The sequence below is a fragment of the Triticum aestivum genome, chromosome 5A, assembly GCF_018294505.1.
Source record: "Triticum aestivum cultivar Chinese Spring chromosome 5A, IWGSC CS RefSeq v2.1, whole genome shotgun sequence".
In the NCBI taxonomy this organism is placed as follows: Eukaryota; Viridiplantae; Streptophyta; class Magnoliopsida; order Poales; family Poaceae; genus Triticum; species Triticum aestivum.
In genome coordinates, this window is record NC_057806.1 from 344,432,919 (window position 1) to 344,721,276 (window position 288,358).

At 46.3% G+C, this 288,358-nt stretch overlaps 1 protein-coding gene across 1 annotated transcript in view; it reads left to right on the forward strand.

Moving 5' to 3' along the window:
* LOC123101310 (uncharacterized) overlaps positions 1 to 12,086 on the forward strand; it is a 24,151-nt gene extending 12,065 nt beyond the window's left edge. The window contains exons 2-3 of the mRNA XM_044522819.1: positions 8,615 to 9,021; positions 11,994 to 12,086. Of these exons, the coding sequence (XP_044378754.1) occupies positions 8,615 to 9,021; positions 11,994 to 12,071 (485 nt within the window). The 3' untranslated portion in view covers positions 12,072 to 12,086. The remainder of the gene's footprint in view (positions 1 to 8,614; positions 9,022 to 11,993) is intronic.
* The last annotated feature ends 276,272 nt before the right edge of the window (positions 12,087 to 288,358 follow it).

The window sequence follows — 288,358 nt, forward strand, 5'->3', positions numbered from 1 at the left end:
TGTGGAGCGCGAAGACTTAGTTGTTTCGTCGTTCTTTTTCTTGTTTGTTGAGTCATAGGAACCACCGTACTGTTAAGTGGGGTCCAAGAGAACCAGTCAGAATGACTGAAGTGATGCTTAACCAAAATCCTATGTCTTCGAGCGAAGACAATGAGAGCAAATCTTATCCAGAGTTGGATAAGTCAGCTTTGCTTGCAGCCCAAGTAAAGTTGCCGTGTGTGTTTGAAATCTGACCGTTGGAACATGTGTCAGTTCCTTAGTGACCCAGGGTCATTTCGGACAAATCAGGTCGGGTTGCCTAGTGGCTATAAATAGCCCACCCCCTACAACCATAAACGGTTTGCTACTTAGAGTTAGTGTACGGCTTTTGTCATTTGAGAGCAACCCACCTCGAAGCCTTTGAGAGAGAATTCCTTGCGAGGACAAAGCCCTAAACACCCAGAGCCAAAGAGTGTTAGGCATCACTTAAGTCTTCCTGTCTGTGTGATCTGAAGACTTATTACACTTGAGGACTGTGAATCCTCCAACTAGTTAGGCTCGCGTTCTGAGCATCCAAGAGTCATTGTGGATCACCGGTGAACGAAGTCTGTGAAGGTTTGGAAGTCTATCTTGAAGACTTACCAGAGTGATTGGGCGAGGACTGGGTGTCCTTAGCTCAAGGGGAATAAGGTGAAGACACGCTCTTCTGAGTTGAATCTCAGCCTCCCTAACCAGACGTACAGTTGTCACAGCAACTGGAACTAGTCCAACAAATCATTATCTGCAACGAGCCACTGGTTCCATTCTTCCCATCTCTTTATGTGCTGATTGGTCCTTGTGAAGTCATTGCCTGTTTGCATTAGTTATTTGTCTTCACTGTGTGACTGCTTGTTCTGATTGGCTTCATACTATCTTCCATCCTGATCTATACTGCCTAGCTGCTATTAGTCTTTATGCTTTCATTTCATTAAATACTTGACTATGGCTAGCTTAGTGTAGTCTACCTTCCGCTGCATGGTAATAGGTTTATTTCTATCGATTGTCTTCGAAACTTCCATGTTTTGAAGACTTCCATAAAAATCGCCTATTCACCCCCCTCTAGTCGATCACTAGCACTTTCAATTGGTATCAGAGCAAGGTATTCCCTTGTTTTGTGTGATTCGTTTTAACCACCTGGAGTTTTAGCTATGTCGACTGTAGGGATAATCAAAGTCTCCGCTGCATGCCCAGTCTTCGATGGAACTGAATATCCCTACTAGAAGAATAAGATGCGCATGCATCTTGAAGCCATTGATGTCGACCTCTGGTATGTCGTCAAGAATGGCGTCCCCAAGGCTGGTGAAGGTGTCACCGCTACTGATGTCAATAAGTTCGTTCAACTGGACTCCACTTCCAAGAACATCATCTGTGGTCATCTGACCAAAGGGAAGTATGGCCGTGTGAGTGCTCTGGAAACATCTAAGCTAGTCTGGGACTGGCTCTCCAAGGTCAACGAAGGAGTCTCAACCCAGAGAGATCAAAGAATCAGTGTCCTTCGCAACCTCTTCAACCACTTCAAGAGAAACGACAATGAGAATGTTCAGCTCACGTTTGATCGAATCACTGACATCACAAGTGAGCTTCAAGCCCTCGGCGCTACTGAGATCACCAAGCATGAAGTCGTCAAGACACTCCTGAGATCACTTGACAGCTCGTTTGACACCCTAGCCCTGATGATTCAAGAATGCCCTGACTTCAAGACACTCGATCCGTCTGACATACTTGAAAGGCTCAACACACATGAGTTTTAGCTTTCTGAGAAAAGAGACATCTACGGTCCCAACTATGGGCGAACTCGTGCCTTGAAGGCAAAAGCTGTTTCCTCATCTGAAGAAGAATCTGAGTCAGTTCGGATGATCCTGAAGACATTGGAAAGGAGCTTGCTATGCTTGTGAAGAAGTTTCAAAAATTCACCAAGAAGAAAGGTTTCAGGAAGTCCTCACGATCCAGCTCAAGGAATGATGAAGCTTCTGCTCATGACTACAAGAAGAGAACATGTCACAAGTGCAAGAAACCTGGTCACTACATCTCTGAGTGTCCGCAGTGAGACAATGAGAACAAGAAGAAGAAGAGCAAGGAATATGATTCTGATGACAAGAAGAAGAAGAAATACTCAAAGTCTTCTTCCAAGTCTTCCTCAAAGCCTTCATCACACAAGAAGATCTCATCTGGCAAGGCTCGTGCGTTTGTTGGCAAGGAAATGGATTCACAGGAGGAGTCTGCTTCTGAGGAGGAGGAGGTGGAGTCTGAGGAGGAGTCCGATTCTGGTGTTGCAAGTCTGGCTAGAGCATACATTGCCAAGTCCATCTTCAACACTGAAGACAATGACTTCATCACCGACGCCGGTGCAAATGACAAGGACAACTCCGCTCGCACCTACTTCATGGCACGCGGTGCCAAGGTAAACACACGCACTACTCACTATCAAACATCCAGTGAAGATGACTCTGATTGTGGTTCCAAACCCAGCTATAAAACACTTGCTAAAATTGCAACTGAACAACAGAAAGCTATGGAACATATTCAAAAACTGTTAGACAAAAGCGATGATCTGTTAGACGTTGAAATGACTCGATCTCAGTCCTTAATTGAAGACATAAAAAATCTTCATGTTAAGTATGAGGAACTTGAAAGTCCTCATGAAACGCTCTCAACAACTCATGAAAAGCTTTCCTATGATTTTCTTCAAAGGAAGCAAGATCTTGAGAAATTGAGAGCGGCTCATGAAGATCTTCAAAAGGAAAACGAGTCACTTCGCGCCAAACAGATCCGTTCCGCTCAGGAAGGATTTGAACCACCATGTATTAAATGCATTGAGTGTGACAACGCTACTTCTGTTGCTGGATGTTCTACTGCTGCTACTATTGCAATATCTTCAACTGTTGATGTGGTAACTAACCCCTCTGCTGAGGATACCACTGCTATTGCTGATGAAAATGCTAGGTTGAAGACATTGCTTGAAACAGGGATGTACAAAAGTCTCAAAGGTCATCAAACACTATGTGATGTCCTCAAAAGGCAGATCCTGAACCGAAACCGTAGGAAAGAAGGTGTTGGGTTTAAAAGGAAAATGAATGCTGATGGCTCTTACTGGAAACCTGAGCAGCACCCCAAAACCACATGGGTTGCTGCAAAGGAACCTTCAGTGGATCCATCCACCCTATCTGGCTTCACTTGTGCTAATCCCATTGTTATTGATGAATCCTTTGATGCAAACTATAAACTGTTTAAGAATCAAAATGGTGAAGTGTTTGCCAGGTATATTGGTACTAACTGCAGGAATGGGCCACCTATGAAGAAAGTCTGGGTGCCAAAAAGGTGTTTGGAGAATCTTCCTGTGAATGTCGTTGAGGGAGTCCTGGATTAGGGGGTATCCGGACAGCCGAATTATATCCTTTGGCCGGACTGTTGGACTATGAAGATACAAGATTGAAGACTTCGTCTCGTGTCCGGATGGGACTCTACTTGGCGTGGAAGGTAAGCTAGGCAATACGGATGTGTATATCTCCTCCTTTGTAACCGACCTTGTGTAACCCTAGCCCCCTCTGGTGTCTATATAAACTGGAGGGTTTTAGTCCATAGGACAACACACAATCATACCATAGGCTAGCTTCTAGGGTTTAGCCTCTCCGATCTCGTGGTAGATCAACTCCTGTAATACTCATATCATCAAGAATAAATCAAGCAGGACGTAGGGTTTTACCTCCATCAAGAGGGTCCGAACCTGGGTAAAACATCGTGTTCCCTGCCTCCTGTTACCTTCCGCCTTAGACGCACAGTTCGGGACCCCCTACCCGAGATCCGCCGGTTTTGACACCGACATTGGTGCTTTCATTGAGAGTTCCTCTGTGGCGTCGCCGTAAGGAAGGATGCCTTGTCTCGTTGTTAAAAGCAACATCACCGCCGGGGGAGCTCTGGCTGTCGGCCAAACTCTCCGGCTAGGCAGTTTTGTCATGACTGCCTGTTCGGCCGCTGCACCAACGATGACTTCTCGGGTCATCAAAAACAGCCTCCACGTCGGCTCGGAAGTCCCCGAGCAGATGGATCCAATGGATCTCTCTTCCCTAAACGAACTCTTGGATCGCATCGCCGCCTTGGGACTTGCTACGAACTATGATCGGATTGGGCTTAAACCCGATCAAAGGGAGATTAACTCTCCACCGATCACCCATCACGTTGCGGTGGTGGAGGAACAATGCGACAACTCTTCCTCTATTTTGAGGACTAACTATGTCCGGATTCCTGAGCTCTCCGAGCCGGATACCCGCTTACGGGAGGACATTACCCAAGCCCTGAACCTAGAATCAGGCAGCGGGCCAAATTTATCGGGTAACACTCCGGAACCCGAACTTCCAAGATTGGAAACTCCTCGGCCCCTGGGTCTCAGATCGGGTAGGGATTCGAACTCAAATCCACCCACCCACCCAGATATAAACGATCTTTCCCACATCAGGCAAGAGCCCCATGAAACAATACATCATTATTGGGCCAGATCCCTCCTTGTGATGAACAAGGTTAAGGACTATCACGAGGAAGATGCAGTCTCACTTTTTTGCAATAATTGCACGGACAAGGGAATCCTTAACGCCTTAAGTCGCCGTGACATATCACGCTTTGCTGACTTGGAGTCAATAGTACGAAAGTACTGTGCGATGGAAAGCGCCTGGAAAACCGAAACAAAATTTTGGGATAATCCGACTCCGAATATACACCCAGTCCGAAATAAAAGGGTGCACTATCATAAGACGCCCGAGCTAGTTGCAAAGAAACAAAAACCCTCTACAGGGCATGGAACCGTACTAGAGGGGTGGCTTAACAGACCCTGCAAAATTCACAGTACAACGGATACAATACCAACACACAGCCTTAGAGCATGTTGGGTACTCTGGCAGGTGGCCAAAAGTGGTGAGGATCTTCTTATCCCAAATGCCACAAAGCACCATCCCGTGGATAATAAAACAATGTTAACAGTCTTTGAGACCTTTGCGTCAAATAATAGGCGCAAGCGAACACTCCGCAGCATGGCCGAAATCTGCCACGTAGCAGCAATAAATCCATGGAGTGACACGGCTATTACCTTCAATGCCAGTGACGAACCTAAATTCCGAACAGCCCGAGCACCAGCTGCATTGGTCCTTAGTCCAATTGTGGATGGCTTTCGACTCACCAAAGTACTCATGGACGGCGGCGGTGGATTAAACCTCATATATGAGGAAACTCTTCAAAAAATGGAAATAAACTGGAACTGCATTAAGCAAAGTAGCACAACCTTCAGGGGAATCATACCCAATCGGGAGGCACGATGCGCTGGGAAAATCACACTAGATGTGGTATTCGGTACACCAGAGAATTACAGGTCCGAAGAAATTACATTTCAAGTGGCCCCGTTCAGCAGTGGATACCACACCCTTTTAGGACGTGAGGCGTTCACAATCTTCCAAGCCATACCCCATTACGGGTACATGAAGCTCAAAATGCCCGGGCCCAATGGAATCATCACCCTCGCTAGTGATCCGGACACAGCACTCCGAGCCGAAAACAAAACAGTCGCACTGGCCCTCGAGGCATTATGTGAAGCCCTCTCGGCCGAGGAGCTAACCACGCTATGCTCCACAGTGGACAGGGACGATGTGATACTCGATAAGAGATCCAAGTCCACCTCTTTTAAACCAGCGGATGAAATAGTCAAATTCCAAGTCCACCCAACGGACCCTACAAAAACAGCCTCCATCGGGGCATAGTTAAAACCCGCCATGGACGCCGCACTACGAGAGTTCCTGCGCGAGAATTGGGACATATTCGCCTGGCACCCCTCAGACATGCCAGGAATCCCACGCAGGCTGGCCGAGCATAGCCTCAATATCATAAAGGGATTCAAGCTGGTCAAGCAAGCTCTTCGGCGTTTCTCCGAACCTAAGAGACATGCCATGGGAGAGGAACTAGCCAAGTTATTGGAGGCCGGATTCATCAAAGAGATAAAACACCCGGACTGGCTAGCAAACCTGGTGATGGTACCAAAGATAATCCTGGTGCCTTTGTGTCGATTTCAAGGACCTCAATAAAGCTTGCCCAAAGGATCCCTTCCCCCTCCCCCGCATCGACCAAATTATCGATGCTACCGCAGGACACGAGTCATAGTGTTTCCTCGACGCATACTCCGGTTACCACCAAATCAAGATGGCGTAGTCCGACCAAGCCGCAACGGCATTCATCACACCATACGGTCCCTTCTGTTTCAACACAATGCCTTTTGGGATCAAAAACGCCGGCGCAACATATCAGCGCATGATTCAGACATGTCTAGAGAAACAAATCGGCAAAATAGTAGAGGCATACATAGACGATGTGGTTGTCAAAACCAAACACATCGACTCTTTGATAGACGACTTGAGGCTCACATTCGACAACCTCCGAACATACGACATTAAGCTCAATCCGGAAAAATGCGTCTTCGGCGTACTAGCCGGAAAGCTCCTGGGTTTCATTGTCTCAAGTAGAGGTATTGAAGCTAACCCGGCCAAAATCCGAGCTTTGTCACAGTTGGCTACCCCAACAGACCTCAAACAAATCCAAAAGTTAACAGGATGCGTGGCGGCTCTAAGCCGCTTTATCTCCCGCTTAGGAGAAAAGGCTTTACCCCTTTATCGCCTCCTCCAGCGCACCGAACACTTTGAGTGGACGGACGTTGCCACAGCCTGATTGGAAGAAATAAAGGCCATTTTGGCAACCAACCCAATCCTGGCCGCGCCAAACATCGGCAAACCGATGTTGTTGTACATTGCGGCAACCCATCAAGTTGTAAGCGCAGTGCTCGTCGTCGAACGAGAAGCTGACGGACATAAATTCCCTCTTCAAAAGCCGGTATACTATGTATCCACTATCCTCACTCCATGCAAATCACGGTACCCACATTATCAAAAGATAGCCTACGCGGTATTCATGGCATCCCGGAAGCTGCGACACTACTTTCAAGAGTGTTCGATTACAGTAGCCTCGGAAGTGCCACTTAATGATATTTTAAACAACCGCGACGCTACGGGCCGGATTGCCAAATGGGCTATTGAGCTCCTCCCGTTCGACATAACATACAAACCTCGACGAGCCATTAAGTCGCAAGTATTGGCCGACTTTGTCGCCGAATGGACGGAGGCCGAACTCCCTAAAGAGTACGGCGCATACTCCAGTTGGATCATGCACTTCGACGGTTCTAAAATGCTGGCTGGTCTAGGGGTTGGCGTCGTCCTGACGTCCCCAACCGGAGATACCGTTCAGTACGTACTGCAAATATTGTACACACACCCCCAACAACGCAGCCGAATACGAAGCCCTGTTGCATGGTCTTCAGATGGCAGTCTCCATGGGAATTCAATGCCTGGAGGTGCGTGGGGATTCAAACCTTGCAATATCCCAAATAAATGTAGACTTCGACGCCAAGGATCCGAAAATGGCGGCCTACCGAAATGTCGTCCTAAAAATGTCAGCTCGGTTCGAGGGGCTCGAATTTCACCATGTGGCTTGGGAAAACAATCAGGCGGCGGATATCCTCGCCCGCATCGGCGCAAAACGCGATGCGGTCCCCCCCAACATCTTTCTGGAAAGGTTGTTCAAGCCATCCGTAGTATGGGAAGGGGACACCGGTAACCATAGTCCGGACCCGGCCAAAATGCCCGATACCGAATACTCTGACACAATCGGAGGCCCCGCCACCAAAATCACACCTTCAGCCCACGTAATAATGGCCATTATAGCCCCGTGGACAGAACCATTCCTGGCCTACCTAACTAGGCAGGAACTTCCGGAGGACCAAAATGAGGCACGCTGCATAGTGCGGCGATCTAAGGCCTACAGGGTCCACGAGGGAGAATTTTATAAAAAAAGCACTACCGGAGTCTTTCAAAGGTGCATCTCCGAAGAGGAAGGGCGAAACCTTTTAGCAGAAATCCACGCCGTACTCGGCGGTCACCATGCCGCAGCCCGGGCTCTTGTAAGCAAGGCCTTCCGTACAGGATTCTATTGGCCAACGGCTCGGGCAGATGCACATGACTTGGTCCAATGTGATGTCCGGATAATTAAGCTACAGTAAACCCCTGCTAATGGTGCCACGTCATCACATTACTATTGCTAATCCTCACTTGGTCCAAATCACTGTTCATGTTTAAACTCAAATTCAAAGTCAAAAATTCAAATTTGCCAAACATGAAAACTAAAATGTTCAAAGTGTGGAAAATAATCCCCGGTATTTTGCATGTTGGAACTAACCTCTTTTGGATTCCCAAAGTGCCCCTAGAAAATTGTTTAGTGGTCCCACATCAATTAAATTGGCCTTTTCTATTTCTAAAAATTGTTACGCAACTCCTTTGGACCCCAAACTTTTTGGTGTCATATCAAGTTATTGTGTTAAAATTTATGTGCCAAGTTTTGTTCAAAGCAAAAATCATTTGATGTCCCAACTAGATGCAAAACAGGGAAAGGTAATAGAAACAATTTGTTTTTTAAGAGGAAAAGCCTTCCCCCCCTCCTCCCCTGGGCCTTGGCCCAACTGGCCACTAGGCCGGCCCAGCACGCCCCTGTTTCCCCCTTACCCTGTTCACTACAGCCGTGGCTGCCACCGATGCCCGCCACGGCACCGGTCGGCGCCGTGGCAACCATCCGCCGGCGAACCGCCCCCTACTAGACCCTGGCGCGCCCCCGCTAACCCTAACGCGCCCCTCCCTCGCTCTCTCCCCCACACCCTCGCGCCCCATCTTCCTCTCCGCCTCGCCCGAGCGCTGCCATTGCCCTGGCCACCTCGCCGGCGTGCTCTCCGTCGACACCGCGACATGGGAAGGCGTCCACGAGCTCCGCAGCTCCCCTCTGCATCGACTACGGCCACCAGTTCAAGCCGGGCGCCCCCACATCGCTGGATCCGAGCTCTCTTCCCCGTCGGCCGCCGTGCGCCTCCCGCCATCGATCCCGTCTCCCTGCGCTCCTAAACCGCTCAATGAGCCTTTCTTGAGCTCCACGGTGAGCTTCCGCTTCTCTTCCCTCCCTTAGCGCCGTCTCTCGTAGCCCGTAGCCCTGCCGCCATCGTTGGCCGAACGCCTCCGCCGCTAACCTCGTCGCCGGCCCCGTGCCGGCGACCATTTGGTCCAGCCCCGCTGCCTTTAGCTGGCGTACAAGCCCAGGGACCCAACGCGCTCCTCCGCGGGCTTTGCCGTGCCCAGCTTCGCCGGTTCCATCGACGCCCGAGCGCCATGGCCGCCCCTGGCCTCGCCTCCAACTGCCGCCTGCTCCTGCCCATGGCTACGCCCGCCTGCTCCTCGCGCGCGGACGTCCGGCCGTGCAGCCCCGCGCCCCTGCCCCTCGCTGCTAGTTGCGCTGCTGCTCACTACTTGGCCGCTGCTTGCTGCTCTGCGTACCTGCTACTGCGTCGCTGCACTGCTTGCTACTGTAGCTGCTGCTAGTTAGCTTTGCAATTTCTACGTTGACTAAGCCCCTAAACAGCCCCTAATCAGCGTTTAAATAGTTGTTAATATTTGTAAAAATAATATGATTAGGTAGTAGACTTGTCAAGGCTTAAATGTTTCCATTGTACCGAATCCAGTTGATGCATGGATTAATTCCTATGAAAATCGTAAATTGCTATCTTATGTTAAAAAGAGAACATATTTAACCTCTAGCATCGTGTGTTGCGTGTTGTGTGTGTGTGTGTGCCGTGCGTGTGGCCGGCTGGGTTCTGCCCAGCAGTGGCCGGCCCTTGTTAGTACTAGGGTTAGCTAGTAGTATTAATTAGTGCTAAGTTAGTCTAGTAGTAGATGACATGTAGATCCCATTAAATAAATTGGGTTTAATTAATTGTTTAGGTAAATAGTCCATGACATGTGGGTCACAGCTTTCCTTTTGACTAGTCAAATTGACTTGGTCAACCCGTATTAAAAGTAATTTAGAAAATCTAGAATATTGTTTAATCTTTAAAAATTTAATAGAAAATAAACCATAGCTCGGATCGAAAAACTTTATACATGAAAATTGTTCAGAACGACGAGACGAATCTGAATACGTGGTCCGTTTACCTGTGAGATGCCTCTATCTATCTGAACATGGAACTTTCCCTCTCCGGGCATCTGTCTGACACAGGTCCGAAACCGGGAAAACATTCCCGGTTGACTTCCCCCTTCACCTGTATCGTGTAGCACCGCGTTAGAACACGTCTAGCTCTGCCTGTTGTCCCGTTATGCACTTGCTTGCTATGTATTTACTGTTTCCCCCCTCTTCTCTCCGATAGACCCCGAGACCAATGCCGTCCCAGTGATCGACTACGTCGACGACGACCCCTCCTTGCCAGAGCAACCAGGCAAGCCCCCCCCTTTGATCATCTCGATATCGTCCATTCCATTCTCTCATGCTTGCATTAGATATTGCTACTGTTATTGTTTGCTCCTATTCTGCTGCATAGCCTGTTTATTGTAACCTACTATTGTTACCTACCTGCTTATCCTAAACTGCTTAGTATAGGTTGGTTAGAGACCCATCAGTGACCCCCCCACTTGACCCGACTGCCCCGCTGGATTATCAGAAGACCCGATCAACGGGATCGAAGACCAGGCCCCGACACCTCACGTCACATCACGCCCCTTTGTTGCTCGACTCTGTAGAGTTACCATCGAGTGCTGAGGGTGGAACCTCATACATCACTCCTGATGAGATCTCTGTAGAGTAGCTATTCGGTCGTGGTCATCGAGGGTGATTTCCTCCTTAACCACCTCTGATACGACTCTGTCGTGCAACCCCTCAAGTGTGAACCTCTAGGGTGGTTCTTCTTACGTTCACCTTGATGTTTACATCGAGTGGGAATCCGACAAGGGTGATTCCTCAGGTTTTCTCCCTTGGTGTTAGACACACGGTTACTATGGTTACTATGACTTTGCACTGGACCCTGTTACTAAAGACGGGTTGGCCCTGAGGGGTACCCGCGCGAGCTTAATTGCGAGTGATGTGGAGTCGGGCGGACTTGGAAGGTGCCCGCGAGATAATTATGAGGCGTGGCCGGGCATTCCTAGCCCTTGCCGCAAGTCCTCGAGACGGGGCAACGGGGTCACATTTTTCGTGAGTCTCTGCTTGTTACCGCGCGTTCCTAATCCACTACGATTTGAATATTTGATCCGAGGGGCCTCTGGCCTGATAGCACTAACCATCACGTGGGCATAGTATGGGCGTTCTGCGTCGTATGCATCAGTCGAAGCTTAATAGACGTCAGCGATTGAGCGGCGTGCGCCGGGTTGGACTGCGTAAGCACCTGCCTTGTTGAAGGAGGTAGCTAGGTCTGCTCACCGGCCGCCCACGCAACGTGCAGGAGTTCCCGGGGAGATGTCCCATGACCCCTGGGGGCATAGGTTTAGTCCGGCGTGCTGGCCTCTCTATTAAGCCTAGGTCGGGTTGCGGCGTATTGTTTGGCCGAGGCCGGACATGACCCAGGAAAGTGTGTCCGGCCGGAGTTAATCGAGCATGGTGGGTAAGTTGGTGCACCCCTGCAGGGAAGAAAATATCTATCGATAGCCTGTCCTACGGTAACGGACACTTGGAGTTGTATCCCGATCGATACAACTAGAACTGGATACTTGTGATGAGAACTGGATGGTGATGAGAATTGGATTGTGATGATAATTGGATAGTATGGCTCTGGGATTGCTTTCTCGCAGGGAGTCGAGAAAGGATCTCCGGCCGAGGTTGATAACACTACTACTACTTTACTTTATGCTACTCTACTCCCTCCTGTTGCTGCAAGATGGTGGTTTTCAGAAGATGCTAGTCTTCGATAGGACTAGGCCTTCTCTCTATTCTGGCATTTTTGCAGCCCAGTCCACATATACAACCTTCCTTTGATAATGTTGCATATGTAGTGTAGATCCTTGCTTGCGAGTACTTTGGATGAGTACTCACGGTTGCTTTGCTCCCCCTTTTCCCCCTTTCTTCTTTTTTTTGGTTGATGCAACCAGATGTCGGAGCCCAGGAACCAGATGCCACCGCCGATGCCTACTACTACGTGGAGACCAGCGACGACCAGGAGTAGTTAGGAGGCTCCCAGGCAGGAGGCCTTGCCTTTTCGATCGTAGATGCTTTTGTGCTAGCCTTCTTAAGGCAAACTTGTCTAACTTATGTCTGTACTCAGATATTGTTGCTTCCGCTGACTCTTGTGTATTCGAGTTTATGTATTCGAGCCCTCGAGGCCCCTGGCTTGTAATATAAAGCTTGTATTATTTTAATTTGTGTCTAGAGTTGTGTTGTGATATCTTCCCGTGAGTCCTTGATCTTGATCGTATACATTTGCGTGTATGATTAGTGTACGATTGAATCCAGGGTGTCACATCCAACGTTGCGCCGGTTGCCAGCTCTTTGCAAATCAAAGCCACATGCCACCCACCGCCCTTCAAACAATCCCCATTACGTGGCCCTTCGCAGTCTAGGGGCTTGACATGGTTGGACCCCTTAAAGGGGGAACCCACAAGAAAAATACTTACTGGTCATGGTGGATAAATTCACCAAATGGATAGAGGCCAAGCCTGTTAAAACAGCCGAATCCAGACCAGCGATAGACTTCATATCTCAGGTCGTACACCGTTATGGCGTCCCCCACAGCATCATCACTGATAACGACACAAACTTCACAGCCGATGAGGTAAAACTTTGGTGCAGCAAAATGGGCATCAAGCTCGATTATGCTTCAGTCTATCACCCACAAACCAACAGCCAAGTCGAGCGAGCAAACGGTCTTATAATGAGCGGCATTAAACCCAGATTAGTGCGTTCCTCAACGGAGTCTAACACTGATACGTCTCCGTCGTATCTACTTTTCCAAACACTTTTGCCCTTGTTTTGGACTCTAACTTGTTTGATTCGAATGGAACTAACCCGGACTGACGCTGTTTTCAGCAGAATTGCCATGTTGTTTTATGTGCTGAAAACAAATATTCTCGGAATGACCTGAAACTTCACGGAACATCTTAGAAAAAATAATAAAAAATCCTCGCCAAAGATGAAGACCAGGGGGCCCACACCCTTCTCACGAGGGTGGGGGATGCCCCCCCAGGGCGCGCCCCCTACCTCGTGGGCCCCCTGGATGCCCTCCGACGCCAACTTCAACTCTATATATTTGCTTTCGAAGAGAAAAAATCAGGGAGAAGAAATCATCGCGTTTTATGATACGGAGCCGCCGCCAAGCTCTAAAACCTCTCGGGAGGGCTGATCTGGAGTCCGTTTGGGGCTTCGGAGAGGGGGATTCGTCGCCGTCGTCATCATCAACCATCCTCCATCACCAATTCCATGATGCTCACCGCCGTGCGTGAGTAATTCCATCGTAGGCTTGCTGGACGGTGATGGGTTGGATGAGATTTATCATGTAATCGAGTTAGTTTTGTTAGGGTTTGATCCCTAGTATCCATTATGTTCTGAGATTGATGTTGCTATGACTTTGCTATGCTTAATGCTTGTCACTAGGGCCCGAGTGCTATGATTTCAGATCTGAACCTATTATGTTTTCATGAATATATGTGAGTTCTTGATCCTATCTTGCAAGTCTATAGTCACCTACTATGTGTTATGATCCGGCAACCCCGAAGTGACAATAATCGGGACCACTCCCGGTGATGACCATAGTTTGAGGAGTTCATGTATTCACTATGTGCTAATGCTTTGTTCCGGTTCTCTATTAAAAGGAGGCCTTAATATCCCTTAGTTTCCAATAGGACCCCGCTGCCACGGGAGGGTAGGACAAAAGATGTCATGCAAGTTCTTTTCCATAAGCACGTATGACTATATACGGAATACATGCCTACATTACATTGATGAATTGGAGCTAGTTCTGTGTCACCCTATGTTATGACTGTTACATGATGAACCGCATCCGGCATAATTATCCATCACTGATCCGGTGCCTACGAGTTTTCCATATACTGGTTTACGCTTATTTACTTTCCCGCTGCTACTGTTACAATCACTACAAAATACCAAAACATTACTTTTGCTGTCTTTACTTTTGTTGCTGCTACCACCACTATCATATTACTTTGCTACTAAACACTTTGCTGCAGATACTAAGTTTCCAGGTGTGGTTGAATTGACAACTCAGCTGCTAATACTTGAGAATATTCTTTGGCTCCCCTTGTGTCGAATCAATAAATTTGGGTTGAATACTCTACCCTCGAAAGCTGTTGCGATCCCCTATACTTGTGGGTTATCAAGACTAATTTCTGGCGCCGTTGCCGGGGAGCATAGCTCTATTCTTTGAGTCACTTGGGATTTATATCTGCTGGACACTATGAAGAACTTGAGAGATCCAAAAACCAAGATCTATCCCTCAACTACGAGGGGAGGTAAGGAACTGCCATCTAGCTCTGCACTTGATTCACCTTCTGTTATGAGTAAGTTTGCGACACCTACACCTGCTTCTGCTATTCGTTCTGATATGTCGCATGTTATTGATGATGCCACTTCTGCTATGCATGATACTTATGATGAAACTGCTTCTATGCCTGATACTACTGTGCCCCTTGGTGAATTTCTTGATGAACAAATTGCTAGGGCTAGAGAAAAAGAAATTATTGAATCTGAATACGATGATGATAGTGATGATGAAAATATGCCTGTTATTCCTGAGGGCTATCTTTTTGATATGGAATCTTCTGCCGCTATTTTAGCTTGCAAAGATAGATATGAGCTTAAGAGGTTATTAGTTAAATGGAACAAAGAATCACTTAGAGATAAAATGAAACCCGACCCTGCTTTTGCTACTTCACCTATTTGTGTTCCTGATAAGGATTATGAATTCTCTGTTGATCCTGATATAATTACTTTGGTTGAATCTGATCCGTTTTATGGCTATGAATCTGAAACTGTTGTGGCACATCTTACTAAGTTAAATGATATAGCTGCCCTGTTTACTAATGATGAGAGATCGCGTTACTTTATATACTCAAAATATTTCCGTTCTCATTAAAGGGTGATGCTAAGATATGGTTTAATTCTCTTGATCCTGGTTGTGTGCGTAGTCCCCAGGATATGATTTATTACTTCTCTGCTAAATATTTCCCTGCTCATAAGAAACAAGCTGCTTTGAGGGAAATATACAACTTCGTGCAAATTAAAGAAGAGAGTCTCCCACAAGCTTGGGGGAGGCTTCTCAAGTTACTTAATGCTTTGCCTGATCATCCTCTTAAGAAACCTGAAATACTTGATATCTTTTATAATGGACTAACCGATGCTTCCAGAGATTACCTGGATAGTTGTGCTGGTTCTCTTTTCAGGGAAAGAACACCGGATGAAGCTGAAATTCTATTGAATAATATGTTGACAAATGAAAATAATTGGGCACCTCCTGAGCCAGCTCCTGAGCCAACTCCTGCTCCAATTACTGAGCCTATTCCTAAACCAACTCCGAAGAAGAGAGGTGTTCTATTTCCTCAGTCCCGAAGATATGCAAGAGGCAAAGAAATCTATGAAAGAAAAAGGTATTAAAGCTGAAGACGTTAAGAATTTACCTCCTATTGAAGAAATACATGGTCTTAATTCACCGCCTGTTGAAGAAACATATGATCTTAATTCTTTATTTACTGAAGAACCTCCTGATCCCGATATCCCGACACAGGTAGTAAAGGTAAATTCTCTCTATAGATATGATAAAGCTGAAGTCCCTCCTACTAAAATTGCTAGTCAGTGCTTGGATGAGTTTGATAACTTTATGTTTAAGCAAGACGACTTCAATGCTTATTTTGGTAGACAATTAAAAGAAAATGCTTATATGATTAGACGCTTGGGTGATTATATGGCTAATATTAAAGGTGAACTTAAACTTGTTAGCAAACATGCTTCTATGGTTACCACTCAAGTAGAACAAGTACTTAAGGCTCAAAAAGAAGTGCTTGATGAAATGAATAGTAAGAAAAATGATTATGCTGTTAGAGTGGCTACTAGAACTGGTAGAATGACTCAGGAACCTTTGTATCCTGAAGGCCACCCTAAGAGAATCGAGCAAGATTCTCAAAGAAATAATATTGATGTTCCTAGTTCTTCTAAAAAGAAGAAGAAGAAAAATGATAGAACTGTGCAAACTTCTAGTGAACCTATTGCTGAACCACCTGATAATCCAAATGATATTTCTATGTCTGATGCTGAAACACAATCTGGTAATGAACATGAACCTAATGAAAATATTAATGATGATGTTCATGATGATGCTCAACCTAGTAATGATAATGATGTAGAAATTGAACCTGCTGTTGATCTTGATAACCCACAATCAAAGAATCAACGTTATGATAAAAGAGACTTTGTTGCTAGGAAACATGGTAAAGAAAGGGAACCTTGGGTTCAGAAACCCATGCCTTTTCCTCCGAAACCATCCAAGAAAAAGGATGATGAGGATTTTGAGCGCTTTGCTGAAATGATTAGGCCTATCTTTTTGCGTATGCGATTAACTGATGTGCTCAAAACAAATCCTTATGCTAAATATATGAAGGATATCATTACTAATAAAAGAAAGATACCGGAAGCTGAAATTTCCACCATGCTTGCTAATTATACTTTTAAGGGTGGAATACCAAAGAAACTTGGAGACCCCGGAGTACCTACTATACCTTGCTCCATTAAAAGAAATTATATTAAAACTGCTTTATGTGATCTTGGAGCCGGTGTTAGTGTTATGCCTCTCTCTTTATATCGTAGACTTGACTTGAATAAGCTGACACCTACTGAAATATCTTTGCAAATGGCTGATAAATCAACTGCTATACCTGTCGGTATTTGTGAGGATGTGCCTGTTGTGGTTGCAAACGTTACTATTTTAACGGACTTTGTTATACTTGATATTCCCGAGGATGATAGTATGTCTATTATTCTTGGAAGACCTTTTCTTAATACTGCAGGGGCTGTTATTGATTGCAACAAAGGCAATGTCACTTTTCATGTTAATGGTAATGAGCATACGGTACACTTTCCGAGGAAACAACCTCAAGTTCATAGTATCAACTCTATTGGAAAAATTCCATCGATTATATTTGGAGGTTTTGAATTTCCTCTTCCTACTGTCAAGAAGAAATATGATATACTTATTATTGGGGATGTGCATATCCCCGTTGAGGTAACTTAGTGTTATTCGAAATTTCTCCGGTTTCATGATTATCGGAATGAGTTTGTTAACAAGACTTGATCAACCTTGTTAGTGGATTCTTTTTGATGAGCATGAGATGGATGAAACTAGAAGCACAACCTTCTGTACCCCACTTTTACTTTCTGTTATTTATATTAAATAAAGTAAAAATAGTATTTTCTGTCTGTTTCCTGACTTATCCGTGCAATATAAAAATATCCCGAAAATAAAAGTCCTCAGAATGCCATGCCAATTTAATATGATTTTTTCGGGAATATTTGAGGATTTACTGTGCAAAAATTACCGCGGGAGGAGCTGCCACCTGGCCACGAGGGTGGTGGGCGCCCCCCCTTAGGGCGCGCCCCCTGCCTCGTGGGCCCACGGTGGCCCTCCTCCACTTATCCCAGCACCCATCTTCTTCCTCTGTCTCACACAAACCCGAAAAACCAACTCAAGCACGAGTTCCAGCCACTTTTGCTGTGATTTTCGATCTCCTTGCTCAAAGCACCTCTCGCAAAACTGCTTGGGGAGATTGTTCCTTGGTATGTGACTCCTCCATTGGTCCAATTAGTTTTTGTTCTAGTGCTTTATTCTTTGCAAATTTGTGCTGCATAGGTGACCATGTTCTTGAGCTTGCATGTCAAATTTATATGGTTCCAAGTAGTTCTAATGCTTGATATAGGCTCTAGGCACTTGTAGGAGTAGTTGCTATCAGTTTTATTGAAGTTGGTTCACTTTTGTTTGAAGTTACTAAAAATTTCAGAATTTTTCAGAGAAAAACAATATGCTTAGGAAGATGTTCCAAGGTGGTTCCTCTAAGAAGCAAGGACCCAGGATTGCTATGCGCGATGCTGACGAGGATCCACCAAGAGACGCTCCAGTACGGCCTTGCGAATGGCCGTCGGAAAATTTTATGGACCGTGCGGGAATTAAAGAAGAATTCAAAGCATATTTGCGCAATGCCGGTCTTGAGGATTTTGAGGCTAACAAATGCCCCCAGTATCATGATCTCACAAGTTCATTTGTGAGGAGGTTTGAGTATTCATCTTCGCGTAATTCTCCTTCAGTCATGTTTGATCTCTATGACAAATCTTATACCATGGACTTAGAGGATTTCACTTCTGCTTGCAAACTTCCATCATGGGGTAGTGTTAGGGATCCCCCTAAATCTGAATTTAGAAACTTTCTTGCTAGTATAACTGTGGGGGAATCTAGAGATATAACGCAGGCTACCATAGGGAGCATTCACTTTCCTGCTATACATTATTTTGCTCTCTTCATCGGTAGATGCATAAATGCTAAGGATGAAGCATGTCACATGTGTGTCCCTGATCTTAGCATTCTTAGGAGTGCTGTGTTAGGAGACCAATCTTATCATATGGGAGCCATTGTAGCTCGTAGGTTGCATCATAATAGACATAATGGAGATTTCTTTGGAGGAATTTATGCAACCCGCTTAGCTCATTTTCTTGAGATAGACATTCGTGAGGGTGATATGGAGTTGCCTCCTGCATATTTAGATTATGACTCTATGGCTTCGCACCAGTTTGTCGAGAGGCCTGAATCACCTCTCTTATATCGTTTAATTTTTGATAAACGACGTGTTTTCCGTATTACTCTCCCTGCTCCTGCCTTCTTTGATTCACAGACAAAAGGAAGATATGTTATTACCAGAGAGGAGGCAGAAGAGTACGAGAGGAGAGCGGAGGCAGCTCGACTCCACGCTGCAGCTCAGCAGGCGATAACCGCTGCACATCAGTATGATCCCAACTATTCTTCCTCATCACAGTACGACCCCAACAACTATTATTATGGATATCCGCCAGGCCAGCCGTGGCCATAGACCAACTTAGGCCAAAAGCCTAAGCTTGGGGGAGTACGTATTTCTCACCGACATTACATTTATGTTCACACACACTCATTGCTAGATGTCGGTGCTCATACTTTTTCACTGTAATATCCATGCTAGTTTATTTTCTTTTTCCTGCTTTCTTCTTGTGTGTTTGTTAAACCTTAAGAAAAACCAAAAAAATTAGTAGTAGTTTATTTTTCTGCTGTAGTAGTAATAATTAAAAAGAAAACCCAAAAATATTTCCCGTTCTTCTTTTGCTTGTTGGGAGCTTTCCCGTGTAAATAGTTTTATTTCTTTTCTTTTCTTTGGGGGTCAGTAGGAGAAGACCATAATTAAATTGTTGAAGTGGCTCTTATATGCATTATTGTTGATTTAACCAAGAGCCCATATTGCCTTGTCTTCTCCTGTTTATTGAATGCTCGCAGATTCCAGCTTAGTCCAATGCACGTACACTCTTATTATTATTCACACCGTTCGGTCGTGCAAGTGAAAGGCAATTATGATGATATATGATGGACTGACTGAGATGAGAAAAGCTGGTATGAACTCGACCTCTTTTGTTTTTGTAAATATGATGAGTCCCTCGTTCTTGATTCAGCTTATTATGAATAAACATGTTTGCAATGACAATTAGAGATCATAGTTGCTTGTGCCATGCTTGATTAGCTATGAGTTATAATGATTTACCTTGTGTGCCAACATGCTATTGAGATGATTATGATGTGGTATGATGGGGTGGTATCCTCCTTTGAATGATTTAAGTGACTTGACTTGGCACATGTTCACGCATGTAGTTGAAACAAAATCAACATAGCCTTCACGATATTTATGTTCATGGTGGATTATATCCTACTCATGCTTGCATCCAATGTTTATTAATTTTAATGCATGTACATGGCTGTTGTCGCTCTCTAGTTGGTCGCTTCCCAGTCTTTTGCTAGCCTTCACTTGTACTAAGCGGGAATACTGCTTGTGCATCCAATCCCTTAAACCCCAAAGTTATTCCAGATGAGTCCACTATACCTTCCTATATGCGGTATCTACCTGCCGTTCCAAGTAAATTTGTATGTGCCAAACTCTAAACCTTCAAATAAACATTCTGTTTTGTATGCTCGAATAGCTCATGTATCAACCAAGGCTGTCCTTATCTTCCGTGTTAGGCGGGTTATTCTCAAGAGGAGTGGACTCCGCTCCTCACTCACGAGAAAATGGCTGGTCACCGGGATGCCCAGTCCCATGCTTTATGCAAACTAAATCAAAATTAATTGCAAACAAAACTCCCCCTGGGACCTGATGTATGTTGGAGGCACTCGTTGTTTCGAGCAAGCCATGGATTGATGCTTGTTGGTGGAGGGGGAGTATAAACTTTACCATTCTGTTTGGGAACCGCCTATAATGTGTTTAGCATGGAAGATATCGCCATCTCTTAGTTGTTACGTTGACAATGAAAGTATACCGCTCAAAATACAATTTATCTCTATTTCAAAACCGAGCTCTGGCACCTCTACAAATCCCTGCTTCCCTCTGCGAAGGGCCTATCCATTTACTTTTATGTTGAGTCATCACCCTCTTATTAAAAAGCACTAGCTGGAGAGCACAGCCGTCATTTGCATTCATCACTGTTAATTTATATTGGGTATGACTATGATTGGATCTCTTTTACCATGAATTACAATGTCTAGTCAGTCCTTGATCTTTAAAGGTGCTCTGCATTTATGTTTTGCGGTCTCAGAAAGGGCTAGCGAGATACCATCTTGTTATATCATATTATGATTGTTTTGAGAAAGTGTTGTCATCCGAGATTTATTATTATGACTTGCTAGTTGATTATGCTATTGATATGAGTAATTATGAGACCTGAGAATTATTGCAAATGTGGTTAGTTATGATCTATGCTGAAAACTTGAATGCTGGCTTGACATAGTTACAACAACAAGAGCAAACAGAGTTTGTAAAAGTTTTTCTTTCTTTCTTTCAGTTTGTCAACTGAATTGCTTGAGGACAAGCAAGGGTTTAAGCTTGGGGGAGTTGATACGTCTCCGTCGTATCTACTTTTCCAAACACTTTTGCCCTTGTTTTGGACTCTAACTTGTATGATTTGAATGGAACTAACCCGGACTGACGCTGTTTTCAGCAGAATTGCCATGGTGTTGTTTTATGTGCAGAAAACAAATATTCTCGGAATGACCTGAAACTCCACGGAACATCTTAGAAAAAATAATAAAAAATCCTCGCCAAAGATGAAGACCAGGGGGCCCACACCCTTCTCACGAGGGTGGGGGCGCCCCCCCTAGGGCGCGCCCCCTACCTCGTGGGCCCCCTGGATGCCCTCCGACGCCAACTCCAACTCTATATATTTGCTTTCGGAGAGAAAAAAATCAGAGAGAAGAAATCATCGCGTTTTACGATACGGAGCCGCCGCCAAGCCCTAAAACCTCTCGGGAGGGCTGATCTGGAGTCCGTTCGGGGCTCCGGAGAGGGGGATTCGTCGCCGTCGTCATCATCAACCATCCTCCATCACCAATTTCATGATGCTCACCGCCGTGCGTGAGTAATTCCATCGTAGGCTTGCTGGACGGTGATGGGTTGGATGAGATTTATCATGTAATCGAGTTAGTTTTGTTAGGGTTTGATCCCTAGTATCCATTATGTTCTGAGATTGATGTTGCTATGACTTTGCTATGCTTAATGCTTGTCACTAGGGCCCGAGTGCCATGATTTCAGATCTGAACCTATTATGTTTTCATGAATATATGTGAGTTCTTGATCCTATCTTGCAAGTCTATAGTCACCTACTATGTGTTATGATCCGGCAACCCCGAAGTGACAATAATCGGGACCACTCCCGGTGATGACCATAGTTTGAGGAGTTCATGTATTCACTATGTGCTAATGCTTTGTTCCGGTTCTCTATTAAAAGGAGGCCTTAATATCCCTTAGTTTCCAATAGGACCCCGCTGCCACGGGAGGGTAGGACAAAAGATGTCATGCAAGTTCTTTCCATAAGCACGTATGACTATATACGGAATACATGCCTACATTACATTGATGAATTGGAGCTAGTTCTGTGTCACCCTATGTTATGACTGTTACATGATGAACCGCATCCGGCATAATTATCCATCACTGATCCGGTGCCTACGAGTTTTCCATATACTGGTTTACGCTTATTTACTTTCCCGCTACTACTGTTGCAATCACTACAAAATACCAAAAACATTACTTTTACTGTCTTTACTTTTGTTGCTGCTACCACCACTATCATATTACTTTGCTACTAAACACTTTGCTGCAGATACTAAGTTTCTAGGTTTGGTTGAATTGACAACTCAGCTGCTAATACTTGAATATTCTTTGGGTCCCCTTGTGTCGAATCATTAAATTTGGGTTGAATACTCTACCCTCGAAAGCTGTTGCGATCCCCTATACTTGTGGGTTATCAAACACGCACTGGGTAGAGGAGCTTGACTCCGTACTCTGGGGGTTGCGGACCACGCCGAATCGTAGTACTGGATACACACCCTTCTTTATGGTGTACGGCGCAGAGGCAGTCTTGTCCTATGACATAATTCATGACTCACCTCGAGTGCGCATGTACAAAGAAAGAGAAGCCGAGCTCGATCGGCAGGATAGTCTGGACACCCTGGAGGAGGAGCGAGACGTAGCCAAAGCCCGTTCCGCATTTTATCAGCAACAGGCTCGCAGATACCAAAGCAGAGAAGTACGGGCCAAAACTTATAACGTTGGCGAACTAGTTCTACGCCTGCCGGATAAGAAAACAAACAAGCTCGAGCCCAAATGGGAAGGTCCCTTTATTATTGACCAAGTTCTGACCGGTGGAGCGTACCGACTGCGGGATGCATCGACTAGTCGACTCGAGCCGAACCCATGGAATACGGCCAGGCTCCGAAGATTCTACGCCTAGCGCCGGACCCTATGTTCGTCCCCTCCCTTTGTCCATTTTTTGCATGTACATTATCTGTCTTATTTTTCTTTCTTCCTTTCTGTTATTATTTCTCTAGGCCTTTAAGGGCCAACTTGTGCCTCGCTTGCAAATTATAGATGCGCTAGCCGCGCTCATAATACCTGGGGGCTTGTTTCACAGAAGCTTAATTATTTATCCGGGCCTCAGGCCCCGAACATGTGTCATGCTTCCGCATGTACCTTTTTTTGCCATCATATGCATCGATATGACTTAAGTTTTGGCCAAGCTGGGTTGCCTGGCTCTTGTATTTATGTCCTATGTTCCCGTTAATTCGGCTAGGGCATAAGGGGAGCACCTCTACGATTGTTACTGCCGGGTCAGCCGGCGTGTACCTCAGACTGGGTGAAGCCGAAAGCTAGCGTTTTTAAGGGAATATTCGATCGGTGAACAAAAGATGATATTTATTTATTGTCCAGATCTGCCCCAAATGTTTTTCCTGCGTTTCCTATCGCAGTCCGGACATGCACTTTAGGGCATGCTTACCCAGGGAAAGGAACCCTTAACGAAACTATTCTCCCTGGAAGATGTTTCTTACTACCCATGTAATATAACATAACTAGTTGGGCACTTGTCTGTTCAAGCACTTATGACCCCTATGCCTAGTCTCCACGCATGCCCCGGTTCTTATATAACTGCGCGAGTATTCGGATACACTCCGGACTATCGGGTCCCGAGGTTGAAGCGAAAAGGTCCGCCAAGACAAATGATCTACAATTCGGCTAGAAGGCATTATACATGTCACTTTCATTACATAGTCATGCAGACTAACTAAATTCCTCTTCTATACCATCCAACAGGCGGTCTAGTTTACAATCCTGTTGGGAATACTTTGCGGCTAATTCTACTTGCCCATAAACTAAGCTAACGGGGATCTCTTTTCCGTTGGGCCCCACAGGTCCGACCTCGGCCATGTGATTTGGGTCTGCCTTGGTATACCGCGTCTTCACCATGGCACAGGCTTCTCTGGCACCCTGTCGGCAGGCTGATATCTTCCATAATCGGAAGCGCCACCGTGCTCCCTTGAGCTTCTCCGCAAGCTCTGCAATGCCCTCTGGCAGGGAGACGGAGAGCCACAAGGCCTGGGCAACACCCTGCATCACCTGCCGAACTTGTTCGTGCAGATGTGACAGCTCAGATAGAAGATCACCCGCAGATCCCGGGCATTTCCTCCACGGGACGACCCGTCAGCATACCTACAGACATAACGCTGTTAGTCGGCTTCTTCGCCGAACTCCTTTAAAAGGATTCGTTCAAGTACTTACTAAAAATGCCGCGCCGAAGCCGCTTATTCTCCTTCTCGGAGTCTGCAAGCTGGCCCCGAACGTCTTTTAGTTCCACGCTCAGCTTAATATTGGCGTCTTGGAGATTGTTTTTCTCCCGCCTAACCTCAGCCAGCACGCGTTTGCCAGCCTCTAGCTGTCGCATAACATGCTGGTCCTCCGGATTTTCTCCGGATTCATCTGCAACATCTGTTGTTAGATCTACAGCCATGCGACACATTATATGGTAACCATCATTCTTTAAAGTAAATGTTACCAGCAGGTGACTTTTTCGGTTCCTGCAATGCGGCCACAACAACCCATAGTTGGGTCTTGCATTCCTCTAGCTCCTGTGACAGCCTAATATTCTTCTCTGTAAGAACTTGCACAATAAAGATGATCCTTAAATTAGTTCTGCTAACTGTTTCAAGTCTCAGGGGCTACTGATACATATAAATCGTTAGATTTACTTACCTGTACATCCTTTACATACTGACCCGTGGCTCTGGCTAGACCATCTTGAGCAGCTCGGAGGTACGCCTCTCCAGAATTGAAGGCATCAAATGCCTCTGGCGAGAAACAAGCGTCACGGAGTACGGCCCGACGGCGCCTATGATTCATGGTGCTTTCCACCTCTGAGTTTGTAGCGGATAATCTATCTGCATCCTCTGTAGGGGGATTATCCGGCGCCCGCCCCATATCGGCTTCCGCCTCTATGTCCGGTCCTGGCGCCCGGCTGGTGGAAGCGTGATTAGTAACATCGCCGGACATATTCCGGCGAGCGTCTTTTCTGTTAAAGAAACATGGGCTCATTATATTTCGAGAAAGACGACAACCACGGAGTGGGGTTTGTTATACCTTTGCGCTGGCGTCTCCGTCCTGACCGCCTTCCCTTTTGGCCTACCCGGCCTCGGTGCCTCCTGTTGGCGCGTTGCTGCGGGTTTGGCATGGCGTCCCGAATGCCTTCCCTGTAAAAATGCCATGTGTATATGGTGGGTGAAGTGTCTAAAAGGGGATCCTAGTTTTGGAGTTGGGATTTTTGGTTTTTCCTATGTGCGATGCAGGGAGCGGTCCGGGATAGTCGGCCGTAATGGCCACCATGGCATCGTCGCAGCTTAACTGATAGAACTGCCAGTCTATCAGCTCCACGAATATAACCGAATCTTCTTCAAGTCCGAAGTCGAGGGCCCGGTCAGGGTCCTCTGGTTGTGGAGAAGGGCTGCTAACCTCCTTTATGGCTTTTCACAGTTCCTGCCGCAAAGTGGCAAGGTGAATACTTACGACAAAGAATGCAGGAAAAATGGGAGCAGGGAGATATAACTTACCCAGCTTGGAGGATTGTACATGGAGAATCCATCCCGTGGCTTGATGCGGGTGAACTCCTCTTCCTCATCCTTGAACAATTCGGACAGAATTTTCGCTAAAGCGGAAGCATTGTCCGGACCCTTACGCCCGCAGCGGGTGGCGTCATCCGCCCCGTTATAACACCACAAGGGGTGCCCACGATATTGAAGTGGTTGCACTCCCCGCATTATGCAAATCGACATAACTTCGATTACTGTCAATCCTGATCGAGCCAGTGCTTTAATTCGGTTCATCAGATAGAGGACTTCTCCATCGTCTTCCACCTGGGGGCTCCGTGGGTGCCAACTTCGGCGTTTCTTCAGAGGAGCATTGCTGAACTCAGGAAGGCCCCGCAGAACAGGGTCTGGAAGGGGAACGTCCTCCATATAAAACCATTTTGAAGGCCAGTCTTCGGGTGACTTCTTCGGAGTACCGGACAGGTATCCGGCATCGACGATGCGCCATATTTCGGCTCCGCCCACTTGATATAGTGACTCCCTCTGTGTGCGAGGGACGAGGCAAAATAGCCTTTTCCACAGCTCGAAGTGAGCCTCGCAGCCCAGGAACAACTCGCAGAGAGCCACATAGCCGGTGATATGTAGGATGGAGGCGGGGGTGAAATTGAGTAATTGGAGGCCGTAGAACTCCAGGAGACCGCGGAGGAACGGATGAATTGGAAATCCGAGCCCCCTTAATAGATAGGGAACAAGGCAGACCCGTTCCCCCATAGAGGGATAGGGAAAGCTCTCCGCTTTCTCCCCGCCATTATAGTGGCAAGCCCGGCTCGAACGGGCACCATGTACGCTGGAGGGAGAAATCCCTTAGTCTGCAGTTCGACTAAACGACTGTGTGGGACTGAACACCTCTCCCAATCACCAGGCTTAGGGCTTCGGGGGCGGGAGGAGGAGCTGCGGAGGTCGGCCATGCTGGAATGGATCTTTCCGGAACGTGCTCTGATGGACTCTCGCTAGGGGAGAATGGTATGGATCGGATCTAAGGATCCCCATCCCTTTAATAGACAATTTATTTATATGGCTAGGGGGGCGAATGTAAAAACGCCCTAGTGCCTCGTATTCATTCGACGCGTGGGAGAAAGCCCTTATTGGGCACAGAAGCCAAGAGGTCCAAACATTTATGGGACCGGACACTACTTTACAAACGTTCGAAAGATGGGGAAGAACCCGCCTTACAATGCCGAAGGCAATACTGCGCGCCGGACTCATCGTCATTGAAGCCTGGTTCGGGGGCTACTGAGGGAGTCCTGGATTAGAGGGTATCCGGACAGCCGGATTACATCCTTTGGCCGGACTGTTGGACTATGAAGATACAAGATTGTAGACTTCGTCTCGTGTCCGGATGGGACTCTACTTGGCGTGGAAGGCAAGCTAGGCAATACAGATGTGTATATCTCCTCCTTTGTAACCGACCTTGTGTAACCCTAGCCCCATCTGGTGTCTATATAAACCGGAGGGTTTTAGTCCGTAGGACAACACACAATCATACCATAGGCTAGCTTCTAGGGTTTAGCCTCTCCGATCTCGTGGTAGATTAACTCTTGTAATACTCATATCATCAAGAATAAATCAAGTAGGACGTAGGGTTTTACCTCCATCAAGAGGGCCCGAACCTAGGTAAAACATCGGGTTCCCTGCCTCCTGTTACCATCCGCCTTAGACGCACAGTTCGGGACCCCCTACCCGAGATCCGCTGGTTTTGACATCGACAGTCGTCATGACACCACAAGTGAAGAAGACAAACCCCAGACCACATGCTTCATATGGTCCAAAGGCTTCATACAGACCAAGGACTCAGCTGAGTTGCACTAACGCGAATGTTTTGCAGGGAAACCATACTCAGGCCTATGAATATGAGCGTGTTTCATCAAACCGCCATGTTCATAAGACCAAGAACTACTCTGCTTATTCTTATGAGTACTATTGTCCACCTGCAAGACTATTTGCTAGGGCTCTAAAGCCAAAGTTCTTAGATGCTGCACTTAGACTCATTGCTTCGAAGCCACCCTTGAAGATGTGGGTGGCTAAGAAAGCTTAACTCTCTTTTGCAGGGAAAGGTCTCCAGCCGAAAATCAAATGAGTCTAAAGCTATTGCTGGGGACCTTAAACATCTTGTAGGGCGCAAGATCAAATGCCCAAATGGTCTTATTATGTATTTTGTTCCTGAGTCGCTTGCTACTTCCCCTATCAGTCCTAACCTCGATCTAAGCTTTCATAATCCACTTGCTCGTCAAATGTTTATGCTTCACAATTCTCTTCGTGAAGCCTATCCCCCTAACTGCACTGTAGGGTATGACACCAGCTGCTTCAGAATGGATTATTGATAGTGGGTGTACTAATCACATGACTGGCAAGCGAAGTCTTCTCATGGACTCAACTTTACGTCCATCTGACAAGAGTCACATCACATTTGCTGATACTGGTAAAAGCAAGGTATTGGGTCTAGGTAGAGTTGCAATCTCAAGGGATCAACACATGGATAAAGTGATGCTTGTTGAATCCCTTGGTTTCAACTTAATGTCTGTCTCAATGCTTTGTGATTTAAACATGATTGTGATATTTGGAAAATATCGTTGCCTTGTTCTAATGGAATCTGACAAGTCTCTAGTCTTTGAAGGGTATCGGAAAGATGATTTGTACGTGGTAGATTTCTCAGTAGGACCACAGCTTGCCGTATGTCTTCTAGCAAAAGCTTCAAAATGCTGGCTCTGGCATCGGAGACTAGGGCATGCTGGCATGAGGAACTTGCACACTCTTGCAAAGAAGAAGCATGTCATAGGCATCAAGGGCGTCAAGTTCAAGAAGGATCACCTATGCGGTGCTTGTGAAGCTGTAAAGATGACGAGGGCCAAGCATCCCTCGAAGACAATCATGGCAATGACTCAACCCTTCGAACTGCTACACATGGACCTCTTCAGTCCCACTCACTACTCAACTCTTACTACTACTGCTTGTCTCTATGGCTTCGTCATTGTTGATGATTATTCAAGATATACCTGGGTGCATATAATCCTCTACAAGATTGAAGTGCAGGATGTCTTCAGACGCTTCGCAAATCGAGCCATGAACAACTATGGCATCAAGATCAAGCACATCATAAGTGAAAATGGCACTGAATTCAAGAACACCGCCCTTGACACTTATCTTGATACTTTGGGCATCACTCATGAATTCTCAGCTCCGTACACGCCGCAGCAGAATGGCGTCGTGGAACGCAAGAACAGAACACTTATTGAGATGGCCCGGACGATGCTCGATGAATACAAGACTCCAAGGAAGTTCTGGCCTGAAGCCATTGATACTACATGCCATATCATCAACCGTGTTTATCTTCACAAGCTTCTGAACAAAACATCCTATGAGCTCCTCACTGGTATGAAGCCAAATGTCAGTTACTTCAGAGTATTCGGTGCTAGGTGCTGGATCAAGGATCCACATCACACTTCAAAATTTGCACCGAAAGCACATGAAGGTTTTATGCTTGGATACGGAAAGGATTCGCACTCCTTCAAAGTCTTCAACCTCTTTCACTATAAAGTGGTTGAAACTGTGGATGTGCGGTTCGATGAGACTAATGGCTCGCAAAGAGAGCACCTACCAAATGTGCTAGATGAAGTTCCACCCAGTGAAACCATCAAGCTTATGGGAACTGGAGAAATCATACCTTCTGAAGCTCAGCCTGAAGAGGAAATCGTCATCTCTGCACCTGATCAACCTGAAGACAATTCTCAGCCTGAAGACAATCCTTCTAACGATGACAATGATCAGCAAGAGCAAAATCTTCGTCCTGTTCATCCTCGTGTTGCAAATGAAGTACAGATTGAGAGAATAATTGACATCATCAATGCACCTAGTCCACTCACTCGTTCAAGGGCAACTCAACTAGCAAATTTTTGTGGACACTTCGCATTTGTCTCAATATCTGAACCCAAGAAAGTTGATGAAGCCTTTATGGAACCTGAATGAATTCAAGCTATGCAAGAAGAGCTTCAACAATTTGAGTTGAGTAATGTATGGGAACTGGTCAAGCGTCCTGATCCTCGTAAGCACAATATCATAGGCACTAAATGGATATATCGCAACAAGCAAGATGAGCATGGTCAAGTTGTCCGAAACAAAGCTCGTCCCGTTGCTCAAGGATACACTCAAGTTGAAGGAATTGACTTTGATGAAACATTTGCTCCTGTGGCTAGTCTTGAAGCTATACGCATACTGCTGGCCTATGCAAATAATCATAACATTCTTCTGTATCAAATGGATGTGAAGAGCACTTTTCTCAATGGCAAGATTGAAGAAGAAGTGTATGTTGCACAACCGCCTGGCTTTGAAGATCCAAAACATCCTGACATGGTTTACAAGGTCAACAAGGCACTGTATGGCCTTAAACAAGCCCCTCGAGCTTGGTATGACACACTCAAAGACTTCCTGAAGAGTAAAGGCTTCAAACCTGGTTCCGTGGATCCCACTCTCTTCACGAAGACATATGATGGTGAACTGTTTGTGTGCCAAATATATGTGGATGACATTATCTTCGGCTGCACTAATCAGAAATACAGTGATGAGTTTGGATACATGATGCAAGAGCAATATCAGATGTCCATGATGGGAGAGTTGAAATTCTTCCTTGGTCTTCAAATACGACAGCAACACAACGACATCTTCATATCTCAAGAGAAATACCTCAAAGATTGCGTGAAGAAGTTTGGAATGCAAGACTGCAAAGGTTACACGATGCCGATGCCAGCTAAACACCATCTGGGTCCTGACGACAATGGTAAAGAGTTCGATCAAAAGGTATATCGCTCCATGATTGGTTCTTTGCTTTATTTATGTGCATCTAGGCCAGATATCATGCTTAGTGTTTGCATGTGTGCCTGATTCCAAGCGTCACCAAAGGAATCGCATCACTTAGCTGTGAAGCGAATTCTTCGATATTTGGCTCACACCCCAACACTAGGATTATGGTATCCAAAGGGCTCAGAGTTTGATCTAGTTGGATTCTCGGATGCTGATTATGCTGGTGACAAGGTGGATCGCAAGTCTACATCAGGCACATGTCACTTTCTGGGATGATCACTCGTATGTTGGTCTTCAAAGAAGCAGAACTATGTATCTCTCTCCATTACTGAATCTGAATACATTGCTGCTGGATCTTGCTGCGCTCAGCTTCTATGGATGAAGCAAACTCTCAAGGACTATGGCATTCATCTGAAGCAAGTGCCACTCTACTGCGACAACGAGAGCGCCATCAAGATTGCTAACAACCCAGTTCAGCACTCAAAGACAAAGCACATTGAAATTCGTCATCACTTTCTCAGAGATCATGTCATGAATGAAGATATTGATATCATACACGTCAACACTAAAGAGCAACTGGCAGATATCTTCATAAAGCCCTTGGATGAGAAGAGGTTTTGCAAGTTACAGTGTGAGCTAAATATCTTGGAATCCTCAAATGTTCTGTGATCAGGCACACATCCTAAAACTTATGCATGTTGATGACTTAGATGTGCAACACACGAAGTAACGTATGTCGTCAATCAATGAAGACTTACATTCTGAGTGTGAATACATTAATGTGGAATTTGACTTCGGAGCGCCACGATAATTGTGCGCCGTGTCTGGGTCTAATACTTCCTATACGGTGGGTAACACCACCACCAAATTCTTCCCTTAGAAGTGTTTTTCACATGGCGTTACATTTGCAAAGTCTTTGCTTTCTGTTTGTCTTCAATGTTAACATGGCCTCATGTTTATCTTCAATTTGGTTTCTGTCCTCTACAACATTCACTTATAGCTATGTCTTCACGTTGAATCTTTTGAACTAAGTGAATGTGATCGGACCCTAACCCCTCTATGCTTCTATCTTAAGTCTATCTATCCAAATCATATGCATTCTATTGACACTGTCAAAATGTCTTCTCTGCGTCCTTGTCAGCAGAAGACACAGAGACAAACATTAATCTGTTTTCAATGCTAAATCATTCAACCTGAAACCCGGGGAAGTGGGAACGACCACTCGACAATCCAGGCGTGCGTGGGAACGTGGAACAACCTCCAATGTGTTGCATCCCAGCCACATGTCCTTTAGATGTGAACCGCCAGGGGCACCTGTGTAATAACACTGTGCCGTCCCTGTCCCTATAAATACATGCCTCACCCAGTCATTATATCTTCTTCCACTCTCGCACAAACCCTAGCACCACCGCTAGCCCTCGACAACGCCGGCGACGAAGCGCTTAGCTGCCGCGACCTCACCGACGCCGTCCTCACGCCGGCCGCGGACATCATCTTCTCTGCCGTCGCCGTAGGTGTCCGCCGTCGCCAAGTTAGGGCACGGAAGATCGAACTGCTCGGCCTCCTCTCCCACTCCGTCTAGCAGTTCCTCATGTGGTAAATAAAACCTCCTTTTTACAGTCCTTTTGATCCGATAGATTCATCCTTTTCTACCACAAGTAGTTTCTGTTCACACAAATTGGATCTATCTCATACTGCATCTCATAACATGCCTAGTATATTCACTTATGCTTCACAAAGTAGTTAGATTCCTCACTTGTACTTATTCGTGGATTCGTACAAATCTGGAACCAACTCTCTACCTATGAGTGAATGTCTTCGCACTATGAGGTCAATGTCTTCTAAACTGATTTATCTTCAAAATCTTCTGAGAATGCATATGACCTCTTCCCCTTCCCTCGCACCTTTAATGCTATCACAGGTACATGTCCGTGGGGGAATCCCTTGGTTATCATAGTCTGCATTCATTTGCAGTGTTCTTACAGCATCATATAAATTCTCCTGAAGCCAGTTCTCGTCTGACCAGTAGACGGAAGACTTTGACAGCTTTGAACCCTTTCAGTCTAAACTTCATGGCAACAGAGAAATCTGCAAGGAAGGATGGCAGACAACGTCGTGGAAACACCTCAAGAGATTTGCCTCCTGACCTCTATGAGCTGTACACGACAAATCCAGAGGAGGACTACAATCAGCGGAAAACCCAAATCCAATGGATTCAAGGATATTGGGCAGAACAATGGTTCAAGTACAAGTTTGTGACCCAGGAATATGCTGAGAAAAATGCCATTAAGCGACCGTGGGGAGACATCTTGTACAGAAATCTTCAACCCAGATCCAAAGCTGAAGCCATTTAACAAGGCTTCTATCCTTGCATGGTCCATGGACCACAGCCTGCCGATGCAGACCCATCTTCATTACTATGGTGCCGCGACGACAATCTATTCAAGCACAACTTCCAGTTTGCCAAGAACTCGGCCAAAGAAAACAAGAAGTCACGGGAATTAGACTTCAATCCAGGCCCCTCTGCTCCTCGCGCTGATGGCACACGCGAAGCTGAACCCAATCTGGTTGGGCCCTTCTATAACTTAGAAGGTCTCATTACTCACATATAGGTTCAAGGGGCAGTCGTGGATCAACCTGCAGACGACGCTGATTCTGAGGAAGCGCCTGCTCCACCGAAGCCAAAGAAGCTAAAGAAACCTAAAGCTTTGAAGCCCGCCCCTGCACCAAAGGTTTCACGGGCAAAGCCTTTGGCCACTGCACCTCCGGAACACAGTGTGCAGTCTGAAGATCTGTCACGCATCTCCAAGCCCTGCAAAGTGAAGATGCCCATGCAACCCACCAGCCAAGCACTGACCCCTGTTGCTGTTCTACGCAACGAGAATGATGCCATTGATTTGTCCAGCGACGACGATCTTGGCAATGACGCTCTTGAGCAGTTGATCAAGAGCAAGCAAGAGGCGGAAATCTTCAATGGCCTTCCTCTCTTTGATGTTGAAATCATAAACAAGTTCATTGATGAGTGGTTTGACAGTCCAAATGTTAGCTTTGATGATCTTCAGCTTCCCATTGGCCTCAACGTCGCCTTCCACGAAGCCATTGCTGCTGAGCTGGCTCTGGCTCAGAAAATTGTTGAGATGAAGCATAAGATAGATTATGAAAAGGCTCAGTTCAAGAAGCATATGGCCAAGCTCACTGTTGAAGACATTCAGAACTTCCAGGTCATGATGCATGAGCTCAAGGAAGCATTCCGCACGAAACACGAAGAAGCCAAAGGTTCTTGTGAGTGCATGAAGGATCTTGCTGCTAAATGTGTTCAGGGATACAATGAAGCTGAAAAGTGCAAGGCTTTGGGGCGACCAGGCATCGACCCCAGAATGGCGGCCAAGAAGAAGAAGAATCCAGCTGTGGCAGAACTCGAAGCACCAAGGCAGGAAGTACATCCAATTGTCTTCCCAGCCAGTATGATAGGCTCGAAGCCTAAGGTCCCCACAGTGGCTTCAGAACTGAAGAAGACAAGGGCAGCTGAAGCCGAAGCCAGGAAGCGCAAGACCAAGGCCACCACTGGTGATGCTCCCCCAGCCAAGAAACGAAAAACCAAGAAGAGAGACCGGGCTGCTCCCACAGAGCCCCTTGATGTCGAGCCAATCTCAGTGGCTCGTCCTGCGTCTGAACATCAAGAACGCCAAGTGATAGTTCATGAGCCTGCTTCCACAGAGGCTCCTGAAACTGAAGACAATCCAGCTGTTGACCCCACCGCAGCTGAAGACATTGGCCCTCATGACAATGTTGAAGATGATAAAGTCCTTCCTCAGATCAAGCACCAGTTGGTATCATCGCCTGTGCTCACGCACAGCGAACTCATCAGCATTGGTCGTCCTCTGACGCTAACTGCTCAGGATGCATCATGGGCTGATCACCGACAACGAGAAGACACCCCAAGTTCTCCCCAACCACAAGTCACCTCACCCGTGCAAGATGACGATGACTTTGAGGCCCAGCAAACTCCATCTCCGCAAGCGTCGCCAGCATTACGCAGACTTCGCAAAGGACCAAGGCCCCCAGTCACTCCCACTGTGCACATGTCAGAGTCTAAAGCCAAAACGGCTGAAGATATTCCGGCTGCATCAACCGATGAAGAAGAAGAACCACGAGTTGAAGTAGAAAGAGTTGCTACACCCCCGTCCCACCAAGATGTTGATCTCGAGGAGAACGTGTCCGACCCTTGGAGGTTAACAATCCTGAGGCGTCCACCAACATCAACACTGAAGCCAATGACGTTGTCATGGCTGAAGCTAATATGGCGCCTGAAGCTACTGCGGTGCCAGAAGTGCATGCACCTGAAGCCACTGCAGCGCCCGAAGCCAATACTAAAGCACCTGAAGCCAATGTGCCCCCTGAAGCCATATCAACGACAATGTCAATGCTCCTGTACCCCCTCCAAGACCTCATACAATTGAGCTGGCATTTGATAGTGGTCAGCCTGTTATGGTCCGATGGCCCATTCTGGTTCCTCCACCCGCTGCGGGTCCACAATTTGACTATCATGTCGAGCACATGCCTCCTGTCCAGAAACCCAAGCCAAGACTTCCATGATTCCTAGGCACTACAACTTCACCTGGGGTCTTCAATGTGAATGGCTTCGTGACACACAACACCTTCTTCAACAGCGCCAAGAACCCTTACAGCAAACCTCGCATTTCATCAGATCGGTTCTGGAGCTATCAGCAGCGCAACTACTATTCCTGCATCTTATACAATCAAGGGCGCATATTTCCACATATGCGTCTCAACACTGAAGCTATAGCTGGCCTGCCTGCCTTGAAGAAGCGTTGGATTGCTTCAGAGACGCTGGACTCCTGCAGTTTGTCACAGATAAGGAACACTGGAATGAAGAGCTTCTGCTACAGTTCTATGCAACTCTTCACATTTGAGGCTACAATAGGGATCCAAAGACTTGGGTCCTTGAGTGGATGGCAGGCAATGTCCATCATGAAGCCAAAGCTCTTAATATCATTGAGCTCACAGGCCCGCCCACTCCTAGTGAATACTATGAGCCAGGTTGTCAACAACACCAGAATGCTTTGGAGAGCATTTTTCAGAAGCCAGAACCCAACATGAGCCAAATGTTGAGCATGATGAAGCCTTTGCCTCACGACGCTGACTACCCATCTGAATTCTTTGTTGAAGACCTAGAGTATCTGCCTCGCACCATTTATCATATCACCAGAAAAACTCTATGGCCCGTCAAAGGACATTCATCTGCAGCGAAGCTTGAAGGAGCAATGAAGACTTTGGTTTTCTACATCTTCAATGGCATCAACTTCAATGCTCAAGACTTCTTCATCAGGCAGTTGGCTGCATCTGGCTCCGACATTTTTGGTCTGAAGTTCTATGCTCCATGGGTAATGCGCCTTATCAAGCTTCACTCTGCCATTAACTATCAGCCTTCTGCTCGCAATCATCTTGTCTTCTTGCCAGAGGTTGATCTGTCTGTTGAAGCTATTTACCCAGAGCCTGCTAGGATCCCATTTATCTTCACAATGCTGATCACCAAAGCTTCACCCAACCCATTGAAGGAGTTCAGGCAGTCTCGCGTGTTTATCCCTTGGCTGGCAACACACGTGCCCCTCGCGCTCAAACTGACGCCACCGGTAGCACCATTGCGCAAAGGCCTCGAAGGCGATCTCGTGTTCTCAATGACCGAGAGCTTCTCGTCGCGCTACACCAGAAACAGGACAAGCATCACAACTGGCTCAAGCGTCAGATGCAAAGCCTCTTGGTGGATGTCAACTGCATATGCTATCTTGCCACCAAGAATGCCTTTGTCACTCATGAAACCTATCGGAGGTCGTGGAAGAGTTTGACTTTGCTTAGTGCTGAAGCTGATCTGCAGGACGATGGCTTCACCAAAAGATTCAAGTTTGACTCAACTCCTCCACATAATGCTCACTTGCGTCAGACTCCCTCACATGAAGACTCTGACTATTCGTCCTCAGCTGCGCCATGAATGCCGGAGTCATCAATGACCAAGATGATGCAACTTCACCTCCTCCAACTTCAGCGTGTGTCGACACTGCACCAAGTTCTTCTGCACCACCGGACCTCAACGACGACCCTGCTGCCTCGCCTGCACCTCATGGGAACGAGTAGGTGCTCTATGTCTTCAAACCTTTTCGGTCTTTCTGACAAAAGGGGGAGAAGCATATGAGTTGATAGTCTTCAAGCGGGTCCATATGGGTGGTTGCTTTACCTTTTGCTACTTTTGCCAAGTGCTTACAACTCTTGCTTTTTGATAAATTTGGTTCTTTGAGTTGTAACACTTAAACTCGATGGTCGTCTGCTCCTTATTTGCTATTCTGTGATGCGATTCTAAATTCCACATGTGCGATGATAACTTCCGCACTTAGGTCATTTTGCAGACGTCCATTTTTCATTATGCATGTCATTATCTTCGTTACATCAAATCATGCATGATGAATTGTCATCATAAGTTGAAGAGGATCTCCACAAATACAACCTGCCATGTGCATTTGCATTCCAAGAGAAAATTACTTATATGCACATCTTCAGGGGGAGCCTTTGTCACTTATGAAGACAATACCCTATCCTTTACAATTTCACATATTTTATTCCCCGTTGAAAACTTCAACCAGTTTGTCATCAATCACCAAAAAGGGGGAGATTGTAAGTGCATCTAGTGCCACCCCTAGTTGGTTTTGGAGTATTGACAACAAACCTGGTTGAGGGACTAATGTGTTTGTGAGAATTGCAGGATAACACAGGTAGAAGTCCCTCATTGATTCGGTTTTCCTACCAGAGATGACCCCTAAAAATGTATGAAGACATTGAAGTCAAAGGTGGTATGTGAAGACATTCACTTTGAAGACTATGACAAGAGAAGACATTGCGCGAAGACTATGGAGCGCAAAGACTTAGTTGTTTCGTTGTTCTTTTTCTTATTTGTTGAGTCATAGGAACCACCGTACTGTTAAGTGGGGCCCAAGTGAACCAGTCAGAATGACTGAAGTGATGCTTAACCAAAATCCTATGTCTTCGAGCGAAGACAATGAGAGAAAATCTTATCCAGAGCTGGATAAGTCAGCTTTGCTTGTAGCCCAAGTAAAGTTGTCGTGTGTGTTTGAAATCTGACCGTTGGAACACGTGTCAGTTCCTTAGTGACCTAGGGTCATTTCAGACAAATCAGGTCGGGTAGCCTAGTGGCTATAAATAGCCCACCCCCTACAACCATAAACGGTTGGCTGCTCAGAGTTAGTGTACGGCTTTTGTCGTTTGAGAGCAACCCACCTCGAAGCCTTTGAGAGAGAATTCCTTGCGAGGACAAAGCCCTAAACACCCGGAGCCAAAGAGTGTTAGGCATCACTTAAGTCTTCCTGTCTGTGTGATCTGAAGACTTATTACACTTGAGGACTGTGAATCCTCCAGCCGGTTAGGCGTCGCGTTCTGAGCATCCAAGAGTCATTGTGGATCGCCGGTGAACGAAGTCTGTGAAGGTTTGGAAGTCTACCTTGAAGACTTACCAGAGTGGTTGGGCGAGGACTGGGCGTCCTTAGCTCAAGGGGAATAAGGTGAAGACACGGTCTTCTGAGTTGAATCTCAGCCTCCCTAACCAGAGGTACAGTTGTCACAGCAACTGGAACTGGTCCAACAAATCATTGTCTTCAACGAGCCACTGGTTCCATTCTTCCCATCTCTTTATGTGCTGATTGGTCCTTGTGAAGTCATTGCCTGTTTGCATTAGTTATTTGTCTTCACTGTGTGACTGCTTGTTCTGATTGGCTTCATACTATCTTCCATCCTGATCTATACTGCCTAGCTGCTATTAGTCTTTATGCTTTCATTTCATTGAATACTTGACTATGGCTAGCTTAGTGTAGTCTACCTTCCGCTGCATGGTAATAGGTTTATTTCTATCGATTGTCTTCGAAACTTTCTTTTTTTTGAAGACTTTCATAAAAATCGCCTATTCACCCCCCCTCTAGTCGATCACTAGCACTTTCGGTCATATTTCTTAGCATGATCATGTAGTTGACATAGTATTTGTGGCAGAGCCACCATTCATAATTCTTTCATACATGTCACTCTTGGTTCATTGCATATCCCGGTACACCGCCGGAGGCATTCATATAGAGTAATATTTTGTTCTTGCATCGAGTTGTAATCATTGAGTTGTAAATAAATAGAAGTGTGATGATCATCATTTTCTAGAGCATTGTCCCAAGTGAGGAATTAAAAAAAGGGGGAGAGAAAGGCCATAAAAAAAGAAGATAAGGCCCAAAAAAGAGAGAAAAATAGAGAAGGGACAATGCTACTATCCTTTGCCACACTTGTGCTTCAAAGTAGCACCATAATCTTCATGATAGAGAGTCTTTTGTTTTGTCACTTTAATATACTAGTGGGAATTTTTCATTATAGAACTTGGCTTGTATATTCCAATAATAGGCCTCCTCAAGTGCCCTAGGTCTTCGTGAGCAAGCAAGTTGGATGCACACCCACTTAGTTTCTTTTGTTGAGCTTTCATACATTTATATCTCAAGTGCATCCGTTGCATGGCAATCCCTACTCCTTGCATTAACATCAATCGATGGGCATCTCCATAGCCCATTTATTAGCCTTGTTGATGTGAGACTTTCTCCTTTTTTGTCTTCTCCACATAACCCCCATCATCATATTCTATTCCACCCATAGTGCTATGTCCATGGCTCGCACTCATATATTGCGTGAAAGTTTATAGGTTTGAGATTACTAAAGTATGAAACAATTGCTTGGCTTGTCATCGGGGTTGTGCATGATGAGAGCATTCTTGTGTCACGAAAATGGAGCATGACTAAACTATATGATTTTGTAGGGATGAACTTTCTTTGGCCATGTTATTTTGAGAAGACATAATTGATTAGTTACTATGCTTGAAGTATTATTATTTTTATGTCAATATGAACTTTTATCTTGAATCTTTTGGATCTGAATATTCATACCACAATTAAGAAGAATTAGATTAAAATTATGCCAAGTAGCACTGCGGATCAAAGTTATCTTTTTTATCATTTACCTACTCGAGGACGAGCAGGAATTAAGCTTGGGGATGCTTGATACGTCTCCAGCGTATCTATAATTTTTGATTGCTCCATGCTATATTATCTACTGTTTTGGACATTATTGGGCTTTATTATCCACTTTTATATTATTTTTGGGACTAACCTATTAACCGGAGGCCTAGCCCAGAATTGCCGTTTTTTGCCTATTTCAGAGTTTCGTAGAAAAGGAATATCAAACGGAGTCCAAACGGAATGAAACCTTCGGGAATGTGATTTTCGGAACGAACATGATCCAGGAGACTTGGACCCTACATCAAGAAATAAAGGAGGAAGCCACGAGGTAGGGGGCACGCCTACCCCCCCCCCCAAGCGCACCCTCCACCCTCGTGGGCCCCCTGTTGCTCCATCGACGTACTCCTTCCTCCTATATATACCTACGTACCCCCAAACGATCAGATACAGAGCCAAAAACCTAATTCCACCGCCGCAACCTTCTGTATCCATGAGATCCCATCTTGGGGCCTATTCCGGAGCTTCGCCGGAGGGGGCATCCATCACGGAGGGCTTCTACATCAACACCATAGCCTCTCTGATGAAGTGTGAGTAGTTTACCTCAGACCTTCGGGTCCATAGTTATTAACTAGATGGCTTCTTCTCTCTTTTTGGATCTCAATACAATGTTCTCCCCCTCTCTTGTGGAGATCTATTCGATGTAATCTTCTTTTTGCGGTGTGTTTGTTGAGACCGATGAATTGTGGGTTTATGATCAAGATTATCTATGAACAATATTTGAATCTTCTCTGAATTCTTTTATGTATGATGGATTATCTTTGCAAGTCTCTTTGAATTATCAGTTTGGTTTGGCCTACTAGATTGATCTTTCTTGCAATGGGAGAAGTTCTTAGCTTTGGGTTTAATCTTGCGGTGTTCTTTCCCAGTGACAGTAGGGGCAGCAAGGCACGTATTGTATTGTTGCCATCGAGGATAACAAGATGGGTTTTTTACCATATTGCATGAAATTATCCCTCTACATCATGTCATCTTGCTTAAGGCGTTACTCTGTTTTCATGAACTTAATACTCTAGATGCATGCTGGATAGCGGTCGATGAGTGAAGTAATAGTAGTAGATGCAGGCAGGAGTCGGTCTACTTGTCTCGGACGTGATGCCTATATACATGATCATACCTAGATATTCTCATAACTATGCTCAATTCTGTCAATTTCTCAATAGTAATTCGTTCACCCATCGTAAAATACTTATGCTCTTGAGAGAAGCCACTAGTGAAACCTATGGTTCCTGGGTCTATCTTCATCATATTAATCTTCCAATACTTAGTTATTTCCTTTGCTTTTATTTTACTTTGCATATTTATCACAAAAATACCAAAAATATTATCCTATCATATCTATCAGATCTCCCTCTCGTAAGTGACCGTGAAGGGATTGACAACCCGTTATCGTGTTGGTTGCGAAGAGTTATTTGTTTTGTCCAGGTACGTGGGACTCGCACATAGCCTCCTACTGGATTGATACCTTGGTTCTCAAAAACTAAGGAAATACTTACGCTACTTTGCTGCATCATCCTTTCCTCTTCAAGGAAATCCAACGCAGTGCTCAAGAGGTAGCAAGATGGTGGTATTAGAGTCATGCTAGTGAGTAATTGTGTATTGGTAGAAATACTTGTGTTAAAATTTGTACGTAGCATGCACGTATGGTGAACCGTTATGTGATGAAGTCGGAGCATGATGTATTTATTGATTGTCTTCCTTATGAGTGGCGGTCGGGGACGAGCGATGGTCTTTTCCTACCAATCTATACCCCTAGGAGCATGCGCGTAGTACTTTGTTTTGACAGCTAATAGATTTTTGCAGTAAGTATATGAGTTCTTTATGACTACTGTTGAGTCCATGGATTATACACACTCTCACCCTTCCACCATTGCTAGCCTCTCTAGTGTCACGCAACTTTTTCCGGTACCATACAACCACCATATACCTTCCTCAAAATAGCCACCATACCTACCTATTATGGCATTTCCATAGCCATTCCGAGATATATTGCTATGCAACTTTCCACATTTCCGTTTATTATGACACGATCCATCATTGTCATATTTCTTTGCATGATCATGTAGTTGACATTGTATTTGTGGCAAAGCCACCATTCATAATTCTTTCATACATGTCACTCTTGATTAATTGCACATCTCGGTACACCACTGGAGGCATTCATATAGTCATATTTTGTTCTAAGTATCGAGTTGTAATTCTTGAGTTGTTGAGTAAATAAAAGTGTGATGATCTTCATTATTAGAGCATTCTCCCATGTGAGGAAAGGATGATGGAGACTATGATTCCCCCACAAGTCGGGATGAGACTCCGGACAAAAAAAAGAGGCCAAAAAATGAGAGAAGGCCCAAGAAAAAATGAGAGAAAAGAGAGAAGGGACAATGTTACTATCCTTTTACCACACTTGTGCTTCAAAGTAGCACCATGATATTCATGATAGAGAGTCTCCTATGTTGTCACTTTCATATACTAGTGGGAATTTTTCATTATAGAACTTGGCTTGTATATTCCAATGATGGGCTTCCTCAAATTGCCCTAGGTCTTCGTGAGCAAGCGAGTTGGATGGACACCCACTTAGTTTCTTTTTGAGCTTTCATACACTTATAGCTCTAGTGCATCCGTTGCATGGCAATCCCTACTCACTCACATTGACATCTATTGATGGGCATCTCCATAGCCCGTTGATATGCCTAGTTGATGTTAGACTATCTCCTTCTTTTTGTCTTCTCCACAACCACCATATTCTATTCCACCTATAGTGCTATGTCCATGGCTCACGCTCATGTATTGCGTGAAAGTTGAAAAGGTTTGAGAACATCAAAAGTATGAAACAATTGCTTGGCTTGTCATCGGGGTTGTGCATGATTTAATACTTTGTGTGATGAAGCTGGAGCATAGCCAGACTATATGATTTCGTAGGGACAACTTTCTTTGGCCATGTTATTTTGAGAAGACATAATTGCTTTATTAGTATGCTTGAAGTATTATTGTTTTTATGTTAATATTAAACTTTTGTTTTGAATCTTATGGATCTGAATATTTTTTTTCCACAATAGAGAAGATTACATTGATAAATTTAGGTAGCATTCCACATCAAAAAATTATGTTTTTATCATTTACCTACTCGAGGAAGAGCAGGAATTAAGCTTGGGGATGCTTGATACGTCTCCGACGTATCTATAATTTTTGATTGTCCCATTCTATTATATTATCTGTTTTGAATGCTTTATATGAATTAATATGCTATTTTATATGATTTTTGAGACTAACCTATTAACCTAGATCCCAATGCCAGCTTTTGTTTTTCCTTGTTTTTGAGTTTTGCAGAAAAGGAATATCAAATGAGTCCAATTGAGCTGAAAATTTACGGTGATTTTTTACGGACCAGAAGAAGCACCGAAGCAAAAGAGTTGGGCCAGAAGAGCCACAAGGCCTCCACAAGGGTGGGGGCGTCCCTATCTTGTGGGATCCTCGTGGACCCCCTGACTTGTTCCCGATGCCAAAAATTCCTATAAATTTAGAAACCCCTAGAAATAAATCTAGACCAGGAGTTCTGCCACCGGAAGCCTTTGTAGCCACGAAAAACCAATCGGGAGCCCGTTCCGGCACCCTGCCGGAGGGGGAAGCCATCACCGGTGGCCATATTCATCATCCCGGCGCTTTCCATGACAAGGAGGGAGTAGTTCACCCTCGGGGCTGAGGGTATGTACCAGTAGCTATGTGGTTGATCTCTCTCTCTCATGCTCCTGATATGGCACGATCTTGATGTACTGTGAGCTTTGTTATTATAGTTGGATCATATGGTGTTTCTCCCCCTCTACCTTCCCGTTGATGAATTGAGTTTTACCTTTGAGGTTGCACTATTATCGGACTTAATACTATTATGGATTTGAGAACACTTGATGTATGTCTTGCGTGGGATACTCGTGGTGACAATGGGGTATTCTATTGATTCACTTGATATATGTTTTGGCACTCAACTCGTGGATTCCTGAGGTGACTGAGGGAGTCCTGGATTAGGGGGTGTCCGGATAGCCGGACTATACCTTCGGCCGGACTCCTGGACTATGAAGATACAAGATTGAAGACCTCGTCCCATGTTCGGAAGGGACTTTCCTTGGCGTGGAAGGCAAGCTTGGTGGTACGGATATGTAGATCTCCTACCATTGTAACCGACTCTGTGTAACCCTAGACCTCTCCAATGTCTATATAAACCGGAGGGTTTTAGTCCGTAGGAACGACAATCATACCATAGGCTAGCTTCTAGGGTTTAGCCTCCTTGATCTCGTGGTAGATCTACTCTTGTACTACCCATATCATCAATATTAACCAAGCAGGAGTAGGGTTTTACCTCCATCGAGAGGGCCCAAACATGGGTAAAAACATCGTGTCCCTTGTCTCCTGTTACCATCCGCCTAGACACACAGTTCGGGACCCCCTACCCGAGATCCGCCGGTTGAGACACCGACATTGGTGCTTTCATTGAGAGTTCCTCTGTGCCGTCGCCATCAGGAAGGATGCCTCATCCCGTCTTTAAAGACGGCACCGTTGCTAAGGGAGCTTTGGCTGTCGGCCAAACTCTCCGGCTAGGTGGTTTCCTTATGACCGCCTGTTTGGCTGCTGCGCTGACAATGACCTCTCGGGTCATCGAAAGAAATCTTCATGTTAGCTCGGAATTCGCCGAGCAGCTAGATCCAATGGAGCTCTCTTCCCTAAACGAGCTCTTGGATTGCATCGCTGCCCTGGGAGTCGCTACGGATTACGACCAGATTGGGCCTAAACCCGATCTGAGAGAGATTAACTCTCCCCAGGTCACCCATCATGTTGCCGTGGTAGAGGGACAGTGCGGCGACCCTTCATCTATCTTAAGGACTAGCTATGTCCGGATTCCCGATCCCTCCAAGCCGGATACCCACGGAGGGGAGGACATCACTCAAGACCTGAACTTAAAGTCAGGCAACAGGCTAGATTCATTGGACAACATCCAAGAATCCAAACTTCTGAGTTCGGAAACTCCTTGGCCCCTGGGTCTCAGATTGGGTGAGGTTTCGGATTTGATTCCACCCACCCACCCGTACATAAGCGATCTATCCCAAATTAGGCAAGATCCCGAAGAAACAGTACAACATTACTGGGCCAGATTCCTCCTGGTTATGAACAGGATAAAGGACTGCCGCGAGGAAGACGCAATTTCATTCTTCTACAATAATTGCACGGACAAGGGAATCCTCAACGCCATAAGTCGCCGTGATATTACACGCTTCGCTGACTTGGCATCCATAGTACGAAAGTACTGTGCGATGAAAAGCGCCTGGAAAACCGAAATAAAATTTTGGTACAATCCGGCCCTGAATACAAACCCAGTCTGAAATAAAAGGGTGCATCATCGCCAGACACCCGGGTTCAATACCAAAAAGCAAAAGCCCTCTACAGGGCACGGAACCGTACTGGAAGGATGGCTTAATGGACCCTGTAAAATTCATAGTGCAGAGGGCGCCACACCAACTCACAGCCTTAGAGCATGTTGGATACTCCGGCAGGTGGCAAAAATTGGCGAAGATCTTCTTGTTGGGGAACGTAGCAGAAATTCAAAATTTTCTTACGTGTCACCAAGATCTATCTATGGAGAGACCAGCATCGAGTAGAAAGAGAGTGCATCTACATACCCTTGTAGATTGCTAAGCGGAAGCGTTCAAGTGAACGGGGTTGATGAAGTCGTACTCGTCGTGATTCAAATCACCGATGATCAAGTGCCGAACGCACGGCACCTCCGCGTTCAACACACGTACAGCCCGGTGACGTCTCCCACGCCTTGATCCAGCAAGGAGAGAGGGAGAGGTTGAGGAAGACTCCATCCAGCAGCAGCACAACGGCGTGGTGGTGATGGAGGAGCGTGGCAATCCAGCAGGGCTTCGCCAAGCACCATGGGAGAGGAGGAGTAGGGAGAGAGGTAGGGCTGCACCAAGAGGGAGAGAACTCATGTGTATGGGAGCCCCAAACCTCAACTATATATAGGGGGAAGGGGGGCTGCGCCCCCTTTAGGGTTTCCCACCCCCGAGGGGTGCGGCCAGCCCTAGATGGCAAAGGGGGTGGCGGCCAAGAGGGGAGAGGAGAGGGAGGCGCACCAATATGGGCCTTAAGGCCCATCTGGACTAGGGTTTGCCCCCTCCCACTCTCCCTTGTGACTTGGCCCCCTTGTGGGGGGCGCACCAGCCCTCCTAGGGGCTGGTCCCCTCCCACACTTGGCCCACGCAACCTTCTGGGGCAGGTGGCCCCACTTGGTGGACCCCCGGGACCCTCCCGGTGGTCCCGGTACAATACCGATATCACCCGAAACTTTTCCGGTGACCAAAACAGGACTTCCCATATATAAATCTTTACCTCCGGACCATTCCGGAACTCCTCGTGATGTCCGGGATCTCATCCGGGACTCCGAACAACATTCGGTAACCACATACAAGCTTCCTTTATAACCCTAACGTCATCGAACCTTAAGTGTGTAGACCCTACGGGTTCGGGAGACATGTAGACATGACCGGGACGTTCTCCGGTCAATAACCAACAGCGGGATCTGGATACCCATGATGGCTCCCACATGTTCCACGATGATCTCATCGGATGAACCACGATGTCAAGGACTTAATCAATCCCATATTCAATTCCCTTTGTCTATCGGTATGTTACTTGCCCGAGACTCGATCGTCGGTATCCAATACCTTGTTCAATCTCGTTACCGGCAAGTCACTTTACTCGTTCCGTAACACATCATCCCGTGATCAACTCCTTGGTCACATTGCGCATATGATGATGTCCTACCGAGTGGGCCCAGAGATACCTCTCCGTTTACACGGAGTGACAAATCCCAGTCTCGATCCGCATAAAACAATAGATACTTTCGGAGATACCTGTAGTGCACCTTTATAGTCACCCAGTTACGTTGTGACGTTTTATACACCCAAAGCACTCCTACGGTATCCAGGAGTTACACGCTCTCATGGTCAAAGGAAGAGATACTTGACATTGACAAAGCTCTAGCAAACGAACTACACGATCTTTGTGCTATGCTTAGGATTGGGTCTTGTCCATCACATCATTCTCCTAATGATGTGATCCCGTTATCAACGACATCCAATGTCCATAGCCAGGAAACCATGACTATCTATTGATCACAACGAGCTAGTCAACTAGAGGCTCACTAGGGACATATTGTGGTCTATGTATTCACACGTGTATTACGATTTCCGGATAATACAGTTATAGCATGAATAAAAGACTATTATCATGAACAAAGAAATATAATAATAACTTATTTATTATTGCCTCTAGGGCATATTTCCAACAGTCTCCCACTTGCACTAGAGTCAATAATCTAGTTCACATCGCCATGTGATTAACACTCACAGGTCACATCGCCATGTGACTAATACCCAAGAGTTTACTAGAGTCAGTAGTCTAGTTCACATCACTATGTGATTAACACTCAATGAGTTTTATGTTTGATCATGTTGCTTGTGAGAGAGGTTTTAGTCAACGGGTCTGAACCTTTCAGATCCGTGTGTGCTTTACAAATCTCTATGTCATCTCCTAGATGCAGCTACCACGCTCTATTTGGAGCTATTCCAAATAACTGTTCTACTTGGAGCTATTCTAAATTATTGCTCCATTATATGTATCCGGTCTCTCTACTCAGAGCTATCCGGATAGGTGTTAAGCTTGCATCGTCGCAACTCTTTACGTCGAACTCTTTATCACCTCCATAACCGAGAAAATTCCTTAGTCCATTAGTTACTAAGGATAACTTTGACCGATGTCCTGTGATCCATTCTTCAATCACTCTTGTACCCCTTGACTGACTCATGGCAAGGCACACTTTAGGTGCGGTACACAGCATAGCATACTATAGAGCCTATGTCTTAAGCATAGGAGACGACCTTCATCCTTTCTATTCTGCCATGGTCGAGCTTTAAGTCTTAACTTCGTACCTTGCAACTCAGGCAAGAACTTCTTCTTTGACTGATCCATCTTGAACACTTTCAAGATCATGTCAAGGTATGTGCTCATTTGAAAGTATTATTAAGTATTTTGATCTATCCTTATAGATCTCGATGCTCAATCTTCAAGTAGCTTAATCCAGGCTTTCCATTGAAAAACACCTTTCAAATAACCCTATATGCTTTCTAGAAATTCTACATCATTTCTGATCATCAATATGTCAACAACATATACTCATCAGAAATTCTATAGTGCTCCCACTCACTTCTTTGGAAATACAAGTTTCTCATAAACTTTGTACAAACCCAAAATCTTTGATCATCATCAAAGCATACATTCCAACTCCGAGATGCTCACTCCAGTCCTTAGAAGGATTGCTGGATCTTTGCATACTTATTAGCATCTTTCGGGATTGACAAAACCTTCTGGTTGTATTACATACAACCTTTCCTCAAGAAAATCGTCGAGGAAACAATGTTTTGACATCCTATCTGCAAGATTTCATAAATAATGCAGTAATCGCTAATATAATTCCAACAGACTCTTAGCATCGCTACGAGTGAGAAAATCTCATCGTAGTCAACTCCTTGAACTTGTCGGAAAACATCTTAACGACAAGTCGAGCTTTCTTAATGGTGACATTTACCATCATTGTCCGTCTTCCTTTTGAAATCCATCTGTACTCATTAGCCTTACGACCATCGAGCCGTTCTGCCAAAGTCTACACTTTGTTTTCATACATGGATCCTCTCTCGGATTTTATGGCCTCAAGCCATTTATCGGAATCCGGGCCCACCATCGCTTCTCCATAGCTCGTAGGTTCATTGTTGTCTAGCAACATGACCTTTAAGACAGGATCACCGTACCACTCTGAAGCAGTACGCGTCCTTGTCGTCCTACGAGGTTTGGTAGTGACTTGATCCGAAACTTCATGATCACTATCATAAGTTTTCCACTTCAATTGGTGTAGGTGCTACAGGAACAACTTCCTATGCCCTGCTACACACTAGTTGAAGTGACGGTTCAATAACCTCATCAAGTCTCCACCATCCTCCCACTCAATTCTTTCGAGAGAAACCTTTCCTCGAGAAAGGACCCGATTCTAGAAACAATTCATATTGCTTTTGGATCTGAATTAGGAGGTATACCCAACTGTTTTGGGTGTCCTATGAAGATGTACTTTATCCGCTTTGGGTTCGAGCTTAATCCTGAAACTTTTTCACATAAGCGTCGCAGCCCCAAACCTTTAAGAAACGACAACTTAGGTTTCTCTAAACCATAATTCATACGGTGTCATCTCATCGGAATTACGTGGTGCCCTATTTAAAGTGAATGTGGTTGTCTCTAATGCCTAACCCATGAACGATAGTGGTAATTCGATAAGAGACATCATGGTACACACCATATCCAATAGGGTGCAACTATGATGTTCGGACACACCATCACACTATGGTGTTCCAGGCGGTATTAATTATGAAACAATTTCCACAATGTCTTAATTGTGTGCCAAAACTCGTAACTCAGATATTTATCTCTATGATCGTATCATAGACATTTTATCCTCTTGTCACAATGATCTTCTACTTCACTCTGAAATTACTTGAACCATTCAATAATTCAGAGTTGTGTTTCATCAAGTAAATATTCTCAACATCTACTCGAATCATCTGTGAAGTAAGAACATAACGATATTCACTGCATGCCTCAGCATTTATTGGACTGCACACATCAAAATGTGTTACTTCCAACAAGTTGCTATCTTGTTCCATCTTATTGAAACCGAGGCTTTTCAGTCATCTTGCCTATGTGGTATGATTTGCATATCTCAAGTGATTCAAAATCAAGTGAGTCCGAACGGTCCATTTGCATGGAGTTTCTTCATGCATATACACCAATAGACATGGTTCGCATGTCTCAAACTTTTCAAAAATGAGTGAGTCCAAAGATCCATCAACATGGAGCTTCTTCATGCGTTTTATACCATTATGACTTACATGGCAGTGCCACAAGTAAGTGGTACTATCATTACTATCTTATATCTTTTGGCATGAAAATGTGTATCACTACGACCGAGATTCAATAAACCATTCCTTTAGGTGCAAGACCATTGAAGGTATTATTCAAAAAATAGAGTAACCATTATTCTCCTTAAATGAATAACCGTATTGCGATAGACATAATCCAATCATGTCTATGCTCAATGCAAACACCAATCTCGGTGGTAGAGGGAGCGTGCGATGCTTGATCATATCAACCTTGGAAACACTTCCAACATATATCGTCAGCTCACCTTTAGCTAGTCTCCGTTTATTCCGTAGCTTTTATTTCGAGTTACTAACACTTAGCAACCGAACCGGTATCCAATACCCTGGTGCTACTAGGAGTACTAGTAAAGTACACATTAACATAATGTATATCCAATATACTTCTATCGACCTTGCCAGCCTTCTCATCTACCAAGTATCTAGGGTAATGCTGCTCCAGTGGTTGTTCCCCTTATTACAGAAGCACTTAGTCTCGGGTTTGGGTCCAACCTTGGGTTTCTTCACTTGAGCAACAGCTGAATTGCCGTTTCATGAAGTATCCCTTTGTTCCCTTGCCCTTCTTGAAACTAGTGGTTTCACCAACCATCAACAATTGATGCTCCTTCTTGATTTCTACTTTCATGGTGTCAAACATCATGAATGTTTCAAGGATCATCATAACTATCCCTGATATGTTATAGTTCATCATGAAGCTCTAGCAGCTTGGTGGCAATGACTTTGGAGAAACATCACTATCTCATTTGGAAGATCAACTCCCACTCGATTCAAGTGATTGTTGCACTCAGACAATCTGAGCACAAGCTCAACGATCGAGCTTTTCTCCCTTAGTTTGTAGGCTAGGAAAATTGTCGGAGGTCTCATACCTCTTGACGTGGGCACGAGCCTGAAATCCCAATTTCAGCCCTCGAAACATCTCATATGTTCCGCGACGTTTCGAAAACGTCTTTGGTGCCTCTACTTAAACCATTTAACTGAACTATCACGTAGTTATCAAAACGTTTATGTTCGATGTTCGAAACATCCACAAACGACGTTTGGGGTTCAGCACACTAAGCAGTGCATTAAGGACATAAGCGTTCTAGTGTCCGCATAATCGCTACTGTCAACTTTCAACTATATTTTCTCTAGGAACATAACTAAAACAATAGAACTATAGCGTGAACTACGACATAATTTGCAAAAGGTCTTTTGACTATGTTCAGGATAATTAAGTTCATCTTATGAACTCCCACTCAGATAGACATCCCTCTGGTCATCTAAGTGATTACATGATCCGAGTCAACTAGGCCGTGTCCGATCATCACGTGAGACGGACTAGTCATCATCGGTGAACATCTTCATGTTGATCGTATCTACCATACGACTCATGCTCGACCTTTCGGTCTCCGTGTTCCGAGGCCATGTCTGCACATGCTAGGCTCGTCAAGTTAACCCTAAGTGTTTTTGCTGTGTAAAACTGTCTTACACCCGTTGTATGTGAACGTAAGAATCCATCACACCCGATCATCACGTGGTGCTTAGAAGTGACGAACTGTAGCAACGGTGCACAGTTAGGGGAGAACACTTCTTGAAATTTTGTAAGGGATCATCTTATTTACTACCGTCGTTCTAAGCAAACAAGATGCATAAACATAATAAACATCACATGCAATTATATAGTTGTGACATGATATGGCCAATATCATATAGCTCCATTGATCTCCATCTTCGGGGCTCCATGATCATCTTGTCACCGGCATGACACCATGATCTTCATCATCATGATCTCCATCATCGTGTCTTCATGAAGTTGTCACGCCAACGACTACTTCTACTTCTATGACTAACGCGTTTAGCAATAAAGTAAAGTAGTTTACATGGCGTTCTTCAATGACACGCAGGTCATACAAAAAATAAAGACAACTCCTATGGCTCCTGCCGGTTGTCATACTCATCGACATGCAAGTCGTGAATCCTATTACAAGAACATGATCAATCTCATACATCACATATATTCATTCATCACATCCTTTGGCCATATCACATCACATAGCATACCCTGCAAAAACAAGTTAGACGTCCTCTAATTGTTGTTGCATGTTTTACGTGGCTGCTATGGGTTTCTAGCAAGAACGTTTCTTACCTACGCAAGACCACAACGTGATATGCCAATTGCTATTTACCCTTCATAAGGACCCTTTTCATCGAATCCGTTCCGACTAAAGTGGGAGAGACTGGCACCCGCTAGCCACCTTATGCACCAAGTGCATGTCAATCGGTGGAACCTGTCTCACGTAAGAGTACGTGTAAGGTCGGTCCGGGCCGCTTCATCCCACAATACCGTCGAAACAAGATTGGACTAGTAACGGTAAGCATATTGAACAACATCAACGCCCACAACTACTTTGTGTTCTACTCGTGCAAAGAATCTACGCAATAGACCTAGCTCATGATGCCACTTTTGGGGAACGTAGCAGAAATTCAAAATTTTCCTACGTAACACCAAGATCTATCTATGGAGAGACCAGCAACGAGTAGAAAGGGGAGTGCATCTACATACCCTTGTAGATCGCTAAGCGGAAGCGTTCAAGTGAACGGGGTTGATGGAGTCGTACTCGTCGTGATTCAGATCACCGATGATCCTAGTGCCGAACGGACGGCACCTCCGCGTTCAACACACGTACAGCTCGACGATGTCTCCCACGCCTTGATCCAGCAAGGAGAGAGGGAGAGGTTGAGGAAGACTCCATCCAGCAGCAGCACAACGGCGTGGTGGTGATGGAGGAGCGTGGCAATCCTGCAGGGCTTCGCCAAGCACCTACGGGAGAGGAGGAGGTGTCACGGGAGGGAGGGAGGCGCCAAGGGCTCAGGTATGGATGCCCTTAACTTCGTACCTTACAACTCAGGCAAGAACTCCTTTTTTGACTGATCCATCTTGAACACCTTCAAGATCACGTCAAGGCATGTGCTCATTTGAAAGTACCATTAAGCGTTTTGATCTATCCTTATAGATCTTGATGCTCAATGTTCAAGTAGCTTAATCCAGGTTTTCCATTGAAAACACTTTCCAAATAACCCTATATGCTTTCCAGAAATTCTACGTCATTTCTGATCATTAATATGTCAACAACATATACTCATCAGAAATTCTATAGTGCTCCCACTCACTTCTTTGGAAATACAAGTTTCTCATAAACTTTGTATACACCCAAAATCTTTGATCATCATCAAAGCATACATTCCAACTCCGAGATGCTCACTCCAGTCCTCAGAAGGATTGCTGGAGCTTTGCATACTTATTAGCATATTTCAGGATAGACAAAACCTTCCGGTTGTATCACATACAACCTTTCCTCAAGCATCGTCGAGGAAACAATGTTTTGACATCCTATCTGCAAGATTTCATAAATAATGCAGTAATTGCTAATATAATTCCAACAGACTCTTAGCATCGCTACGAGTGAGAAAGTCTCATCGTAGTCAACTCCTTGAACTTGTCGAAAAACATCTTAACGACAAGTCGAGCTTTCTCAATGGTGACACTTACCATCATTGTCTGTCTTCCTTTCAAAATCCATATGTACCTAACAGCCTTACGACCATCAAGTAGTTCTTCCAAAGTCTACACTTTGTTTTCATACATGGATCCTCTCTCGGGTTTTATGGCCTTGAGCCATTTATCGGAATCCGGGCCCACCATCGCTTCTCCATAGCTCGTAGGTTCATTGTTGTCTAGCAACATGACTTCCAAGACAGGATTACGTACCACTCTAAAGTAGTACGCATCCTTGTCATCCCACGAGGTTTGGTAGTGACTCGATCCGAAGTTTCATGATCACTATCATAAGCTTCCACTTCAGTTGGTGTACGTGCCACAGGAACAACTTCCTGTGCCCTGCTACACACTGGTTGAAGTGATGGTTCAATAACCTCATCAAGTCTCCACCATCCTCCCACTCAATTCTTTCGAGAGAAACCTTTCCTCGAGAAAGGACCCGATTCTAGAAACAATCCCTTATTGCTTTCGGATCTGAGATAGGAGGTATACCCAACTGTTTTGGGTGTCCTATGAAGATGCATTTCATCCGCTTTGGGTTCGAGCTTATCAATCCTGAAATTTTTTTCACATAAGCGTCGCAGCCCCAAACCTTTAAGAAACGACAACTTAGGTTTCTCTAAACCATAATTCATACGGTGTCATCTCAACGGAATTACGTGGTGCCCTATTTAAAGTGAATGTGGTTGTCTCTAATGCTTAACCCATGAACGATAGTGGTAATTCGATAAGAGACATCATGGTACGCACCATATCCAATAGGGTGCAACTATGATGTTCGGACACACCATCACACTATGGTGTTCCAGGCGGTATCAGTTGTGAAACAATTTCCACAATGTCTTAATTCTGTGCCAAACTCGTGATTCAGATATTCATCTCTATGATCATATCATAGATCTTTTATCCTCTTGTCACGACGATCTTTCAACTTCACACTGAAATTACTTGAACCTTTCAATAATTCAGACTCGTGATTCATCAAGTAAATATACTCAACATCTACTCAAATCATCTGTGAAGTAAGAACATAACGATATTCACTGCATGCCTCAGCACTCATTGGACTGCACACATCAAAATGTGTTACTTCCAACAAGTTGCTATCTTGTTCCATCTTACTGAAAACGAGGCTTTTCAGTCATCTTGCCCATGTGGTATGATTTGCATGTCCCAAGTGATTCAAAATCAAGTGAGTCAAAACGGTCCATTTGCATGGAGTTTCTTCATGCATATACACCAATAGACATGGTTCGCATGTCTCAAACTTTTCAAAAAAAACGAGTGAGCCCAAAGATCCATCAATATGGAGCTTCTTCATGCATTTTATACTGATATGACTTACGTGGCAGTGCCACAAGTAGGTGGTACTATCATTACTATATTTTGGCATGAACATGTGTATCACTACGATCGAGATTTAATAAACCATTCATTTTAGGTGTAAGACCATTGAAGGTATTATTCAAATAAACAGAGTAACCATTATTCTCCTTAAATGAATAATCGTATTGCGATAGACGTAATCCAATCATGTCTATGCTCAACGCAAACACCAATCTCTTTGGTAGAGGGAGCGTGCGATGCTTGATCATATCAAGCTTGGAAAAACTTCCAACACATATCGTCAGCTCACCTTTAGCTAGTCTCCGTTTATTCCGTAGCCTTTTGTTTCGAGTTACTAACACTTAGCAACCGAACCGGTATCTAATACCCTGGTGCTACTAGGAGTACTAGTAAAGTACACATTAACATAATGTATATCCAATATACTTCTATCGACCTTGCCAGCCTTCTTATCTACCAAGTATCTAGGGTAATTCTGCTCTAGTGGTTGTTCCCCTTATTACAGAAGCACTTAGTCTCGGGTTTGGGTTTTACCTTGGGTTTCTTCACTAGAGCAGCAGCTGATTTGCCGTTTCATGAAGTATCCCTTCTTGCCCTTGCCCTTCTTGAAACTAGTGGTTTCACCAACCATCAACAATTGATGCTCCTTCTTGATTTCTACTTTCGCGGTGTCAAACATCGCGAATACCTCAAGGATCATCATATCTATCCCTGATATGTTATAGTTCATCACGAAGCTCTAACAGCTTGGTGGCAATGACTTTGGAGAACCATCACTGTCTTATCTAGAAGATCAACTCCCACTCGATTCAAATGATTGTTGTACTCAGACAATCTGAGCATAAGCTCAACAATTGAGCTTTTCTCCTTAGTTTGCAGGTTAAGAAAGTCATCGGAGGTCTTATACCTCTTGACATGGGCACGAGCCTGAAATCCCAATTTCAGCCCTCAAAACATCTCATATGTTTCGCGATGTTTCAAAAACGTCTTTGGTGCCTCAACTCTAAACCGTTTAACTGAACTATCACGTAGTTATCAAAACGTGTATGTCAGATGTTCGCAACAACCACAGACAACGTTCGAGGTTCAGCACACTGAGCGGTGCATTAAGGACATAAGCCTTCTATGAAGCAATGAGGACAATCCTCAGTTTACGGACCTAGTCCGCATAATTGCTACTATCAACTTTCAACTAATTTTTCTCTAGGAACATATCTAAACAGTAGAACTATAGCGTGAGCTACGACATAATTTGCAAAAACCTTTTGACTATGTTCAGGATAATTAAGTTCATCTTATGAACTCCCACTCAGATAGACATCCCTCTGGTCATCTAAGTGATCACATGATCCGAGTCAAACTAGGCCGTGTCCGATCATCACGTGAGACGGACTAGTCATCATCGGTGAACATCTTCATGTTGATCGTATCTTCTATACGACTCATGCTCGACCTTTCGGTCTCCGTGTTCCGAGGCCATGTCTGTACATGCTAGGCTCGTCAAGTTAACCCTAAGTGTTTTCGCTGTGTAAAACTGTCTTACACCCGTTGTATGTGAACGTAAGAATCTATCACACCCGATCATCACGTGGTGCTTCGAAACGACGAACTGTAGCAACGGTGCACAGTTAGGGGAGAACACTTCTTGAAATTTTAATGAGGGATCATCTTATTTACTACCGTCGTTCTAAGCAAATAAGATGCATAAACATAATAAACATCACATGCAATTATATAGTTGTGACATGATATGGCCAATATCATATAGCTCCATTGATCTCCATCTTCGGGGCTCCATGATCATCTTGTCACCGGCATGACACCATGATCTCCATCATCGTGTCTTCATGAAGTTGTCACGCCAACGACTACTTCTACTTCTATGACTAACGCGTTTAGCAATAAAGTAAAGTAGTTTACATGGCGTTCTTCAATGACACGCAGGTCAAAAAATAAAGACAACTCCTATGGCTCCTGCCGGTTGTCATACTCATAGACATGCAAGTCGTGATTCCTATTACAAGAACATGATCAATCTCATACATCACATATATTCATTCATCACATCCTTTGGCCATATCACATCACATAGCATACCCTGCAAAAACAAGTTAGACGTCCTCTAATTGTTGTTGCATGTTTTACGTGGCTGCTATGGGTTTCTAGCAAGAACGTTTCTTACCTACGCAAGACCACAACGTGATATGCCAATTGCTATTTACCCTTCATAAGGACCCTTTTCATCGAATCCGTTCCGACTAAAGTGGGAGAGACTGGCACCCGCTAGCCACCTTATGCACCAAGTGCATGTCAATCGGTGGAACCTGTCTCACGTAAGAGTACGTGTAAGGTCGGTCCGGGCCGCTTCATCCCACAATACCGTCGAAACAAGATTGGACTAGTAACGGTAAGCATATTGAACAACATCAACGCCCACAACTACTTTGTGTTCTACTCGTGCAAAGAATCTACGCAATAGACCTAGCTCATGATGCCACTGTTGGGGAACGTAGCAGAAATTCAAAATTTTCTTACGTGTCACCAAGATCTATCTATGGAGAGACCAGCATCGAGTAGAAAGAGAGTGCATCTACATACCCTTGTAGATCGCTAAGCAGAAGCGTTCAAGTGAACGGGGTTGATGAAGTCGTATTCGTCGTGATTCAAATCACCGATGATCAAGTGCCGAACGCACGGCACCTCCGCGTTCAACACACGTACAGCCCGGTGACGTCTCCCACGCCTTGATCCAGCAAGGAGAGAGGGAGAGGTTGAGGAAGACTCCATCCAGCAGCAGCACAATGGCGTGGTGGTGATGGAGGAGCGTGGCAATCCAGCAGGGCTTCGCCAAGCACCATGGGAGAGGAGGAGTAGGGAGAGAGGTAGGGCTGCACCAAGAGGGAGAGAACTCATGTGTATGGCAGCCCCAAACCTCAACTATATATAGGGGGCAAGGGGGGGCTGCGCCCCCTTTAGGGTTTCCCAACCCCAAGGGGTGCGGCCAGCCCTAGATGGCAAAGGGGGTGGCGGCCAAGAGGGGAGAGGAGAGGGAGGCGCACCAATATGGGCCTTAAGGCCCATCTGGACTAGGGTTTGCCCCCTCCCACTCTCCCTTGTGCCTTGGCCCCCTTGTGGGGGGTGCACCAGCCCTCCTAGGGGCTGGTCCCCTCCCACACTTGGCCCACGCAACCTTCTGGGGCAGGTGGCCCCACTTGGTGGACCCCCGGGACCCTCCCGGTGGTCCCGGTACAATACCGATAACACCCGAAACTTTTCCGGTGACCAAAACAGGACTTCCCATATATAAATCTTTACCTCCGGACCATTCCGGAACTCCTCGTGACGTCCGGGATCTCATCCGGGACTCCGAACAACATTCGGTAACCACATACAAGCTTCCTTTATAACCCTAGCGTCATCGAACCTTAAGTGTGTAGACCCTACGGGTTCGGGAGACATGTAGACATGACCGAGACGTTCTCCGGTCAATAACCAACAGCGGGATCTGGATACCCATGATGGCTCCCACATGTTCCACGATGATCTCATCGGATGAACCACGATGTCAAGGACTTAATCAATCCCGTATTCAATTCCCTTTGTCTATCGGTATGTTACTTGCCCGAGACTCGATCGTCGGTATCCAATACCTTGTTCAATCTCGTTACCGGCAAGTCACTTTACTCGTTACGTAACACATCATCCCGTGATCAACTCCTTGGTCACATTGCGCATATGATGATGTCCTACCGAGTGGGCCCAGAGATACCTCTCCGTTTACACGGAGTGACAAATCCCAGTCTCGATCCGCATAAAACAATAGATACTTTCGGAGATACCTGTAGTGCACCTTTATAGTCACCCAGTTACGTTGTGACGTTTGATACACCCAAAGCACTCCTACGGTATCTAGGAGTTACACGCTCTCATGGTCAAATGAAGAGATACTTTACATTGACAAAGCTCTAGCAAACGAACTACACGATCTTTGTGCTATGCTTAGGATTGGGTCTTGTCCATCACATCATTCTCCTAATGATGTGATCCCGTTATCAACGACATCCAATGTCCATAGCCAGGAAACCATGACTATCTGTTGATCACAACGAGCTAGTCAACTAGAGGCTCACTAGGGACATATTGTGGTCTATGTATTCACACGTGTATTACGATTTCCGGATAATACAGTTATAGCATGAATAAAAGACTATTATCATGAATAAAGAAATATAATAATAACTTATTTATTATTGCCTCTAGGGCATATTTCCAACACTTCTAATTCTAGAAGCCACAGAAAGCCACCCCAGAGACACCAGTACGATATTAACAGTGTTCGAGACTTTCGCATCAAATAATATGCGAAAAAGAACACTCCGCAGCCTTGCCGGAGTCTACCAACTAGCAACAATAAACCCATGGAGTGACACGGCTATTACTTTTAACGCCAGTGATGAACCTAAATTCCGAATAGCCCGAGCACAAGCCGCATTGGTCCTCATTCCAATAGTGGACGGCTTTCGTCTTAACAAGGTACTCATGGATGGCGGCAGCTGATTGAACCTCATTTATGAGGAAACCCTTCAAAAAAGGAAATAGACTGGAACCGCATTGAGCGAAGCAGCACAACCTTTAGAGGAATAATCCCCAGTCAGGAAGCGCGCTGTACAGGAAAAATCACACTAGATGTGGTGTTCGGCACGCCGGATAATTATAGGTCTGAAGAGGTCACGTTCCAAGTGGTCCCGTTCAGTAGCGGATATCACGCTCTGCTAGGGCGGGAAGCGTTTACAATCTTCCAAGCAATACCCCATTACGGGTACATGAAGCTCAAGATGCCCGGGCCTAACGGAATCATCACTCTCGCTAGTGATCCAGACATAGCACTCCGCACCGAAAACAAGACAGCCGCATTGGCCCTCGAGGCGCTATCCGAAGCCCTAGCGGCTGAGGAACTGACTGCGCTGCGCTCCATGGTGAATAGGGACGATGTGATACTCGACAAAAGATCCAAGTCCACCTCCTTTAAACCGGCGGACGAAATAGTCAAATTCCAGGTCCATCCAACGGACCCCAATAAAACAGCTTCCATCGGGGCATAGTTAAACCCTGATGTAGACGCCGCACTGCGAGAGTTCCTATGAGAGAACTAGGACATTTTCGCTTGGCACCCTTCAGACATGCCAGGAATCCCACGCAGGCTGGCCGAACACAGCTTAAATATCCTAAAAGGATTCAAGCCAGTCAAACAGGCTCTTCGGCGTTTTTCCGAACCTAAGAGACAGGCCATGGGAGAGGAACTAGCCAAGCTATTGGAGGCCGGATTCATCAAAGATATAAAACACCCGGACTGGCTAGCAAATCTGGTGATGGTACCAAAGAAGGACAAATCCTGGCGTCTGTGCGTTGATTTTAAAGACCTTAACAAGGCTTGCCAAAAGGATCCCTTCCCTCTCCCCCGCATCGATCAAATTATCGACGCTACCGCATGACACGATTCATTGTGTTTCCTCGACGCATACTCTGGCTACCATCAAATAAAGATGGCAGAGTCAGACCAAGCCGCAACGGCATTCATCACACCATACGGCCCATTCTGCTTCAACACAATGCCCTTCGGGCTCAAAAACGCCGGCACAACATATCAGCGCATGATTCAGACATGTCTGGCAAACCAGATCGGCAAAACAGTGGAGGCATACGTAGATGATGTGGTCGTTAAAACAAGACATGTCGAATCTCTAGTAGACGACTTGAGGCTAACATTCGATAACCTCCGAACATACGACATCAATCTCAACCCGGAAAAATGCGTTTTTGGCGTTCCAGTCGGAAAGCTCTTGGGCTTCATTGTATCCGGTAGAGGAACTGAAGCAAATCCAGCCAAGATCCGAGCTCTGTCACAATTGGATATCCCGAAGGACCTCAAACAAATACAAAAATTAACCGGATGCGTGGCGGCTCTAAGCCGCTTTATCTCCCGCTTGGGAGAAAAGGCCCTACCCCTTTACCGTCTCCTTCGGTGCACCGAACACTTCGAGTGGACGAATGCAGCCACGGCCGGACTCGACGAAATAAAAGCCATCTTGGCAACAAACCCAGTCCTGGCCGCGCCAAACATTGGCGAACCAATGCTATTATACATTGCAGCAACCCATCAGGTCGTAAGCGCAGTGCTCGTCGTCGAATGAGAAACGGATGGACACAAATTCCCCCTTCAAAAGCCGGTCTACTATGTGTCCACTGTCCTTACTCCGTGCAAGTCACGGTACCCGCATTATCAAAAGATTGCGTACGCAGGATTTATGGCATCCCGGAAGCTGCGACACTACTTTCAAGAGTGTTCAATAACAGTAGCCTCGGAAGTGCCACTTTACGATATTATAAACAACCGCGACGCGACGGGCCAGATTGCAAAATGGGCCATTGAGATCCTCCCGTTCGACATAACTTACAAGCCACGGCGAGCTATCAAGTCGCAAGTTTTGGCCGACTTCGTCGCAGAATGGACGGAGGCCGAACTCCCTAAAGAGTACGACACATATTCAAACTGGGTCATGCACCTCGACGGCTCCAAAATGTTGGCCGGTCTAGGGGCTGGCGTCGTTTTGACGTCCCCCATAGGAGACATAGTTCAATACGTACTCCAGATAATGTACACAGACTCCAACAATGCAGCCAAATATGAGGCCCTTTTACATGGTCTCCGGTTGGCAGTATCCATGGGCATTCAACGCCTAGAGGTGCGCAGGGACTCGAACCTCGCAGTATCCCAAATAAATGGAGACTTTGATGCCAAGCATCCAAAAATGGCAGCTTATCGCAACACTGTCCTAAAAATGTCAGCTCGGTTCGAAGGGCTCGAATTTCACCATATAGCCTGGGAAAATAATCAGGCGACAGATGTCCTGGCACGCATCGGCGCAAAACGCGATGTAGTCCCCCCAACATCTTCTTGGAAAGGCTGTTCAAGCCATCCGTAGTATGGGAAGGGGAACCCGGCAATAACAGCCCGGACCCAACCGCACTGCCCGACACCGAACACTCTGACATAATTGGAGGCTCTGCCAATGAAATAACACCTTCAGCCCACGTAATAATGGCCGTCATCGCCCCGTGGACGGAACCATTCCTTGCCTACCTTACTAGGCAAGAACTCCCCGAGGACCAAAATGAGGCACGCTGCATAGTGCGGTGATCTAAAGCCTATAAAGTCCATGAGGGAGAGCTTTATAAGAAAAGCACTACCGGAGTCCTTCAAAGGTGCATCTCCGAAGAGGAAGGGCGGAACCTCCTCGCTAAAATTCATGCCGGACTCGGCGGTCATCACGCTACAGCTCGGTCCCTTGTAAGCAAGGCCTTTCGTACAGGCTTTTATTGGCCGACGGCCCGGGCAGACGCCCAGGACTTAGTCCAACGATGCGTCGGTTGCCAACTTTTTGCAAACCAAAGCCATATGCCACCCACCACCCTCCAAACTATCCCCATCACTTGGCCCTTCGCGGTTTGGGGGATTGACATGGTTGGACCCCTTAAAGGCGGAACCCACAAGAAAAAATACTTACTAGTCATGGTGGATAAGTTCACCAAATGGATAGAAGCCAAGCCTGTTAAGACAGCCGAATCCGGACCGGTGATAGACTTTATATCCGGGGTTGTACACCATTACGGCGTCCCCCACAGCATCATCACTGATAACGGCACGAACTTTACGGCCGATGAGGTAAAACTCTGGTGCAAAAACATGGGCATCAAGCTCGATTATGCTTCCGTCTATCACCCACAAACTAACGGCCAGGTCGAACGTGCAATTGGTCTTATCATGAGCGGCATCAAACCCAAATTAGTGCGGTACCTTAAGGAATCTAATACGCACTGGGTAGAGGAGCTCGACTCCGTACTCTGGGGGCTGCGGACCACGCCGAATCGCACCACCGGATACACACCATTCTTCATGGTGTATGGCGCAGAGGCAGTTTTGCCCTGCGACATAATTCATGACTCACGTCGAGTGCGCATGTACGAAGAAAGAGAAGCCGAGCTCGATCGGTAGGATAGTTTGGACACCTTGGAGGAAGAGCGTGGCGTGGCAAAATCCCGTTCCGCATTCTATCAACAGCAGGCTCGAAGATACCAAAGCAGAGAAGTACGGGCCAAAAATTACAATGTTGGCAAATTAGTTCTACGCCTACAGGACACGAAAAAGGACAAACTCAAGCCCAAGTGGGAAGGTCCCTTCATAATTGACCAAGTCTTGACTGGTGGAGCGTACCGCCTGCGAGATGCATCGGATAACCGACTCGAGCCGAACCCATGGAACACAGCCCGTCTCCGAAGATTCTATGCCTAGCTCCAGACTCTGTGTTCGTCTCCTTCCTCTGTCCATTTTTATATGCTTTCTGTCTTACATTTCTCTCCTTCTCCCCTCTCTCTCTCTCTCTCTCTCTCTCTCTCTCTCTCTCTCTCTCTCTTATAGCCTTTAAAGGCTCATAAAGTGACGTGCTATCCGTGCTCATTAAACCTGGGGGCTTCTTTAAACAGAAGCTTATTTATATGGGCTTCATGCCCAACACATGTGTCACACTTCCGCATGTACCTTTTATTCACCATTATATGCATCGATATGACTTAAGTTTTGGCCAAGCTGGGTTGCCTGGCTCCTGTGCTTACCCCTATGTTCCCGATTGTTTGGCTAGGTGGTAAAGGAGCACCTCTGCGATTGTTACTGCCGAGTCAGCCGGATGTGTACCTCAAACTGGGTGAAGCCGAAAGCTAGCGTTCTTAAGGGAATATTCGGTCGGTGAACTAAAGATGATCTTTTTTTCACTTATTTATCTATACGCCCCAGATGTTTTTCCTGCGTCTCTTTTCGCAGAATGGACATGCACTTTAGGGCATGCCTCCCAGGGAAAGGAACCCCTAACGGAACTATTCTCCCTGGAAGATGTTTCTTACTAACCATGTAATATAACATAACTAGTTGGGCACTTGTCTGTTCAAGCACTAATGACCCCTACGCCTGGTCTCCATGCATACCCCGGTTCTTATATAACCGCGAGGGTATTCGAACGCACTCCGGACCGTCAGGTCCCGAGGTTGAAGCGAAAAGGTCGGCCATGACAAACGATCTACAATCCGGCTAGAAGGCATTACACATGTCAATTAAAATTACATAGTCAATCTGACTGATTGTATTCCTCTTCAATACCATCTAACAGGCTGTCTAGCTCACAGTCCTGTTGGGAATACTTTGCGGCCAATTCTACTTGGCCGTATACTAAGCTCATAGGGATCTCTTTCCCATCGGGCCCCACGGGTCCGACCTCGGCCATGTGGTTTGGGTCAGCCTTCGTGTACCACATCTTCACCATGGCCCAGGCCTCCCTGGCGCCTTGATGGCAGGCCGACATCTTCCACAATCTGAAGTGCCACCGCGCTCCCTTCAGCTTCTCTACAAGCTCTCCAAGGCCTTCGGGCATGGAGACGGATGGCTAGAAGGCCTGGGCGACGCCTTGCATCACCTGCCGAACTCGCTCGTGCAGTTGTGAGAGCTCGGGAAGAAGGTCACCCGTAGAACCGGGCATTTCCTCTGCAGGACGACCTGTTAGCATACCTACAGACATTACTCTGTTAGTCGACTTCCTCGCCGAACTCTTTTTTCAAAGTTCGTTTAAGCACTTACTAAATATGCCGCGTCGAAGCCGCTGATTCTCCTTAACAGAGTCCAACAGCTGGGCACGAACATCCTTCAGTTCAACGCCCAGCTTGGTGTTGGCATCTTGGAGATCGTTCTTCTCTCGCCTCACCTTTGTTAGCATACTCTCACCAGCCTTCAGCTGGCGTAGGAGTTGTTGCTTTTCCGGATTTAATCCGGCGCCATCTACAATTTCATTTGTCAGATTTGCACCCACGCCGCACTTCACAAAATACTTATCTTCCGAAGCGTATATTACCAGAGGGGGTCTCCTTGGGCTCCCCTGCCGCGGCTAGTGCGGCCTCAAGTTGGGCTTTGCACTCTTCCAGCTCCTGGGACAATAGGGTATTCTTTTCTGTAAGAACCTGCATAACAAATGATCCTTAAATAAGTTATTCTAACTGTTTCAAGTCTCGGGGGCTACTGGTATATATATAATTACCAAAATTTTCTTACCCGTATGTCTTTTACACATTGCTCCATGGCTCTGGCTAGACCATTTTGAGCGGCACAGAGATACGCATCTCCCGAATTGAAGGCATCCAATGCCTCTTGGGAGAAACAAGCGTCGCGAAGAACTTTCCGGCGACGCCTGTGGTTCATGGCACTCTCCACCTCGGAATTGGTGGCAGACAGCCTGTCCGCATCCTCTGTCGGAGGAGCGTCCGGTGCGCGCCTTGTGTTCGCCTCCGCTTCCGGACCAGGCTTTGGAGCCTGTCTGGTGGAGGCGCGATTGGCAACCTCTCCGGATATAGTCCGGTGTGGTCTCTTCGTCCTGAAGAGAGCACGAGCGTTAATATGCCTTGAAGGAATAACACCTGGGAATAAGATGGCGCGCTATACCTTTGTGCCGGTGTCTTAGTCCGGACCGCACTTCTTTTCAGCCCGCGGGGCCTTGCCGCCCCTCGTTGGCTAGTCGCCGCAGGCTCGGCCTCCCGTCTCAAGGACCTCCCCTGCAAAACACGGTTGTCATACAACAATCGAAAACACGCGAGGATAGATCCCTTTTCAAAGTGCTGGGACTTCGGTCTCAGTTACTTGTGAGGCTGGGAGTAGCCCTGGGTAATCGGCCGTAATGGCCACCAAGGCGTTGTCCTTGCTCAATTGATGAAACACCCCATCAATCAGCTCCATAAATAAGTCCGGATCCTCTTGAGAGGCCGGGTCGAGGGACCGTCCCGGATCCTCGGGTTGTGGAGGAGGGATGTTTATTTCTTTAACAGCCTGGCGCAGTTCCTGCGTTGAAGTCGTGAGACTAAATATTTAACGATGGGAATATAAAACGGATGGGCAAGTAAAAGTGTCCACTTACCCAACTTGGGGGATTGTACATAGAAAATCCACCCTGTGGGTTGACGCGGAGAAATTCCTCCTCTTCTCCCTTGTACAAAGCAGACAAGATCTTTATTAGAGCGGTAGCCGAATCCGGCCCCTTACGGCTGTGGCAGGTGGCGTCGTCCTCCCCGTTGAAGTCCCACATGGGATGGCCTCTATACTGGAGCGGCTGCACCCCTCCCATGATGCATGCGGCCATGACCCCGATCATGGTCAGTCCGAATGAGCTAACAATCTTATCCGGCCCATCAGGTAAAGAACGTCCTTGTCGATTTCACTTTGAGGGCTCCGTGGACGCCAGCTTAGGCGCTTCTTTAGGGGAGCACTGTCAAACTCAGGGAGGCCAATCCGGACAGGATCCGGCAGCGGGACGTCCTCTATATAAAACCATTCCGAAGGCCAGTCCTCGGATGCCTTCTTTGGGGTTCCGGATAGATATCCGGTCCCGGCGATGCGCCACACTTCGGCTCCGCCCACTTGATATATTGACCCCTTATGAGAACGGGGCACAAGGCAGAATAGCCTTTTCCACAGCGCGAAATGAGCCTCGCAGCCCAAAAACAGCTCGCAAAGGGCTACGAAGCCCGCGATATGCAATATGGAGGCAGGCGTGAGGTTGTGCAGCTGGAGGCCATAGAACTCCAGGAGCCCCCGGAGAAGCGGATGAATTGGAAATCCGAGCCCTCTTATTAAGTAAGGGACAAGGCATACCCGCTCTCCTTTGGAGGGATTGGGGGCGCTCTCCGCTTGCTCTCCGCCATTATAGGTGGCAAGTCCGGCTCGAACCGGGACCATATAGGCCGGGGGGAGAAATCCCTTTGTCTGGAGCGTCACTAGCTCGCTGTGCGGGATGGAGCATCTCTCCCAATCTCCAGGCTGAGGGCTGGAAGGGCGAGAGGAGGAGCTGCGGCGGCCGACCATGATAGAATGGACCTCTGTCGGATACGCTCTGATGAATACTCGCGGAGGGGAGAAGGTGTGGTTTGGATCTAAATCCTCGTCCCCTTAAATAGGCGGCTCATTCACGCGGCTAGGGGTGTAAATATAAAAACACCCTAACTTTTCATATTCGTTTAACACGTGGAAGACGGCCATTATTGGGCGTAGAAGCCAAGGAGCGCTACATTTACAAGAAACCGGACATTATTCAACAGGTACATGGAATTTGGAGGAGAACCCGCTTTGCAATGCCGAAGACAATTTGCGCGCCGGACTCGTCGTCATTGAAGCCTGGTTCGGGGGCTACTGAGGGAGTCCTGGATTAGGGGGTGTCCGAATAGCCGGACTATACCTTCGGCCGGACTCCTGGACTATGAAGATACAAGATTGAAGACTTCGTCCCGTGTCCGAATGGGACTTTCCTTGGCGTGGAAGGCAAGCTTGGCGGTACGGATATGTAGATCTCCTACCATTGTAACCGACTCTGTGTAACCCTAGCCCTCTCCGTGTCTATATAAACCGGAGGGTTTTAGTCCGTAGGAACGACAATCATACCATAGGCTAGCTTCTAGGGTTTAGCCTCCTTGATCTCGTGGTAGATCTACTCTTGTACTACCCATATCATCAATATTAATCAAGCAGGAGTAGGGTCTTACCTCCATCGAGAGGGCCCGAACCTGGGTAAAAACATCGTGTCCCTTGTCTCCTGTTACCATCCGCCTAGACGCACAGTTCAGGACCCCCTACCCGAGATCCACCGGTTTAGACACCGACAGTGATATTGGGGTAATCTATGCATAGGGGTTGATGCACATTTTTGTTCTTGTTTCTTCGGTAGGAACCTTGGGGCACTCTTTGAGGTTCTTTATGTTGGATTGAATATTATGAATCTGAAGTTGTTTGATGCATATCGTATAATTGACCCACGGATACTTGTGGTGACATTGGAGTATCTAGGTGACATTAGGGTTGGTTGATGTGTGTCATATGGTGTTATTTTCCTACGAACTCTAGGGTTGTTTGTGACACTTATAGGAATAGCTCAATGGATTGATCGGAAAGAATAACTTTGAGGTGGTTTCGCACCCTACAAGCAATTTCATCTTATGTTCTCCGTGATAGGCACTTTGGAGTGACTTTTGTCGCCCGTTGAGGGATTGCCATATGATTTAATTATGTTATCATTGTTGAGAGAACTTGCACTAGTGAAAGTATGAACCCTAGGCCTTGTTTTCAAGCATTGCAATACCGTTTTTCTCACTTTTGCTACTTGCTACCTTGTTGTTTCTATATTTTTAGATTACAAAAACCTATATCTACTATCCATATTGCGCATGTATCACCATCTCTTCGCCGAACTAGTGCACCTATACAATTTACCATTGTATTGGGTGTGTTGGGGACACAAGAGACTCTTTTTTGTTTGGTTGCAGGGTTGTTTGAGACAGACCATCTTCATCCTACGCCTCCCACAGATTGATAAACCTTAGGTCATCCACTTGAGGGAAATTTGCTATTGTCCTACAAATCTCTGCACTTGGTGGCCCAACAACGTCTACCGGGATAAATTTGCATAGTAGACATCAACGGTAGCAAGATTGTTGATGTAGATCGACGTCACGATCCTTGCCCCTGCGGCACTCCGGCGCCATCGGGAGAGAGGGGGAGAGAGCCCCCCTCCTCCTCCTTCTTCTTCTTCCTTGGCTCCCCCTAGATGGGAGGAGAGTTCCCCCACTGGTCCATGGCCTCCATGGCGTCGGAGGGGAAAGAGCCCCTCTGAGATTGGATATGTCTCTCTGTTCCCTTCTGTTTTGCTTCCCCGTGATCTGGCCGAAAACTGTTTCTTATATTCCAGGAGATCCGTAACTCCGGTTGCGCTGAAATTTTAACACGATTTTTTTTCGGATATAGGCTTCCTTGCGCCCGAAGTATAGCTCCAACCGACGTTCGAGGAGAGCATAAGACACCTAGGCGCGCCTGGGGCCTGGGGCGCACCCTGGTGGGTTGTGGGCACTGTGGGCCCATGTTTGCATTGATTCCACCTCCCAAAAATCACATATATTCCAAAATAATTCTCCATAAATTTTTATCGTGTTTGGACTTCGTTTGATATGGATTTTCTGTGAAACAAAAAACATGCAAAAAACAGGAACTGGCACTAGGCACTGGATCAATAGGTTAGTCCAATAAATCATATAAAAACTTGCCAAAAATATGTGAAAGTTGTATAATATTGGCATGAAACAATCAAAAATTAAAGATACGATCGAGACGTATGAGCATCCCCAAGCTTAATTCCTGCTCGTCCTCGATAGGTAAATGATAAAGAAGATTTCTTTTTGATGTGGAATGCTACCTAGCATAAACTTGATCATATATCTAATCATGGCATGAATATTAAGGCATAAGTGATTCAAAGCAATAGTCTATAATTTGACATAAAGACATCAATACTCAGGCATCCCAACAAACAATCATGTCTTTCAAACTATCAATGCTAAAGAAAGCTTGTAACACCCCCGGTAATCATGCTACAGTAAACTCCTACTAATGACTGCCAAGTCATCATGATTATTTTGCTAATCATCACTTTGTTCCAAATCAAACTCAAACTCGATTCCAATTGTATGTCAAATTATTTTCTTAAAAATTTAAAAGACAAAAATGTTCATTGGGTTGCAATTCTTCACTAACTAATTATCATGTAGAACACAACATCATTTGACTCACCACTTAATTCCTAGGAAAATATAAAGTGGCCCAACGGCATCTAAAATATCCTTTTCAAAATAAACAAATGGTTATATATTTCCAAACGACCCCAAACGTTGGGTGCTATTTCAAAATGTGGCATTTGATTTATGTACCAAGTTTCAATGTGAACAAAATTCAATTGCTATAAAAAGAAAATGCAAAGTAGTCAATAAAAAGAAAAGAAGAAAAACTACTACTAATGCACTGGGCCCTAGAGGCCACAGTACAGCCCAACGCACTAGGCCACGACCTTTCTTCCATCTCTCGCTAGGGAGAGGCAGAGGAGAGCCGTGGCATGCATCCAGCCGCCATGGCTATGGATGGCCACCACATGCCCTCCCCAGCCCTATAAATACACCCACACGAAACCCTAACTCGCCCTCTTGCATTCCCCACTCTTCCCCCTGTCGCCCCCCTTCTCATCCGCTCTAATTTTAGCTCGAAACCTCATTGGTGACCACAGCCTTATCGTCGTTGCCGCGGCCACCATCGTCGCCGTTGCTCGGGAGTACGTCCATGGGGTCTGCTATTGTCGCCTTCGTCCGTCCCGGGCGTCGATTCAAGCAGGGACGCCGCGACGCTGTCTCCATCTCCATCATCTCCATTCGGCCGCCGCCATCTTGCTGTCGACCTGCACTGTTTTGACTGTACCCGGCCTCACTGAGATCGTCTACAGCCTCTCTGTGAGCCAGTCTTCTGAAACCTCCTCTCTCCGTTGTAGACTCGTCGATGTAGGCGTCGTCTGCGACCTCCCATGGCTGCACCTGTATCTCTTCTTCTGCATATGCTCGCTCGCATATGGCCGCGCCCTTGCCGCGGTGCTCGCTCGCCCGCTTCCGTGCCTGCTGCCGCTGCCACACTGACCCGCTGCCGCAAGCCCCACGCCCGCTCACCGCTGCCGTCTGTGCCCGTGCGCGCTCGGCCGCCCTGCCCGCACCGTTCGCGCCTGCTGCCGCTGCGGGCTTGGATCCTCTGTTGCTGCTAGCGCCGCCACCGCTGCTCTGTCGCCCGCCGACTGCCATGCGCGCGTGCTCGTGCCCTTTCACCCCACTCGCACACGCGCCCTGCCTTTCTCCACCCGCCGCTCGCTGACACCCGACGCCGCCGTGCTCCGCGCCGCTGCTGGCCATGACCCAAGCGCCCCCGCGCAGGCCTGTGATCGCGCCGCCCGCTGCCGGCGATGCCTGCTGGCCAGGGCCGCGCCCTGCGCCCCCCCTCGTGTTGGGCACTGGCTGCCGGCGCTCTCCTGTGAGTGGTTGGGCGTGCTCCCAATCGTGGTCTCTGGCCACTTCACGATTGGGGCCATCCAGGCTATTTGGGGATTAGCCTTTTTTAATTATTAGTTCATTAGTTAGATGGGCCTATGACCAGCGGCCCCCACTTCTAATTAATCTGGTTAATTAAAGTCTAACTAAGTCTAGTCACTGCCAAGTGGCCCCCAGTCACCCCTTTGACTAGTAAAAGCTGACTAGTCAACTGCTGACACAATAGCTGACCAGGCCCACCAGTCAGCCTCTCGGTGGGTATATTTCTATGTACACTTAGCCTATTCTGTTTTAATTTCGGGTTTTTAATAAATCCAGGAATTTGAAAAAAATTAGTTAAACTTTCAAAAGTCATATAGAATAAACCGTAAGTCAGATGAAAAAGTTTTATACATGAAAGTTGCTCAAAACGACGAGGCGAATCCGAATACACGCTCTGTTCGTCCGCCACATGCCCCATATCGTAGCAAACGTGCAACCTTTCCCCTCCATTTCATTTGTCCGAAAATTCCTAACTCCGGGAAAACTTTCCCGGATGTTTCCCCCCTTCGCCAGTATCGCCTAGTACTGCGTTAGGTCACCCCTAGCACCGTGTTTTGCCTTGTTATATTTTGTGATGCTTGTTTGCCCCGTATTTACTATTTCTCCCCCTCTTCTTCTCCGGTGACCCCGAGACCGACGTTGATGCGACTGAGTACGACTACATCCCCGACGACCCCTCCTTGCCAGAGCAACCAGGCAAGCAAACCCTCCTTGAGCATTCTGATATCACCCACTTCTTCCCCTCTCATGCTTGCATTAGAACTGCTACTACTTTATGTATGATCCTACTCTGATGCATAGCCTGTTTTTGATTCCTGCTTTCATACCTTACCTGCTTATCCTAAACTGCTTAGTATAGGTTGGTTAGAGATCCATTAGTAACCCCCACCTTGTCCCAGTTGCCTCACTTTATGTTCAATGATTCGATCAACGTGATCGACGTCCAGGCCCCGACACCGCACATCACCCCCATAGTTGTACGACTCTGCAGAGCTACCATCGAGTGCCGAGGGTGGAACCTCTTACATCACTCCTGATGAGATCTCTGTAGTGTAGCTATATGGTCGAGGTCATCGAGGGTGATTTCCTCCTTAACCACTTACGTTACGACTCTGTCGTGCAACCCATCAAATGTGAACCTCGAGGGTGGATCCTCTTACATTCACCTTGATGATAACATCGAGTGGGATTCACCGGGGGTGATTCCTCGGGCTTTCCCCTTGGTGTTAGACACACAGTTACTATGGTTACTATTACTTTACACTGAACCATGTTACTAAAGATGGGTCGGCCCTGAGGGGTACCCGCGCGAGCTTAATAGCGAGTGATGTGGAGTCGGGTTGACCTGGAAGGTGCCCGCGAGATACTTACGAGGTGTGGCCGGGCATTCTTAGCCCTTGCCGCAAGTACTCGAGACAGGGAAATGGGGTCACATCTTTCGTGAGTCTCTGCTTGTTATCGTGTGCTCCTAATCCACTACGATTTGGATATTTGATCCGAGGGGCCTCTGGCCTGATAGCACTAACCATCACGTGGGCATAGTTTGGGCGTTCTGCGTTGTATACATCAGCCGAAGCTTACTAGACGTCAGCGACTGAGCGGCGCACGCCAGGTTGGACTACGTAAGCTCCTGCCTTGTTTAAGGAGGTAGCTAGGTCTGGTCACCGGCCGCGTACGCAGTGTGCAGGAGTTCCCGAGGAGATGGCCCATGACCCCTGGGGGCATAGGTTTAGTCCGGCGTGCTGGCCTCTCTATTAAGCCAAGGTCGGGTTGCGGCTTATTGTTTGGCCGAGGCTAGACATGACCCAGGAAAGTGTGTCCGGCTGGAGTTAATCGAGCGTGATGGGTAAGTTGGTGCACCCATGCAGGGAAGAAAACATCTATCGATAGCCTGTCCTACGGTAACAGACACTTGGAGTTGTATCCCGATCGATACAACTAGAACTGGATACTTGAGATGAGGAATGGATATGAGAAATGGATAGTATGGCTCTGGGTTGCTTTCTCGCAGGGAGTTGAGAAAGGATCTCTAGCCAAGGTTGATAACTCTACCTACTTTACATTATGTTGATATGTACTCTTCTATATGCTGCAAGATGCTTGCAGATGCTTAAAGATGCTAGTCTTCGATAGGCTAGGCTTTCCCCTTCTCTTCTGGCATTCTATAGTTTAGTCCACAGATACATCCCATTTCCTTTGATACCTATGCATACTTAGTTTAGATCTGATGTAAGTCTTGCGAGTACTTTGGATGAGTACTCACGGCTGCTTGGCTACCTCTTTTCCCTCATACCCGATTGTTGCGACCAGATGACGAGTCCCAGGAGCTAGATGACACCCCTGATGCCTACTACTACCCCGAGGGTGACTACTACTACATGACGGCCGCTGACGACTTGGAGTAGTTAGGAGGCTCCCAAGCAGGAGGCCTTGGCTTTTCCATCATTGTTGCTTTTGTGCTAGCCTTCTTAAGGCAAACCTGTCTAACTTATGTCTGTACTCAGATATTGTTGCTTCCGTTGACTCTTATGTATTCGAGCCCTTGAGGCCCCTGGCTTGTAATATAAAGCTTGTATTATTTTAATTTGTGTCTAGAGTTGTGTTGTGATATCTTCCCGTGAGTCCTTGATCTTGATCATACACATTTGCGTGTATGATTAGTGTACGATCAAATCGGGGGCGTCACAAGTTGGTATCAGAGCCGACTGCATGTAGGATCCCCCTTTCCAACTCCTTGGCCGAAGTTGAGTCTAGTCATCCAAAACTATTTTACTAACTTGGCCGTGTGGCTTACGGGCCCACGTCGCCATTGGGTGGTATTAGGATCTTTTATCCCTCGTATATACTCTGGGGCTCTGATCTCTCTTCTATTTTTGGGTTAAATTATTTTACTAACTCGAACATTGGGATCTCGTGATCACATCCGCACGGAGAGCCCCTTATTTTAGATGATCGCTTGCTGTATCAGAAGATTCCGAAGTTACTCTATGATATTCTCTCGAGGCTTTTTGCCTGTTTCCTTTGCAATTCCCTACCATCAAAATATCTGTATGGATAACTACACACACTTGCCAATCTTACATTCTATCCCATTGATCTTGTTATTACCAGATGCCCTGAACTGCTCTCCTTTGTTCCGAGAATCCTCTGAGCTTACTCCCTTGAAGTTCCTTGTCACCTGAATACCCCTACGGATAACTTTGTGCACCTATCGAGTATCTGCTCATCCTTAGTTGATTTATGGACTTCACAAAAGTCTTCGTAATACGATTCGTACTTGTGAAAATCTTCAGCAGCCTATTATTCTTGAATTTCTTGCTTACTTGCATTATGGTTAATACCATAAGTCTAGTAATCTTATTGTCATCCTTTGTCATTATCATTTTCAGTCCGTTGATACAATATGTTGCGAATGCTCGCAATCCTCAATCAGATCCTAGAATTGATCCTTACGACTCAGACGTCATTTTAACATGTGCTGGATCTCGACCAATCAAATCGCCATCGATTGTACCCCCAAGGCTATTCTACCTATCCATCCCTAATCAGAGCATTGCTTCTGATCCCTTGTCCTGGAATTCATAATTCCTTTGCAATTGAGCTTTGAGTTAGTCAGTTGTTTCTATAATTTGATCTCCTTGCATTCTTTCTTCCTCTGGTTGAATACTGATGCTCACATCAGATCCCTTGTGGACCACCAGACCCCCTTTTTCGGATTTTATCCGACAACGTCCTTCATATTCAATAAGCTTGAGAGCCTTTCCTCGGATACATAATACTTTTGGTAAATGGTATCCTCAGCTTTCTCAAGCATGCTCTACTACCGAGATTGTGTTATTTATTCTTGAAATTTATGATATATGATCCTAAGATGCCCCGAGGGGTTGAACCTATGCCTTCCCTAACCTGTGTGAACTCGAAAGTTATGCGGGTTATACTCTACTGGCTTTTCGTCAGATAAAATTTCAAAACTACAGCTTCATCAAGAGCGAGAAGTAAAATGAAAGGTTATGCATTGTAGAAGTGGGAGTCGACCCTGAACCTTTTTGTTCATGCACACGGACACGGTTGATAACCCACAAGTATAGGGGATCGCAACAGTTTTAGAGGGTAGAGTATTCAACCCATATTTATTGATCCGACACAAGGGGAGCCAAAGAATATTCTGAAGTATTAGCAGCTGAGTTGTCAATTCAACCACACCTGGAAACTTAATATCTGCAGCAAAGTGTTTAGTAGCAAAGTAATATGATAGTAGTGATAACGGTAGCAAAAGGTAATAGTAGTAAAAGTAATGTTTTTGGTATTTTGTAGTGATGATAGCAATAGCAACGGGAAAGTAAATAAGCGAAGAACAATATATGGAAAGCTCGTAGGCAATGGATCGGAGATGGAGAATTATGCCGGATGCGGTTCATCATGTAACAGTCATAACCTAGGGTGACACAGAACTAGCTCCAGTTCATTGATATAATGTAGGCATGTATTCCGAACATAGTCATACATGCTTATGGAAAAGAACTTGCATGACATCTTTTGTCCTACCCTCCCGTGGCAGCAGGGTCCTTACGGAAACTAAGGGATATTAAGGCCTCCTTTTAATAGAGAACCGGAACAAAGCATTAACACATAGTGAATACATGAACTCCTCAAACTACGGTCATCACTGGTAAGTATCCCGATTATTGTCACTTCGTGGTTAACGGATCATAACACATAATAGGTGACTATAGACTTGCAAGATAGGATCAAGAACACTCATATATTGATGAAAACATAATAGGTTCAGATCTGAAATCATGGTACTCGGGCCCTAGTGACAAGCATTAAGCATAGCAAAGTCATAGCAACATCAATCTCAGAACATAGTGGATACTAGGGATTAAACCCTAACAAAACTAACTCGATTACATGATAGATCCCATCCAACCCATCACTGTCCAGCAAGCCTACGATGGAATTACTCACGCACGGTAGTGAGCATCATGAAATTGGTGATGGAGGATGGTTGATCATGACGATGGCGATGGATTCCCCTCTCCAGAGCCCCGAACGGACTCCAGATCAGTCCTCCTGAGAGGTTTTAGGGCTTGGCAGCGGCTCCGTATCGTAAAACGCGATGATTTCTTCTCTCTGATTTTTTTCTCATCGAAACTCAATATGTGGAGGTGGAGTTGGAGTCGGAGACGCAATAGGGGGCCCACGAGGTAGGGGGCGCGCCCTAGGGGTGCATGCCCCCCACCCTCGTGGCAAGACAGTGGGCCCCCTGGCCTTCATGTTTGGCAGGTATTTTTCTTATTTTCTGAAAAGTGTCTCCGTGAAGTTTCATGTCATTCCGAGAACGTTTGCTCCTGCACATAAACAACACCATGGTAGTTCTGCTGAAAACAGCGTCAGTCCGGGTTAGTTCCATTCAAATCATGCAAGTTAGAGTCCAAAACAAGGGCAAAAGTGTTTGGAAAAGTAGATACGTTGGAGACGTATCAACTCCCCCAAGCTTAAACCTTTGCTTGTCCTCAAGCAATTCAGTTGACAAACTGAAAGTGATAAAGAAAAACTTTTACAAACTCTGTTTGCTCTTGTTGTTGTAAATATGTAAAGCCAGCATTCAAGTTTTCAGCAAAGATTATAACTAACCACATTCGCAATAACGCATAGGTCTCAAGTTACTCATATCAATAGCATAATCAACTAGCGAGCCATAATAATAAAACTCGGATGACAACACTTTCTCAAAACAATCATAATATGATATAACAAGATGGTATCTCGCTAGCCCTTTTTGAGACCGCAAAACATAAATGCAGAGCACCTTTAAAGACCAAGGACTGACTGGACATTGTAATTCATGGTAAAAGAGATCCAGTCAAGTCATACTCAATGTAAACTAACAATAATGAATGCAAATGACAGCAGTGCTCTCCAACTGGTGCTTTTTAATATGAGGATGATGACTCAGCATAAAAGTAAATGGATAGGCCCTTCGCAGAGGGAAGCAGGGATTTGTAGAGGTGCTAGAGCTCGGTTTTGAAATAGAGGTGAATAATATTTTGAGCGGTATACTTTCATTGTCAACATAACAACCAAGAGATGGCGATATCTTCCATGCTACACACATTATAGGCGGTTCCCAAACAGAATGGTAACGTTTATACTCCCGCTTCCACCACAAGCATCAATCCATGGCTTGCTCGAAACAACGAGTGCCTCCAACTAACTAGAGTCCCAGGGGGAGTTTTGTTTGCAATTATTTTGATTTAGTTTGCATAAAGCATGGGACTGGGCATCCCGATGACCAGCCATTTATCTCGTGAGTGAGGAGCGGAGTCCACTCCTCTTGAGAATAACCCGCCTAACATGGAAGATACATACAACCCTAGTTGATACATGAGCTATTCGAGCATTCAAAATAGGATATTTATTTGAAGGTTTAGAGTTTAGCACATACAAATTTACTTGGAACAATAGGTATATACCGTATATAGGTAGGTATAGTGGACTCATGTGGAATAACTTTGGGGTTTAAGGGATTGGATGCACAAGCAGTATTCCCGCTTAGTACAGGTGAATGCTAGCAAAAGACTGGGAAGCGACCAGCTAGAGAGCGACAATAGTCATGAACATGCATTAAAATTAATCAACACCGAATGCAAGCATGAGTAGGGTATAATCCACCATGAACATACATATCGTGAATGCTATGTTGGTTTTGTTTCAACTACATGCGTGAACATGTGCCAAGTCAAGTCACTTAAATCATTCAGAGGAATATACCACCCTATCATACCACATCATAACCATTTTAATAGCATGTTGGCATGCAAGGTAAACCATTATAACTCATAGCTAATCAAGCATGGCACAAGAAACTATGATCTCTAGTTGTCATTGCAAACATGTTTATTCATAATAAGCCGAATCAAGAATGATGAACTAATCATATTTAAAAAAACAAAAGAGGTCGAGTTCATACCAGCTTTTCTCATCTCAGTCAGTCCATCATATATCATCACAATTGCCTTTCACTTGCACAACCGAACGATGTGAATAATAATAATAGTGCACGTGCATTGGACTAAGCTGGAATCTACAGGCATTCAATAAACAGGAGAAGACAAGGCAATATGGGCTCTTTTGTCAGATCAACAATAATGCATATAAGAGCCACTTCAACAATTTAATTATGGTCTTCTCCTATCGACCCCCAAAGAAAAGAAAAGAAATAAAACTATTTACACGGGAAAGCTCCCAACAAGCAAAAGAAGAACATGAAATATTTTGGGTTTTCTTTTTAATTACTACTACAAGCATGAAAAGTAAATTAATTAAAAGCTGCAACTAATTTTTTTTGTTTTTCTTAGGGTTTATTAAACACACAAGAAGAAAGCATAAAAAGGAAAATAACCTAGCATGGATGATACAATGAAAAAGTATGAGCACCGACATCTAGCAATGAGTGTGTGAACATAAATGTAATGTTGGTGGGAAATACGTACTCCCCCAAGCTTAGGCTTTTGGCCTAAATTGGTCTATGGCCACGGCTGGCCTGGCGGATATCCATAATAGTAGTTGGGGTCGTACTGTGATGCAGCAGCTATCGCCTGCTGAGCTGCAGCGTGGCGACTAGCGGCCTCCTCTCTCCTCTCGTACTCATCTGCCTCCTCTCTGGTAATAGTATATCCTCTTCTTGCCTGATAATCAAAGAAAGCAGGAGCGGGGAGAGTAATATGGACAGCACGGCGTCTGTCAATGATTAGTCGATACAGGAGAGGTGATTCGTTCCTCTCGACAAACTGGTGGTGAACCACAACATTAAAATCTAGATAGGCAGGAGGTAATTCAATGTCATCTTCGCGCACATCTATACCAAGAAAATTAGCTACGCGGGTTGCATAAATTCCACCAAAGAAATCTCCATTACGTCTATTAAGATGCAACCTACGTGCAACAATGGCTCCCAAATTATATGATTTGTCTCCTAACACAGCACTCCTAAGAATACTAAGATCAGGGACACACATGTGACTTGCCTCATCTTTACCATTTATGCATCTACCTATAAATAGAGCAAAATAATGTATAGCAGGAAAGTGAATGCTCCCTATGGTAGCTTGTGTAATATCTCTAGATTCTCCCACAGTTATGTTAGCAAGAAAATCTCTAAATTCAGATTTACGAGGATCCCTTATACTACCCTATTGCGGAAGTTTGCATGCAGTGGTAAAATCCTCCAAGTCCATGGTATAAGATTTATCATAAACATCAAACAGGACAGTTGGAGAATTACGTGAAGTTGAAAATTCAAACCTCCTCACAAAGGAGCTAGTGAGCTCATGATACTGACTGCACTTCTCTTCCTCGAAGCTCACGAGATCAGCGTTACGCAAATATGCGTTGAATTCTTATTTTATTCCCACTCGATCCGTAAAATTTTTAGAAGGCCACTCACAAGGACGCACTGGAGCGTCTCTTGGTGGCTCTTCGTCAGCATCACGCATTGCAAGCCTGGGTCCTTGCTTCTTGGAAGAACCACCTTGGAACATTTTCCTAAGCATTTTTCTACCTCTGAATTTTTTTAGTAACTTCAAAATAAAAGTAAACAAACTCAATAATATTGATATCAACTACTCCTACAAGTGCCTAGGGCATATATCATGCATCAAAAACTACTTTTGACCATATAAATTTGACATGCAAGCTCAAGAACAGGATCACCTAAGCAGCAAAAATTTGCAATGAATAAAGCACTAAAACAAAAACTAATTGGACCAATGGAGGAGTCACATAACAAGGAACAATCTCCCCAAGCAGTTTTGTGAGAGGTGCTTTGAGCAAGGAGATCGAAAATGGCAGTAAAACGAGCTTGGACTCGGGTTTGAGCTGGTTTTCTGTGTTTGCGGGAGGAAGAAGGAGTGTGTGGATGAAAGGATAAGTGGAGGAGGGCCACCATGGGCCCACGAGGAAGGGGGGCGCGCCCTCCACCCTTGTGGCAAGGTGGCTGCCCCCCCTGGTGTGTTCTTTGTTCCATAAATCCTCAAATATTCTAGAAAAAATCATATTTAATTTTCAGGGCATTTGGAGAACTTTTATTTTCGAGGTATTTTTTATATTGCATGGATAATCAGATAACAGACAGAAAAATTATTTATTTTATTTTATTTAATATAAATAATAGAAAGTAAAAGTGGGGTATAGAAGGTTTTGCCTTCTAGTTTCATCCATCTCATGATCATCAAAAGGAATCCACTAACAAGGTTGATCAAGTCTTGTTAACGAACTCATTCCGAGTAACATGGAACCGGAGAAATTTCAAATAACACTAGGTTACCTCAACGGGGATATGCACATCCCCAGTAATAAGAATATCATATTTCTTCTTGACAGTAGGAAGAGGAAATTCAAAACCTCCAAATATAATCGATGGAATTTTTCTAATTGAGTTGATACTATGGACTTGAGGTTGTTTCCTCGGAAAGTGTACCGTATGCTCATTACCATTAACATGAAAAGTGACATTGCCTTTAGTGCAATCAATAACAGCTCCTACAGTATTCAAAAAGGGTCTTCCAAGAATAATAGACATACTATCGTCCTTGGGAATATCAAGAATAACAAAGTCCGTTAAAATAGTAACGTTTGCAACTACAGCAGGCACATCCTCACAAATACTGACAGGTATAGCAGTTGATTTATCAGCCATTTGCAAAGATATTTCAGTAGGTGTCAACTTATTCAAATCAAGTCTACGATATAAAGAGAGAGGCATAACACTAACACCGGCTCCAAGATCACATAAAGCAGTTTTAACATAATTTCTTTTAATGGAGCATGGTATAGTGGGTACTCCTGGATCTCCAAGTTTCTTTGGTATTCGACCCTTAAAAGTATAATTAGCAAGCATGGTGGAAATTTCAGCTTCCGGTATCTTTCTTTTATTTGTAATAATATCTTTCATATACTTAGCATAAGGATTGGTTTTGAGCATATCAGTTAATCGCATATGCAAAAAGATAGGTCTAATCATTTCAGCAAAGCGCTCAAAATCCTCATCATCCTTTTTCTTGGATGGTTTGGGAGGAAAAGGCATGGGTTTCTGAACCCATGGTTCTCTTTCTTTACCATGTTTCCTAGCAACAAAGTCTTTTTTATCATAACGTTGATTCTTTGATTGTGGGTTATCAAGATCAACAGCAGGTTCAATTTCTATATCATTATCATTACTAGGTTGAGCATCACCATGGACATTATTATTAACATTATCACTAGTTTCAGGTTCATTACCATATTGTGTTTCAGCATCAAAAATAGAAATATCATTTGGATTCTCAGGTGTTTCCACAATAGGATCACTAGAAGCATGCAAAGTCCTATCATTTTTCTTTTCCTTTTTTTAGAAGAGCTAGGTACATCTATATTATTTCTCTGAGAATCTTGCTCAATTCTCTTAGGATGGCCTTCAGGATACAAAGGTTCCCGGGTCATTCTACCAGTTCTAGTAGCCACTCTAACAGCATTATCATTATTTTTACTATTCAATTCATTGAGCAAATCATTTTGAGCTTTAAGTACTTGTTCTACTTGAGTGGTAACCATAGAAGCATGTTTACTAATAAGTTTAAGTTCACTCTTAACATTAGCCATATAATCACCCAAGTGTCCAAGCATATTTGAGTTGTATTTTAATTGTCTACCAAAATAAGCATTAAAATCTTCTTGCTTAGCCATAAATCTATCAAACTCATCTAAGCATGGGCTAGCAATTTTAGTAAATGGGATCACAGCTTTATCATATCTATAGAGAGAATTTACCTTTACTACCTGTGTCGAGTTATCAAGACCATGAGTTTCTTCAATAGTAAAGGATTAAGATGATATGTTTCTTCAACAGGCGGTTAATTAAGACCATGTATTTCTTCAATAGGAGGTAAATTCTTAACATCTTCAGCTTTAATACCTTTTTCTTTCATAGATTTCTTTGCCTCTTGCATATCTTCAGGACTGAGAAATAGAATACCCCTCTTCTTCGGAGTTGGTTTAGGAACAGGCTCAGGAATTGGCTCTGGAGGTGTCCAATTATTTTCATTTGCCAACATATTATTCAATAGAATTTCAGCTTCATCGGATGTTCTTTCCCTGAAAATAGAACCAACACAACTATCCAGGTAATCTCTGGAGGCATCGGTTAGTCCATTATAAAAGATATTAAGTATTTCATTTTTCTTGAGAGGATGATCAAGCAAAGCATTAAGTAATTGGAGAAGCCTCCGCCAAGCTTGTGGGAGACTCTCTTCTTCGATTTGCGCAAAATTATATATATCCCTTAAAGCAGCTTGTTTCTTATGAGCAGGGAAATATTTAGCAGAGAAGTAATAAATCATATCCTGGGGACTACGCACACAACCAGGATCAAGAGAATTAAACCATATTTTAGCATCACCCTTTAATGAGAACGGAAATATTTTGAGGATGTAAAAGTAGCAAGTTCTCTCATCTTTAGTGAACAGGGTAGCTATATCATTCAATTTAGTAAGATGTGCCACTACAGTTTCAGATTCATAACCATGAAAAGGATCAGATTATACCAAAGTAATTATATCAGGATCAACAGAGAATTCATAATCCTTATCAGTAACAAAGATAGGTGAAGTAACAAAAGCACGGCCAGGTTTCATTCTATCATTTAGGGATTGCTTACTCCATTTAGCTACTAATTTTTTTAGTTCAGTTCTATTTCTGCAAGCTAAAATGGCTAAAGAAGCATCTTGATCAAATACATAACCCTTAGGAATAGCAAGTGGTTCTTCATCATCACTTTCATCAGTATCATCAGATTCAATATTTTCAATTTCTCTAGCCCTAGCAAGTTGTTCATCAAGAAAATCACTAAGTGGCATAGTAGTATCAGGCATAGAGGTAGTTTCATCATAAGTATCATGCATAGCAGAAGTGGCATCATCAATAACATGCGACATATCAGAACGAATAGCAGAAGCAGGTGTAGGTGTCGCAAACTTACTCATAACAGAAGGTGAATCAAGTGCAGAGCTAGATGGAAGTTCCTTACCTCCCCTCGTAGTTGAGGGATAGATCTTGGTTTTTGGATCTCTCAAGTTCTTCATAATGATAAGCTGATATATATCCGAAGTGACTCAAAGAATAGAGCTATGGTCCCCGGCAACGGCGCCAGAAAAAGGTCTTGATAACCCACAAGTATAGGGAATCGCAACCAATTTCGAGGGTAGAGTATTCAACCCAAATTTATTGATTCGACACAAGGGGAGCCAAAGAATATTCTCAAGTATTAGCAACTGAGTTGTCAATTCAACCACACCTGGAAACTTAATATCTGTAGCAAAGTGTTTAGTAGCAAAGTATTATGATAGTAGTGATAACGGTAGCAAAAGGTAACAGTAGTAAAAGTAATGTTTTTGGTATTTTGTAGTGATGATAGCAATAGCAATGGGAAAGTAAATAAGCGAAGAACAATATATGGAAAGCTCGTAGGCAATGGATCGAAGATGGAGAATTATGCCGGATGCGGTTCATCATGTAACATTCATAACCTAGGGTGACACAGAACTAGCTCCAGTTCATTGATATAATGTAGGCATGTATTCCGAACATAGTCATACGTGCTTATGGAAAAGAACTTGCATGACATCTTTTGTCCTACCCTCCCGTGGCAGCGGGGTCCTTACGGAAACTAAGGTATATTAAGGCCTCCTTTTAATAGAGAACCGGAACAAAGCATTAACACATAGTGAATACATGAACTCCTCAAACTACGGTCATCACCGGTAAGTATCCCGATTATTGTCACTTCGGGGTTAACGGATCATAACACATAATAGGGATCAAACCCTAACAAAACTAACTCGATTACATGATAGATCCCATCCAACCCATCACCGTCCAGCAAGCCTACGATGGAATTACTCACGCACGGCGGTGAGCATCATGAAATTAGTGATGGAGGATGGTTGATGATGACGGTAGCGATGGATTCCCCTCTCCGGAGCCCCGAACGGACTCCAGATCAGCCCTCCCGAGAGGTTTTAGGGCTTGGCGGCGGCTCCGTATCGTAAAACGCGATGATTTCTTCTCTCTGATTTTTTTCTCATCAAAACTTAATATATGGAGGTGGAGTTGGAGTCGGAGACGCAATAGGGGGCCCACGAGGTAGGGGGGCGCGCCCTAGGGGGGCAGGCGCGCCCCCCACCCTCGTGGAAAGACGGTGGGCCCCCTGGCCTTCATCTTTGGCAGGTATTGTTCTTATTTTCTGAAAAGTGTCTCCGTGAAGTATCAGGTCATTCCGAGAACGTTTGCTCCTGCACATAAATAACACCATGGTAGTTCTGCTGAAAACAGCGTCAGTCCGGGTTAGTTCCATTCAAATCATGCAAGTTAGAGTCCAAAACAAGGGCAAAAGTGTTTGGAAAAGTAGATACGTTGGAGACGTATCAACGGTGTGGAACTTATCATGAAAGCTTCTTGCAAGGATATTTAATCATTTGAATAATTCTTCCGGTATCGTGAATTGGATTCCTTGTAGTTATGGTCCCGACCATATTTCCTCCTTGATCCCATTTACGGGATAAGTTACAATTACTTATCCTCTGCAAATCATTCCCCCGTCCAACCTCTACTCCGATTTACCTTCTGGCATTACACCTAGTACTTGATAGTGGGAAGCTTTATACCCCATCACATCATTCCTAGCCTGATCGGCTATATTTTTATCATGTCAACTTTCAACTGTGCTACCTGGTCCTTATGCCCGGAGCAACTTCCGACGATGAGCTAAGCTTACGTCGATCTTCCTCATCTTATCATTTCACCTTGAACAACAAGCTTAATTTCGAGTTTGTGTCATACCCATGGTTCCAATAAGCTTTGTATTCATCATTCCTTTGACTGGATCTGATTGCCGATCGATTACATCTTCATGAAATATCTCGACAAATGTGTCGTGATCATCATCAACATTCTGAGCTTTTCCAGGACATCAATCGAATTCATGATGAGAAATACAATCCTTCCCCTCGATGATTTATGTTATCATTGACAACATTCTTGCCTTCCCCAACACAAACTTGTTCATATAATTTTGGAATTACATCCTTTTGGCATGTAGATGGATTGTGGCTGAGCCCGTCGGCCACACCCTTATCTTTTCCCTGCTAAAATTGTATGACTTATTTTCTAAGTTGTTTCCGATGGATCCTTGGTGTATCCAAAGTCTGGCATTTTCTTGAAACCATGTCAACGCTATCTCGAAGCATGTCTATGGTACTTCGATTTTCAATAGAAACATTTGAAGCACAATGCTAAATTTTCCTTATCAATTATCCAAACACCTTTGTATGGGTAATGTCATGAAATTTCTCTCCCCTTACCTAAAGAGTTTTCTACCTTATATCCTGTCATGGATATCATGCTCTGTTTATCCTTGGGAAGGATATACCCTTGAAATATGTGTTTAAACACATTTTCCTTTCCATTGTTTTGTTTGATCGGATAATCATATTTTCATTTCCATTGTTTGGTTTAACCTTTCTTGTGATCTATATGATCTAAGCGACAATATTCCCTTGCTTATGTAAACACCTCGGTGTACAATTCTGACAGTAAGACCCTGTTCCTTTTCTTGATGACCTTCCGATAACCACTGATGGACGAGAACTTTGCCTATTAGTCCGCCTCGTTCAACGAGCAGGAAAGTTGTTCTCTTTGTCCCTCGCCCTTGGTATCGATGTTGTTGTCGACATAACTGATAGGCTTTCCCCTGACATGCCTTGCTTACATGTTCGTGTAAGACGTCATCGCATTCCTACTTTTAACCCACATGGTGGGCTCATAACCCATAGTTCCACATGATCGAAACCTGACTCTCCTGCACACCGCCTGGTTTCCCAAGTTTTTCCTCGCGTGTGGCCTCGTATGTAATTCACGGGCCACCTTCCTAGTGATCTACTCTAGTATCAAAGGCAATTTTTTTCGTTGCTCCGAACCCTTCTCTCCTTCTGATTAGGCATAGAGTGATTGCCTGCTCATTCAAAACCTCTCTTGGAACTTTCTGACTTTGCTCTCGCTATTTTCTTAACTTTCAATTCGAGAGTTACTTTCCGCCATCTTCCCTGATGTTATCTACTAGATAAGCAATATTATGGAGGACCGTTCTCCCGAGGTTACCCCTTGTCCTTTCTAAAGTATGATGAAGACCCAGAAGAAAGGATGAGGACTTCATCATAATGATTTGTAACAGAGGAATGAAGACATAAATGAAAAGGGACCACCTTCGAGAAGAGCAACCAAGAACGAGAACATTCGTTAGAATTTCATTACCAAACTTTCCCCCTTACTGCACCTCTTAAATCTCAGGACGAGATTTCTTATAGTGGAGGATATTTGTAACACCCCCGGTAATCATGCTACAGTAAACTCCTACTAATGACTGCCAAGTCATCAAGATTATTTCGCTAATCATCACTTTGTTCCAAATCAAACTCAAACTCGATTCCAATTGCATGTCAAATTATTTTCTTCGAAATTTAAAAGACAAAAATGTTCATCGGGTTGCAATTCTTCACTAACTAATTATCATGTAGAACGCAACATCATTTGACTCACCACTTAATTCCTAGGAAAATATAAAGTGGCCCAACTGCATCTAAAATATCCTTTTCAAAATAAACAAATAGTTATATATTTCCAAACGACCCCAAACGTTGGGTGCTATTTCAAAATGTGGCATTTGATTTATGTACCAAGTTTCAATGTGAACAAAATTCAATTTCTGTAAAAAGAAAATGCAAAGTAGTCAATAAAAAGAAAAGAAGAAAATCTGGTACTACTGCACTCGGCCCTAGTGGCCACAGTACAGCCCAACGCACTAGGCCACGACCTTTCTTCCATCTCTCACTAGGGAGAGGAAGAGGAGAGCCGTGGCGTGCATCCAGCCGCCATGGCTATGGATGGCCACAACATGACCTCCCCAGCCCTATAAACACACCCACGCGAAACCCTAACTCGCCCTCTTGCGTTCACCACTCTTCCCCCTATCGCCCCCTTCTCATCCGCTCTAATCTGAGCTCGAAACCTCATTGGTGACCACAGCCTTATGGTCGTTGCCGCGGCCACCGTCGTCGCCGTTGCTCGGGAGTACGTCCATGGGGTCTGCCACGGTCGCCTTTGTCCGTCCCGGGCGTCGATTCAAGCAGGGACGCCGCGACGCCATCTCCATCGCCATCATCTCCGTTCGGCCGCCGCCATCTCGCTGTCGACCTGCACTGTTTTGGCCGTCCCCGGCCTCGCCGAGATCGTCTACGGCCTCTCTGTGAGCCACTCTTCCGAAACCCCCTCTTTCCGTTGTAGACTCGTCGATGTAGTCGTCGTCTGCGACCTCCCATGGCTGCACCTGTATCTCTTCTTCCGCACATGCTCGCTCGCGTATGGCCGCGCCCTTGCCACGGTGCCCGCTCGCCCGCTTCCGTGCCTGCTGCCGCTGCCACACTGACCCGCTGCACCACGCCCCAGGCCCGCTCGCCGCTGCCGCCTGCGCCCGTGCGCGCTCGGCCGCCCCTGACCACGCCGTGCGCGCCTGCTGCCGCTGCGGGCTTGGATCCTCTGCTGCTGCTAGCGCCGCCACCGCTGCTCTGTCGCCCGCTGACTGCCATGCGCGCGTGCTCGTGCCCTTTGACCCCACTCGCACACACGCCCTGCCTTCCTCCGCCCATCGCTCGCTGACACCCGACGTCGCCGTGCTCCGTGCCGTTGCTGGCCGTGACCCAAGCGCCTCCACGCAGGCCTGTGATCGCGCCGCCCGCTGCCGGCGATGCCTGCTGGCCAGGGCCGCGCCCTGCGCCCCCCTCGCATTGGGCACCGACCGCCGGCGCTCCCTCGTGAGCGGTTGGGCGTGCTCCCAGTCGTGGCCTCTGGCCACTTCACGATTGGGGCCGGCCAGGCTATTTGGGGATTAACCTTTTTTTAATTATTAGTTTCATTAGTTAGATGGGCCTATGACCAGCGCCCCCCACTTCTAATTAATCTGGTTAATTAAAGTCTAACTAAGTCTAGTCACTGCCAAGTGGCCCCCAGTCACCCCTTTGACTAGTCAAAGCTGACTAGTCAACTGCTGAGTCAATAGCTGACCAGGCCCACCAGTCAGCCTCTTGGTGGGTATATTTCTGTGTACACTTAGCCTATTCTGTTTTAATTTCGGGTTTTAATAAATCCAGGAATTTGAAAAAAATTAGTTAAACTTTCAAAAACCATATAGAATAAACTGTAAGTCAGATGAAAAAGTTTTATACATGAAAGTTGCTCAGAACGACGAGACGAATCCGAATACGCGCTCCGTTCGTCCGCCACATGCCCCTATCATAGCGAACGTGCAACCTTTCCCCTCCGTTTCATCTGTCCGAAAATGCCTAACTCCGGGAAAACTTTTCCGGATGTTTCCCCCCTTCGCCAGTATCGCCTAGTACTGCGTTAGGTCACCCCTAGAACTGTGTTTTGCCTTGTTATATTTTGTGATGATTGTTTGCCCCGTATTTACTGTTTCTTCGCCCTCTTCTTCTCCGGTAGACCCCGAGACCGACGTTGATGCGACCGAGTATGACTACATCCCCGACGACCCCTCCTTGCCAGAGCAAGCAGGCAAGCAAACCCTCCTTGAGCATTCCGATATCTCCCATTTCTTTCTCTCTCATGCTTGCATTAGAACTGCTACTGCTTTATGTATGATCCTACTCTCATGCATAACCTGTTTTGATTCCTGCTTATCCTAAACTGCTTAGTATAGGTTGGTTAGAGATCCATCAGTGACCCCCACCTTGTCCCAGTTGCCCCGCTTTATGTTCAATGACTCGATCAACGTGATCGGTGTCCAGGCCCCGACACCGCACATCACCCCCTAGTTGTACGACTCTGCAGAGTTACCATCGAGTGCCGAGGGTGGAACCTCTTACATCACTCCTGATGAGATCTCTGTAGTGTAGCTATACGTTCGAGATCATCGAGGGTGATTTCCTCCTTAACCACTTCCGTTACGGCTCTGTCGTGCAACCCATCAAATGTGAACCTCGAGGGTGGATCCTCTTACGTTCACCTTGATGATAACATCGAGTGGGATTCACCGGGGGTGATTCCTCGGGTTTTCCCCTTGGTGTTAGACACACAGTTACTATGGTTACTATGACTTTACACTGAACCATGTTACTAAAGACGGGTTGGCCCTGAGGGGTACCCGCGCGAGCTTAATAGCGAGTGATGTGGAGTCGGGTTGACCTGGAAGGTGCCCGCAAGATACTTATGAGGCGTGGCCGGGCATTCTTAGCCCTTGCCGCAAGTACTCGAGACGGGGCAACAGGGTCACATCTTTCGTGAGTTTCTGCTTGTTACCGCGTGCTCCTAATCCACTACGATTTGGATATTTGATCCGAGGGGCCTCTGGCCTGATAGCACTAACCATCACGTGGGCATAGTATGGGCGTTCTGCGTCGTATACATCAGCCGAAGCTCACTAGACGTCAGCGACTGAGCGGCGCGCGCCGGGTTGGACTACGTAAGCTCCTGCCTTGTTTAAGGAGGTAGCTAGGTCTGCTCACCGGCCGCGTACGCAACGTGCAGGAGTTCCCGGGGAGATGGCCCATGACCCCTGGGGGCATAGGTTTAGTCCGGCGTGCTGGCCTCTCTATTAAGCCTAGGTCGGGTTGTGGCGTATTGTTTGGCCGAGGCCGGGCATGACCCAGGAAAGTGTGTCCGGCCGGAGTTAATCGAGCGTGATGGGTAAGTTGGTGCACCCCTGCAGGGAAGAAAACATATATCGATAGCCTGTCCTACGGTAACAGACACTTGGAGTTGTATCCCGATCAATACAACTAGAACTGGATACTTGAGATGAGGAATGGATATGAGAAATGGATAGTATGGCTCTGGGATTGCTTTCTCGCAGGGAGTCGAGAAAGGATCTCTGGCTGAGGTTGATAACACTACCTACTTTACATTATGTTGATCTATACTCTTCTATATGCTGCAAGATGCTTGAAGATGCTAGTCTTCGATAGGCTAGGCTTTCCCCTTCTCTTCTGGCATTTTGCAGTTTAGTTCACATATACAGCCCATTTCCTTTGATACCGATGCATACTTAGTTTAGATCTGATGTAAGTTTTGCGAGTACTTTGGATGAGTACTCACGGCTGCTTTGCTACCTCTTTTCCCCCATACCCGATTGTTGCGACCAGATGACGGGTCCCAGGAGCTAGACAACACCCTGATGCCTACTGCTACCCCGAGGGTGACTACTACTACGTGACGACCGCTGACGACTTGGAGTAATTAGGAGGCTCCCAAGCAGGAGGCCTTGCCTTTTCGATCGTTGTTGCTTTTGTGCTAGCCTTCTTAAGGCAACTTGTCTAACTTATGTCTGTACTCAGATATTGTTGCTTCCGCTGACTCTTATGTATTCGAGCCCTCGAGGCCCCTGGCTTGTAATATAAAGCTTGTATTATTTTAATTTGTGTCTAGAGTTGTGTTGTGATATCTTCCCGTGAGTCCTTGATCTTGGTCGTACACATTTACGTGTATGATTAGTGTACGATCAAATCGGGGGCGTCACAAAGCTATCCCTACAAAATCATATAGTCTTGTCATGCTGTGTCTTCTTAACACAAAGTATTTATTATGCACAACCCCGATGACAAGCCGAGTAATTGGTTCATACTTTTTAACGCGCTTCAGCTTTTTCAGCCCTCATGCAATACATGAGCGCAAGCCATGGATATAGCACCACGGGTGGAATAGAGTATGATGACAGGGGTAAATATAGAGAAGACAAAAAAGTAAGAAAGTCTCACATCGACGCGGCTAACCAACGGGCTATGGAGATGCCCATCAATTGATATCAATGCGAGGAGTAGGGACTGCCATGCAACAGATGCACTAAGAGCTATAAGTGTATGAAAGCTCAGTATGAAAACTAAGTGGGTGTGCATATAATCCTATAATGAAAAATTCCCACTAGTATATGAAGGTGACAACATAGGAGCCTCTCCATATGAAAAACATGGTGCTACTTTGAAGCACAAGTGTGGAACTAGCATGCCCCTTCTCTTTTTATTTCTTTTCTTTTTTCTCTCTCATTGTCCGGAGTCTCATCCCGACCTGTGGGGGAATCATAGTCTCCATCATCCTTTCCTCACTGGGTCAATGCTCTAATAATGAAAATTGGTGATCATCACACTTCTATTTACTTATAACTCAAAAGAAATAAAAATTACAACTCGAGACCTATAACAATATATGAATCTATATGAATGCCATTGACAGTGTACCAGGATGTGCAATGATTTAGCGTCACATGTATAAAAACTAATGAACGGTGGCTGAGCCACAACTACTATGTCAGCTATATGATCATGCAAAGCAATATGACAATGAATGCTCAAGTCATTAAAATGGAAGCGATGGAAGTTGCATGGCAATATATCTCAGAATGGCTATGGAAAGGCCATAATAGATAGGTATGGTGGCTCCTTTGAGGAAGATATAATCATGCTTATGTGTGATAGAGCGTATCATATCACGGGGTTTGGATATACTAGCGAAGTTTGCACCGCCTCTCGAGGTGAGAAAGGGCAATGCATGATACCGTAGAGGCTAGCAAATTGCGAAAAGGTACGAGCGCGTATAATCCGTTGACTCACATTAGTCATAAAGAACTCATACACTTATTGCAAAAGTTTATTAGCCCTTGAAGCAAAGTACTACTATGCATGCCCCTAGGGGGGTAGATTGGTAGGAAAAGACCATCGCTCATCCCCGACCGCCACTCATAAGGAAGATAATCAATAATAAATCATGCTCCAACTTCATAGCATAACGAGAGACTATACATGCATGCTTCGGGAATCACAGACCTTAACACCAATATTCTTACTAACCACAACCGTTTACTAGTACCTCCCACATATTCCATCTCTATATCGCAAAACTATTGCAAGGAATCAAGCGTATCATATTCAGTGATCCACAAGTTTTATGTAGGATTTTAGGACTAACCATGCAATTAACCAATTCCCGATGACTCTCTAAATAGATATAAGTTAAGCATGAGAGTTTAATTCTTTCTACAAAATACCATGCTCTAATAAATATAAGTAAAGCAAAAGAGCATTTTATGAACAATGATTTTCTATGTGAAGAAAAACAGGCAACTTCAAATGATATAAGTGAAGCACATGAAGCATTCTATAAAGCCACATTCAAAAGGTATAAGTGAAGTGCAATGAGCATTCTATAAATCAACCATGGACTATTGATAACCCACAAGTATAGGGGATCGTTTGTATCCTTTTTCGATAAATAAGAGTGTCAAACCCAACGAGGAGCTAAAGGTAGAACAAATATTCCCTCAAGTTCTATCGACCACCGATACAACTCTATGCACACTTGACGTCTGCTATACCAAAAACAAGTATGAAACTAGTTTGTAGGAGTGATGCTAGAACTACTTTGCAAGAATAAAACTAGAAGTACTTTGCAAGATAATACAAAGTTAGGTGTTTAGTAAAAGGGTTTGTGTCAACAAGAAAGTTATTTTTCCCTAGGCAATCGATAACAAGTACCGGTAATCATTCTTGCAATTCTATATAAGGAAGAGGCATGATCTAACATATATTTTATCTACTGGGATCATATGCACTTATATTGGAACTCTAGCAAGTGTCCGTGCTACCTCTTGAGCACTGCGTTGGATTTCCCTGAAGAGGAAGGGATGATGCAGCAAAGTAGCGTAAGTATTTCCCTCAGTTTTTGAGAACCAAGGTATCAATCCAGTAGGAGGCTACGCTCGAGTCCCTCGTACCTACACAAAAACAATAGCTCAATGCAACCAACACGCTTAGGGGTTGTCAATCCCTTCACGGTCACTTACAAAAGTGAGATCTGAAAGAGATGATAAATAATATTTTTGGTATTTTTGGTATAAACATGCAAAGTAAATAAAGTAAAAGCAAAGGAATAATAAAGTGATGGAGATTGATATGATGAGAAAGAGACCCGGGGGCCATAGGTTTCACTAGTGGCTTCTCTCAAGAGCATAAGTATTCTACGGTGGGTGAACAAATTACTGTTGAGCAATTGACAGAATTTAGCATAGTTATGAGAATATCTAGGTATGATCATGTATATAGGCATCACGTCCGAGACAAGTAGACCGAAACGATTTTGCATCTAGTACTATTACTCCACTCATTGACCGCTATCCAGCATGCATCTAGAGTATTAAGTTAAAAACAGAGTAACGCCTTAAGCAAGATGACATGATGTAGAGGGATAATTCCATGCAATATGATAAAAAAACCATCTTGTTATCCTCGTTGGCAACAATACAATACGTGCCTTGCTGCCCCTTCTGTCATAGGGAAAGGACACCGCAAGATTGAACCCAAAGCTAAGCACTTCTCCCATGGCAAGAACAACCAATCTAGTAGGCCAAACCAAACTGATAATTCGAAGAGACTTGCAAAGATAACCAATCATACATAAAAGAATTCAGAGAAGATTCAAATATTATTCATAGAAAGACTTGATCATAAACCCACAATTCATCGGTCTCAACAAACACACTGCAAAAAGAAGATTACATCGAATAGATATCCACAAGAGAGGGGGAGAACATTGTATTGAGATCCAAAAAGAGAGAAGAAGCCATCTAGCTACTAGCTATGGACCCGTAGGTCTGAAGTAAACTACTCACACTTCATTGGAGGGGCTTGGATGATGATGTAGAAGCCCTCCGTGATCGATGCCCCCTCCGGCGGAGCTCTGGAACAGGCCCCAAGATGGGATCTCGTGGATACAGAAAGTTCCGGCGGTGGAATTAGGTTTTTGGCTCCGTCTCTGATCGTTTGGGGGCACGTGGATATATATAGGAGGAAGAAGTACGTCGGTGGAGCTTTGAGGGGCCCACGAGGCAGGGGGCGCGCCCTAGGGGGGCGCCCCTACCCTCGTGACCACCTTGTGGCTTCCTTGACGGAGGGTCCAAGTCTCCTGGATCTTATCTGATGAGAAAATCACGTTTCCGAAGGTTTCATTCTGTTTGGACTCCGTTTGATATTCCTTTTCTTCGAAACCCTAAAACAGGCAAAAAACAGCAATTCTGGGCTGGGCCTCCAGTTAATAGATTAGTCCCAAAAATAATATAAAAGTGGAAAATAAAGCCCAATAATTTCTAAAACAGTAGATAATATAGCATGTAGCAATCAAAAATTATAGATACGTTGGAGACGTATCAAGCATCCCCAAGCTTAATTCCTGCTCGTCCTCGAGTAGGTAAATGATAAAAACAGAATTTTTGATGCGGAGTGCTACTTGGCATAATTTTAATGTAATTCTTCTTAATTGTGGTATGAATATTCAGATTCGAAAGATTCAAGACAAAAGTTCATATTGACATAAAAATGATAATACTTCAAGCATACTAACTAAGCAATTATGTCTTCTCAAAATAACATGGCCAAAGAAAGTTCATCCCTACAAAATCTATAGTTTAGTCATGTTTCATTTTCGTCACACAAGAATGCTCTCATCATGCACAACCCCAATGACAAGCCAAGCAATTGTTTCATACTTTAGTAATCTCAAACCTATAAACTTTCATGCAATATATGAGCGCGAGCCATGGACATAGCACTATGGGTGCAATAGAATATAATGAAGGGGGGTTATGTGGAGAAGACAAAAAAGGAGAAAGTCTGACATCAACGAGGCTAATCAATGGGCTATGGAGATGCCCACCAATTGATGTTAATGCAAGGAGTAGGGATTGCCATGCAACGGATGCACTTGAGCTATAAATGTATGAAAGCTCAACAAAAGAAACTAGTGGGTGTGCATCCAACTTTCTTGCTCACAAAGACCTAGGGCACTTGAGGAGGCCCATTGTTGGAATATACAAGCCAAGTTCTATAATGAAAAATTCCCACTAGTATATGAAAGTGATAACATAAGAGACTCTCTACTATGAAGATCATGGTGCTACTTTGAAGCACACGTATGGTAAAAGGATAGTAACATTGTCCCTTCTCTCTTTTTTCTCTCATTTTTTTGGCCTTCTCTTTTTTTATGGCCTTCTCTTTTTTATGGCCTTTCTTTTATTTATTTATTTCTCACTTGGGACAATGCTCTAATAATGATGATCATCACACTTCTATTTATTTACAACTCAATGATTACAACTCGATACTAGAACAAAGATGACTCTATGTGAATGCCTCCGGTAGTGTACCGAGATATGCAATGAACCAAGAGTGACATGTATGAAAGAATTATGAACGGTGGCTTTGCCACAAATACTATGTCAACTACATGATCATGCTAAGCAATATGACAATGATGAATGTGTCATGATGAACAGAATGATGGAAAGTTGCATGGCAATATATCTCGGAATGGCTATGGAAATGCCATAATAGGTAGGTATGGTGGCTGTTTTGAGGAAGATATAAGGAGGTTTATGTGTGAAAGAGCGTATCATATCACGGGGTTTGGATGCACCGACGAAGTTTGCACCGACTCTCAATGTGAGAAAGGGCAATGCACGGGACCGAAGAGGCTAGCATGGATGGAAGGGCGAGAGTGCGTATAATCCATAGACTCAACATTAGTCATAAAGAACTCACATACTTATTGCAAAAATCTACAAGTCATCAAAAACCTCGGCACTATGCGCATGCTCCTAGGGGGATAGATTGGTAGGAAAAGACCATCGCTCATCCCCGACCGCCACTTATAAGGAAGACAATCAAATAACACCTCATGTTTCAAATTTGTTGCATAACGTTTACCATATGTGCATGCTACGGGACTTGCAAACCTCAACACAAGTATTTCTCAATTTCCCAACTACTCAACTAGCATGACTTTGATATTATTACCTCCATATCTCTAAACAATCATCAAGCATCAAACTTTTCTTAGTATTCAACACACTCATAAGAAAGTTTTTATTATTAATCTTGCATACCAAGCATATTAGGATTTTAAGCAAATTACCATGCTATTAAGACTCTAAAAATAATCTAAGTGAAGCATGAGAGATCAATAGTTTCTATAAAACAAATCCACCACCATGCTCTAAAAGATATAAGTGAAGCACTAGAGTATTTTATCAAATTCCAAATCATGTATGGATTTCTAAAAAGGTGTGTGCAGCAAGGATGATTGTGGTAAACTAATAATCAAAGACTCAAATCATAAAAGACGCTCCAAGCAAAACACATATCATGTGGTGAATAAAAATATAGCTCCAAGTAAAGTTACCGATAGAAGTAGACGAAAGAGGGGATGCCTTCCGGGGCATCCCCAAGATTTGGCTTTTAGGTGTCCTTATATTATCTTGGGGGTGCCATGGGCATCCCCAAGCTTAGGTTCTTGCTACTTCTTGTTCCATAATTCATCAAATTCTTTACCCAAAACTTGAAAACTTCACAACACAAAACTTAAAGTAGAAAATCTCATGAGCTCCGTTAGCGAAAGAAAACAAAAGACCACTTCAAGGTACTGTAATGAACTCATTCTTTATTTATATTGGTGTTATACCTACTGTATTCCAACTTATCTATGGATTATAAACTATTTTACTAGCCGTAGATTCATCAAAATAAGCAAACAACACACGAAAAACAGAATCTGTCAAAAACAGAACAGTCTGTAGTAATCTGTATCTAGCGCAAGATATGGAACTCCAAAAATTCTAAAATAAATTTATGGACGTGAGGAATTTATCTATTAATCATCTGGAAAAATAATTAACTAAATAGCACTTTCCAAATAAAAATGACAGCAGTTCTCGTGAGTGCTAAAGTTTCTGTTTTTTACAGCAAGTTCAATCAAGACTTTCCCCAAGTCTTCCCAACGGTTCTACTTGGCACAAACACTAATTAAACACAAAAACACAACCAAAACAGAGGCTAAATAATTTATTTATTACTAAACATGAGAAAAAAGCAAGGAATAAAAAATAAAATTGGGTTGCCTCCCAACAAGCGCTATCGTTTAACGCCCCTAGCTAGGCATAACAAGCAAGAATAGATCTAGGTATTGCCATCTTTGGTAGGCAATCCATAAGTGGCTCTCATGATATATTCATATGGTAATTTTATTTTATTTCTAGGAAAGTGTTCCATGCCCTTTTTAATGGAAATTGAAATCTAATATTCCTTTCCTTCATATCAATAATTGCACCAACCGTTCTAAGGAAAGGTCTACCAAGAATAATAGGGCAAGAAGTATTGCAATCTATATCAAGAACGATAAAATCTACGGGCACATAATTCCTATTTGCAACAATAAGAACATCCTTAATTCTTCCCATAGGTGTCTTAATAGTGGAATCCGCAAGATGCAAGTTTAGAGAGCAATCATCAAAATCACGGAAATCTAGAAAATCACACAAAGTTTTGGGAATAGTAGAGACACTAGCACCCAAATCACACAAAGCATAAAGCTCATAATTTTTAATTTTAATCTTAATAGTATGTTCCCACTCATCATAAAGTTTTCTAGGGATAGAAACTTCCAATTCAAGTTTTTCTTCATAAGATTGCATCAAGGCATCGACGATATGTTTAGTAAACGCTTTATTTTGACTATAATCATGAGGAGATTTTAGCACGGATTACAACAAGGAAATACAATCAATCAAACAGCAATTTTCATAGTTAAATTCCTTGAAATCCATAATAGTGGGTTTAGCAACATCTAGGGTTTTAATTTCTTCAATCCCACTTTTATCAAATTTAGCATTAAGATCAACAAATTCTGAATTCTTAGAACGCCTTCTAGGTAATGGTGGATCATATTCAGTCCCATCATTATCAAGATTCATATTGCAAAACAAAGATTTAATAGGGGACACATCAATAACTTTTAGATCTTCATCATTATTTTCATAGGAACTAGAAGAACATGCTTTTATAAAGGCATCTTTCTTAGCACGCATCCTAGCGGTTCTTTCTTTGCACTCGACAATGGAAATTCTCATGGCTTTGAGAGACTCATTGATATCATGCTTAGGTGGAATAGATCTAAGTTTCAAAGAATCAACATCAAGAGCAATTCTATCAACGTTCCTAGCCAAATCATCAATCTTAAGCAATTTTTCTTCAATCATAGCATTAAAATTCTTTTGCGAAGAACTAAATTCTTTAATATTAGATTCAAAATCAGAGGGCATCTTATTATAATTTCCATAAGAATTGTTGTAGGAATTACCATAATTATTAGAGGGATTACTAGGATAAGGCCTAGGATTGAAATTTCCTCTATACGCGTTGTTACCAAAATTGTTCCTACCAACAAAATTCACATCCATAGATTCATTATTATTCTCAATCAAAGTAGACAAGGGCACATCATTAGGATCAGAAGAAACACTCTTATTAGCAAATAATTTCATAAGTTTATCCATCTTTCCACTCAAAACATTAATTTCTTCTATCGCATGCACCTTTTTAGTAGATCTTTCAGTATGCCATTGAGAATAATTAACCATACTATTATCTAGGAGTTTAGTAGCTTCTCCTAAAGTGATTTCCATAAAAGTGCCTCCCGCGGCCGAATCTAAAAGATTTCTAGAAGCAAAATTCAATCTGACATAAAAATTCTGAACAATCATCCACAAATTTAAACCATGAGTAGGGCAATTACGTATAATTAATTTCATTCTCTCCCAAGCTTGTGCAACATGTTCATGATCAAGTTGTTTAAAATTCATAATATCATTTCTAAGAGAGATGATCTTAGCGGGAGGAAAATACTTAGAGATAAAAGCATCTTTGCACTTGTTCCAAGAATCAATACTATTTTTAGGCAAAGACGAAAACCAAGCTTTAGCACGATCTCTAAGCGAAAAAGGAAATAGCTTCAATTTAACAATATCATTATCGACATCTTTCTTCTTTTGCATGTCACACAAATCAACGAAGCTATTAAGATGGGTAGCGACATCTTCACTAGGAAGGCCGGAGAACGGATCATTCATGACAAGATTCAACAAGGCAGTATTAATTTCACAAGATTCAGCATCTGTAAGAGGAGCAATCGGAGTGATAAGGAAATCATTATTGTTGGTATTGGTGAAGTCACACAATTTAGTATTATCTTGAGCCACCACGACAAACAAGCAATCCAACACACAAGCAAACAAAAAGCAAACGGGCAAAAAGAGGCAAATAGAGAGGGAGGATAGAGAGAGGGCGAATAAAACGGCAAGGGTGAAGTGGGGGAGAGGAAAACGAGAGGCAAATGGCAAATAATGTAATGCGGGAGATAGGGATTGTGATGGGTACTTGGTATGTTGACTTTTGCGCAGACTCCCCGGCAACGGCGCCAGAAATGGCTCGTTGTCGGGAGTCAAATCTTGACTTGCGCGAATCTCCCCGGCAACGGTGCCAGGAATTCTTCTTGCTACCTCTTGAGCACTGTGTTGGATTTGCCCGAAGAGGAAGGGATGATGCAGCAAAGTAGCGTAAGTATTTCCCTCAATATTTGAGAACCAAGGTATCAATCCAGTAGGAGGCTACGCTCGAGTCCCTCGTACCTACACAAAAAAAATAGCTCAACGCAACCAACGCGCTTAGGGGTTGTCAATCCCTTCACGGTCACTTACGAAAGTGAGATCTGATAGAGATGATAAATAATATTTTTGGTATTTTTGGTATTTTTGGTATAAAGATGCAAAGTAAATAAAGTAAAAGCAAAGGAATAATAAAGTGATGGAGATTGATATGATGATAAAGAGACCCGGGGGCCATAGGTTTCACTAGTGGCTTCTCTCAAGAGCATAAGTATTCTACGGTGGGTGAACAAATTACTGTTGAGCAATTGACAAAATTTGGCATAGTTGTGAGAATATCTAGGTATGATCATGTATATAGGCATCACGTCCGAGACAAGTAGACCGAAACGATTCTGCATCTACTACTATTACTCCACTCATCGACCGCTATCCAGCATTCATCTAGAGTATTAAGTTAAAGCCAGAGTAACGCCTTAAGCAAGATGACATGATGTAGAGGGATAATTTCATGCAATATGATAAAACCCCCATCTTGTTATCCTCGATGGCAACAATACAATACGTGCCTTGCTGCCCCTTCTGTCACTGGGAAAGGACACCGCAATATTGAACCCAAAGCTCAGCACTTCTCCCATGGAAGGAACAACTAATCTAGTAGGCCAAACCAAACTGATAATTCGAAGAGACTTGCAAATATAACCAATCATACATAAAGGAATTCAGAGAAGATTCAAATATTATTCATAGATATACTTGATCATAAACCCACAATTCATCGGTCTCAACAAACACACCGCAAAAATAAGATTACATCGAATAGATCTCCACAAGAGAGGGGGAGAACATTGTATTGAGATCCAAAAAGAGAGAAGAAGCCATCTAGCTACTAGCTATGGACCCGTAGGTCTGAAGTAAACTACTCACACTTCATCGGAGGGGCTTGGATGATGATGTAGAAGCCCTCCGAGATCGATGCCCCCTCCGGCGGAGCTCCGGAACAGGCCCCAAGATGGGATCTCGTGGATACAGAAAGTTGCGGCGGTGGAATTAGGTTTTTGGCTCCGTCTTCGATCGTTTGGGGGTACATGGATATATATAGGAGGAAGAAGTACGTCGGTGGAGCTTCGAGGGGCCCACGAGGCAGGGGGGCGCCCCGGCGCCCCCCCTACCCTAGTGAACACCTCGTGGCTTCCTTGACGGAGGGTCCAAGTCTCCTGGATCTTATCTGATGAGAAAATCACGTTTCCGAAGGTTTCATTATGTTTGGACTCCGTTTGATATTCCTTTTCTTTGAAACCCTAAAACAGGCAAAAAACAGCAATTCTGGGCTGGGCCTCCGGTTAATAGGTTAGTCCCAAAAATAATATAAAAGTGGAAAATAAAGCCCAATAATGTCTAAAACAGTAGATAATATAGCATGGAGCAATAAAAAATTATAGATACGTTGGAGACGTATCAGTCCGCAACTACTAAAGATCATTAAGGTCGTGAAACCCAACCATAGCATTAAGTATCAAGTCCTCTTTATCCCATACGCCATAGCCCACCTACTCGGGTTTAAGCTTCTGTCACTCTTGCAACCCACCATAAGTGAACCATGAACATATTGCAACACCCTACAGTGGGGGCCCCTCACTTTTCTGCGAGAATAGAGGGCACCGTAGGACGCCACCATAAATAAAATATACAATCATACCAACCAAGATCACGATTAACCCACAGGACAAAACAGATCTACTCAAACATCATAGGATAACCATAGATCATTGGGGAATAATATATGGAGTTGAGCACCATGTTTAAGTAGAGATTATAGCGGGGAGAAGAGGTGTTACACCACTGCATAGAGGGGGAGAGATTTGGTGTTGACTGTAGCAAGATTGATGATGTAGATTGTCGTCTCGATCGTTGCCCCGGCGGCACACCGGTGCCACCGAAAGCGAGGGGGAGAGAGCCCCCCTACTTATTCTTCTTCCTTGACCTCCCCCTAGATGGGGAGGAGAATTCCCCCTATGGTCCATGGTCTCCTATGGCAGCAGAGGGGCGGGAGCCCCTCTGAGATTGGATCTCCCTCTCTATTCTCTTTTGTTTCGCGTTCCCCAGATCTGGCCGAAAACCGTTTCTTGTATTCCGAGAGATCCGTAACTCTGATTGCACAGAGATTTTAACACATTTTTTCCGGATATAAGCTTCCTTGCGCCCGAAGTAGAGCTCCAACTGACGTACGAGGTGAGCACAACCCACCACCACGCGCCTGGCTCAGGGGTGGTGCACTGGTGTCTTGTGCCCCGTGTGGGCCTCCGTTTGCGGTGATTCCAACTCCCAAAAATCACATATATTCCAAAAAATTCTCCGTAAATTTTTATTGCATTTGGGCTTCGTTTGATATGGATATTCTGCGATACAAAAAACAGTAACTGGCACTTGGCACTGGATCAATAGGTTAGTCCAATAAATCATATAAAAAGTTACCAAAAGTATGTAAAAGTTGTATAATATTGGCATGAAACAATCAAAAATTATAGATACGACAGAGACGTATCAGCATCCCCAAGCTTAATTCCTGCTCGTCCTCGAGTAGGTAAATGATAAAAAAGATAATTTTTTATCTGGAATGCTACTTAACATAAACTTGATCATATGTCTACTCATGGCATGAATATTGAGACATAAGTGATTCAAAGCAATAGTCTATAATTTTACATAAAGATATAAATACTCAGGCATCCCAACAAACAATCATGTCTTTCAAAATATCAACGCTAAAGAAAGCTATCCCTACAAAATCATATAGTCTTGTCATGCTCTGTCTTCTTAACACAAAGTATTTATCATGCACAACCCCGATGACAAGCCGATCAATTGGTTCATACTTTTTAACGCGCTTCAGCTTTTTCAACCCTCACGCAATACATCAACGCAAGCCATGGATATAGCACTATGGGTGGAATAGAGTATGATGATAGGGGTAAATATAAAGAAGACAAAAAAGTAAGAAAGTCTCACATCGACACGGCTAACCGACGGGCTATGGAGATGCCCATCAATTGATATCAATGCGAGGAGTAGGGATTGCCATGCAACAAATGCACTAAGAGCTATAAGTGTGTGAAAGCACAATATGAAAACTAAGTGGGTGGGCATCTAATCCTATAATGAAAAATTCCCACTAGTATATGAGAGTGACAACATAGGAGGCTCTCCGTATGAAAAACATGGTGCTATTTTGAAGCACAAGTGCAGTAAGGGATACTAACAATGCCCCTTCTCTCTTTGTTTATTATTTATTTTTCTTTCTTTCTTTCTTTCTTTCTTTCTTTCCTTTTCCTTTCTTTTTTCTTTTTTTCCTTTCCTTTTCTTTCCTTTTTCTTTTTCTCTCATTGTCCGGAGTCTCACCCCGTCTTGTGGGGGAATCATAGTCTCCATCATCCTTTCCTCACTAGGGCACTGCTTTACAAATGAATAATGATGATCATCACACTTCTATTTACTTATAACTCAAAACAAATAAAAATTACAACTCGATACCTATGAGAAAGTATGACTATATGAATGCCTCTAGCATGTACCAGGATGTGCAATGATCTAGCATAACATGTATGAAAAATGATGAACGGTGGGTGAGCCACAACTACTATGTCATCTATATGATCATGCAAAGCAATATCACAATGAATGCTCAAATCATCAAACGGAAGCGGTGGAAGTTGCATGGCAATATATCTCGGAATGGCCATGAAAAAGCCATAATAGGTAGGTATGGTGGCTGTTTTGAGGATGATATAATAAGGCTTATGTGTGATAGAGCATATCATATCACGGGGTTTGGATGCACCTGCGATGTTTGCACCACGTCTCGATGTGAGAAAGGGCAATGCATGGTACCGTAGAGGCTAGCAAATTGCGGAATGGTAAGAGTGCGTATAATCCATGGACTCACATTAGTCATAAAGAACTCATATACTTATTGCAAAAGTTTATTAGCCCTCGAAGCAAAGTACTACTATGCATGCCCCTAGGGGGATAGATTGGTAGGAAAAGACCATCGCTCGTTCCTGACCGCCACTCATAAGGAAGAAAATCAATAATAAATCATGCTCCAACATCATAGCATAACGAGAGACTATAGGTGCATGCTTGGGGAATCACAAACCTTAACACCAATATTCTTACTAAACAAAACCATTTACTAGTACCTCCCACATATTCCATCTCTATATCGCAAAACTATTGCAAGGAATAAAACATATCATATTCAGTGATCCATCAGTTTTATCTAGGATTTTATGACTAACCATGCAATTGACCAATTCCTGTTGACTCTATAAATAGATATAAGTGAAGCATGAGAGTTTAATTCTTTCTACAAAAGACGATGCTCTAATAAATATAAGTGAAGCAAAAGAGCATTCTTCAAACAACGGTTTCTTATGTGAAGAGAAACAGGCAATCCAAACTTCAAATGATATAAGTGAAGCATATGAAGCATTCTATAAAGCCATACTCAAAAGATATAAGTGAAGTGCAATGAGCATTCTATAAATCAACCATGTACTATATCATACCAGCATGGTGCATAAAATAAAAGTGAAAATAAACACAGAAGACGCTCCAAGATTTACACATATCATATGAACGAAATGAATCCGAAAACATATCGATACTTGTTGAACAAAGATGGGATGCCTTCCGGGGCATCCCCAAGCTTAGATGCTTGAGTCTCCTTGAATATTTACTTGGGGTGCCTTGGGCATCCCCAAGCTTGAGCTCTTTCCTCTCTTCCTTCTCCTCCCATCGAGACCTCCTTGATCGTCGAACACTTCATCCACACAAAACTTAACCAGACTTTTTGTGGCGGGGTTAGTGAATATGGCAATGAAATCCCATCATGTACTACTGCAACATTATTGTATAATTATAAACAAACACTACCCACTGTATGCTATCACAATTCTATGGCCTCAAGTCAAGGAGGCTTCAACAAGAATTCGAACATATGCAAATAATGAAGCCATAACAGCAATCTGTGAAAACTTGACAGTCTGGAAAGATTTGAACATCCACCATACTTATTTAACTCAAAAAATTCTAAAAAATTAGGAAAAATAAACATTTTGTATAGAAAGACAGTGCAAAAAGTTTCAGAACCGTTTGACGTTTCAGTAAAAAAATGTAAAATCAATCACTACAGCCAAAGTTTCTGTTTTGCACCACACAAACCAACAAGCAATTTAATCATCCTAAAGGCAAACCTTGGCACATTATTTTTATAATACAATGGAATTGTACAAGGGTATAATTATTTTTGTTGAAAATTTTCTGTAATTAAGATTCATAAAGTTTCCGTGAGCATGAACAAAGTTCAAGGAGCTCCCCCACTTCAACAATGCTTGTCTCTCTCACTTCTACTTTCCTTTTTGAAAAGTTTTGGGTTCCCCTCTATATTTTTTGTTTTTAAAATTTATAAAAGCACTCAACAGAAATAAATGGCTCTCTAAAACTTCCGGGTTGTCTCCCAGGCAGTGCTTTCTTTAAAGCCATTAAGCTAGGCATAAAGTGCTCAAGTAATGGATCCACCTGGATCCCAAGGTATATCAAAGCCAATTTTAATTAATAATGATTTGGCATTGGAGCACAAAACAACATATATCATGCAACGACGAAGTCTAACTCTCTTCCTATGCATCAGCATGTCATATAAGAACCATTCATGCACATCAAGTAAAGGCCAATACATGGCATAAGCAGTTTCTTGCAATTTTATCGTGTTGGAAACATAGAGAGGTGGAGATATAGTTCCTCTCTCATAATAATTGCAAGTAGGAGCATCAAGCACATGCATATTATATTCATCAAAATCATCATGTGTAATTGTAGAACGCAAACCATCAACATAATCCTTGAAAAGTGCAAACTTCTCCGATATAGTGTAGTTTGGAGAATTCAAAAAGATAATAGGACTATCATGCATGGGTGCAATAGCAACAATTTCATTGTTAACATATGGAACTATAGCAAGTTCATCTCCATAAGCATAATTCATATTGGCATCTTGGCCACAAGCATAACAAGCATCAAGTTCATCAAAAAGGGATATTTCAAATGAATCAACGGGATCATAACAATTATCATAACATTCATCCTTCGGTAAGAACGAAGGTGCATTAAATAATGTATGAGTTGAAGAGTTACTCTCATTAGAAGGTGGGCACGGGTAGCTAATCCGCTCTTCCTCCTTTTGTTCTTCGCTCTCCTCATCATCTTTTTCATCCAATGAGCTCACAGTTTCATCAATTTCTTCTTCCATAGACTCCTGCAAAATATTAGTATCTTCTTCGATAGCAGAGACATTCTCAATAAATACATCAATATCGTAATTGCATTTATAATTATCACAACAATATTTAAGGATAACAAAATTTTCAGGTCTATAAACTAAATCATCAAAATCTTCAAACTTTTCAAACAAAGATTCAATTCCATAAGCACCTTTAAAAGCAACAAATTCTTCTATTCGTTCCACATCATAGTAATCATATATACCATTAGCATAAGAAGCCAAGGTTTCATTATCATTAAATTTGCACGAAAATGGAAGGTGTGGAGCCTTCATCCTAGAGCAACAAGTATAATCATATCTTAAGCATAGCTCCCGAGCATACCAATGCAACATATGAATTTGATCCCATAAAAGTTTCCCTTTTTGTATCAAGTGATAATCCCTAAAGTATTCACCTTGATCCAATGTTACTCCCATTATCAAGTTGAATGGGGTTTTCTCAGGATTATCGAAGTAGTGCATAATATTTTCCACATAACGAGCATTGAGGGTTTTAGGAGGTTCCCCATCTCCATGAGGAGAAAGTACCACTATTTTTTTTGGTGTTTTGTGTTCCATATCCATAACTAAAGATAGAGAACAACTTAAAACAGAAAATAAAAACTACTTAGTGATAAAGCACACAAGCACACACGAGAATATTCACTCCACGCTATTGCTCCTCGGCAACGGCGCCAGAAAAAGGTCTTGATAACCCACAAGTATAGGGGATCGTTTGTAGCCTTCTTCGATAAATAAGAGTGTCGAACCCAACGAGGAGCTAAAGGCAGAACAAATATTCCCTCAAGTTCTATCGACCACTGATACAACTCTACGCACACTTGACGTTTGCTTTACCTAGAACAAGTATGAAACTATTTGGCAAGAATAAAACTACGAGTACTTTTCAAGAGTAAAACTACGAATAAATTGCAAGGTAATAAAAGTGGATAGCTTATGTCAACAAGAAAGTCATTTGTCTCTAGGAAATCGATAACAAGTCTCTAGGAAATCGATAACAAGTATCGGTAATCATTCTTGTAATTTAATATGAGGGAGAGGCATGAGCTAACATACTTTCTCTACTTGGATCATATGCACTTATGATTGGACCCCTAGCAAGCATCCGCAACTACTAAAGATCATTAAGGTCGTGAAACCCAACCGTAGCATTAAGTATCAAGTCCTCTTTACTCCCATACGCCATACCCCACTTACTCGGATTTAAGATTTTGTCACTCTCGCAACCCACCATAAGCAAACCATGGACATGTTGCAACACCCTATAGCGGGGGCCCCTCACGTTTGCGCGAGATGGAGGGCACTGTAGGATAGTACCATAAATAAAATATACAATCATACCAACCAAGATAACGATTAACCCATAGGACAAAACGGATCTACTCAAACATCATACGATAACCATAGATCATTGGGAAATAATGCATGGAGTTGAGAACCATGTTTAAGTAGAGATTACAATGGAGAGAAGAGGTGTTACACCGCTACAGAGAGGGGGATAAAGTTGGTGTTGACAGTTGCAAGATTGTTGATGCAGATCGTCGTCATGATCCTTGCCCCAGCAGCACTCCGGTGCCACCGGGAGAGAGGGGGAGAGAGCCCCCTTCTTCTTCTTATTCCTTGGACTCTCCCCCTAGATGGGAGGGGAGTTCCCCCTCTGGTACATGGCCTCCATGGCAGCAGAGGGGCAGGGGACCCTCCGAGATTGGATCTGTCTTTTTGTTCCCTTCTGTTTCGCTTTCCCTCGATCTGGCCGAAAACCGTTTCTTATATTCCAGGAGATCCGTAACTCCGATTGCGCTGAAATTTTAACACAATTTTTTCTGGATATAAGCTTCCTTGTGCCTGAAGTATAGCTCCAACTGACGTTTGAGGAGAGAATAAGACACCTGGGCGCCTCGGTCTTGTGGCACGCCCTGGTGGGTTGTGGGCACTGGTGGCCCCCGTTTGCGTTGATTCCACCTCCCAAAAATCACATATATTCCAAAATAATTCTCCATACAGTTTTATCGCGTTTGGACTTCTTTTGATATGGATTTTCTGCAAAACAAAAAACTTGTAAAAAAGTAGGAACTGGCACTAGGCGCTGGATCAATAGGTTAGTCCAATAAATCATATATAAAGTTGCCAAAAATATGTGAAAGTTGTATAATATTGGCATGAAACAATAAAAAATTAAAGATACGGAGAAGATGTATCAAGCACGACGCCCGCCACTACATCAAGCAGCTGGTGCGCTCTATCGCTCTGGAGGAGGAGAGCTCTGTTGGCCCAACCTTCTTTGGGCCACGCATCCGCAAGGAGCCTTTCCCTAAGGGCTTCATGCTGGCCTGCGACACCCCCAAGTACAACGGGGTCACCAAGCCGGAGGACTAGCTGGTCGACTACACCACAACAAGCACATGGCAGTGTGTGATGTGCCGCTCATGCTGCTTTGTCTCGCCCTAGACATGGCTGACCAGCCTGCCGACTAATGGCATCAACGCCTGGATAATCTTCGAGGAGGAGTTTGTGTGCAACATAACCGACATGTACAAGCACCCTGGCCGACCACGCCAGCTGAGGGAGTCCTGGATTAGGGGGTCTCCGGACAGCCGGACTATATCCTTTGGCCGGACTGTTGGACTATGAAGATACAAGATTGAAGACTTCGTCCCGTGTCTGGATGGGACTCTCCTTGGCGTGGAAGGCAAGCTAGGAAATACGGATATGTAGATCTCCTCCCTCGTAACCGACTCTGTGTAACCCTAGCCCCCTCCGGTGTCTATATAAACCGGAGGGTTTAATCCGTAGGACAACATACAATCATACCATAGGCTAGGTTCTAGGGTTTAGCCTCTACGATCTCGTGGTAGATCAACTCTTGTAATACTCATATCATCAAGAACAATCAAGCAAGACGTAGGGTATTACCTCCATCAAGAGGGCCCGAACCTGGGTAAACATCGTGTCCCCTGCCTCCTGTTACCATCCGCCTTAGATGCACAGTTCGGGACCCCCTACCCGAGATCCGCTGGTTTTGACACCGACATTGGTGCTTTCATTGAGAGTTCCACTGTGCCGTCACCGTAAGGCTTGATGGATCCTTCGATCATCGGTAACAATGTGGTCCAAGGTGAGGTTTTCCTTCTCGGACAGATCTTCGTATTCGGCGGCTTCGCACTGCGGGCCAATTCGCTTGGCCATCTGGAGCAGATCGAGAGCTACTCCCCTGGCCATCAGGTAAGGTTCGGAAACTTAAACTACACTACCGACATCCGCGGAGACTTGATCTTTGATGGATTCGAGCCCATGTCAGGTGCGCCGCACAGTCACGACGAGCATGACGTAACTCTGTTGTCGGAAAATATTCGGGAAATCGCATCTACAACTACTCTGGCCGTTAATCCGGAGCAAATCGCACCATCCGAGAGTGGAGGGATAGACCCCGCCATGGAGGCCGCACTCTCAGTGGCGATAGAGACAGATACTGACTTCACCCCCTACGAGAGCCGTGTCGCCGAACCACTGGATTCACCTCTGGCCATGGACTCCGAGCCGCTTACATCCATGTCCGTCGAATCTGACTAGGCGCCGATCATGGAGTTCACCTCCGTGGATATCTTTCAGCACTCACCCTTCGGTGATGTGCTAAATTCATTAAGGTCTCTCTCCCTGTCAGGAGAACATTGGCCAAACTATGTCCGGCTAGAATGGGATGCGGTCGACGAAGAAATTCGCTGCCCACCCACCACCCACTTAGTAGCCACTGTCGACGATTTAACCGACATGCTCGACTTCGACTCCGAAGACATCAACGGTATGGACGACGATGCAGGAGACGAGCAGGAACCACCGCCCACAGGCGCTGGACCGCTACCTCATCATACGACATATACATGGTGGACACCCCTAAAGAAGGCAATGGCAACAAGACAGCGGAGGATGACCCCTCCAAGAAGCAACCCAAGCGGCGACGTCAGCGGCGCCGCTCTAAGTCCCGCCACAGCAAAAGTAGTGATACCAGCACAGGAGATAATAACACTCCGGATAGTGCCGAAGACAATCACAATCCCCTCCAGCATGATGTAGAGACGGAGGATGAACAAGCTAGCCCTCCAGAGCAGGCAGCAGATGGAGAACCAGAGGAGGACAATTACATGCCTCCCTCCGAAGACGAGGTGAGCCTCGGCGACGACGAATTTATCGTGCCTGAGGACCCCGTCGAGCAGGAGCGTTTCAAGCGCCGGCTTATGGCCACAACAAATAGCCTGAAGAAAAAGAAACAATAGCTTCAAGCTGATCAAGACTTGCTAGCAGACAGATGAACCGAAGTCCTTGCAGCCGAGGAATACGAACTGGAGCGCCCCTCCAAGAGTTACCCAAAACGCATGTTGCTACCTAACCTCGAGGAGGAAGCATTGAAACCTCATTCACTAGTGTACGATGCAGCTGACCGGCCACTGCGTGGCCGAGCCAGAGAGGCTTTTCAGCGTTCAGCCTGCACCCCGCCACCACTCAAGCAAAAATACCAAGGCCTGGGGCAACACACGGTACCTGCGAGACGTATTGGACAGTAAGGCAAAACTTGCAAGGTCAATATACGGGTCACCGGCACGCGCGCCAACACGGGACAATGATCGTCGTGCCGGATACACCAAAAGTAAATCCGGCCAGGCCGAATACAGCAAACAAGACTCATATGAACTACGCCGTGATATAGCCCGTCACAGAGGCGCCACACACCCCCTATGCTTCACTGATGAAGTTATGGATCACGAATTCCCGGAGGGTTTCAAACCTGTAAATATTGAATCATATGATGGTACAACAGATCCCACTGTATGGATTGAGGATTTCCTCCTTCACATCCACATGGCTCGCATTGATGATCTACATGCCATCAAGTACCTCCCACTAAAACTCAAAGGACCAGCACGACATTGGCTGAATAACTTGCCAGTAGACTCCGTCGGTAGTTGGGAGGATCTGGAAGACGCATTCCTCGACAACTTCCAGGGCACTTCTGTGCGACCACCGGATGCTGATGACTTGAGCCATATAACTCAGCAGCCAGGGGAATCGGCCAGATAATTCTGGACTCTTCTTGACTAAGAAAAACCAAATTGTCGACTGTCCGGACGCAGAGGCCCTTGCGGAATTCAAGCACAACATCTGTGATGAGTGGCTTGCCCGCCACCTTGGCCAGGAGAAGCCAAAGTCTATGGCAGCCCTCACGACACTCACGACCCGCTTTTGCGTGGACGAGGATAGCTGGCTGGCTCGCAGCAATAACACATCGACGAATCTAGGCACTTCGGATACCAAAGATGCCAACGGCAGACAACGTTGTAACAGACCAAAGCACCACAATAACGGTGATAACACCGATGATATGGTAGTTAATGCCGGATTCAGAGGCTCTAGATCCGGTCAGCGGAAAAGGCCATTTAAAAGAAGTACTCTGGCTCCGTCCAGCTTGGATCGCATACTGGATCGCTTGTGTCAAATCCACGGCACCCCCGACAAGCCAGCCAATCACACCAATAGAGAATGTTGGGTGTTCAAGTAGGTCGGCAAGTTAAATGCCGAAAACAAGGACAAGGGGCTGCATAGTGTTGACGAGGAGGAGCCCCGGCCGCCGAACACGGGAGGACAGAAGGGGTTCCCCCCACAAGTGAAGACGGTGAACATGATATACGCAACCCACATTCCCAAAGGGAGCGGAAGCGTGCACTAAGGGACGTCTATGTGATGGAGCCCGTCGCCCCAAAGTTCAACCCATGGTCTGCTTGCCCGATCACCTTTGATCGCAGGGACCATCCCACTAGTATCCGTCATGGCGGATCCGCCGCACTGGTCCTAGACCCCATCATCGATGGATTTCACCTCACTCGAGTCCTTATGGATGGCGGCTACAGCCTGAACCTGCTCTATCAGGATACAATGCGAAAAATGGGCATCGATCCCTTAAGGATCAAACCCACCAAAACCACCTTTAAGGGCGTCATCCCAAGTGTAGAGGCCCATTGCATGGGCTCAATCACACTGGAAGTGGTCTTCGGATCACCGGACAACTTCCAAAGCGAGGAGTTAATCTTCGACATCGTCCCGTTCCATAGTGGCTATCATGCACTGCTCGGACGAACTGCATTTGCAAAATTCAATGCAGTACCGCATTATGCATACCTCAAGATCAAGATGCCAGGACCTCGGGGGGTCATAACAGTGAATGGAAACACAGAACGCTCGCTCCGCACAGAAGAGCACACTGCGGCCCTCGCAGCAGAAGCGGAAAGCAGCCTTTCAAGGCAAACCACTAATTCGGCGATACAGCCCCGAACACCTTCAAGCATGTCCGGAGTAAACTGCAACAGGATCGCCTGGCACGTTCAGAGCTCGCCTAGCAATTCGGCCCCCATCCCAGTCCCATTCAAGCAACGAAAGCCGTGCCGCACGTACATAATTACGCACCGAAAATACCATGGACATAGGTGGGGGCACGATCAGGGCACGTCCCACAATGCGGCTTAACCGCCCTTAGGGCTGTATATCTTTATCATTTTGTTTCTCTTTCAGGGCCTAACTCTCTGGAAGCCCTTTTCGGCAGTATGATTGCCGGACACATTATGGGAAGGAATAACCAAGGCAAGAAGCTAAGATGTACACGGGAACCCCCAGGTGGTCTCTAATAATAATACCCGCTTTCTACTGTCCATACGTAGCTTGCCCTTGGATAGGACATTTCGAATAGTCCTACTTTCTGCTTATTGCACTACCTATACCAGTACGCTTCGACGTATTATTTAAATAACAATGCATAGCATTAGTCTATTATTGCATTATTCATTCTTTTTTCCCTTTATGTCCATTTACGACAATCCACACCCATAAAATCGGGTACGGTCAGTATGCCAGGGGCTTTCGTTTACCCCATAATACGACGCGAGAAGTCCGAACACTTTCGACAGTGCGGCACCCCGAACTTATAGCATTATATGCATCAGCTCCGAATCATGTCTTGGGTCAATAGTTGGGTTTGCCCGTCTCCCATGCTTTGGTACCTTACGTTCTGCTATATCGGCTAAGGTAGCGGTGGGAGAACTACTGCGATTGTGTCCCGGTTCTTCCGGACGAGCACCTCAGTAGAGAAAGCCGAAAACTGACTGTCATGATAAGGCGAGAGACTGGTCGCTGTTCGAGAGGTCTCATGTCCTTAAAGACTTTTTCCGCTTCGGGCGAGGAGTCGGCCTTGTCCGGCTTAGGCGTGTATAGCGCCCCAAATTCGGCCTTCCGAATACTAGGGGCTTCGCCAAAATTTAAAATTGTAGACTTGTATGGCTAAGTGAGAGTGATAAAGCATTATAGTCCGATTGCCTGGTTCGTTGCGCTGAACACCTCCCTTGAATGACCCAAAATTGGGGTAAAGAGTGCTCAGGTTTATCCCGAACACCCCAGTACTAGTTACATGGGGGCAGAAGCCGACAACTGGCCAACTCTCAGATTTTGTAAACGACCGCACAGAAGGTAATATTTTAAATTAAAAAAGCGTTGCATAGCGCAGATGAACTTGTTTCACATTACAGGATCACACGAGCATGTTCATTCAAAAATTACATCCCTGGCACATTCATCCGCCACAAGGCGGGAACCCTTCAGGACACTCTCATAATACATCTCGGGGCAGCGATGCTCCTTGTCCTCCGGCGGCCCCTCCCTCACCAGCTTCATGGCGTCCAGCTTCCCCCAGTGCACCTTCGCCCGGGCAAAAGCCTTGCACGCACCCTCGATGCAGGCGGACTGCTTTATGACTTCAAGTCGTGGGCAGGCGTCGACAAGCTGCCTCACCAGACCGAAGTAGCTGCCGGACAGGGGCTCGCCAGGCCACATCCGGACTATAAGGCCCCTCATGGCTTGTTCGGCCGCCTTGTGAAGCTCGACCAACTTCTTCAGCTGGTCGCTCAAGGGCACAGGGTGTTCGGTCCCAGTATATTGAGACCAGACCAACTTCTCTGTCGAGCTCCCCTCCTCACCTCGGTAAAACTCCACGGCATCCAGTACACTGCGGGGAAGATCTGCAAACGCTTTTGGAGAGCTCCGAACTCGGGTAAGAAAAAGGAATGTTTCCTTCACATGCTTGCTTTGCATAATGAATGCCTTACCCGCGGCTATCTTCTTCACCGCATCAATCTCCTGGAGGGCCTAGTGGGCTTCAGCCTTGGCGCTCCGGGCGCTTTCAAGCGCCTTCTCAAGCTCGGACTCTCGCGTCTTAGAGTCAAGCTCCAAGGACTCGTGTTTCTTGGCGAGAGCCTCGAGCTCTTGCGGCACCTCGCCCACTCAGGCTTCTTGTTTCTCCCGCTCAATGCGCTCCTTGGCCGCTTTGTCTTCGGCCTCGAACAGCGCCTTCTTCAGGGTCGCCACTTCGGTCGTGGCCCCTGGAAAATTCATGATGATCCTATTACTTTACACCCGAACTACTTTTATTTTATATAGACAAGGTATTGCTTACCTTTGCTCTCCTCGAGCTGCCTCTTGGTAAGGCCAAGATTGTTCTCGGACCGCTCCAGGTCCTGCTTCAGCACAGAGACCTCCGCCGTACGTGCGGCAGCGGCCAGTAGTGAAGCCTACACATACACATAGATATATTCTGATTAGACTCCTGAGTCATCATTTGATCCTCTATTCGGCCTTTCTACTCGAACGCTGAATAGAGCATCAGGGGCTCTATGCGGAAATATTTTCTTACATTTTGATTGCTTGCCTCAAAGCCTGTTAGGAGGCTGGCGCAAGCTTCAGTCAGTCCGTTTTTGGTGGACTAAACTTTCTCGATCACCGCACTCATGATAGTACGGTGCTCTTCGTCGATGGAAGCGCCACGAAGCGCTTCCAGCAAGTTGTCCGGTGCCTCTAGATAGACAGAGGACACCGGCATGGGCAGGTTGCTCCCCTTAACGGGGGGTCGCCCGCCGGAGTCCGGAACCACCAAAGATTCCGCTGCAGTGTTCGGCTAGGGGCCAAACCTGGAGCCCATGGGAGTCTGGCTCCCTTTGCGCCCAGGGTCCGGAAGGTCGCCTCGAGGCGCCCCCAGGACTGCCTCCCCTTGGCCCGGTGCCTGTTGAGACAACACCTCGACATTGTCCGCAGGGCAAGGGGTGGAGGCGGTCGAAAGAGAACAGCTGTTCATATCCGATGAGTCCAACGAACCGCTCGACGAAGATACGTCGAGATGAGCTTCGGACGGATTGCATAATCATGTTTGGCACGAGGAGAAGCTGTGCAGTAAAACATACCATGAATTACTATGGTGTTCGGATACTTACGACTTCGCCAGGGGCTTGACCCTGGGTAGACACTCGTCGCCGCTGTAGGCGACCATCGTGGAGCAGTCCGGAGGGAGGGTCCTGCCCTTCTTGGACCCTTCGGCCACCCCGGTTGGGCCGACCTTCCTTTTATTGTCTCCCCCGGCTAGGGGGATAACTTTCCTCTTCCTCCTCCTCGTTTTCGTGGGAGGAGGGCGCATCGGATTTACGGACGATGAGTCCGATACAACCTTGCGCCGGAGACCCTTTCGGGTCCCCGCGGCCTTCTTCTTAGCCTTCTTCACCGGCACCTCGTAAGGTGCCGGAACCAGCATCTCCGTCAGGGGAGCATCTGCAGGATCTTTCGGCAGGGTGCGGGGCAATCGATCTGCTCCGATGTCTTCACCCAGTCCTGTTAAAGGCATGGAAGGCTTAGATCCCGCACATGATTAAACTGGGGCAAATGGATACCCTGTGAAATATAAAAACTTAACGGATTGGCACGGCGCTTTGCGCTGAGTCCGCGGTCCTCAGTGAGGGAAGGAGGTACCTCGGCACCCTTGAAAAGCACCCTCCAGATGTCCTCGTGTGTCGTGTCATAGAGCTCTCGCAGCGTCTGGTGCTTGGCCGGGTCGAACTCCCACAAGTTGAATACCCGTGGTTGACACGGGGGAATCCGGCGAAAGAGCATGACCTCGACCACGTTGACGAGCTTGATTTTCTTGCTTATCATGTTCTTGATGCAGGTCTGGAGTCCGGTCAGCTCTACCGAGGAACCCCAGGACAGGCCCTTCTCTTTCCAGGAGGTGAGCCGTGTGGGGATTCCGGATCGGAATTCGAGGGCCGCCACCCAGTTGGTGTCACGCGGCTCGGTGATGTAGAACCACCCCGATTGCCACCCCTTTATGGTCTCCACATAGGAGCCTTCAAGCCAGGTGACATTAGGCATCTTGCCCACCATGGCGCCTCCGCACTCCGCTTGCTGGCCGACCACCACCTTCGGTTTGACATTAAAGGTCTTCAGCCACAGGCCGAAATGGGGCTTGATGTGGAGGAAGGCCTCGCACATGACAATAAAGGCCGAGATGTTGAGGATGAAATTGGGGGCCAGATCATGAAAATCCAGCCCGTAGTAGAACATGAGCCTGCGGACAAACGGGTGGAGAGGAAATCCCAGTCCGCAGACGAAGTGGGAAAGAAAAACTACCCTCTGGTGGGGTTCGGGCGTAGGGATGATCTGCCCTGCATCTGGCAGCCGGTGCACGATATCCGTGGCCAGATATCCGGCTTCCCGTAACTTTGTGATGTTCTCCGCTGTGACGGACGAGACCATCCACTTGCCTCCCGCTCCGAACATGCTTGGAGTGGTTTGAGAAGAAAGACGCGAACTTGGGCGCTGGAGCTCGAGTGTGCGAGAGTGGGTAAGCAAGGAGGAAGAAGGCGTGGGTGAAAAGAGTGAATCCTAATCCCTTTATAAGGGCGGAAGAGGCGATGCGCCTCCCCACTTGCCTGGCAAAATCACTTATTTCCCAAGCGCCGTAATTGATGGTGCAGTTGGGTTACCCACGTCCATATTGATGAGAATCCCGTAATAAGGTGAACACGATCTCTGCTTTGACAAGACATGTCAAGAAAACTGCCTCATGATATGTGCGGTGCTGGTTGAGAAAAACGGTTCGAATAATGACCGGGCCATGGCATGATGTTATGTTGTCAAAATGTGTCAGCAGATTAGATTTGTGGAAATATTATTCTCTCTACAGTGGTATGTGCAACCTGTTTTGCAGAACCGGACACTATCCTTGGGTCCAAAATGTTCTATGGAGTATTCGGAGGAGGAACCCGCCTTGCAATGCCGAAGACAATACTGCACGCTGGAGTCGTCGTCATTGAAGCCTGGTTCAGGGGCTATTGAGGGAGTCCTGGATTAGGGGGTCTCCGGACAGCCGGACTATATCCTTTGGCCGGACTGTTGGACTATGAAGATACAAGATTGAAGACTTCGTCCCGTGTCCGGATGGGACTCTCCTTGATGTGGAAGGCAAGCTAGGCAATACGGATATATAGATCTCCTCCCTTGTAACCGACTCTGTGTAACCCTAGCCCCCTCCGATGTCTATATAAACCGGAGGGGTTAGTCCGTAGGACAACATACAATCATACCATAGGCTATCTTCTAGGGTTAGCCTCTACGATCTCATGGTAGATCAACTCTTGTAATACTCATATCATCAAGAACAATCAAGCAGGAAGTAGGGTATTACCTCCATCAAGAAGGCCCGAACCTGGGTAAACATCTTGTCCCCCGCTTCCTATTACCATCCGCCTTAGACACACAGTTCGGGACCCCCTACCCGAGATCCGTCGGTTTTGACACCGACACCAGCTCTCTCTCTTTGCGTCCAAGAGAAGGACGAGTCCCTCTGTGACTACGTCACGCACTGAACGGAGCTGTGTAACTCCTGCGAAGGGGTCCACGAGGTACAAGCGATCCAGTACTTCACTGAGGGGTGCCGAGACAGCACCATGCTCAAGCACAAGCTCATGCACTCGAAGGCGGCTACCATGGCATACCTTATAGCCACGGTGGACAAATACGCTATGACCAACTCTGCCATGCGAGTCCAGACCCCGCTTGACACAGCCGGCAAGGCGATCCAGGACCAGCCGGCTAGGGACAACGGCTCCGGCTCCTCGCGGCGGCAGCAGAACGACAACAACATGCAAAAGGGCGTGCAACCGGACAACCGCTACGGCAGCCGGCAAGTCGCAGCTGTTGAGGAAGAGCCGCTGACTGATCAAGGCGGTAGCCGGCCCTAGTGAACCGGCAAGGGTGTGTGGCAGCCCAAGCTCACTTTCGAGCAGATGCTCGATGCACCATGCAAGCATCATAGCAGCGTGAAGCCGTCCGCACACATGACCCGACAGTGTAGCTAGACCCAGAGCCTGATGTGGGGCGAGGGCGTGCCGCCTGCCGCCTCCTCCCCGCCAGCTCCTGCAGCCGATGACGTCCGCGACGATTTCCCCCACCAAGATGTTGGTGCATCGTCTTCACCAGCGAGGGAGACGACAAGCATAGCCCACACAAGCGTCGACATGAGGTGAACGCAATTGTTGCCCCTGTTCCTTAGTTCATGCACTGGTCCAAAAGGCCCATCACATGGAGTCATGAGGACCACCTGATCGTGATGCCCATGCCGGGTGGATACGCCCTCATCCATGACCCAACCTTATCCTCTGAGAGGCTCACATGCCGCTTCTCACGGGTGCTGATCGACGGCGGCGGCAACATCAACATCCTCTACCGCGACACCATGCTCAAGATGGGCATCAAGGTGAACCAGCTGCAGCCCAGCCGAACGGTGTTTCATGGCATCATGTGTTGGAAATATGCCCTAGAGGCAATAATAAAGTGGTTATTATTATATTTCCTTAATCATGATCAAGTTTTATTATTCATGCTAGAATTTTATTGATTGGAAACTTAAATACATGTGTGGATACATAAACAAATACCGTGTCCCTAGTGAGCCTCTACTAGACTACCTCGTTGATCAAAAGATGGTTAAGGTTTCCTAACCACAGACATGTGTTGTCACTTGATATAACGAGATCACATCATTAGGAGAATGATGTGATGGACAAGACCCATCCATTAGCATAGCATTTAATCAAAATGGTCTCTTATAATAAGCAAAGCGTTCTTGAGGGTACACGGGAATTTCATCTAGTCACTTTTATCATGTTGATTCAATTTGTGTTCGCTACTTTGATAATTTGATATGTGGGTGGACCAGTGCTTAGGTGTTGTTCTTACTTGAACAAACATGCCACTTATGATTAACCCCCTCGCAAGCATCCGCAACTACAAGAAAAGTATTTAGTATGAATTCTAACTATAGCATTAAACTCTTGGATCCAATCGGCCCCTTACGGAATAGCGCATAAACTAGGGTTTAAGCTTCTGTCACTCTCACAACCCATCATCTAATAACTACTCCACAATGCATTCCCTTAGGCCCAAATATGGTGAAGTTTCATGTAGTCGACATTCACATGACACCACTAAGGGAATCACAACATACATACTATCAAAATATCGAACACATATCAAGTTCACATGATTACTTGCAACATGATTTCTCCCATGACCTCTAGAACAAAAGTGACTACTCACAAATGATAATCATGCTCAAGGTCAGAGGAATATTAAATAGAATATTGGATCTGAACATATAATATTCCACCAAATAAACCATATAGTAATCAACTACAAGATGTAATCAACACTACTAGTCACCCACAAGTACCAATCTATAGTTCCGGTACAAAGATTGAACAGAAGATATGAACTAGGGTTTGAGAGGAGATGGTGTTGTTGAATATGTTGATGGAGATTGCCCTCCCCAAGATGGGAGAGTTGTTGGTGATGATGATGACGATGATTTCCCCCTCCGGAAGTGAAGTTCCCCTGGCGGAATCACTCCGTCGGAGGGCAAAAGTGCTCCTACCCAAGTTTCGCCTCGAGACAGCGGCGCTCCGTCCCAAAAATCCCCTCCTTAATTTTTGTAGGTCAAAATGACTTATATACCAGAAGCTGGGCACCGGAGGTGGGCCGAGGGGAGCACAATCCACCAGGGCGCGCCTGGGCTCCCTAGCGCGCCCAGGTGGGTTGTGCCCACCTGGTGGGCCCCCTCTGGTACTTATTGGCTCAAATATTCCTCATATATTCCATAAAAATCCCCATAAAGTTTCAGCTCATTTGGAGTTATGCAGAATAGGTGGCCTGACGTAGCTCTTCCACATCCAGATTTCCTACTATCGGAATTCTCTCTTGTGTACCTGATACGTCTCCAACGTATCTATAATTTTGATTGTTCCATGCTATTATATTATCAACCTTGGATGTTTTATATGCATTTATATGCTATTTTAAATGATTTTTGGGACTAACCTATTAACCTAGAGCCCAGTGCCAGTTTCTGTTTTTTCCTTGTTTTAGAGTATCGCAGAAAAGGGAAATCAAACAGAGTCCAATTGAGTTGAAACTTCAAGGAACTTATTTTTGGATCAGAAGAAGCCCATGATACGTCTCCAACGTATCTATAATTTTTGATTGCTCCATGCTATATTATCTACTATTTTGGATGTTTAAGGGCTTTCTTATACACTTTTATATCATTTTTGGGACTAACATATTAACCCAGAGCCGAGTGCCAGTTTCTGTTTTTACCTTGTTTTAGAATATCGCAGAAAAGGAAAACAAAACGGAGTCCAATTGACTTGAAACTTCATGGAACTTATTTTTCGATCAGAAGAAGCCCAGAAGACTTGGAGTGCACGTCAGGGGATCTACGAGGAGGCCACGAGGCAGGGGCGCGCCCACCCCCCTGGGCGCGCCCTCCACCCTCGTGGGCCCCTCGTGGGCTCCCTGACGTACTTCTTCCGCCTATATATCTCCATATACCCTAAAAACATCCGAGAGAACAATAGATCGGGAGTTCCGCCGCCAGAAGCCTCCGTAGCCACCAAAAACCAATCTAGACCCATTCCGGCACCCTGCCGGAGGGGGAATCCCTCTCTGGTGGCCATCTTCATCATCCCGGTGCTCTCCATGATGAGGAGGGAGTAGTTCTCCCTCGGGGCTGAGGGTATGTACCAGTAGCTATGTGTTTGATCTCTATCTCTCTTGTGTTCTTGAGGTGATGCGATCTTAATGTATCGCGAGCTTTGCTATTATATTTGGATCCTATGATGTTTCTTCTCCCCCTCTACTCTCTCGTAATGGATTGAGTTTTCCCTTCGAAGTTATCTTATCGGATTGAGTCTTTAAAGATTTGAGAACACTTGATGTATGTCTTGCCGTGCGTATCTGTGGTGACAATGGGATACCACGTGATTCACTTGATGTATGTTTTGGTGATCAACTTGCGGGTTCCTCCCATGAACCTATGCATAGGGGTTGGCACACGTTTTCGTCGTGATTCTCCGGTAGAAACATTGGGGCACTCTTTGAGGTTCTATGTGTTGGTTGAATAGATGAATCTGAGATTGTGTGATGCATATCGTATAATCATACCCATGGATACTTGAGGTGACATTGGAGTATCTAGGTGACATTAGGGTTTTGGTTGATTTGTGTCTTAAGGTGTTATTCTAGTACGAACTCTAGGGCTGTTTGTGACACTTATAGGAATAGCCCAACGGATTGATTGGAAAGAATAACTTTGAGGTGGTTTCGTACCCTACCATAATCTCTTCGTTCGTTCTCCGCTATTAGTGACTTTGGAGTGACTCTTTGTTGCATGTTGAGGGATAGTTATGTGATCCAATTATGTTATTATTGTTGAGAGAACTTGCACTAGTGAAAGTATGAACCCTAGGCCTTGTTTCCTAGCATTGTAATACCGTTTGTGCGCACTTTTATCATTAGTTACCTTGCTGTTTTTATATTTTAAGATTACAAAAACCTTTATCTACCATCCATATACCACTTGTATCACCATCTCTTCCTGAACTAGTGCGCCTATACAATTTACCATTGTATTGGGTGTGTTGGGGACACAAGAGACTCTTTGTTATTTGGTTGCAGGGTTGCTTGAGAGAGACCATCTTCATCTTATGCCTCCTACGGATTGATAAACCTTAGGTCATCCACTTGAGGGAAATTTGCTACTGTCCTACAAACGTCTGCACTTGGAGGCCCAACAACGTCTACAAGAAGAAGGTTGTGTAGTAGACATCAAGCTCTTTTCTGGCGCCGTTGCCGGGGAGGTGAGTCCTTGAAGGTATATCTTTAGATCTTGCAATCGAATCTTTTTGTTTCTTGTTTTATCACTAGTTTAGTTTATTAAAGAAAACTATAAAAAATGGAATTAAGTTTGTCTCATACGCTTCATCTTTTTAATATCTTTCGTGAGTATGATGGAAAGGAAAATTCTGCTAAAGTGCTAGAAGAAGGATGCATTAAAATGTTTGGCACTAAATCTTTGAATGATGAGAATGATTGCAATGTTGTTAGTATGAACTCCTTGAATATCCATAGTACTAATGATGATTGCACTAGTTATGATGAAAATGTCTCCTATAAACATGTCAATTTTTGTGGAGTGCATTGGGTTTGCAAGTATACACCAAATAGGGAAGATAGATATTGCAAGAGGCATAAGTATTTAGAAACTAAGTTTTTGCAAGAAAGTCTTGATGATTGTGCTGAAAAATTTAATATTTTTCGCACCCCTAGTGAACTTTGCAACGAACATGGTCATTTAAATCTCCAATGCAAATTGTTTCATGACCGAATCGTATCCAAAAGTTGTGATAATTTGATTACCCTTGAGCATCATAAAGAGCTTAGTATTCTTTTGGGGTATGAGGAAATGAAACGTATAACTGAGGGTATTCCAAAGTTTAATCTAGATAGATTTCTTGATTTTGATCTAGAGAAGATTTATATGTATTATGCAGTGAATTGCATTGAAAATCATTATATTGTCAATTACATAAAGAAAAGAAAACAAATAGAAGATGAAGAGAATACTAATGAAAGGGAAGAGACTTCCCAATACCCTCCTATTATTTCTTATGATGAATCAGGTAACGAGGAGGAGCTTCCTATTCAACCAATCTCATTAATAAAGAGCTCCAAAAAGAGGATTGAACCCACACATGATGTGGTGAAGAAGAAGAAAAGAAAAAGGAAGAGAGGTAAAAAGATATCTATCCCAAATAATGCTGCTCCTATTACTATTGTGCCTCATGAAAATATAATTGTGGAAGATAATGATACTTCTTATGATCTTGAAAATCTTTTTGGCACTTTCCTGGAAGAATATGATAATTGCTATACTATTGGTGCTATCCATACTATTAATGATGAGAGTGATTATGCTTATAATATGAAAAGGCCCAAGCTTGGGGATGCTATGTTTGATGAGGATGATGTTTTTGAGAATATATTTGCTGCAATTAATGTTTGTCCCAAGCTTGGGGATGATACGTTTAATGAAGATGATATTTTTAGTCTCCCAAGTTTTGATATGAAAATTTATAATGATGATAGCATGCCTCCTACTTATGATGATTATTGTGATGATACTTATGCTATAAAAAGAAGTGATTATATTTATAAAACTTGTCATGATTATGGTTACCCCTTTTCTGAACATTACTCTTTTAATGTGGAAACAATTTATAGTATTCGAGTTTCTTATGATACTCCCACTATTCCAAATGAGAAGAATTTTGCTTATGTAGAGAGTAATAAAATTTCTATGCTTTTAGATCATGAAAAAAATGCTTTAGGTGCTTGTTATATTTTTGAATTCATACAAGATGCTACTGAAAATTATTATGAGGGAGGAACATATTCTTGTAGGAATTTCAATAATATCAAGTTTCCTCTCTATGTGCTTAAAACTTTGAAGTTATGCTTGTTTTACCTTCCTATGCAAGTTGATTATTGTTCCCACAAGTTGTTTGCTCACAAAATCCCTATGCATAGGAAGTGTGTTAGACTTAAATGCGCTAGTCATATTCTTCATGATGCTCTCTTTATGTTACAATTCTTATCTACTATATGAGCATCATTGAAATCATCATGCCTAGCTAGGGGCGTTAAACGATAGCGCTTGTTGGGAGGCAACCCAACTTCATTTTTGTTCCTTGCTTTTTGCTCCTGTTTAGTAATAAATAATTTATCTAGCCTCTGTTTAGATGTGGTTTTATGCTTTTAATTAGTGTTTGTGCCAAGTAGAACCGTTGGGAAGACTTGGGGAAAGTCTTGTTCATCATGCTGTAAAAACAGAAACTTTAGCGCTCACGAGAACTGCTGACATTTCTATTTGGAAAGTGCTATTTAGTTAATTCTTTTTTATATGATTAATGGATAAATTCCTCGGGTCCAGCAATTTATTTTAGAATTTTTGGGGTTCCAGATCTTGCGCTAGCTACAGATTACTACAGACTGTTCTGTTTTTGACAGATTCTGTTTTCCGTGTGTTGTTTGCTTATTTTGATGAATCTATGGCTAGTAAAATAATTTATAAACCATAGATAAGTTGGAATGCAGTAGGTTTAACACCAATATACATAAATAATGATTTCATTACAGTACCTTGAAGTGGTCTTTTGTTTTCTTTCACTAACGGAGATCACGAGATTTTCTACTTTAAGTTTTGTGTTGTGAAGTTTTCAAGTTTTGGGTAAAGATTCGATGGACTATGGAAGAAGGAGTGGCAAGAGCCTAAGCTTGGGGATGCCCAAGGCACCCCAAGGTAATATTCAAGGACAACCAAGAGCCTAAGCTTGGGGATGCCCCGGAAGGCATCCCCTCTTTCGTCTTTGTTCATCGGTAACTTTACTTGGAGCTATATTTTTATTTACCACATGATATGTGTTTTGCTTGGAGCGTCATTTTCTTTTCTTTTATTTTGCTTGCTGCTTGAATAAAATGCCAAGATCTGAAATTATTAAATGTTAGAGAGTCTTCACATAGTTGCGTAATTATTCGACTACTCATTGATCTTCACTTATATCTTTCGGAGTAATTTGTCATTTGCTCTAGTGCTTCACTTATATCCTTTTAGAGCACGGTGGTGGTTTTTATTTTATAGAAATAGATGAACTCTCATGCTTCACTTATATTATTTTGAGAGTCTTAAATAGCATGGTAATTTGCTTAAATAATCCTAATATGCTAGGTATTCAAGATTAGTAAATTTTTTCTTATGAGTGTTTTGTATACTAAGAGAGATTTGATGCTTGATGATTGTTTTGAGATATGGAGGTAATAATATCAAAGTCGTGCTAGTTGAGTAGTTGTGAATTTGAGAAATGCTTGTGTTGAAGTTTGCAAGTCCCGTAGCATGCACGTATGGTAAACGTTGTGTAACAAATTTGAAACATGAGGTGTTATTTGATTGTCCTCCTTATGAGTGGCGGTCAGGGACGAGCGATGGTCTTTTCCTACCAATCTATCCCCCTAAGAGCATGCGCATAGTACCATGGTTTTTGATGACTTGTAGATTTTTGCAATAAGTATGTGAGTTCTTTATGACTAATGTTGAGTCCATGGATTATACGCACTCTCACCCTTCCATCATTGCTAGCCTCTTCGGTACAGTGCATTGCCCTTTCTCACATTGAGAGTTGGTGCAAACTTCGCCGGTGCATCCAAACCCCGTGATATGATACGCTCTTTCACACATAAACCTCCTTATATCTTCCTCAAAACAGCCACCATACCTACCTATTATGGAATTTCCATAGCCATTCCGAGATATATTGCCATGCAACTTTCCACCATTCCGTTTATCAAGACACATTCATCATTGTCATATTGCTTTGCATGATCATGTAGTTGACATCGTATTTGTGGAAAAGCCACCGTTCATAATTCTTTCATACATGTCACTCATGAGTCATTGCACATCCCGGTACACCGCCGGAGGCCTTCATATAGAGTCATACTTTGTTCTAGTATCGAGTTGTAATCATTGAGTTGTAAATAAATAGAAGTGTATTGATCATCATTTTCTAGAGCATTGTCCCAAGTGAGGAATAAAAAAAAGAGAAGGCCCAAAAAAAGAGAAAGGCCATAAAAAAAGAGAAGGCCCAAAATAAAACGAGAGAAAAAGAGAGAAGGGACAATGCTACTATCCTTTGCCACACTTGTGCTTCAAAGTAGCACCATAATCTTCATGATATAGAGTCTTTTGTTTTGTCACTTTCATATACTAGTGGGAATTTTCATTATAGAACTTGGCTTGTATATTCCAACAATGGGCCTCCTCAAGTGCCCTAGGTCTTCGTGAGCAAGCAAGTTGGATGCACACCCACTTAGTTTCTTTTGTTGAGCTTTCATACATTTATAGCTCTAGTGGATCCGTTGCATGGCAATCCCTACTCCTTGCATTAACATCAATCGGTGGGCATCTCCATAGCCCATTTATTAGCCTCGTTGATGTGAGACTTTCTCCTTTTTTGTCTTATCCACATAACCCCCCTCATTATATTCTATTCCACCCATAGTGCTATGTCCATGGCTCGCGCTCATATATTGCGTGAAAGTTTATAGGTTTGAGATTACTAAAGTATGAAACAATTACTTGGCTTGTCATCGGGGTTGTGCATGATGAGAGCATTCTTGTGTGATGAAAATGGAGCATGACTAAACTATATGATTTTGTAGGGATGAACTTTCTTTGGCCATGTTATTTTGAGAGGACATAATTGCTTAGTTAGTATGCTTGAAGTATTATTATTTTTATGTCAATATGAACTTTTATCTTGAATCTTTCAAATCCGAATATTCATGCCACAATTAAGAAGAATTACATTGAAATTATGCCAAGTAGCACTCCGCATCAAAAATTCTGTTTTTATCATTTACCTACTCGAGGACGAGCAGGAATTAAGCTTGGGGATGCTGATACGTCTCCAACGTATCTATAATTTTTTATTGCTCCATGCTATATTATCTACTGTTTTGGATGTTTAAGGGCTTTACTTTTATATCATTTTTGGGACTAACCTATTAACCTAGAGCCCAGTGCCAGTTTCTATTTTTACCTTGTTTTAGAATATAGCAGAAAAGGAAAACCAAACGGAGTCCAATTGACCTAAAACTTCACGGAACTTATTTTTGGATCAGAAGAAGCCCAGAAGACTTGGAGTGCACGTCAGGGGATCTACGAGGAGGCCACGAGGCAGGGGGGCGCGCCCACCCCCTGGGCGCGCCCTCCACCCTCGTGGGCTCCCTGACGTACTTCTTCCACCTATATATCTCCATATACCCTAAAAACATCCGAGAGAACAATAGATCGGGAGTTCCGCCGCCAGAAGCCTCCATAGCCACCAAAAACCAATCTAGACCCATTCTGGCACCCTGCCGGAGGGGGAATCCCTCTCCGGTGGCCATCTTCATCATCCCGGTGCTCTCCATGACGAGGAGGGAGTAGTTCTCCCTCGGGGCTGAGGGTATGTACCAGTAGCTATGTGTTTGATCTCTATCTCTCTCGTGTTCTTGAGGTGATGCGATCTTGATGTATCGCGAGCTTTGCTATTATATTTGGATCCTATGATGTTTCTTCTCCCCCTCTACTCTCTCGTAATGGATTGAGTTTTCCCTTCGAAGTTATCTTATCGGATTGAGTCTTTAAAGATTTGAGAACACTTGATGTATGTCTTGCCGTGCGTATCTGTGGTGACAATGGGATACCATGTGATTCACTTGATGTATGTTTTGGTGATCAACTTGCGGGTTCCTCCCATGAACCTATGCATAGGGGTTGGCACACGTTTTCGTCATGATTCTCCGGTAGAAACTTTGGGGCACTCTTTGAGGTTCTATGTGTTGGTTGAATAGATGAATCTGAGATTGTGTGATGCATATCGTATAATCATACCCATGGATACACTAGGTGACATTGGAGTATCTAGGTGACATTAGGATTTTTGTTTATTTGTGTCTTAAGGTGTTATTCTAGTACGAACTCTAGGGCTGTTTGTGACACTTATAGGAATAACCCAACGGATTGATTGGAAAGAATAACTTTGAGGTGGTTTCGTACCCTACCATAATCTCTTCGTTCGTTCTCCGCTATTAGTGACTTTGGAGTGACTCTTTGTTGCATGTTGAGGGATAGTTATGTGATCCAATTATGTTATTATTGTTGAGAGAACTTGCACTAGTGAAAGTATGAACCCTAGGTCTTGTTTCCTAGCATTGCAATACCGTTTGTGCTCACTTTTATCATTAGTTACCTTGCTCTTTTTGTATTTTAAGATTACAAAAAACTTTATCTACCATCCATATACCACTTGTATCACCATCTCTTCGCCTAACTAGTGCACCCATACAATTTACCATTGTATTGGGTGTGTTGGGGACAGAAGAGACTCTTTGTTATTTGGTTGCAGGGTTGCTTGAGAGAGACCATCTTCATCCTACGCCTCCTACGAATTGATAAAACTTAGTTCATTCACTTGAGGGAAATTTGCTACTGTCCTACAAACCTCTGCACTTGGAGGCCCAACAACTTCTACAAGAAGAAGGTTGTGTAGTAGACATCAGCCCATAGAGTATCGAAGATGGAGCAGGAGAGTCCCGGGCTGCCCACAAGGGTGGGGGGGGGGGCGCCCACCCCCTGGGCGCGCCCCCTGCCTCGTGGACAGCCTGGAGATCCGCCGACGTACTTCTTCCTCCTATATATACCCATATACCCTAAAAACTTCGGAGAGCAGAATAGATCGGGAGTTCCGCCGCCAGAAGCCTCTGTAGCCACCGAAAACCAATCTAGACCCGTTCCGGCACCCTGCCGTAGGGGGAATCCCTCTTTGGTGGCCATCTTCATCATCCCGGCATTCTCCATGACGAGGAGGGAGTAGTTCACCCTCGGGGCTGAGGGTATATACCAGTAGCTATGTATTTGATCTCTCTCTCTCATGTTCTTGAGGTGATACGATCTTGATGTATCGCGAGCTTTGCTATTATAGTTGGATCTTATGATGTTTCTCCCCCTCTACTCTCTTGTAATGGATTGAGTTTTCCCTTTGAAGTTATCTTATTGGATTGAGTCTTTAAGGATTTGAGAACACTTGATGTATGTCTTGCACGTGCTTATCTGTGGTGACAATGGGATATCACGTGATCCACTTGATGTATGTTTTGGTGATCAATTTGTGGGTTCCGCCCATGAACCTATGCATAGGGTTTGGCACACGTTTTTGTCTTGACTCTCCGGTAGAAACTTTGGGGCACTCTTTGAAGTACTTTGTGTTGGTTTGAATAGATGAATCTGAGATTGTTTGATGCATATCGTATAATCATACCCACGGATACTTGAGGTGACATTGGAGTATCTAGGTGACGTTAGGGTTTTGGTTGATTTGTGTCTTAAGGTGTTATTCTAGTACGAACTCTATGATAGATTGAATGGAAAGAATAGCTTCATGTTATTTTACTACGGACTCTTGAATGGATCTATCAGAAAGGATAAGTTTGAGGTGGTTTCGTACCCTACCATAATCTCTTCGTTTGTTCTCCGCTATTAGTGACTTTGGAGTGACTCTTTGTTGCATGTTGAGGGATAGTTATATGATCCCATTATGTTATTATTGTTGAGAGAACTTTCACTAGTGAAAGTATGAACCCTAGGCCTTGTTTCAACGCATTGCAATACCGTTTACGCTCACTTTTATCATTAGTTACCTTGCTGTTTTTATATTTTTCAGATTACAAAAACCTATATCTACCATCCATATTGCACTTGTATCACCATCTCTTCGCTGAACTAGTGCACCTATACAATTTACCATTGTATTGGGTGTGTTGGGGACACAAGAGACTCTTTGTTATTTGGTTGCAGGGTTGCTTGAGAGAGACCATCTTCATCCTACGCCTCCTACGGACTGATAAATCTTAGGTCATCCACTTGAGGGAAATTTGCTACTGTCCTACAAACCTCTGCACTTGGAGCCCCAACAACGTCTACAAGGAGAAGGTTGCGTAGTAGAAATCAGTACCTTGCATATTATGAGAGAAAAGGCATTAGAATTACTCCAAAAAGCATTATTATGCATAAAAACATCATAAATAATAGTAGGAAAACATGATGCAAAATGGATGTATCAACCGGAAACTTAAATACATGTGTGGATACATAAACAAATATCATGTCCCTAGTGAGCCTCTACTAGACTAGCTCGTTGATCAAAAGATGGTTAAGGTTTCCTAACCACAGACACGTGTTTTCACTTGATAACGAGATCACATTATTAGGAGAATGATGTGATGGACAAGACCCATCCGTTAGCATAGCATATGATCGTTTAGTTTATTGCTACTGCTTTCTTAATGTCAAATACATATTCCTTCGACCATGAGATCATGCAACTCCCGGATACCAGAGGAATACCTTGTGTGCTATCAAACGTCACAACATAACTAGGTGATCATAAAGATGCTCTACAGGTATCTTCAAAGGTGTCTGTTGAGTTGGCATGAATCGAGATTGGGATTTGTCACTCCGTATGAAGGAGAGGTATCTCTGTGCCCTCTCGGTAATACACATCACAAGAAGCTTGCAAGAAAAGTGACTAAGGAGTTAGTTACAAGATGATGTATTAAAGAATGAGTAAATTGACTTCCCGGTGACGAGATTGAACTAGGTACAGAGACACCGACGATCGAATCTCGGGCAAGTAACATACCGACAGACAAAGGGAATTATGTATGTTGTCATAAAGGTTCGTCCTATAAAGATCTTCATAGAATATGTAGGAACAAATATGGGCATCTAGGTCGCTCTATTGGTTATTGACTAGAGAAGCGTCTCAGTCATGTCTACATCATTCTCGAACCCGTAGGGTCTGCATGCTTAACATTCATTAATGATATAGTATTATATGAGTTATGTGAATTGGTGACTGAATGTTGTTCGGAGTCCCGGATGAGATCACGGACATGACAAGGAGCTCCAGAATGGTCCGTAGGTAAAGATCGATCTATAGGACGATACTATTTGGTCTCCGTAAAGGTTTCAGAATGCACCGGGTATTTATTAGATCACCAGAAGGGGTTCCGGGAGACCTACAGGGAGTTATTGGGCCAAACTGTCCAAGGGAGGGAGCACACTAGACCGCAAGGGGCTGGCGTGCCCACCTCCTGGCCGTCGGTCCTCTAGGGAAGGAAAGGGGCGCCTATGGCAAGGAGCCGCTGCCCCCCCCTCTTGCCATCTCCTCCACCCCTAGGACGGAAAGGGGGCGCCTAGGGCAGGCGCTCAGGGCGGCCGCCACTACTGCAGGATGCTGCTAACGCGACACTATGATCAGAGACCCTTCGATGAAATTGTGTGCGATGCAATAATTGCAAACGGTGATTAAAAAACCATCAAAAAAGATGCAGAACATTTGCGATGACAGATGCATCAAACATGGTTCAGAATTTAGTTGCATGTGCGATGAGGGGCATATGGTTTAGTTCAATGAACTATTTGCGATGAGGCAGAAGAACAAAAACGGGCAGCCAGATGAAGGCGTGTGCGATATACATCATATGGTTCACTCGAATGAATTGTTTGTGATTAGGCAGAACAACAGAAACGTTTATCCAAATGAAGGTGTGTGCGAGGGGCATACGCTTCAGAAGGATTAACTGTTTGCGATTAGGCAACACAACAGAATGGTCAGCCAGATCAAAGTTTCTGCGATTGATGACATACACTTCACACTGATGAACTGTTTGCGATTAGCCACAACAAACAGAAGCAGTTAGACAGATCAACGTGTGTGCGCTAGACGGGCACGCATTCCAATTAAAAGAAGCATGCACGATGGTTCGAGCGCGCACGGTTGTTGGAACAAGATGTGTGCTGGGATTGCCTATTGCGGTGCACCCTATGGTGCAAACGCCACGTACGCGGTCGACAAAGCGTTCCCACATTACGCCGTCCGAGAATAGTGCCACACTTAGAAATTATAGAACCGTTAACAAATTTTGAGCCTGCATCCCGTCACATTCCAAATTACTACCATGCTATACTTAATTGCAAACCTGTTCACATCGATCAAAACCTAAACAGTTTCCCACTTAGGAGCGTCTTAGTACTCGGCTATAAATACTACTACTCCAAGATGACTGCACATTCCTCCTCAACTCCTCATCCACAAAAACAAACAAGTCATTCATCATCGTTCCCTTGCGTTTGTCATGGCCAGCGTGAGTTCTGGGTCGAGAGATTACCACCAGGGAGAGGCGAGCATGGAAGCGGAAGCACGGGAGATGTCCCGCCTCACCGCGAAAGCAACCGACATGTCCTGTCGCGTGGTCCTAGCAGCACAGAGGTCCCGCCGCGCCGCCGAAGCAGCACGGAGGTCCTACCACGCTGTCGATGCAACGGACTGGTCTGTCCACGCCGCGGAAGCAGCAGAGATGTCCCACCGTGCCGCGAATGTAGCAGAGATGTCCTCCCGCGCCGCGGAGGCCTGGGAAAATGTCTCACAGGCAGGCGAGGACTCTTACAGGTGCATGAATGCGATCGTCCATAGCCAGATGGATCAGATCTCCGGCTGGGCGAGGTTGCAGGACGACATGAAAGCCTTGTTTGAACAGGCTACCGGCGTCATCCGGCAACTAAGTGAGGGCAATGCGAAGCCCCAGGCTGAGCGCGACCTGCTGAGGGCGAAGATCATCGGAAGTGCGGAGCAGCAGGAGGAGACCACTGCCTTGTTGAAGAGGACCGACGTCATCGTCAAGAAACTTATGGACGAGAATGACATGCTCCGCATTGAGCACCAAAGGCTGGTGGAGGAATTCGTGGATGCTTCCAAGCAGCGTATTAAGGACACAAAAGAGCTCATCGCCACTCGCCGTGGAGACTAGTTCCCGTGGCCTGTAGTAACGCATCAAAAAAGTAGAGATCAGCGAGCTAGATCATTGTCTACCTCCTTCTTTTGCCCTTGTGTATTTCAGGCATTGCCGCATGTGGCCTTTTAATTATCTTCCTAAATATGTAAGACAATTATTATCCACTGTCATCGTCCTTATATTCATCAATCTTGCTATAAGTCGCAGTCGATGCTATATAGGTCCGTCGGATCTTACATCAAGATCCATGCAAAACTTTCTTTTCAGATTTTCTTTTTTCTCTCTTAAATCTCAGTCGAGTGAGACATAGACACGCCATGAAACAGGGGCTCGGGTGCCATTAATGGAGACGTTGGGAGGGAGGTGGGTGGCGGATAGAGGTCAAAGGGCTCTCCTCTCAATGAGCACATGCAGAGGCCTGATCGCACGCCTCCCGTACTCAAAGAGCTACCCCGCACGACACCTCATAGCCAATAAAGAAGGGGACGCGTGGCGACACGTAAATGGTAAGTAGAATGCCCACGGTTTTCAATAATACTTGTGTTTCCGATTTGTAACATGACAACACTTGTTCCAAAATGACTTTGTTGATTGTTAATGTGTGTGCCTTCGCAAATCGGACAAAAAATTTACCATAGCATGTTGGTACCATGTCATGACACCATGTAGCGACCCGACCTCAAACGGTCAAGTCTCTGTGCTTCAGTGTCATCCCTGGATCGGTAATGCTGACACACACAGTACTCGAGGATTTATAACAGAGTAGAAATCACACACTTATTACATCGAATGTCTCCAAAGAGAACTTATTACAATAAATATGGCTTAAGGCCATCTAATACGATAACAGCGGAAGGCTTGGAAGATAAAGTGAGTCCATCAACTCCAACGACATAGCTGAGCTGCACGGCAACGACCTAACGAACCTTACTCCTCGTCTGAAAAGTCTGCAACATAATACGTTGCAGCCTGAAAACGGGTCAGCACATGGAATATGCTGGCAAAGTAACACAGTAGAGCAAGAACAGAATAATGCTATCACTACATGCATATTTGGCTGGTGGAAAGCTCTATTGTTATAGTTTTTGCGAAAAGCCAATTTTTCCCTACAACAAAGGAATATATTTTAATTTAGCTATCATGGTAGTTGAAACATCATTGAGAAGGTTCCTCCAACTCAATCCCAATTAAGGTAATTATCAACCCAACAATATTAATTTAAGAGTGATGAGATACTTAAGATACTCCAAGTACTAGATACTCAAGATTGTCCATAACTGGGGACATGGCTAACCATGATTAGTTTGTACACTCTGCAGAGGTTTGCGCACTTTTTCCCACAAGACTCAATCGCCTCCGTTGAATTTCTCGCACTACATGATGTTTGAGAAACGGATGACCGAGACACAGTCTTTCAGAAACATTAACTCTCTACTCCGGGCAGACCATACCAAACCTACAACCCACTACCTGCTGATCCACCTCTTTAAGAGCTTCATGTAACTTACTCAACTATGCTAGAGCCCATAATAGCTTGCCGCTACACACGGAAGTTTCTAGCATGAATCATCTCAGTTCCCTTTGAGCCTGGGTGGCGGTCCATAGGAAGATCACACGGGTACTCCGGGATTTCCAAAAATACAGGCAACACTGGGTACTCCAGGTGCCTCAATCCACCTAGATGTGTATTTAAGTTGCCACCTTAAGTTGAACCATTAATTAACAATCTCACATCTGTCATGGATTTCACTCTCCCAAACCACGTCTATGAGCATAGCATAGCAATATAATCAACACGTAGAAGTAACTCCCAGGGGTTTGAATGTAACAGGGTAATAGGTTCTACCTCATCAACTACTTCCCAACCCACATGTTAATAACATCCTAACCATGCAATGTTTGAGGATTGGAACTAATGCATAAAAACTGGGTGATAAAGGGGTATGATCAAAGTGTTAGTTGCCTTGCTGACGATCCGCGTAACCTAGAGACTCCAAATAACACGCTTCGCACTCCGGGAATTCTATCGCAAACAACAATAGCATACATAAGCAATCAAGCAAAGAAGCACGGGTAAAACTCAAATAAGATCTAACCAGAAAGTTCAACTTAAGAACTCCGGTTTGCAAAAGGAATCAAATCGAACGGAGCAACGAAACTCAAACGGCGAAAGAAACAAGATCTGTTTACTAATCTGGACCTAGGTCAAATTTTATAGTAGCAAAAACTTGTTCAAGTTGGTTAAGAGGAAAGAGGGTCTCGAGATGAAGATCCAGGCTCTTAAATCGCCTGATTCCGACTAACGAGCGAAAAGATAAACTAGAACAAAAATCGGATCAGAAATCGCGATCAGAAATAACCGTAGAAAAATCTGATAAAAGAAAACTGACGAACAGACTAACGAATGAGCGTTCATTATCTATAACTAACGAGCAAAAACTGTTCATTAAAACAAACATACGGACGAACGTCCGCAAAAAAGAAAAACCAGGAAAAACCGACGAACTAAAAAACGAGTTAGGGTTTTCTTTAAAAAACAAACCGGATCGGTTTTCTTTAAAAAACCGGTGGCTACCTCGTCGGTCCGGTGAGGCACGGCGGCGGCGACGAGGCGAGGCGCGGCAGCGGGCGAGGCAGCGGCGGTGGCACGGCGCGGCAGCGGCAGGCGGCGGCGGCGCGGGCAAGCGGCGGCGGCGCAGCGGCTTGGGCGGCGGCTGCGGCGGCTTGGGCTCCGTAGCAAGGCGGGGCGGTGGTGGTGGTGGCGGCAGGGGGAGTATATAAGGAGGGGGTGTGTGCCTTGGGGAGGGGGCAAAGGCGGCGGGGATGGAGTCCGGCTCGGACTCCTCCGAGTCGGGGCGGCGGCGGCGCGGCCGGTCTCCTGGGAGGAGACGGCACGCAGGAGAGGCGGGCCGGCGGCTGGGCTTCGGTCCAGTTAGAATAAAACAAACATTTGATTTTAAATATTTTTCCTCCAATATTTCAATTATTTTGGAGAAGTCATATTATCTCCTCTCATATATTTTTATTATGAAATATTTTCGGAGAGAAAAATAATTAAAACCAAAAATCCTCGTTTCAAAATTTGATAAAATCAAATTTGAAAACTGGGGAAATCACCAACTCTCTCCGAGGGTCCTTGAGTTGCTTAGGATTTCGAGGATCCCAAGACGAAATGCAATAAAATATGATATGCAAGAATGATCTATGTATAACATTCCAAATTGAAAATTTGGGATGTTATAAACCTACCCCCCTTAAGATGAATCTCGCCCTCGAGATTCGGGTTGGCTAGAGAATAGGTGTGGGTGGTCTTTGCGAAGACCATCCTCTCGTTCCCAGGTGGCTTCATCCTTGGTATGATGGCTCCACTGAACTTTGCAAAACTTAATGACCTTGCTGCGGGTGACTCGATTGGCAAACTCTAAAATCTTGACTGGCTTCTCCTCATAAGTCAAGTCATTGTCCAACTGAATCACCTCCAAGGGTACGGGATCTCTTAGCGGTATGTCGGCCATCTCAGCATGGCACTTCTTCAACTGGGAAACGTGAAACACATCACGAACTCCTGACAGTCCTTCAGGTAACTCCAACTTGTAGGCAACTTCTCCCATCCGTTCCAAAACACGATACGGTCCTACAAATCTTGGGGCTAACTTCCCCTTAACTCCAAAATGTTTTACTCCTCGCAAAGGTGATACTCACAGATATGCTCTATCTCCAATTTCATAGGTTACCTCCTTGCGATTCGAATATGCATAACTCTTCTGTCTGGACTGAGCTATCTTCAGTCTATCCCGAATCAGTTTAACCTTCTCCTCAGACTCTTTGATCAAGTCTGGTCCAAACAACTGTCGGTCTCCAACTTCATCCCACATCAACGGTGTTCTGCACCTTCGGCCGTACAGGGCTTCAAACCGTGCCATTTTCAAACTGGCTTGGTAACTATTGTTGTATGAGAATTCTGCGTAAGGCAGATTGTCATCCCAACTAGACCCATAACCTAGCGCATAGGCTCTCAACATATCCTCCAGAATCTGGTTGACTCTCTCGGTCTGTCCATCCGTCTGCGGGTGAAAGGCTGTACTGAACTCCAATCTCGTTCCCAAGGTCTGGTGTAACTGATGCCAAAACTTTGAAGTAAACTGGGTTCCTCTATCCGATACGATGGTCCTCGGCACTCCATGCAGACATATGATCCTGGTCATATATATCTTGGCCAATTTTGCACTGGTATAAGTTGTTTTCACTGGGATAAAGTGGGACACTTTGGTCAAACAGTCAAATACTACCCATATAGAATCATATCCTGATTTGGTCCTGGGTAATCCGGTGATAAAATCTATGCCAAGTTTATCCCACTTCCATTCGGGTATCGGGATAGGCTAGAACAATCCTACTGGCTTTTGATGCTCTGCCTTCACTCTCTGACATACATCACATACGGCCACATACTCGGCGATATCCTTCTTCATCCCTGTCCACCAGAAACGTTCCTTCAAATCCAAATACATCTTGGTGTTTCCGGGGTGTATCGAGTATGGTGAGTCATGAGCCTCCTGAAGTATTAACTTCCCGATATCAGTGTTATTGGGCACGTAAACATGGTCCTCAAACCATAAGGTGTCGTGTTCATCCTCGCGAAAACCTTTGGCCTTTCCTTCGCTCTTTTTCTCCTTTATCTCGGCAATCTCTTTGTCATCCTTCTGAGCTTCTCGAATTTTCCCCAACAATGTAGACCGTACCTCCATTGTTGCGACAAAAACTCTAGGAACAATCTCCAATCGAAGTTCCCAGAGATCCTCTGCTAACTCCTTCGGCAATCCCGTGCTCTCCAGGGTATTAGCGTAACTCTTCCAGCTCAAAGCGTCTGCTACGACATTGGCCTTTCATGGATGATAGTGCAGCTTCATGTCATAATCCTTTATAAGCTCCAACCATCTTCTCTGCCTAAGGTTCAGTTCCTTCTGGGTGAAAATGTACTTCAAACTCTTATGATCCATGTACACATCACAATGGTTTCCAATAAGGTAATGTCTCCAAGTTTTCAACGCATGCACTACAACTGCTAGCTCCAAATCATGCATGGCATAATTTAACTCATGTGGTTTTAGTTGTCGCGAGGCATACGAAACAACTCTTCTGTCCTGCATGAGCACACTTCCAAGTCCTAAGCGAGAGGCATCTCAATACACTTGGAAATCCTTATGTATATCTGGCAATGTCAACACTGGGGCTGTAGTCAAACGTTTCTTCAGCTCCAGGAAACTTGCCTCACAATCTTCCGTCCATTTAAACTTGGTATCCTTCTTCAATAACTCCGTCATTGGCTTCGCGATCTTGGAAAAATTCTCAATGAATCTCCGATAGTATCCTGCGAGTCCAAGAAAACTGTGGATCTCGCTAACTGAAGTGGGTGTCAACCATTCAGTGACTGACTGAACCTTGGTGGGGTCTACTGCTATACCTTCTCCTGATATAACAAATCCCAGGAATCCAACTTCCTTCAACCAAAACTCGCACTTGTTGAACTTGGCATACAACTGATGTTCCCTGAGTTTCTTGAGAACTAAATGCAAATGCTCCTTGTGTTCCTCTTCATTCTTCGAATATACCATTATATCATCAATGAACACCACAACAAACTTATCTAGATATTCCATGAATACTTTGTTCATCATGCTCATGAAATAGGCAAGGGCGTTAGTCAGTCCAAATGACATGACCGTATATTTGTATAGCCCGTACCGTGTGGTGAAGGTTGTTTTTGGTATATCCTTCTCTCGTATCTTCAATTGATGATATCCTGATCGCAGATCGATCTTTGAAAACACCTTAGCTCCTTGCAGCTGGTCAAACAGATCATTGATCATCGACAATGGGTACTTGTTCTTAATCGTCACTTCATTCAAGGCTCGATAATCAACAACCATTCTTAGGGATTTATCCTTCTTCTCAACCAAAAGCACTGGGGCTCCCCATGGTGATGAACTCCGTTGAATGTAACCTTTTCTCCAATAACTCCTTGATCTGTTTCTTAATCTCCTCCAGATCATTCGCGGGCATCCTATAGGGCCTCTTGGATATTGTCCCTATGCTTGGCAATAGCTCTATCAAAAACTCAATATCTCAGTCCGGTGGCATGCCTGGTAACTCCTCCGAGAAAACATCCGGGTAATCCTTTACTACAGGCACTTCTTCCTGCACAACTCCCGTGAGGGTATTTACTTGGCTACTTCTTGGCGCATGCCTAGATACATACTTGATCCTTTTTCCCTCCGGGGTGGTGAGACAAATTGACTTACTAACACAGTCAATGCTTCCTCTGTACTTTGACATCCAGTCCATTCCTAATATCACATCCAATCCTTGTGACTCCAAGATAATTAGGTCGGACGAAAAAACATGGTTGCCAATGGTTAAGGGTATCTGGTCACACCATCGACTAGCCATATACTCTGCTCCAGGTGAACTTACTAACAGAGGGGTCCTAAGGGTTTGGGTCGGTAGTTTAAACTTATCCACGAATTCCCTTCATATGTATGAATGCGATGCACCAGTATCAAAAAGAACAAGAGCGGTAAATGACTTAACCAAAAACTTACCTATAACCGCGTCTGGCTACTCTTCAACCTCCTCCATGTTAACGTGGTTCACTTGTCCTTTGGTGAATGGATTGGGCTTCTTCCCAGCACTTCCATTTCTGTTTCCATTCTTCCCTTCAGGGCACTCCGTGGCATAGTGTCCAGTCTTCCCGCGCTTGAAACAAGTAACGTGGCTTAGGTCTCTCTTGGTGGGTGTGGCTGGATTGGGGCGGTTCTGATTGTTGCTTACTCCATTCCCATTCCCATTCCTAGGGCCAGTATGGTTATGGTTACTTCCTCCATTATGGGTGTGGCCTCCATGGTTATGAACAAGTCCTCCCGAGTTCGGGGTTAGGCGAGGCTTTTGCTGAGCTCCTGAGTTATACCTCCCTTGTCCATACTTCCTCATACGGCTCTCAATCTGTTGCTGCTTCCCTTCAATCATAAGAGCCTTATCTACCAACTCCTGGTAGTTGGTGAATGTTGCCACCATCAACTGCATACTCATCTCATCATTCAGCCTTTCCATAAACTTCTCTTGCTTTGCGGCATCTGTGGCCACATCACCAGGGGCATAGCGAGATAACTTGCTAAACTCATCCGCGTACTGAGCCACAGTACGGTTCCCCTGGCATAAGTTGCAAAACTCACGCTTCTTCAAATTCATGGCTCCAGGTGAGACATGGGTTGTACGGAAGGCTTGCTGAAATTGGTCCCATGTCACCGTGGCTATAGGGTAGGTGACGGTGTAATTCTCCCACCATGATGCTGCTGGTCCATCCAACTGATGTGCGGCAAAACGCACCATCTCAGCATTAGTACATTCTGCAGTGCTTAACTCCCTTCCAATCCTGCGGAGCCAATCATCTGCTACTATAGGCTCGGTGCTACTGGAAAACACCGGCGGCTGCAACCTCAGAAAACAGGCTAAGTTGTCAACAGGTGGTGGTGGTGGTGGTGGATTGTTGTTGTTGTTGTTGCCTTGGTTCTGAACTAACAACTGCATCAGGGTATTCTGTTGCTAGATCAACTGAGTGAGCTCCGGTGGGAAAACAAATCCGGGGTCACGTCTCCGAGGCATCTGATGGGTTTAGAGGGGAGAGATTAGAATAGAGTGAGGTCTAATGAGAAAGCACTACCCATATGCACATGAGACAAACACAATCATTTCACTCAATCAATCAAGCAAGGCATACAATCAGTCTAACTATCGCAAAAGTGCTCGGACTCCTCTATTTACATGGTGGAATACTACTACTGATGTGGTGGTCTACTAAAAATATTCCTCGGTTGTAGACTCCATGATATCTGCTCCAGCTTCGTCTTCAAAGTCATCATCGCTAAGGTCAGAGTCGGTGTCATCGATGATGATGTAGTCTTCCGGGTGAATCTCCTTGGGTTCTTCGTCTTCTTCTACTGGTGTGGGGTCTCCCATGAATACTCCTAGCTTCCTTTCCAGATCGTCATTCTTCTCCACTAGTACGACGATTTCCTCCTCATAATCTTCACGTGTAGCCTTGAGTTCTTCCTCCAGTTCCGCGATCCTAGTCATTGCCTTCTTCAGATCTATTATGCCTGCGCACATCTGATTCTCCTGGCGTCGAATGTGCTGGTTTAGTTCCTGGATGAAAGCTGCAATTGATCTATCCTTCCTGGTGCTGATCATCTCCCATTGCTCATCTCGGCGCCCACAGATCTGGTAGATAGTATCCTTAAGCTCCTTTTGGTAAACTTCTCCAATGCGTCCCATGGTGATGTGAGCTGCCATACTCTTTCCTAAACTCCAGGTTGGTGCATCGAACGAAAACTCTATGGGTTTAGTGACTGGCGTGAAGGTTCTTCCTGGAACTTGAACTTGAATCATCCATCGCTCCTCTTCTAGTAAAGTGGCATTGTAGCTCCCGGTGAAGCTTGGTATTCCTATGTTCAGGTACCTAGTGACTTCCTTCAAGTGTCGTCCAAAAGGTGCTTCTTCATCCGGTTGTGCAAACTTGTTCCTTGCGTCCGCCATCCTAAAGAGTAGAAAATGGAGAGGAGTCAAAAATGAGAAGAGAATAGTGATCTATGTCTTTTAACTTAGTGGTCGTGGCCTACACTCAGCGTGTGCTCTGATACCATCTTGTAGCGACCTGGCCTCAAACGGTCAAGTCTCTGTGCTTCAGTGTCATCCCTGGATCAGTAATGCTGACACACACGGTACTCGAGGATTTATAACAGAGTAGCAATCACACACTTATTACATCGAATGTCTCCAAAGAGAACTTATTACAATAAATATGGCTTAAGGCCATCTAATACGATAATAGTGGAAGGCTTGGAAGATAAAGTGAGTCCATCAACTCCAACGGCATAGCTGAGCTGCACGGCAACGACCTAACGAACCTTACTCCTTGTGTGAAAAGTCTGCAACATAATACGTTGCAGCCCAAAAACGGGTCATCACATGGAATATGCTGGCAAAGTAACACAGTAGAGTAAGAACAGAATAATGCTGTCACTACATGCATATTTGGCTGGTGGAAAGCTCTATGGTTATAGTTTTTGCGAAAAGCCAATTTTTCCCTACAACAAAGGAATATATTTTAATTTAACTATCATGGTAGTAGAAACATCATTGAGAAGGTTCCTCCAACTGAATCCCAATTAAGGTAATTATCAACCCAACAATATTAATTTAAGAGTGATGAGATACTTAAGATACTCCAAGTACTAGATACTCAAGATTGTCCATAACCGGGGACACGGCTAACCATGATTAGTTCATACACTCTGCAGAGGTTTGCGCACTTTTCCCCACAAGACTCGATCGCCTCCGTTGAATTTCTCGCACTACATGATGTTTGAGAAACGGATGACCGAGACACAGTCTTTCAGAAACATTAACTCTCTACTCCGGGCAGACCATACCAAACCTACAACCCACTACCTGCTGATCCACCTATTTAAGAGCTTCACGTAACTTACTCAACTATGCTAGAGCCCATAATAGCTTGTCGCTGCACACGAAAGTTTCTAGCATGAATCATCTTAGTTCCCTTTGAGCCTGGGTGGCGGTCCATAGGAAGATCACACGGGTACTGTCGTGGAATTATCACGGCAGATGTCCTTAGTGTCAGGACTTAGTCGCGAGGCCAACGCATCTATGTGGTAGCTTGAGAGGGGTTGAGCAGGACGAGAGACGCGAGGTTTTACCCAGGTTCGGCCCCTCACGGTGGAGGTAAAAGCCTACATCCTGCTTCATTGATATTGATGATGATGATCACGGTTACAAGAGTGCTCTTATCTCGAGAGCTATTGTCTAAACCTAACTTGTCCAAGGTTGTGGAACTTGTGAATCTTGTCCCCTTCTTGGGGAGCCTTGCCCCTCCTTATATATGTTGAAGGGGCGGTTTACATGTGGAGTTCTATTAGGATTAGGACTAGTCTATCTCTAATATAAACCGGATACAAGTCCAGGTCTTAGCTCCTTGTAAGATAATGTTCCTCATGCCTTTCCTCTTAAACCGGCCCACTACGTGAACCGGCCTTCTGGGCTTTGGGCCTTGTCATCCGTCGATCCCGTGCGCCGGATCACAAGTGAGTCATAATGACCAGGTGGGTTGCTTGTAAACTGCCAGGTCAGGGCGGGTCGCTAGTAACTCACCAAGTGTCAGCGGGGTCTTCAGATAAACCGCCAAGTCCGGCCGGGTTAACTTCCGATCGGTTTACACCGCGGGGGATATCCCCGACATTAGCCCCCAAGTTTAGCTTGGATTTATTCATGGTAAACTTATGCTGCAAAATAAACACAAGAACAAATTTGACAGGTTATGCTCCGGGTTAAAATTTTTGTAAACCGGTACCTGATCATCATTAGGTCCTTGTTATTTCCTCCTTCTGGGAAATCCGGGTCAACAGACCAGCTTCATAATCAATTTGCCGACATTGGCTTATCACCGAGAAATATTGTGAAGAATAACTCCTTTGACTCAGCTTCCAAGCCGGTTTAAGAAATATGGGTCTGAAAATACTTATCTGATATTCAGCCGGTTTGAAGATGTAAAACTTGCCGGTTTAATATTACCAAAATGGCCGGTTTATAAATATTGATGGCGTCGGGTCATAATTGTTGTCGATACCGGGTCATGTAATTGATCTTCCTGATTTGCTCAAAACTGATAAAATGAAGATGTTCCTCCTTTATATGCATAATACCTGTAGCCCCCAAGTCTTAAGAGGAGAACACAGTGATAACTTAAGACTTGCTCCAATAAGTGTTTCAACCTTGAAGAAATCCGGTTTGTTCATCTCAATCATATAAACTGAATACTCCATATATGTAGCCCCCAAGTGCCGGGTTGTCATGCTTGCAACAACCTGGAACTTGCAATTGCTTATAAAAACTTCAATCAGTGTAGCCCCCAAGGGCCGGGTCATTATGCAATAATGAGTAGGGACTTTTTAAGTATAATCTTGTAAACTTTGAACAGCAACATGTAGCCCCCAAGGGCCGGCTTAGTAAGATAATACTGAACCGGGACTTGATATATATACTTTAATGAAAATAACATATTATAATGTAGCTTCCATCGTAGGGCTTGAACCCACGTCCACAAGGTTAAGAGCTTTGTGCTTTACCAACTGAGCAATGGATTCTTCAATATTATGGACGAAAACTTGTGTAGCTTGAATTGTTGACAGGAGCAATTGGTAGCCCCCAAGGGCCGGCTCATTATAATATGATGAGTCGGGTCTTCAATAAGACTAGTAAAAATGACTTTGCATTAGCCCCCAAGTGTCATGGTGCATGCTTGCAGCGACATGAGACTTGCATGTAATTTCAATTTGAATAATGTAGCCCCCAAGTGCCGGGTTGTAAGCCTGCAGCGACTCGGGACTATTCCTTCCATTGTAGAATAAATCATATCCTTTGATAAAAGAGTAGACATTGCACTATAGCGACTTTGAAAACCTTAATAATAAAAATCCAGCCATGTTGGCTATTCAAGATAATATAATCCGGTATGAAAACCTTTATTCATTCAACATCATAATGAAATTTCAGCCAAGTTTGGCTATTTGAATAATATAACCCAATGATTTATAAGCGCATGATTCCAATGGCGCAATCCAAATATATACTGGCGACTTGTTGTCCAAAGTCAGGCCGGTTTAACAAATCTGTTTCTGCATACAACAAGTTTAAAGTGTCCTGGCGGTTTACCACCGGACGGGTCATAATACCCAACATATAACCCGGGTTTATAACCAAGGCTGCACTTAAGAATAATCAAATATGAAATATATCATACCTGTGACATTGAATCACATCGTTGGTTTTACCAACTTTTCGTAGTAAGGGTGATAACCCAAATCTTGAGTACTGATAACTCCTTCCATATTGTGCTGGTTTATAATAAAACCATGCCGGGTTGTGATAAACACCGTGTTACTCCATAAGAGGATGTTAACAACAAGGATCAAACCGGTAAATAATCTCCGGATTGACGTGAACTGTGTTCCGTCAATTAATTGGTAAAAAAACTTTGTCGGTTTAAAAAACACAATGAAAAGCAAAAACCCCCCTTCAAAGAAAAGTGTGAAGCAAAAGCAACGATAAAAGCAATGATCAAATGGCGTTACCATGGCCAAACACGACCAAGCTCCCGTTAGGTGTAACTATGGTTCTAGTCAGCCAGGTCCCCAAGTGATTCTGTGGCATTTATGCCGACCAAATGGCCTGGTCATGGTTCGGGTTCGACCAAGCCCCCAAGTGATTTTGTGGCCTTAGGCCGATCAAGAGGCATGACTGGTTCAGACATGACCAAGTCCCCAAGTGATCTGGTGGCTCTCGCCTATCAAGAGGCATGGTATTGGTTCGGACACGACCAATCCTCCAAGTGATATAACACGATGCTTTTAGCAAAGCGAACTCAAGGGGTAAACCGGAGGCCGCTTTAGAGCAACTCCGTGTAACCTCACATGATGTAAAAGACCAGAGACCCTGCTTTATGAAGCAGAAGCCCCCATGTGATCAATAATATGTCAGGCCAGTAAGGCGGGATACCCATGTTTGAACCGCGCATCATGGCAGCAGGTCCTCTTTGGCAATTTTTAACTTTTTGCAAGAGATAAATTCTTCTTGAACCGGGATCTTGAACCGGATATGGAGACCTTCAAAGCTTTGTGGGAGACATCTTTCCCTTGAACCGGATTTTAAACCGGAATCTTCATTTTTAGCCGGAAATTTTCTGACGGCCTTTAAACTCGAACTTGCGAGAAGTTAATTCCCTTTTGAACCAGAAATTCTTAAACCGGATTTGAGCGCTTTAGAGTTTTGTGGGAGAATAAATTTATCTTGAACCGGATTGTAAACCGGATATTTGAGAGCTTCAGTGAGACTGACTTCCCTTGAGCCGGATTTTAAACCGGAATCCTTTCTGATGACCCGGATCTTCTTCATTGAGCCGGGATTTTGTAACGGTCATATACTTTCTAATCCGGAAATCTTCTGACAGCACGATGTGAATCCGGGACCGGGTTATCTTTCCCTCCAACGTATTGGGGTTCTTGACTTCACTGAAAACCGGCAACGTTTGCTAAGTCATATCATTGTAGCCCCCAAGTCTCAAGGTGACTCGAGGAGTTGGCTTGAGATTCTCCATATTTGGCTGTGATATAAACCGACATAACTTGTATGTCATTGGCGTTGATAGCACGATCCGAATCCATAGAAGGTTGAGGTGACTGCGGCGGGTTGTAAATGATCCCATATGAGCTGTATCAGCAACTCGGCCAATGGTTCCTTCCAACTGGTGATTTGAAGTTAACCAAACTGTAGTGGCGGCGATTTGTGCGCCTGCCCATTGAACCATCCAGTGCAAACGGCGGTTGATAATATATGATAATTTGCCTCCAATTTGTTAGAAGAGAAAACTGGGCTTCCCAAGCAGTGACTTGCTCATAATCAACAAACAGCTCATGCAGACAGATGTGGCCCAATGTGTTGATGTAGACCAGGCCGCAAGAGGCGGATGGTAAAGATGACCGCAACATCTGAGGCGGCACAAACAGATGAACCGACCATGGCGTTGTAAGCCGGTGCGGACGGGCAAGTTGTCCTCCTTGTTGTAAACCGGCATGGTCGCGAGAGACGGCCACGGCGTTGTAAGCCGGTGTGGTCGCGAGAGACGGCCACGGCGTTGTAAGCCGGTGCGGGAGTCCATTGAGTAACGACGACCACCTGTGCCAAAAGATGTTGGCATGCCTCCATCTCCGCGGCATAATATCACTTTTTGTCATAAATAATTGCCCTGCATAAATAGTATTGCAGACCAAGGCAAAGATAAACTTGCTCTTTGACAAAAACGACATGTGTTAATAAAAAAAATTTGGATGGATATCACCTGATTTGTTTGGACGAAAATTATCCACCTCGGAGTTGGTGATCACCACGGTGAAATTGAAATTTAATCACGGCCGAATCGCAGGTGTGCCGACCACGACTTTGTAAGCCGGCGCGGATGGGTGAGTCAATCGCAGGCGGACAAATGAGTTGGCCACGTATTGATGCAAACCCAACAACAGGGGCGGCGACTTGCTCGCGTATCCGTCGGGCGACTTATGAGAGTGGGTGCGGCACTGGCGTGCTGATGTAGACCAGACTGCGGGAGTGGTGTCGTGCACGCGTCCATTGGCGAGGGAGTTAGCCGCGGTGTTGGAGACCAGCACGTGTGGGCGTGGACTGACGAGTCGGCCGCGACAGTGATCATTTAAACCAGCACAGGCGCGAGAGTTGGCCAGGACATTTAAGCCGGTGCAGGCGCGAGAATTGGCCACAATGTTTAAACCGGTGCGAGCCTCATGTCTATGGCATGACATCACTTTTGTAGTGGACTTTGTCCTGCATAAAATATATTGAAAGACAGAGTAATTGTTCTGAAAAGAATTATGTGCTAAAAATACTGGGAACAGATAGCACCTGATTTGTTTTTCAGATGAACGCAGATACCAGTACTGGATAACGTTGGACATATTCCCGTGCGGCCGACAACCTCCGTATCAAGTATGCTGATGATTTCCTGTTCTGCACCAGGCGTGTGCATGGTCGGAGTTGTCCAGTCCGTAGTTCTGCGCTGATCGTCCCCAACAGAAAATTTAATCCACTGTGTGTAGACACGGTAATTGTAGACTGAAACCTGATGTGACTAGACCACTTGACGAAGCTTCACGTAAGATTAATTCTTTTGTCATGATTGACCTAGAAACTTGTGCCTTTGAGATGTTTGCTCCTCCATGTAGCAAACAGAGATTAAAAAAATACTGATTTGGAGATGTCAGAACATGAGTAGTCTTTGGACTTGCTTTGATTAAACCACAGATTATGCGTACACTGGCAGTCTGCCTTTGGTTGTTATGACCGAAGAACAACTGGGAACGGACACGGCCACGGGCAGAGATAGAAAATTTTGTTAGTCTCACGTGGCTTGCCGTAACGGCGGTAGCAGAAAATCCAACCGGTGTCGACATCTTGCGGCGGCTCAACCGACAACCAATGCAACCCTAATCCTCTTGATCCTTCTCCATCTTTGTATACGCTGGCTCCATAGTTAATCATGTTTCTGAACAGAAACCGACGAACGTGCCGGCTTTGTCCAAGGCTGTTTCACGCCGGGTTATCCTGCGTGCTTTTCATGCTGGCGCTTTTTCATGTGACATACCGCGAGCTTCTCAATCCCTGTAAGAGATCCCTCCAAGAACTCAACACCACCGTGCACAGGCCCCACGGTGGGCGCCAACTGTCGTGGAATTATCACGGCAGATGTCCTTAGTGTCAGGACTTAGTCGTGAGGCCAACACATCTATGTGGTAGCTTGAGAGGGGTTGAGCGGGACGAGAGACACGATGTTTTACCCAGGTTCGGCCCCTCACGGTGGAGGTAAAAGCCTACATCCTGCTTCATTGATATTGATGATGATGATCATGGTTACAAGAGTGCTCTATCTCGAGAGCTATTGTCTAAACCTAACTTGTCCAACTTGTGGAACTTGTGAATCTTGTCCCCTTTGGGGAGCCCTGCCCCTCCTTATATATGTTGGAGGGGCGGGTTACATGTAGAGTCCTATTAGGATTAGGACTAGTCTATCTCTAATACAAACCGGATACAAGTCCAGGTCTTAGCTCCTTGTAAGATAATGTTCCTCATGCCTTTCCTCTTAAACCGGCCCACTATTAAGCGTGAACCGGCCTTCTGGGCCTTGGGCCTTATCATCCGTCTGTCCCGCACGCCGGATCACCAGTGAGTCATAATGACCAGGTGTGTTGCTTGTAAACCGCCAGGTCAGGGCGGGTCGCCAGTAACTCGCCAAGTGTCAGCGGGGTCTTCAGATAAACCGCCAAGTCCTGGCCGGGTTAACTTCCGGCCGGTTTACACCGTGGGGTATATCCCCGACAGGTACTCCGGGATTTTCAAAAATACAGGCAACACTGGGTACTCCAAGTGCCTCAATCCACCCAGATGTGTATTTAAGTTGCCACCTTAAGTTGAACCATTAATTAACAATCTCACATTTGTCATGGATTTCACTCTCCCAAACCACGTCTACGAGCATAACATAGCAATATAAGCAACACGTAGAAGTAACTCCCAGGGGTTTGAATGTAACAAGGTAATAGGTTCTACCTCATCAACTACTTCCCAACCCACATGTTAATAACATCCTAACCATGCAATGTTTGAGGATTGGAACTAATGCAGAAAAACTGGGTGATAAAGGGGTATGATCAAAGTGTTACTTGCCTTGCTGACAATCCGCTGTAACACCCCGGATATGATTTACCCAATATGTACTCCAACTCTTGCCGTTTCCGGCCTTAAGTTATTTTATTTTCTCGGGTTCGGGTCTTTGTCTCTGTGTGTTGTTATCATTGTCATGCGTCTCATATCATGTCATCATGTGCATTGCATTTGCATACGTGTTCGTCTCATGCATTCGAGCATTTTCCCCGTTGTCCGTTTTGCATTCCGGCGCTCCGTTCTCCTCCGGTGGTCATTTCTACCTTTTTTCATGTGTGGGGATTAAACATTTCCGGATTGGACCGAGACATGCCATGCGGCCTTGGTTTACTACCGATAGACCGCCTGTCAAGTTTCGTACCATTTGGACTTCGTTTGATGCTCCAACGGTTAACCGAGGGACCGAAAAGGCCTCATGTGTGTTGCAGCCCAACACCCCTCCAAGTTGGCCCAAAACCCACCAAAACCCTCTCCATCATCTAGAGCGCTCGATCACGATCGCGTGGCCGAAAACCGCACCTCATTTGGACATTCCTAGCTCCCTCTATGCCTATAAATAGGTCCTCCTCCGAAAAACCCGGGTCTCCCCACCCCGAAACCCTAGATCCACCACCTCGCGCCGCGCCGAACACGTCCAGTCCGGCCGGACACGTCCGCCGCCCAACCCGGGCCAATCCCGCGCTGCCACGTGGCGCCGCCCATGCCCACATCGCCGCCTCCTCCGCCGGCCCGCCGCGGCCCGCAGCGGGCCCCCGAGGCCCACGTCCGCCACCGCCTCCACCGGCTCACCGCGCCGCCCCTCTCCTCCAACTCCGGCGCCCGAGCTGCCCAGCTCCACCGCGCCATCGCCGGTGGCCGCAGCGTGCCTCGCCGGCTGGAGCCAAGCGCTGCCCCTCCGTGCCGCACCTCGCCGCCCCACCGCGGAAGCCCGCCGCCGACGTCCGCCGCCCCCGCCGCCTGCCTTCCGCGCCGGCGTGCGCCGCCAAGTCCAGCCACCGCGCGCCTCCTCCCCTCCGGCGTCTACAGTGCATCCCGGCGGTCCTTGAAGTCCGCTCCGCCCAGATCTGGAAACCCTAGGGGTTGTTTTTTCCCTAAGTCTCTAATTATTTTAGCTATGTTCATCATGCCGTAACTCCGCATCCGTAGCTCCGTTTTGGGCATATAGCATATCAGAATGTTCATCTCAGAGAGTACATAATTTCATCTCTTTGCATCATTTTCATTTGAGTTCATCTTGATGCCTGAAATGCTGTTAGAAGAGTGCTATTTGAGATAATTGTCAGATCTGCTGCTCCAATTAGATATTTGTCATTTTTGCCATGATTAATGTGTGCATGATATGCCCCCGAGCTCTTCATGAGTTTTGTTATATGTTTTGCCATCTATCCATAGGTGCAACCCATGTATTTTTATGATGTGTGTGGTGACTAGCACAAGCTTGCAAAGTGGTGCATTCGTTAATGCTGATTTCAGGGACTTAGCATTTCCACTAAGTCCTTGATCTGTTTATCTCAATATGCCATATGTTCATGTTGTTTCCTAGTGATCCGTGCCTCTTTTGAGGATAATCAGTAAGGATGTTTTGTTAATCTTGCAGTGCTCTATCCATACATGTCTTTCTTTGCAATTATGGAGCACCCTAGCTTGAGTCAATCGAGCTCTACTTTTGCTATTTCGTGAATCTGGGCAGATTGTCTACTTGTTAGCGATTTTGCCGAGGATGTTGTAGTTGATCCGTGCATGATATGTTATTGTTCTTGCCATGTCTAGCTTGTATAATGTGTATTCTTGATGGGGGTATGCTTAGATTGTCATGACTTTCTCTGTAATGAGTGCATCGAGCTCGTAAACATGCCTACTTGATATCTGTTTTGCATGCTCCAGTTTTTCACTAAGTCTGTGATCTGATTATGTTTTTGCCATGTTCACATGCTTGCAAATGTATTTTCTGATCCCTTTTGGCTCAAGGTCACTAAGGGACTTTTGTTAAGATCTTTGAGTAGCTCCATGCCATGCTTTACTTTGCCATGTCCAGGTCCTGTAGCATATAGTTTTCATGCTCCAAAGTGTGCTATCTGATCTGAAATTCCAGACAAGTGTTGATTTCACTAAGTCTGAAATCTGTTTACCAAATGCATTTTTGCCATGCTTGTTTGAACCTGTTAATGGATGAATTGGCCGTAGCTCAGTGCTAGTCTTTTGCTAATCTTCATGAATGGATCCCTGCCATGTATTTTGTTGCAATGTTTGGGTGCTGTAGCATGTTCATCTTATTGCATTTAGATGGTACTTGTTGTAAATCGCAGACCGGTGCCATATTTGAATTGCTTGCCATTTCCAAACCGTAACTCCGATTTCGGTGATCTTTATATCGTTTTCAAGCGATTTCATCTCACCTTTCCAGTGGCACACTTGGATTTCCAAGTTGAGGCCAGGTTCATTCATTCCTTGTCAAATCTTGCATATGCATCACATATCGCATCCCGCATAGCATACCATGTTTGCATCTTGTTGTTTGAGTTTGCACGTGGTTGATTGTGTCCTTGTTGCTTGTTTGGGTAGAGCCGGCAGATGAGTTCACTAACAAGGAGCCCGTTGAGTTTGCTTTCGAGGATCCAGTCAACTCTGACAACTTTGCAGGCAAGATGATCATACCCTCGAAATCACTACTATCTTTGCTTTGCTAGGTGCTCGCTCTTTTGCTATGCCTATGCTACGATGCCTACCACTTGCTTATCATGCCTCCCAAATTGCCATGTCAAACCTCTAACCCATCATGTCCTAGCAAACCGTTGATTGGCTATGTTACCGCTATGCTCAGCCCCTCTTATAGCGTTGTTAGTTGCAGGTGAAGATTGGAGACCGTTCCTTGTTGGAACATTATTTACTTGTTGGGATATCATTATATTGCCATGTTATCTTAATGCATCTATATACTTGGTAAAGGGTGGAAGGCTCGGCCTCTCGCCTAGTGTTTTGTTCCACTCTTGCCGCCCTAGTTTCTGTCATATCGGTGTTATGTTCCCGGATTTTGCGTTCCTTTCGCGGTTGGGTTATAATGGGAACCCCTTGATAGTTCGCCTTGAATAAAGCTTTTCCAGCAATGCCCAACCTTGGTTTTACCATTTGCCACCTACCTCTTTTTCCCTTGGGTTTCCGGAGCCCGAGGGTCATCTTATTTAACCCCCCCCCCCCCCCGGCCCAGTGCTCCTCTGAGTGTTGGTCCACCTCGTCAGCCACCGGTGGCCACCAGGGGCAACTCTGGGCTGGCCTACCGGAAGTTTGGACAATCTGAGTGTGCCCTGAGAACGAGATATGTGCAGCTCCTATCGGGATTTGTCGGCACATTCGGGCGGTGTTGCTAGATTGGTTTTAACTTGTCGAAGTGTCTTGAAGAACCGAGATACCGAGTCTGATCAGAATGTCTCGGGAGGAGGTCTATTCCTTCGTTGACCGTGAGAGCTTGTCATGGGCTAAGTTGGGACTCCCCTGTAGGGATTTGAACTTTCGAAAGCCGTGCCCGCGGTTATGGGCAGATGGGAATTTGTTAATGTCCGGTTGTAGATAACTTGAACCTTAACTTAATTAAAATGAATCAACTGTGTGAGTTACCGTGATGGTCTCTTCTTGGCGGAGTCCGGGAAGTGAACACGGTGTTGGAGTTATGCTTGCGCAGGTTGTTCTCTAGTTATTTGTTCGCGCTTTGCCTCCTCTTCTCGCTCTCTTTTGCGAATAGGTTAGCCACCATATATGCTAGTCGCTTGCTGCAGCTCCTCATATTTTACCTTGCCTTACCTATAAGCTTGAATAGTCTTGATCGCGAGGGTGCGAGATTGCTGAGTCCCTGTGGCTCATAGATTACTTCCAAACCAGATGCAGGGCCTGATGATTCTGTTCCAGATGACGCGCTTGAGCTCAAGTGGGAGTTCGACGAGGACTCGCGCCGATACTACGTGTCTTTCCCTGATGATCAGTAGTGGTGCCCAGTTGGGGTGATCGGGACCGTGTCGCATTGTTGGGTTATCTTTTATTTTGGCGTCGTAGTCGGGCCATGAGTGTTTGAATGTTGTAATGCTATTTATGTACTTTGATTGACGTGGCGAGTGTAAGACAACTATGTATCTCCCCTTTTATTATCTATATTACATGGGATGTTGTGAAGATTTCCTAACTTGCGACATTGCTTTCAATGCGGCTATGTCTCTAAGTCGTGCCTCGACACGTGGGAGCTATAGCCGCATCGAGGGCATTACAAGTTGGTATTTGGCAAGTCTCGGTCCAATCCGGAAATGTTTAATCCCCACACACGAAAGAAAGGTAGAAATGACCACCAGAGGAGAACGGAGCGCCGGAATGCAAAACGGACTACGGGGAAAAAGCTCGAATGCATGAGATGAACACGTATGCAAATGCAATGCACATGATGACATGATATGAGATGCATGAAAACGATAACAACACACGGAGACAAAAACCCAAACCCGAGAAAATAAAATAACTTAACGCCGAAAACGGCAAGAGTTGGATTACATATTGGGTAAATCATATCCGGGGTGTTACACTATGACTATGAGATCATGCAACTCCCGAATACCGGAGGAACACTTAGTGTGCTATCAAATGTCGCAACGTAACTGGGTGACGATAAATATGCTCTACAGGTGTCTCCGATGGCGTTTGTTGAGTTGGCATAGATCGAGATTAGGATTTGTCACTCCGAGTATCGGAGAGGTATCTCTGGGCCCTCTCGGTAATGCACTTCACTATAAGCCTTGCAAGCAATGTGACTAATGAGTTAGTTACGAGATGATGCATTGAGGAACGAGTAAAGAGACTTGCGGCAACGAGATTGAACTAGGTATTGAGATACCCACGATCGAATCTCGGGCAAGTAACATACCGATGACAAAGGGAACAACGTATATCGTTATGCGGTTTGACCGATAAAGATCTTCATAGAATATGTGGGAGCCAATATGAACATCCAGGTTCCGCTATTGGTTATTGACCGGAGACGTGTCTCGGTCATGTCTACATAGTTCTCGAACCCGTAGGGTCCGCACACTTAACGTTCGGTGACGATCGGTATTATGAGTTTATGTGTTTTGATGTACTGAAGGTAGTCCGGAGTCCCGGATGTGATCATGGACATGACTAGGAGTCTTGAAATGGTCGAGACATAAAGATTGATATATTGGATGACTATATTCGGACACCGGATGAGTTCCGGGGGTCACCAGATAATTATCGGAGTGCCGGGGGGTTATCGGAACCCCCGGGGGAACTAATGGGCCAACATGGGCCTTGTGAGAGAGAGGAGGGTCCATAGGGCTGGCCGCCCCCCCTGGGAGTCCGAATTGGACAAGGAGGGGGGCAGCGCCCCCTCTTTCCCTCTCCTTCCTTCCCCCTTCCTCCTCCTATTTGGACTAGGAAAGGGGGAGTCCTACTCCTACTAGGAGGAGGACTCCTCCCCCTCTTTGGCGCGCCCCAAGGGCCGGCCGGCCTCCCCCCTTGCTCCTTTATATATGGGGGCAGGGGCACCCTAGAACACTCAAGTTGATCATTGATCCCTTAGTCGTGTGCGGTGCCCCTCTCCACCATATTCCACCTCGGTCATATCGTAGCGGTGCTTAGGCAAAGCCCTGTTCCGGTAGCATCATCATCACCGTCATCACGCTGTCATGCTGACGAAGCTCTCCCTCGACACTCAGCTACATCGAGAGTTTGTGGGATGTCACTGAGCCGAACGTGTGCAGATCGCGGAGGTGTCGTACTTTCGGTACTAGGATCGGTCGATCATGAAGACGTACGACTACATCAGCCGCGTTGTCATAACGCTTCCGCTTACGGTCTACGAGGGTACGTGTACAACACTCTTCCCTCTTGTTGCTATGCATCACCATGATCTTGCGTGTGCGTAGGATTTTTTTTTAAAATTACTGTGTTCCCCAACACACACTTGGCATCTTTGCAGCTTTGTCAGCCTTTGCTTTCTCTCTCTTTTCTTGTGCATGCACGCTTGTAGGATCTTCTTAATTCAAGACAACAATGTTGTCCTCAAAATCTGGTCTCAAGGGTAGATGCTCCTTATCAAAAAGATATGTGCTTGTGCCCATCTTGGAGTTGATGAGCACCTGAATATGTGGAGCATACCCACAAGATATCTTCTGATCTGCAGCTGTCCTCTTGATTGTTTCCACAATCAGGCTCATGACTTTAAACTTTTGGGGCACATCAAACAGTTGCAGCAAGTTGATAGAATGGCCTCTTATCATCTTATGATCTCTAGATTTTGGCAACAAACTATGCCTCAGAATGGTGTTGATGATGGCCAATCCAGACAACAAATAGTGAACAGACCCAAGCTTATGAGTTTCCAATGCTTTGTCTGGAATATCCTTGTACATGTTGGCCATAGAGTTGTGGTCTTTCTTCTTCTTGGCATAGAAATCCAAGTCATCTTCATACTCGTCAGGGGCATCGATCAATTTATCCCACTCATTAACAATTGATTGGTACCTTGTATCTTCAGACATCCAAACGATTCTACCATCTGGATAGAAATGCACTGATACGCGTCGGTCCTAAACAAACGGTTTTAACCCCTTTTTGCGACGGCATTCAGAACCGTCGCCAAGTGAGTGTGGGCGATAGGGGGTCCTTCCCACACAACCCAGAAACCGTTGGGGATATGCCCTCCTAGCACACACGCTCGGCAAAATGAGGTAGTGTGCGACCGGCGAGCGCTCAAATACGGAAATACATACAGTAGTGCTAAAAAATACAATTATACAGCGAAATTGTTTTCGGTCGCAAGTACATCCCACACAGTCAGTCCTCGCTAAATGTTTCCGTTCGTATATACATCCCACATAGTCGCTACAAGGAAAACGTTTGCGCAAGGTGGCGTAACGCAAACATTTTTAAAATGAATGTCGTGTGTGATTGTTCATTGATCCAACACGGTTTATTCCTAGAAATTGTGTGTGTTTCCTGAGGTCATCGCCCACGGTGTTTTCTCATTAACCGTTTGCAATAGGAAAACCCAATTAGCAGGCTAATTGCCCTATTATTAATAATCCATTTACTAATATAATGGACATTCATATTAAGCACATAATATATTCCATTTCCATATTAAGGAAGCAGGATTTCATAATTGAAATACATCGGAGTACAACATGATATAGCTTCAGCACTCAGCTACCCCATTACACAACTGCACTAGCAGCAAGTTTCACATGCAACATCTAGAACCTTTTGAAATTAGCATCATAGACGGTACATAGAGAGATGCATCTCATTTGGAAAACTGCTGAAGCGGAAGGCGAATATTGAGCCTTCATTCATGTTGAAGGTCTTTGCAATTTTAGGCCAGTGCATGTGGATGATTGACCATCCATCCTTCGACCTCTTCAGGAACACTTCAATATTGAACCATGTGAGTCTTATGAAAACTTTCCTCGCCTCCTGACCACAGAGGTGGTTTGAGAGGTAATCATCAGTGAACACTGAAAACAAGGATGTGCATAAATATATTCTCTATATTGGAAACGGGGCAAAGGAATAAAAAAGGCAAGGTATAATAGTTAGTACCATCTTGTAAACCTCAGTGCTTCTCATTGTTTCCGTGCAACACATATAAGGTAGTTAGTCATCAGATTAAGTAAGGGTTCGCATGCTATCAGTAAAATATGTTGATGAAAAATAAGCGCATTGTAGATTCATCAGATTAATTCAAGCCACATGGGAAACCCATTTATCCAAACCAAGCATGATTAAAATATAGGAAATATAGCACTTATATATGTTTCTCATGTATTAAGTGCAGCCAAATTTGATTTATTCCTCACATGGTATACAATAACAGAATGCAGCCACAACAATTGAACATCGCATTACAGAATTGAACCAAGCAGTTAACTAAACACCACAACAAATGAACCAAACGTTAACTGAGCACCACATTGCACAATATAACATACTCCTAATAGAAGATCAGATAGTTAACCAAACCAATCATGCTTAACAACTTGGAAATATAGCAATTGTATTTGTTTCTCATGTATTTAGTACAACCAAATTCGATTTATTCCTCACATGGTATACAATAACAGAATGTAGCCACAACAATTGAACATCGCATTGCAGAATTGAACCAAGCAGTTAACTAAACACCACAACAAATGAACCAAACGTTAACTGAGCACCACATTGCATAATATAACGATACTCCTAATAGAAGATTAGACAGTTAACCAAACCAAGCATGCTTAACAACTTGGAAATATAGCAATTGTATTTGTTTCTCATGTATTTAGTACAGCAAAATTCGATTTATTCCTCACATGGTATAGAATAAAAGAATGCATCCACAACAATTGAACATCACATTGCAGAATTGAACCAAGCAGTTAACTAAACACCACAACAAGTGAACCAAGCCACAACAAATGAACCAAGCAGTTAACTAAACACCAATTGAACAATATAACATACTCCTAACAGAAGATCAGATAGTTAACCAAACCAAACATGCTTAACAACTTGGAGATATTGCACCCTGAAGAATTGAACATCACATTTGCAGAATTGAACCAAGCAGTTAATTGAACACCACATTGCACGACATATAGAACATATACACTATAGTAGAAGATTGCATGGTAAAAGTAGATAGCACAATTCACTAGAATTTGTTAAGGAAAGGCAGTAGCTAGCAAACTGAACATGGGTCCTTATAGTGAGCCAATAAGACAAGCTAGATATCGATGATGATTGGCTCCTTGGACATAGAAGAGGGCGAGGCCTCCGCATCGTGGGTGCCCTTGTTGTAGTGGTGGGTTGCCTAAGCCGCTCCGGGCACCAACCTGATAGCTCTCGAGATGAGGTAAGCACGTGCACGCTGAGAAAACACCTCGTAGTCTTTGTCGAAGGCACCGACGGTGGCCTCGAGAAAACACCATGAACTGTTGTTTAAAGCAGCCAACCGCGTCGCGGCGTTGACGCGCGAGGCATCAACGGTGGCCTCAACGGCGAGGTGCTCCTCCAAGATCTGGGGCTCGTCACGAATGGCAGCCATCGTGACCTCATCCGCGCATGCGGCCATGATTTGCTTCTCCGCTGCCAAATGCTCCTTGAGGTCCTGGCTATATACTACATGCACCATGGCTTAGGCCAGCGCTTATTTGGTGGAGGGGTCGGGGATTTGGGTGGAAGGTGTCGCGCTCGTGCCGGCGGTCGGCGCATGTGGGATGTGGAAGGAGGAGGAGGATGGGGGTCGAGTGTGGATTACCTGTCTGGATAGGCGAGGCCGAGCAGCATGAAGGAGGGTCGCCGGCGAGGAGGTGGCAGCGCTGCAAGCAAGGAGTGAAGGTTTCAACTTGGAAAAGAAGTCACAAACAGGGGAAATGTGGCTTTTGGTAAGGGGGGGATGTAGATATTTCCGCGGAAGCCGAAAATTTGGAATCGCTTCAGCCAAAAAACTGGCGTGCAAAGTGTCATCAGACACGGTCCCTTATTCAGACACGGTCCAAAGATATTTTGTGCTTCATCTCACACGGTTGGTTATAATAAACTGTGTGGGATCTACTTGATTTTTTATCTTGATTTGAATTACATAATGGGGTCACAACGGCCATGGACGGTGTTTGAATGGCTAGACCTTTTATCTGCAGTGATCATGCAACTATATGTGTGTCATAAAAGAATTGGAATTATTCATGGTTCGTTTGGACAATTTTATGCATTAAGTGAGTTTTTAATGCATTTATGTGCATAATGCAAATTTGAACTACATGCACATGCTCCAGTGCATATAAATTGGTTGAAAAATCAAATCTTTGTCCTTGGGTGCATGCTTAGGTCCCATGCAAGAAATGGGAATGAATTTCAAACACCAGGGCACCGTTGATTGCTGGCAAAACATTGAGATCCCTGGTTTTTAAATTATAGTGAATCCAAAACTCAACTGAAATCCATAAAACTTGGCATGCTATCATGGAGCGGCATCAACATGCCGTGGTAAATTGTTTGTCCCATTTTGGGAAGGTTTGGGTATATGCTTCTCACAAACCAGAGCTTCTCACAACAAGCATGATGGTTTCGGTAGGGAACGCCCCACCTTTGGGGACAAAACGATATCCATTGCCTTTTATTGCTTTCAAATTTTTTCTCGTGTCAACATAGAACAACAGGAGTGTTGTGTTATTTTTTGTGATTTTTCGGGGTTTGTTTGGATATTTTTATGCATTAAGTGAGTTTTCAATGCATTTATGTGCATAATTCAAATTTGAATTACATGCACATGCTCCGGTGCATATAAATTGGTTAAAAATCAAATCTTTGTCCTAGGCTGTATTCTTAGGTCCCATGCAAGAAATGGGAATGAATTTCAAACACCAGGGCACCGTTGATTGCCGGCAAAACATTGAGATGCCTGGTTCTTAAATTATAGTAAATCCAAAACTCGTCTGAAATTCATGAAACTTGGCATGCTATCATGGAGCAGCATCAACATGTCGTGGTAAATTTTTTGTCCCATTTGGGGCAGGTTTGGGTATACGCTTCTCACAAACCAGAGCTTCTCACAACAAGCATGATGACGGTAGGGAACGCCCGACCTTTGGGGATGAAATGATATCCATTGCCTCTTATTGCTTTCAAAAAATTTCTCGTGTCAACATAGAATAATAGGAGTGTTGTGTTATTTTTTGTGATTTTTCAGGGTTCGTTTGGATATTTTTATGCATTAAGTGAGTTTTCAATGCATTTATGTGCATAATTCAAATTTGAACTACATGCACATGCTCCGGTGCATATAAGTTGGTTGAAAAATCAAATCTCTGTCCTTGCGTGCATGCTTAGGTCCCATGCAAGAAATGGGAATGAATTTCAAACACCAGGCACCGTTGATTGCCAGCAAAACATTGATATGCCTGGTTTTTAAATTCTAGTAAATCCAAAACTCGTTTGAAATTCATGAAACTTGGCATGCTATCATGGAGCGGCATCAGCATGCCGTGGTAATTATTTTGTCCCATTTGGGGCAGATTTGGGTATATGCTTCTCACAAACCAGAGCTTCTCACAACAAGCATGATGGTTTCGGTAGGGAACACCCCACCTTTGGGGACGAAACGATATCCATTGCCTCTTATTGCTTTCAAAAAAATTCTCGTGTCAACATAGAACAACATGAGTGTTGTTTTTTTTTGTTAATTTTCGGGGTTCGTTTCGACATTTTTATGCATCAACTAAGTTTTCAATGCATTTATGTGCATAATTCAAATTTGAACTACACGCACATGCTCCGGTGCATATAAATTGGTTGAAAAATCAAATCTTTGTCCCTGGGTGCATGCTTAGGTCCCATGCAAGAAATGAGAATGAATGTCAAACACCCTGCCACCGTCACTCGGCCGCAAACATTGAGATGCCTGGTTTTTAAATTCTAGTAAATCCAAAACTCGTCTGAAATTCACGAAACTTGGCATGCTATCATGGAGCGGCATCAACATGCCGTGGTAAATTTTTTGTCCCATTTGCGGCAGGTTTGGGTATATGCTTCTCACAACAAGCATGATGGTTTCAGATAGAACACCTGTATGCAAAGTGAGAGCAGGATTTGTGCATCTCTTGAACACTAACGGTTCTTTTGGATGACCCGTGTGAACCACTTACAAACAGTTTGGTGCGATTTGCATCTGTCATATTGGGTATGTTGCCATTTGTCAAACTAGAAAGATTGACATTTGTTGATCTAGTAAAATTGCCATTTGCCAACTGATGTCTACTACACAACCTTCTTCTTGTAGACGTTGTTGGGCCTCCAAGTGCAGAGGTTTGTAGGACAGTAGCAAATTTCCCTCAAGTGGATGACCTAAGGTTTATCAATCCGTAGGAGGCTTAGGATGAAGATGGTCTCTCTCAAGCAACCCTGCAACCAAATAACAAAGAGTCTCTTGTGTCCCCAACACACCCAATACAATGGTAAATTGTATAGGTGCACTAGTTCGGCGAAGAGATGGTGAAACAAGTGGTATATGGATAGTAGATAAAGGTATTTGTAATCTGAAATAATAAAAACAGCAAGGTAGCAAGTGATAAAAGTGAGCGTAAACGGTATTGCAATGATACGAAATAAGGCCTAGGGTTCATACTTTCACTAGTGTAAGTTCCCTCAACAATAATATCATAATTTGATCACATAACTATCCCTCAACATGCAACAAAGAGTCACTCCAAAGCCACTAATAGCGGAGAACGAACGAAGAGATTATGGTAGGGCACGAAACCACCTCAAAGTTATTCTTTCCAATCAATCCGTTGGACTATTCCTATAGGTGTCACAAACAGCCTTAGAGTTCGTACTAGAATAATACCTTAAGACACAAATCAACCAAAACCCTAATGTCACCTAGATACTCCAATGTCACCTCAAGTATCCGTGGGCATGATTATACGATATGCGTCACACAATCTCAGATTCATCTATTCAACCAACACAAAGGACCTCAAAGAGTGCCCCAAAGTTCTACCGGAGAATCACGACAAAAACGTGTGCCAACCCCTATGCATAGGTTCATGGGCGGAACCCGCAAGTTGATCACCAAAACATACATCAAGTGAATCACGTGATATCCCATTGTCACCACAGATATTCACGGCAAGACATACATCAAGTGTTCTCAAGTCTTTAAAGACTTAATCCGATAAGATAACTCCAAAGGGGAAACTCAATTCATTACAAGAGAGAAGAGGGGGAGGAGAAACATAATATCCAACTATAATAGCAAAGCTCATGATACATCAAGATCGTATCGTCTCAAGAACATGAGAAAGAGAGATCAAACACATAGCTACTGGTACATACCCTCAGCCCCGAGGGAGAACTACTCCCTCCTCGTCATGGAGAGCGCCGGGATGATGAAGATGGTCACCGGAGAGGGATTGCCCCCTCCGGCAGGGTGCCGGAACGGCTCTAGATTGGCTTTCGGTGGCTACGGAGGCTTCTGGCGGCGGAACTCCCGATCTAATCTCCGTTCTAGAAGTTTTAGGGTACGACGATATATATGGGTGCAGGAAGTACGTCGAAGGAGCCACGGGGGCCCCACGAGGCAGGGGGCGCGCCCTAGGGGGTGGGCGTGCCCCCCACCCTCGTGGGCAGCCCGTGTCTCCCCTAACATGCACTCCAAGTTCCCTGGGTTGCTTTCCTTCCAAAAATAACTTCTCCAGTTGATTTCGTTCCGTTTCGACTTCGTTTGATATTCCTTTTCTTCGAAACACTGAAATAGGCAAAAAAAACCAGCAAATCTGGGTTGGGCCTCCGGTTAATAGGTTAGTCCCAAAAGTAATATAAAAGGGGATAACAAAGCCCAATACTGCCCAAAACAGTAGATAATATAGCATGGAGCAATCAAAAATTATAGATACATTGGAGACGTATCAAGCATCCCCAAGCTTAATTCATGCTCGTCCTCGAGTAGGTAAATGATAAAAAAGATAATTTTTGATGTGGAATGCTAGTTGGCATAATTTCAATGTAATTCTTCTTACTTGTGATATGAATATTCAGATCCGAAAGATTCAAGACAAAAGTTCATATTGACATAAAAATAATAATACTTCAAGCATACTAACTAAGCAATTATGTCTTCTCAAAATAACATGGCCAAAGAAAGTTCATCCCTACAAAATGATATAGTTTAGTCATGCTCCATTTTCGTCACACGAGAATGCTCTCATTATGCACAACCCCGATGACAAGACAAGCAATTGTTTCATACTTTAGTAATCTCAAACCTATAAACTTTCACACAATACATGAGCGCGAGCCATGGATATAGCAGTATGGGTGGAATAGAATATAATGAGGGCGATTATGTGGAGAAGACAAAAAGGAGAAAGTCTCACATCAACGAGGCTAATCAATGGGCTATGGAGATGCCCATCGATTGATATTATGCGAGGAGTAGGGATTGCCATGCAACAGATGCACTAGAGCTATAAATGTATGAAAGCTCAACAAAAGAAACTAGTGGGTGTGCATCCAACTTGCTTGCTCACGAAGACCTAGGGCATTTGAGGAAGCCCATCGTTGGAATATACAAGCCAAGTTCTATAATGTAAAATTCCCACTAGTATATGAAAGTGACAAAACAAGAGACTCTCTATCATAAATATCATGGTGCTACTTTGAAGCACAAGTGTGGGAAAAGGATAGTAGCATTGTCCCTTTTTTTGGCCTTTCTTTTTTTGTCCTTTTTTTGGGACAATGCTCTATTAATGATGATCATCGCACTTCTATTTATTTACAACTCAATGATTACAACTCGATACTAGAACAAAGTATGACTCTATATGGATGCCTCCGGCGGTGTACCGGGATATGCAATGGATCAAGAGTGACAATTATGAAAAGTTATGAACGGTGGCTTTGCCACAAATACGATGTCAACTACATGATCATGCAAAGCAATATGACAATGATGATGCGTGTCATAATAAAGAGAACGGTGGAAAGTTGCATGGCAATATATCTCGGAATGGCTATGGAAATGCCATAATAGGTAGGTATGGTGGCTGTTTTGAGGAAGATATAAGGAGGTTTATGTGTGATAGAGCGTATCATATCATGGGGTTTGGATGCACCGGCGAAGTTTGCGCCAACTCTCAAAGTGAGAAAGGGCAATGCACGGTACCGAAGAGGCTAGCAAGGATGGAAGGGCGAGAGTGCGTATAATCATGGACTCAACATTAGTCATAAAGAACTCACATACTTATTGCAAAAATCTACAAGTCATCAAAAACCTTGGTACTACACGCATGCTCCTAGGGGGATAGATTGGTAGGAAAAGACCATCACTCGTCCCCGACCGCCACTCATAAGGAGGACAATCAAATAACACCTCATTTTTCAAATTTTTTACACAACGTTTACCATACGTGCATGCTACGGGATTTGCAAACTTCAACACAAGCATTTCTCAATTTCACCACTACTCAACTAGCACGACTTTGATATTATTACCTCCATATCTCAAAATAATCATCAAGTATCAAACTTCTCTTAGTATTCAACACACTCATAAGAGAATTTTATTATTCTTGAATACCTAGCATATTAGGATTTTAAGCAAATTACCATGCTATTTAAGACTCTCAAAATAATCTAAGTGAAGCATGAGAGTTCATCTATTTCTTCAAAATAAAACTACCACCATGCTCTAAAAGGTATAAGTGAAGCACTAGAGCAAATGACAAACTACTCCGAAAGATATAAGTGAAGATCAATGAGTAGTTGAATAATTATGCAACTATGTGAAGGCTCTCTAACATTCAATAATTTCAGATCTTGGTATTTTATTCAAACATCAAGCAAAGCAAAATGAAATAAAATGACACTCTAAGCAAAACACGTATCATGTGGCGAATAAAAATATAGCTCCAAGTAAAGTTACCGATGAACGAAGACGAAAGAGGGGATGCCTTCCGGGGCATCCCCAAGCTTAGGCTCTTGGCTATACTTGAATATTACCTTGGGGTGCCTTGGGCATCCACAAGCTTAGGCTCTTGCCACTCCTTATTCCATAGTCCATCGAATCCTTACCCAAAACTTGAAAACTTCACAACACAAAACTTAACAGAAAACTTGTAAGCTCCGTTAGCGAAAGAAAACAAAACACTACTTCAAGGTACTATAATGAACTCATTCTTTATTTATATTGGTGTTAAACATACTGTATTCCAACTTCTCTATGGTTTATAAACTATTTTACTAGCCATAGATTCATCAAAATAAGTAAACAACCCATGAAAAACAGAATCTGTCAAAAACAGAACAGTCTGTAGTAATCTGGATCAAACGTATAATTCTGGTACTAATAAAATTCTCAAATAAATTTCTGGACCAGAGGAATTTATCTGTTAATCATCTGCAAAAAGAATTAACTAAATATCACTCTCCAAATAAAAATGGCAGCAATTCTCATGAGCGCTAAAGTTTCTGTTTTTTACAGCATGATCAACAAGACTTTCCCAAAGTCTTCCCAAAGATTCTACTTGGCACAAACACTAATTAAAAGCATAAAACCGCATCTAAACAGAGGCTAGATGAATTATTTATTACTAAACAGGAACAAAAAGACAAGGAAAAAAATAAAGTTGGGTTGCCTCCCAACAAGCGCTATCGTTTAACACCCCTAGCTAGGCATGATAATGACAATGATGCTCACATAAAAGATAAGAATTGTAACATAAAGAGAGCATCATGAAGAATATGACTATCACATTTAAGTCTAACCCACTTCCTATGCATAGGGAATTTGTGAGCAAACAACTTATGGGAACAAGAATCAACTTGCATAGGAAGGTAAAACAAGCATAACTTCAAAACATTAAGCACATAGAGAGGAAACTTGATATTATTGCAATTCCTACAAGTATATATTCCTCCCTCATAATAATTTTCAGTAGCATCATGAATGAATTCAAAAATATAACCAGCACCTAAAGCATTCTTTTCATGATCTATAAGCATATAAATTTTATTACTCTCCACATAAGCAAATTTCTTCTCATGAATAATAGTGGGAGCAAACTCAACAAAATAACTATCATGTGATTGAAAATTAAGATCAAGATGACAAGTTTCATGGTTATCATTATTCTTTAAAGCATACGTGTCATCAAAATAATCATCATAGATAGGAGGCATGCTTTCATCATAATAAATTTGCTCATCAGAACTTGGGGACAAAAAAATATCATCTTCATCAAACATAGCTTCCCCAAGCTTATGGCTTTGCATATCATTAGCATCATGGATATTCAAGGAATTCATACTGTAGGATCGAAAGTATGTCTAGAGGGGGGGTGATTAGACTACTTGACCAAATAAAAACTTAACCTTTTCCCAATTTTAGTTCTTGGCAGATTTTAGCTATTGTAGGACAAGTCAAGCAATCATCACACAATTCAAGCAAGCATGCAAAGAGTATATTGGCAGCAGAAAGTAAAGCATGCAACTTGCAAGAATGTAAAGGGAAGGGTTTGGAGAATTCAAACGCAATTGGAGACACGGATGTTTTTCCCGTGGTTCGGATAGGTGGTGCTATCCTACATCCACGTTGATGGAGACTTCAACCCACGAAGGGTAACGGTTGCGCGAGTCCACGGAGGGCTCCACCCACAAAGGGTAACGGTTGCGCGAGTCCACGAAGGGCTCCACCCACGAAGGGTCCACGAAGAAGCAATCACCCACAAAGGGTCCACGAAGAAGCAAACTTGTCTATCCCACCACGGCCATCGCCCACAAAGGACTTGCCTCACTAGCGGTAGATCTTCACGAAGTAGGCGATCTCCTTGCCCTTACAAACTCCTTGGTTCAACTCCACAATCTTGTCGGAGGCTCCCAAGTGACACCTAGACAATCTAGGAGACACCACTCTCCAAGAAGTAACAAATGGTGTGTAGGTAATGAACTCCTTGCTCTTGTGCTTCAAATGATAGTCTCCCCAACACTCAACTCTCTCTCATAGGATTTGGATTTGGTGGAAAGAAGATTTGAGTGGAAAGCAACTTGGGAAGGCTAGAGATCAAGATTCATATGGTAGGAATGGAATGTCTTGATCTCAACACATGAGTAGGTGGTTCTCTCTCAGAACATATGAGTTGGAATTGTGTATGTGTTCTGATGGCTCTCACTACGAATGAAGAGGAAGTGGAGGGGTATATATAGCCTCCACACAAAATCCAACCGTTACACACAGTTTTCCAATCTCGGTGGGACCGAATCAACAAACTCGGTCGGACCGAAAAGGTAAACCTAGTGACCGTTAGAGATTTTCGGTGGGACTGACATGCAACTCGGTAGGACCGATATGGTTAGGATTTGGGCATAACGTAATCTCGGTGAGACCGATTACACAAACTCGGTGAGATCGATTTTGGTAATTAGCTAACCAGAGAGTTGGTCAGGCAAACTCGGTGGGACCGATTTGCTCTTTCGGTGAGACCGAAAAGTTACAAATAGGAAACACTGAATTTACATTGCAATCTCGGTGGGACCGATTCGCTCTTTCGGTGAGACCGGAAAGTTACGAAAGGGAAACAGAGAGTTTGCAATCCCATCTCGGTGAGACCGAGATCCCTATCGGTAGAACCGAATTGCTAGGATTTGGCAGTGGCTTATGACAAGTGAAACTCGGTGGCGGCGGATAGAAAGAATCGGTATGACCGAGTTTGGATTAGGGTTTAGGTCATAAGTGGATATGGGAAAGTAGTTGAGGGTTTTGGAGCATATCACTAAGCACATGAAGTAAGAGGCTCATTAAGCAACACCTCATCCCTCCTTGATAGTATTGGCTTTTCCTAAAGACTCAATGTGATCTTGGATCACTAAAATATAAAATGAAGAGTCTTGAGATTTTGAGCTTGAGCCAATCCTTTGTCCTTAGCATTTTGAGGGTTCCACTTTCACATCCATGCCATGCCAATCATTGAGCTTTCCTGAAATAATCATCTTGGAATAGCATTAGCTCAGTGAGCTATATGTTGTTATGAATTACCAAAACCACCTAGGGATAGTTGCACTTTCAATCTCCCCCTTTTTGGTAATTGATGACAACATATAGATCAAAGCTTCGACAAATGATAATAAGCATGAAATATATCGTCGCTTTGAGAAGTATGTGACAAGTAAGAGCTCCCCCTAAATTTGTGCATATTTAAAATTTGCTTTGGACTGCAAATGCACAAGGAGTTAGAGTCATGGGTTACTCTTCCATGTCACATACATCTTGGTGGAGCGCTTAAAATGATAAGAATGAAATACATGCACTCATCACCAAGAATAGTGAATGATCACATAAGATAGATAAGATAATAGCATTAAGCAAGCATTAAGTGTAGCTTATGATCAAACACATGATCATCAATGTCTCACAAGCAATGACATAGTATCCAAGCACTCAAAAGCAAACAAAGTTCGAAAAACCACCAAATAAAGCAAGAGAGAAAAAAACAACACTCTCTCTCTCGAAGCCTATGATCTATACATTTTTCTCCCCCTTTGGCAACAAGTTACCAAAAAGTTCCTAGAAAATGCATAGTGCTAGATCGACGCTCAGGCTAGATCTTCAGGTGGTGGCGGAGTCCGGATCACTCCAAGGATGAAGGCTTCTGTAGACGCTGAAGTAGACGCTGGAGTTGGAGCTGAAGTAGACGCTGGAGCAGGTTGGCCTGGTGCTATGGCTAGAGCTGAGGTAGTTGCTCTTGTGTCAGGAACTGGCACTGCAGACGACCTCGGACCTCGTGGCACTCTGGCAAAGGCATCAGTGGTTGTCTTCCCTTTTCTGTCCTGCATATCATCTTGGAGCTGCTCCACTGCAGTCTGAATCTCTGTCACTTTGACATCCAAGTCATAGAACTTTTGTTCCATGATTCTCTCTAGGCTTGCCTGGTTCTGAGTTAGGGTGGCTAGTCCTTTCTCAATCCGCAGGGTGGATGCAATCAGGTAACCAAGCTGCTCTTGTTTGGTTTTCAAGAAATACTCAGATGCCTCCTCTTGAGTTGGCATCTTGGCAGCTTTCTCCTTCCTTGCCTTCTCCTTCTTTGCTTGTGCTTGTGCAGACGATGGTTCATTTTCAGTCATCACAACTTGATTGTCCTCAAAATCTGGACGGATGGGCAGGTGTTCCTTGTCCAATAAGTATATGCCTGTGCCCATCTTGGAGTTGATGAGCTCCTGAATTTGTGGGGCATATCCACAGCTCCTCTTCTGATCTGTTGCAGTCCTCTTGATAGTCTCTACTATGAGGCTCATCACCTTGAATTTCTGTGGCACATCAAATACATGAAGCAAGTTGATTGCATGGCCTCTGATCATCTTGTGATCACCTGACTTGGGCAAGAGAGTGTGCCTCAAAATCCAATTGATGGTTGGTAGCCCTGACAGAAGATAGTGCACTGAGCCAAATTTGAAAGTGTCAAGTGCTTCATTTGGAATTTCCTTGTACATATTGGACATAGAGTTATGGTCCATCTTCTTCTTGGCGTATATGTTCAAGTCATCATCATGCTCCTCTTGGGCATTAATGAGTTGTGCCCACTCAGCAACTGTAGATTGGTACCTTGTACCCTCAGACATCCATGTGATCCTCCCATCTGGATAAAAATGTGCTGTGGAGTAGAACTGCATTATAAGCTCCTCATTCCACTTTGTGAGCTTCTGCCCAACAAAGTCGGCTACTCCACAAGCTATGAAGCTGTCATACACTCCAGGGTAGTGTTCCTCATTTTCCTTCATGTAGGTCCAGTCGACCCATCTCATGTCACAAACAATGGGCTTCTTGTCCAACAAAACTGTCTCATAGAAGTCCTGCTGTTCCTTAGTGTGGAACCTGTAGTCAACAGCAGTCCTCCTCCTTGAAGCATATGGATCTGCTTCTCTCCACTTCCTGAGCCCTGAGTCTCTCCTGAGCTTCATATCCTCAGCCACAGGATGAGCGTCACTATGGTCTGGGATCTTGGGCTTGAGCTTTCTGAGTACTTGCTCTTCATCATCTTCTTCTGCAGCTTCAGGCACTGGGGCCTTGTTCTTTTCAGCAGCTGGGATGCTTCTTGTATTTCTCTTTGGTGCAGACTGGCTTGGAGGCAGCTTTGGGTGCTTCTTTGGGCTTAGATGTGGCAGCCCTTGTCCAGATAGCATCACCCATAAGCTTAGGTGCCTTAGGTGCTGGTGCAGCAACCTCTTCTTCCTCTTCCTCTTCCATGATGGAAGCCTTTCCAAGCACTCTGGCCATGGTCTTCTTGACCCTTTCCTTCCTCTTCTTGCCTTCAGCAGCAACTGGCTCTTTGGGTGCAGGCTTTTTAGTTGAAGCTCTGGCCTTTGACATAGGTTGCCTGCCTGCTGGCCTTTTGATCTTTAACCCTGGCTTTGTGCCTTGAGCTGGCTCAACTCTCTTTGATGTGGCTTCCTCTTCTGCCACATAATCTTCATCCTCAGAATCTGAAGTTCTCTTCTTCCTCTGTCTGGTGGCAGCTTTTGGTAGATTGCTTGGGGTACTCCTGCTGCCATCATCTGAAGAACTTGAGGGACTAGTGCCCTCACTCATCTGCACTTGCTCTTCTGACATGTTCTGGCTATCACTTTGGTCTGACATGATGAACAAGCTGACTGCTGACCCTGTGAACAGTTTATAGATGAGGTAGAATAGATGAGCATCACAAAATGCAGAGATTTTTGCAAAAGAATGATCCAAAAACTTAGTTTTAGTTTCCCACTGAAATCATCTCGGATCTACCGATTTTCAAACTCGGTGATACCGAAGCAGTTTTGGAACCTAAACTACTAAACTCGGTCGGACCGAGTCATAGTTCGGTGGCACCGAGACTGCTAGGGTTTCACAGAGTTCCAAAATCGGTCACACCGATAAGTAATTCTCGGTCAGACCGAGTCTCACTTGTGCAATGGCATAAGCCAAATCGGTGGGACCGAGTTTTTCAACTCGGTGGGTCCGAGATGGTTTCGGCGGAAACCTAATCCTAAAATTTTCGAATCAAAACTAATCTACGAACGCATTGACTGGATAGGAGTGTTTCAATCGTGGCAAGAATCATGATGATCACAATGTGCTAAGAATTGGATTGGGGAATAGCACAAAGATCGAGTCCATACCCTAGTTCGGCGGAGACTCGCTACGGCAGCAACGGCGGGGTTGAATTCCCGTTGACGGCGACGGAGACCAGCGACTGGAGGCGGCTGGTGGCGAGAAGACGATCCGGAGACCATGTTGGCAGAGCAGGCTATCACGCGGGCGAAGGGGTTCGGAGAAATTTCCAAATTTTTGCCCGTGACTTTATATAGCCCGACCCTGTCGGTGTGACCGAGTGGAACAACTCAGTGGCACCGAGATTCATAACTGCAAGCAGTTACTGAAACTCGGTGTGACCGAAAAGTTCAAATCGGTTGCACCGAGATCAAAAACCTAGATCAACTTAATGATCTCGGTAGGACCGAAAGTGGGGTATCGGTCAGACCGAGAATCATAAAGAGGTTTTGGAAGTTTAAGTCTATGACGAATCGGGGACTCCGAGCGCTCCTCACACAGAGTGGTTCGAATCTGACTTGATCAAATTTTGTGATGTAGCATGAATAGAGTTTGAGACGAGAAAAGCATAGATAGCTAGAGGAGGTTCTTAGGCATTCTTGTCCATCCACTTGGCAAAAGGAAATAAAACCAAACAATCAAAACAACAAGTGGATGTCCTCGAATGAGTAAAATATGCAACCAGCATGCTCACACAATAAGATGGCAAATGAAATATGTGACAAGGCATGCACAACCAATTCTAGCATCTATCAAGCAATTTGCGATGACAAGGTCATCTATATATGAGCATATTGACTTAGGAGTCAAGTGAGAACACTTGATCATAGGTCATACTCATCGTTTAAGCTCAAGTGGGGTTACCACTTTTACATAAAGCATTGTTGTGTTCACATCTTTAGAGTTGCTTTAGCTCAAGTCTTAGAGTAAAGCTCCCCCTAGATGTGATATCCCCCCTTAGAGGGATGAACTAACCTCGGGTTTTGTCGATGATGACTTCATGTAGATGTTGAAGATGTGGATGCTCAATGTTGATGTAGATCACTTGGAGCTATCCATTTGAGTGAATTGCACTTTCAATACCTACATGGGTTAGTCCCACAAGGAACAAACAAGGATATCCATAGACATAGAGTGATGCACACACAACATGATGTCCATGAAAACTTTTAGGTTACCTTGTCCCTTGTCTTACCAACAAGAGGGTTTGTGACTCCTTGAACTAGTGCAAGATGTGGAAGTTGATTGCACTTGTTCTTGCCAAAATGATAAGAGTGAAGTATGTTGCCGGAGTCACCCTCAAGAACTCTCTAGTTCTTCTTCTTTTGGATCCACACCATCTTGATGGGAATCCTTGGAGTTGTAGTCATACTTGATGAAGTGGAACTTGAAGTAGTCTTGGGAATCCACTTGACTAAGGTCTTAGGAGCTTCTTCAAATGCATCAATTTCCTCCTGAAGCTTGTCCTTGCCTTTTTGCTTGTAGTCTTGTGGTGGAAGATCATCTTGAGCTTGTGTCCCCTTGAAAGAAGTATCATACTTATATTGTTGAGGAACAAACTTTGTCTTGGGGTATTGATCTTCTTCCCACTCAACTCCATTGGCATTGAACTTTCGTTCAAAACCAACACCTTGATTCTTCCGGTGCATTCCTTGCTTGCGCACAATTTCCTCGAATTGCTTACTCCCGGCAAGGCTTTTGTACACTCCTTTCTCTATAATTCCCTTCAATAAGCTATTTTCTTGCTCAAGTGTAACTTGGCTAAGAGAATCATTAGTGGAATCAAGAGAACTACTAGAAGCAACAATATTGAATTTAGCATGATCATTGTTACTGCTAGAGGAAGAATCTTTCTTGTTCTTGTTACTAGACTTGACTTGAGGCATGTAAGTGGATAAGAGTAAATGCTTGGAAATGTAAGAAGAACTTTTCTTGCGAAGATCATCATTGATTGCTTTTAAGAACTCATGCTCTTGCTCAAAATTGAGCTTTTCAAAGCGTAATTTCTCATGAGCTCTTAAAAGTTCTCGATGATCTTCGAAGATAGTTTCATGAGCTAACTTAAGAGTGTTTAGTTCTTTAGTTAGAGCCTCAATCTTCTCCTTATCATTGTCATTCGTTTTATCTTGATTAGCATGATTAATTGACGTTTCATCATAGTATTCATCACTATAGTTGTCAACAAGAAAATCCTCACCTAACAAGTCATCTTCATCACTATTGAAATCAACATACTCGAGGTGTGTTACCTTAGGACCTTTGGCCATGAAGCATCTTCCAATTCCTTCATTTGGTGAGTCAAATATGTCGTAGGAGTTGGTTGACACAAGTGCTAGACCGGCAACACCTTCATCTTGAGTATCTTCGGAGTCGGAGTGATAACTTCTCTCGGAGTGGCTGTTGGAGTCGGATCCGGATACCCATTCACCAACATGAGCTTGATGTCTTCGTTTTGTGTAGCTCCTTGATGATTTTTCCTTCCTTTCCGAATCCTTGCTTCTCCATGAGTATCTTCATTCATAACGATCATCTCTACTCCTTCTCTCTCTTGGTGGTGATTCTTTGCTTCTTCTTTTTGGAGAATCTTCTCTTCTCTTGTAGGGAGCCGTACACTCATTGGAATAGTGTCCGGTCTTCCACAACTGTAGCAGTTTCGCTCTCGACTAGAAGATCTTTTGTCATTGTAGGACCTTGACTTGAAGCTTCTATCTTTGCTTCTACTCTTGTAGAACTTGTTGAAGTTCTTCACCATTAAGCTCAATTCTTCATTGAAGTCTTGTTTCTCACTTGATGATGTAGGGGCTTCACATGAGGCTTTGTAGGCACCACTTGATTTGTTGTGAAGTTCCTCTTTATCCTTAAGTGACATCTCATGAGCAAAAATTCTTCCAATCACCTCCGTTGGCTTGAGATCTTTGTAATTGGGCATCATTTGGATCAATGTGCACACGGTATCATATTTTCCATCCAAGGCTCTTAGAATCTTCTTGATGATGAATCTATCGGTCATCTCTTCACTTCCTAAGCCGGCAATCTCATTTGTGATGAGAGCAAGCCTAGAGTACATTTCAGCGACACCTTCACCATCCTTCATTTTGAACTTGTCAAGTTGACTTTGAAGCACATCCAACTTGGATTCCTTGACGGAGTCGGTACCTTTGTGCATATCAATCAAAGTGTCCCAAATTTCCTTTGCATTCTCAAGATGGCTGATTTTGTTAAATTCTTTGGGGCACAATCCGTTGAAGAGAATATCACAAGCTTGAGCATTGTATTGCAACATCTTCAACTCATCCAAGGTAGCTTCACGGTTTGGTTCTTTCACATCAAAGAAGTCACCTTGCAAACCAACACACACAATAGCCCAAACGGCGGGGTTATGTCCAAGAATATGCATTTTCATTTTATGCTTCCAACTAGCAAAATTAGTACCATCAAAGTACGGACCTCTACGGTGATAATTTCCCTCGCTAGACGCCATACTCTCCTAGGTTGTGTAACCAAGGCTATGACCACCAAAAGCTATGGAGATCAAAGCAAATGGAGACCAAAGCTCTGATACCACTTGTAGGATCGAAAGTATGTCTAGAGGGGGGGTGATTAGACTACTTGACCAAATAAAAACTTAACCTTTTCCCAATTTTAGTTCTTGGCAGATTTTAGCTATTGTAGGACAAGTCAAGCAATCATCACACAATTCAAGCAAGCATGCAAAGAGTATATTGGCAGCGGAAAGTAAAGCATGCAACTTGCAAGAATGTAAAGGGAAGGGTTTGGAGAATTCAAACGCAATTGGAGACACGGATGTTTTTCCCGTGGTTCGGATAGGTGGTGCTATCCTACATCCACGTTGATGGAGACTTCAACCCATGAAGGGTAACGGTTGTGCGAGTCCACGGAGGGCTCCACCCACAAAGGGTAACGGTTGCGCGAGTCCACGAAGGGCTCCACCCACGAAGGGTCCACGAAGAAGCAACCACCCACAAAGGGTCCACGAAGAAGCAACCTTGTCTATCCCACCACGGCCATCGCCCACAAAGGACTTGCCTCACTAGCGGTAGATCTTCACGAAGTAGGCGATCTCCTTGCCCTTACAAACTCCTTGGTTCAACTCCACAATCTTGTCGGAGGCTCCCAAGTGACACCTAGCCAATCTAGGAGACACCACTCTCCAAGAAGTAACAAATGGTGTGTAGGTAATGAACTCCTTGCTCTTGTGCTTCAAATGATAGTCTCCCCAACACTCAACTCTCTCTCATAGGATTTGGATTTGGTGGAAAGAAGATTTGAATGGAAAGCAACTTGGGAAGGCTAGAGATCAAGATTCATATGGTAGGAATGGAATGTCTTGATCTCAACACATGAGTAGGTGGTTCTCTCTCAGAACATATGAGTTGGAATTGTGTATGTGTTTTGATGGCTCTCTCTACGAATGAAGAGGAGGTGGAGGGGTATATATAGCCTCCACACAAAATCCAACCGTTACACACAGTTTTCCAATCTCGGTGGGACCGAATCAACAAACTCGGTCGGACCGAAAAGGTAAACCTAGTGACCGTTAGAGATTTTCGGTGGGACTGACATGCAACTCGGTAGGACCGATATGGTTAGGGTTTGGGCATAACGTAATCTCGGTGAGACCGATTACACAAACTCGGTGAGACCGATTTTGGTAATTAGCTAACCAGAGAGTTGGTCAGGCAAACTCGGTGGGACCGATTTGCTCTTTTGGTGAGACTGAAAAGTTACAAAAAGGAAACACTGAATTTACATTGCAATCTCGGTGGGACCGATTCGCTCTTTCGGTGAGACCGAAAAGTTACGAAAGGGAAACAAAGAGTTTGCAATCCCATCTCGGTGAGACCGAGATCCCTATCGGTAGAACCGAATTGCTAGGGTTTGGCAGTGGCTTATGACAAGTGAAACTCGGTGGCGCCGGATAGAAAGAATCGGTATGACCGAGTTTGGCTTAGGGCTTAGGTCATAAGTGGATATGGGAAAGTAGTTGAGGGTTTTGGAGCATATCACTAAGCACATTAAGTAAGAGGCTCATTAAGCAACACCTCATCCCTCCTTGATAGTATTGGCTTTTCCTAAAGACTCAATGTGATCTTGGATCACTAAAATATAAAATGAAGAGTCTTGAGCTTTTGAGCTTGAGCCAATCCTTTGTCCTTAGCATTTTGAGGGTTCCACTTTCACATCCATGCCATGCCAATCATTGAGCTTTCCTGAAATAATCATCTTGGAATAGCATTAGCTCAATGAGCTATATGTTGTTATGAATTACCAAAACCACCTAGGGATAGTTGCACTTTCACATACTAACAACATTGCAATCGTGCTCATCATTCAAATATTTAGTGCCAAACATTTTATAGATTTCTTCTTCTAGCACTTGAGCACAATTATCCTTTCCATCATACTCACGAAAAATATTAAAAAGGTGAAGTGTATGAGACAAACTCAATTCCATTTTTATAGTTTTGTTTTATAAACTAAACTAGTGATAAAACAAGAAACTAGAAGACTCAATTACAAGATCTAAAGATATACCTTCAAGCACTCACCTCCCCGGCAACGGCACCAGAAAAGAGCTTGATGTCTATGTAACGCCCTCGATGCGGCTATATCTCCCACGTGTTGAAGCACGACTTAGAGGCATAACCGCATTGAAAGCAGTGTCACAAGTGAGGTAATCTTCACACAACCCATGTGATACATAAGGGAAAGAGATACATAGTTGGCTTACAATCGCCATGTCACACAATACCTGAAGACAGCATTACATCAACCAGATACAATCAAGGTCTGACTACGGAACCAAAATAAAAGAAGACTACCCCAAATGCTACACAGATCCCCGATAGTCCCAACTGGGCTCCACTACTGATCAACTGGAATGAAACAACACAAAGGACAAGATCTTCATCGAGCTTCTCCTTGAGCTTGGTTGCGTCACCTGCTCGGTAACGTCGGCACCTGCAAACTGGTTTTGGAAGTATCTGTGAGTCACGGGGACTCAGCAATCTCACACCCTCGCGATCAAGACTATTTAAGCTTATAGGTAAGGGTAAAAGGTATGAGGTGGAGCTGCAGCAAGCGACTAGCATATTTGGTGGCTAACATATCCGCAAAAGAGAGCGAGAAGAGAAGGCAAAAGCACGGTCGAGAAACTATGATCAAGAAGTGATCCTAGAACAACCTACGTCAAGCATAACTCCAACACCGTGTTCACTTCCCGGACTCCGTCGAGAAGAGACCATCACGGTTACACACGCGGTTGATGTATTTTACTTAAGGTCAACTTCAGGTTTTCTACAACCGGACATTAACAAATTCCCATCTGCCCATAACCGCGGGTACGGCTTTCAAAAGTTCAAATCCTTGCAGGGGTGTCCCAACTTAGCCCATCACAAGCTCTCACGGTCAATGAAGGATATTCCTTCTAGCGGGAAGACCCGATCAGACTCGAAATCGCGGTTACAAGACATCTCGACAATGGTAAAACAAGTCCAGCAACACCGCCCGAATGTGCCGACAAATCCCGATAGGAGCTGCACATATCTCGTTCTCAGGGTACACTCAGATGAGACTAGCTACGAGTAAAACCAACCCTCAAGTTTCCCCGAGGTGGCCCCGCAGGCAGCTCAGTTCGGACCAACACTCAGAGGAGCACTGGCCCGGGGGGGGGGGGGTTTAAAATAAAGATGACCCTTGAGTCCACGAAACCCAAGGGAAAAAGAGGCTAGGTGGCGAATGGTAAAACCAATGTTGGGCATTGCTGGAGGAGTTTTATTCAAGGCGAACTGTCAAGGGGTTCCCATTATAACCCAACCGCATAAGGAACGCAACATCCGGGAACATAACACCGATATGACGGAAACTAGGGCGGCAAGAGTGGAACAAAACACCAGGCATAAGGCTGAGCCTTCCACCCTTTACCAAGTATATAGATGCATTAATTAAATAAGAGATATTGTGATATCCCAACAAAATGTCCATGTTACAATAAGGAACATACTCCAATCTTCACTGCAACTAACAACGCTATAAGAGGGGCTGAGCAAAGCGGTAACATAGCCAAACAATGGTTTATTAGGACAAGGTGGGTTAGAGGCTTGGCTTAACAATATGGGAGGCATGATAAGCAAGTGGTAGGTATCGCAGCATAGGCATAGCAAAAGAGCGAGCAACTAGCAAGCAAAGATAGAAGTGATTTCGAGGGTATGGTCATCTTGCCTGATATCCCGCAAGGAAGAAGAACGAGTCCACGAAGAAGACACACGGGCGAATTCGAACGGATCCTCACAATCACGACGTTATCGGAACCAACCCGAAGAAGCAACACCGGAAAGAAGCACACAACATAGTAAACAACCACCACATAATCATGGCATGATGCACAACCAAGTATGATGCATGTCCGGTTTAATGAAGCATGGCATGGCAAAGTGCACAAGCAATCCTACAAATTAAGTGGAGCTCAATATGCCACGGAGTTGCATATTGAATAAAACACCACATGACTTATTTGATTCTCTCTCGTTTAGGTACTCAACAATATTAAATGTTGATTACCATGGCAAGAGGTGAAGCAAATGAAAACTACCTATCTAGGCAAGTTTAAATGAGGCTGGAACAACAAGCAACAAGTCCGGAAGAATCCTCATATGCATAATTTTAGGTTTGGTACTGTTCTGCCCTAAACCATATTTTAGAGTTGTTAAACATGCAAAGTGATGCCACCATGTTAAACTAGGCATTTTTTCACCCCATTTACATATAAAGTTTATTAAATTCCGAGTTACGGTTATTTAGTTATGAAATAAGGCATTTTAGCATGGCAAGGGCAAAAATTAAACAAACAACATTTTAAGCATTTTAAACATAGATGAAAATTGGATATTATGAAACTATATGAAATCCTAAGCATTTTAGATATATAGTTTTGTTTAGTTTGGATGCATGCATATTTAGTTATTAACAATTCAAAATGATGGCATTCCTGTAATTATGCATGCAGTGGAAAAATAACTAAATCCACAGGCAGGAAAAAACAAGCATGGGCCCGAAGCATTAGAGTGCTGCGGCCAGAAGTGGAATCGGGCCCAAGTGTGCATGCAACAGAAAAGAAAAACAGAGCGAAAATTGGGGCGCCTGGGACTCGAACCCCAGACCCCCCGGATGGATAGTGGCTGCGCCAGCCACTGGGCTAGCTATGTATTCATGATGACAAGGGAGATCGGCAGAGGAAAAGCCATATGCGCATCGCGACCAGGACCAGAACTGAAGCGTGTGCACGGGGACTTGCCGGCGACGGGAGCTAGCAACAACCCCTGCTGGTTGCAGAGGTCTGGCGGGGGTGCGGAAATGTGCCAGGGTGCGTGTGGTGAAGCAACGACGCGAGGGTGTAGGTGTGGATGCGCAAGGCGGGGACGAACGACGGCTGCTCGCCGGTGTCGTGTGCGTGCTGATTCAGAGAAAAACATAGGAGGTGGCGATGTGCACGGAAAGCGGCGGAGGAGCTCGTCGGAGCTGATCCGGCATCCAAAACACGCGACGGAGGGCGCGGATGGAAGCTACGCAACGGGGCGAACCCAGTCGTACCAAGCATGCAACGGGAAGTGGACGGATTCCTCACCGACGACGGGGTTCCCCGGTGGTGCGCCTCGGGCTGCTACGGGGGTGCGGGTTTGAACAAAGGAGCTGCTGCAGGACACAACCTTTTGCATGTGTGTAGGCCGAGCTGCTGCTCATAGCCATGGCGGCCATGTGTGGTGAGGCATGAGCGACAGCGGCGGGTGAAGTAGGGCAACGTGCATCGTGAGCGCGATAGGCGTGTGCTGCGAGCGTGAGTGCGCTGCCGTGGGTGAGCAGATGGACCCGCGCGTGCGTGCTGGGGGCGAGGCTCTCGAGCTTTCGCTCGCTGCCATGGTCATTCGCGACGCTCGCGGATCGACGACCTACGATGGTGCAGCCTTGGTACAAGAGAGAAGGGGGCATGGATCATCACCGTGGGGCTGTAGGTGTCGGCGATTGGGTTGGGGAAGCGACGGAGACGTCGAAGAAAGGCGCGGGCGGGGCACTGTCCGTGAAGTAGGCGTAGCCGAAGACGACGAAGAGGACGTCGTGGAAGGAGCTCCCGGACCCGAGTGGATGCGGGCGAGGTAGAAGGGACGGCGGACGTCGAGGAGGTTACCCCCGCGTCGACGAACGGAGGCGGAAGGCTCTGGTCAGGCTGGGCTCGAGCTCGAGCTCGGCACGGCCATGGTGTCGGCAGGTGCGTGGGTGGACTTACCTTGGCGGCTGCAGGAGGAAGAGAGGGGTGGAATGGAGGGAGGAGGAGGTGTAGGGCACCGGGGCATATTTTATAGGGCGTAGGGAGCTACTATGGCCGTCAAATCAAGGGTTGATCTACATGGCTCTGGTGGATGCCCTGCCGTACGGGAGGAGGGAGATGAACAGGGGCTGGAGCGCCGGTGGGCTGTTTGGATTGAAAGGTAAGTGGGCTTTGAAGTAGGTAAGTGTGGCTGGGCTGCTTCGGCCCTGAAGCTGCTGCTCCTACTCTCTTTTCTATTTCATTTTCCTCAGACGGAGAATAAACAGAAAAGCACAGGGATAAAAGAGGGGTCTATGAGATATATAAGAATGTCCCCAAGACGCTGGAATTATGCACTATTTGAAATAATTGGTTTGGGCACTTTTAGAGAAAGAAAATTATCGCAAGTTTGAATTAAATTTAAACTTGAGGCAATTTTGATTCCAACCAAATCAAATCCAAAAGGGCTGAAAATTGGCAGAGAGGGTGTAGGCAGGGTTTAAGATTAGTTGGGAAAGAATGAACATTAATGGAGGAGGGAATAATGACACTTGCAAAAACATGAAGGAAGAAGGAAGGGAGAGATGATGATACATGTGCATGGCTTGAGAGAGAGAGCAAAGGCTGAGAAAAGAGAAGAGAGAGAGACCCGGCGACTGTTTCCGGAGACCGAAAACGTCCGACGTTTGACCGACTATAATGTCGCTATAGTTATCCGTTGGGCTATCAAACGAACTCCGAATGTGATGAAACTTGGCAGGCGGCCTACCTACAACATAACAACACCACACGCCAACTTTCAACCCATTCCGAGAACATTTTCCGGCCACTTATAATATAATAATTCGGACGTGCCACGGGCGCGTGCGAGTGTGGTTGGCCTCAGAACGGACAACAGATGGAACTGGGGGAACCCAGACGGATGCAAGTTTTGAAAACATGATGATGCAATGCACATGATGACATGATATGAGATGCATGACATGCAAGCAATGACAAGGCAACAACAGCGAATAACTGGAGGACACCTGGCACATCGGTCTCGGGGCGTCACAATACTCCACCACTACGAGAGGATCTCGTCCCGAGATCTAGGATGGCACCGGAGGGAAAAGGAAGAGGAAGATAAGAGGTAAAACTAAGTTGCTTCTTTGACAAACGAGTGAAACCAAAGAACCTTGAAAAGGTTAAGCCACTTCGAGAAAAGAATACAAAGAAGATGAACAAGGTGAGACACTCCGTTAGGAAAGAGGAACGAAGAAGAACAAATTCGGGTAGTACACCGGTTGAAAAGAGATGAAAGTCTTGATAAAATGAAAGCACTTGAGCAGCGGGCACACACACTGGTTAAAAGGATAAGCATGAAAAGATTCTGATCTTCACAATTCGAGATGAATACTGAAAAGAGCAATATCGCAAAGCCTCCAGAAGAAATGAAAGAATGGAATGGACGGAGGGGAACAAGATCTTGAGAGATCATGCTTACAACAAAAGATGGAATGGAGATGTTGGATTACCAACAACGAAAAGAATAATCTTGTAGTGTGCTTATGGAGAACAACTCAAAACTATGAGGTGAGATTCTACCACTCACAGGAAAACAATAGATTGGATTGATATCAAGAAGGAGACGAGAAACTTATTCACCGGGAGGATAGATGAAGAACTTGGATCATTTATAAGCACCATAGATAGCAACATCCTTAGGGAAGGCTTTAGGTCAAATATAACCCAAGATAATTCCAATGACGAGATTGATGGATTTAAAATACCTCACTCTTAACAACATGTGAATCATGAAACATGAACTCAAATTATCAAGAATGACATAATACCACCTCCAATGATACGGAAGAAAGAATTGCACTCCGGATACAAGATGAAGAATACTTGAGTTCATCTGAAAAGAATCTCGATGAACACTTCGAGAAGGAATTAAATCCTTGATGACCCATCATGTAGAACCTTAATGAAGAACTCCGGTAAAAAAAGAATAACGAAAATAAGGAGAAGTTGGAAACACAAGGTGAAACCTTGTAAAGATTTAGATGGATCTCCGTGATAATCAGAGCTTGGAACTCCGGGAAAGAAAGATGAGCACTTGGAACCAAGAATTTAATCATCGTGAACAAACTCCGGAAGAAAAGATTAACATATGGATGAAACAAGAATAAGAATTACATTATGCTTATCCTTCACCAATTAAATTGATGACAATCAACGGATTTGACATATTACTTATTCTCGCGGAAAGGATTAAAGAGAGGTATAACTTGAGCTTGAGAAGGTCTTCAATGATCCACCGGTAGGATTGAAAAGAACAAAAGAGTTGATATGATGACGAATGACGAGAACTCTTGCACGAACCACCGTAGGAATTGGAAAGAAAGAGTCGATTGAGATTATAACGAAGGAAGAAGAATCTTGGAAGAGCCACTGGTAGAATTGAAAATGCATGAAGTAAAAGGGATGAATCACCGGTATGAATTAGAGAATGAACCAGGATACTTGAGGGGATTTAGATACATAAGAACAAAGAGGTCACGAGTTGACAAGAGAATACTTGAATGATGCACCGGTAAGATTTGGAGAACGAGAGCTGAAAGCTGAGAATGAATAAGTCTTCTGAAATGATGGGCTTTGAAGGAAAGAAATGGAGAACAACTCATGAAATGCTCCGAGTGGGTGAAAAGAATTCTCACAATCGAAACAATCTGAGAATGACGACGAGAAACACCACTGTGATTTTTGAGATACTCCGAAATGATAAATAGAAAGGTTGAACCAACAATGAAAAGGTTTTGACAGATCTTGGAGAAGACATTTGACTGATGATAATTCATTCTTACGTCAAACTTCGAAAAGAATTTTAAGGATATATCCAAGAGAATTAGAAGAGTCAAGTAAGATCCTGGGAAAAGACATGTGGGTTAGGGCCCACTCAAAAGACACACCGTTGAATGATTTAAAAGATAGATTGCGCCAGTTGAATTAAATGGCTTGAATAAGATAAGAACTTCGAAATATCTTGAACACTCCGGAACAATTGAATAGCGAGAAGTGGAAGATTATGAGGTGCACCGGCATGAGAAAATATTGAAATACGAAAAAGAATATGATCAACATCGAAAGCTTGAATTGAATCCACCGGAGAAGAAAAGAATGAAGAATGACGAACGAGTAGAGCATCTTCAAGAGAACCACCGTGTAGGAACGTGAAGGAAAAGAATGGAGAGACTTCCATTGATAAAATGGATAGTTGGAAAAGAAATCTGGGTCCTCGAAGAAAAAGGGTGGGAGAGTGGGAAAAAACAAAGACAACTTGGGAATGGATGAAATAAACATCTTTGAGAAGAACTGATACTTGATCTTGCGGATGTTGAAATGTTCGGATCCACTTGAAGAGAAAACACGCCGGTTGAAAAGAATTAACATGACAATCTCGATTATCATGAAGGATTGGTATTCACATCGGAGTATGAGAACACCGTTTAGAGAAGATATGGAATCAGCATTTGACTTCGAAGCAACTCGAATACCACAACTCAACACAAAACAAAGGATTGGCTTGCAAAATAAGCCGGAACAAACATATGATAGAGATTCCGTCCGAAGTTTTCGTGGTGGGGCCTACACGGGCTCGATTGTATAGCACCATCATGTACAAGGCAGTGCACATGACATACGAAGCGTCCCCGAGTCAGCATAGCCAAGGACTCTTTAGGACACAACAAGACCACTGTAAAACCAACCGTGGATAGGCGGACCACTAGACGTCGAAGCCCAATTACATATCATACATCTGTCGGAAAGATATCCTAAGAGCTACTTGAATTCCCACTTATGAACTCCCGAAACTTTCCGGTTATGCAATCGGGTGTTGGGGATACACGGGAAGCATAATATCTCACCCAAAACTAGCAAATCCTACATCCAGCTGTATCCATCCTTCAACACATAACCAAGAAACCTTCGGAAATCGTTTACCTCAACCTTCGAAAAGCATCCGTTATACGAGTTATGGCAATACTCCCGAACTCCCGCCCCAGTACTGGGTGGCGTCGAGGTTATCTCACCAACAACTGCATAAAAGAGATTTTCGATGTTGGCGAAACTAAACTCAGGTATTCCAGAACTGCAACGATAAAATTGTGACGACAACACCTCGGAGCTCAACTCCCCGGGACAGTGCCACAACCCCTAAATGTCAGGAGGCACCAAGAACAATGTTCTCGTCACAAAACTATCGGAACGATTCCAAGATACCCGTGTGATCCTAACTCTCCGATATATATAATCCTAAATGACTCAAAACATTTTTCTAGACTCAACAACATCAGTTATTCGATCAAGGAGGGGGATCCTAAGGTCGGGGAATGCTCTGATTACCAACTTGTAACGCCCTCGATGCGGCTATATCTCCCACGTGTCGAAGCACGACTTAGAGGCATAACCGCATTGAAAGCAGTGTCGCAAGTGAGGTAATCTTCACACAACCCATGTAATACATAAGGGAAAGTGATACATAGTTGGCTTACAATCGCCACGTCACACAATACATGAAGACAACATTACATCAACCAGATACAATCAAGGTCCGACTACAGAACCAAAATAAAAGAAGACTACCCCAAATGCTACACAGATCCCCGATCGTCCCAACTGGGCTCCACTACTGATCAACTGGAACGAAACAACACAAAGGACAAGATCTGCATGCTCCTCCTTGAGCTTGGTTGCGTCACCTGCTCGGTAACGTCGGCACCTGCAAACTGGTTTTGGAAGTATCTGTGAGTCACGGGGACTTAGCAATCTCACACCCTCGTGATCAAGACTATTTAAGATTATAGGTAAGGGTAAAAGGTATGAGGTGGAGCTGCAGCAAGCGACTAGCATATTTGGTGGCTAACATATTCGCAAAAGAGAGCGAGAAGAGAAGGCAAAAGCACGGTCGAGAAACTATGATCAAGAAGTGATCCTAGAACAACCTACGTCAAGCATAACTCCAACGCCGTGTTCACTTCCCGGACTCCGCCGAGAAGAGACCATCACGGTTACACACGCGGTTGATGTATTTTACTTAAGGTCAACTTCAGGTTTTCTACAAACGGACATTAACAAATTCCCATCTGCCCATAACCGCGGGCACGGCTTTCGAAAGTTCAAATCCCTGCAGGGGTGTCCCAACTTAGCCCATCACAGTCTACTACACGACCTTCTTCTTGTAGATGTTGTTGGGTCTCCAACTGCAGAGGTTTGTAGGACAGTAGAAAATTTCCCTCAAGTGGATGACCTAAGGTTTATCAATCCGTAGGAGGCATAGGATGAAGATGGTCTCTCTCAAGCAACCCTGCAACCAAATAACAAAGAGTCTCTTGTGTCCCCAACACACCCAATACAATGGTAAATTGTATAGGTGCACTAGTCGGCGAAGAGATGGTGAAACAAGTGGTATATGGATAGTAGATAAAGGTATTTGTAATCTGAAATAATAAAAACAGCAAGGTAGCAAGTGATAAAAGTGAGCGTAAACGGTATTTCAATGATAGGAAATAAGGCCTGGGGTTCATACTTTCACTAGTGTAAGTTCCCTCAACAATAATATCATAATTTGATCACATAACTATCCCTCAACATGCAACAAAGAGTCCCTCCAAAGTCACCAAAGCGGAGAATGAACGAAGAGATTATGGTAGGGCACGAAACCACCTCAAAGTTATTCTTTCCAATCAATCTGTTGGGCTATTCGTATAGGTGTCACAAACAGCCCTAGAGTTCGTACTAGAATAACACCTTAAGACACAAATCAACCAAAACCCTAATGTCACCTAGATACTCCAATGTCACCTCAAGTATCCGTGGGCATGATTATACGATATGCGTCACACAATCTCAGATTCATCTATTCAACCAACACAAAGGACCTCAAAGAGTGCCCCAAAGTTCTACCGGAGAATCACGACGAAAACGTGTGCCAACCCCTATGCATAGGTTCATGGGCGGAACCCGCAAGTTGATCACCAAAACATACATCAAGTGAATCACGTGATATCCCATTGTCACCGCAGATATTCACGACAAGACATACATCAAGTGTTCTCAAGTCTTTAAAGACTCAATCCGATAAGATAACTCCAAAGCGGAAACTCAATTCATTACAAGAGAGAAGAGGGGGGAGGAGAAACATAATATCCAACTATAATAGCAAAGCTCGCGATACATCAAGATCGTATCGTCTCAAGAACACGAGAAAGAGAGATCAAACACATAGCTACTGATACATACTCTTAGCCCCGAGGGAGAACTACTCCCTCCTCGTCATGGAGAGCGCCGGGATGATGAAGATAGCCACCGGAGGGGGATTGCCCCCTCCGGCAGGGTGCCGGAACGGGTCTAGATTGGCTTTCGGTGGCTACGGAGGCTTCTGGCGACGGAACTCCCGATCTAATCTCCGTTCTGGAAGTTTTAGGGTACGATGATATATATAGGTGCAGGAAGTACGTCAGAGGAGCCACGGGGGCCCCACAAGGTAGGGGGCGCGCCCTAGGGGGGTGGGCGCACCCCCCACCCTCGTGGGCAGCCCGTGTCTCCCCTGACGTGCACTCCAAGCTCCCTGGGTTGCTTTCCTTCCAAAAATAACTTCTCTAGTTGATTTCGTTCCGTTTCGACTTCGTTTGATATTCCTTTTCTTCGAAACACTGAAATAGGCAAAAAAACAGCAAATCTGGGCTGGGCCTCTGGTTAAAATGTTAGTCCCGAAAGTAATATAAAATTGGATAATGAAGCCCAATATTGCCCAAAATAGTAGATAATATAGCATGGAGCAATCAAAAATTATAGATACGTTGGAGACGTATCACCAACCTTGTAACACTGCGATTTGTCAAAATATGAAGCTAAAAATCACTAGCAGTATCTAATTTTTGCAACTAAAATTCAGTAATTAAGCACAGATGGAGGCGAGGAGGCATGTTCAGCCAGGCGTGCAGCGAGCGATGCAGTACTATTTGATTTGACAGCGGGTGGCGCAGTTCTAGATACGGCTTTAATGCAGACGAGGGAGAGGGTAGTTGTTCCCAAAATGTTGAACGGCCAATGATGCATCCTCCTTCAATTAGCATCGTGTGAATGCATGAGGGAAGTAATGGGAGGACCGGGAAAAGAGAGGCAGCACGATGTGAATGCAATGCAGTTTGCACTCATATAAAGGCGCCCCTCCATTCCAATGCATCTACCACATCGTACACACCTAAGCACTTTCCTAAGCACCTACAATAATAAGCACAAAAGTGCCCACTCTAGACCCATGGTGGCGATGCCCGCGAGCAGCCAGCAGCTGTGCCAGATGGTCCACGACGCCGGCCTGCGGCATGGCACCATAGATCATCTTCATATAGTGTTGGTGACCGGCTGGTGGATGGCCACCGTCGACACCAGCTACGACTCTTAGTTGGACTAGATGATCATTCGCGACACCAACATGTTCTCCGTCGTCAAGAAGCTCGCGGACGACATCACCGTACTCCTCTAGCTCGCGCGCCCGGTCTCCTCATTGTCTGCCACCCTAATCGGCCTCCATGGTCGGGACCTCTTTCAAGCACTGGTGGCCCTATGACTACCCGCCGACACCACGAAGAATGTCCACTGGAGGTCGCACTCGCCGTGAGGCACCTCGCCCTGCAAGAAACCATCGACCTACACATCCATGTGTATGAGAGAATCGTGTACATAGGTATCTACAAGGCCAGTGAGGACGCTATGACATTGGCCTTCTTCAGCCAGCTGGAAGCCTTGGATGCCTTTGTTGAGAAGCACCTTGATCTCGCCACAAAAGCCGCCGCTCCTTAGCCACCGGTCGGTAGCCTGGCTGGCGCACTGAGTTGAGGAGGAGGTGGTCGTACGTTGATGGATGCATCTTTCTTCTCGCCTCCTGTAACCACCACTGCGATCGCATCACCGTGGTCTTAATTCTTATTTTGCTATTGCATTCTCGTTCCAGTCAATACAGACATGTGCGATCCATTTGCTCAATATAGACATGTCTGTTCCAGTCTTATTTTGATTGGCTTGAATGAAGGTCTATCCCGCCGTTAGGCGCCGCGGCACGCTCTGATCGTGTCCGTTGGCGCTGTCGGCTTGTGGACAGCTTTTCCTTGCGTGTTCAACTGCTATATGCGGAGCGCTCTGCTCGTGTCCCTCCGCGCGCGCTCTGCCAGCGGTTGGGCCACGCACATTGGGCGTGCGCACGATCACGTCAGGGGGCCCATATGCATGCGGTTGCACCGCACGCGTTTCCACGCGATGTAGTTACGTGCGGCATGTTGGAGTTACACACTGTAAATTAGAACTGCCATCAGGGCATGACGATATTCCTGGCCGTCCGGCTTCCCCTTTAATTCGCGCGGCCATTATAACCTTAGTCTCTTCAACCTTTCGATCGCGCCCCATAACACAACAAGCACACCCACGATGACACATAGAGAGGGGATGTCCCGCGCCGCTCCAATGGAGTTTGGCGAGCATAGAGTGGATACCCACGCGAGGGAGACGGATCTCTCGGTGGTGTACACCATCGACCCGGCCGTGGTGGACGACTACATCAACAGCGTTGAACAGTTGCTTGCTGGAGAAAAGTACAAGGTAGTCGGCATCGACCTCTAGTACACCGCTGGTAGTCCCGGCATAGATCAGAAGGTTGCCATCGCCCAGTTGTGTGTGCACCATCAGGTCCTCATCTACCACTACTGCATGGCCACAAAGCCTTGCGACCGTTTCAACAGGTTTGTCAACAACACTGACTACAAGTTCGCCACGGTGGATACCACCAACGATGTAAAATCGCTCAGTGTTACGGGCTTGGCCTTCAAGAACCTTGTCGAAATCTATGACCACTACAGGGTCTGGGGCAGCACGAAGAAGGATTCCCTGGTCGAACTCGCCTCGGCCATCATCGACCCCTACTACGAAAAGATGAAGCAGGATGCCCAGAAAACAAGTCCCGTATCCTGGCACGGGGCCTAGATGCAGCAACTGGATGAACCTCACCTCAGGTTCGCGACCAAGAGCGTGTACACATGCTACGAGATGCACAGGCGGATCGTTGACATGAGGAAGTGCCTCATTACCAAAATCGACGAGCCCGGATCGAGCCACAAGCAGAGCAAGCGTCACAAGGAGTAGATGATGATCAGATGATCGTTTATGCTAGTTAATCATGCATCTAATATATAGTTTACTTTATTGTTGGTGTGTGTAAATGCCATGTGTGTAGTAGCCACCTATGTAATTATGCATGTAATAGTTTACTTTGGTGTGTGCAAATGCCATGGTTGTAGTAGCCACCTATGTAAGTGGATGTTTAATTTGGTTAAGCAAGCATGTCCTTATAAGTGTGTGTGTGTGTGTGTGTCTATATATATATATATATGTTGTCCTGTATGCAATCCCATCGCACAACATACACATCTTATTAAGTTGAACCGTTTATGTTCTCTTGTGTCAACGCAAACAGTTCATCCGAGTGAACTGCATGCCGTATATCGCACACACCTTGATCTGGCTGACCATTTCTTTTGTGTTGCCTAATCACAAACAGTTCATCCGAGTGAACCGTATGTTTCGTATCGCACACACCTTCATCTGGTTGCCCATTTATTTTGTTTTGCCTAATCACAAATGGTTCATCCGATTGAACCGTATGCTGTGTATCGCACACGCCTCCATCTGGTTGCCTGTTTCTTTTGTTCCTCCTCATCGCAAATAGTTAATTAAACCGAACCGTATGCCCTTCATCGCACACGCAACTAAAATCTGAGCCGTGTTTGATGCATCCTCCATTGCAAACGTTTTGCACCTTTTTTGACGGTTGTCATACACCACCGTTTGCGATTATTGCATCACACACAGTTTCTCGAAGCGTCTCTGATCGTAGTGACGCGTTAGCAGCATCCTACAGTAGTGATGAGTTGTAGAATAGAATTGCATAATGAGCTCATCATTCCATTTGGTAAGCTTCTGTCACACAAACTTGTCCACTCCACATGATCTGAAGCTCTCATGCACTCCTGGAAAGTGGTCTTCATTCTCATCGATGTACTCCCAATCAGCCCACTTCATATCACACACAATGGGCTTCTTGTCAAGCAAGATGGTCTCATAGAAATCCTGCTGCTCCTTGGTATGGAACCTCTAGTCCACAGCACTCTTTCTCCTCACAGCATATGGATTAGATTGTCTCCAAAGTCTGAGACTTGCATCCTTCCTGATGTTCATGTCTTCTGCCACTGGATGACTGTCATCATGATCTGGAATCTTAGGTTTGAGCTTCCTAAGCACTTGGGCTTCAGCAGCTTCTTCATCAATCTCAAGCACTGTGGCCTTGTTCTTCTCAACAGCTGGAATATTTCTTGGGCTTCTCTTGGGCTTTGAAGTCTTTGAAGCTTGAGCAGAAGCTTTGGGGGTAGTCTTGGGCTTTGAAGGGGCAACCCCAGACTTGATGGCATCCCCCATCGGCTTTTGAGTCTTTGATGTTGGTGCAACATCCTCTTCATCTTCAGCTGTATCTCTCATCATAGAGGATCTACCAATAACTTTGGCAATGGTCTTCTTGACTCTCTCTTTCCTTTTCTTACCCTCTCCAGCAATGTCTTCAACATTTGACTAGGAAGTATCAACATTTGAAGATTTGGCCTTTAAGGTTGGCACCCTCTTTGCAGGGGCCTTCTTGTGCATACCAGGTTTGGTGGATGCAGCTGAGCCAAATTCCTTCTTAACAACCCTTTTCTTGGAGCTCACTTCCTCCTCGGTAGCAACATAGTCCTCATCCTCTGAGTCTGAGTTTCTCTTCTTTCTTGTCCTTGTAGCTTCCTTGGGAAAATTGCTTGGAGTGCTCCTGTTGCCATCATCATAGCTGCTAGAGGGACTAGTGCCCTCACTCAGGTTCATCTGCTCTTCTGACTTGTTTTAGCTATCACTCTGGTCAGACATACTGGCAAAGCAAACTGACTGCTGACCTTGTGAATAGATATAGATGAGGCAGAGTGGATGAGCATCACAAAGTGCAGAGGTTTTTCAAAACAAATGAGTCAAAAACTTAGTTTTAGTTTTCCAAAGAAAGCATTTCGGAGCTACCGATTTGTTAAACTCGATGACACCGAAGCAACTTTTGGAGTCTAAAGTAGTGAAATCGGTCAGACCGAGACACAGTTCGGTGACGCCGAGATTGCTAGGGTTTCACTAAGAGTTGAACTCGGTCGCACCGATTTGCAACTTTCGGTCAGACTGAAAAATGCAAGTGCAATGGCCTAAGCCGAATCGGTGAGACCGATTTCCACAACTCGGTCGGTCTGAGATGAGTTCGGTGGAAACCTAACCCTAATTTTTGAATCAAATCTAATCTACGGGATGTTCTGCTGGACAGGATGATCTCAAACGTGGCAAGAAACATGGCATTAACCTTGTGCTTAGAATCGGAGGTAAAAAGAATGCACAAGGGGTCAAACTCATACCCTAGTTCAACGATGAGCTTGCTACAGCGGCAACAACGGTGTTGAATCTGTTGATGGCGATGGAAACTAGCGGCGGGAGGTCAATGGCGACGAGAGGACGATTCAGAGACCAGAGGCGGCAGAGCAGGACACGCGCAGGATGAAGGGTTTTGGAGAAGTTTCCAAAATTCAACCCGTCGGTATATATATCCTGACACTGTCGGCGTGACCAAGTGGAACAACTCGGAGGCACCGAGATGCAGAATCACAAGCGGTCACTGCAACTCGGTGTGACCGAAAAGTTCTAATCGGTTGCACCGAGATTGAAAACCTAGATCAACTCAGTGAACTCGGTCAAACCAAAAAGGATGAATCAGTCGTACCGAAATGCACAAAGAGGTTTTGGAAGTTTAAGTCTTATGACGAATCGGGGACTCCGTCTCCTCACACAGAGTGTTCGAATCTGACTTGATCAAACTTTGTGATGTAGCATGTATACAGTTTGAGACGAGAAAAGCATAGATAGCTAGAGGAGGTTCTTAGGCATTCTTGTCCATCCATTTGGCAAAAGAAAAGAAATATCCAAAAAATCAAAGCAACAAATGGATGTCCTCAAATGAGTAAAATATGCAATCAGCACGCTCACACAATAAAATGGCAAATGAAATATGTGGCAAAGCATGCACAAACACTCTATCGGTGGAAACGACACCTATGGAATCACTGGGATCCCTTCTACGGTTGGCGGGCGCGGAGTTGTGCAAAGAGCGGGTCTAGTAGCCAGCGCAAAGATCATTTACCCAGGTTTGGGCCGCAAGGATGCATAATACCCTAGTCCTGCTTTCGTATATATTTGAGTGTTCTTGAGCTTCCGAACTAGCTGTGGTGCGTGCATAGTCCCAAAAATCCGAATCCTCCTCCAGTACGCCTCGGGCCTCCTTTTATAGTCAAAAAGGGGTCGCCACAGTGGCACACAGGAGGTGGAAAGGTAAACAGTGTACATGCTTATCATGTGTCATTACGGGACAAGGCACATTAAATGCGCATCTTAGGTGTCCCGTTGCTTTATTGGGGATGGTAACGAGGCCCATCCCATCCGTCGCCGTTCTGCCTCGCTCCGACACGCGTCCAGGCCAACGAGGCATGCAGCACCACGTAAGCTGGTAGGTTGCTGAGATGGCATGGTGGTAGGGTCTTCACGAAGATCTGCATGCCACCACACAGGTGCTTGACTAGTTGGACTAGGAGCCATGTACTACCACGTGGGTATTTGCCTTAGTTTGTGGGCCGACCACTGAGCTGGGGCGACGATGGGGCGGCAAGGGCTTGCCGCAGTCTTGCGTATATTCCCGGCTAGGGTCTTGTCGGGGTCTTGTGATCGCCCTCGACAAGAGTCTTGCCAGGTCCATGCGAGTGTTTTCAGCAAGGAGCCTTGTCAGGGCCTCGGGGGCATCCTCGGCAAGGGGGCTTGCGATTGTCTTGTCTTCTGGTCATCGTCTAGTCTTGTAGGCTCTTTGTCTTCACAAAGATTTGTATGTCGTCATGGAGGTGCCTCCCGAGCCTTGGTTCCAATGTGGTTGATGGTGTTGGAACCCTTGGGCTCAAGGGTGGCGCGCTCTGCTGGCGTTGGGCAAGTTGCCCCAGCAAGGCTCTTGCCGGGGCTGCGAAGGCCGCCCGGCAAGGCTCTTGCCGGGGGAGTCCACCTCGCCCTCTTGCTCTTCGTGTCTCTGGTCTTGGCGTTGTTGTGATTGTATTGTGCTTTTGTTTCCTCTGCCCCGCTAGGTATGGCCGCAGGCACGGCTCTAATTGTCCGCGCACAAGTAAAGGGGTACAAAAGAGAGCCCCTACTTTTGTGCACCGACAGGAGCCCCTGGGCCTGGGCCATACATAAGCACGACGCGTTGTTGGGCTAGGCCCAAAATGGTGCGCGCGCATGCGGGGCCGAGTCTTACTGCTGTAACTTTCTCGCCCGTTCGTCACACTTCTCCATGACCCGTGTCGAATGCGTGACGTGGGGGTCATGCATGACGTGGGGGTCATGCGTGGGGGCGGTTGCTGCCCTCATGCGTCACATCGTGGTAAAGAGGCGGCTCACGCCTTCCCCATAAAAAGAGGAAAACGCAGGGGCACGGCTCATTTACTGAGTGGACTCGAGTGGTGGCCTTCAAGGCGCCCGCGCCCCATGATCACGGGGTGGAAAATGGTCGCCTCACTCGCCCCTCGATTTCTGCTTGCTCGCCATGTGTCCCCCTTACCTCGGAGATAGTAGGCGGCGGATGCGCGGGGCACAGGCCTTAAATAACGAGGCGGGAAATCGGGTCGCCGCTGATTGGAGCAGCGGGTCGGTCTCGATTCCCTGCGCCCCTGATGGCTGGAGTGGTTGAGTGGGGCGGACCGCCTCTTTATAAGAAGGGGAGGGGGATGGTATCCCTCAGTCTTTTATCATCCATCTCCTTCCACCTTGGCTCCTTTCTTTCTTCCGCTATGGCGAGAGGGCGCGCCGGCACTTCTACGGTGGTGACGCGGGTCTTCGCCCGATAGCGCGCCCCTCCTTCCCAAGAGCTCGTGGCGGCGGAGCCGGCCATGAGAGGAAGGGGGAGGGGCGAGGCCGGGGTCGCCGTGGCGCTCGGGGGAGAGGAGGACGGGGCGGTGCGCCGGCCTCGCCTTTGCCAGCGGTCCCTCCCCCAATGGAGGGCCACGTCGGGGACCAGCCCCGCGAGTTCTTCATCAGGCTGCACCGGCCAGTGTGCCGTCGTCTTCGTCTCCCTGCTCCATTTGCTCGGGAGATGGAGCTTGATCCGCCACAGACTCTGAGGTTGCAGGGGCTGCGGAAATGGCGGCACGCATGTTGATGTCGACTTCCCCGCCCCTCACGTCATGTACCTTCGACGCGGATGGAAGACCTTCGCTCGTGTCCACAGCCTCACGGAGGGGCTCGTTCTCTACTTCAAATTAATGGAGAACGTCCTGCTCTCCGTCAAGGTCTTTGGGCACTTTGGAACTCGCCTAAAGTGTTGCGTGGAGAGCTCCTCCGATGATGAAGACTCCTCCTTAAGCGGAAGTGATGAGGAGGACAGCGACAGCGACGATGAGGGCGTCGAGCGGGGGGGACGCCGACTCTGACTCCGACTGACCACGTCGCCCCTCCCTTGGCCACGCGACCTGCCGAGGGCCTTCCTCGTAAAGCTCTACATCGGCGCGTTCCCCATCGTCCCCTTTTTGCCTTCACCTGCCGCACCTGGGTGGAAAAGGGGCAAGAACGGGGATCACGCGGCACTTATCTTTTTTTAGTTTTTAAGCCTACGGGCCTTTTAAGATTTAAATCTCGTAACCCCCTTGCTCATGTATGCATTCTGTGCGAATTGTACTTGTAAGCAATGTATTAATGAGGAGAAGGGTGTTTGCCGGGTTTTGTTTGTGCGTGGACGAGGGCCACACCAAGGAACGAGTCCTTGTTATCTTAAGATAAACACTGTACCCCGGCAACAATCCTTGCCGTCTTTCTGCTCTATAGCTCAGCTACACTTACGCCCTTGGCGGAGGTAGGGGCTGAGTAAGATTAGGCCCTTCGCTCGTCCCCTTCCCATCGCACTACAACCAAGTTCCGGCCCAAAGTAAGGTTTTCGGACACGGGACAGAGGGAGCAAGATGGTATGAGAGCGTGTGAAGTCTCGTACGTTCAAGTTTCATACGGAGGCACGGAGTGGGGAAAAGACTTATCTGATGTCGCAGCCCCCGGCAACCTTGGCTTGCCATGATCGGATCTTTAGACCTATAGCCCCTGGCAACCTTGGCTTGTCGGGGTCGGAGTGTCGACCTGTTCTCTTTCTTCCAAACAGCTCAGCAGAAGTGTCCATGCACCCTGCGAACCAAAAAGGACGGGAAGGAACAGAAAGATGCATACTCGACCTCTATGCTAAGGGTTAGTCGCCGCCAAGAACTCAGAGAGAGACTCAACCTAGCATGCATGCTAAAACTTAGGGCGCCAGTGCTTCATTTATTTATGCTCAGGATTTGCGCCTGGCTTTGTACAAAGGGTTACATGCCTTGCTGACAAGGCTTGTACAAAAGGTGGTTTGCCGGGGAGCCTAGCAACCGCGCCTTATGGGTAAAACTTGCGAAGATGTTCGATGTTCTAGGAGTTGCTCACTGGAATACCATCTTCGGTCTCCAGGCGGACTGCGCCGGGCCTGGTGACTCGTATTACCCGATAAGGGCCTTCCCACTTTGGCGTCAACTTGTTGGAATTCTTGGCCGACTGAACGTGTCAAAGAACAAGGTCGCCTTCCTCAAAGCTTCGGGCACGAACCTTGCCGCTATGATAGCGGCGCAAGGCTTGCTGGTAGCATGCAGCTCGCACAGCCGCCCAAAGATGATCTTCCTCAAGGAGAGTTGCGTCATCTTGCCACAACTGCTCTTGCTCAAGCTCATCATAAGCAAGCACTCGAGGTAACCTGTGCATGACTTCCATGGGGAGAACTGCTTCTGCCCCGTCAACGAGGGAGAAAGGGGTCTGTCCGGTGGCTCGATTTGGTGTCGTTCTGATTGACCAAAGAACCGCTGGCAATTTATCAATCCAGTGTCGTCCGCACTTACATAGCCCGTCAAAAGTTCTTGTCTGGAGGCCTCCCAATACTTCAGCATTCGCCCTCTCAGTCTGGCCATTGCTTCGTTGGTGTGCAACAGAAGCAAAACAGACCTTGCTGCCGAGGTCCTGGATGTACTGCATGAAGGTGTGGCTCGTGAACTGCGTGCCGTTATGGGTGATGACTCTATTTGGCACACCAAAACGGCAGACTAGTCCTTTGAAGAACTCGACGGCCGACTGTGCCGTCACCTTTCTCACTGCCTCCACCTCCAGCCACTTTGTGAACTTGTCGATTGTGACGTATAAGTACTCAAAGCCCCCGACAACACGGGGAAAGGGGCCCAGTATGTCGAGCTCCCAGACCAAGAATGGCCAGGAAAGAGGGATTGTCTGGAGAGCTTGAGCTGGTTGATGACGCTTCTTTGAATGGAACTAGCATGCTTCACACTTGGTTACTAAGGCAGTTGCATCCTGGAGGGCGGTGGGCCAGAAGAAACCTTGCTGGAATGCCTTGCCAGCAAGGGCCCTTGACCCTATGTGGGAGCCACATATGCCTCTGTGGATCTTTGCCAACAGCTCCAATCCTTCCTCCCGGGGAATGCACTTCAATTTCACACCGTTCGGCCTTTTTCTGTACAGAACATCGTCGACAAACTGATACATGTCAGATCGACGGGCTACTTTCTCCGCCTCTTCCTGCTCCTCAGGAAGTTCCACTGTTTGGAGGAATCGGACGGTATGATGTGCCCATGCCGGAGCCTGGGGCTCGATGACAAGGGCTAAAGGCGTTTCCTCTGCCATGGGAGCGGCTGTCTCTACGGCCAGGGCTTGATGCCCTGCCGGAGTCTATTGCCCCATGGCAGGCCCAGTGTCCACGGCAACGTCTTTGCCGGCGGCTCCTAGGAGCTCGGCGGGAAAGTACTTGCCGGGGCCTGATTTCCTTCGCTTGTTCTGCCCTGTCGATGGTTCAACAGATGGTTGAGTTAATCGAAGCACAAAAGTACCTAGTTCCACGGGCAATTTGAAGGCAGTGCGTTTTGACAAGTAGTCGGCGATGTCGTTCTCCAGTCGGGGAACATGCTCCACTTGTATACCGTCAAAACGCTCTTCCAGCTTCCTCACTTCATCTACGTAGTGATACGTCCATTTTGCATCACGCTTTTATATCAATATTTATTGCATTATGGGTTGTTATTACACATTATGTCACAATACTTATGCCAATTCTCTCTTATTTTACAAGGTTTACATAAAGAGGGAGAATGCCGGCAGCTGGGATTCTGGGCTGGAAAAGGAGCAAATATTAGAGACCTATTCTGCATAGCTCCAAAAGTCCTGAAACTTCACGGAAGTCATTTTCAGAATATATAAAAAATACTGAGCGCAAGAAGTTCGACAGGGGGGCCACACCCTGACCACGAGGGTGGGGGGCGCGCCCTAACCCCCTGGGCGCGCCCCCTACCTCGTGGGCCCCCTGGTGGCCCTCTGATGCCCATCTTCTGCTATATGGAGTCTTTCGATGAGGAAAAAATCATAAGCCAGCTTTCAGGACGAGACTCCGCCGCCATGAGGTGGAACCTTGGCGGAACCAATCTAGGGCTCTGGCGGAGCTGTTCTACCGGGGAAACTTCCCTTCGGGAGGGGGAAATCACCGCCATCGTCATCACCAACGATCCTCTCATCGGGAGGGGGTCAATCTCCATCAACATCTTCACCAGCACCATCTCCTCTCAAACCCTAGTTCATCTCTTGTATGCAATTCTTGTCTCTGAGTCCGAGATTGGTACCTGTAGGTTGCTAGTAGTGTTAATTACTCCTTGTAGTTGATGCTAGTTAGTTTATTTGGTGGAAGATCATATGTTCAGATCCTATATGAATATTAATACTCCTTTGATTATGAACATGAATATGCTTTGTGAGTAGTTACGTCTGTTCCTAAGGACATGGGGGAAGTCTTGCTATTAGTAGTCATGTGAATTTGGTATTCGTTTGATATTTTGATGAGATGTATGTTGTCTCTCCTCTAGTGGTGTTATGTGAACGTCGACTACATGACACTTCACCATTATTTGGGCCTAGAGGAAGGCATTGGGATGTAATAAGTAGATGATGGGTTGCTACAGTGACAGAAGCTTAAACCTTAGTTTATGAGTTGCTTCATAAGGGGCTGATTTGGATCCATATGTTTCATGATATGGTTAGGTTTACCTTAATACTTTTGTTGTAGTTTTGGATGCTTGCTATAGAGGTTAATCATAAGTGGGATGCTTGTCCAAGTAAGGACAGCACCCAAGCACCGGTCCACCCACATATCAAATTATCAAAGTACCGAACGTGAATCATGTGAACGTGATGAAAACTAGCTTGACGATAATTCCCATGTGTCCTCGGGAGCGATTTTCTCTATATAATAATTTGTCCAGGCTTGTCCCTTGCTACAAAAAGGATTGGGCCACTTTGCTGCACTTTATTTACTTTTGTTACTTGTTGCTCGTTACAAATTATCTTATCACAAAACTATCTGTTACCTATAATTTCAGTGCTTGTAGAGAATACCTTGCTGAAAACCGCTTATCATTTCCTTCTGCTCCTCGTTGGGTTCGACATTCTTACTTATCGAAAGTACTACGATAGATCCCCTATACTTGTGGGTCATCAAGACTCTTTTCTGGCGCCGTTGCCAGGGAGTGAAGCGCCTTTGGTAGGTGGAATTTGGTAAAGAAAAATTTATATAGTGTGCTGAAATTTACTGTCACTTGTTACTATGGAAAGTAATCCTTTGAGGGGCTTGTTCGGGGTATATTCATCCCGACCAGTAGAGCAAAGAGTTGCTCCTCAACCTATTGAACCTACTGAAAAAGAAAATTTCTACTTTGAGATTCCTTCGGGTATGATAGAAAAACTGCTAGCTAATCCTTTTGCAGGAGACGGAACAATGCATCCTGATGAACACCTAATATATGTGGATGAAGTTTGTGGATTATTTAAGCTTGCAGGTCTGCCCGAAGATGTTATTAAGAAGAAGGTCTTCCCTTTATATTTGAAGGGAGATGCATTGACATGGTATAGGCTATGTGATGATATGGGATCATGGAACTACAAACGATTGAAATTGGAATTTCATCAGAAGTTTTATCCTATGCATCTTGTTCATCGTGATCGCAATTATATATATAACTTTTGGCCTCGCGAAGGAGAAAGCATCTCTCAAGCTTGGGGGAGTCTTAAATCAATGTTATATTCATGCCCCAATCATGAGATTCCAAGAGAAATAATTATTCAAAATTTATATGCTCGGCTTTCTGATAACAATCGCACCATGCTCGATACTTCTTGTGTTGGCTCTTTTATGATGAAGACTATTGAATTCAAATGGGATTTATTGGAAAGAATTAAACGCAACTCTGAAGATTGGGACCTCGACAAAGGTAAGAAGTCAGGTATGCCACCTAAGTTTGATTGTGTTAAATCTTTTATGGATGCCGATGTTTTCCGTAAATTTAGCACTAAATATGGGCTTGACTCTGAAATAGTAGCTTCTTTCTATGAATCTTTTGCTACTCATGTTGATCTCCCTAGGGAAAAGTGGTTTAAATATCATCCTCCCATAGAAGTAAAAGTAGCTGCACCTATTAAAGTTGAAGAAAAGACTGTCACTTATAATGATCCTATTGTTCCTACTACTTATGTTGAGAAACCACCTTTTCCTGTTAGGATAAAAGATCATGCTAAAGCTTCAACTGTGGTTCGTAAAAGCAATACTAGAACCTATACACCTCCTGAACAAGTTAAAGTTGAACCTAATATTGCTATTGTTAAGGATCTCTTGGCTGATAATATTGATGGGCATGTTATTTATTTCTGTGATGAAACTGCTAGAATTGCTAAACCTTGTGCTAAAGATAAACATAGACCTGTGGTAGGCATGCCTGTTATTTCTATTAAAATGGGAGATCATTGTTATCATGGCTTATGTGATATGGGTGCCAGTGCTAGTGCTATACCTGATGACTTATACAAAGAAATTATGCATGATATTGCACCTGCTGAGATAGAAGATATTGATGTTACCATTAAGCTTGCCAATAGAGATACTGTTTCACCAATTGGGATTGTTAGAGATGTTAAAGTCTTGTGTGGGAAAACTAAATATCCTACTGATTTTCTTGTCCTTGGTTCCCCACAAGATAGCTTTTGTCCCATTATATTTGGTAGACCCTTCTTGAACATAGTTAATGCTAAGATAGATTGCGAAAAGGATGTTGTTACTATTGGTTTAGGTGATATATCTCATGAATTTAATTTCTCTAAATTTCGTAGACAACACCATGAAGAGGAATTGCCTAGTAAAGATGAAATTATTGGTCTTGCTTGTATTGCCATGCCTCCTAGTGATCCTTTAGAACAATATTTGCTAGACCATGAAAATGACATGTTTATGAATGAAAGAAGGGAAATAGATGACATATTATTTAAACAGGAACCCATCCTGAAACACAATTTGCCCGTCGAAACCCTATGGGATCCTCCTCCACCCAAGGGTGATCCCGTGTTTGAGCTTAAACCATTACCTGATACTCTTAAATATGCTTATCTTGATGAGAAAAAGATATATCATGTTATTATTAGTGCTACCCTTTCAGAGCATGAAGAAGAGAGATTATTGAAAACTCTGAAGAAGCACCGTGCTGCTATTGGATATACTCTCGATGATCTTAAGGGCATTAGTCCCACACTATGTCAACACAAAATAAATTTGGAGAAAGATGCCAAACCAGTTCGTGATCACCAACAACGGCTGAATCCTAAGATGAAAGAAGTGGTAAGAAAGGAAATACTAAAGCTCCTTGAGGCAGGTATAATTTATCCCCTTGCTAATAGTCAGTGGGTAAGTCCTATCCATTGTGTCCCTAAAAAGGGAGGTATTACTGTCGTTCCTAATGATAAAGATGAATTGATTCCGCAAAGAATTATTACAGGTTATAGGATGGTAATTGATTTCCACAAATTAAATAAGGCTACTAAAAAGATCATTACCCCTTACCTTTTATTGATTAAATGCTAGAAAGATTATCCAAACATACACATGTTTGCTTTCTAGATGGTTATTCTGGTTTCTCCCAAATACCTGTTGAGGGAGTCCTGGATTAGGGGGTGTCCGGATAGCCGGACTATAACCTTTGGCTGGACTCTTGGACTATGAAGATACAAGATTGAAGACTTCGTCCCGTGCCCGGATGGGACTCTCCTTGGCGTGGAAGGCAAGCTTGGCAATAGAGATATGTAGATCTCCTCCATTGTAACCGACTCTGTGTAACCCTAGCCCTCTCTGGTGTCTATATAAACCGGAGGGTTTTAGTCCATAGGACGAATAACAATCATACCATAGGCTAGCTTCTAGGGTTTAGCCTCTTTGATCTCATGGTAGATCTACTCTTGTACTACCCATATCATCAATATTAATCAAGCAGGAGTAGGGTTTTACCTCCATCGAGAGGGCCCGAACCTGGGTAAAAACATTGTGTCCCTTGTCTCCTATTACCATCCGCCTAGACGCACAGTTCGGGACCCCCTACCCGAGATCCGCCGGTTTTGACACCGACACCTGTGTCAGCTGATGATCAATCTAAGACCACTTTTACTTGCCCGTTCGGTACTTTTGCTTATAGACGTATGCCTTTTGGTTTATGTAATGCACCTGCTATCTTCCAAAGATGCATGATGGCTATATTCTCTTATTTTTGTGAAAAGATTTGTGAGGTTTTCATGGACGATTTCTCCGTCTATGGATCCTCTTTTGATGATTGCTTAAGCAACCTTGATCGAGTTTTGCAGAGATGTGAAGAAACTAACCTTGTCTTGAATTGGGAAAAGTGCCACTTTATGGTTAATGAAGGTATTGTATTGGAGCATAAAGTTTCTGAAAGAGGTATTGAAGTTGATAAAGCTAAGGTTGATGCTATTGAAAAGATGCCATGTCCCAAGGACATCAAAGGTATAAGAAGTTACCTTGGTCACGCCGGTTTTTATAGGAGGTTCATTAAGGACTTCTCAAAAGTCTCTCGGCCTCTGACTAATTTATTACAAAAAGATATACCACTTGTTTTTTATGATGATTGTGTAGAAGCATTTGAAATACTTAAGAAAGCATTGATCTCTACACCTATTGTTCAGCTACCTGATTGGAATTTACCCTTTGAAATTATGTGTGATGCTAGTGATTATGCTGTAGGTGTTGTTCTAGGGCAAAGAGTTGGTAAGAAATTAAATGTTATTCAATATGCTAGTAAAACTCTAGACAATGCTCAGAGAAATTATGGTACTACTGAAAAAGAATTTTTGGCAGTTGTATTCGCTTGCGATAAGTTCAGACTTTATATTGTTGATTCTAAAGTAACTATTCACACGGATCATGCTGCTATTAAATATCTTATGGAAAAGAAAGATATTAAACCTAGACTTATTTGATGGGTTCTCTTGCTACAAGAATTTGATTTGCATATTATTGATAGAAAGGGAGCTGAGAACCCCGTTGCAGACAACTTGTCTAGGCTAGAGAATGTTCTTGATGACCCACTACCTATTGATGATAGCTTTCCTGCTGAACAATTAAATGTCATAAATGCTTCTCGTACTGCTCCATGGTATGCTGATTATGCTAATTATATTGTTGCTAAATTTATACCACCTAGTTTCACATACCAGCAAAAGAAAAAGTTTTTCTACGATTTGAGATATTACTTTTGGGATGACCCACATCTTTATAAATAAGTAGTAGATGGTGTTATTAGATGTTGTGTACCTGAGCATGAACAGGAACAGATCCTACGCAAGTGTCACTCCGAAGCTTATGGAGGACACCACACTGGAGATAGAACTGCACATAAGGTATTGCAATCCGGTTTTTGTTGGCCTACTCTCTTCAAAGATGGCCGTAAGTTTGTTGTATCTTGTGATGAATGTCAAAGAATTGGTAATATTAGTAGACATCAAGAAATGCCTATGAATTATTCACTTTTTATTGAACCATTTGATTTTTGGGGCTTTGATTATATGGGACCTTTTCCTGCCTCTAATGGATATACACATATTTTAGTTGCTGTTGATTACGTTACTAAATGGGTAGAAGCTATTCCAACTAGTAGTGCTGATCATAACACCTCTATTAAGATGCTTAAAGAAGTTATTTTTCTGAGGTTTGGAGTCCCTAGATATTTAATGACTGATGGTGGTTCACATTTTATTCATGGTGCTTTCCGTAAAATGCTTGCTAAGTATGATGTTAATCATAGAATTGCGTCTCCTTATCACCCACAGTCTAGTGGTCAAGTAGAATTGAGAAATAGAGAACAAAAATTAATTTTGCAAAAGACTATTAATAGATCTAGAAATAATTGGTCTAGGAAACTTGATGATGCATTATGGGCCTATAGAACTGCATATAAAAATCCTATGGGTATGTCTCCGTATAAAATGGTTTATGGAAAAGCATGTCACTTACCTCTCGAACTAGAACATAAGGCTTATTGGGCTATTAAAGAGTTCAATTATGATTTCAAACTTGCCGGTGAGAAGAGGTTATTTGACATTAGCTCACTTGATGAATGGAGAACCCAAGCCTATGAGAATGCCAAATTTTTTAAAGAAAAATTTAAAAGATGGCATGACAAAAGAATACAAAAGCGTGAGTTTAATGTAGGTGATTATGTATTGCTATACAACTCTCATTTAAGATTTTTTGCAGGAAAGCTTCTCTCTAAATGGGAAGATCCTTACGTTATCGAGGAGGTCTATCATTCTGGTGCCATAAAAATCAACAACTCCGAAGGCACAAATCCGAAGGTGGTAAACGGTCAAAGAATCAAACATTATATCTCAGGTAATCCTATAAATGTTGAAACCAATGTTATTGAAACCGTAACCCCAGAGGAATACATAAGGGACACTTTCTGGAACGTTTCAGACTCCAAAAAGGAATAGGTATGTGGTACGGTAAGTAGACCGACTCCAAAACAGTTCTAATGGCAATTTTTCTCCGTTTTGGGATATTTAGAAAAAATAGAAAAATAAGAAGCAGTCCGGGAAGGACACGAGGGCTCCACGAGGGTGGAGAGCGCGCCCCCTGCCTCGTGGGCACCTCGTGTGCTCTCTGGACTCCGTTTTCTTGCACGTTACGTATTTTGGTCGGTAAAAATTCATTATATAATCTCGCGGAGGTTTTGGCTCCTGTATCATGCAAATATCTGTCGTCTTTGTTTCGAGCTGTTTATCTGACAGATCTAGGTCGTCATGTCGTCCTCAAGTGCCCCCAAGAACAAGTTCTTCGAGAAGGTCATCAACCCCTACCTCGCGGAGGTGCTGCAACACCCTCAAACCATTGAGATGCGTGAGGGGTTGTTGCACATCCGCGATGTTGAGGGACCAAGGAGGACCGGAAGCATGGAAACAAGGCTCGAGGCAATGCAGCAACAAATTTTCAGGTGCCAGGAGATGGTGGAGCATGGACTTGACTCCAATCACATTATGATCACGGAGTTAACCAACAACCACAAGCTAGATGCCAAGGACATTGGGGAGGCCATCTTCAAGCTTCATGAGAAAATCGAGCACCTCCAAGCCCAGATCTATAACCTGCAAAACCAAAACTGTGAGTATGAGTATAGATTCAAGAGGATGAGTTTGGCTGCAGATTTGAGGATTCAGGAGACTCGGTCAACCTTCTATGATGGCGAGCCTATGCCTTGGAAGAAGGACGACAAGCCTACATCATCAACAACTCCACCCTCTCCACCAACAAAGAAGAATTGAGTATCTGGTATGGGCACTCCCCTTGGCAACTGCCAAGCTTGGGGGAGTGCCCCGGTATCGTATCACCATCACTTCTATCTTTACCGTTTTTCTTAGTTTGATCCTTTTGGTAATATCTTGATCTAGTAGCATAAAGTTTTAGTATGATCTAGTTGTGAGTTTTGCTTTATGATCCTTCTATGTAATCGAGTCCGTGAGCTATTTATAATAAAGATTAGTGTTGAGTCAATGGCTTGATTATTTTGCCATAATCTTGAGTGAATAAAAGAAAAGAGAAGAAATAAAAAGAAACAAAGAGATCATATGGATCTTATGGAGAGTAATGAGCTCACATAGAAAGAATAAGATGAATAAAAGTTGTTGAGAGTTGACAAACATAGTTTTGGTCATCGTTGCAATTAATAGGAAGTAATAAAGAAAGAGAGGTCTTCACATATAAATATACTATCTTGGACATCTTTTATGATGGTGAGCACTCATTAAAATATGACATGCTAAAGAGTTGATGTTGGACAAGGAAGACAATGTAATGGGTTATGTTTTCTTACATCTGAGATAAATTATATTGTCATGGATCATCCAACATGATTGAGCTTGCCTTTCCCCCTCATGCTAGCCAAATTCTTCGCACCAAGTAGAGATACTACTTGTGCTTCCAAACACCCTTAAACCAGTTTTGCCATGAGAATCCACCATACCTACCTATGGATTGAGTAAGATCCCTCAAGTAAGTTGTCATCGGTGCAAGCAATAAAAATTGATCTCTAAATATGTATGAGTTATTAGTGTGGGAGAAAATAAGCTTTATACGATCGTGTGATATGGAAGAAATAAAAGCGATGGACTGCATAATAAAGGTCCATATCACAAGTGGCAATATAAAGTGACGTTCTTTTGCATTAAGATTTTGTGCATCCAACCATAAAAGCGCATGACAACCTCTGCTTCCCTCTGCGAAGGGCCTATCTTTTACTTTTATCTCCTACCTTACATAAGAGTCTTGGTGATCTTTGCCCTTCCTTTTTTAAATTTTATCTTTACGCAAGCACAACATGTTGGAAAGATCCTGGTATATATGACTAATTGCATGTGAGTTTTCATGAACTATTATTGTTGACATTACCCTTGAGGTAAAACATTTGGAGGCAAAACTATAAGCCCCTATCTTTCTCTGTGTCCGATTAAAACTCCATACCCATAAGTATTGCATGAGTGTTAGCAATTGTGAAAGACTATATGGTAGTTGAGTATGTGGACTTGCTGAAAAGCTCTTATATTGACTATTTCCTATGTTATGATAAATTGCAATTGCTCCAATGACTGAGATTATAGTTTGTTAATTTTCAATGAAGTTTATGATTCATACTTGAAATTGTGATTTAATTGTTACTCTAGCATAAGAGATCATATGACAATAATTATATAAGTTGTTGTTCTAAGAATGATCATGATGCCCTCATGTCCGTATTTTATTTTTATCGACACCTCTATCTCTAAACATGTGGACATATTTTTCTATTTCGGCTTTCTCTTGAGGACAAACGAGGTCTAAGCTTGGGGGAGTTGAGACGTCCATTTTGCATCATGCTTTTATATCGATATTTATTGCATTATGGGCTGTTATTACACATTATGTCACAATACTTATGCCAATTCTCTCTTATTTTACAAGGTTTACATAAAGAGGGAGAATGCCGGCAGCTGGGATTCTGGGCTGGAAGAGGAGAAAATATTAGAGACCTATTCTTCACAGCTCCAAAAGTCCTGAAACTTCACGGAAGTCATTTTCAGAATATATAAAAAATACTGAGCGCAAGAAGTTCCTGTGGGGGCCACACCCTGCCCACGAGGGTGGGGGGCGCGCCCTACCCCCCAGGGCGCGCCCCTGCCTCGTGGGCCCCCTGGTGGCCCTCCGATGCCCATCTTCTGCTATATGGAGTCTTTCGATGAGGAAAAAAATCATAAGCCAGCTTTCGGGACGAGACTCCGCCGCCAAGAGGCGGAACCTTGGAGGAACCAATCTAGGGCTCTGGCGGAGCTGTTCTGCCGGGGAAACTTCCCTTCGGGAGGGGGAAATCATCGCCATCGTCATCACCAACGATCCTCTCATCGGGAGGGGGTCAATCTCCATAAACATCTTCACCAGCACCATCTCCTCTCAAACCCTAGTTCATCTCTTGTATCCAATTCTTGTCTCTAAGTCCAGGATTGGTACCTGTAGGTTGCTAGTAGTGTTAATTACTCCTTGTAGTTGATGCTAGTTGGTTTATTTGGTGGAATATCATATGTTCAGATCCTATATGCATATTAATACTCCTCTGATTATGAACATGAATATGCTTTGTGAGTAGTTACGTTTGTTCCTGAGGACATGGGAGAAGTCTTGCTATTAGTAGTCATGTGAATTTGGTATTCGTTCGATATTTTGATGAGATGTATGTTGTCTCTCCTCTAGTGGTGTTATGTGAACATCGACTACATGACACTTCACCATTATTTGGGCCTAGAGGAAGGCATTGGGAAGTAATAAGTAGATGATGGGTTGCTAGAGTGACAGAGTCTTAAACCCTAGTTTATGAGTTGCTTCGTATATATCAAATTATCAAAGTACCGAACGCGAATCATATGAATGTGATGAAAACTAGCTTGACGATAATTCCCATGTGTCCTCGGGAGCGCTTTTCTCTATATAAGAATTTGTCCAGGCTTGTCCCTTGCTACAAAAAGGATTGGGCCACCTTGCTGCACTTTATTCACTTTTGTTACTTGTTGCTCGTTAGAAATTATCTTATCACAAAACTATCTGTTACCTATAATTTCAGTGCTTGCAGAGAATACCTTGCTGAAAATCACTTATCATTTCCTTCTACTCCTCATTGGGTTCGACACTCTTACTTATCGAAAGGACTATGATAGATCCCCTATACTTGTGGGTCATCACGTAGGCCTCCATCAATGGGCTTTGATAATCTTTGTTAACTTGCTTGACTATAAGCTGTGAATCATCCCTGACGATGATCTTCTTGATCCCGAGGTCTGCCACGATCCTAAGACCGGCAAGTAACCCCTCGTATTCAGCAGTATTGTTTGTTGACATCTCCCTGGGAAAGTGCATCTAGACTACATACTTGAGGTGCTCTCCGATGGGTGCGACGAGCAGCACACCAGCACCAGCGCCTTGAAGTGAGAAAGCCCCGTCAAAGTACATAACCCAATCACAACTTGTTTTCTTGCCGGGGAGAGTGGTCTCCTAAATCTCTTCGTCGGGCATTGAGGTCCATTCCGCAATGAACTCTGCCAAGACTCTACTCTGAATTGTCGAAGTGCTTTCATACTTCAAACCAAAGCTTGACAGTTCCAAAGCCCATTCCACAATCCTCCCAGTTGCATCTGGGTTATGCAATATCCTTTGCAACGGGAAGCGGGTGACGACGGTGATTTCGTGTGCTTGGAAGTAATGATGCAGCTTCCTCGAGGCCATAAGGAGGCCAAAGAGCAATTTCTGCACACCGGAGTACCTTGACCTAGCCCCCTGCAAGAGGGAGCTGACAAAGTAAACCGGGTGTTGCATCATCTTCTTCTTCTGTGCTATTTCATTCGGTTGTGTCGCTTCTGCTTTGCCAGCGCCAGAATCTACCGGGGGCCTCGCCTTACCGGCACCAGGCCCTGCTGGGGGGAGCTCCGATTTGCTATCCGCCAGCCCTGCTGTTGCCATTGCCTCTTCGTCGACCTCCCTCTGCGCCACTAGTGCAGCGCTGACCACTTGGTTCGTCGCCGCTAGATATAGCAGCAACAGTTCTTGTGGTTTAGGCGCAACCAGTATTGGCATAGAGGAGAGGTACTTCTTCAAATCCTGCAGGGCCGCCTCGGCCTCTGGGGTCCATTCCATTGGGCCCACCTTTTTCAAGATTTTGAAAAAGGTAAGGGCACATTCAGCAGACTTGGAGATGAATCTGCTCATGGCGGCAACACAGCCAGCGAGCTGACATACATCCTTGATCCGCCTATGTACCTCGATCTTCTCAATGGCCTTGATCTTGTCTGGATTCGCCTCGATCCCACGTTGTGACACAAAGAACCCGAGAAGTTTGCCAGATGGAACGCTGAGGACACACTTCTCAGGATTCAGCTTGAGGTTGATCTTGCGCAAACATGTAAATGTCTCTTCCAAATCTTGTAAGAGTTTTGCCCTGTCCTTGGTTTTGACCACTATGTCATCCATATAAGCTTCCATATTTCTATGTAGCTAGGGCTCAAAACCAATTTGGACTGCTCTTGCAAGCGTTGAGCCAGCACTCTTCGACCCGGAAGGCATTCGTAAGAAACAATATGTACCACATGGGGTGATGAATGTTGTCTTCTCTTCATCTTCTCTTTCCATGAAGATCTGGTGGTATCCTGAGTAGGCGTCAAGGAACGATAACAAGTCGCACCCGGTCGTGGAGTCAACAATCTGGTCAATGCGCGGCAACGGGAGAGGGTCCTTCGGACAGGCCTTATTGATATCTGTGTAATCAATACACAACCTCCACTTCCCATTTGCCTTGCGCACCACCACCGGATTGGCCAACCACGTCGGATGAAGTACTCCACTCACCAAGCCTGCCGCTTCTAACTTCCTGATCTCCTCCATGATGAACTCCTGCCATTCCAAAGCTTGCTTCCTGACCTTCTGCTTGACGGGTCGCGCATGAGGACAGAACAGCAAGATGGTGCTCAATCGCCTCCCTGGGAACGCCGGGGATGTCGGACGCTTGCCATGCAAACACATCGACATTTGCCCGCAGGAAGGTGACGAGCGCGCCTTCCTATTTTCTATCAAGGGAGGAGCTTATGGTGAAAGCCCCTCCCGTGCCATCCTCCTTGACAGACACCTTCTTGGTCTCTGGGGGTGCAGCTCTGGATTTCTTGCTCTTGCCAGTGGAGCTCTCTGGCACGTCCTCGATGGGAGCACATCACTCCGAAGAGGTGCGCTTGCTGGAGTGGGTGCGAGAGGTCTCGCCGGTATTCTTCCCTCCCAAGGCTTCGGCGGCAGGAGCAAGTGCCTTGGCGGCAGTTGCTGCAACTGCCTCCCGGTAGAGTTAGTCAGCGCAGATCAGCGCATCCTTCTTGTCGGAGGGGACGGTGATGATGGGCATCGGCCCAGGCATCTTCAGCGTGTTGTAGGCGTAATGTGAGGCCGCCATGAACTTGGCTAGTGCTGGATGGCCGAGGATCCTATTGTAGGGCAAGGGGATCTCGGCTACATCGGAAAAAAAATCCTCTATGTCCTGTAGTTTAACTCGCCTCCAAACGTCACGGGTAGCGTGACCTTACCCTTCGGCTGACTCCTTCCCGGGTTGACCCCTTGAAACGTGCCCGTCTCTTCAAGGTCTCCATCAGGAATCTATAACATTTTGATCACAACAGGCGAAATCAAGTTCAGACTGGCCCCGTCGTCAACTAGCATTTTTGTCACCTGGAGGTTGCGTATTGTTGGTGAAACCAACAACGGCAAACACCCGACCGCATTTGTGCGATCAGGGTGGTCCTCGGTGTCAAAAATGATAGGCGTGCTGGACCACTTCGGGGGCCTTCGAGCATCGAATGATGGTTCTGTTACTGTGATCTCACGCGCCCACTGCTTGAGCTGGCGGTGGGAAGTGTTCAGCGAGGCGCCACCGTCGATGCACATGGCCTCCATAGCTTTCTGAAACTCATGCTCGCCGGAGTCATTGTCCTCGTCATGACCGTCGTCTTCCTACTTCTTGCTGCGGCCCGGGGCGGGCCTCTCTTGCTGGTTATCCTTGGTGCGGTGACCTCCTTGGCCGCCATGCTTCTTGCCGGATCCTTCGGCACCATCCTGAACCTTCTCCTTGTCCTTGTCCCACCTCTCATACTCAGCTTTTTTCTTCTCAGCAAGCAGCTCAACTTGTCGGCAATTCTGGAGATCGTGGCCCTTGGTGCGGTGGATCTTGCAGTACTGCTTGTCGGAGCCTCCTGGCTTGTCAGTAGCTGCCAAGGCCCGGCAAGCGGCGCACCCGGCAATTTCCTTGTCGGGGTCGTCTGCCTTGGCCTTCTTGGAAGCGCCGGTGTCCTCTGATCCCTCGACGACAAGCATAGTCTTGCCCTTGCGCTTCCTATTGCGGCGTCGGCCCTTCTTTGTCGGGGCGGCTGTGTCTTCATCTATGGAGTCGGTTTCCACACCGGCATCCTCACCGGGGTACTTCCTCCCCTCTTCATCTCGAGCGCACCTATCGGCCAGAACATAAAGTTCGGCCACATCTTTGACCTTGTTCATCACCAGCACTTCACGCATCTTACAGTTGCACACATTCTGATGGAATGCGCTTACCACGGCAGCGGGATGAACATCTGGGATGTTGTACTGCACCCGGCTGAACCTATGTATGTACTTGCGCAGGTTTTCACCTTCCTTTTGGGTGAAGATATGCAAATCGCTTGCCTGGCCATGAGCTTGGTGGCCTCCAGTGAAGGCGCCAACGAACTCATGACACAAATCCAGCCAAGAAGAAATCGGCAAGTGCATCAACCATGACATGACTTTGGGTTTAAGTGCCAACGGGAAGCAATTGGCAAGCACCTTGTCGTCGCGAGCACCAGCAGCTTGCATCGCGATGGTGTAGATGCTGAGGAACTCCGACAGGTGGGCCTTGCCGCTGTACTTCTCGCCAACATCGGGCTTGAACATGCGGTGGGAGGGACACTAGAACTGTCGCAGCTCACGGGTAAAGGCTGGGCAACCCACCTCGTTGGGTAGGCCGACAGAGCCTCCCGGTGCTGGGTGGTCCATAGTGGGCCCCACCCGCCTATTTGATTGGTGGCGTGCTTCGCACCGGCGCTCGATGGTGGTTCGAGCGTCTTCATGGGCTCGCTCCCAAAGAACCTGGCGCTGATCGCGGTGGGTCCGTGGGTCATACGATGCTACGGAAATGTTATCACAAGCGTCATCACGACGGACTAACACCCGCGGTGGCTGGCGTGGGGGAGGAGAGTGCACCGTGGCCACTGCACCTCCGGTCCTTCCACCCCCGGCATGCGGTGGCTCGACGGATCGTCGGTCTGAGGGCCCCGCTGGTCGCGGCTCATCTTTGTTGGCAACGCCGACGAGGCTCCGGATGGTGGACCTCCACTCGTCGAGCTTTTCCGCGGCAGGAGGAAAGTTGAGGATCAACTACGCGTGCGCCAAAGCTTCTGCTGGCGTGGGTGGCGGCGAAAGCTACGTGGACTGTGATGCGCTCCGACTTCTAACCACGTTAGAAGGAGCTCTATCACAGCCTTGCGGCTATGCGCCATTTTCGCCAGCGCCTAGGCATGCATGCTGGCCTCCTACGTCCCGTGACTGAGGTGCAGGACTCTTCCCATGGAGGTGCCCGGGCTCATCGGCGTGGTGACGCTGCTCGTCGCGCACAACCTAGGAAGAGCGTGTCGTGGGCGCTGGTGTAGGCGTCTTGGAAGTCACCGCGCCGCCTATGGGTGGCACGACACCGCCCTTGGAGGGCCCCGCGCCACCTGCGGGACCCCGGCTCCGTCTTTGGATTTGGCGGTGTGTGGCCCGTCGTCTCGTGCACGAACGATGCCGCTCGCCATGCTTTGACTGCCAGAGCAATGTGGGTGTTCGCGGGCCGCACCTCGGCTTCCGTCTGCGACCGCTCCACCATTCGCCCGCAGTGGTACAGGTCGTTCGGCTCCCAATGAACCGATCACCGTGATCGTCTTCTTCTTGGGAGCCATGGCGATGAAGAACTGCTAAACTAACTGCTAGGCCGGATTTTCACAACTACAGCCCCCTGCCTGCGCGCCAGAGATGTCAGTGGAAATGACACCTATGGAATCATTGGGAACCCTTCTATGGTTGGCGGGTGCGGAGTTGTGCAAAGAGCGGGTCTAGTAGCCAACACAAAGATCGTTTACCCAGGTTTGGGCCGCAAGGATGCGTAATACCCTAGTCCTTCTTTGGTGTATATTTGAGTGTTCTTGAGCTTCCGAACTAGCTACGGTGCGTGCATAGTCCAAAAAATCTGAATCCTCCTCCAGTATGCCTCGGGCCTCCTTTTATAGTCAAAAAGGGGTCACCACAGTGGCACACAGGAGGTGGAAAGGTAAACAGTGTACAAGCTTATCGCCTGTCATTACAGGACAAGGCGCATTAAATGCGCCTCTTAGGTGTGCCGTTGCTTTATTAGGGACGGAAACGAGGCTCGTCCATCCGTCGCCGTTCTGCCTCGCTCCGACGTGCATCCAGGCCAACGAGGCATGCAGCATCACATAAGCTGGCAGGCTGCTGAGATGGCGTGGTGGTAGGGTCTTCACGAAGATCTGCATGCCACCACGCATGTGCTTGACTAGCTGGACTAGGATCCACGTACTGCCACGTGGGTATTTGCCTTAGCTGGTGGGCCGGCCACTGAGCTGGGGCGACGATGGGGCGGCAAGGGCTTACCACGGTCTTTGATACGTCCATTTTGCATCATGCTTTCATATCGATATTTATTGCATTATGGGCTGTTATTACACATTATGTCACAATACTTATGCCTTTTCTCTCTTATTTTACAAGGTTTACATGAAGAGGGGGAATGCCGATAGCTGGAATTCTGGGCTGGAAAAGGATCAAATATTAGAGACCTATTCTGCACATCTCCAAAAGTCCTGAAACTCCACGGGAATTATTTTCAGAATATATAAAAAATATTGGGCGAAAGAAGTACCAGAGGGGGGCCAGCCACCGTCCACGAGGGTGGGGGCGCGCCCTACCCCCCTGAGCGTGCCCCCTGCCTCGTGGGCCCCATGGTGGCCCTAAGTTGCCCATCTTTGGCTATATGGAGTCTTTCGTCGAGGAAAAAATCATAAGCAAGCTCACCGGACGAAACTCCGCCGCCACGAGGCGGAACCAATCTAGGGCTCCGCGGAGCTGTTTTGCCGGGGAAACTTCCCTCCCGGAGGGGGAAATCATCACCATCGTCATAACCAACGATCCTCTCATCGGGAGGGGGTCAATTTCCATCAACATCTTCACCAGCACCATCTCCTCTCAAACCCTAGTTCATCTCATGTATCCAATCTTTGTATCCAAACCTCAGATTGGTACCTGTGGGTTGATAGTAGTGTTGATTACTCCTTGTAGTTGATGCTAGTTGGTTTACTTGGTGGAAGATCATATGTTCAGATCCATTATGAATATTAATACCCCTCTGATTATGAACATGAATATGATTTGTGAGTAGTTACGTTTGTTCCTGAGGACATGGGAGAAGTCTTGCAATAAGTAGTCATGTGAATTTGGTATTCGTTCGATATTTTGATGAGATGTATGTTGTCACCCCTCTAGTGGTGTCATGTGAACGTCGACTACATTACACTTCACCATTATTTGGGCCTAGAGGGAGGCATTGGGAAGTAATAAGTAGATGATGGGTTGCTAGAGTGACAGAAGCTTAAACCCTAGTTTATGAGTTGCTTCGTAAGGGGCTGATTTGGATCCATATGTTTCATGCTATGGTTAGGTTTACCTTAATACTTCTGTTGTAGTTGCATATGCTTGCAATAGGGGTTAATCATAAGTGGGATGCTTGTCCCAGTAAGGGCAGTACCCAAGCACTGGTCCACCCACATATCAAATTATCAAAGTATCGAACGCGAATCATATGAGCGTGATGAAAACTAGCTTGATGATAATTCCCATGTGTCCTCGGGAGAGCTTTCCTTTATATAAGAATTTGTCCGGGCTTGTCCTTTGCTACAAAAAGGATTGGGCCATCTTGCTGCACCTTATTTACTTTTGTTACTTGCTACCCGTTACAAATTACCTTATCACAAAACTATCTGTTACTAATAATTTCAGTGCTTGCAGAGAATACCTTCCTAAAAAACCGCTTATCATTTCCTTCTGCTCCTCATTGGGTTCGACACTCTTACTTATAAAAAAGGCTACGATAGATCCCCTACACTTGTGGGTCATCAGTCTTGCGTATATTCCTGGCAAGGGTCTTGCCGGGGTCTTGTGATCGCCCTCAGCAAGAGTCTTGCCGGGGCCATGCGAGTGTTTTTGGCAAGGAGCCTTGTCGGGGCCTCAGGGGCATCCTCGGCAAGGGGACTTGTGATTGTCTTGTCTTCTGGTAATCGTCTAGTTTGTAGGCTCTTTGTCTTCACAAAGATTTGTATGTCGTCATGGAGGTGCCTCCCGAGCCTTGGTTCCAATGTGGTTGATGGTGTTGGAACCCTTGGGCTCAAGGGTGGCGCGCTCTGCTGGCATTGGGTAAGTTGCCCCGGCAAGGCTCTTGCCGGGGCTGCGGAGGCCGCCCCAGAAAGGCTCTTGCCGGGGGAGTCCACCTCGCCCTCTTGCTCTTCGTGTCTCTGGTCTTGGCGTTGTTCTTGTTGTCTTGTGCTTTTGCTTCCTCTGCCCCGCTAGGTATGGCCACAGGCGTGGCTCTAACTTCCCGCGCACAAGTAAAGGGGTACAAAAGAGAGCCCCTACTTTTGTGCACCGACACACTCTAGCATCTATCAAGCAATTGGCGATGACTAGCTAGGTCATCTATATATGAGTATGTTGACTTAGGAGTCAAATGAGAACACTTGATCATAGGTCATATGCATCGTTTAAGCATAAGTGGGGTTACCACTTTTACATAAAGCATTGTTGTGTTCACACCATTAGAGTTGCTTTAGCTCAATATTTTAGAGTAAAGCTCCCCTAGATGTGATATCCCCCCTAAGAGGGATGAACTAACCTTGGGTTTTTTCGATGATGACTTCATGTAGTTGTGGATGCTCAAAGTTGATGTAGATCATTTGGAGCAATCCATTGGAGTGAGTTGCACTTCCAATACCTACACGGGTTAGTCCCACAAGGAACAAACAAGGATATCCATAGACATAGAGTGATGTTCACACAAGATGATGTCCATGAAAGCATTAGGTTACCTTGTCCCTTGTCTTATGAACAAGAGGGTTTGTGACTCCTTGAACTAGTGCAAGTTGTGGAAGTTGTTTGCACTTGTCCTTGCCAAGATGATATGAGTGAAGTATGTTGGCGGAGTCACCCTCAAGAACTCTCTAGTTCTTCTTCTTCGGGATCCATGTCATCTTGATGGGAATCCTTGGAGTTGTAGTCGTACTTGATGAAGTGGAACTTGATGTAGTCTTGGGAACCCACTTGACCAATGCATTGGGAGCTTCTTCAAATGCATCAATCTCCTCTTTAAGCCTGTCCTTGACCTTTTGCTTGTGGTCTTGTGCTGGAAGATCATCTTGAGCTTGTGTCCCTTGGAAAGAAGTAGGGTCATACTTCTCTTGTTGAGGAACAAACTTCGTCTTGGGGTATTGATCTTCTTCCCACTCAACTCCATTGGCATTGAACTTTCGTTCAAAACCAACACCTTGATTCTTCCGGTGCTTTCCTTGCTTGCGTACAATTTCCTCAAGTTGCTTACTTCCGGCAAGGCTCTTGTAAACACCTTTCTCTATAATTCCCTTCAATAAGCTATTTTCTTTCTCAAGTGTAACTTGGCTAAGAGAATCATCCGGACTACGGCACAGGATGTCAATCTTTGCGGACGACGTCATGGTATTTCTTAAACCATGCATGATGGACTTGCGAGCGTGCTCACTCATTCTGGAGATTTTCGCTACTGCCTCGGGCCTTGAGGCCAACTTGCGCAAGAGTGCTGCGTTACCGATCAGGTGCACGCAAGACCAAATGGAGGTGGTGGTTGGTACCCTTGGCTTCTCACTTGGGAGATTCCCGATAAGATATCTTGGGCTGCCATTGACCATACGTCGGCAATCGGCAGCCCAGCTTCAGGGGCTGGTGGACCACATTGCGGCATGCCTACCCACTTGGAGATCTTCATCACTGCCGAAGAGTGGAAGGCTACTCCTTGTCAAGTCGGTGCTATCGTCAATTCCAATACATGCGATGCTAGCAGTGGAGCTCCCATCCAAGATAATCAAGGCCATCAACAAAATTCTGTGAGGTTTTTAATGGTGTGTGAAAGCGGTGGCGAATGGAGGAAACTGTTCCGTTGCATGGCCGGCTGTTTGTGTCGCCAAGTGGGCAGGTGGCCTTGGGATTCTAGACCTTAAGTGGATGAACATCGCCATGCAAGCCAGATGGCCGTGGCTCGCTCGAACAGATAACTCGAGACCATGGAGTGAGTTCATCATATCGGTGCCAAAAGCAGCTAGGCAGCTATGCAACGCGACGATGCACATGACGGTCGGAGATGGTAGACAAGCTTTGTTCTAGTAGGACAGGTGGCTGGAAGGATTTAGGATCGAGGAAGTTGCACCTGCCATCTACTCCAGGATTCCGAAACACGTTCGTCGGCAACTCCACATCAACGAGGCATCAGCGAATGGCGCATGGGCGAAGTACGTTGGTCCGAGTATGGAGGGGTTGGTGCTCCTCCAGTTTATGGCACTGTGGGAGCGAGTCCAAGGATTTCAACTCTAGGAGGGAGTACACGACCGGATCGTGTGGGCATGGGAGAGGAACGGGATCTACTCTGCTAGCTCGGCTTACGCGGCGAAGTTCTCAGGCAGGGAGGTGGTCCTGACGGCAGCAACAACGTGGAAGAATCGGGCCCCCCTTTAGTGCCGCTTTTTCACTTGGCTCACGGTGCGCAACCGCTGTTGGACCTCGGATTGTTTGGCCAGGAGGGGGTTGCCACATCAGGAGGCTTGCTCGCTTTGCAACCAGGAGGATGAAACGATGAACCACATCATGCTTCAGTGCGCCTTCTCCCGGTCCTTTTGGCTGCAGATTTGCACGGCACTGGGCAAGCTGGAGTGGACGCCAACGCAGGACGACACGCTACCATCATGGCTGGTGAACAAAGGAGGGGACGGCGTGCCGGCGAGGGACTCGCGGACCATCATCATCCTTTCCCTTTGGGAGCTCTGGAAACATCGGAATGGGATCATGTTTGACGGCGACTCCCCGTCGCTTAATAGACTCTTTGGTAGGATCCTTTCGGAGGGTAGGGCTTGGAAGACGGCCGACATCATACGGTCGGACTTGGAACCCTTCTTTAGGTGGATACATAGGTGGGTAGGAGGTGAGGTGTAGTATGTACCCTACATGCGGTGGAGTGGGTGTGTTGTAACACCCTCGGCGGAGGGCTCTTGTACCCCTTTTCTCTCTCTTTAATGCAATATACGCATGCTATGCGTATTCGAGGAAAAAACTTGGCTAAGAGAATCGTTAGTGGAATCAAGATAACTACTAGAAGCAACAATATTGGATTTAACATGATTATTGTTACTACTAGAAGAAGAATCTTTCTTACTCTTGTTGCTAGAATTTACTTGTGGCATGTAAGTAGACAAGAGTAAACACTTGGCAATGTAAGAAGAACTTTTCTTGCGAAGATCATCATTGATTGCTTTTAAAAACCCAAGCTCTTGCTCAAGGTTGAGCTTTTCAAATCATAACTTTTCATGAGTCCTTAAAAGTTCTCGATGATCTTCCAAGGTAGTTTCATGAGCTAACTTAGAGTGTTTAGTTCTTTAGTTAGACGCTCAATCTCCTTCTTATCATCATCATTCATTTTATCTTGATTAGCATGATTAATAGCAATTTCATCATAGTTTTCATCACTAGAGTTGTCAACAAGTAAATCATCATCACCTACCAAATCATCTTCATCACTATTGAAATCAACATACTCGGGGTGTGATACCTTTGGGCCTTTAGCCATGAAGCATCTTCCAATTCCTTCATTTGGTGAGTCAAATATGTCATAGGAGTTGGTTGACACAAGTTCTAGACCGGCAACACCTTCATCTTGAGTATATTCGGAGTCGGAGTGATAAGTTCTCTCTGAGTGATTGTCAGAGTCGGAACCAGATGCCCATTCATGAACATGAGCTTGATGCCTTTGTTTTGTATAGCTCCTAGATGACTTGTCCTTCCTTTGTGAATCCTTGCTTCTACGAGAGGTTCTTCGTTCATAACGATCATCTCTACTCCTCTCTCTTGGAGGTGATTCTTCTCTTCTACTTCTCCTTTTGGGTGAATCTTCTCTTCTTTTGTAGGGAGTCGTACACTCATTGGAGTAGTGCCTGGTTCTTCCATAATTATAGCAATTACGCTCACGACTCGAAGATCTTTTGTCATTGTAGGACCTTCACTAGGAACTTCTTTCCTTGCTTCTACTCTTGTAGAACTTGTTGAAGTTCTTCACCATTAGGCTCAAATCCTCATTGAAGGTTTGTTTGTCACTTGATGATGTAGGAGCATCACATGAGGCTTTGTAAGCACCACTTGACTTGTTGTGAAGCTCTTCCTTATCCTTGAGTGACATCTCATGAGCAACAATTCTTCCAATCACTTCCATTGGCTTGAGATCTTTGTAATTTGGCATCATTTGGATCAATGTGCACACGGTATCATATTTTCCATCCAAGGCTCTTAGGATCTTCTTCATGATGAATCTATCGGTCATCTCTTCACTTCCTACAATCTCATTTGTGATGAGAGCAAGCCTAGAGTACATTTCAGCGACACCTTCACCATCCTTCATTTTGAACTTGTCAAGCTGACTTTGAAGCACATCCAATTTGGATTCCTTGACGGAGTCGGTACCTTCGTGCATATCAATCAAAGTATCCCAAATTTCCTTTGCATTCTCAAGACGACTGATTTTGTTGAATTCCTCGGGGCACAATCCGTTGAAGAGGATATCGCAATCTTGAGCGTTGTATTGCATCATCTTCAATTCTTCCGCGGTAGCTTCACGGTTCGATTCTCTCCCATCAAAGAATTCACCTTGCAAGATAATACACACAATAGCCCAAACGGTGGGGTTATGTAACACCCTCGACGCGACTATAGCTCCCACGTGTCGAGGCACGACTTAGAGACATAATCGCATTGAAGGCATATGTCGCAAGTTAGGCAATCTTCACAACATCCCATGTAATATGATAATAAAAGGGGAGATAACATAGTTGGCTTACACTCGCCACGTCAATCAAGTACATAAATAAGATTACATCATCCAAACACTCATGGCCCGACTACGGCGCCAAAATAAAAGAGAACCCAACATGCGACACGGTCCCAATCACCCCCAACTGGGCACCACTACTGATCATCGGGAAAGGAAACATAGTATCGTTGAGAGTCTTCGTCGAACTCCCACTTGAGCTCATACGCGTCTCCTGGAGCAGAATCATCGGGCCCTGCATCTGGTGTAATAGTAATCTATGAGCCACAGGGACTCAGCAATCTCGCACCCTCGCGATCAAGACTATTCAAGCTTATAGGTAAGGCAAGGGTAAAATACAAGTGGAGCTGCAGCAAGCGACTAGCAAGTATGGTGGCTAACTTATTCGCAAAAGAGAGCGAGAAGAGGAGGCAAAACACGAGCGAGAAGCTAGAGAACAACATGCGCAAACATTACTCCAACACCGTGTCCACTTCCCGGACTCCGCCGAGAAGAGGCCATCACGGTAACACACTCAGTTGATTCATTTTGAATTAATTAAGGTTCAAGTTATCTACAACCGGACATTAACAAATTCCCATCTGCCCATAACCGCGGGCACGGCTTTCGAAAGTTCAAATCCCTGCAGGGGAGTCCCAACTTAGCCCATGACAAGCTCTCACAGTCAACGAAGGAATAGACCTCCTCCCAAGACGTTCCGATCAGACTCGGTATCTCGGTAATTCAAGACACTTCGACAAGTTAAAACAAGACCAGCAACACCGCCCGAATGTGCCGACAAATCCCGATAGGAGCTGCACATATCTCGTTCTTAGGGCACACTCAGATAGGTCAGGCTACGAGTAAAACCAACCCTCAAGTTTCCCCGAGGTGGCCCCGCAGGCTGCCCGGTTCGGACCAACACTCAGAGGGAGCACTGGCCCGGGGGGGCTAAAATAAGATGACCCTTGGGCTTCGGCAACCCAAGGGAAAAAGAGGCTAGGTGGCGAATGGTAAAACCAAGGTTGGGCATTGCTGGAAAAGCTTTAAACAAGGCGAACTATCAAGGGGTTCCCATTATAACCCAATCGCGTAAGGAACGCAAAATCCGGGAACATAACACCGATATGACGGAAACTAGGGCGGCAAGAGTGGAACAAAACACTAGGCGAGAGGCCGAGACTTCCACCCTTTACCAAGTATATAGATGCATTAAGATAACATAGCAATATAATGATATCCCAACAAGTAAATAAAAGATGTTCCAACAAGGAACGGCCTCCAATCTTCACCTGCAACTAGCAACGCTATAAGAGGGGCTGAGCAAAGCGGTAACATAGCCAATCAACGGTTTGCTAGGACAATGGTGGGTTAGAGGTTTGACATGGCAATTTGGGAGGCTTGCAAGCAAGTGGTAGGCATCGTAGCAATGGCATAGCAAAAGAGCGAGCAGACTAGCATAGCAAAGATAGTAGTGATTTCGAGGGTATGATCATCTTGCCTACACAGTTGTCAGAGTTGACTGGATCCTCAAGAGCAAACTCAACAGGCTCCTCGTTAGCGAACTCGTCACCCGGCTCTACCCAAACAAGACAAACAAGCAACAAGGATACAATCAACCACGTGCAAACTCAAACAACACGATGAAAAGATGATATGTTATGCGGGATGCGATGCGGGATGCAAAATGCAAGATATGACAGGAAATTCATGAACCTGGCCTCAACTTGGAAATCCAAGTGTGCCACTGGAAAGATGAGTTGAAATCGCTTGGAAACGATATAAAGAACACCAGAATCGGAGTTACGGTTTGGAAATGGCAAGCGATTCAAAAATGACACCGGACTGCGATTTACAGCAAGTAGGCATCTAAATGCAATGATATGAACATGCTACAGCACCCAAACATGGCAACAAAATACATGGCAGGGAATCATTCAAGATGATTAACAAAATTCTAGCACTGAGCTACAGCCAATTCATCCATTAACAGGTTCAAACTAGCATGGCAAAAATGCAAATGACAAACAGATCTCAGACTTTGTGAAATTAACACTTGTCTGGAATTTCAGATCATATAGCCCTCTTCGGAGCAACAAAACAACATGCTACAGGACCTGAACATGACAAAGAAAGACATGGCATGGAGCTACTCAACAAGCTTAACAAAAGTCCCTTAGTGACCTTGAGCCAAAAGGGATCACAAAATATACTAACAAGCACACGAACATAGCAAAAACATAATCAGTTTTCAGACTTAGTGAAAACTGGGACATGCTGAAACATAACTCACGAAGGCATGTTTACGAGATCGATGCACTCACCATGGTGCAAGTCATGGAAATACAAGCATACATACCTTAAGAAAGCACAAAATGGAAGCTATACATGGCAATAACAATGGCATAGCATGCACGGATCAACTACAATAACATCGGCAAAATCGCAAACAAGTTGACGATCTGCCCAGATTTGCAACGGAGCAAAAGTAGAGCTCGATTGACTCAAGCTAGGGTGCTCCACAAATGCAAAAAAAGACATGGATGGATAGAGCACTACAATATTAACAAAACTCCCTTACTGATCATCCTCAAAAGAGGCACGGATCGCTAGGAAACAACATGAACATAAGGCATCGTGAACTAAACATGAACATAAGTCCCTGAAAACAGAATTAACAAGTGCACCACTTTGCAAGCTTGCACAAGTCACCACACACATCCTAAAAATACATGGGTTGCATCTCTGGAAAGAGGACAAAACCCTTAACAAAACATATGAAGAACTCACGGGCATATCATGCACACAATAATCATGGCAAAAATGACAAAAGTGCTAAACGGAGTAGCAGATCTGACAATTAACTCAAGTAGCCCTCTTCTAATAGCATTTCGGGCATCAAGATGAGCTCAAATTAAAATGATGCAATGGAATGAAATGATGTACTCTCTGACATGAACATTTTGATATGCTATATGTATGAATCGGAGCTACGGATGCAAAGTTACGGGGCCTCGAACAGAGCAACTTGGATCAGGAATTCTGGGACTTAGTGAAATTATACCCTCTGGAAACTGGACGGGGTGATGCGGGACGAGGAGATCCGGGTGGAGACGACGACGTCTGGATCGGGGAGTGGGTGGATCTGATCCCACTCCTGGATCGGATCCGGCCCGGGGCTCCAGCGAGGCGAGGTCTCCGGCGAGCGGCGGGGGCAGTGGTGCACGGCAAACGGCGGCGAGGCGGAGGCAGGCGATGCGGGCGGCGCCGACGATGAGCTAGGGCGGCGCAGCGGAGGAGTGTGGCGGCCGGGGCGAAGGTGCAGTGAGGCGGCGGCATTCCGGTGGGCGCAGGCGGCCGGAGGCAGGAGGCGGCGCGGGGAGCGCGGCGGGGTTCCGGCGAGGCGGCGGCCGCCGGCGTGGAGGCGGCTCGAGGCGGCGAGGCGGAGTGGATCGGGCGGCGCGGCAGGGTGACGCGCGGGCCGCGCGGGCTGGCTGCGGGCCTGCGGGCCGGCGGCGAACTGGGGACCTGCAGCGCCACGTGGCGGCACCGGGTTGGATGGCGGGGCGGCGGACGTGTCCGGTTGCGGCCGGACGTGTCCGATGCGCGCGAGGTGGGTGGATCTAGGGTTTCGTCCGGGGAAGGAGAAGGAGATTTTTGGGGGGCCTTTAAATAGGCATAGGAGGAGCTAGGAGAGTCCAAATGAGGTGCGGTTTTCGGCCACGCGATCGTGATCGAACGCTCTAGGACATGGAGAAGAGTTTGGTGGGTTTTGGGCCAAATTGGAGGGGTGTTGGGCTGCAACACACACGAGGCCTTTTCGGTCCCTCGGTTAACCGTTGGAGTATCAAACGAAGTCCAAATGGTACGAAACTTGACAGGCGGTCTACCGGTAGTAAACCAAGGCCGCTTGGCAAGTCTCGGTCCAATCCGGAAATGTTTAATCCCCACACACGAAAGAAAGCTAGAAATGACCACCGGAGAAGAACGAAGCGCCGGAATGCAAAACGGACAACGGGGAAAATGCTCGAATGCATGAGACGAACACGTATGCAAATGCAATGCACATGATGACATGATATGAGATGCACGACAACGACAACAACACACGGGGACAAAAACCGAACCCGAGAAAATAAAATAACTTAACGCCGGAAATGGCAAGAGTTGGAGTACAAAAAGGGAAAGTTACATCCGGGGTGTTACAGGTTATGTCCAAGAATATGAATTTTCATCTTATGCTTCCAACTAGCAAAATTAGTACCATCAAAGTAAGGACCTCTATGGTGATAATTTCCCTCGCTAGACGTCATACTCTCCTAGGTTGTGAAACCAAGGCTGTGATCACCAAAGCTATGGAAATCAAGGCAAATGGAGACCAAAGCTCTGGTACCACTTGTAGGATCGAAAGTATGTCTAGAAGGGGGGTGATTAGACTACTTGACCAAATAAAAATCTATCCTTTTTCCCAATTTTAAGTCTTGGCAGATTTTAGCAACTTACACAAGTCAAGCAATCAACCTACACATGCAAGTCTAAGAGTATAGCAGCGGAATGTAAAACATTTGCATATGAAGGTAAAGGGAGGAGTTTGGACGGAGCAAATGCAATGTAGACATGGAGATTTTTGGCGTGGTTCCGATAGGTGGTGCTATCGTACATCCACGTTGATGGAGACTTCAACCCACGAAGGGTAACGGTTGCGCGATGTTGGGGAACGCAGCATTTCAAAAAAAATCCTACGATCACGCAAGATCTATCCATGAAGATGCATAGCAACGAGAGGGGAAGAGTATGTATACGTACCCTCGTAGACCGAAAGCACCGAACGTCTTCGTGATCCAACCGATCAAGTACCGAACGCACGACAACTCCACGATCTGCACACATTCAGCTCGGTGACATCCCTCGAACTCTAGGTCCAGCTGAGGCCGAGGGAGAGTTTTGTCAGCATGACGGCGTGGTGATGGTGATGATGAAGTTACCGACGTAGGGCTTCACCTAAGCACTACTACAATATGACCGAGGTGGAAATCTGTGGAGGGGGGCACCGCACATGGCTAAGAGATCAACTTGTGTATTTATGGGGTGCCCCCTTCCCCCGTATATAAAAGAGTGGAGGAGGGGAGGGCCGGCCTCCTATGGCGCGCCCCAAGGGGGGATTCCTAATCCTTGTAGGAGTAGGTTTCCCCCCCTTCCCTAGTTGGAGTAGGAGAAGAAGGAAGAGGGAGAGGGAGAGAAGGAAAGGGGGGGCCAGCCCCCTTCCCAATTCGGATTGGGCATGGGGGACGCGCGCCTCCCACTTGGCCGCCTCCTCCTCTCCCCCACCATGGCCCATTAAGGCCCATTAACTCCCCGGGGGGTTCCGGTAACCTCCCGGTACTCCGAAAAATGCCCGAACCTATCTGAAACCTTTCCGGTGTCCAAGCATAGCCTTCCAATATATCAATCTTTATGTCTTGACCATTTCAAGACTCCTTGTCATGTCCGTGATCACATCCGAGACTCCGAACTATCTTCAGTACATCAAATGACATAACTCATAATACATATCATCATCTAACATTAAGCGTGCAGACTCTACGGGTTCGAGAACCTTGTAGACATGACCGAGACACATCTCCGGTCAATAACCAATAGCGGAACCTGGATGCTCATATTGGCTCCTACATATTCTATGAAGATCTTTATCGGTCAAACCGCATAACAATATACGTTGTTCCCTTTGTCATTGATGTGTTACTTGCCCGAGATTCGATCATCGGTATCATCATACCTAGGTCAATATCATCACCGGAAAGTCTCTTTACTCGTTCTGTAATGCATCATCCCACAACTAGCTCATTAGTCACATTGCTTGCAAGGCTTATAGTGATGTGCATTACCGAGAGGGCCCAGAGATACCTCTCCGACAATCGGAGTGACAAATCCTAATCACGATCTATGCCAACTCAACAAACACCATCGAAGACACCTGTAGAGCATCTTTATAATCACCCAGTTACGTTGTGACATTTGATAGCACACTAAGTGTTCCTCCGGTATTCGGGAGTTGCATAATCTCATAGTCATAGGAACATGTATAAGTCATGAAGAAAGCAATAGCAATAAACTAAACGATCATAGTGCTAAGCTAACAGATGGGTCTAGTCCATCACATCATTTTCTAATGATGTGATCCCGTTCATCAAATAACAACACATGTCCATGGCTAGGAAACTTAACCATCTTTGATTAACGAGCTAGTCAAGTGGAAGCATACTAGGGACACTTTGTTTGTCTATGTATTCACACATGTACTAAGTTTTCGGTTAATACAATTCTAGCATGAATAATAAACATTTATCATGATATAAGGAAATATAAATAACAACTTTATTATTGCCTCTAGGGCATATTTCCTTCAGACTCCCACTTGCACTAGAGTCAATAATCTAGTTCACATCGCTATGTGATTAACACCCAAAGAGTGATCATGTTTTGCTTGTGAGAGAAGTTTAGTCTACGGGTCTACAACATTCAGATCCGTATGTATTTTGCAAATTTCTATGTCTACAATACTCTGCACGGAGCTACTCTAACTAATTACTCCCACTTTCAATATGTATCTAGATCGAGAGTTAGAGTCATCTGGATCAGTGTCAAAGCTTGCATCGGCGTAACTCTTTATGACGAACTCTTTATCACCTTCATAACCGAGAAATATCTCCTTATTCCACTAAGGATAATTTTGACCGTTGTCCAGTGATCCACTCCTGGATCACTATTGTACCCTCTGTTGACACCAGATTTTGGCACGGTCAAGAACTTAATTAATATGGCCTCAAATTGAGAAGTGATCTACATAAAAAAGTTTCGTATTGTCGATATGAACATCTTCGAAGTTTGGGCCATCGCCATCCGATCTCACCTCGAAGGCCGAAGTTGTGTTTGAAATACTGAGATTTTGTATTCAGAACAATATTCGGCTGATTATGCCCCCAAGACTGTCTCGTATGGAAAAATGATATACACGGATTGTCTTCGTCTCGTCGAAACGATTGATTTTGATATAAAAATCGTTCCAACCGGAATAAGTATGCAAAAGTTAGAGCCATCGGAATGCAGCTATGTCAGGAGGCATAAAGTGGCGCGCCCCACAAGACACCCTGTCTGATGGGTAGCGCAAATAATAGCCTGTTTTACGCGAGCGATTTGACCTTCAAGATACCTCTAATCAAAAAATGTTCAACATGAAAGTTGTTCGTCTCATCGAAACTATCAAGATTTCTTTTGAACTCGTTTCCATCCGAGGTAGTTTGCCACCACAAAAAAGACCCACAAGGTACAGACAGTTTAAACCAAACAGTTTTGGAAAATTCGGACAAAACAAATCCGAATTTGACTAGGGTTTTGGACGTGAATCCAAGCCTTTTCCTTGCACGGGAAGTCCAGCCGCCTCTTACATACCTAAGGGGTGACGGCCGATTGAACAACACACAATCGAACAAATCATCTACCACTTTTTATCTTTTATCTTTTCTCCTTAACCCTAGTTCTTCTTCTTCCTCGTTCTTCGTTTGTTCTCCTTGTTGCAGGGCGACGAACCTCGAGGCCCTAGGGGCGAACAGGTCGACCTAGGGCAGCCCATAGCCGCCGCGCGCCCTGACGGGGTCTGAGGGAGTCCTGGATTAGGGGGTCTCCGGACAGCCGGACTATATCCTTTGGCCGGACTGTTGGACTATGAAGATACAAAATTGAAGACTCCGTCTCATGTCCGGATGGGACTCTACTTGGCGTGGAAGGCAAGCTAGGCAGTACGGATATGGATATCTCCTTCTTTGTAACCGACCTTGTGTAACCCTAACCCCCTCCGATGTCTATATAAACCGGAAGGTTTTAGTCCGTAGGACAACATACAATCATACCATAGGCTAGCTTCTAGGGTTTAGCCTCTCCGATCTCGTGGTAGATCAACTCTTGTAATACTCGTATCATCAAGAATAAATCAAGCAGGACGTAGGGTTTTACCTCCATTAAGAGGGCCCGAACCTGGGTAAAACATCGTGTCCCCTGCCTCCTGTTACCATCCGCCTTAGACGCATAGTTCGGGACCCCCTACCCGAGATCCGCCGGTTTTGACACCGACAGGGTCCCTCCCGGATGTGTGGGGTTTCGGGTCCTCAAAAGCACCCGCCAGATTGCTTGCGTACCGCACTTCCGAATGGGTCTCCTTCGACGTGAGCTACGGTGCATCACCCCCGGCGTCGAGGGTACATGGTGACGTGTTCATGTGCGAACACACTTTTTGGCGACTCCGCTGGGGACGAAGCTTTGAACGGTCTCCATCCCATTCTTGCTATGAAGAGATCGTCATCTAGGGTTTGTGATCTACAAAGGTAATATGAATACCCAATCCACTTATGTAGATGCAAATAATGCATTTGTTGTTGCTAGATCGTCTAATGAGCATAATGTATCGGCTAGCCCTAGTTTTACCAATCATGCATCTAATTATGTGCAACAGCCGATTCAGAATAATCTTCATGCTTCAACTTCATATAATTTTAGCAACATGCAACATATGTATCCCAATTCTCATGCATCGGCAACCCCACAAATCTATATGCCGATGAACAACATGATGAGTTCAGTTAATCAAGTTGAAACTGTCGGATTTCGGGTTCCGACAGACCCTTGAGGTTTGAACACTGGGGTGCGCGCGGAGATTTCGCCTCCTACCTACCTCCACCCCTCCACCTCGCTAAGATCTAAGCTATGGAAAGAACAACACGAGAGACACAGGGTTTATACTGGTTCGGGCCACCGTTGTGGTGTAATACCCTACTCCAGTGTGTGGCGTGGTGGATTGCCTCTTGGGCTGATGATGAAGAACAATACAAGGAAGAACGGCCTCATGAGGGTCTGTTCTTGGATGGGGGGACGAACTGCTAGGAGGAGTTCAGACACCCTTCTCTCTCTCGGATTTTGATCCCCCTTCCTACTATGGTGGCTAGTCCTATTTATAGAGGCCCTGGTCCTCTTCCCAAATATCGAGCGGGAAGGAGGCCAATAATGGCGGGCTAATTTGAAGGGGGGCAGCTAGTACCAGCTATCCTGACAAAAGTAGTCTTCGCCTGCACAAAGCTCTGGTGGTGACGCCATCTTGGGATCCACAATGACCTCCGTCTTGCGGTCCTCCTGGTCTTGGTCTTGTTGCACCGAAATGGCAACCTTTGCCTAATGCCTCGGTACTCCGCGGCTGCGCTTGCTCCCTTTGCACCAAAGAGGAAAGGAGGACACTGCGCGGGCTGGCGCCCGCCTAGCGCCCTTGGTCGTCATGGCTTGCGTCACGGGCACCTCATGAGGTACCCCGCCTTGATCTCTCCGCCTCCTCGCGAGCCAGCCTAATGAGGCCGTGCCTGAGGAAGCTCTGTGTCGTCTGCCCCGTGAGGCTTGGCCCCTCGCGAGGGTCTTGGGTCTGTGTTGATGAAGATGGGCCGTGCTGGTCCCCCCCTTTGAGCCACGCCGCAGGCCGCAGGCAGGCAAGTCTGGGGACCCCCATTCCCAGAACACCGACAGTAGCCCCCGGGCCCAAGGCGCGCCCGGACTTGGCCGTGCAGGGAGGCGGAAGGGCAAGAGCAAAGCGCCGCGGGCCCTAACAGCCTCCACTTCCCCATGGCGCCTCGGCAACTGCACGGATTGGACAAGTCCCTGCATGAAAAGCGGGTCATGATTACCTGCGATCGTGGGGGCCGACGGTTGGCCCTCGCCGGCTATAAGTGCGGATCGACGCGCACCCTTCCAGTTCATCCCCCCTTGCTTCTCCTCCTTCTTCATGGCCCCGTTGAGGAGGTTCTCGGCCGTAGAGAAGGGGAAGGCTCGCCGGGTTGAGCCTGCCTCTCCCCCGCCCAAGCGCGGCCGGGGGCGCCCTCGCAAACATCCTGTGACCACCACGGCAGCTCCCCGCGGCCGTGGAGACGAATTCCAGCACGGCGACGGGCGGATTGCTGCGGTCGGGGGGGACGCTCCGGTCGCGCGCCCCCCTAGGCCATGGTTTTGCGCTCAGAGGTGCTGTCGGAGTTTGTTGTGTGGTCAGCGGAGCCGACTAGCACCCGGCTTGCACTTCCTCGCTTCCTCCTCGGCGAGCTCCCGGCCGGTGCCCCGGGCGGCCTCTGGCTCCAGGCCGACAGCTGCTGCAGTCGGGCCTCATGGGTTTCACTGGAGGTCTCCGTAGTCGGGAGCCTGGCCCTTGCCCGCGGTTGGCAGACGTTTGCCCGCGCGCGTGGCCTGAGCCGTCGGTGCACCCTGCACTTCAAGTTTGACGGTGATGCCACCCTCTACGTGAGGGTGTTTGGGGAAGATGGTCGTCGCGTAGAGTGCTGCCCCGAGGACGACGACCGTGGCCGGGAACCCAGCTCCGGCGATGATGGAGAGGACAGCGCTCGCGTGACTGGCGGCGCTCAGGGTTCCCCAAGCTTCTCCGGTTCTTCTTCAGGCGGCGACTCTTCTAGCAGTGGCCGCGGTCAGCCTCCACGCCGTCGTATCTACTTGGGAGGTGGTAGCGTGTCCGCCCGCCGTCGGGCCCCGGTGAAATGCGAGAGGGAGTCTGCCTGAGCCCCGGAGGCAGCTCGAGTCTTCCCTGCAGGCCGGTGTGAGGCGAGCTGCGCCTGATTTGTTCTTTCTTTTCCTTTTTCCTGCGTAAAAAGACAGTAGTGTGGATCCCCGCGGGGGCGTGTTTGGGTTATTGCTGTTAATCATCGTTTTGCTTCCGTTATCATGCCTTCCGGCTACATGCCCACGTGTGGATAGTTCATGGCCCCAGCCGTGGGCGGGCGACCGACCCTGGCCCTGTGTTCGTGTCGCGGTGCCCGTGGGGCATGGACTGGAGGGGTGCTCCTATAATGGACCCAGGTCGCGAAACCTTTGAACGACTAGGACAGGAACACTCGCGAGGGCGCTCGGCTGCCCCCCCCCCTTGCGAGGCCTTGCATAAGAGAAGTCGAGGCAGGAGAGTGAAAAGTCGAAGAACCACAAGCCAAAGACGGCAACAGCTTCAATAAAACTTCGAATGAGCATGGACAAGCCAACTGCGGAAAGCAAATGAAAAAGCCGCGTCCGGCACCTAATCTAGTCTTCGACGTCTTCTCACCAGCGCGGAGCTAAGTGTTGCCACTGGGCATGGGAGGGAGCCCCAGGGCCTGAGGCCGGCGCTCCTGAGACTCCGGGGCGTGTACAGCCCCAACTCATTATTATGTTAGAGTGTCACGGGCGGCGAGCTTCACAGGCGTTGGCCTTCTTCACAGGCTCCGGGCCTTTTCCAAAATGCGACAGCTTCACAGGCATTCGCCTTCTTCACAGGCTCCGGGCCTTTTCCAAAACGCGATAGCTTCACAGGCATTCGCCTTCTTCACAGGCTCCGGGCCTTTTCCAAAACGCGACAGCTTCACAGGCATTCGCCTTCTTCACAGGCTCTGGGCCTTTTCCAAAACGCGATAGCTTCACAGGCACTTGCCTTCTTCACAGGCTCTGGGCCTTTTCCAAAACGCGACAGCTTCATAGGCATTCGCCTTCTTCATAGGCTCCGGGCCTTTTTAGGGGTAGAACCTCCAGAGGTGCTGGATGTTCCATGCGTTCTGGACCGGCACCCCCTCCTGAGTCTCCAAGCGCGCGGAGCCGGGCCTGGAAACATGAACAACCTTGAACGGGCCCTCCCACATGGGAGAGAGCTTGTGCAATCCCTCCCTGGAGAGAACCCGCTTGAGCACGAGGTCTCCTACCTCGAGAGTTCTGGGGCGGATGTTGCGGCAGTGATATCGCTGCAGTGCTTGTTGGTACATCGCCGCTCACAGCGCGGCTTCTCGGCGATGCTCCTCCCCCAGCACGAGATCCATCCCCCGCATGGCGTCCTGCTGCGCCTCGTCGAACGCCAGGACCCGCACGGAGCGACGTCTGACCTCGTGAGGGAGGACCGCTTCGGCTCCATAGACCAGGAAGAACGGGGTCTCTCCAGTCGGCTTGGTCGCGGTTGTGCGGATGGACCACAACATGGACTGAAGCTCGTCGTACCAACCTCTGCTGCAGGCCTCCAGCTTCTTCTTGAACGTCCTGGTCTTGAGGCCCCTCAGGACCTCTGTGTTGGCTCGCTCGGCCTAGCCGTTGCTTCGGGGGTGCGCCACCGAAGCGTAGCATATCTGCGTTCCAAGGTTAGCACAGTATGTTTTGAAGAGGTTACTGGTGAACTTCGAACCGTTGTCCGTGATGATGCGGTTCGGCACCCCGAACCGGCTCACGATGCCCTTGATGAACTTGACCGCGGAACCCGCGGGAATGGTGCGGACAGCCTCTACTTCAGCCCACTTGGTGAACTTGTCCACGGCGACGTAGAGGTAGCGGTAGCCCCCTGGCACCCGAGGAAACGGTCCCAAGATGTCCAGCCCCCAGACTACGAATGGCCACGAAAGGGGTATAGTCTGCAGGCCTCCTGCTGGCTGATGGATCTGCTTGGCGTGGAACTGGCAGGCCTCACAAGCTTTCACTAGTTCGACGGCGTCATTGAGTGCGGTGGGACAATAAAACCCACTGCAGAACGCCTTGTCGACGAGGGTCCATGATGATGAATGATGTCCACAGTCTCCGCCGTGTATATCTTCCAGCAGTTCCTTCCCTTGCTCCCTGGAGATGCAGTGCAGGGATACATCGTTTGGTCGCTTCCGGTAGAGCTCTCCATCCTTGATGCAGTATGCCGTGGCCTGGCGTGCCACTCTCTCCGCTTCCTCCTCCTTCTCCGGCAGGGTCCCTTGTGTTAAGTAACTCCGGAGCTCCGTGATCCAGCATCCCTCCTGAGGTTCCATCGTTAGGAGCAGGCGTGCTCCTGAGGCCAGGCCACAGGCCGGAGCTCCTGAGGCAGGTGGCTGGGGGAGCTCCTCCCGAGGCTGAGCCGTGTTTGACAATGACGGCAGGGCTGAGGGCTTGGAGAGCCGCTCCTCGAAAACGCCAGGCTCCTGAGGTAACCGCCTGGGCGCCCGTTTGGCGATGTCGTCGGCCTCCTGATTGGTGCCACGGGGCACATGCTGCAACTCCAACCCCCAGAGCTGCTTCTCCATCCTGCGGACCTCCGCAAGGTAGGCTTCCATGTGCTCATCTTTCGGCTCGTACACCTTATTGGAGAAATTGACAAGGAGCTGCGAATCGCCCTTGATGGTGAGGCGTTTCACCCCCAGGGCAGCTGCGGCCTTCAAGCCTGCTATTAAACCTTCATACTCCGCTATGTTGTTGGAGACCTTTTCACCTTGCTGGAAACAGAGCTGCACAGCGTAGTAGAGCTTGTCCTGAGTGGGCGATATAAGCACCGCCCCAGCCCCAGCGCCATGCCTGGAGAACGCCCCATCGAAGTACATGACCCAGCCTTCTGGCGCCTCGCTTCCCAGGGAGAGGGACCGATCCTCGTCGGCCTTGAGTCCTGGTGCCTCCGTCCATTCCACCACAAAATCCGCCAATGCTGCCCCCTTGATGACTCTGGTCGTGCTGAATTCGAGCTGAAACGCTTGCAGTTCTATGTTCCACTCAGCGACCCTTCCAGCTGAGTTAGGGCTCCTGAGCACTCTCTCCAGGGGGTATGATGAGACGAACTTGATGGGGTGGCCCTGAAAATAGTGCCGCAGCTTGCGCGAGGCCACTAGTTGTGCGAGGAGGAGTTTCTGAGGCATGGGGTACCGTGCCCTTGCGTCCCGCAACACCGTGCTGACGAAGTACACTGGGTGCTCAACGAGATTGGGTGCGCTAGTGCTAGTGGCTCCCTTGGGAGACCATGGCGCCTCATGAGGCGATGAGGCCTCCTGAGGCTGGCCATCTGGGAGAGGGGCCTCTTCCGCCTCCGATGCACTCCTCTGCGGCGGCTGATCCTCCTCAGCCATGGTGGTGGTTTCTGCGGGCCTTCCTTGTTGAGGTTGGTGAAGTCGACACACATGCGCTCCTTCCCTCCCTTCTTTGGCACAACGACGGGGTTGGCCAACCAATCCGGGTATCGGACCTCATGAATGACCCCAGCGGCTTCTAATTTGCGGGTCTTTTGGACGATGAAGGCCTGCTTCTCTGTGGACTGCCGCCTTACCTTCTGCTTCACAGGGTGCACATTGGGGCACACATTGAGGTGATGCTCGATTACACTCCTAGGGATCCCCGCCAACTAGTCTGGCTCCCAAGCGAATACCTTCTTGTTCGCGCGTAGGAACCCGACCAGGGCCTCCTCCTGCTCGGGTTCGAGGTTGGCGCCTATGGTGAAAGTGGCGTTGGTGGACCCGTCCTCATCGACGGGTATCCGCTTGGGTTCTGCCTTGTCTTGGGTGAACAACTGTTTCTTCTTGGCGGGTGCAGCCCCCTTGGGCTCGGGGGTCTCCGAGTCGGCGGACTGGGCCGATGCCGCCGTCTTGAAGGCGAGATTGAGCACCCACCTCGCGTCTCCGGTGTCCCCGTGCACAGTGAGGACACCGCTGCGTCCGGGCATCTTCATGAGGTTGCACGCCGGGTGCGTCGCGGCCATGAACTGGGCCAACGCTGGGTATCCGAGGATGGTATTGTAGGGAAGGCCGATGGGGGCGATGTCGAAGTCGACCAGCTCCGTGCGGAAGTTGTGGTAGGTGCCGAAGGTTACTGGGAGCCGGATCTGTCCCAAGGAGCTGGATGATCCGCCCCCAACACCTGAGAAGGGCCGGCTGGGTTGCAGCCGTTCCAGGGGTATGCAGAGGAGGTTGAAGGCCTCGACCGAGAGTACGCTGAGGCCCGCACCGCCATTGATGAGAGTTCTGGTGACGGCCACCTGGCAGATGGTGGGGGTGCACAGCATGGGGAGCGCACCCGAGCAGGCCGAGTTGGAGGGGTGGTCCTCCAAGCTGAAGGTCAGGCCGGCCTTGGGCGCCGCCCGGTCCAGGAGAGCCCCCTGCCGCGTGGGAGCGGCGCTGACCCGGTGGATGAACGGCTTGACGTAGTGACTTGTAGGCGGCGCCTGCGAGCCGCCCAGGAGGGCTGCGATGACCGGGGGTGTTGGTGTAGCGTGATCGGAGGGGAAGAGGCTACCGGACTCTTCCCAAGAGGCCACGGAGGTTGCCGGCAGGTGGAGCAGCCACGTGCGCGGAGCGCCGGTGAGGGCCAGGGGGAGCCAGTTGGCCATGACCCTATCGTCACCTCCAGCTTCAAGGTTGGCCTCCTCGTACGCCAGCAAGAAGGCCAGCGGATCAGTCGCGCCGCCGTAGCGCGGCGGCGTCGTTGGCTTGAACTGGTCCGGCCACCGTACCCGTTGCTGGGCTGTGGCCAGTGCTCGGAGCCCCCAGGCCCCCGTGCTGGCGTCGGCGGCCGGAGCGGGCGACGTGCTACTCATCGCGAGGCAGGTCGTGGCGGTGGCGGAAGGGAAAACTCCGGTGCACCCCTACCTGGCGCGCCAAATGTCGGATTTCGGGTTCCGGCAGACCCTTGAGGTTCGAACACTGGGGTACGCGCGGAGATTTCGTCTCGTACCTACCTGCACCCCTCCACCTCTCTAAGATCTAAGCTATGGAAAGAACAACATGAGAGACACAGGGTTTATACTGGTTCGGGCCACCGTTGTGATGTAATACCCTAGTCAAGTGTGTGGCGTGGTGGATTGCCTCTTGGGCTGATGATGAAGAACAATACAAGGAAGAACAGCCTCGTGAGGGTCTGTTCTTGGCTGGGGGGGACGAACTGCTAGGAGGAGTTCAGTCACCCTTCTCTCTCTCTCTCGGATTTCAATCCCCCTTCCTACTATGGTGGCTAGTCCTATTTATAGAGGCCCTGGTCCTCTTCCCAAATATCGAGCGGGAAGGAGGCCAACAATGCGGGCTAATTTGAAGGGGGACAGCTAGTACCAGCTATCCTGACAAAAGTAGTCTACGCCTGCACAAAGCTCTGGTGGTGATGCCGTCTTGGGCTCCACAATGACCTCTGTCTTGCAGTCCTCCTGGTCTTGGTCTTGTTGCACCGAAATGGCAACCTTTGCCTGATGCCTCGGTACTCCGCGGCTGCGCTTGCTCCCTTTGCACCAAAGAGGAAAGGAGGACACTGCGCGGGCTGGCTCCCGCCTGGCGCCCTTGGTCATCATGGCTTGCGTCACGGGCACCTCATGAGGTACCCCGCCTTGATCTCTCCGCCTCCTCGCGAGCCAGACTTATGAGGCCGTGCCTAAGGAAGGTCCGTGTCGTCTGCCCCGCGAGGCTTGGCCCCTCGCGAGGGTCTTGGGTCCGTGTTGATGAAGATGGGCCGTGCTGGGCCCCCCTTTGAGCCACGCCGCAGGCCGCAGGCAGGCAAGTCTAGGGACCCCCGTTCCCAGAACGCCGACAGTAGCCCCTGGGCCCAAGGCGCGCCCGGACTTGGGCGTGCAGGGAGGCGGAAGGGCAAGAGCGAAGCGCCGCGGGCCCTAACAGCCTGCGGCCTTGGGCACCGTGTGGCGGTTGATTGGACGTGGGCGCCTCCACTTCCCCATGGCGCCTCGGCAACTGCACGGATTGGATAAGTCCCTGCATGCAAAGCGGGTCATGATTACCTGCGATCGTGGGGGCCGACGGTTGGCCCTCGCCAGCTATAAGTGCGGATCGGCGCGCGCCCTTCCAGTTCATCCCCCCTTGCTTCTCCTCCTTCTTCATGGCCCCGTCGAGGAGGTTCTCGGCCGTAGAGAAGGGGAAGGCTCGCCGGGTGGAGCCTGCCTCTCCCCCGCCCAAGCGCGGTCGGGGGCGCCCTCGCAAACATCCTGTGGCCACCACGGCAGCTCCCCGCGGCCGTGGAGACGATTTCCAGCACGGCGACGGGCGGATTGCTGCGGCCGGGGGGCGCGCTCCGGTCGCGCGCCCCCCTAGGCCGCGCTTTCGCGCTCAGAGGTGCTGCCGGAGTTCGTCGTGTGGTCAACGGAGCCGACTAGCACCCGGCTTCCTCTTCCTCGCTTCCTCCTCGGCGAGCTCCCGGCCGGTGCCCCGGGCGGCCTTTGCTCCAGGCCGACGGCTGCTGCAGCCGGGCCTCATGGGTTTCACTGGAGGTCTTCGCAGTCGGGAGCCTGGCCCTGGCCCGCGGTTGGCAGACGTTTGCCCGCGCGCGTGGCCTGAGCCGTCGGTGCACCCTACACTTCAAGTTTGACGGCGATGCCACCCTCTTCGTGAGGGTGTTTGGGGAAGATGGTCGCCGCGCTGGGTGCTGCCCCGAGGACGACGACCGCGGCTGGGAACCCAGCTCCGGCGATGATGGAGAGGATAGTGCTCGCGTGACTGGCGGCGCTCAGGGTTCCCCAAGCTTCTCCAGTTCTTCTTCAGGCGGCGACTCTTCTAGCAGTGGCCGCGGTCAGCCTCCACGCCGTCGTATCTGCTTGGGAGGTGGTAGCGTGTCCGCCCGCCGCCGCGCCCCGGTGAAGCGCGAGAGGGAGTCTGCCTGAGCCCCGGAGGCAGCTCGAGTCTTCCCTGCAGGCCGGTGTGAGGCGAGCTGCGCCTGATTTGTTCTTTCTTTTCCTTTTTCCTGCGTAAAAAGATAGTAGTGTGGAGCCCCGCGGGGGCGTGTTTGGGTTATTGCTGTTAATCATCGTTTTGCTTCCGTTATCGTGCCTTCCGGCTACATGCCCGCGTGTGGATAGTTCCCGGCCCCAGCCGTGGGGGGGCGACCGACCCAGGCCCTGTGTTCGTGTCGCGGTGCCCATGGGGCATGGACTGGAGGGGTGCTCCTGTAATGGACCCAGGTCGCGAAACCTTTGAACGACTAGGACAGGAACACTCGCGAGGGCGCTCGGCTGCCCCCCCCCCTTGCGAGGCCTTGCATAAGAGAAGTCGAGGAAGGAGAGTGAAAAGTCGAAGAACCACAACCCAAAGACGGCAACAGCTTCAATAAAACTTCGAATGAGCATGAACAAGCCAACTGCGGAAAGCAAATGAAAAAGCCGCGTCCGACACCTAATCTAGTCTTCGACGTCTTCTCACCAGCGCGGAGCTAAGTGCTGCCACTGGGCGTGGGAGGGAGCCCCAGGGCCTGAGGCCGGCGCTCCTGAGACTCCGGGGCGTGTACAGCCCCAACTCATTATTACGTGAGAGTGTCACGGGCGGCGAGCTTCACAGGCGTTGGCCTTCTTCACAGGCTCCGGGCCTTTTCTAAAATGCGACAGCTTCACAGGCATTCGCCTTCTTCACAGGCTCTGGGCCTTTTCCAAAACGCGACAGCTTCACAGGCATTCGCCTTCTTCACAGGCTTTGGGCCTTTTCCAAAACGCGACAGCTTCACAGGCATTTGCCTTCTTCACAGGCTCTGGGCCTTTTCCAAAACGCGACAGCTTCACAGGCATTTGCCTTCTTCACAGGCTCTGGGCCTTTTCCAAAACACGACAGCTTCACAGGCATTCGCCTTCTTCACAGGCTCCGGGCCTTTTTAGGGGTAGAACCTCCAGAGGTGCTGGATGTTCCATGCGTTCTGGACCGGCACCCCCTCCTGAGTCTCCAAGCGCGCGGAGCCGGGCCTGGAAACATGAACAACCTTGAATGGGCGCTCCCACATGGGAGAGAGCTTGTGCAATCCCTCCCTGGAGAGAACCCGCCTGAGCACGAGGTCTCCTACCTCGAGAGAGTTCTGGGGCGGATGTTGCGGCAGTGATATCGCCGCAGTGCTTGTTGGTACATCGCCGCTCGCAGCGCGGCTTCTCGGCAACACTCCTCCCCCAGCACGAGATCCATCCCCCGCATGGCGTCCTGCTACGCCTCGTCGAACGCCAGGACCCGCGCGGAGTGATGTCTGACCTCATGAGGGAGGACCGCTTCTGCTCCGTAGACCAGGAAGAACGGGGTCTCTCCAGTCGGCTTGGTCGCGGTTGTGCGGATGGACCACAACACGGACTGAAGCTCGTCGTACCAACCTCTGCCGCAGGCCTCCGGCTTCTTCTTGAACATCCTGGTCTTGAGGCCCCTCAGGACCTCTGTGTTGGCTCGCTCGGCCTGGCCGTTGCTTCGGGGGTGCGCCACCGAAGCGTAGCATATCTGCGTTCCAAGGTTAGCACAGTATGTTTTGAAGAGGTTACTGGTGAACTACGAACCGTTGTCCGTGATGATGCGGTTCGGCACCCCGAACCGGCTCACGATGCCCTTGATGAACTTGACCGTGGAACCCGCGGGAATGGCGCAGACAACCTCTACTTCAGCCCACTTGGTGAACTTGTCCACAGCGACGTAGAGGTAGCGGTAGCCCCCTGGCGCCCGAGGAAACGGGCCCAAGATGTCCAGCCCCCAGACTACGAATGGCCACGAAAGGGGTATAGTCCGCAGGCCTCCTGCTGGCTGATGGATCTGCTTGGCGTGGAACTGGCAGGCCTCACAAGCTTTCACTAGTTCGACGGCGTCATTGAGTGCGGTGGGCCAATAAAACCCACTGCAGAACGCCTTGCCGACGAGGGTCCATGATGATGAATGATGTCCATAGTCTCCGCCGTGTATATCTTCCAGCAGTTCCTTCCCTTGCTCCCTAGAGATGCAGCGCAGGGATACATCGTTTGGTCGCTTCCGGTAGAGCTCTCCATCCTTGATGCAGTATGCCGTGGCCTGGCGTGCCACTCTCTCCGCTTCCTCCTCCTTCTCCGGCAGGGTCCCTTGTGTTAAGTAACTCCGGAGCTCCGTGATCCAGCATCCCTCCTGAGGTTCCATCGTTAGGACCAGGCGTGCTCCTGAGGCTGGGCCACAGGCCGGAGCTCCTGAGGCAGGTGGCTGGGGGAGCTCCTCCCGAGGCTGAGCCGTGTTTGACAATGACAGCAGGGCTGAGGGCTTGGAGAGCCGCTCCTCGAAAACGCCAGGCTCCTGAGGTAACCGCCTGGGCGCCCGTTTGGCGATGTCGTCGGCCTCTTGATTGGTGCCACGGGGCACATGCTGCAACTCCAACCCCCAGAGCTGCTTCTCCATCCTGCGGACCTCCGCAAGGTAGGCTTCCATGTGCTCATCTTTCGGCTCGTACACCTTGTTGGAGAAATTGACAAGGAGCTGCGAATCGCCCTTGATGGTGAGGCGTTTCACCCCCAGGGCAGCTGCGGCCTTCAAGCCTGCTATTAAACCTTCATACTCCGCTATGTTGTTGGAGACCTTTTCACCTTGCTGGAAACAGAGCTGCACAGCGTAGTAGAGCTTGTCCTGAGTGGGCGATATAAGCACCGCCCCAGCCCCAGCGCCATGCCTGGAGAACGCGCCATCGAAGTACATGACCCAGCCTTGTGGCGCCTCGCTTCCCAAGGAGAGGGACTGATCCTCGTCGGCCTTGAGTCCTGGTGCCTCCGTCCATTCCGCCACAAAATCCGCCAATGCTGCCCCCTTGATGACTCTGGTCGTGCTGAATTCGAACTGAAACGCTTGCAGTTCTATGTTCCACTCAGCGACCCTTCCAGCTGAGTTAGGGCTCCTGAGCACTCTCTCCAGGGGTATGACGAGACGACCTTGATGGGGTGGCCCTGAAAATAGTGTCGCAGCTTGCGTGAGGCCACTAGTAGTGCGAGGAGGAGTTTCTGAGGCATGGGGTACCGTGCCCTTGCGTCCCGCAACACCGTGCTGACGAAGTACACTGGGTGCTCAACGAGATTGGGTGCGCCAGTGCTGGTGGCTCCCTTGGGAGACCATGGCACCTCATGAGGCGATGAGGCCTCCTGAGGCTGGCCATCTAGGAGAGGGGCCTCTTCCGCCTCCGGTGCACTCCTCTGCGGCGGCTGATCCTCCTCAGCCACGGTGGCGGTTTCTGCGGGCCTTCCTTGTTGAGGTTGGTGAAGTCGACACACATGCACTCCTTCCCTCCCTTCTTTGGCACAACGACGGGGTTGGCCAACCAATCCGGGTATCGGACCTCATGAATGACCCCAGCGGCTTCTAATTTGCGGGTCTCTTGGACGATGAAGGCCTGCTTTTCTGTGGACTGCCGCCTTGCCTTCTACTTCACAGGGCGCACATTGGGGCACACGTTGAGGTGATGCTCGATTACACTCCTAGGGATCCCCGCCAACTAGTCTGGCTCCCAAGCGAATACCTTCTTGTTCGCGCACAGGAACCCGACCAGGGCCTCCTCCTGCTCGGGTTCGAGGTTGGCGCCTATGGTGAAAGTGGCGTTGGTGGACCCATCCTCATCGACGGGTATCCGCTTGGTTTCTGCCTTGTCTTGGGTGAACAACTGTTTCTTCTTGGCGGGTGCAGCCCCCTTGGGCTCGGGGGTCTCCGAGTCGGCGAACTGGGCCGACGCCGCCGCCTTGAAGGCGAGATTGAGCACCCGCATCGCGTCTCCGGTGTCCCCGTGCACAGTGAGGACACCGCTGCTTCCGGGCATCTTCATGAGGTTGTACGCCGGGTGCATCGCGGCCATGAACTGGGCTAGCGCTGGGTAGCCGAGGATGGCGTTGTAGGGAAGGCCGATGGGGGCGATGTCGAAGTCGACCAGCTCCGTGTGGAAGTTGTGGTAGGTGCCGAAGGTTACTGGGAGCCGGATCTGTCCCAAGGAGTTGGATGATCCGCCCCCAACGCCTGAGAAGGGCCGGCTGGGTAGCAGCCGTTCCACGGGTATGCAGAGGAGGTTGAAGGCCTCGACCGAGAGTACGCTGAGGCCCGCACCGCCATCGATGAGAGTTCTGGTGACGGCCACCTGGCAGATGGTGGGGGTGCACAGCATGGGAAGCACACCCGAGCAGGCCGAGTTGGAGGGGTGGTCCTCCGAGCTGAAGGTCAGGCCGGCCTTGGGTGCCACCCGGTCCGGGAGAGCCCCCTGCCGCGTGGGAGTGGCGCTGACCCGGTGGATGAACGGCTTGATGTGGTGACTTGTAGGCGGCGCCTGCGAGCCGCCCAGGAGGGCTGCGACGACCGGGGGTGTTGGTGTAGCGTGATGGGAGGGGAAGAGGCTACGGGGCTCTTCCCAAGAGGCCACGGAGGCTGCCGGCAGGTGGAGCAGCCACGTGCGCGGAGCGCCGGTGAGGGCCAGGGGGAGCCAGTTGGCCATGACCCTATCGTCACCTCCAGCTTCAAGGTTGGCCTCCTCGTACGCCAGCAAGAAGGCCAGCGGATCAGTCGCGCCGCCGTAGCGCGGCGGCGTCGTTGGCTTGAACTGGTCCGGCCACCGTACCCGTTGCTGGGTTGTGGCCAGTGCTCGGAGCCCCCTGGCCCCCGTGCTGGCATCGGCGACCGGAGCGGGCGACGCGCTACTCATCGCGAGGCAGGTCGTGGCGGTGGCGGAAGGGAAAACTCCAGTGCACCCCTACCTGGCGCACCAAATGTTGGATTTCGGGTTCCGGCAGACCCTTGAGGTTCAAACACTGGGGTGCGCGCAGAGATTTCGCCTCCTACCTACCTGCACCCTCCACCTCGCTAAGATCTAAGCTATGGAAAGAACAACACGAGAGACACAGGGTTTATACTGGTTCGGGCCACCGTTGTGGTGTAATACCCTACTCAAGTGTGTGGCGTGGTGGATTGCCTCTTGGGCTGATGATGAAGAACAATACAAGGAGGAACGGCCTCGTGAGGGTCTGTTCTTGGCTGGGGGGGGACTGCTAGGAGGAGTTCAGTCACCCTTCTCTCTCTCTCTCGGATTTCGATCCCCCTTCCTACTATGGTGGCAAGTCCTATTTATAGAGGCCCTGGTCCTCTTCCCAAATATCGAGCGGGAAGGAGGCCAACAATGGCGGGCTAATTTGAAGGGGGACAGCTAGTACCAGCTATCCTGACAAAAGTAGTCTTCGCCTACACAAAGCTCTGGTGGTGACGCCGTTTTGGGCTCCACAATGACCTCCGTCTTGCGGTCCTCCTGGTCTTGGTCTTGTTGCACCGAAATGGCAACCTTTGCTTGATGCCTCGGTACTCCGCGGCTGCGCTTGCTCCCTTTGCACCAAAGAGGAAAGGAGGACACTGCACGGGCTGGCGCCCGCCTGGCGCCCTTGGTCATCATGGCTTGCGTCACGGGCACCTCATGAGGTACCCCGCCTTGATCTCTCTGCCTCCTCGCGAGCCAGCCTGATGAGGCCGTGCCTGAGGAAGCTCTGTGTTGTCCGCCCCGCGAGGCTTGGCCCCTCGCGAGGGTCTTGGGTCCGTGTTGATGAATATGGGCCGTGCTGGGCCCCCCTTTGAGCCACGCCGCAGGCCGCAGGCAGGCAATTCTGGGGACCCCCGTTCCCAGAACGCCGACAGAAACACCCCATGTAGGAACTTTCAATGGCATGCAACATAGTGTTTCATCCTTTTATTCATCGGCAACTAATTTGCAACATGTTGATCCAAACATGCCGGTGGATGGGGGAATTGGCCATGCTACTACTAGTTATTCGGCCAATTACCCTCAAACATCATATGCTACACCTCATGCTACTAATTTTCTGGCACCATACACAACTGTTGATGTCCATAATTCGGCTCCGCACCTTCATGGTCTTGGACGAATAAGTGAAACTTCTACAGGAGCACAAATGCCTTCACCTACTACCGTGGCATATCATGTCCCTCCAACACAATTACAGAATTTAGGTGACATCACGTTACTGAAAGAGTCTAAAAGTGTCGGGGGCAATTCTATCCAGATTGGGTCATTAAGAAAAATCTTACGTCTTTTTGGGACGAATGCAATGTTGTTCTACATGAATTAATAAAAGAGGGAAGGCCTATTAATTCTACTGCAATCCAAGCTAGATTATGCCAAACAGAGAAAGCATTGGGTGTGGATAGAATTGTCAAAAAAGGTGGTGATTCGGATAACAACGTTAATTCGGCTATGGAAAAGACCGAATCAAATATTACTTAGCCTGAATCTTTTCTAGAAAAATAGGACGACAAGGTGTTGGGGAGCTATTCGAAAGAGGAACAATATATCATTCAAGTAACACAACCATCATGCTGTCCCAACGTGTTCAAAGAGGTATGTCTAGCAAGTGATTTACCTATCTTCCGATTTGGTCGCAACTTTATTGTTGATGCTTCTATAAGAAAAATTCTCATAAGTAATTTTGAAAGACCAATGAAGAAGGGAAATTTACTTGTTAGCAATAAAACTGTTATAGAGCATATCGGTCAACCTATTGTGCCATTTATAAAGACCGATAGTGACCTATTATTGCAGCCAAAGTTTTCCCCATTGCTTTATCAAAATTTCATATCTAATTTGGTAGCTTTGCTTGTTTCATACTTGGCGTGCACTTGGTCTCAACTGAGACATGTGTATTCTAACTATTTTCATTTCAGATATTTAAAGCCAATGTCAAATTCTTGTGAGCAATCTGATGCTAATATAATGTCTTATCCAAATACATCGGAGATAGGATGCAAAACACAATGCATAGCCGAATGGGGATATTCCAAATTTGAACCATTCGTTTGCTTACCTCCAAAGCCGCTCGTACACCAAGATCGACTAGAAAACAAGAAGTATACCTTCAACTCAAGCATGAGTGATCAAATATTTGATTTGTTGCTGAAAAATAATTACATTAGAATTCATGATCACCATGTCAAGCCATCCATCCAGGGATAAATGTATTGCAAGTTGCATGATTCATCCAAGCATAATTTCAAGGATTGCAACATGTTCTGTCAAATAGTTAAATCGGCCATTGATAAAGGACGATTGAAATTTGTTGAAACACCAAGAGATGACCAGTCTATTCTGATTGGTCCTGATGGCAAAAACTTTTTGCATCGGCTGCTTCAAGCCGATCCATTTAAAGAGAAGGTAAAAGTTACAGGTGATGAAATCAAGCTTTCAAGCAAAGAAGTTGTTCAAGAGCACAATAAAAATATTCTTGAAGACATGAGTTCTATTGAAGTTACAGTGAAGACGCCAAGGACTGGGGGCAGCAAGCAAATCCTATGATCAATGAAAGCAAACAAAAAGAAAACAAAGACCGAAATAAGCGCAAGGGTAAGAGATCAAAAATAACCTTTGCTGAATTATTAGATAAATATCAAAAGAAGAGTGAAGAGAAAAGTGCTTATCGCTCAAGTAGTTCAGAAGCATCAAGATCATCCCCTAGGCGCAAATCCAAGGATCAATATTGGCAAGAAGAGAATTTGAATGCAACTTGTTCATATCCTTATTTTGGGCCGCCAATGCCAATGTCGTGGATGCCTCCCTATGATTACGTAAATCCATATCCATCATGGGACAAGTATGATACAAGGGCACATTCTCCATATTATTATAAACCATCTCGCCAATATTATGCAGCTCCAAGAAGACCAATGTTCAATAAGCAGTCATATGTTCAAGACCGTTTCAACAAAAAAGAATCGGTCCGGAGCACAAAGAAGAAAGAGGTAATCAAACAAGTATATCAAGTTAAAAAAGATGGTCGCAAGAGTGCCAATTTAGATTTGATCTTAAAGGATAAAGAGCCAATTAAAGTGTTAACATTGGCTACTAAAGGCAATGAGATGAAGCAATCGGTTGTCGAGAATGAAAGTGCCAAATCTAAAGAAAAGAAGTTGAAAGTGCACAAGGTAAAACAAGAATTGTCGTTAGTTCAAACAAAATCACAGTCGGGGTGCTCACTCGTCTTATCGTATTGGCAAAAGAAGAAATTACAAAAACTTAGTGCACAAGAGCTCGAAAAGAGAAACATGGCATGGATTCCCAAAGGAAATAATCAAAACGAGAGTGATGTGTAATGATCCATTGCAAGAAGTGTGACAAAGGTAAAGAAGGAAAAGAGTGAAAAATATGAATGACCAAGCCGAAGGTTTCAACATCTTTGGTGCACACATTATCCACATTTTCCAACTATGCCACTAATGCCAATGACATGGAGTTCATTCTCAGGTATGATCGATTACCCTCCATGGACTTATTTTGATCCATGGATGCAATATAATTTCTTACATCATGAAAGAGTATTACTAAATCATCATATGTTCGATTAGCTTCACTTTTGTTGCTAATTTAAATGGCCGATACACAATTATCATCCTAGAAATAAAATGGCTGATATATACTTATCGTCCTAAGCACATACAAATGGACGATGGAGTGTTTACATCGTGCTTAGAACAAACTCTGGGCAAATTATTTTTTGGCATCCAAGTTCTGCCGAAAAACAGGGGGGCATGTGTTGACACCAGATTTTGGCACGGTCAAGAACTTAATTAATATGGCCTCAAATGGAGAGGTGATCTACATAAAAAAGTATCGTATTGTCGATATGAACATCTTTGAAGTTTGGGCCATCGCCATCTGATCTCATCTCGAAGGCCGAAGTTGTGTTTGAAATACTGAGATTTTGTATTCAGAACACTATTCGGCTGAGTACGCCCCCAAGACTATCTTGTACGGAAAAATGATCTACACGGATTTTCTTTGTCTCATCCAAACGATTGATTTTGATATAAAAATCGTTCCAATCGGAATATGTATGCAAAAGTTAGAGCCATCGGAATGCAGCTATGTCAGGAGGCAGAAAGTGGCGCGCCCCACAAGACACCTTGTTTGATGGGTAGCGCGAATAATAGCCTGTTTTACGCGAGCGATTTGACCTTCAAGATGACCTCTGATCAAAAAAAGTTCAACATGAAAGTTGTTCGTCTCGTCAAAACGGTTAAGATTTCTTTTGAACTTGTTTCCATCCGATGTCGTTTGCCACCACAAAAAGACCCGAAAGGTACATCTAGTTTAAACCAAACAGTTTTGGAAAATTCGGACAAAACCAATCCGAATTTGACTAGGGTTTTGGACGTGAATCCATGCTTTTTCCTTGCACGGGAAGTCCAGACGCCTCTTATATACCTAAGGGGTGACAGCCGATTGAACAACACACAATAGAACAAATCATCTACCACTTTTTATCTTTTATCTTTTCTCCTTAACCCTAGTTCTTCTTCTTCCTCGTTCTTCGTTCGTTCTTCTTGTTGCAGGGCGACGAACCTCGAGGCCCTAGGGGCGATTAGGTCAACCTAGGGCAGCCCATAGCCGCCACGTGCTCTGATGGGGTCCCTCCCGGGCGTGTGGGGTTTTGGGTCGTCAAAAGCACCCGCCGGATTGCTTGCGTACCGCGCTTCCGGACGGGTCTCCTTCGACGTGAGCTGCGGTGCATCACCCCCGGCGTCAAGGGTACATGGTGACGTGTTCGTGTGCGAACACCCTCTTGCCAAACTCATGGTGAGGTTCACAATAGGTCTGGTACACCGCATAGCATACTTCATAGAACCTATGACTGAGGCATAGGGAATGAATTTTCATTCACTTTCTATTTTCTGCAGTGGTCGGGCATTGAATCTGACTCAACTTCACACCTTACAACACAGGCAAGAACTCTTTCTTTGACTGTTCCATTTTGAACTACTTCAAAATCTTGTCAAGGTATGTACTCATTGAAAAAACTTATCAAGCATCTTGATCTATCTCTATAGATCTTGATGCTCAATATGTAAGCAGCTTCACCAATGTCTTTCTTTGAAAAACTCCTTTCAAACACTTCTTTATGCTTTCCAAAAAATTCTACATCATTTCCGATTAACAATATGTCATTCACATATACTTATCAGAAAGGTTGTAGTGATCCCACTCACTTTCTTGTAAATACAGGCTTCACCGCAAGTCTGTATAAAACCATATGCTTTGATCACTTTATCAAAACATATATTCCAACTCCGAGATGGTTGCACCAGTCCATAGATGGATTGTTGGAGCTTGCACACTTTGTTAGCACTTTTAGGGTTGTCAAAACCTTCTTATTGCATCATATACAACTCTTCTTTAAGAAATCCATTAAGGAATGCAGTTTTGACATTCATTTGCCAGATTTCATAAAATGTGGCAATTGCTAACATGATTCGGACAGACTTAAGTATCGCTACGAGTGAGAAAATCTCATCGTAGTCAACATCTTGAACTTGTCGAAAACCTTTTGCGACAGGTCGAGCTTTGTAGACAGTAACATTACCGTCAGCGTCAGTCTTCTTCTTGAAGATCCATTTATTCTCTATGGCTCACCGATCATCGAGCAAGTCAGTCAAAGTCCATACTTTGTTCTCATACATGGATCCTATCTCAGATTTCATGGCCTCAAGCCATTTTCACGGAATCTGGCTCATCAACGCTTTCTCATAGTTCGTAGGTTCGTCATGATCTAGTAACATGACTTCCAGAATAGGATTACCGTACCACTCTGGTGCGGACCGTACTCTGGTTGACCTGCGAGGTTCGGTAGTAACTTGATCTGAAGTTTCATGATCATCATCATTAGCTTCCTCACTAATTGGTGTAGGAATCACTGGAACTGATTTCTGTGATGAACTACTTTCCAATTCGGGAGAAGGTACAATTGCCTCATCAAGTTCTACTTTCCTCCCACTCACTTCTTTCAAGAGAAACTCCTTCTCTAGAAAGGATCCATTCTTAGCAACGAATATTTTGCCTTCGGATCTGTGATAGAAGGTGTACCCAACAGTTTCCTTTGGGTATCCTATAAAGACACATTTCTCCAATTTGGGTTCGAGCTTATCAGGTTGAAGCTTTTTCACATAAGTATCGCAGCCCCAAACTTTAAGAAACGATAGCTTAGGTTTCTTGACAAACCACAGTTCATACGATGTCATCTCAATGGATTTAGATGGTGCCCTATTAAACGTGAATGCGGCTGTCTCTAATGCATAACCCCAAAACGATAGTGGTAAATCGATAAGAGACATCATAGATCGCACCATATCTAATAAAGTACGGTTATGATGTTCGGAGACACCTTTACTTTGCCATGTTCTAGGTGGCGTGAGTTGCAAAACCATTCCACATTGTTTCAAATGAATACCAAACTCGTAACTCAAATATTTGCCTCCGCGGTCAGATTGTAGAAACTTTATTTTCTTGTTAAGATGATTTTCCACTTCACTCTGAAATTGTTTGAACTCTTCAAATGATTCAAACTTATGTTTCATTAAGTAGATATACCCATATCTGCTCAAATCATCTGTGAAGGTCAGAAAATAACGATACCCACTGCGAGCCTTAACATTCATCGGAACATATACATCAGTATGTATTATTTCCAATAAGTCAGTGGCTCGCTCCATTGTTCTAGAGAACAGAGTCTTAGTCAACTTGCCCATGAGGCATGGTTCGCAAGTATCAAGTGATTCCAAAAGCCCATCAACATGGAGTTACTTCATGCGCTTTACACCAATATGACCTAAACGGCAGTGCCACAAATAAGTTGCACTATCATTATTAACTTTGCATCTTTTGGCTTCAGTATTAGGAATATGTGTATCGCTACGATCGAGATTCAATAAACCATTTATTTTAATTGTATGACCATAGAAGTTTTTATTCATGTAAACAGAACAGCAATTATTCTTTGACTTAAATGAATAACCGTATTGCAAAAAACATGATCCAATCATATTATGCTCAACGCAAACACCAAATAACATTTATTTAGGTTCAACACTAATCCCGAAGGTAGAGGGAGTATGCGATCGTGATCTTATCAACCTTGGAATCTCTTCCAACACACATCGTCACTTTGCCCTCAACTAGTCTATGTTCATTTTGTAACTCCTGTTTCGAGTTACTAATCTTAGCAACTGAATCGTTATCAAATACCTAGGGGTTACTATGAACACTAGTAAAGTACACATCAATAATCTGTATATCAAATATACCTTTGTTCACTTTGCCATCCTTCTTATCCGCCAAGTATTTGGGGGTAGTTCCGCTTCCAGTGACCATTTCCTTTGTAGTAGAAGCACTCGGTTTCAGGCTTGAGTCTAGCTTTTGGCTTCTTCATGGGAGTGGCAACTTGCTTGCCATTCTTCTTGAAGTTCCCTTTCTTTCCCTTGCCCTTTTTCCTGAAACTAGTGGTCTCGTCAACCATCAACACTTGATGCTTTTCTTGATTTCTACCTTCGCCGATTTCAGCATCGCGAAGATCTCGGGGAATCATTTTCCTCATCCCTTGCATATTATAGTTCATCACGAAGTTCCAGTAACTTGGTGATAGTGACTAGAGAACTCTGTCAATCACTATCTTATCTGGAAGATTAACTCTCACTTGATTCAGGCGATTGTAGTGCTCAGACATTCTGAGCACATGCTCACTGGTTGAGCTATTCTCCTCCATCTTGTAGGCAAAGTATTTGTCAAAGGTCTCATACCTCTCGACTCGGGCATGAATCTGAAATACAAATTTCAGCTCTTGGAACATCATATATGTTTCGTGGCATTCAAAACATTTTGGAGTTCCGGTTCTAAGCCGTAAAGCATGGTGCACTAAACTATCAAGTAGTCATCATACCGAGCTTTGCCAAATGTTCATAATGTCTGCATATGCTCCTGCAATAGGTCCGTCACCTAGCGGTGCTTCAAGGACATAATTCTTCTGTGCAGCAATGAGGATAATCCTCAGATCACGGACCTAGTCCACATCATTGCTACTATCATCTTTCAACTTATTTTTCTCTAGGAACATATCAAAAAATAAAACAGGGAGCTATACGCGAGCTATTGATCTACAACATAGATATGCAAAATACTATCAGGTACTAAGTTCATGATAAATTAAAGTTCAATTATTCATATTACTTAAGAACTCCCACTAAGATAGACATCCCTCTAATCATCTAAGTGATCACGTGATCCACAACAACTAAACCATGTCCAATCATCACGTGAGATGGAGTAGTTTTGAATGGTGAACATCACTATGTTGATCATATCTACTATATGATTCACGCTCGACCTTTCGGTCTCAGTGTTCCGAGGCCATATCTGCATATTCTAGGCTCATCAAGTTTAACCCGAGTATTCTGCTTGTGCAAAACTGGCTTGCACCCGTTGTATGTGAACATAGAGCTTATCACACCCGATCATCACGTGGTGTCTCGGCACGATGAACTGTAGCAACGGTGCATACTTAGGAAGAACACTTGTACCTTGAAATTTAGTGAGAGATCATCTTACAATGCTATCACCGTACTAAGAAAAATAAGATGCATAAAGGATAAACTGTTGGGGAACGCAGTAATTTCAAAAAAAAATCCTACGCACACGCAAGATCATGGTGATGCATAACAACGAGAGGGGAGAGTGTTGTCTACGTACCCTCATAGACCGTAAGTGGAAGTGTTATGACAACGCGGTTGATGTAGTCGTACGTCTTCACGATTGACCGATCCTAGTACCGAAAGTACGGCACCTCCATGATCTGCACACGTTTGGCTCGGTGACGTCCCACGAACTCACGATCCAGCAGAGTGTCAAGGGAGAGCTTCATCGGCACAACAGCGTGATGACTGTGATGATGATGCTACCGGAACAGGGCTTTGCCTAAGCACCGCTACAATATGACCGAGGTGGATTATGGTGGAGGGGGCACCGCACACGGCTAAGAGATTAATCATCAACTTGTGCGTCTATCGGGTGCCCCCTCCCCCGTATATAAAGGAGTAGAGGAGGGGAGGGGCCGGCCCTCTCTATGGCGCGCCCTAGGGGAGTCCTACTCCCACCGGGAGTAGGATTCCCCCTTCCATGTAGTAGGAGTAGGAGAGAAGGAAGTGGAGGAGAGGAGAAAGGAAAGGGGCGGACCCCTTGAGGGAGTCCTGGACTAAGGGGTCTTCGGGTGTCCGATCTATTGGATATGGGCCGGACTGATGGGCTGTGAAGATACGAAGACCGAAGACTCTACCCGTGTCCGGATGGGACTCTCCTTGGCGCGGAAGGCAAGCTTGGCGACTGACTATGAAGATTCCTTTCTCCATAACTGACATTATGTAACCCTAGATCCCTCCTGTGTCTATATAAACCGGAGGGCTAGGTCTGTAGATACCCCCCCCCCCGAATAATCATAGCCAGGTTAGACCTTTAGGGTTTAGCCATTATGATCTCGTGGTAGATCAACTCTTGTAATATTCATATTCATCAAGATCAATTGAGTAGGAAGTAGGGTATTACCTCCATAGAGAGGGCCCGAACCTGGGTAAACATTGTGTCCCATGTCTCCTGTTACCATCCATCCTAGACGCACAGTTCGGGACCCCCTACCCGAGATCCGTCAGTTTTGACTCCGACATTGGTGCTTTCATTAAGAGTTCCACTGTGCCGTCCTCAAAAAGTTTGATGGTTGCTTCAATCATCTACAACGATGTTGTCCAAGGAGAAGTCTTCCTCCCCGGACAGATCTTCGTGTTCGGCGCCTTCGCACTACGGGCCAACTCGCTTGGCCATCTGGAGCAGATCGAAAGCTACGCCTCTGGCCACCAGGTCAGATTCGGAAGCTTGAGCTACGTCGCAGATGTCCGTGGAGACTTGATCTTTAACGGATTCGAGACCACGGCAGCCGCTCCCGGCCACCACGATGAACATGACTTAGATCTGTCATCGGGCCATACCCAGGAAATTGCACCTGAAACCGCTCTGGCCTTAGATCTGGAGCAGGTCACGCCATCCGAGGACAGGAAGCTCAACCCCGCCTCGGAAGCCATAGAACCCCCCCCCCCCTCCGTGTTGGAGCCGCACACAGACTTAACTTCAAGTAACATCTGTGTCACCGGAGCTACAGACTCGTTTCCGGTTATAAGTTCTGAATTATGTGCGTCCGTGCATGTCGAGCATGATCGGTCATCGATCGCCGAATTCAGCACCACAGACATCTTCCGGCACTCACCTCTGGGCGACGTGCTAAACTCGTTAAGAGCACTATGTTTAGCAGGAGGCTCAGAGCCAGATTGTGTCCGGCTCGAACCGGAGGCTGATGATAGAGAATTTCACTTCCCACCCACCTCCCACTTCATAGCCACTGTTGAAGACTTAACTGACATGCTTGATTACGGCTCTGACGACATCGACGGTATGGACGACGATGCCGGAGAAGAAGAGGCCCAGAACCCATCGTTCACCGGACGCTGGATGGCCACTTCCTCGTTTGATGTATACATGGTGGATGCACCAAAGGAGAATAGCAGCGATGACAAGGAAGATCCAGCTGAGGATAAACCTTTTGAGATACAATCAAAGCGCCGGCGCCAGTGGCGCCGCTCTAAGTCACGCCACAGTAAAGACAGCAACACCAGCAGAAGAGAAGATAACACTCCGGAAGGTGCCAAAGACAATGAAGACCCCATTGACGCAACCACTGAACAGGATGAACGGGAGGATGGGCAGGTTAGCCCTGGTAAACAGGCCATGCACGAAGACTCGGAGGACGGTAGTTATCTTCCGCTATCCGAGGATGAGGCGAGCCTCGGCACTGAGGATTTCATCGTGCCTGAGGAACCTCTTGAGCAGGAGCGCTTCAAGCGCCAGCTAATAGCCACTGCAAGGAGCCTGAAAAAGAAGCCGTAGCAACTTCAAGCTGACCAAGATCTGCTCAACGACAAATGGACCGATGTTCTAGCAGCCGAATAATACGGCCTCAAGCGCCCAGCCAAAAGCTACCCGAAGCGCAAATTGCTACCTCAGTTCAATGAAGAGGCGCCGGAACACATACCACCATCACGTAATACGGCTGGCCGACCACCACGTGGTCGAGATAAAATGGTAACTCAAGCCGAATACCAGCCCGCCCCGCCTCATCGTAAAGGCAGAGGTAAACCAGCTCACGGTCATACATATGACCTTCGACAGGACCTGGACAATAAAGCAGGACATACCAGATCGATCTATGGATCGCGAGGACGTGCCTCGACACGCAACGACAGCCATCTATTCGGACGTGACAAACCAAGTCATGCGCGGGCTGAAAGCCGTAGACGGACTCCATCAGAGCTACGTTGCGATACGGCCCGATAAAGAGGTGCCGCACACCCTCATTGCTTCACTGACGAAGTCATGAAACATGAATTCCCAGAAGGGTTCAAACCCATGAATATAGAATCATACGATGGAACCACAGACCCCGCGGTATGGATTGAAGACTTCATCCTCCATATTCATATGGCCCACGGTGATGACCTTCATGCCATCAAATACCTCCCCCTAAAACTCAAATGACCAGCCCGACACTGGTTGAATAACCTGCCCAAAAATTCCATCGGCAGCTTGGAGGACTTGGAACAAGCCTTCCTTGATAACTTCCAAGGTACATATGTTCGACCTCCGGACGCTGACGACTTAAGCCATATAGTCCAACAGCCCAGAGAGTCCGCCAGGAAATTCTGGACTAGGTTCTTAACTAAAAAGAACCAGATCGTCGACTGTCCGGATGCCGAAGCCCTAGCGGCCTTTAAACACAGCATTCGTGACGAATGACTCGCCCGCCACCTCGGCCAAGAGAAGCCAAAATCCATGGTGGCCCTCATGGCACACATGACCCACTTTTGTGCGGGAGAGGATAGTTGGCTAGCCTGTAGCAAAAACAATGCAAGCGACGCCAGCACCCCTGAAGCTAAAAATAGCAACGACAAGTCCTGACGCAACAGATACAAGCGTCGAAACAACAATGACAACACCGAGGATACGGCGGTCAATGCCGGATTCAGTGGCTCTAAGTCCGATCAGCGGAAGAAGTCGTTCAAAAAGAACATTTCGGGCCCATCTAGCTTGGATCACGTACTTGATCGTCCGTGCCAGATTCATGGCACCCTAGACAAACCAGCCAATCATACCAACAGAGATTGTTGGGTTTTTAAACAGGTCGGTAAGTTAAATGCCGAAAATAAGGATAAGGGATCACAAAGCGAAGACGACGAGGAGGAGCTCCGGCCGCTGAACACAGGGGGACAGAAGAAGTTTCCCCCTCAGGTCAAAACGGTGAACATGATATATGCTACCCACATCCCCAAGAGGGAGCGCAAGCGCGCGCTTAGGGACGTCTACGCGATAGAGCCAGTCGCCCCAAAATTTAACCCAGGGTCGTCATGCCCGATCACTTTTGATCGCCGGGATCATCTGACCAATATTCGTCATGGCGGTTCAGCCGCACTGGTCCTGGACCCAATAATTGATGGGTTTCACCTGACGCGAGTCCTGATGGACTGTGGCAGCAGCCTCAACTTGCTCTATCAGGATACAATGCGCAAAATGGGCATTAACCCATCGTGGATCAAGCCCACAAAGACTACCTTTAAGGGAGTCATACCGGGTGTAGAGGCCCGCTGCACGGGCTCAATCACACTAGAGGTTGTCTTCGGATCGCCGGATAACTTCCAAAGTGAGGAGTTAATCTTCGATATCGTCCCCTTTCGCAACGGCTACCACGCACTGCTCGGACGAACCGCATTTGCTCAATTCAATTTGGTGCCACACTATGCTTATCTCAAGCTCAAGATGCCCGAACCACGCGGCGTCATAACAGACAATGGAAACACGGAACACTCCCTCCGTACCGAGGAGCACACCGCTGCCTTAGCGGCAGAGGTACAGGGTGGCCTTTTCAAGCAGAACCTCAAATTCGGCGTCCGATCCCCCGCAAGAGAGTCTGAACCATTCTGCAGAAGGACAGCTCGGCTCGTCAAGAGATCGACTACCAATTTGACCTCCGTCCCATTCCTGACCAAGTGCAGCAATTGTACCGCGCGTACATAATTACGCACTAAAAATACCATGGACACGGATGTAGGCATAATCGGCTTGTGATCCGCAATACGGCTCGACCGCCCCGGACACACATAATTTCACTATTTCTTTTTTTCTTTCTTTCTTCCTTTTTTCTTTACATGCCTTTTCGGGCGGCTTGACCACTGATTCTTTTCGAAGGATAAAAACACCAAGGCGACAAGAAGCATGGACGTACTGGGGAATCTTTAGGTGGTTTCTTTAACAACCCCTTTTACCTGTTTTCAGGGCCCATGCGCAGCTCTCCCTTGGTTAAGGCATAGTAAATAGCCTCCTGCTTATCGCACTACTTGTATAAATGCGCTTTAACGCACCAAGGAAATTATAATAGAAACAGTTTGCGGCCCAAATTTTACGTGTCTAGCCTACCACTTGTTCTTCTTTTTCTTCCTTTTTTGCCTTTTCTGTTCTGGCAACTTTATCAGATAACACCCGTACACTCTGGTGCGTTTCAATTTGCCAGGGGCTTCATAGTGCCCCACAACATGGCAACAAAAGTCCAAACACTTTTACAGTATAGTTCGGCACCCCGAATTTAGCACTATATGCATTGGCTCCAAATCATGTCTTTGGTCAATAGTTGGGTTGCCCGGCTCCTGTGCTTACTACCTTACGTTGCACGGTATCGGCTAGGGTAGTAAAGGGAGAACTACTGCGATTGTGCCCTGGTTTACCCAAGTGAGCACCTCAGTAGAGAAAGCCGAAAACTGACTGTCATGATGCAGCGAGAGCCGCTCAGCTCTTTGGAGGTCTCAAATCCTTAGAGATTTTTTCCGCATTATGCGAGGGATCGGTACTTACCCGATCAAGTGTTTACAACTTCCTAGTCCGGATACTAGGGGTTGCGCCTATATTTCTATTGTCAAACTCCTATGGCTAAGTGAGGGTGCTAAAGCCGCATAGTCCGATTGTCTGGTTCGTCGCGCTAAACACCTCCTTCAAGGACCAAACAATTGGATCAAGAGTGCTTAGATTATATCCCAAACACCCCCGTATTTCCTACGTGGGGGCAAAAGCCGACGACTGGCCAACTCTCAGATTTCACATAACACGGCCGCACAGGAGGAGAAATTTTTTAACAAAATATTATATTACATAGCGATTTTATACAAGGCAAAGACAACATGAATGTATTCATTCGAAAATAATGTCTTGCGCACATTGTGTTGCTACAATGCGAGACCCCTCCAGTACATATGCAAAATACCGCTCGGGCATGCGGTGCTCCTTACCCTCTGGCGGCCCTTCGGTCATCAGCTTGACGGCGTCCATCTTCGCCCACCACACCTTGACGCGGGCGAAGGCCATGCGTGCACCTTCAATGCAGGCCGATCGCTTGACGACGTCTAGCCGAGGACAGGCGTTCACCAGCCGCTTCACAAGCCCGAAGTAGCTGCCGGGCATAGCTTCGGCAGGCCACAGTCGGATTAGCAAATCCTTCATGGCCAGTTCGGACACCCTATGCAGCTCAACCAGCTGTTTTAGCTGGTCGATGAAGGGCACGGGATGCTCTGGCGCAAGGTATTGCAACCAGAACAATTTCTCTATTGAGCTCCCTTCTTTGGCCCGGAAGAACTCCGCGGTGTCGGACACACTGCGGGGCAGATCTGTAAATGCCCCTGGAGAACTCCGAACCCGGGTTAGTAGGGAATATTTCTTCTTCACATACTTGCTTTGCATACTAAATGCCTTACCCTCTGCGATCTTCTTGGCCTCCTGGATCTCTTGGAGGGCGCCCTAGGCTTCAACCCGGGTTGCTTCCGCGCTTTGGCGAGCCTTTGAGAGTTCGGCCTCTCGAGCCGAAGCATCTCCCTCCAAGGCCTCATACTTCTTCACAACATCTTGGAGCTCTTGCTGAACCTCGTTCAGCCTGGCCTTTAGCTTCTTGCGAGCGGCCTACTCCTTGACAGCTTTGCCCTCGGCTTCGGCTAGGGCCTTTTTAAGGGCATCCACATCTATCGTCGCTCCTACACATATCATGACACTACAGTCAGTATACATCATTTATTCTTTCCAAATACACAGCGAGTCAATACATACCTTGCTGGTCTTCCAGCTGCTTCCTCGCCTAGCCGAGCTCCTCATCGGCCCGCTCCAGTCTTGTTGGGGATATTACTACTGGACGTAAACCGGCCAAGAGTAGTCGGATTAGCTTTATGAAGATTGGAAGCCCATGAAGACATAAGAATGATAGTGCTTTATGAAGGCCCAAGGCCTAGAGGCGAGTTAAGGCCTGTAGATGTAAACCGACTTAATTGTGTAAACTTGCTTTGTAAGATAGGAAGTGTAGAGACCGAACCGGACACGTTTATGATCCGGCTTCGAGACTCTGTAAACCGGTGGGCGTCAACCTGTGTATATAAAGGGACGACCCGGCAGCGGTTTAGAGGGACAGACAACAACTCGAGAGCCATAACAAAGCAGATTCGCTCCCTGGCCTTCGTACCCTAGCAATACCAATCATAACTAAACGTAGGCTTTTACCTTCATCGAAGGGGCCGAACTAGTATAAAATCCTCGTGTCCCCTTGTCCGGTTTAACCCCTTTAAGCTAACCCGTTGCGATGGCTCCACAACTAAGTCCTTTCACAAGGACATCTGCCGTGACAAACCCACGATAGTTGGCGCCCACCATGGTGCTATCGCACGATGGTTTCGAGTTCTTGAAGGGCAGCTTTGATGGACTCAAGGGATACGCTGTGGGCCGGATGACGAAGAGTCGTCATGGCAAGCTCTACATCGACAACGCGGGATGGGGTCCCGAGGCCGATTCAATCAAATACGGGTACCGGGTCCCCTTTGGTGGGATTCACGTCTTCATCGGCAAGATTGGCGAACCGGCCCCTGAGCCGGACACCTGCACCAACATCATCGAGACGGCTCAACATGCAAGCCCTTATCCGGTTCAGCCCGTGATGAAGCATGTTTTCGTAGGTGTCATCCATGGAGCAGAATACGAGGACGGACCGGCATCCGATGGAGAAACCATTGTCTGTTTCGATGACGAGTCTTCTAGAGAGACCGAATCGCTCTATCAGTTGCAGGATGGCTGGATTAGTGGAGGATCCAAGGGCAACAGTATTCCGGACTCCCCTGATCTGCCAAACCGGGCCGTTATCTTCATGGCCGGTACATAGTCGGCGCCTCACTCATCAACTGTCGTAGCAATACTCTCCGGTTCAACAACGGCCACGCCGGCGGGGGCAGGAAGCTTTGCACCGCCTCCGGCTCAAGTCCTGTCTGACTTGTTCGACGCTTTGGCAACAATGATGACCGCAGAGGTGGATGCAGCAGCCCGGGATCAGCACAACGCAGAGATTGCAAAGGTGAAGGATCAGATAGCTCGGACTAAAGCGGACCTAGCGGCAGAGAACGCTAGGATGGCTACAGAACGGGCCGAGTTGGAAGCTCAGGCCTACTGGATTAGGCTGGATCAGAACGCTTCCGAAGAAGTCATGAGAAGAAGGTACCGATCGCATCTCCCGTCGGGTTATGAGCCACGAAATCTCTTCAATACGCCAGGAGCAGGAACTAGTAACCAGCCAATATTAAACCGGATGGAGGCACCAGGAACAGGAGCACCGGTCCAGCTAGGCACGATGGATCCGCCTCGTCAGAATAACATTGTGCCACAATATGTTCCAACACCTCCCGGGCATTACTCCAACCCGTTGGACAACATTGTGGCCGCCGCTTCACGGTTAGAAGCCCTCCCAACCGACGGCGAGTCACCAGTTGCGGTTGAAGCACGACGAGCCAAAGATCTCCTTCAAACAGCTCTAAACCAGCAGCAGGCATATTCGCACAGTCGTGAGAGGATTCATTCCAACCCCCCGTCCAAGCCGGAGCTACAGCAGGCACGTTGAGGATGAACCGACTGTGTCAAGCAGTGCACGTCGCCGTAACTCGCCGCGAGGACACAACCCGGCAGGGGGAGGTGCCAATGCACAGGATGTGGTGGATCATGGTCGTGCACGTCGGGAGGCCGAGTTAGCAGCTCTGCACAGAGCCCGTCAACCTACTCCAGTTCACCCCACCGCCTCAGTCGAACCGGGGGTGGTATTCAGTTCCTTAGGGGTGTCGTGCCTTACCCCCGCTTTGCATAATGTGAGACTGCCCAAGGATTTCAAAGGACCTCGTAAGGTACCCAATTATACCGCCGATCTGCAACCAGAGGCGTGGGTTGAAAGCTACGAGATGGCAATGGAGATGTTAGATGTGGATGAAGCAGTATGTGCTAAGTACTTCACCATGATGTTGGAAGGAACAGTTCGTACTTGGTTGAAGAGCTTACCCACTAACTCTATCGGATCATGGGCCTAACTGAAGCACCGGTTTATCCAGAACTTCAAAGATACTTGTAAGCAGCCCATGTCAATTGTGGATCTGGCCGCTTGTGTCCAAGAGGAGGGAGATTCCACGACCCATTGGGTAAAGTGGGTCTCGGCAATTTTGCATTCATCGGATCGTATCAATGCAGACACCGCAGTACTAACATTGGAGGGCAATTACCGTTTTTGCCGGTCAAACAGAAGTTAGGAAGGCTCAAACGTCACTGCAATGATATGTCCACGCTTATGGCCGCTTTGGTTAAATACGCTGATTCGGATATTACCAACGACCCTGACTCAGAGGAGGACAAACTGGGGAAGGGGAAAAAGAATGGCAACACCAAGGGGCAATAGCATAATCCGGCCAGCCATGGCAACAATGGTAAGCGCAAGGCCGACAACAGTTTGGACTTTGTGGCTAACACCAACGCACAGGAGAATGGTCAGCGTCGTAAGGGTAAGCAGCCCCAGAGAGGCAGCGGTGCAGGCCCTAATTTGGAGCGCCTGTTAAATCAACCATGTCCAAAGCATGGATCCAAAGAGAAGCCAACATCGCATCTTTGGAAGGATTGCTATATCATGCGGGATTTTAAGAACTCCAATATGTTTCAGTATGACAATGGCCCGCCCGGTGGTTCAGGACATGGTTTCCACGGGCCGGCTTACGGAGGTGGCAGTTCCGGTTCAGGATTTCAGGGCAATCAAACTGGATACAACAATCAAGGGAATCAGGACAACTAGGGAGGTTACAACCATCAGGGAAGCCAGCAGCAGCAGCAGTCGGGTTATCAGAGCAATCCTAAGCAGTTAAATAGTGGGCAGTATCATGTCTTCACCACTAGCTTGTGTAAGCGTGATCAGAAGCTTCACAAGAGGGCAGTAAACTCTGTTGAACCGGCGGTGCCTCAGTATTTGCGCTGGTCCGAGCAGCCCATTTTGTGGAGTAGAGAGGATCACCCCCCCCCCCCGGTTGACAATCCGGGTCATCTGGCTTTAGTGGTGGCCCCTCAAGTTGGGGGATACAAGTTCACTAAGGTACTCATGGACGGGGGAAGTAGTATCAACATTCTATATTATGATACATTCCGCCGTATGGGGTTGACAGATAAGAATCTTAAACCGTCAAACACTGTTTTTCATGGTGTGGTGCCTGGTAAGTCTGCATATCCAGTGGGCAAGATAGCCATAGAGGTGGCTTTTGGAGATGATCATGATTCAAGATCAAAAACATTGACTTTTGAGGTGGTGAAAATCAAAAGTCCGTATCACGCTTTGTTTGGGCGGCCGGCTTACGCTAAGTTCATGGCAAGGTCGTGTTATGTTTATTTGCAGCTTAAAATGCCAGGTCATAAGGGGACCATCACAGTACATGGGAGCAGGAAGATCGCTTTGGAATGTGAGGAAGGTGATGCGGCTTATGCTGAGTCGGTTTGCGCCACGGAGGAGCTGAAGTTTTATAAGGACCAACTTGATCCAGCAGATATGACTTCTTTGAAAAAGCCAACTACGAAACACGATCCAGCGTTAAAGTTTAAATTGACCACAGATACTAAGATGGTTGATTTCGTTCCTGGCGATTCATCCAAACAGTTTAGTATCAGTGCTAACCTGGATCCCAAATAGGAAAGCGCGCTCATCGAGCTCATCCGTGAGGACCGGGAGATCTTTGCATGGAAACCTTCTGACATGCTAGGTGTACCAAGGGAACTCGCTGAGCACACACTTAACATTGATCCTAAGTTTAAACCGGTCCGGCAGTTTCTCTGCCACTTCAATGAAGAAAGGCGCAAGGCTATCGGTGAAGAGGTAGCTCGGTTGTTGGCCGTAGGGTTTATCGTGGAGGTCTTTCACCCAGAGTGGTTGGCTAATCCGGTGCTGGTTCTTAAGAAAAACGGCACTTGGCATATGTGTGTAGATTACACAGACTTGAATAAAGCTTGTCCTGCAGACCCCTTTGCCCTCCCTCGTATTGATCAGATCATTGATGCTACGGCGGGTTGTGACCGTTTGTGTTTTCTGGATGCTTACTCTGGTTATCATCAGATCAAAATGGCAGTTAAGGACCAGGAGAAGTCAGCTTTCATCACTCCCTTTGGAGCCTTCTGCTATGTCTCCATGCCCTTTGTTCTTAAGAGTGCCCAGGCGACTTATCAACGTTGTGTTCAAAATTGTCTTCATAAGCAAATTGGGCATAATGTTCATGCATATGTGGATGATATTGTGATCAAATCCAGAAAGGAGGAAACATTGATAGATGATTTGAGAGAAACCTTTGACAACCTCCGGGTTTACAAGATGATGCTCGATCCAGAAAAGTGTGTCTTTGGTGTCCCGGCAGGCAAACTCTTGGGATTTCTGGTATCGAACAGAGGTATTGAGGCTAATCCGAAAAAATCTCAGCAATCACATCTTTGGCCAAACCGACGTGTATCAATGACGTTCAACAATTGGCTGGCTGGATTGCGGCTTTGAGCCGGTTTATCAGTCGTCTTGGGGAGAAGGCTATTCCTTTATATTAGATGCTGAAGAAAACAGATGATTTTGTCTGGAGCGAGGCGGCTGATAAAGCGTTTGAAGGTCTGAAGAGGCAGCTAGTTGAACCGCCTGTGCTTGCAGCCCCGATCGATAAAGAGCCGTTATTGCTACATGTGGCTGCTAATGCCTGAGCTGTTAGCGTGGCTATTGTGGTGGAGCACAAGGAAGTTGGAAAGGAGTATCCGGTTCAACGGCCGGTTTATTATATCAGTGAGGTGCTCATTGAATCAAAGCAGAGGTATCCACATTGGCAAAAGCTGGTATATGGAGTATTTATGGCAAGCCAGAAGCTTAAACATTATTTCCAGGGCCATCCTATCACAGTGGTCAGTTCAGCCCCTGTGGGAGATATTGTTCAAAACAGAGAAGCAACTGGCCGGATTGCCAAGTGGGCTATTGAGCTTGGACCTCACGGGCTCAAATATATACCTCGCACAGCGATCAAATCCCAAGCACTTATGGATTTCATTAATGATTCGACAGAGTTGCAGGCACCAAAGGAAAAGCCAAATAATACGTACTGGACTTTTCACTTTGATGGATCCAGACAGTTGGAGGGCTCGGGGGCTGGAGTCATACTAACTTCCCCAAGAGGTGACAAGTTTGTTATGTCCTCCGTTTAATGTTCCCTTGTACTAACAATGTAGCTGAGTATTGTCGGATTTCGGGTTCTGGCAGACCCTTGAGGTTCGAACACTAGGGTGCGCGCGGAGATCTCTCCCCTACCGATCTACGTCCGATCCTCTCGTGTGAACTAAGATGAAAATGATGAACAACACAAGAGACACGAGGTTTATACTGGTTTGGGCCATCGTTCTGGTGTAATACCTACTCCAGTGTGGTGGTGGTGGATTGCCTCTTGGGCTGACGATGAACAATACAGGGAAAGAACAGCCTCACGAGGGGTGTTCTTGAGCTGGTGCGGTGTGTTCTACCTAGTCTCTACTGGGTTTCTCCTCTCTTTCCTTTTCTTTCCCCCTCTCTCCCTTCTTTGTGGAGGCTAGCTCTATTTATAGAGGCCCTGGGCCTCTCCCCGAATAATTGAGCGGGAAGGGCGCCAACAATTGGCCATTTTAAAGGGGAACATCTAGTACAAGTTATCCTAACCAAAGGTGGTCTTCGGCTGCCAAAAGCACTGGTGATGACGCTGTCTTGGGCTCCACGGTGACCTCCGTCCGGCCGTCCGGCTGGTCTTGGTCTCGTTGCACCGGAATGGTAACCTTTGCCCAATGCCTTGGCCTGTGCTTGCCCCCTTTGCACCAAAGGGGAAACAAGGACCCTACGCAAGCTGGCGCCCGCCTGGCCTTGATCGTCATGGCTTGCGTCATGGGATCCTCGTGAGGTACCCTTGCATTGATCTCTCCACCTCCTCACGAGCCTACCTGATGAGGCCGCTCTTGAGGAAGCTTCCCGTCGTCCGCCCCGCGAGGCTTGGCCCCTCGCGAGGATCTTGAGCTTGGGCCGATGAAGACGTGTTGTGCTGGGCCCCCACCTGAGCCACGCCGCAGGCCGCAGACAGGCAAGTCTGGGGACCCCCGTTCCCAGAACGCCGACAGTAGCCCCCGGGCCCAAGGTGCACGCGGGCTTGGCTTAGCAGAGAAGCGAAGGGGCAAGCACGAAGCGCCGCTGACCCTAACAGCCTGCGGCCTTGGGCGCCGTGTGGCGGTTGATTGGGCGTGGGCGTCTGCGCTTCCCCATGACACATCGGCGACTGCACGGCTCGACAAGTCCCTACATGCAGAGATATGGGTCATGATTACCTGAGGTCGTGGTGCTCGGCGGTTGGCCTTCCCCGGCTGTAAGTACAGGGCTGCGTGAGCTTCTTCAGTTCACCCCTTTATGCTACTCCCTTCTTCTTCTTGGCCACTCGCCGTTCTCATGGCTCCGGAGAGATTCTCGGCCGCAGAGAAGGGAAAAGCCCGCCAGGCAGTGCCCGACTCCCTCCCGGCCAAGCGCGGTCGGGGTCGTCCTCGCAAGCATCCCGCGGTCCCCGCAGCGGCTTCCCGCGGCCACGGAGGCGGCTCCCTGCACGGTGGTGAGCGCTCGGTTGCCGAGGGGAGGCATGTCGTGACTGCGCGGCCCCCCAGGCCGCGCTTTCACTCGGTGGAGGTGCCGCCGGAGTTCGTCGTGTGGTCGGCGGACCCGACCAGCGCCTGGCTCCAGCTCCCCCGCTTCTTTGTAGGTGAACTGCCGGCCAACGCCCGGTGCGGCTTCTGGCTCCAGGCGGATGGTTGCTGCAGCAGGGCCTTCTGGGCTTCACTGGAGGTCTCCGCTTCCGGAAATGGGGCCCTGACTCGCGGCTGGCAAACGTTTGCCCACGCGCGCGGCCTGAGTCAGTGGTGCACCCTGCACTTCAAGTTCGATGGCGATGCCACCCTCTACATGAGGGTGTTTGGGGAAGATGGTCGTTGTGCTGGGTGTTGCCCCAAAGACGGTGACCGCGGCCGCCTGCCCAGCCCCGGCACCGACCAGGATGAAGACAGCGCCAGGCGTGCCGGCGGCGGTGCTCGGGGCTCGCCAAGCTTCGGCGACTCTTCCTCAAGCAGCAGCTCCTCCAGCGGTGGCCGCGACCAGCCCCCGCGCCGTCGCGCCCGCCTGGGTGAAGGCAGCGGGTCCACCCACCACCGCGCCCTGGTGAAGCGAGAGGAGGCGTCTGCCTGAGCCCCAGGAGCAGCTCGAGCTTTTGCTGTAGGTTGGTGTTGGACAGGTCATGTCCATTTTGTTTCCTTCCTTTTCTGCGTAAGAAGAAGGTAGTACAGGGCCCCGTGGGGGCGTGTTAGAACTGTTGCTGTCAAGTGTCACGTTGCTTTTGCCATTTCTGTGCTATGTTTCCGTGCTGCGTGTCCATGTGCGGGAGTCATTTGAGCTTGGTGGAGCTTGACGCGACCCTCGCCTCCCGAGGCTGAGGCCTCACCATGTGCTTCATGCCCTGCAAGGATTAGTTAGAGGGGTAACCTTTGGTCCCGGCAGCGGGGGCGATCAGCCTAGGTCCTGCGTTCGTGTGGTGATGCCGGTGAGGCATGGACGGGGAGGGGTGCTCCCGCAGAGGAATCAGACAGGAAAGCTCTAGACGATCGGGGCAGAAGACGCTCACGAGGGCGCTCGCGAACATCCCTCGCGAGACTTGTGCGAGAGAAAACGAGGCAAGCGAGTGAAAAAGACAGAGAGTCACAAGCCAGGAATGCCAACAACTCCAATAAGACTTCAAACAGGGATAAACAAGCCAACTGCATTACCTTGGGGATCTTGAGGCGAGTGTAGTTGAAGCGCTGGATGTACTTATGCAGGGTTTCTCCTGACTGTTGCTTGATACGGCGCAGGTCACTCACGGCCGGGGGCCGGTCGCGAGTGCCCTGGAAGTTGGCGATGAAGCGGGTGCGCATCTTGCTCCAGGAGGAGATCGTGACGGGAGCCAGGTTCAGGAGCCAGGTGCGGGCGCCGTCCTTGAGCGCCATGGGGAACCAATTCGCCATGACCTTCTCGTCTCCGTTGGCGGCTACGATGCCTAGCTCGTAGAGCTGCAGGAACTCCACGGGGTCCGCTGTGCCATCGTAGCGGGGAGGGAGGTCAGGCTTGAACTTGCCTGGCCATGTGACGCCGCGCAGCTCGGGGGTGAAGGCGAGGCAGCCCGCCGTGGCCACCGGCGCCCTTTGCTAGTGCTGGACTCGTTCTTGCGGGTCACTATGCGCCGCCATTGGGAGCAGTGCGGGGTCTTGTCGTGGAGGCGCTGGGGCGCGATCTTGGCGTGCCAGCGCTGGGAGTGCGCGAGCACCTTCCCGGGGACGTGGGATCTCTTGGCAGCTCCCTTCTTGCTGCGCAGGCACCGGACATGGAGGGTCTCGCCCCGGGGCTGCGCGCCTTGGAGCCAAGGCACCTTCTTGGGGAGGATGCGGTGGAGGCGCCTCCTGATCCTCGCTTCCTGCATGGGATGGAGGGTGAGGCAGCGAGAGGGACCGCAAGGGGGAGCCCCCTGGGGCACTGATGAGCTCAGTGATGCGGGCGAGCCAGTCTTCGTAGAGGTCGTCGACGGGGCGATAGTGCAGGAGCTCCCATGCCAAGAGCAGTGAGGCGTGCGCATCCATGGGTGCGCGACGGGCGTGGGACGACGAGCCAGCTGGAGTCAGCGACGGGGTGGCGGTGCGGCCATCCCGCCGCACCGAAGGATGCCGGGACGAGGCCTGCTACTCGTTCCCCGCCGGGCCGGTGGCGGCGTTGGCGGTGGGCGGCAGGGAACGATGAGGGGGGCCATCGACGGGCGCCGCCCGGGCGACGTGAGTGGCGCGAGCAGCCCGGCGCTCGACGCGAGCCCGACGAGAGTCAGCCATGGACACGACGGAAGATCACACGCGAACAGCGGAAGAAAGATTTCGGCGCACCCCTACCTGGCGCGCCAAATGTCGGATTTCGGGTTCCGGCAGACCCTTGAGGTTCGAACACTGGGGTGCGCGCGGAGATCTCTCCCCTACCAATCTACGTCTGATCCTCTCATGCGAACTAAGATGAAAATGATGAACAACACAAGAGACACGATGTTTATACTGGTTCGGGCCACCATTGTGGTGTAATAACCTACTCTAGTGTGGTGGTGGTGGATTGCCTCTTGGGCTGACGATGAACAATACAGGGAAAGAACAGCCTCACGAGGGGTGTTCTTGAGCTGGTGCGGTGTGTTCTACCTAGTCTCTACTGGGTTTCTCCTCTCTTTCCTTTTCTTTCCCCCTCTCTCCCTTCTTTGTGGAGGCTAGCTCTATTTATAGAGGCCCTGGGCCTCTCCCCGAATAATTGAGCGTGAAGGGCGCCAACAATTGGCCATTTTGAAGGGGAACATCTAGTACAAGTTATCCTGACCAAAGGTGGTCTTCGGCTGCCAAAAGCACTGGTGATGACGCCGTCTTGGGCTCCACGGTGACCTCCATCCGGCCGTCCGGCTGGTCTTGGTCTCGTTGCACCGGAATGGTAACCTTTGCCCGATGTCTTGGCCTGTGCTTGCCCCCTTTGCACCAAAGGGGAAACAAGGACCCTGCGCAGGTTGGCACCCGCCTGGCGCCCACCTGGCCTTGATCGTCATGGCTTGCGTCATGGGATCCTCGCGAGGTACCCTTGCATTGATCTCTCCGCCTCCTCGCGAGCCTGCTTGATGAGGCCGCTCTTGAAGAAGCTTCCTGTCGTCCTCCCCGCGAGGCTTGGCCCCTCGCGAGGGTCTTGAGCTTGGGCTGATGAAGACGTGTCGTGTTGGGCCCCCACCCGAGCCACGCCGCAAGCCGCAGGCAGGCAAGCCTGGGGACCCTCGTTCCTAGAACGCTGACAAGTATGAGGCCTTTCTCCATGGTCTTTGGATGGCTAAGGAGATGAACTTAAGCCGGGTCAAGTGCTTTGGGGATTCAGATCTGGTGGCTCAACAGGTGTCTGGCACTTGGGATTCTAAAGACCCCCTCATGGCTGCATATCGGCGAGAGGTGGACACAGTGGCTGGTCACTTCAAGGGTTATCAGGTGGACCATATAGACCGGCGCAAGAACGAAGCGGCGGACGCTTTAAGTCGCCTTGGTTCTCAGCGTAAACCGGTTCCACAAAATGTCTTTCTTGACGTGTTGCATAATCCGTCAGTCAAAGTACCAACAGAGGAAGAGTTGGCTATTCCTGATCCGGAGGCTCAATTGGTGGCAGCTTTGCATGTCATACCGGATTGGACAATCCCATATCTAGCTTACATGAACCGGGGCGAGTTACCGGAGGATGAAACCTCGGCCCGACAGGTAATCCGGCGTTCCAAGTCCATGACCATAATCAACGGGGAGTTACATCATTACAGCGTGTCAGGAGAAATTCAACGTTGTGTCTCTCCTCAAGAGGGTTGTGAGATTTTGCGCGAAATCCATGAAGGGGATGGTGGTCACCACGCTGTTTCAAAGTCTTTGGTTGCTAAAGCTTTTCTCCATGGTTTTTACTGGTTAACAGCACATGCTGATGCGGAGGATTTAGTCAAGAGATGTGATGGTTGTCAAAAATTCGCACGCTGTGCTCACATTCCGGCTCAGGAGTTGCGGATGATTCCAATAACTTGGCCGTTTGCGACTTGGGGGCTTGATATGGTTGGACCCTTCAAGTGATCCAAGGACAAAAAGACCCACTTGTTAGTGGCAGTTGATAAATTAACCAAATGGGTGGAAGCAGAGCCAGTCAGTAAGTGTGATGCGGCCACGGCGGTTCAATTCATCAAAAAGGTGATATTCCGGTTTGGCTTTCCACACAGTATTATAACTGATAATGGTACTAATCTGTCAAAAGGAGAGATGGAGGAATTTTGCCAACGTGTGCACATCCGGTTGATATAGCATCAGTGGCTCACCCCCAGTCTAATGGTCAAGCGGAAAGGGCAAATCAAGAAATTTTACGAGGTATCAAACCCCGGCTTACGGTTCCGTTGAAATGGACACCAGGTTGTTGGGTTGAGGAGTTACCTTATGTGTTATGGAGCATTAACACCACACCCAACAGGTCTACGGGGTACACACCTTTCTTCATGGTCCATGGAGCAGAGGCAGTTCTTCCTAGTGACATCCGTCACGACTCGCCCCGTGTGACAGCTTATGTTGAAACTGATAATGAGAAGGCACGTCAAGATTCCCTGGACCTGTTAGATGAAGAGCGTGATCTTGCAGCAGCACGTTCGGCGATTTATCAACAAGATATCCGATGTTATCACAGCCGCCGGGTTAAGACCAGAACCTTTCAAGAGGGCGATTTGGTGCTCCGGCTCATCCAGGATCAGACTGATATGCACAAGTTATCCCCACCTTGGGAAGGACCTTTTGTGGTCAGCAAGAATCTGCACAACGGGTCATACTACCTCATTGATGTTCGAGAGCACAAAGACTCACGTAAATCGGAGGAGGAGACCAAGCGGCCGTGGAATATAGCTCTTCTTTGGCCTTACTATACTTGATTTGTAGGCTCTTCATATGTACATATTTCTGACAATGTATATATTATATAATAAACCGGAGCCCCGAATAAAGCGGGGTCTCTGTTCTTTTTTACATCATGTGTGTGCTTACAAGAATTTCTACCGATAAGTCCGTGTTTTGGTTAAACTGGTCTCTGCAGCCGTATGGTAATAAAGAAAATCACTAGGGGGCTTGGTCATATCTGAACCATAGCTACACCTCTTGATTGGTTTAAAAACCAGAAAGGAATTTCACTAGGGGGCTTGGTTGTTATCACACCATAGCTACACCTCTTGATGGGCTTTAAAGCCACAAAGGAAGTTATGTGGAGCCAAAGAGAGAGTTGCACAAAGCACAAACTCAAACATGGGCACACACTGAGCACAGCTCACAAAGTTACTTGGGGGCTCTTTGTGCAAAACAACAAAGAGTTTGAAAGGACCCTTGTAATTGGCTATCAAGCCACGGCTTGGAAGCCTGGTGTATTCACCTAAAACCCCGGGTTAACCTGCCTTCATCAAGTAAGCCACTCCTGTCCAGGTAATCCTGGTATGACCTGCCGAATGTTTGACAAGTCAATCTTCTACAGACCCTGAACTTGTCAAAGTTAAAACAACGATTGGTTAATTGGAGGCCCATCTTAAAAGGCTTTGTTAAATGGTTTAACTCAGTGGCCTGGCAGCCCATCAAAAGCCTCTATTTGGAGCCTGGCAGCTCGTAAAATGCCTCGCGTATTTCTTTTTTGAGTCCTATTTGCTAAGTTTTAGCCTTTATTGTGGTTCATAATATGTTCTGATAAACCGGTGTCCTTGGCCCGGTTTGGCTTTCAACTACAAGTTGTCAGTACATGATCAGTTACAAACCGGCGTTCATTACCTCGGTTTGGTTTCACTAAATCGCTAGTGCTATAAAGAAAACCCGGTGGTTATTACATCCCGGTATGGTTTATTATCATAATCCGGCAAAATAAGGACAGAGTTATCAATGCTCCGGATTGGTGTTGACACCTTTACCATACAAGCAGTTGCTCAACCAACGAGTGGGAAACCGCTAGGATACTTTCAAGTTCTTGTATTCAGGAACACAACTCATCATGGGATATGCATAAATAGATCCCAAAAAGTGGAACAAATTTTCACGAAGTATCACAAAACATGCTCGATGGCATGACAGATAAAGGAGTTTTTGCTATCCTATTACAAGAAGCTTCAAAGCGGCTCCAAGTGCATAATTGTTTTTTGGCATTGGCATACAATATCTGGTAAACCGGCTGCCGGTTTAAGACGCATCGTCTGGACGGTTTGACGGTTGAGGGTCAGTTGGTGCGTTCACTTCTTCTTCATCCCTCCCCAGACGCTGGAAATCAACCGTCGACCAATCGATTCCAGATAAAGCCTGAAACACGACTTCTTCATGGATAAGGTTGGAGGGGTTAATATCAGGAGCGTAGGTATACTTACGGATTGGAGGCACAAGTTCTTCGACTTCATGAATTTCGGCAGGCTGTCTCTTCCCTTCAGCGTCATAAGCCGGTTGGAAATGAGACAAGTCTGTGTCCTCTGCCGGTTTGCTGGCTATTGGCCGCATTTCTTTGGTCAACCTTCGGAGGTCTTCATTGTCAAAGTTTGAACCGTCCTCCTTCATGCCTGGATATCCTTTAATGATGTCCTCCGCTTCAAGATCTGGAATCCATGCCTTGGCTCGGATCAGTGCGGTTAATGCTCATGCTCTTGCAGCTGCCTTCTTCAGTTCGGCAATCCGGGTTGGTAACATGGCCAGCTTCTCAAGAGTTTCCTTTATCAATGATGGCGCCAGTTTATTGTATGCCGCCGTGCAAATAGCCCTTGGGACCCAGAGTACAGCTGTTCAATCAAGGTATACGCTGCTTTAAGTTTCATCTGCATATCTGTGCCGAGATGAGCAATACGAGTGCCTGTCACGGTTTAAAGTCAGCATTCTGGTCAATGTTAAGGTTCCATGAATTGGACAAACTACATAAGGAGATACTTACCAAAGACAGCAGAAGTCTTGGCGTTGATTTGCCGTTTCAAGCCAGCTAGTTCATCTACAATTGGTTTCAGGGCTGCTTCGGCATCCTCAGCCCTTTTGGTTAAACTGGGTTTTTCAGTTTCCCAGTCAGCACGATCTTTGTTAAAAGACTCTTTCAGCTTTTCCATCGCGGCCAGTGCTTTGGTCAGCTCCTCTTTGGGTTTCTCAGCTTCAGCTTGTTGGGACTTCACGTTTTCTTGCAAATCAGCAGTTCAGGCATCTCTATTGCTTAGTTCGGCCTACAACAGTGAAGAAATGTCAAACAACAGGATATATATATATTCTAAGTACAAAGCGTATAACAAGTTATGCACTTAGTACTTTGGGGCTAATGCCTATTTGCTCTGATTCACTACATTTTTTATAAGTCCCCGGAACAATGCAAGCATTATCCTTGACACTTGGGGGCTAATGTACATCTGTTCAAAATGGACGCATGGATTCAAACCCGGATTACCTTGCGAAGCTAAACCGGCCTTTGGGGGCTACGCTAAGGAAAGCTATATAATTACATTGGTAAAGTATAAGTCTTGGTTTTTACTAAGGACCTGACGTTTTGAGGTTCATACAAAGAGGGATTTAAAAGTGTTACAAAGACCCGGTTTATGGTTAACATCATAAAACGGCCCTTGGGGGCTACTTGGGCTAGCATTTCAACTTTGGAATCAAGAAATAAAGGGAGATGAAAATACCTCATAGCGTTCCTTCATCAAATTCACCAAACCGGCTTCATAGTCACGGTTTGAGTGCAGACGGTTTAAGAAACCGGAGTGAAGCTCTTCAGCGTGGAGATGGGCATAACTTGATAAATCAGTACTCCATTTGCCTTTTTCCCTAGCAGCACGCTCTTCTTTGGCACTATGTTGAGCCAAGATTACGGGATGGCCAGGAGAGCTGTGGCCCATTCCAGTAACGATAACATCATCTCCTTAGCCTTCAGTGGTTTTGGCGGGTGATGACGGTGTCTCAGTATCTTTCACCGGACTAGCCCGGTTTGGAGTTGTTGGTTCAGTGTCAGGCACGTCAAGATCAGCTTCTAGTGGTTCATCAGTATCCCAATCTTGAAGGGGCGGTTCATCAGAGGCGGCTTCAGGATGAGGACCTTCCGGTTCACGGGTTTGGTCCGGTTCACCTCTTTGTTCTTCTTCAAAAACTACCTGGTCTTCTGGCGGATTGTTGACCCGAGCTTTCTTGCTGGGTCTGGCTTTGGCTCTGCAAATAAAATAAAAGAGGGTTAGCATCTCATTCAAGATTTATAACGCATTGAAAGAAAGGGTTTGAAAACTTACCCAGACATAGTTTTTAGAGGAGGGAGTTGGGTTGTTGTCGACTCGCCAGAGGATGAGGGAGGTGTCACCTGATAATTTGAATCGGACGGATTAAGAGGTTGTCTGAAATAACCCGCCTTGGGATAAGAATTGTCAGAAGTGGGAGAGACCTCAGACCGGTGCTTCCGAATCAGGGTATCAGGTAAACCGGCCGAAGTGACCTGTTGGCCACTGTGTCGGGTTGTCCGGTGAGCTTCATGCCGCTGCGTCTTCAAAATAAATGTTGGATCCAAGTAAGCAAGAGGATGAGAAAAGCTTACTTTCCGGACTGCTTGACAGGTTTTTTGTGTTGGCATAGAGTCTGAACCGGAGGAAAAGGTAATTACCTCTGCATCATCAGCTTGGCTGCCTTCTACGTCCTCCTGATAAAGATCATTGTTAATGAGGTGCATGAAAATGGAGCCAAGTGAGTCAAGTTCTACCTCAACTTCCGGATCATCAGCATCTTCATCAAGTTCCATGTTGATCCGGTCAGCCGTTTTCCGCTTTGAGGTTCGCTTGACGGCTTCGGTTTTGGGACGGGATGGTTTGACCGCTTTATCCCCGGTTGGCTTAATCGCTTTATCCACGGATTTCCGTTTCTAGAAGGGATCATCACCCTATTCATACATAAACAGAAGAAGGATCACAAATTCAACAAATTAAAGATAGCAAAAATGAAAAGAAAGTATGGTGCTTACAGCAGGCGGTTTGTTCTTAGTATAGAAGGGGTTCAAGCCGGTTTGACGATGGACTGATTCTGATTCATTTAAAATTTTCTTTACGCCTTCAGTGACCTCTTCATCGGTCACCTGAATGTTGATATGGCGTTGGGGGTCTTCAACATCACCGGTGTACTCACACATTAAACCGGGGCGGCGGCTTAGCGGCAGGACGCTCCAAGATATCCAACAGCACACGAAATCAACGCATGTTAAACCGTTGGCCATAAAGGCCTGGAGCTTGGCGATTTGAGGGGCATATTTGGCCCGTTCTGCAGAACTTAAGCGTTGCGGCATTGGATGGGTGTTGGAAAATCGGTGATCACGATAACCTGGAAGGGGATTCTCATCTTCAGGAGAAGTATCTCTGCAGTAAAACCAAGTTTGGTTCCATTCCTTAGGGTGGCTGTGTAGTTTGGCATGAGGGAATTCAACTTCCTTTCGCTTTTGAATCGAGACACCACCAAGTTCAGTATTGGGGCCATTTACAAACTCTGTACGCCGGTTCAGATGAAAAAAGTCCCGGAACAGCTCAGCAGTGGGCTCTTCTTGCAAGTACGCTTCATAGAAAACTTGGAAATTGCATATATTGGACACCGAGTTGAGTCCAATATCTTGAGGATGGAGTTGGGAACTGGCAAGAACATCCCGGAAAAACTTTGACCCTGGCGGTTTGAAGCCACGGCCTATGTGGTCGACGAAGATCACTACCTCACCCTGCCTCGGGGTAGGAGGATTCTCTATTCCTAGAACTCGCCACCGGATCTCCATCTTCTTTGGCAAGGTGCCGATAGTAACCATTTCGTTCAATTGATCTTTGGTGATCCGGGAGGGAGCCCAGTTGCAAGCGGCAAATTGTTTGGCCATCGTGAAACGAAAAGCTGAAACGGAAATGCCGGTTTACGAGTCAATCATGGAGGAGCGCAAGATGCAATAGAATAAACATATACCGGTATGTGAAATTGTGTAAACCGGAGACTAATATAATAGTGAATGACAAGGTCATATAAAGGGCATACATGTGTTGTTAAACCGGACTATTACCATCAACATGCAGAAGGTTTACCGGTTTACTAGGGGACTAATGGTATGAGATAGATTGTTTTCACAAAGTTAAACCAACTAGATGGTAAAGAGGATACAGATCTAAGGCGAAGAGGGTTAAGTAAGGTAAAAACAGGTTCCATAGGATTACAGGGGCATTTTGGATCTACCACAAGTCAGGAAAAGAAAAAGATTTAGACCTAAAAGAAAAAAAGGTTGGTCCCGAAACAGTTCATAAAGGACTAGATATGTTTTTTGTGCATAAGGGTTTGTGGTGGTAACAGAAGGTTAGCCATGGCATGGGATACGTCAAGTGTGAAGTGTCCATCTATAGACTAAGGAGGAACAGGGAAGAACAGCACTGAAGCCTCGATGAACTTCAAAGAACTGTGAAACCCTAATGGATCTAGAAAGGAAGGAGGAAATAACTTGCTGCGGCCGCGGAAGCAGCGGAGGTGTGCTGCGGAGCTCTGGTACGAACAGGTTGATGCGGCGGCCAATGGTGAGGCAGAGGCGAGGCTCGACGATGGCGGCGGCGCTCAGGTACGGAGGCGTCGCGAGGAAGAAGAAGGGATGAAGGGGTAACGGAAAGAAAAGAAAGGGGTCCTCTGCCCCTATTTATAAGGCGAAGCAATAAAACAGCAAGTGCGGGAATCGAGGAGCTCGAAAATGGATAATTAATAATGGTGTCGCCTCGATGACCGGATATGCATTAATGAAGGTAATCCTCAGCTTCAACGAATAGATGACGCCAGGGCGGTTTGTTACGGTCCTGGAGCATGACATCACGGCGGTTTACAAGATCAAAGTGAAAATGCAAAGGAGGAATTTTTCTAAGTGATGAAGATTGACATGAACCAGTTCAAACCAATCTGGGGCCTAATGTTGGGGATATTACTACTGGACATAAACCGGCCAGGAGTAGCCGGATTAGCGTTATGAAGATTGGAAGCCCATGAAGACGTAAGAATGATAGTGCTTTACTAAGGCCCAAGGCCCAGAGGCGAGTTAAGGCATGTAGATGTAAACCGACTTAATTGTGTAAACTTGATTTGTAAGATAGGAAGTGTAGAGACCGAACCGGCCACGTTTATGATCCGGCTTCGAGACTCTGTAAACCGGCGGGCGTCAACCTGTGTATATAAAGGGACGACCCGGCAGCGGTTTAGAGGGACAGACAACAACTCAAGAGCCAGAACAAAGCGGATTCGCTCCCTGGCCTTCGTACCCTAGCAATACCAATCATAACTAGACGTAGGATTTTACCTTCATCGAAGGGGCCAAACTAGTATAAAATCCTCGTGTCCCCTTGTCCGGTTTAACCCCTTTAAGCTAACCCGTTGCAATGGCTCCACGACTAAGTCCTTTCACAAGGACATCTGCCGTGACAAACCCACGACAAGCCTCTACTTTAGTCCGGAGACTTCGGCAGTGTGAGCGGTCGCGGCCAGCGGTGATGCCTGCTCATTCACATCAAACACAGTTTGGTTAGTTTCCTGTGAAATTTAGTTGATCCTCTGTCCGGCTTTTCTTTCCGAACACCGGACAGTGTCTCAGGGGCTATTGTCTATATTGGGATTTTCTCGATTAATGCCACTTACCTCAAAACCTGTCAGCAGGCCGCTGCAGGCTTCGGTCAGTCCGCTCTTAATGGACTGAATCTTCTCAATCACCATACCCATAAGGATACTGTGTTCTTCCACAATGGAAGCGCCCCGTAGCGCTTCCAATAGCTTATCCGGCGCCTCTGGTTGGACAGAGGTCGCCGGCGGGATGGGCACACCTCCTTCTCTTGAAGGAGGCTGCTTGTCGGACTCCGAGGCCGTATGGGTCTCCGGATTCGTGCTCAGAGGGGGGCCGAATTGAGCACGGCCCCCATCATCAGTCTCCATGGGGGTCTGTTCCCCATGTGTCCGGCGGCCGAGGTGTCGCCCTCCGGCACCGCCATGATGGCCTCCTGAACCTCTCCCTGGCCTGGGAAGGTCCTTTGGGATAGCACTTCGTCGTATCCCTTGGCCTTGGGAGAGTAAGCGGCCGGTGGTGTCTCGTTGGCCATTTCCTTTGAGTCCAGCGAGCCTCTTGATGAGGATCGCTGGGAGCTGTCGTGGGCCGGACTGCAATAACATGATTAAACCATATAAATACCATAAGGTGGAAGGGCCGGATAAATGGACGTATACGAGTTCTTAGTACTCACGATGCGTCCAAGGGCTTGTTCCGGGGGCGTCGATCCGGACTGCTGTCGATGTCCCATGCGGAGCTGCCCACGAGAGGGCCTTTCCCCTTCTTGGGCACCTCCGCCTCTAGATTTGTGGAGGATGCCCTCTTCTTCCTCCCCCCATTAGGGGGAGAGTCACTTTCCTCCTCCTCTTCATCGTCGTCGTCTTCGGCGGCGGAGGAGCGGGTCTTGTCTTCGGACGTCACGTCCGAAGCGCCCTTGCGACGGGGGCCACTCCGGACCCCCTTGGCCTTCCGCTTGGCCTTCTTCTCCGGCGCCTTGTAGGGCGCCGGTACCAGCATCTTCGCTAGACGCGGGATGACTGGTTCTTCAGGCAGTGGAGCCGGACACTGGATCCGCTTCGCCCTTTCCATCCAGTCCTGAAGAAGCAATGATAATAAAAGCTTAGATATCATCCTTGAAACAAGCAAGTAGAGGATGTGTTAGAAAACATACCTCGTTGGTGAGGTGATTAATGTCGTGCCCGCGGTACGAGTCTGTGGCTGGCGGTGTCTCATTGCCCTTGAAGAGTAACTTCCAGGCATCTTCGTGAGTAGTTTCGAAGAGCCTCTTCAGGGTGTGGTGCTTCTTCGGATTGAACTCCCATAAAGGGCGGCTTCGGCTTTGGCACGGGAGAATCCGGTGAACTAGCATCACCTGGATTACATCGACGAGCTTGATATCTTTATCCACCATGCTCTGAACGCGTGTCTGCAGCGCTATCAGCTCGTCTGACGAAGACCAATTCGGGCTCTTCTCAACCCAGGAGGTGGTCCGCATTGGAGCGCCGGCAGCTGTGGCCCAGTTGGCGCCGCGGGGTTCTGTGATGTAGAACCACTGTTCCTGCCATTCCTTGACAGTCTCCATGAAATTGCCTTTTGGCCAGGAGACATTGGTCAGCTTGCTCACCATGGCGCCTTCGCACTCCACATGATGGCCATCCACCACCTTCGGCTTCATGTTGAAGACCTTGAGCCACAGCCCGAAGTGGGGTTGGATGCGGAGGAAGGCCTCACACACGACGATGAATTCCGAGATTTTGAGGAAGGAGTTCGGAGATAGATCATGGAAGTCTATCCCATAATAGTACATCAGCCCGCGGACGAAAGGGTGGAGTGGAAACCCCAGCCCGTGAAGGAAATGAGGGATGAATACCACCCTCTCGTTGGGCTTTGGTGTGGCAACGACTTGCCCCTGGGCTGGAAGACGGTGGGCGATTTCCTTCGCCAGATACCCGGCCGCCCGAAGCTCGGTAATGTCCTTCTCCTTGACGGTGGAGGCCATCCACTTGCCTTGACCTCTGGATCCGGACATGGTTAAGTGCTTGCTCTAGTGGGAAAGAGGAGAACTTGGGTGCTAGAGCTCAAGAGTGGAAGGGCAGAGGAAGAAAGAAGGCGTGGGAGAAGAAGGGGAATCCTTATCCCCTTATAAAGGCAGTGAATATCGAACGCCTCCCCACTCACCCTAAAACTCGCCTATTCCCAAGGGCTGTGTAAACGGCATGGTTGGGTTACCCACGCCCGTATTGATGAGAATCCCGTGATAAGGGGGCACGATCTCTGCTTTGACAAGACGTGCCAATGGAAACCGCATCTCAAAACATGGAACGGCAGACAAAAACAGTTCGATATAATGGCCGGACAGACATGATGTCATCTTGTAAAAAGTTGTCAGCAGATGGGACTCGTGAAATATTATATTCTCTGTAGTTGTGTGGTACTTATGTTGCAGATCCGGACACCTTCGTTTTATCCAAAGACTATCTTGGAGTGTTCAGAAAGTGGAACCCGTCTTGCAATGCCGAAGACAATATGCGCGCCGGACACATCGTCATTGAAGCCTGGTTCAGGGGCTACTAAGGGAGTCCTGGACTAAGGGGTCCTTGGGTGTCCGGTCCATTGGATATGGGCCAGACTGATGGGCCGTGAAGATGCGACGACCGAAGACTCTAACCGTGTCCGGATGGGACTCTCCTTGGCGCGGAAGGCAAGCTTGGCGACTGACTATGAAGATTCCTTTCTCTATAACTGACCTTGTGTAACCCTAGATCCCTCCTGTGTCTATATAAACCAGAGGGCTAGGTATGTAGATAGCCCCCGAATAATCATAGTCAGGTTAGACCTTTAGGGTTTAGCCATTACGATATCGTGGTAGATCAACTCTTGTAATATTCATATTCATCAAGATTAATTGAGCAAGAAGTAGGGTATTACCTCCATAGAGAGGGCCCGCACCTGGGTAAACATTGTGTCCCCCGTCTCCTATTACCATCGATCCTAGACGCACAGTTCGGGACCACCTACCCAAGATCCGCCGGTTTTGACACCGACACCCCTCCCAATTCAGATTGGGCTAGGAGGCGCGCCTCCCACCTTTTCCTTCCCTCTCCTTTTTTCCACTAAGGCCCAATAAGGCCCATATACTCCCCGGGGGGTGATACGTCTCCAACGTATCTATAATTTTTGATTGTTCCATGCTATTATATTATCTGTTTTGGATGTTTATGGGCTTTATCAGACACTTTTATATTATTTTTGGGACTAACCTATTAACCCAGAGCCCAGTGCCAGTTTCTGTTTTTTCCTTGTTTTAGAATATCACGGAAAAGGAAAATCAAACGGAGTCCAATTGACCTGAAACTTCACGGAAATTATTTTTGGATCAGAAGAAGCCCAGAAGACTTGGAGTGCACGCCAGGAAAGAAACAAGGGAGCCACGAGGTAGGGGGCGCGCCCACCCCCCTAGGGCGCACCCTCCACCCTCATGGGCCCCTCGTGGCTCCCCTGACGTACCTCTTCTTCCTATATATATCCATATACCCTAAAAACATCTGAGAGCACAACAGATCGGGAGTTCCACCGCTAGAAGCCTCCGTAGCCACCAAAAACCAATCTAGACCCGTTCTGGCACCCTGCCGGAGGGGGCAATCCCTCTCCAGTGGCCATCTTCATCATCCCGGTGCTCTCCATGATGAGGAGGGAGTAGTTCTCCCTCGGGGCTGAGGGTATGTACCAGTAGCTATGTGTTTGATCTTTCTCTCTCATGTTCTTGAGGTGATACGATCTTGATGTATCGCGAGCTTTGCTATTATAGTTGGATCTTGTGATGTTTTCTCCCCCCTCTACTCTCTTGTAATGGATTGAGTTTTCCCTTTGAAGTTATCTTATCGGATTGAGTCTTTAAAGATTTGAGAACACTTGATGTATGTCTTGTCGTGCGTATCTGTGGTGACAATGGGATATCACGTGATCCACTTGATGTATGTTTTGCTGATCAACTTGCGGGTTCCGCCCATGAACCTATGCATAGGGGTTGGCACACGTTTTCGTCGTGATTCTCCGGTAGAAACTTTGGGGCACTCTTTGAGGTCCTATGTGTTGGTTGAATAGATGAATCTGAGATTGTTTGATGCATATCGTATAATCATACCCACGGATACTTGAGGTGACATTGGAGTATCTAGGTGACATTAGGGTTTTGGTTGATTTGTGTCTTAAGGTGTTATTCTAGTACGAACTCTAGGGCTGTTTGTGACACTTATAGGAATAGCCAACGGATTGGTTGGAAAGAATAACTTTGAGGTGGTTTCGTACCCTACCATAATTCCTTTGTTCGTTCTCCGCTATTAGTGACTTTGGAGTGACTCTTTGTTGCATGTTGAGGGATAGTTATGTGATCCAATTATGTTATTATTGTTGAGGGAACTTGCACTAGTGAAAGTATGAACCCTAGGCCTTGTTTCAACACATTGCAATACCGTTTGTGCTCACTTTTATCATTAATTACCTTGCTGTTTTTATATTTTCAAATTACAAAAACCATTATCTACCATCCATATTGCACTTGTATCACCATCTCTTCGCCAAACTAGTGCACCTATACAATTTAACATTGTACTGGGTGTGTTGGGGACACAAGAGACTCTTTGTTATTTGGTTGCAGGGTTGCTTGAGAGAGACCATCTTCATCCTACGCCTCCTACGGATTGATAAACCTTAGGTCATCCACTTGAGGGAAATTTGCTACTGTCCTACAAACCTCTGCACTTGGAGGCCCAACAACGTCTAGAAGAAGAAGGTTGTATAGTAGACATCAAGCTCTTTTCTGGCGCCGTTGCTGGGGAGGTGAGTGCTTGGAGGTATATCTTTAGATCTTGCAATCGAGTCTTTTAGTTTCTTTTTTTATCACTAGTTTAGTTTATAAAAGGAAATTACAAAAAAATGGAATTAAGTTTGCCTCATACGCTTCATCTTTTTAATATCTTTCGTGAGTATGATGGAAAGGAAAATTGTGCCAAAGTGTTAGAAGAAGAATGCATTAAAATGTTTGGCACTAAATCTTTGGATGATGAGCATGATTGCAATGTTGTTAGTATGAATTCCTTGAATATCCATGATGCTAATGATATGCAAAGCCACAAGCTTGGGGAAGCTATGTTTGATGAAGATGATATTTTTGGTCCCCCAAGTTTTGATGAGAAAATATATTATGATGAAAGCATGCCTCCTATTTATGATGATTATATTGATGAAAGTGGATTTGGAGAGGTCATGACTTTATTTTGTGATGAATCCACTATTCCGGAAGAGGTTCCAATTGATTATGAGAACAAAGTTGCTATCTATGATGATTATTGTGATGACTTGTATTCTATAAAGAATAATGATAACCATGAAACTTGTCATCATGATTTTAGTTTTCAATTGGATTATGCCTCACATGATAATTATTTTGTTGAGTTTGCTCCCACTATTATTCATGAGAAGAAATTTGCTTATGTGGAGAGTAATAAAAATTCTATGCTTGTAAATCATGAAAAGAATGCTTTAGGTGCTGGTTATATTGTTGAATTCATTCATGATGCTACTGAAAATTATTATGAGGGAGGAATATATGCTTGTAGGAATTGCAATAATATCAAGTTTCCTCTCCATGTGCTTAAAGTTTTGAAGTTATGCTTGTTTTGCCCTCCTATGCTAGTTGATTATGGTTCCCACAAGTTGTTTGCTCACAAAATCCCTTTGCATAGGAAATGGGTTAGACTTAAATGTGCTAGTCATATTCTTTATGATGCTCTCTTTATGTTACAATTCTTATCTTTTATGTGAGCATTGTTGAAATCATCATGCCTAGCTAGGGGCGTTAAACGATAGCGCTTGTTGGGAGGCAACCCAACTTTATTTTTGTTCCTTACTTTTTGCTCCTGTTTAATAATAAATAATTTATCTATGCTCTGTTATGATTTAGTTTTTATGTTTTAGTTAGTGTTTGTGCCAAGTAGAACCGTTGGGAAGACTTGGGGAAAGTCTTTGCGATCATGCTGTAAAAAACAGGAACTTTAGCACTCACGAGAATTGCTGCCATTTTTACTTGGAGAGTGATATTTAGTTAATTCTTTTTGCAGATTATTAATAGATAAATTAATCAGGTCCAGAAATTTATTTTAGAATTTTTGGGGTTCCAGAAGTTTGCGTTAGTTACAGATTACTACAGACTGTTCTGTTTTTGACAGATTCTGTTTTTCGTGTGTTGTTTGCTTATTTTGATGAATCTATGGTTAGTAAAATAGTTTATAAACCATATAGAAGTTGGAATACAGTAGGTTTAACACCAATATAAATAAAGAATGAGTTCATTACAGTAACTTTAAGTGGTGTTTTGTTTTCTTTCGCTAATGGAGCTCACGAGTTTTCTACTTTAAGTTTTGTGTTGCGAAGTTTTCAAGTTTTGGGTAAAGATTTGATGGACTATGGAATAAGGAGTGGCAAGAGCCTAAGATTGGGGATGCCCAAGGCACCCCAAGGTAATATTCAAGGACAACCAAAAGTCTAAGCTTGGGGATGCCCCGGAAGGCATCCCCTCTTTCGTCTTCGTTCATCGGTAACTTTACTTGGGGCTATATTTTTATTTGCCACATGATATGTGTTTTGCTTGGAGCGTCATTTTATTTCATTTTGTTTTGCTTTCTGTTTGAATAAAATACCAAGATCTGAAATTATTAAATGTTAGAGAGTTTTCATATAGTTGCATAATTGTTCGAGTACTCATTGATCTTCACTTATATCTTTCGGAGTAGTTTGTCATTTGCTCTAGTGCTTCACTTATATCTTTTTAGAGCACGGTGGTGGTTTTATTTTGTAGAAATAGATGAACTCTCATGCTTCAATTATATTATTTTGAGATTGTTTAGAACAGCATGGTAGTTTGCTTTGGTTATGAAACTAGTCCTAATATGATGGGCATCCAAGAGGGATATAATAAAAACTTTCATATAGAGTGCATTGAATACTAAGAGAGGTTTGATACTTGATAATTGTTTTGCAATATGGAGATGGTGATATTAGAGTCATGCTAGTTGAGTGGTTGTGAATTTTAGAAATACTTGTGTTAAGGTTTGTGATTCCCGTAGCATGCACGTATGGTGAACCATTATGTGATGAAGTCGGAGCATGATTTATTTATTGATTGTCTTCCTTATGAGTGGTGGTCGGGGACGAGCGATGGTCTTTTCCTACCAATCTATCCCCCTAGGAGCATGCGCGTAGTACTTTGCTTCGATAACTAATAGATTTTTGCAATAAGTATGTGAGTTCTTTATGACTAATGTTGAGTCCATGGATTATACGCACTCTCACCCTTCCGCCATTGCTAGCCTCTCTAATATCGCACACCTTTCGCCGGTATCATAAACCCCCCCATATACCTTCCTCAAAACAGCCACCATACCTACCTATCATGGCATTTCCATAGCCATTCCGAGATATATTGCCATGCAACTTTCCACCGTTCCGTTATTATGACACGCTCCATCATTGTCATATTGCTTTGCATGATCATGTAGTTGACATCGTATTTGTGGCAAAGCCATCGTTCATAATTCTTTCATACATGTCACTCATGCATCATTGCACATCCCGGTACACCGCCGGAGGCATTCATATAGAGTCATATCTTGTTCTAAGCATCGAGTTGTAATTCTTGAGTTGTAAGTAAATAAAAGTGTGATGATCATCATTATTAGAGCATTGTCCCAGTGAGGAAAGGATGATGGAGACTATGATTCCCCCATAAGTCGGGATGAGACTCCGGATGAAAAAAGAAAAAGAAAAAAAAAGAGGCCATAAAAAAGGAGAAGGCCCAAATAAAAAAATAAAAAAATGAGAGAAAAAGAGAGGAGGGGCAATGCTACTATCCTTTTACCACACTTGTGCTTCAAAGTAGCACCATGATCTTCATGATAGAGAGTCTCCTATGTTGTCACTTTCATATACTAGTGGGAAATTTTCATTATAGAACTTGGCTTGTATATTCCAATAATGGGCTTCCTCAAATTTCCCTAGGTCTTCGTGATCAAGCAAGTTGGATGCACACCCACTTAGTTTCTTTTTGAGCTTTCATATACTTATAGCTCTATTGCATCCGTTGCATGGCAATCCCTACTCACTCACATTGATATCTATTGATGGGCATCTCCATAGCCCGTTGATACGCCTAGTTGATGTGAGATTATCTTCTCCCTTTTTGTCTTCTCCACAACCACCATTCTATTCCACCTATAGTGCTATGTCCATGGCTCACGCTCATGTATTGCCTGAAGATTGAAAAAGTTTGAGAACATCAAAAGTATGAAACAATTGCTTGGCTTGTCATCGGGGTTGTGCATGATTTAAATATTTTGTGTGGTGAAGATGGAGCATAGCCAGACTATATGATTTTGTAGGGATAGCTTTCTTTGGCCATGTTATTTTAAAGAGACATAATTGCTTAGTTAGTATGCTTGAAGTATTATTGTTTTTATGTCAATATTAAACTTTTGTCTTGAATCTTATGGATCTGAATATTCTTGACACAATAAAGAAGAATACTTAGAGAAATATGTTAGGTAGCATTCCACGTCAAAAATTCTGTTTTTATCATTTACCTACTCGTGGACGAGCAGGAATTAAGCTTGGGGATGCTGATACGTCTCCAACGTATCTATAATTTTTGATTGTTCCATGCTATTATATTATCTGTTTTGGATGTTTATGGGCTTTATCAGACACTTTTATATTATTTTTGGGACTAACCTATTAACCCAGAGCCCAGTGCCAGTTTCTGTTTTTTCCTTGTTTTAGAATATCACAGAAAAGGAAAATCAAACGGAGTCCAATTGACCTGAAACTTCACAGAACTTATTTTTGGATCAGAAGAAGCCCAGAAGACTTGGAGTGCACGCTGGGAAAGAAACGAGGGAGCCATGAGGTAGGGGGCGCGCCCACCCCCCTAGGGCGCACCCTCCACCCTCGTGGGCCCCTCGTGGCTCCCCTGACGTACCTCTTCTTCCTATATATATCCATATACCCTAAAAACATCCGGGAGCACAATAGATCGGGAGTTCCGCCGCTAGAAGCCTCCGTAGCCATCGAAAACCAATCTAGACCCATTCCGGCACCCTGCCGGAGGGGGCAATCCCTCTCCGGTGGCCATCTTCATCATCCCGGTGCTCTCCATGACGAGGAGGGAGTAGTTCTCCCTTGGGGCTGAGGGTATGTACCAGTAGCTATGTGTTTGATCTCTCTCTCTCTCGTGTTCTTGAGGTGATACGATCTTGATGTATCGCGAGCTTTGCTATTATAGTTGGATCTTGTGATGTTTTCTCCCCCCTCTACTCTCTTGTAATGGATTGAGTTTTCCCTTTGAAGTTATCTTATCAGATTGAGTCTTTAAAGATTTGAGAACACTTGATGTATGTCTTGCCGTGCGTATCTGTGGTGACAATGGGATATCACGTGATTCACTTGATGTATGTTTTGCTGATCAACTTGCGGGTTCCGCCCATGAACCTATGCATAGGGGTTGGCACACGTTTTCGTCGTGATTCTCCGGTAGAAACTTTGGGGCACTCTTTGAGGTCCTATGTGTTGGTTGAATAGATGAATCTGAGATTGTTTGATGCATATCGTATAATCATACCCACGGATACTTGAGGTGACATTGGAGTATCTAGGTGACATTAGGGTTTTGGTTGATTTGTGTCTTAAGGTGTTATTCTAGTATGAACTCTAGGGCTGTGTGTGACACTTATAGGAATAGCCCAACGGATTGATTGGAAAGAATAACTTTGAGGTGGTCTCGTACCCTACCATAATCTCTTCATTCGTTCTCCGCTATTAGTGACTTTGGAGTGACTCTTTGTTGCATGTTGAGGGATAGTTATGTGATCCAATTATGTTATTATTGTTGAGGGAACTTGCACTAGTGAAAGTATGAACCCTAGGCCTTGTTTCAACACATTGCAATACCGTTTGTGCTCACTTTTATCATTAGTTACCTTGCTGTTTTTATATTTTCAGATTACAAAAACCATTATCTACCATCCATATTGCACTTGTATCACCATCTCTTCGCCGAACTAGTGCACCTATACAATTTACCATTGTATTGGGTGTGTTGGGGACACAAGAGACTCTTTGTTATTTGGTTGCAGGGTTGCTTGAGAGAGACCATCTTCATCCTACGCCTCCTATGGATTGATAAACCTTAGGTCATCCACTTGAGGGAAATTTGCTACAGTCCTACAAACCTCTGCACTTGGAGGCCCAACAACGTCTACAAGAAGAAGGTTGTGTAGTAGACATCAGGGGGTTCCGGTAACCTCCCGGTACTCCGGAAAATGCCCGAACTCATCCGTAACCATTCTGATGTCTAAACATAGGCTTCCAATATATCAATCTTTATGTCTCGACCATTTCGAGACTCCTCGTCATGTCCGTGATCAAATCCGGGACTCCGAACTACCTTCGGTACATCAAAACACATAAACTCATAATACCTATCGTCACCGAACGTTAAACGTGCGGACCCTACGGGTTCGAAAACTATGTACACATGACCGAGACATGTCTCCGGTCAATAACCAATAGCGGAACCTGGATGGTCATATTGGTTCCTACATATTCTACGAAGATCTTTATTGGTCAAACCGCATAACGATATACGTTGTTCCCTTTGTCATCAGTATGTTACTTGCCCGATATTCGATCATCGGTATCTCAATACCTAGTTCAATCTCATTACCGGCAAGTCTCTTTACTTGTTCCATAATGCTACATCCCGTAACTAACTCGTTAGCTACATTGCTTGCAAGTCTTATAGTGATGTACATTACCGAGAGGGCCCAGAGATACCTCTCCGACAATCGGAGTGACAAATCCTAATCTTGATCCATGCCAACTCAACAAACACCATCGGAGACACCTGTAGAGAACATTTATAATCACCCAATTACATTGTGACATTTGGTAGCACACAAAGTGTTCCTCCGGTACTCGGGAGTTTCATGATCTCATAGTCATAGGAACATGTATAGTTATGGAGAAAGCAATAGCAACAAACTAACGATCATCGTGATAAGCTAACGGATGGGTCAAGTCAATCACATCATTCTCTAATGATGTGATCCCGTTAATCAAATGACAACTCATGTCTATGGTTAGGAAACATAACCATCATTGATTCAACGAGCTAGTTAAGTAGAGGCAAACTAGTGACACTCTGTTTATCTATGTATTCACACATGTACTAAGTTTCCGGTTAATACAATTCTAGCATGAATAATAAACATTCATCATGATATAAGGAAATATAAATAAGAACTTTATTATTTCCTCTAGGGCATATTTCCTTCAGTCTCCCACTTGCACTAGAGTCAATAATCTAGATTACATTGTAATGATTCTAACACCCATGGAGTCTTGGTGCTGATTATGTTTTGCTCGTGAGAGAGGCTTAGTCAACGTGTCTGCAACATTCAGATCTGTATGTATCTTGAAAATCTATATGTCTCCCTCCTTGACTTGATCGCGGATGGAATTGAATCGTCTCTTGATGTGCTTGGTTCTCTTGTGAAATCTAGATTCCTTTGCCAAGGCAATTGCACCAGTATTGTCACAAAAGATTTTCATTGGACCCGGTGAACTAGGTATGACACCTAGATCGGATATGAACTCCTTCATCCAGACTCCTTCATTTGCTGCTTCCGAAGCAGCTATGTATTCTGTTTCACACGTAGATCCCGCCACGATGCTCTTCTTGGAACTGCACCAACTGACAGCTCCACCATTTAATAAAAACATGTATCTGGTCTGTGACTTAGAGTCATCCGGGTCAGTGTCAAACCTTGCATCGATGTAACTGTTTACGATGAGCTCTTTGTCACCTCCATATACGAGAAACATATCCTTAGTCCTTTTCAGGTATTTCAGGATGTTCTTGACCGTTGTCTAGTGATCCACTCCTGGATTACTTTGGTACCTCCCTGCTAAACTTATAGCAAGGCACACATCAGGTCTAGTACACAGCATTGCATACATGATAGAGCCTATGGCTGAAGCATAGGGAACACCTTTCATTTTCTCTCTATCTTCTGCAGTGGTCGGGCATTGAGTCTGACACAACTTCACACCTTGTAATACAGGCAAGAACCCTTTCTTTGCCTGGTCCATTTTGAACTTCTTCAAAACTTTATCAAGGTATGTGCTTTGTGAAAGTCCAATTAAGCATCTTGATCTATCTCTATAGATCTTGATGCCCAATATATAAGCAGCTTCATCGAGGTCTTTCATTGAAAAATTCTTATTCAAGTATCCTTTTATGCTATTCAGAAGTTCAGTATCATTTCCAATCAATAATATGTCATCTACATATAATATCAGAAATGCTACGGAGCTCCCACTCACTTTCTTGTAAATACAGGCTTCTCCAAAAGTCTGTATAAAACCATAAGCTTTGATCACACTATCAAAGTGTATATTCCAACTCCGAGAGGCTTGCACCAGTCCATAAATGGATCGCTGGAGCTTGCATACTTTGTTAGCACCTTTTGGATCGACAAAACCTTCTGGTTGCATCATATACAACTCTTCTTTAAGGTATCCATTAAGGAATGCATTTTTGACATCCATTTGCAAAATTTCATAATCATAAAAGGTGGTAATTGCTAACATGATTCGGACGGACTTAAGCATCGCTACGGGTGAGAAGGTCTCATCGTAGTCAACTCCTTGAACTTGTCGAAAACCTTTTGCAACAAGTCGAGCTTTGTAGACAGTAACATTACCGTCAGCATCAGTCTTCTTCTTGAAGATCCATTTATTCTCAATGACTCATCGATCATCGGGCAAGTCAATCAAAGTCCATACTTTGTTCTCATACATGGATCCCATCTCAGGTTTCATGGCCTCAAGCCATTTTGCGGAATCTAGGCTCATCATCGCTTCCTCATAGTTCGTAGGTTCATCATGGTCTAGTAACATGACTTCTAGAACAGGATTATCGTACCACTCTGGTGCGGACCGTACTCTGGTTGACCTACAAGGTTTGGTAGTAACTTGATCTGAAGTTTCATGACCATCATCATTAGCTTCCTCACTAATTGGTGTAGGAATCACTGGAACTTATTTCTATGATGAACTACTTTCCAATTCGGGAGAAGGTACAATTACGTCATCAAGTTCTACTTTCCCCCCACTCACTTCTTTCAAGAGAAACTCCTTCTCTAGAAAGGATCCATTCTTAGCAACAAAATATCTTGCCTCCGGATCTGC